The sequence below is a fragment of the Paramormyrops kingsleyae genome, chromosome 9 (genome assembly GCF_048594095.1).
Source record: "Paramormyrops kingsleyae isolate MSU_618 chromosome 9, PKINGS_0.4, whole genome shotgun sequence".
Taxonomy (NCBI): Eukaryota; Metazoa; Chordata; class Actinopteri; order Osteoglossiformes; family Mormyridae; genus Paramormyrops; species Paramormyrops kingsleyae.
In genome coordinates this window covers 13,891,099-14,179,456 of record NC_132805.1, presented here as the reverse complement: position 1 = coordinate 14,179,456, position 288,358 = coordinate 13,891,099, and the positions used below count along the sequence as shown (strand labels likewise).

The 288,358-nt window shown below is 44.9% G+C and overlaps 9 protein-coding genes and 2 long non-coding RNA genes across 28 annotated transcripts; 6 read left to right on the top strand and 5 right to left on the bottom strand.

Annotated features, from left to right (window-relative positions):
* The first annotated feature begins 51,419 nt into the window (after positions 1-51,419).
* Positions 51,420-55,359, top strand: tcf19l (transcription factor 19 (SC1), like). 2 transcript variants are annotated; one of them, XM_023809970.2, is made up of 4 exons: positions 51,420-51,539; positions 52,377-52,967; positions 53,281-54,268; positions 54,364-55,359. In XM_023809970.2, the coding sequence occupies exons 2-4, from the start codon at positions 52,691-52,693 to the stop codon at positions 54,632-54,634; spliced, it is 1,536 nt and encodes a 511-aa protein (XP_023665738.1). In that variant the 5' UTR covers positions 51,420-51,539; positions 52,377-52,690; the 3' UTR covers positions 54,635-55,359. The 2 variants fall into 2 exon arrangements, with proteins under 2 accessions (XP_023665738.1, XP_023665739.1); XM_023809971.2 differs by lacking the exon at positions 51,420-51,539 and adding an exon at positions 51,549-51,718.
* Positions 55,360-56,573: 1,214 nt separating this feature from the next.
* On the top strand, positions 56,574-71,153 carry vars1 (valyl-tRNA synthetase 1). The gene is made up of 30 exons (XM_023810106.2): positions 56,574-56,707; positions 57,373-57,714; positions 58,224-58,367; positions 60,124-60,349; positions 60,661-60,776; positions 60,964-61,039; positions 61,177-61,277; positions 61,501-61,628; positions 63,654-63,818; positions 63,909-63,990; positions 64,114-64,233; positions 64,791-64,899; positions 64,986-65,074; positions 65,162-65,252; positions 65,344-65,468; positions 65,561-65,664; positions 66,068-66,226; positions 66,304-66,394; positions 66,538-66,643; positions 66,732-66,802; positions 67,029-67,154; positions 67,475-67,579; positions 67,688-67,756; positions 67,847-67,925; positions 68,012-68,295; positions 68,429-68,650; positions 69,498-69,609; positions 70,278-70,456; positions 70,542-70,691; positions 70,828-71,153. Exons 2-30 carry the CDS (start codon positions 57,379-57,381, stop codon positions 70,894-70,896), a joined length of 3,834 nt encoding a protein of 1,277 aa, XP_023665874.2. The 5' UTR covers positions 56,574-56,707; positions 57,373-57,378; the 3' UTR covers positions 70,897-71,153.
* Positions 71,154-72,016: 863 nt separating this feature from the next.
* Positions 72,017-78,452, bottom strand: abhd16a (abhydrolase domain containing 16A, phospholipase). Its single transcript, XM_023809935.2, has 20 exons — positions 78,303-78,452; positions 77,906-77,962; positions 77,556-77,622; positions 77,208-77,294; positions 77,013-77,098; positions 76,840-76,913; positions 76,606-76,713; positions 76,398-76,512; positions 75,270-75,371; positions 75,013-75,076; positions 74,816-74,865; positions 74,144-74,267; positions 73,958-74,062; positions 73,551-73,614; positions 73,407-73,463; positions 73,251-73,313; positions 73,102-73,178; positions 72,895-72,993; positions 72,765-72,811; positions 72,017-72,689 (listed from the first exon to the last, which is right to left on the bottom strand). Exons 1-20 carry the CDS (start codon positions 78,402-78,404, stop codon positions 72,606-72,608), a joined length of 1,632 nt encoding a protein of 543 aa, XP_023665703.2. The 5' UTR covers positions 78,405-78,452; the 3' UTR covers positions 72,017-72,605.
* Positions 78,453-78,981: 529 nt separating this feature from the next.
* g6fl (g6f-like) lies at positions 78,982-92,312 on the bottom strand. The gene is made up of 12 exons (XM_023809994.2): positions 92,238-92,312; positions 89,085-89,192; positions 86,812-87,147; positions 86,387-86,653; positions 85,962-85,997; positions 85,536-85,859; positions 84,073-84,327; positions 80,390-80,539; positions 80,151-80,224; positions 80,028-80,048; positions 79,800-79,846; positions 78,982-79,650 (listed from the first exon to the last, which is right to left on the bottom strand). The coding sequence occupies exons 2-12, from the start codon at positions 89,149-89,151 to the stop codon at positions 79,629-79,631; spliced, it is 1,599 nt and encodes a 532-aa protein (XP_023665762.2). The 5' UTR covers positions 89,152-89,192; positions 92,238-92,312; the 3' UTR covers positions 78,982-79,628.
* Positions 92,313-94,870: 2,558 nt separating this feature from the next.
* On the top strand, positions 94,871-131,413 carry LOC111842903 (poliovirus receptor). Of its 3 annotated transcripts, XM_023810003.2 has the most exons (11): positions 94,871-95,245; positions 110,231-110,340; positions 110,435-110,678; positions 110,968-111,261; positions 111,357-111,471; positions 111,621-111,769; positions 127,419-127,545; positions 127,706-127,763; positions 128,808-128,879; positions 128,970-129,139; positions 129,252-131,413. In XM_023810003.2, the coding sequence occupies exons 1-11, from the start codon at positions 95,173-95,175 to the stop codon at positions 129,262-129,264; spliced, it is 1,425 nt and encodes a 474-aa protein (XP_023665771.2). In that variant the 5' UTR covers positions 94,871-95,172; the 3' UTR covers positions 129,265-131,413. The 3 variants fall into 3 exon arrangements, with proteins under 3 accessions (XP_023665771.2, XP_023665772.2, XP_023665770.2); XM_023810004.2 differs by having other exon boundaries at positions 128,970-131,413; XM_023810002.2 differs by lacking the exons at positions 127,419-127,545; positions 127,706-127,763; positions 128,808-128,879; positions 128,970-129,139; positions 129,252-131,413 and adding an exon at positions 114,527-117,676 and having other exon boundaries at positions 94,874-95,245.
* A 7,415-nt stretch (positions 131,414-138,828) lies between these two features.
* On the bottom strand, positions 138,829-154,051 carry LOC140592613 (uncharacterized). 8 transcript variants are annotated; one of them, XR_011992972.1, is made up of 4 exons: positions 153,870-154,051; positions 148,550-152,398; positions 145,698-145,832; positions 138,829-139,463 (listed from the first exon to the last, which is right to left on the bottom strand). It is a non-coding gene; the product is annotated as an uncharacterized lncRNA (long non-coding RNA). The 8 variants fall into 8 exon arrangements; XR_011992977.1 differs by lacking the exons at positions 138,829-139,463; positions 145,698-145,832 and having other exon boundaries at positions 147,680-151,720; positions 151,804-151,880; positions 151,980-152,398; XR_011992971.1 differs by lacking the exon at positions 138,829-139,463 and having other exon boundaries at positions 145,259-145,832.
* A 1,757-nt stretch (positions 154,052-155,808) lies between these two features.
* On the bottom strand, positions 155,809-163,493 carry LOC111842947 (uncharacterized). The gene is made up of 3 exons (XR_002838029.2): positions 163,359-163,493; positions 161,710-161,825; positions 155,809-156,067 (listed from the first exon to the last, which is right to left on the bottom strand). It is a non-coding gene; the product is annotated as an uncharacterized lncRNA (long non-coding RNA).
* Positions 163,494-165,226: 1,733 nt separating this feature from the next.
* On the top strand, positions 165,227-187,793 carry atp1a3b (ATPase Na+/K+ transporting subunit alpha 3b). The gene is made up of 22 exons (XM_023810028.2): positions 165,227-165,466; positions 165,729-165,803; positions 174,625-174,738; positions 175,162-175,221; positions 175,523-175,726; positions 176,229-176,342; positions 177,750-177,884; positions 178,048-178,165; positions 180,420-180,688; positions 180,942-181,140; positions 181,663-181,907; positions 182,140-182,332; positions 182,723-183,035; positions 183,167-183,317; positions 183,400-183,568; positions 183,686-183,840; positions 184,154-184,277; positions 184,636-184,781; positions 184,872-185,002; positions 185,104-185,205; positions 185,827-185,918; positions 186,482-187,793. The coding sequence occupies exons 2-22, from the start codon at positions 165,798-165,800 to the stop codon at positions 186,508-186,510; spliced, it is 3,069 nt and encodes a 1,022-aa protein (XP_023665796.1). The 5' UTR covers positions 165,227-165,466; positions 165,729-165,797; the 3' UTR covers positions 186,511-187,793.
* A 1,175-nt stretch (positions 187,794-188,968) lies between these two features.
* On the bottom strand, positions 188,969-197,474 carry rabac1 (Rab acceptor 1 (prenylated)). 4 transcript variants are annotated; one of them, XM_023810107.2, is made up of 6 exons: positions 197,371-197,474; positions 196,724-196,825; positions 196,380-196,595; positions 192,182-192,279; positions 190,572-190,673; positions 188,969-190,201 (listed from the first exon to the last, which is right to left on the bottom strand). In XM_023810107.2, exons 2-6 carry the CDS (start codon positions 196,792-196,794, stop codon positions 190,113-190,115), a joined length of 576 nt encoding a protein of 191 aa, XP_023665875.1. In that variant the 5' UTR covers positions 196,795-196,825; positions 197,371-197,474; the 3' UTR covers positions 188,969-190,112. The 4 variants fall into 4 exon arrangements, with proteins under 4 accessions (XP_023665875.1, XP_023665877.1, XP_023665876.1 ...); XM_023810109.2 differs by having other exon boundaries at positions 196,380-196,592; XM_023810108.2 differs by having other exon boundaries at positions 196,724-196,854; positions 197,371-197,465.
* Positions 197,475-206,575: 9,101 nt separating this feature from the next.
* Positions 206,576-223,200, top strand: dedd1 (death effector domain-containing 1). Of its 3 annotated transcripts, XM_023810029.2 has the most exons (7): positions 206,576-206,723; positions 207,651-208,134; positions 210,488-210,616; positions 210,790-210,939; positions 220,443-220,827; positions 221,594-221,695; positions 221,832-223,200. In XM_023810029.2, exons 2-7 carry the CDS (start codon positions 207,690-207,692, stop codon positions 221,836-221,838), a joined length of 1,218 nt encoding a protein of 405 aa, XP_023665797.1. In that variant the 5' UTR covers positions 206,576-206,723; positions 207,651-207,689; the 3' UTR covers positions 221,839-223,200. The 3 variants fall into 3 exon arrangements, with proteins under 3 accessions (XP_023665797.1, XP_023665798.1, XP_072572485.1); XM_023810030.2 differs by lacking the exon at positions 221,594-221,695; XM_072716384.1 differs by lacking the exon at positions 206,576-206,723 and having other exon boundaries at positions 206,778-208,134.
* Positions 223,201-245,123: 21,923 nt separating this feature from the next.
* On the top strand, positions 245,124-286,348 carry pou2f2b (POU class 2 homeobox 2b). Of its 3 annotated transcripts, XM_023809943.2 has the most exons (17): positions 245,124-246,389; positions 274,917-274,982; positions 275,779-275,813; positions 276,231-276,287; positions 278,658-278,765; positions 279,121-279,384; positions 279,487-279,592; positions 281,048-281,139; positions 281,230-281,367; positions 281,460-281,601; positions 281,854-282,002; positions 282,465-282,656; positions 283,027-283,075; positions 283,229-283,370; positions 283,627-283,695; positions 284,717-284,790; positions 285,229-286,348. In XM_023809943.2, the coding sequence occupies exons 1-17, from the start codon at positions 246,290-246,292 to the stop codon at positions 285,555-285,557; spliced, it is 2,112 nt and encodes a 703-aa protein (XP_023665711.1). In that variant the 5' UTR covers positions 245,124-246,289; the 3' UTR covers positions 285,558-286,348. The 3 variants fall into 3 exon arrangements, with proteins under 3 accessions (XP_023665711.1, XP_023665710.1, XP_023665712.1); XM_023809942.2 differs by having other exon boundaries at positions 281,048-281,367; XM_023809944.2 differs by lacking the exon at positions 279,121-279,384 and having other exon boundaries at positions 281,048-281,367.
* The last annotated feature ends 2,010 nt before the right edge of the window (positions 286,349-288,358 follow it).

Here is a 288,358-nt window from a genome sequence, read left to right as displayed (position 1 = left end):
TGTATAATTTTGAAATTGTCAGTAGCAAAAGAAATAAAGTGGTATGTCACATTTCTTTGATGTCATTACAGCATTCAGCCATGAACAGGAGTGTCAGTGGTCTACCTGTCCAGTTAGTGAGGGCTACACATTCCCAGGCAGACAAGAGATACAGTAGTTTTTCCTGTGGTTACCACTGCACATGCATGGTGTCACATCCTGCTCCGTTCGATCCTAATGTGTGCCACGCCCACCTCGTTACCTCGTGTTCAGCCCTGATTGTGATCGCCTGTGTCCTATTAAGTCTAGCTTGTCTTTTGTATTTAGTCTTCGTCTGAGTCAGTCTTCCCCAGACTTGTCATTGTATTGTCCGTGGATGTCTCTGCGTGCTTGTCATTTGCCAATTAAACCCTGTTACCTGACTTCCTGGCTGCTGTCGCCTGCTTCCCGGGTCGCCTCCGTTGCCGAACGTGACAGAATGCCGAATCTCGTCGAAAGCACGAAGCAGCAGTCCGAGCACCACCGGCTCGGACTGCTGCAAGACTTTTTGTATTGGCAATCCCAGCCCGAGGTCCAGGAGGACCCGGTAGCCCTGGAGCTGGCTAGCCGGGGCAGGGACCTGCTCCAGAAGGACCGTCCACCCGGACAGCAGTACCCGCTGCAGAGGGCACGTAAATGCCTCCGCCGCTTACAGCTCCGGCTCGCGGAGGGAAGAGCGGGGCGCGTTGCCTGGAACCAGGGCGACGTGCAGGAGGCAGCTCTGCCGTTCACCGCGAACGACGTGGGGGAGACCTCGTCGCTCTACCTGGGCGCCTGCTCGCTTTTCCCCGCCTGGGAGGACACCGCTGCCGCCTACCCGCTCAGCCCTGCCGGTAAGCCTCGGCTTGAGGAGAAGCCACCTCCCAGCTGGGTAGCGACACACAGGTTGTGGTAGGGACCCTGCAGGAAGGCACCTCTGTCTCCGGGGCTGGTACCGACGGAGCTGGGAGGTGCAGAGCAGAGACGGGCGGAGCAGCCGGAACCTATGACGCTACGGGCGGAGCCGGCGTCGGGACCTCAGGTGAGACTGCTGCAGGCAGGCTGCAGGCGAGACAGGCAGGACCTCAGGTACAGGCGGAGGCAAGGCCGGCGCTGGAGCCCCCGGTGTAGCTGCAGGCGGAGGCGAGACTGCAGGCAGGACTGCAGCAGGAACCTTGGGCGGAGCCACAGCAGGGAGCTCGGACGATGCGGCAGCATCTGCCAACTTGGATCCAGCAAGGGGCACCGCCAACTCGGGTCCAGCAGGGGTGCCGCAGCCGAAGCCTCGCTGGGCGGCGCGGTAGCTCCCAGGACCTCGGGAGTAGCGACAGGGCCGCGGGCAGAGCGGCGGTAGCAGGTGCTGCAGCGGGGACCTCTTGCGTGGCAGCAGGAGGCGCTGCAGCGGGGGCCTCGTGCATGGCAGCTGGAGGCTTAGCCTGCAGAGGTGCCCCTGAAGACAACACAGCCGTTGCTGGGACTGGGACCCCGCAGGAAGGTGGGTCTATCTCGGGGTCCACAGGTGCTGCCACTGTCCGGGTAGGCAGGTCGGGCCAGATAGGCAGAGCATGGATGGGCGGAACAGGCAGAGAACCGGGTAAAGCAGCTGCAGGCGGAGCCGGGAGCTTGGGCAGCACAACCGGAACCGCCGATTCGTGGCCAGCAGGGGGCGCTACAGCCGGAGCCTCGGGTGGCGCGGTAGCCGCCGGGATAGGCAGAGCAGGCGCCGGCAAGACAGGCGGGACGAGCTGAACAGGTAAAACAGGCGGCTGCGCTATCCGCAAATGGAGCAGCCTTCTCAGGCCCTCCGCTAACCTCTCCATCTCGCCTGGAGAAGAAGTTGGCGAGAACAGGAAGAACTCGCAATTTAGCTGAGCAGAAAGCTGGACAGCTTCAGCGGACTCCTGTACGGCCGGGTGACTGAAAGGTGAGAAACTGATCGAAAATTATGCCCAGGTTACGAACCGAACTTGATGGTTCTACTAAGATTCCATTAACATTAATTTTTATCTTAGATAGAGTGGATATAAGTTTTTTAGTGCCCACCAGTAGAATTTCCGTTTTATCAACCTTAAGCTGTAAAAAATTTTTGAGTCATCAAAAAAAAACAATTGATGACTCAAAAAATTTTTGAGTCATCAATTGTGCAGAGACAGTTAGTTAGTGAAGGCATGGATGTACTAGCGTCAGCACTTACATATAATTAAGTGTCGTCGGCATAGCAATGGAAGCTGAGACCATAGTGACGTATAATTTGACCTAAGGGAAGCATATGGGTCATTCTAGAATTGCGGGTACATTTCAAATAGAAAAAGAAGACAAAAAATTGTATTTTCTTTTTATGTTAAACTTTTTTATTTTCATAGAACACACTTCAAAGTTAATATTTTCAATATTTGCTGATCTTAAACTTGTAAGATTTTTAGAAATTATTCTGAAAATCAAAGTACGAACAGAAAAATCTGTCAACTCTGTCATAGACAAACTGGGTCAAATATATACAGTTAACAAATGTGACAAAATTTAAAACACTGTCTGCCCTAAGAGAACTTATGTCTTTTCATCAATTAATTCAAGTTTAAGCCTGATAAATTTTTTACTTTTTCTTTTAGAGTAAAAAATATCAACACCTTTAACTGAAACGTTGCCAAGATATTGTGCATTTTCTCTAAACATAGCTTTAAAAATGACTGAAATTCTACAACATTTCATGTAGTAAGAAAACTATTTACAGTAGGCTAATCAGTTTCTAATCAATAAAACATATATAATGATATTTTTAAAGCAAAATCTTAAACAAACATAATTGACACTGATGGTAACAGAGTTGATATTAATAACAGAGTTGACCACCCATAGTTATAAGTCCAAAAACAACAATGTTTTCTGTCACACTCTGAAACTTTTGAAACCATTTGAAATGTAAAAACAACTATCTAATCTTAAATACTAATTACAGATCTTTCATGAACTTGAAAATTAACTGTGTGTCCATTAACCGTGTGTCTGGAAAATAAAATTCAACAGCTGCTCTCTCACACCTTGAGCATGCACATCGATTATTGGCAATTTCTGCCCATATGTCTTTGTTTATTTCTACGTGGCGTCTGGTCACTGGAGTTGGTTGAGGGATGATTCTGAGGACATCATCAAAGAGATACCACAAAGTATCCTCACGTTTTGGCCAGAAGAAGTGATTTTTTCCATTTTTATGCATGCAGGATAAAAATTAAGTGCGAATTATGGAGTATACCTTTAAGACACAACATCTTGGAGGAAACAGTTCAGTTATTATGTTGTCAGTCCTAACACAGAACTTAATTTTCCTCAATCTGCATGTGTCTACATAACCTAAATAAATTTCTACTCTTGGACCTAATGTTACCTGGATAACTGTGGTTCAGGGTCTAGTTCAGGACTTTGTGGTAGTGTCATCTCTACAAGTCTCTGTCTTTTTGCTCTGCACCTCTGCTGTGTCTCTCTCCAATACCTGCGCTTGTACCTTTTCTCCCTTTCACACAGATCAGCCACTTCATTTGTGTGCCCTGCACTTTTCCTTTTGTGCCATCTTTCTCTTTCCTTTCTCAAATTTTCTGACTTCCTTACAGGGTCGGCATCTCGCTGTGCCCTGTATTGCCGCTGCCTTTCTGCTGCTGACAGCTTCATTTACCTATCATTAATTTTCCTTAAGCTGTAATGATATACAATAACAAATGTATAATTTACAATAAAATGAATCCATATTTGTAAAATAATACAAAATGCTGAAATGTGGTAGGGAACATTTGACATCATTGTCAACTCTGTTATCATTAAACTTTTTAGACCACTAACAGAGTTGACAATAACAGAGTTGACATTTTCCACCATTTTGTGCTTTAGCTCAAGATGCTAACCTCAAACCAGATACCACATGGCATGTCTAAAACAGAAATTTATGTATTTTCATCATATTATTGTTTTTAAAAAAGTGAATGAGAGATTCACTGAAATATCACAATAACAGATTTGACAAATAATTAATCTACTATTGGTGTATCCTAAACATTTTGTACAAATTATTGAGAGAGGAATAATGACATACCTCAGTGCCTTCCAGATTTTCCCGCCAGAGGAAGTGACATCACTTGGAGCAAGTGACATGCTTTTTCTATCAGTGCTTTAAAGATTGTTATGCCTTTTTATAACAGAGTTAACAGAGTTGACCAGAACGTAGGGACAGACACAAAATGTATTTTTTAATTACTAAAATTACAAATAATACAGAAAATAGATGTTTTATGCAACCCAGGAGGACTGGGTTTGCCCCTTGCCACCTAACTGGAGTGTCTGTAAGAAAAATGTTAACCATGCTTTCCTTATTGCAAGTCCAGAATGCATTGCAGTTTTTCAGGACAGATCAGATACGTACGGACTGTTTGATTCGCATTCAAGATGTTCAGCAAGCCTGCCCCATTCTGATAGAACTGCAATAATGATGACTTTTGGCAAGCTGACGGACATGGTTCAGCGCCTATACAAGCTCTTTGAAAATTGTGGTCCCAATACCACCTACGAGTTTGTGCCAGTTACTTTTGTCAGTGACCACGCTGACAATGCCCCTCCTAGAGACAATGGCATTGTAAATATTTCACCAGGATTCACAGAATCAAAACAATGTATCAAAAACCAAAAGCACAGTTCTGATGAGCGAGAGACAAATGATATGCTCAATTGAGTGCCCAATGTATTGGAAGTAAGTCAAACACCAATGTCGGATGTGTCCAAAATGACAAAAGCAAGGCGACGCAAAAGAAGGTGCAGGACCAAAAACAACACAAGAAGTACAACAACAAGAAGTACATCAGAAAATGAAAGAAAAATATTCTACCTGTCCTGCATTTAAGTTGAAAAAACTACAGGCCATGAAACAAGCATATGTTCATAAGCAAACATGGAAGAAAGAATACATCACCAACAGATATACTGTAGAAGTGATCCTGACTTTCGGAGCAGACAAATGAAGTATGTGACACAAAGATACGGTACTGATCCTGACTTCCGGAGTAGGCAGAAAACATTTATGAATAAGCATATGAAGGACAAATGTTACAATGAAACAGGTTCTAGGCTCCACTATATTGAATAATATGCTGCTAAAAGGAGACTCAGTCAGTCCAAGACTGCATTTGTTACTACTCAAAAGATGCAGTGTGCTTTGAGAATCAGGAGGAAATACACGCTGGCAGGCTCCCACCAGCAAACCCCACAGCCCCTGATCAGCAAAGAAATTCAAGCTGCAATAGTTAAATTCCAAGAGAAGATTCAATGTGGGCTCACATATATCTGCATGGTATGTCACAGAGCTCTTTTCCCCAGTCAAGTTAAGCTTTGTAACAGAAGCACACAGGGCTGATAGTGGAAAAAATTCCTGAGCCTGAACTTTTTTTCCTTGCCCCTGAGGTCAGTAGGGGTGGGGGTACTATGTATGCGACGCACTTTTAACACATAACTTGTTGGCCCCTGGGCCCAAATATATACAGTAAACAGCCTATGTATAACCCTTCATTATTGTCAAGTGGCTCTTTTTAGATATTTTCATATTTGCATTATGCCCCCAGTATTATTCAAGAAAACACAGCATTTTCTTCTCAATATGTTCAGTGCCATTATTAGCCCATCTTAGTACAATCACTGGAAGTAAATGCTACAGATGCTACAGCCATACCAAGACAGTTCAGTAAGTGGCAATAATAGTACTCCAAAGTACACAGAAACTGATTTTATCGATTACTCAGGAACATACAGTATAAAACCATTTATTTTCACTGTAAAAATAATTCCCTTGGTTGTTCATCAGGCTTTATCAAGATCTATCACTTTAACATCCCCAAAATTAACCCCGTGGACCGGACAAATACAAAACTAATGATTAAACATTAATGGCCAGTTTCCCAGTCAAGGATTAAACCTAATTAAGCCTAGACTAGCTTTGAGTTACAATGCTGAATCTCCATTGAAACGGCAATTTAGTCCAAAACTAGTGTTAATCCTTGTTCGGGAAACCGGCCCTATATTGGTCTCTTTTTGTATGTTTTCTAAATAAGACTGCGTGCCTATACCCAACTGTAATAGCGATTAAAGCGATCTATTGTTTTAGTACTTATGTTAAAGCATTAAGACTTTTATTTTAGTACTGTTGTGGGATTGATCTTTGGAAACACTTACATTTAATAAGCACAAAAAACATATGACATAAACACGACTGTATTGTGGGTTTTACGGCTTTTTTGGAGGTCACCGACTCCGCTGCTGTGAGAATTACTGACTGTCTCATTGTTGTTTTGATGGGTTAGCAGTATACTAATGCTATTGCCTATTAACAAAAACCAAAGGTATGATACGCTGAAGTATATTAATTGCAGCTGGTGTTTAAAAGGAGCTCGCCGGTTCTATTGATGATAGGACCTTTCTGAAACAATCTCGGACCATGAAATAGGAAGGCAATTCACTTATAGCTCAGTAGCGGAATCAGCATTTTCCCGCACCGCGAATATAACATTTTCCTTAGGTTTCACGTCTGACGGAGCTATTCTGTAACCGTGAAATAGCCGTGAAGCAGCCGTCTTAGTCAGAATGCGGAAGTGAGCGTGCATATAGCGCATTGTACAGTATGGGAGGTAAAAACACCTTCGCGCATGGAGCATTGCCTTAACCTGTATCAATCTATTTGACAAAGACACAAGGCCCGCCCCTTCCCTACTTCTGATTGGCTCATCGGCTAGTATGTGTATTGTTTGAGTCGTTCAGCGTTAAAGCTGCTCTCTGACCTGCGCATCTCAGATCTAGAGAAATGACAGATCAATATCCGCGAACCTGATTTTTTTTTTTCCCGCAGCCACAGTATGCCGGAAATCCGGCGTGGTGCCGGAACGCTATCACCCCTGAGCACATGCACCAAAAATCTGCAGCTGGTGGTTGAATATCTAACAGGTATGTATGTTCACATTTGTGTCCCTGCTTGCTCAGCTCCATGTTCTGTATGGAGAGAGAGGATGCAGGAATGGATCTGCTACACTTGTGACAGGCATCTAAGAGGAGGAAAGATGTCACCGATTGCTGCTGCAAATAATTTGCACCTAGCACCCATTCCCTCAGAGTTGTTTGAATTGAATTTGCTTGAAAGGCAATTGATTGCAAAGATTATTCCTTTTGCCAAGATTGTTGCATTGCCCAAAGGACAGCAAAGACCAGTGCATGTGTCACGGTGCAACGCGGAAGCAGGCGAAGGAAGCCGTGAATAAGCACAAAAGGGATTTATTTTCCGGGATAACAGACTCCAAGACACATGTAACGTCAATGACCGGACTGGGGAAACAAACAGAAACGCGGACTAAATACACTGGACTAATGACACCAATCAGAAACAGCCGTAAAACACTGGGAATCCACATGAGGTTAACGAGGGGGGCGTGGCACAGAAGGATCAGCATGATCGGGGCGTGACAGCATGGAGCTGTTGTGTGTGTAACTTCTGAGATGGAAACGACTGTAAATTGTCTACCAAGGGCCAGCACTGGAGCCGAGCTTTTACAGGTAAAGCTTAAGAGGAATATTAAATACAAAGGTCACCAACACTTCTACACAGTGAACATGAAAAATGTGCTTGCAGGACTATCCAAACTTAAAGAGGCACATCCAGATTACACGGATGTAGAGATACGTGAGAGTGCCACGTTTGACATTGTTCAAGATGATCAGCTAGCTAAAGAGCCAGACAAGGATGATGAGACAGATGCAGCTGTTGGACAGCAGCCCAGCCATGTGGGGGAAGACCATCAGGCACTTCGACCTGGTCTGATATTGGATACCTGCATGCAGCCCCCTGACATAGCACAGGAAGTTCTGTCGTATGGGGCTGGAGTATTCAGCATAGCTCCGGCCCAAGGAAACAAACCCGTGGGCTTCTTTAGTGTTCCAAGACTTGAAGCCAAGGCCTTTCCTGTACAGTTCTCGACTGGCAAGAATACATTGGATCAAGACAGGGAAGTTCAGTTGTCCCCGAATATGTATTTCAATGTAAGGCTTTTCTCTTTTTTTTTCTTCTGCCAGTTTGTAACAGAAACCCAAATGGCCACCAACAGCATGTCAATTCAGATGAATTCAGAAGGCCAAACAAAGACCAGAGATGGACACAACATTTCCAACAAAGGAAGAGGTGGAAAGACTGATACAACATAGAGAGGCCACTTGATTCATGCGTCCCCTGAGAGGCACTCCAGCTTACTGGGAGAAATGCCTTCGTGACCTTCATGCAATGGTAAGGCAGCTGGGCAGACCCACATTTTTGTGACCTTTTCTGCTGCCAAAATGAAATTGCCAGAAGTCATTAAAGTCATCAAAGCTCAACAGGGAGAACAGGTAGAATTTTCTGAGCTCGACTGGAACGCAAAATGCGACATTCACCGAAGCAACCCAATCACTGTCATCCGCATGTTTGAGAAAAGAGTGGACGCGCTCTTAACTAAGCTCATCTTGTCACCTGTCCAGCCCATTGGCCCACAGGAAGATTACTTTTATTGAGTGGAGTTTCAAGCAAGAGGATGTCCACATATTCATATGTTGATATGGGTAAAAGATGCACCTGACGCTGCAGAAGGTGGATATTATGAAGTTGCCAAGTTCATCGATCACTATATATCCTGCCAGCTACCAGATGAAAACATAGATCCTGAGCTAAACAAAATTGTGACTGAGGTTCAGATGCACAGCAAGAAGCATTCTAAATCATGCAAGAAAGGACATATAGAATGCAGATTTGGATTCGCCAAACTACTCATGGAGAGTACTAGAATCACCTCCCCACCCGAAATTGACTCTAGCGATGAGGATAAAGAGAAGGGGAATAAAAGTGAAGACAAAACCTGTGGAAAAAAATCTAAAAGATGAAAGTGGAAAATTCTGTCAAAAAAACAAAGTGAGGCTAAGCAAAAGCTGAAACCAGTGAGAGATTTACTCATGGATGAAAAAGCGTCATTCAAGGATTTATCTGTTGCTCACAGCTTGTTAGAGACCAAGAAAGAATACAGCTCTTATGCTGACACACTCACTTTTGGAATGGTTGTTATGATGAAGCGTAATCCCAAGGACTGCTGGGTGAATGAATTCAATGCTGATCTGCTCCGAGCATGGAATGCTAACATGGACATTCAGTACGTGCTTGATGAGTACAGCTGCATCGAGTAAAGGATGTCTTATTTAACCAAGCCTGAGCATGAAATAACAGAGATCATTAACGCCATCATTCAGGTCATCAAGAAATTAAACGTCAACTAAAAAGATGAGATGAAAATCATCATGCAGGCTTATTAAAAGCATAGAGATGTGAGTGTTCAAGAGTCCGTGGCCCACATATGCATCTTACCGCTAAAAAAGTGCTCACGCAGTGTTATTTTCATTGAGACGGATGAGGACGGTGTGAAAATTGAGCTTTCCGATAAGCAAATTAATGAATATGCGCCTAGATAAAGAGGATGTTTGGATGTTGGGTTTGCCAGAGAAATACATCAACAAACCTACGACATTGGAATTTGAATATATGTACCTGGCTGAATTTGTGTCAGAGTACAGGGTCCTCTACGGCCACAAAGTTGAAGGACTAAATGCTGTTCCCCTCTTAAATGATGCGGGGTACATCCAGAAGAGGACTGAGGGCAAACCGGCTGTTGTCAGATTCGCCCATTTCTATCAAACTAAACAACCGGAAATGTTTTACAGACAGCTCTTAAAATACACTTCCCGCAGATTATCCGACATACAGGGAATTCTATATGATGGACTCTCAAAACAAATGTGACAGTACGTTGACTTCAACAAGAAGCGGTATGAAGAACATGGGAAAAAAATAGACAAGGTAATGGAAGAGCTCCAGAAGAAAGGGCCACTAGTAAATGTGTGGCACACTTATGCGGCCGAGGTTGAACTACTGTAGACCATCTCGAATGTCTCGCCGAGTGAGAACCGATCGAGCGAAATGAAGATGAAGAGACAGACCTGGTTCCAGATCCATCAGGACCCACAGAGGAGCTATGCCCATAATCAAAGCCCCAAAATTGAGCCAAGGTCAATGTACAGAAGTCTCCATGAAACCCAGGCATCTGTGTTCTATGCAGTCCGTGACTGCTGCCTGCAACGTGTATGGGGTCGTAATCCGGATCCCTTCTATTTTGTTACTGGAGGAGCTGGCTGTGGGAAATCACACATCATCAAGTGTGTTTATCAGGAGGCGACCAAGATCTTGCGCCAACTTCCCAGGTTTCATGATTTTGGTGACATGTCCAAGCCCACAGTGCTCCTCACAGCCTGCACTGGTACTGCAGCTTACAACATTTCATGAAAGACTTTGCACCCCATCCTGAGGCTGCCCAACAGTTTAAAGCCACCATACATGGGACTTGGAAACACATTGGATGAAGTGAGAGCAGTACTTGGGAATGTAGAAATCCAAATCACTGATGAAATATCCATGGTCTCCAAAGAACTATTTGCTTATGTTCACTTGATAATTAAACAAAGCAAAGGAAACACAAAGTCGTTTGGAAGAATGTCTGTGCTGGCTGCAGAATATTTCTACCAGCTGCCTCCACTTGGCAGGGGAAAATCTCATTGTGTCTATGAGGAAGGTGTTCTTGATGTCTGGAAGGACAATTCCCAACTGGTCAACCTAACAGAGCTCATGCAAAAGAAAGATGATAAAGCTTTTGCAGAACTCCTGAACAGAATTAAAATCAAAAGGAAGGCTGATTTGTTCAGTGTCGACGACAAGGCCCTGCTGACACAGGCTGTCATTGAAGCCAAAGATTGTCCAACAGATGTCCGGCATATTTTTGCCACAAACAGGTGGAACAGCACAATGCCACAGTCATAGCCTCCCTGAACTCAGAGGTTGTGGTTGTTTGGGCAGAGAATTTCAAAAAGGATACCAAAACAGGAAGAAGTTTGATCCTACCCTATTGCATCAATGGCAAAAAACGAGACTTACCTGACAAGATTCAAGCTGCTCTGGGTGTTCGATTCATGCTCATAAGGAACCTAGACGTTGAGGATGGCCTGGTCAATGGAACCTTCAGAACAATCGCAGACATTGTAACAAGCAGCAAAAATGGAAGGACAACCATAAAGCTCATTGGACTTAAATTGGATAATCCCACAACAGGAAGCAAGATGAAAGTTCAAGGAAAGCCGGAAAACTTAGTGTACATTGACAGATTTGAGGAACATACAAGTCTAAAGGGAGTGGTTCAGCTGCATTTTCTCATGAAGCTGGCTTTTGGATGTACGGCCCACAAAATGCAAGGAATGACCATGAAGTCTGTGGGCGTTTGTCTGAAGAGGATCGTTGAGCCGGGGATGGCGTACGTTGCCCTCAGTTGAACAACTGGAAGATCTATGAAAATAAGATCTATGCTGATGAAAACATCAAGACAGCCATGGAGATCATGACTCAAGCATCGTTAACATCCATCCGTTAACACAAGACCACTGTTGCACTTTGTCAAGTCAGAACATCCGGGTACAAAAATAACAATTGTCCACCACAGCATTGAAGGTCTTCTCTGTCATGTCGAGGACATGAAGCGCCATCATGAATGCAATACTTTCAAAGCATGACTAGTCTTGAGTTCACAGTTGTCAGAGTTGAGATGTCGATCAGTGTAGTCTGTGCCACGGTTTACAGGCCACCAAATTATGACCGTGGCACATTTCTAAAGAACATGCAAAGCCTCTTGGATATTCAGCCCATTGTTATATGTGGGGACTTCAACGAGGACCTGCTCTCTACAGGAAAAAAATCCATCAAGGAGTTGTGTGAAACCAGTGGCTTTACTCAACTCATCTCGGAACGAACCACTGAAAATCAGACACTGATTGATCACATTTACATATCACGACCAGAATCTTGTCTTCAATCAACTGTACTGCAGACTTATTACAGTTACCACAATCCTGTATTTTGCATTTTGATATCATCATGAGTACAGCGTTATTCCTACACAAGTTGCAACAGAGGCCCACATCTATGGAAGCCCATTTCCGCCAGTAAAAGAAAAAAAAAATGAAATAGAAAGTCGAAATAACGAGATACAAAGTCATAATTACGAGATAGAAAGTCGAAATTACGAGATAGAAAGTCGAAATTACGAGATAGAAAGTCATAATTACGAGATAAAAAGTCGAAATTATGAGATGCAAAGTCATAATTACGAGATAAAAAGCCGAAATTATGAGATGCAAAGTCATAATTACGAGATAAAAAGCCGAAATTATGAAATTAAAAAATCGAAATTACGAGATAAAAAGCCGAAATTATGAGATACAAAGTCATAATTACGAGATAAAAAGCCGAAATTATGAGATACAAAGTCATAATTACGAGATAGAAAGTCGAAATTATGAGATACAAAGTCATAATTACGAGATTGACGCCAATGAGGCGAAGACAGCTCTTCAGCTGGACTGGAGCGCATGCGTACTTCCTATCTCGTAATTATGACTTTGTATCTCATAATTTCGACTTTCTATCTCGTAATTTCGACTTTCTATCTCGTAATTATGACTTTGTATCTCGTAATTTCGACTTTCTATCTCGTAATTATGACTTTGTATCTCATAATTTCGACTTTCTATCTCGTAATTATGACTTTGTATCTCGTAATTTCGACTTTCTATCTCGTAATTATGACCTTGTATCTCATAATTTCGACTTTCTATCTCGTAATTATGACTTTGTATCTCGTAATTTCGACTTTTTGTCTCGTAATTATGAATTTGTATCTCATAATTTCGGCTTTTTATCTCGTAATTATGACTTTCTATCTCGTAATTATGACTTTGTATCTCATAATTTCGACTTTCTATTTCATTTTTTTTTTCTTTTACTGGCGGAAATGGGCTTCCATACACATCAAAGCAGCAAAAGAAAAAGAAAACACAAAACTAAGTCATTCTACCATTCTCTTGTTGTCCTGATAGGTCATTTTTGATATATACATTGTTACTGATGGTTTACTTGCTGTAAATACTGACTTTTTTATGTTTCATTCCAATCTAGGTTGCAACAGATGCATGTAGAGGACCAATGCAAGACAGCAGAAGAAAAAATAACTACTACTCACATTTTCCATTTGTCCTGATGATCCACTCATTTTCAATGCTAGAAATTAACGATATCCGTCTTTTCTGTCCTATCCAAGTTGCAACAGAGGAGCACATCAAAGCAGCAGAAGAAAAAGAAAAGCACAAAGCTAAGTCCTTCAACCATTTTCTCCTTGTCCTGATAAATCATTTTGATATAGACATTGTTACTGATGGTTTACTTGCTGTAAATACTTTTTAAATGTTTCATTCCAATCCAAGTTGCAACAGATGCATGTAGAGGACAAATGCAAAGCAGCAGAAGAAAATAACAAAGCTTAGTCCTTTTCCTACTTCTCACATTTTGCCTTTGTTTCGATGATCCACTCATTTTCAGTGCTAGAAGTTAACAATATGTCTTTTCTGTCCAGAATGCCAATGGATCCAGGAAGAGCATCAATTCAAAGTACAGTAGCAATTCAAGAGGCTGTAAATATGTAATGTAAAATAAACCTGATCAGTGTTAAAAGCATAGAGTTTCTATCTGCTAAAATCACAGCTCTTTCCAATATTCCTGTTTACAATAAAATGTCAGAACAATACTTGGAAGAAGTGATTATCAAATGTTCACCAGTAAAGTTTTCAGAGCAATTTAAACACTTTATTAGGAACACCAGCACAGACCCTCCACTTTATTAGGAACACGCTCTTCCAGGGTCACCTCAACAGGCCCATCTCAAAATTTCTTCAGGAATTTTCGTTCTAGTTACACATTGCTACCATGCCCTGGCAATGATATTTCTATCAAAAGTTCATCAACAAATATAGCAGTTTAATATAACTGTAGCATGCTTAGACATAAACATTCTGATACTGTACATAAATAAGGTACAATATATTAGCAAATTTATTTATGCTGATATAATTACATGTAAATGTTAGCAATCACTACCATGTAGCCTTCTTAGCAAACCACGTTCTGTACAATATAAAATCAAGAGCAGCATATAGCAAACATGACTCTTCTAATTCCATGTAACAGGTCACTATGCATAGTATATAATACGCGTAGCAAACATTTCATACAGTGAAAAATGAGGAGCGGTCTATAAGAAATTGCTACAGTAATTCCTTTCACTAGCTGCTAGGTTGCTAGCAATGCTAGGGCTAGCATGTATAACGTTTTTAGCTAATCACATTATGATACATTATGATATTGATATATAAAATCAGGAGCAACATATAGCAAATAATACTAATATTACTATGATAACTCCATTTAACAGGCCAGTAAACATTCTGAAAGTGAAATAAATGTGCATATATATTATGTACGTACATATTTATATATGTATGTATGATAAATGTGAACGGAATTAATATCAAATAGAACTATTTTAAATATAGTTCTTTAGGCTTTATATATATAACAATATATATAAATATATATAACAAGCGCAGAGGAATAATCAAGTCACACCACGCAGTTAACAAGGGCTCAGGATTAAGTGGATTTTTCAGCTACAGTAATTTGGAAAGACGTTACCTTTCAGGGAAACGTCGGATGAACGCATTTCGCGCCAACAATTAAAGTTGTTCCATTTCTTATCTACATGATAATTAAAAAATATTTTACCGAAAATAATATACGTTCCGGAAATAATACCCACATTAACCGAGTATATAAGTAAGTAAAATGTATGGAATTAAGAAGCGTTAGAATCGCAGTTCATGTAATGTCTTTTAAATAATGTCTTAAAAATAAGAATTTGAACAGACTATAGGCATATAGCTGATTTTAAAAAAGTAGAGTATATCATAGCAGATTATTATTATAATCATAATATTATAATAAATTATTATAAATTAAAATTATAAAGTGCAAAAGAGATACCGGAGACGTAAATTTAACCAATTTGAAGCACTATAGGTTCATGCACGTGAGCTGCGTGTGTTTATCCGTTTTGTTCGTACTTTGATCATATATTATAAACATGTATAATGATGGGACGTGGCTTTATGGTTTTTAAAATTAGTTTTTTTTAGTCTTGAAAAATTGGACTGGGCGATATATCGAATTTTTATCTTATATTCGATGCATGTTTACACACGTTTTGGCTTGATAGTGTATCGTTATATCGATTTTTATGTATTTATCGTAAATATAGACAATATGGTTTGCCGTAAAATGCAGGACTAACAAATCGGGCAGTACCAGAATAGGTCTACGTAACGCAATGTTGGCGCAGGCAGTAATTTACCGTGTTGTGCATGCGATGCTCAGCACAGATGCATTTTATGTTTCCAGTTAGGAAACACTAATGTGAATAAATAAAACCATAATTCATTATGACTCTCTTTCCTGACTTTTAAAACGTATTTTAGAGAAATAAAAAAAATATTAATATATACATCAAATATCAATACTGTGACCTATATTAGTACTGAGATCCAGTGTGTCTTTTTTAGCTGTGTGCCTTTGTTAGCTGGGGGAATCTATATTTTAGCCTTAAGGTAATAATATTTCCCCTTCCCATGTAGAATATAGATGTTTTTCCGTCTTTTCCCATAGGACTTAGAATTCTTTCATACTTATTTATTTGTTTGACAGAAAGAAATGCTTTTTGTCAACTGAACGTTTCACATATATTTCTCAATTATTTCATGTTTGCAATATTATGTTGGTTGTCTTAAATTATATATAAAATTTTGAATGGTAATTTCCACTGCAGCATGGTCTGTAATGGTGATAATTTTAATATCACAACTAGCCACTTTATCTGTCAGATGGCTTGAGATAAAAAAAAATCTATTCTTTAGTGTGATTTATGGCAATGGGAAAAAAGGTGTATTCCCTTTCACATGGGTTGGTAAGTCTCCAAATATCTATCAGTGCCATATACCCTCCTGTAGCATGTAGATTGCCTCCCTGTCACCTGTCATTAATGGGCCTCTAAACCTGCTCTTGTCTAGTATGTGATCCATTACCTGATTGAAATCGCCTGCCAATATTATCTATCCATCCATATCCCCTAACACTTTATTTACTCCATGGAAGAATTTTGGATCACCCTTATTTGGTGCATAGATGTTGCATAATATTATCTGTAAACCTTCTATTAGTGCTTGTACACATATCATTCGACCTTCTTTATCCTTAATTTCCCTTTGTAAAGTAAAATGTATTCCTTTATTCATTAGTATCATAACCCCATTACGTGAACTTGAAAGCGAGCTGTGGAATATATACTTCACCCAGCCTGTTTTAAATTTTAGTGCCTCCCCCTCATTTAAATGAGTTTTGTATAAAAACTATATCTGCCTTATTGGTTTTCAAGTAAGCTAATACTTTGCATCTTTTTACAGGGTTTCCACTCCCATTAATATTCCAAGACATGTATTTTATAATTTTGCTAGTCATATTTATGTCAACGCTCCGTGTGCCGTGTAGTGTGACAACGTCCAGGTGGCAGGCAAACCATCATAACCGATTGCCTGCTAGTCGCTTAGAGTCGACACCTGGGGTTCATGTTATTGAGACTGTGTTTATTCCCCACACTTTTAATCATGGAGGTCTATTCCACCTAAGTGTATGGCATAAAAACTTAATAAAAATTAAACCATATCCATCATTGCATAATAGGTATAATGCAAGGCAAAAATTTGGCTCCTATGGCATTACTAATAAATGAAATGATTACTGATTTTAGTCTTGGTCCCCCATGCCTTACTGAGACCTGGTTTAAACTAAATGAATTTATAGCATAAATAATATACAGTGGTATATATAATATACAGTTCTCACTCTGACAAGAGAAGACACAGATCAGGATGAGCCAGTGATCTCCCCAGGAAGCAAAGTCTACCTCCAAGTGTTAAATTGCAGGGCTTACAGGATGAGATCGCAAGATATGCAGGTCAACACGCAGGGATGTTTGCCTGGTAGTTTATGTGTGGGGAGGTTGGCAGTAAGCCATTATGAAAGGAGACAAAGTAAAACAGGGGTGTGTTTCCCAATAACAATGACTCTTAGCATGTGACAAAGCCTCTAACTATATATCTTATGAAAGGTACAGTGGTACCTCAGAACTCGAATTTAATCCGTTCAGAACTCCAGATCGAATCCTAAAAAGTTCGAGTTGTGATCGAATTTTCCCCCTAAGAAATAATGGAAAACCAATTAATTGGTTCCCGGCCCCAAAAAATTACACCTAAATATGTTTTTTTTAGCATTTAAACACAAAATGAACCAGATAAAACAAGAAGAACATATACTGTACTAAACACATCTAAGCACATTTATCAAAACAGTAATTTGTAAAGTAAGAAAATAAATGTATCCAGACGATGTGCCCTGCCCCGATCATCCGCTCCTTCTGTGTGCCACGCCCCCTCGTTAACTCCTTGCTGCGATCCGTGCAGACAGGCGGAAGACGTGGACTAATATACACAGGATACGCTGAACAGAACAGGCAACAGGTGAATACACTCGGGAATTAACACGAGGTAACGAGGGGGGCATGGCACACATGAGGATCGGACGAGCCGGGGGTCACAGAACCCCCCCCCAAAGGCGCACCTCAGGGGAGGCGACGGATGAGACGAGACCGGGGAAACAGGACCTGGAAAAACAAGATAAAACCATTAATGAGGCACAGGAAACAAAACCGAAACACAGAACAAGCACAGGGACAAGTAGTAAGACAGGACCTGACAAAGAACGGGAAACGCAGACAGACAAACCAGAAAAGGAGACACAGGGGGAACAGAGACCTGAGGAACAGAAGGACAAGGAGTGAACACGGGAGGCATAGAGGGACGAGCAGCAGGGACAGAGGGACCAGGAGGGAACGGAGGAGACACAGAGGGACGAGGAGCAGAAACAGGTGGGACAAAGGGACCAGGAGGGAACAGAGGAGACACAGAGGGACTACCACCTTTCGCCCCCAGTGGGGCCGCGGGGCCACGGGTGACCGAGTGGCCGAAGCCGAGGGCCGAGGAGGCGTCTTTGGCAGGCCTGCAGGAAGCCGACAAAGCGGAGAAGGCGGGACCGAGCACGGTTGACCAGCCCTCGGAGGGGGGCCCATAGGTGACTGGCGAGCAGGTACCAGGGGAACCATATGCGAACCCCGACCTCTACGCCTGTGTCCCCTCCTCTTGCGGGACACCGAGAGACGGGAGTTGTGAGGGGGTCGACCTGCTTGAGGCATCAGCGGGGAAGACCACCTCCAGGAGGAGTTCCTTGGGGTTGCTGAGGGGACAGGACCCGGAGTCCCGGTAGCTGGTGAAGCTGGAACTGGGTCCAGAACCGGAAAACCAGGAGCAGGAGGTGCCGAGGACGGATCCTGCGGCCTCGGAAACCCCTGGGGCTAGCGCTAGGATCTGTGCCTCAGGAGCAGGCGCTGTTCGCTTGGGGATCCGCGGGATAGCGTTCCCCCCGGACCCGGCCCTCTTCAGAGCCAAGCGTGTCCCCGAAAAGGGGTGAACTGCCCCTCGTTGTCCCCTACCTTTCCAGGACACCGATAGGTGGGGCTCTGGACAGGATCGACCGTGCTAGGGAGAGGGCAGAGGAGTCATTCCAGCATCGGATTCCCTGGGGTCTAGCAGGTAGATCCCCGAGGGATTCCGTTCGAGCTCCTCCTCTCCTTCCACTAAGGGAGGAGGAGTGAGGATGACACAGTCTGGGACTTCCTCGGGGACAGGGATCTCCAGCGTAGGCGGAGTTGGAGCCTCAGGCCCAGCAGCGAGCAGAGCCCTTGGAGTTGAGCGTTTCTGTAGGCGGGGACGGCGTTGGGACTTCGGCCCCAGGGGCCAGAGCATCAACCGCCGGGATGGGCAGGACAGGCGGAGCAGGAGGCGCGGTCTCGGGCGGAGCCATGTCGTGCGCATGCGCAGCCGGAATGGGCGACAGCATGGCAGGGGCCTCCAAGGGCGCAGCGACCGGGACTGGCCGGCCAGGCCCTTCCAGCATGACCTGGGTAAGCAGAACGGTACAGATAGGCAGATCAGGTAGAACAGGCAGGACAAGAGCCGGTGAGTCAGGCTGGTCGGGCGGAGCTGGCGAAACAGGCAGGATGGGTGGAGCTGCAGGCAGAGCTTCAGCTGGTGAAGGCGGCGGGGCCTGAGGTGTGGGCGAAGTGGAGCTGTAGCAGGCACCTCGGGCGCAGCAGGAGCAGAGCGGCGGCCTCAGGCGGGGCTGCGGCAGGGGATGCCTTGGGCAGAGCGGCGGCAGCAGGCGGGGCCGCAGCAGGGACTGCCGCGGGCGTAGTGGCAGCAGCAGACAAGCGGGTCGCGGGTGCCGCAGCCGGCGGAGGCGGAGCCGCAGCAAGAGCCTCGGGCGTGGTCGGAGGCGGGGCTGCAGCAGGAGCCTCGGGCGTGGCCACAGGCTGAGCGTCAACCACTGCGACAGGCAGGACGGGCAGAGTGGCGGTGGGCACAGCTACCTCGGGTATGGTGGCAGCAGACACCGCCAACTCTCGGCCAGCAGGGGTCGCTGCAGCAAGCGGCGCCAGGACCTCGGGCGCTGCGGCTGCAGCAGGCAGAGGCGGTGCGGCCAGAGCCTCGGGCGGAGCAGCAGGCAGAACTGCAGCTGGAACCTCAGGCAGAGCCACAGCAGGGAGCTGCAATGATGCGGTAGCAACCACCGACTTGGGTCCAGCAGGGGGCGCCGGGCGAGCAAGCACTGCCCCTTTAAGGGCCTTGGGGATCTGGGGAATGGCATCCCAAACGGCCCTGGCCCCCCTATTAAACATGCATGCTGCCCGAAAGTTATAAGCCGCCAGGGGTAGCGGCTTCTCCTCGGCGGGGCTGGTGAGGGGTACCGGCAGACTGGAAGCGGTGATGGCCGTGGAGAGAGAGCAAGCCCTCAGGAAGATCGCCGGTTCCTCTTCCTGTTTTCTCCCCTTGTGCCTCTTTTTCCTCCGGCTTTGGTTGGTTGGTCAAGGTAGGGCTGTCGCGGAGAGGGTGAGCGGCTGGAGCCGCCTCTCCATTACCCTCTCATGCAACTGCCGGAGATTTTCGCGCACGTCTGTGAAGACGTGCGCTTCCGTGAGCGGGGTGATCTCCTCCAGGAGGGTCCCGCTCCGGCTGGCTAAGTCCCATATGTCGGGGTCTTCTCGGACCTCCGGCTGGTCTAACCAGTAGACCACCTCTTGCAGCAGGACGATCCGCTGGTCATCGACCTGCTGCGGTGAGTTGTTGCGGAGATCTGTCATTCTGTTGCGATCCGTGCAGACAGGCGAGCGGGGAAGCAGGTGAGCAGAGCCGGTGATACGGGTAATTGGGGTTTATTCGGCACACTAGGGCAGACAGCCACGAACAATCACCAACACTACAATGACAGATCTGGGCAACAACGGAAGACGTGGACTAATATACACAGGATATGCTGAACAGAACAGGCAACAGGTGAATACACTTGGGAATTAACACGAGGTAACGAGGGGGGCATGGCACACATGAGGATCGGACGAGCCGGGCGTCACACTCCGTGTGGAATCCCCGTGTGATCAGCTGTTTCTGGTTGTTGTCATGAGTCCTCTGTATTTCGTCTGCGTTTTGCCTGCCTTACCTGTAATTAAACCTCGTATTCCCCGATACCCTGACGTCTGCGCCTTTGTCTCTGTTCCGTCCCCGCTCGGCACAACAATATTATTATAATTAAACTAGGGCTGTCAAAATTTACGGGTTAACGCGGATTAATCCATCATTATGATTAATCTAATTAAAATTTTTAACGCAATTAACCCATCTGCAGCGCAGAATGACTCAAAAATCCCTGACATGTGTCTGTCAACCCATTTCGGGCAGTTTTGGTGCGTTCCATTTTCCCTGGGAACTCGTATTCTGAGTTTTTAAGCCGGAAGTGACGACATGCAGGCTCCCATTTCTTGGAGATCCGAGAAATATCTCGGAGCAGCACAGAGGATCCCAAGTTCAGAATCCGAGTTGGCTGCGCCTTTTATCAACAGAAGGGAAAGTTATAGTTTTATACTGTTTAAGCACTACTTCTCATTTGTGGCTCATTAAATCGGTTGCACACACTATACCATCCAACTTATCTGTGGACGTGTTGCTACGGAGTTTAATACGTAAAGCACCACGTGTAATGTGTTATCAACTGATATTGCTAACAATGGCAATTAATCGGGCTAGAATTGTATTTCATGATTAGTCGGATTATTTGTCAGATTTACGGTAGTTTGGGCTGATTGTAAGTGAACGAAGATAAAGACCATTTAAACTGAGGTACCTTAAATACGACAAGTCCGGCTAAGCAAAAAATCTTGCTTTTTGATATGGCTCCATGGTATTGCACTTGTGTGGCAGATGGAATGCATCCGACTCGTGTTCAAGATGTTCAATAAACATGTTAAGTGCATATATATTCCCTTTTTTCTTAAGTCTGTTTTCTCATGCAAAATGAAATGTGATTAATATAGATTAAAAATGAATGATATTTAATCATGATTAATCAAAATTAATCCACAGCAACCCTGTGATTAATCTGATTAAAAAATTTTATCATTTGACAGCACTAAATTAAACGTATTAATGGTTTATTATTAATATTAAAATATTGAATAAGAAATCTTTATTTTTAAATGTATTTTATTATATAATAATAATTACTGTTACTGTCTATCATTGTCTAAATGTATTTTTACTGTCTAAATACATGTATTCAGCTAGTGTAAACATGCACGATGCTATTACAGTGAATGCGAGGCTGAGACTGAAGTGTTACGCTTTGTTTCCATTGAGAGACGTGCGGAGTGACTCATTTCTTCGCACGTATAAGTTATCTTAGGTCAGCGTTCATGGTTCCACTTCTGAGATTCAGATTGAGTTCTAGGTCATTTTTTTTTCGAACTGGTTGGGCCACGTAAAATCTCAGAGAGGGGACAGTGCATGTGTCACGGAGGGAGAGGGAAGGAGACCAGGATCCAGAAATGCGGGGAAGCAAGCGTTTAATTCGATTGAACAGGGGTTGTTCAGATGGAGCCGTAAGCTCCGTAAGGGGAAACGGGGCGAAGCCCGATCTCCGGGGAGCTCGGGAGATGGCGAGTAGGCAGATCAATCCGGAGGCGGCGAGCAGAAAGAATGGTCGAAGTCCGTAAGCTGAGGTCGAAATCCGAAGTGTCAGTCCGATACACTCACGCGGGACGGGGAGACAGGAGGGCTGGTTGACGAGGAAAGCCGGGCTCAGCGGGACGGACGGATCAAGGACGGGAGCTGGGCTGAGGAGGTAAGAGGCAGGAGTTAAGGGGCGCACACAAGGAGGACAGGCAAGGAATGGGAGTAGTGGGAGACGAAAGACAGAAATACGCTTGGTAAGGCTAATCATGAGCTCAATACTTCGCGACTTGGACGAGCTCCACTTTGCCCTTATGTAGGGGCGGTAAGTGACCTGGCGCTGTCCGCCCATGTCGGGTCCGCCCCCGTGGGCGTGACAGTACCCCCCCCCTGACGACCGCCTCCAGGAGGTCCACGCCGTTTGGGGGGACGCCCACGGGGTCGGGGCGCCGGCTTGTCAGGATGGAGCCGATGAAATTCCGCCGTCAAGGCAGGGTCCGACACCTCCGTGGCCGGCACCCAACTTCGTTCGTCCGAGCCCGTGCCGGTCCAGTCCACCAGATATTGTAGACGGCCCTGTCGCCGTCGGGAATTCAATACAGCCCGCACCACGGGTTCGGGATCATTCGGCACCGGAGCAGGGTCTTCCACTGTCAAGTCCGGGGGAGGACGAAGAGAGCTGTATTTCACAGGCTTCAAAAGGGACACGTGGAAAGTCGGCGAAATACGGTACAGTCGAGGCAACTGGAGTTTGACAGTTACCGGTCCCACCTTCTGCAGTATCCGAAAGGGTCCTATGTACCTGGCGGTGAACTTACGGCAACCCGGGATCCGGAGGTTCCTGGTCGACAACCACACCTGTTGTCCAACACGGAAGGGAAATCCCGGACGCCTGTGCTTGTCGGCTTGAACCTTGTGTCTAATAGATTGTACGCGGAGGGCACGCTGTATCCTCCGCCAGGCGCTCTGGCTCTCCTGATACCAGGCGTCTACTTTGGGGACGGTCCCCACAGGCGCATCCCAGGGGAACAGGGGAGGTTGGAAGCCCAGCACGCACTGGAAGGGGGTAAGGGCGGTTATCGGACTCACCCGGGAATTGAGGGAGTACTCTGCCCATACGAGGTGAGATGTCCACTTGGCGGGGTTGGATCGAACTAGCAGACGGAGAGCCTTAGACACCTCCCGATTAGTCCGCTCAGCTAAACCGTTTGATTGCGGATGATAAGAGGATGTCAAGCTGAGGGTAATATTCAGTTTCTGGCAAAATTCACGAAACACTCGGGACGCAAACTGAGGACCCCGATCAGATACAATATCTTCTGGAATGCCAGTAAACCTGAAGAGTTCCTGTATTAACACGTCGGCAAGCTCGGCAGCAGAAGGTAATTTCGGTAAAGGCACCAGACGACACATTTTCGAAAACCTGTCTACGATGGTAAGGATAATGGTTTTTCCGGCAGAGCGAGGCAGGTCGGTGATGAAATCCATCACCACGTGCGACCAAGGTCTGGAGGGGACAGGTAAAGGTTGCAACAGCCCCGCCGGGCTGAGGTTGCTGGACTTATTGCGAGCACATTCAGGGCAGCTGTCCACAAAGGCGCGAACCTCTTGTTGCCATCGGGGCCACCAATAGCGGCGGGACACCAAGCGCTGAGTCGCCGACACCCCTGGATGTCCCGTCCCGGGCTGGGAATGAATCCAGTGCAATAATGGTAAACGGTGCGCTCGCGAGACGTACCTCAATCCGGGGGGGCATCCAGAGGGGGCGACTCCGTTCTCGTTCTCCAGCCGGATTCTCTCCTCCAATCCCCATGTGATTGAGGACACAAAACAGGAGGGATCGAGGATGGGAACCGTGCGATCCTCGTTCTCGGGGGGATCGTACTGTCTGGACAACGCGTCCGCTTTCCGATTTTTCTCCCCCGGAAGGTAACTCACCCTAAACGAGAAACGGGAAAACCAGTGGGCCCAGCGTGCCTGCCGAGCAGAGAGACGTTTGGCGGACTGCAGGTATTCCAAGTTCCTGTGATCGGTTAACACTAGGAAGGGATGGCGAGCCCCCTCCAACCAATGTCTCCATTCCTCCAAAGCCAACTTCATTGCGAGCAGCTCCCTATCACCCACATCGTAATTACGTTCGGCCGAGGATAGTTTACGAGAGAAGTAGGCACAGGGGTGACGACGTCCAGTCTCAGGATCTCGCTGAATCAGCACAGCACCCACACCTGACTCGGAAGCGTCCACCTCTACCTCGAAGGGGAGCTCTGGTCGTGGTTGCTTCAGGATAGGTGCGGTACAGAACGCACGCTTGAGACGGTCAAACGCTTGTTCCTCAACCGATGTCCAGGGCAAACGGGTTGGCTTGCCGCGGGTGAGGGACGTGAGGGGGGCAGCCGTCTGGCTGAAATTCCTAATAAACCGCCGATAAAAGTTCGCAAAGCCTAGGAAACGTTGCAACTCTTTTAGAGTGCGGGGAGGTGGCCAGTCCATGATCGCTGTTATCTTCTGTTCGTCCATGGCCACCTCTCCGGGTTGTATGACATACCCCAGGAATTTCACCTTTCCCTGATGGAATTCACATTTCTCCCCTTTCGCATACAGGTGGTGCTCCCGGAGTCTCTGCAGCACTTGCTTCACATGTCGTACGTGTGCCTGCTTGGAGGGTGAATAGATCAAGATATCGTCGATGTACACGATAACAAACTTATCCAACATGTCATGAAATACTCCGTTCATAAAAGACTGGAATATGGAGGGGCTGTTAGCTAAACCGTACGGCATGACTCGGTACTCGTACTGCCCCCTACTGGTGATAAACGATGTTTTCCATTCGTCGCCCTTGCGGATTCTCACCAGATTATACGCGCTTCTAAGATCCAACTTGGTGAATATAACCGCCTCACGTACTTGCTCCAATGCAGATGGGATCAAGGGAAGGGGTTCTCTCCTCTTCACGGAGACAGCATTCAGAGCTCGGTAGTCTATTACCGGCCTTAGTCCCCCATCCTTTTTCTTGACGAAGAAGAATCCTGCGGTCATGGGCGAGGTGGACGGCCGAATTATACCCTGGCGTAGTCCCTCCCGAATGTAGGTTTCCAAGGCATCTTGTTCCTGTAAGGAGATGGGATACAACCTACCGCGTGGCATGGAGGTTCCCGCCAGTATATCAATGGCACAATCGCAGTCTCTGCGGGGAGGGAGGCTGAATGCCTTCTCTTTACTAAAGACGTCTGCGTAGTCCCGATATTCCTCCGGAATGACGGACAAATCCTCTGGTTCAGGGCTCTCCACACCTGTTGCCTTACACGGGAGAGATAAGCATTCTCCAAGACATAGTTCCGACCATGATGTGATCTCTCCGGCACGCCAGTCTATACTAGGATTATGTTTTCTCAGCCAGGGGAGCCCGAGTATGAGGGGGTCTTTGGCTTGGGGTAGAACATACACCTCCATCTGCTCCGTATGCAGTGCCCCCACCGTCAACATAAAGGGGTGTGTCCGGTGTTCAATTGTTCCTTCCCGAATGTGTTCCCCAGTGACCCCCTGTACCTTAATGGGGAAAGCTAGCTGGTGGAAAGGAATCCGCAACTGACGCGCCAGGTTAGCGTCCATGAAGTTACCTGCTGCCCCGCTATCGAGGAGTGCCCGTACAACCCGATGTGCTCCATTGTACCACACTGACACCGGTACCGTGAGCTGCGTAAAGGAAGAGAGAGAGACGGAGAACACACCTACCGGCAACGGTGGCTCCTCTCGCCGAGGCCGAACGGGGCAAGCGGAAACGGCATGTCCCACTCCCCCACAGTACAGGCACAAGCCTCCCTGCGTTCTTCGTCTTCGCTCCGTAGTGGTGAGCGGTGATCGACCGATCTGCATGGGTTCGGTCGATTCGGATCCGGGAGCAGGCAGGGCTCGCATATGATCAGTCTGGCTCCTCCGGCGACGGCGATCTCTCACTGTATTATCCAGCCTTACGGCTTGGCGTACGAGTTCATCAAACGAGGAGACCTCACCCCTTGAGGTGAGCTCGTCTTGTAGGTCAGGATTCAGGGCTCGGAGGAAGATGGTTTGTAGGCAATCATCAGGCCATCGTAGAGCCGCTGCAATGGTACGGAATTCGAGTGAGAAATCCGCTGCGGTCCGGTTCCCCTGGCGACAGTCCAGTAGACGGAAGCCTGGACGTCTCCCGACTGCCGGGTGGTCGAATATCTCCATAAGGGCACGGTGGAACTCCCCACCAGAACGGATCAATGGACTTTGGTCAGTCCAGAGGGCAGTAGCCCACTCGCGAGCTCTTCCGGTAAGCAGTGATATCGTGAAACGTACTTCAGCTCCGGACGTGGTGAACATCTCCGGGTGTTCCTCGACGTAGAGGCCCACCTGCATCAGAAAGCCCCTGCATTGGTCGGGATCTCCATCGTACCGTTCCGGAAGGGCGATGGGCGGTGGGACGCTGGGACGTGGCGGAGAACCTGGCAAAGGCACTTGCGCAGCTCGAGCGGTGAGGAGCTGCTCCATGGCAGAAATGCGATTCTCCAAGCTCCCCGCTGGATCCATTGCTAGGCGAAGTATTCTGTCACGGAGGGAGAGGGAAGGAGACCAGGATCCAGAAATGCGGGGAAGCAAGCGTTTAATTCGATTGAACAGGGGTTGTTCAGATGGAGCCGTAAGCTCCGTAAGGGGAAACGGGGCGAAGCCCGATCTCCGGGGAGCTCGGGAGATGGCGAGTAGGCAGATCAATCCGGAGGCGGCGAGCAGAAAGAATGGTCGAAGTCCGTAAGCTGAGGTCGAAATCCGAAGTGTCAGTCCGATACACTCACGCGGGACGGGGAGACAGGAGGGCTGGTTGACGAGGAAAGCCGGGCTCAGCGGGACGGACGGATCAAGGACGGGAGCTGGGCTGAGGAGGTAAGAGGCAGGAGTTAAGGGGCGCACACAAGGAGGACAGGCAAGGAATGGGAGTAGTGGGAGACGAAAGACAGAAATACGCTTGGTAAGGCTAATCATGAGCTCAATACTTCGCGACTTGGACGAGCTCCACTTTGCCCTTATGTAGGGGCGGTAAGTGACCTGGCGCTGTCCGCCCATGTCGGGTCCGCCCCCGTGGGCGTGACAGCATGCTGACACACACAGTGTGCCGAAGTCGCCAACTGACTTTTAAGAAATTCGAGTTTTAATGAGTTTGAAAACTGAGGTACCACTGTATTTCTTTTCTTACGTCTGTTTCCCACACAGTGTTTTAAGAGATTGCTTAAGGGAGAGCTTCTAAAGGTGCCGGAACAGATGATTGGTTGATATCAGTGGCTTGGGAATCCATTATTCCCTCCATGCAGCAACTGCTTGACCGCTGCATGAGAGACAGTGGGGTTCTGTATAAATATAACACTGCATTAATCAGAACTGGGGAGAACCTAAAAATAAAATACAAAATTGACAAACTGAATCATCTAACCGTACATACACTGTATTGCCAAAAGTATTGAGACACCCCTCCAAATCATTGAATTCAGGTGTACCAGTCACTTCCATAGCCACAGCTGTATAAAATCAAGCACCTAGGCATGCAGACTGCTTCTACAAACATTTGCGAAAGAATGGGTCACTCTGAGGAGCACAGTAAATTAATGTGTGTGTGACGCCCGGCTCGTCCTATCCTTGTGTGTGCCACGCCCCCCTCGTTACCTCGTGTTAATTCCTGATTGTATTCACCTGTCCCTTGTTTAAGTAAGTCTGTCTTGTGTATATTAGTCCACGTCTGCCTTTGTTTCCCAGATCTGTCATTGTAGTGTGTTGTTGTGTCATGCTAGTTCCTGTTTACACAGAATAAACCCTGTTTATTCATATTTATGGCTACGCTCGCCTGTTTCTCCGTTCGCCTCGCAAGCCTGAACGTAACATAATGACAGATCTCCCCAACGCACCTCCGCAGATCGATGAGCAACGCATTGATCTGCTCCGCAAGGTGCTCTACTGGCTTCACCAGCTGGAGGTCCGGGAGGACTCCGGATTACTGGATTTAGCCAGCAAGAGCGGGACCCGCCTTCAGGAGGTAACCCCGCTCACGGCAGCGCACGTAATGGCAGAAGTGCGCAAAAACCTCCGGCAGCTCATCGACAGGATGACGGAGAAGCGGCTCCAGCCACTCGCCCTCTCTGAGGCAACCCCGCCTCAACCGACCTGCCCCAATCGGAGGAAAAAGAAGAGGCGCAAGGGGATAGGACTGGAGGAGACCCCGACCGTTTACCTGGGGGCTTGCTCTCTTCTTTCAGCCTCTCTACCCGCTGAATATCGGGAGGAACCCCTCCCGACACAGAAGCCAGCGGGGATCACTGCAGCCGCGCAGCCGGCGTCACCAGCAGCCTCCATATTCCAGGGTGGCCACCTGGAATATGAGGGGATCAGGGCCGTCTGGGATGCGATTCCCCGGATCCCCAAGGCCCTTAAAGGGGCAGCGCCTGCATACCCGGCGCCACTCCTGACGCCCATTTCGGACCTGCCTGCTGCGGACTTGCCAGCAGCACCGGCTGCTATTGCCGCCACACTGCCCGCGGCAACGCCTGCTGCTGCTGCCGCACTGCCCGCGGCGACGTCTGACCAGTCTGTCCCGCCTGTCCTGCCTGCGGTCCCTGCAGCTCACGCCGATCTGCTCATGGCACTGCCTGCTGCCGCCGCTCTGCCCGCAGCAATCCCTGCTGCAGCTGCCGTCACCGCTACGCCCAAGGTACCTGCTGAGGTGCACCCTGTTGGCCACGTGATGGCGGCGCCCGCCAAGGCACCCCCTGCTGGCCACACTCCCGAGGTGCCTGGCAAGGTGCCCCCTGCTGGCCACGTGACGGCGGCGCTTGCTGAGGCGCCCCCTGCTGGCCACGTGTCGGCGGCGCTTGCTGAGGTGCCCCCTGCTGGCCATGTGTCGGCGGCACCCCCTGCTGGCCGCACGCCCAAGGTGCATGCCGAGGCGCCCCCTGCTGGATCCGAGTTGGTGGTAGCTGCCGCATCACCCAAGCTCCCTGCTGTGGCTCTGCCTGAGGTTCCAGCTGCAGTCTCGCCTGTCCTGCCGGCGCCTGAGCTGCCTGTCTCGCCTGTCCTGCCAGCACCTGATCTGCCTGTCTCGCCTGTCCTGCCGGCGCCTGATCTGCCTGTCTCGCCTGTCCTGCCTGATGCCGCGCACGAGGCTCCTAATGGAGCAGTTGCTGCCGAGGCGCCCCCTGCTGGCCGCACGCCCGCGGCACCTCCTGGGGCACCCGCTCTTCCCGCGGCACCGCCCGTCCAGCCCGGCTCTCCTGTCCTGTCCGTCGAGCCCGGCACTCCTGTCCAGCCCGGCTCTCCCGTCCAGTCTGGCTCGCCCGTCCTGACTGCAGCTCCGGCTGCACTGCCTGCTGCCGCACCCGCGGCTCTGGCTACACCGCCTGCGGCCACGCCTGTTGCCTCATTGGAGGCCCTGACTCCAGTTCCCCAAGCCCTGGTCCCAGTCCCTGAGGAGGTCCCAGACATTCCAACCACCGCTCCTTCCTCCCTGGAAGGGGAGGAGCTCGAGAGGTCCTCCTCCGACGCCTCGTCGCCTGGCCTCCATCCCGCCTCCGACTCCTTGTCGGTCGCCTGCGGGTCCCCCTGCTCCGGCGCGTCGCTGGACGGCGCCTTTGCCTGCTGTGGCTGCACCGTCGCCTGCTGCAGCTTCCCCCTCCTCCTTGCCTTCGCTGGTGCCCCCTCCAACTCCCTCCTTGTCCCCTTCGTCTGTCCCTCTGCCTGTCTCCTTGCCCCCTGTGTGGTCCCCTCCTGCTCCTGCCTTCCTGTCGCCTGCCGTGGTTCCCTCGGGCTCCCCTTTGTCCCCCGTCCGTTCCTGTCTGGCCTCCCTTGTCTGCTCCTCGTCCCTCTGTGTCTCCTTCGTTCCCTTCTGGTCCCTTTGTCCCTCCTGTCTTTGCTCCTCGTCCCTCGGTGTCTCCGGTGTTCACACCTTGCCCTGTTGTTCCTCCATTTTCTGTCCCCTCTGTGTCTCCCTTCTTGGTCTGCCTGTCTGCGTTCCCTGTTTTGTGTTAGGTCTTGTCGTTCTTCCTGTCCTTGTCCTTGTTCTGTGTTTCTGTTCTGTTCCCCGTCTCTCGTTGATGTGTTTTGCTCTTGTGTTCCAGGTCCCGTGTTCCCGTTCTCGTCTCGTCCGTCGCCTCCCCTGAGGCACGCCCGGAGTGCGCGCCTTTGGGGGGGGTTCTGTGACACCCGGCTCGTCCGATCCTCGTGTGTGCCACGCCCCCCTCGTTACCTCGTGTTAATTCCTGATTGTATTCACCTGTCGCTTGTTTAAGTCAGTCTGTCTTGTGTATATTAGTCCATGTCTGCCTTTGTTTCCCAGATCTGTCATTGTAGTGTGTTGTTGTGTCGTGCTAGTTCCTGTTTACACAGAATAAACCCTGTTTATTCATATTTACGGCTACGCTCGCCTGTTTCCCCGTTCGCCTCGCAAGCCTGAACGTAACAGTGTGGTACCGTGATTGGACGCCACCTGTGCAATAAGTCCATTTCTGAAATTTTGTCACTACTAAATATTCCATGATCAACTGTTAGTGGTATTATAACAAAGTGGAAGCGATTGGGAACAACAGCAACTCAGCTACGAAGTGGTAGGCCACGTAAAATCTCAGAGAGGGGACAGTGCATGCTGACACACAGAGTGTCCCGAATTCGCCAACTGACTGCTGAGTCAATAGCTACAGACCTCCAAACTTTGTGTGGCCTTCAGATTACCTCAAGAAGAGTGCGTAGAGAACATCATGGAATGGGTTTCCATGGCCGAGCAGCTGGATCCAAACCAGTGTACTTTACAGTGGTGTAAAGTACACTGCCAGTGGACTCTAGAGCAGTGGAGACGTGTTCTCTAGAGTGACGAATCACGCTTCTCTGTCTGGCAATCCGATGGACAAGTCTGGGTTTAGCAGTTGTCAGGAGAACAGTACTGCATTGTGCCAAGTGTAAAGTTTGGTGGGGGGGGGATTATGGTGTGGGGTTGTTTTTCAAGGGCTGGGCTTGGCCCCTTAGTTCCAGTGAAAGGAACTCTTAATGCTGCAGCATTCAAAGCCATTTTTTGACAATTTCTTGCTCCCAACTTTGTGGGAACAGTTTGGCAATGGCCCCTTCCTGTTCCAACATGACTACACACTAGTGCACAAAGCAAGGTCCATAAGGACATGGATGAGCGAGTCCATGTGGAGGAACTTGACTGGCCTGTACAGAGCCCTGACCTCAACCCAATATAACCCCTTTGGGATGAATTCGAGCGGAGACTGCGAGCCAGGCCTTCTCGTCCAACATCAGTGCCTGACCTCACAAATCGTCTTCTGGAACAATGGTCAAAGATTCCCATAAACACAGCCTTGCCGGAAGAGTTATAGCTGCAAAGGGTGGGCCAACTCCATATTAAACCCTATATATTGCCTATACACTCACCTAAAGGATTATTAGGAACACCTGTTCAATTTCTCATTAATGCAATTATCTAATCAACCAATCACATGGCAGTTGCTTCAATGCATTTAGGGGTGTGGTCCTGGTCAAGACAATCTCCTGAACTCCAAACTGAATGTCAGAATGGGAAAGAAAGGTGATTTAAGCAATTTTGAGCGTGGCATGGTTGTTGGTGCCAGACGGGCCGGTCTGAGTATTTCACAATCTGCTCAGTTACTGGGATTTTCACGCACAACCATTTCTAGGGTTTACAAAGAATGGTGTGCAAAGGGAAAAACATCCAGTATGCGGCAGTCCTGTGGGCGAAAATGCCTTGTTGATGCTAGAGGTCAGAGGAGAATGGGCCGACTGATTCAAGCTGATAGAAGAGCAACTTTGACTGAAATAACCACTCGTTACAACCGAGGTATGCAGCAAAGCATTTGTGAAGCCACAACACGCACAACCTTGAGGCGGATGGACTACAACAGCAGAAGACCCCACCGGGTACCACTCATCTCCACTACAAATAGGAAAAAGAGGCTACAATTTGCACGAGCTCACCAAAATTGGACAGTTGAAGACTGGAAAAATGTTGCTTGGTCTGATGAGTCTCGATTTCTGTTGAGACATTCAAATGGTAGAGTCAGAATTTGGCGTAAACAGAATGAGAACATGGATCCATCATGCCTTGTTACCACTGTGCAGGCTGGTGGTGGTGGTGTAATGGTGTGGGGGATGTTTTCTTGGCACACTTTAGGCCCCTTAGTGCCAATTGGGCATCATTTAAATGCCACGGCCTACCTGAGCATTGTTTCTGACCATGTCCATCCCTTTATGACCACCATGTACCCATCCTCTGATGGCTACTTCCAGCAGGATAATGCACCATGTCACAAAGCTCGAATAATTTCAAATTGGTTTCTTGAACATGACAATGAGTTCACTGTACTAAAATGGCCCCCACAGTCACCAGATCTCAACCCAATAGAGCATCTTTGGGATGTGGTGGAACGGGAGCTTCGTGCCCTGGATGTGCATCCCACAAATCTCCATCAACTGCAAGATGCTATCCTATCAATATGGGCCAACATTTCTAAAGAATGCTTTCAGCACCTTGTTGAATCAATGCCACGTAGAATTAAGGCAGTTCTGAAGGCGAAAGGGGGTCAAACACCGTATTAGTATGGTGTTCCTAATAATCCTTTAGGTGAGTGTATATTAAGAATGGGATGTCATTAAAGTTCATGTGTGTGTAAAAGCAAGTGTCCCAATTATTGGTGTAAATCACAGCTTTCCTCACGATATGATACAATATCGATTCCTTAAGCCAATGGTTCGATATTTTTTGATACCTCAGAACTTCCCATGATACGATACGATTCGATTCATTTCGATACTGGGGATAGTAGTCGAAATTATGAAATTTCACACAATCCTTTACATTTCAATGAATTAAAAATGGCAAATATAATTAGCATTTTATCATATTTTATTGGGAACTGTAAACAAAATCTAGTGTAGTCAAGTACGTCCCATAAATCAAGCAAAATAAAGTGCAATAAGGTAAAAATAAAAACTTTGGATGGCTGTAGATTAACATGGTGACTAATTTTTTATTTTGAATCAAGTCTTCTCCAGATAAATACAAAAGTGTAACAAGAAATATAAAAGTATGTCCATAACCGTCTTGACCTGCTCCTATGACCCTCTCGTGTGCTACGCCCCTCATTAACTTTGCGTGCAATCCCGATTGTTCCCAGCTGTTTCTTATTGTTTCGTCTAGTCCTGTGTATTTAAGTCCACGTCAGAGTCTGTCGCCCAGATCTGTCATTGAAGTTTTCCCCATGTTATGTGCTGTGTTTGCAATAGCCTCCCCCCCCGTTTGTTGGATTTCCGTCTGCCTGATCCTGATTTCTCGTTCCCTGCTCGCTCGCCCTACGCTGGGATACAACAAGAACAAGTAAAATAAAGTGCAATAGAGTCAAATAAAAAACATTGCATGGACAGACATGTAGAATGAGGAAGATCAACATGACTGACTTCTGCAGTGAAACAAGTATGTCAGTATTTTTTTTTTTTTAAAGAAAGATTAAATGGTCAACGTGTTCAGGAGATTGTGTGCTGTGAGCATAGCGTCCTATGTCACCTGCCATACTAAACACACGCTCTGAAGGTACGCTAGCTTGCGAGCTACTTATAAATGACCAAGTCAAAATGATCTACTTACTATAAAAATGCAAAACATATATTTATGTATAAAATATTCTTTAATATTTATTATTATTAATAATAATAATTTCCCTTTGGGATGAATAAAGTATTTTTGAATTGAACTGGGATTTTAGTTCCTTCACCTTTCTCTTTCTCAGCTCGCATTTCTGAGGGAAGTTAATGTCGTAGTTTTGATGAACAGTCCGAAAATGCCGCTCCACATTTCCCTTCTTCGGAATAGCAATGGTAGACTGACAGATGACACACTTTGAATATGACATGGTGGAAAAAAAACAATCCACCTCCCATTCCGTATGGAAGTGGCAGGTTTCTGCGTTCTTTCCAGTTGATTCTGGGGTTTGTGAGGGGTGTGTTCTTGCTCCTACTCTGTTCAATGCTTGTATGGACTGGGTGTTAGGCAGAGTTGTGGGGCCCAGCAGCTGTGGGGCTTCCGTTGGTGAAGAAAGATCTACTGATCTTGACCTTGCTGACGATGCTGTGATCTTAGCGGAGTCAATGGAGGCTCTGATTAGGGCTCTCAAGAGACTGAGCAAGGAGTCTGAGTGTCTGGGATTGCGGGTGTCCTGGTTAAAGACCAAGATCCAAGGGCTGGTTGCACATAACACCTTAAGTTAAGATTTTCCTTAAAGTCCGAGTTAAGGTCTCCTTAAAATAAAGTTGGGTGCACAAAACAACCTTAAGTCTCCTCTTTAAGGTTTCCTTATAATTTTCTCTTAAGTATTTAAGATTTTCTATTTATCTTGGTCTTATACTTAAGGAATCCCTTAACGGTTGCACAAAAGACCTTAGCAACCAAACTAAGGAAAAAAATTAAGGTACCTCTAACCGTACCTTAACTGCAACATGGGTTTATGATAATAAATAACGAAAATGAACGCATCCCAAAAAGAGTGTTCCACGACTGGGAGAACCCGGGAGATATGCTTAATGATGAGCAATTGATTTTGCTTTATAAATTTGACCAGCAGTCAATTTATGATTTGTCCGACCATCTACAGTTGGATCACTCCACAATCCAAAGCTGTGCTCTCCCAGCTGCATTGCAATTAATGATTGCTCTGTGGTTTTATGCTATGGGCTCTATCATTCCGGGCTGTAATAGGCAATGCATTTCATGTCCACAAGTCAATGGTGTGCCGCATCATTCACCGAATTTCAAACGCCATTGCCCGTCTGTTGAACACCGTGATGAAATTCCCCTCTAAACAAGAAGAGGATGAAATAGCAACACACTTCTGTAATGTAGCCGGCTGCCCAAGAGTGTGCAGGGTGATAGATGGGACCCACATCAGAATTCAAGCTCCCGTACAATATGAAGATCAATTTATTAACAGAAAAAAAATCAATATTCAATCAATGTCCAGTTAGTTCGCAATCATGAACATAAAATAACTAACGCTGTAGCACAATGTAGACTTCTTGAATTAATTTTCATTGCACATTTGTCGTTTTCTGTTTGCTGTTATTTGCGGATCAAATTTACTTTTTAGTATGTTCTTTCTTTTATTGTATTCCTCCAAAAGTATAATATTTTCCTCCGCTGACCAATTTGGCTTTCTTGTCTTCTTTTCTCCCATTTTTTTTCACTTTGTAGATAACTTTGTGAGGCGAAAACGGGTATCACAAGCAGGTGCGAGTGCAAGCATATGAACGGTCTCCATCGAAATGGGGCAATTTTACTGCTGTAAAACGTCTTTCAATGTTGTAAATCCCTTAATGTTTTTCCTTAATTAAGGAAACCTTTTAAGGGGTTCTGTGCAACACCCTTAAATAAATCCCTTAGCTAAGGAGAAATTAAACCTCAAGTGTCATACTTAAGGGGAAAACTTAAGGTGTTTTGTGCAACCGGCCCCAGGCATTTGATGACTTCTTAGGCACAGCCATCAGTAATGTGTTTGCCTACGGGGAGAATGTCAACCTCGTCGAGAGATATACCTACCTCGGCAGCGACATTCATGTCTCTGGTGACTCCTCCTATAAAGTCAGTAGATGGATTGGAAGAGCATGAGGGTCATGAGGTCGCTGGAAAGGAATATGTGGCGTTCCCAATATCTTTGCAAGAGGACGAAGGTCCAAGTCTTTAGAGTCCTGGTGCTCCCTGTCTTGCTATATGGCTGTGAGACATGGATGCTATCCAGTGACCTGAGACGAAGACTGGACTCCTTAGGTACTGTATCTCTTTGGAGAATCCTTGGGTACCGCTGGTTTGACTTTGTGTCGAACGAGCGATTGCTAGAGGAGTCCCGAATGAGGCACATTACCTGCATTGTAAGGGAGCGTCAGTTACAGCACAATGGCCATGTGGAGCGTTTCCCTGAGGGTGATTTGGCTCGCAGGATCCTCATTTCTGAGGACCCAAGCGGCTGGACCATGCCAAGGGGATACTCACGTAACACTTGGCTGCGGCAGTTGGATGCCCATTTCCGGAAGGTGGGACTGGACCATGTATCTGCCTGGGGGATCGCTGGCCGGGATCCCGAGGAGTTTCGCTGTGTGGTGGGTGCGGCAACGCTGCACCAGCACATGCTCCCCAACCTGAGGTCAGTATAAGGAAAGAAAAATAATAAATGCGGATAATGTCCACGTAATCCAAACGTAATTGAAATGAGAGCATGTGGCAAATGGATTGCAAATCAGCCCCCAGGTCCTCGATGATAAAACATGCCAAAGGGGCGGGGGGGGGGGGTCAATTGTATGGTCAAGGTTAAATGGTACTTCAGTTGTACTGAGTATCCCTGACCTAGTGTATGTATCAAACAAAATGAGTGAAATGGAATACAGCTATGGCTGGACTGGTCATCCAGCATACTGGGCATTTCCCATTTCTGCTCCATATGTCACAGATCAACCCCGGGGATCCCCGACTGACGTCAGGAAGACCACGCCTCCGGGGATTCCTTGATCCTATCTTCTCCGTTTTGACAAGCTGTCAGCTTTACGCAGCTATACCGGGTAGTCCGGTTTCTCCAGTTTTCATTGCAACCACCTACCGCAAGCTGTTGCAGGTCGTTTCTAAATTAGGGAGGCTACTGTATTTTAGCCATCAGATCTTGCACCCTGATGCGAGATCTTCTAGAGTTATCTCTGAGTTTGAGCGTTTTCCTGTTTCTGCCTCTCAGTGTTTTCTGACCGTTGTTCTGCTGTTTTGACCCCGAGTTTCTGTTCAGCCCCTTCGATGCCCGACGTGAATCGCCTGACCCCCGCCTGTACCCTGACTACGAGACCTGCCCAGCCCCCAAGATCGACTCCGCACATCGCCCGACCCCAGCCTGCCCCACGACAACGATCCAGTCCGCTCCTTTGGTTTATTTTGAGCGATACGTTCGCCAGTACAACAATCTGGACTACTGATAACCTTCGTTTGTTATTAAAGTCACTTTGCCTCTGTTTCCGGCGACAGCGTCCTGTTTTCCCCAACTAAAACCCTTACACCATATATTAAATGCATGTTTATAGCAGGAAATTGTATACTAAAATGACCTTCTACTGTAACAAAAGTAAATGGTTGCTATTAGTAGTGAGAAACCACAATCTTTCAACAAGAATGTCTAAGAACAAATTAAAACCTAAGATGCCAAAGTTTAATGGGAAAGGTGTTTTATAATTTAAAATTTTCAGATTAAAATTAAAATTGTATTTTAATTTTTATTTTTAATGTAACTGGAAATGTGTTTTCTTCACAACTGGTTTATCAGCATAAGGAGCTCTTAACATGATCAATACTTTTAACAGAGAAGGGGCTGCCTCTGCTGAGGTAATGACATACAAGACCTCTTGATTTACAGTACCAACAAACCAGGTGAGCGTCTTCCCAAGGCTGGAGCATATGCAGCTGCTGGAGTGTTACATGCTAGGGCTCAGTACAGTATATTTGAGGCTGAAGCCAAGGGGCCAAACGCTTCAGCTAAGGCTTCAGCCTCTCTGGCAGGAATTTCAGCAATAGCTGGTGCAGAGATCGCAAGTACCTCAGCGTCTGCTGGTCCAGTCAAGGTAATGGTAGGGCTGGGTGTTGATACTGGAGTGCAAACAGAACTAGGTGGAGCGGGGGCGAAGGTACTGGGGACTTGGTTTAAATTAACCTTCAGTCGCTTTACTTGGAAGTGAGGTGGAATGCTCTGTTATGTGACGACCAGAGTCCACCATTTTTGCATCAAGGTCTTGTCTTTAACAAGTGCATGGTAACCACTGTGGAAGCTTAAAGTGTGTCCTTCAGCTACTGTTTACTGTTGGAATTGCTCCAGTGGCACTTTCTTGATAAGTGGTAGCTGCACCTGTTAATGTACATCTACATCTATCCTGAGTAGTATATAGATTTGTTCTTAAACACAGTGTGGGTCATTCTCACAATATTATTCACAATGGATATATTATAATATATCCATTTTCTCTGATTTTTTAAATTAGTTTGATGACAGAAACTTTATTATTGTCTAAAATGTTGATTTTGCTTCTGGGGTAATTAGTCAGTTGCAGACTAAAACAACGGACAATACAAAATAAAGAAATGAACGTGCATCGTATTATACTAACTGATTGCCTATTGTGGGTTACTGGCAATAAAGTTGAAAGATTTTAAAACGTTTGACATAGTTTTGTGTTATTTTATTTTAAAACTGCAGTGGTAGTGCCTATTTGGTGGAAAATGTTTGTGGGACCATTAAATCAGAGCTATAAATGACAACCTTTTAACATACCTGATACATGAAGATAACATGAACTGGGGGGTGTTCCACGAAGCAGGATTAAGGGAAAGTCTGACTTATAATGACAAGTCTGGCTCATTTAAGCGGGAGTTCCATTCCATCAATGTGTCTTAAATAGGGCTGTCAAAATTAACGGGTTAACGCGGATTAATCCATCATCATGATTAATCTAATTAAAATTTTTAACGCAATTAACCCATCTGCAGCGCAGAATGACTCAAAAATCCCTGAAATGTGTCTGTCAACCCATTTCGGGCAGTTCCATTTTCCCTGGGAACTCGTATTCCGAGTTTTTAAGCCGGAAGTGACGACATGCACGCTCCCGTTTCTCGGAGATCCGAGAAATATCTGGAACAGCACAGAGGATCCCAAGTTCAGAATCCGAGTTGGCTGCGCCTTTTATCAACAGAAAGGAAAGTTATAGTTTTATATTGTTTAAGCACTACTTCTCATTTGTGGCTCATTAAATCGGTTGCACACACTATACCATCCAACTTATCTGTGGACGTGTTGCTACGGAGTTTAATACGTAAAGCACCGCGTGTAATGTGTTATCAACTGATATTGCTAACAATGGCAATTAATCGGGCTAGAATTGGATTTCATGATTAGTCAGATTATTTGTCAGATTTACGGTAGTTTGGGCTAATTGTAAGTGAACAAAGATAAAGACCATTTAAACAGGTACCTTAAATACGACAAGTCCGGCTAAGCAAAAAATCTTGCTTTTTGATATGGCTCCATGGTATTGCACTTGTGTGGCAGATGGAATGTGTCATGCCACGGAGAACACGGACCAGGGAAACAGGCGGACGAAAGCAGGAACGGGGTAAAATAAAAGGATTTAATGGAGAAACGGAAGGGCATAAGGAAAAACCAATAACACGGAGCTACACGACAATATCACAATGCATAACACTACAATGACAGAACTAGGGAAACAAACTCTGACGTGGACTTAAATACATTGAACTAATACAGACAATTGAAAACAGCTGTGAAACACTGGGAATCGACATGAGGTTAACGAGGGGGTCGTGGCACAGGAGGATCAGCACGATCGGGGTGTGACAGAATGCATCCGACTCGTGTTCAAGATGTTCAATAAACATGTTAAGTGCATATATATTCCCTTTTTTCTTAAGTCTGTTTTCTCATGCAAAATGAAATGTGATTAATATAGATTAAAAATGAATGATATTTAATCATGATTAATCGAAATTAATCCACAGCAACCCTGTGATTAATCTGATTTTTAAAAATTATCGTTTGACAGCACTAGTCTTAAATGAATCCCTGCTGAGCTACCATGGTAACTTAGGCGGGTGAACAAGTCTGCTCCGGACCAGTCTGACTGTCTGGTTTAGTTAAGCATTGCCTCAAAGAACTTCCGACGCGTGGGAACAAAAGATCGTTCAGTTGGACGAAATTCTGCGCTCTCACTGCTCATGTCATGTAATCCATTGAATTATGTGTACTCATCTGTCATAATATATTACATTATATTCCTATATATTTCATTTTAGGACCACGATCTTCATGTGAGTTCATTTTTCTGTTTTAAGTGACGTTTTCGTTTGAGTTAGCGGGAGAGTGAGTCTATGTGTATATTTTAAAAAATGAACCTTGTTGTCGGTGCTGTGAGTAAAAGCAAGAAGAGGAAGGAGAGAATGAAAACCATTGTATGGAGATCAGACCTGGGATCTATACTACGAAGGGGGTTTAACCAAATCAGATTTAACCCGGAGTTAATTTGCGAACGCAGGGTTGACAAAACCAGGTTGTCTCAATCGGTGCTAATCAGTGGCCTGTACTACAAAGCAGGGTTACTGGCTTATCGGGGTAACTTGTCGGATTTAAGGTGCCACAGTTTAAATGGACTTCATATTCGCTCACTTACATTTTGCCCAGACTACCTTAAATCCAACAAGTTACCCCGATAAGCCAGTAACCCCGCTTCGTAGTACAGGCCACCGGCCACAGTACTACGACGCTAGTTAAGAAGTTGATTTGTTGCATCGGTGTTAACTGAGTTGGAGTTTATGCGCATTGACATAAATGGAGCATGTTCAGCAGCGCAAGTCACCGTTTGACTCATGGCGCGATCTCCATATTTCAAGGAGGAAGATTGCATGCTAATTATGCAGGGTTATGAGGAGTTTAAATCACTGCAGCCAAAAAAAGCAGGCAGGCGTGTTGGCAACGTATTGCCGCCCGAGTAAATGCGTAAGTATGGTTCTCACAACGGATTATTAGAGTATGAAGTGTTGTCTGAAAAGAATTGAAATACTAATAAATACAAAGGATTACAGATGCGACACAATTCAGAAGTCTATTATTAGCTGTTAAGTAATGTAATGCTCCCTAAAGTTCCATTACCGTGATGTTACTCATAATGTAAACTTTATGCTAACAATAACTTAACTGTTTCTGATTTCAGATGCAGTAGTAGTGGAAAGCGTATGTCGCAGCAAGTCAAGATGAAATATAAAAACATCATGTCAAGAGTCACGCCCCGCTCCGTCCGATCCTAATGTGTGTCACGCCCACCTCGTTACCTCCTGTTTCTGCCTGATTGTTCCCTGATTGTTGTTGCTCGTTACTCTTAACTTGTCTTTTGTATTTAGTCCTCGTCTGAGTCAGTCTTCCCCAGACTTGTCATTGATGTTTGCTGTCGTGCTTCCCCGGTCCTGTTTCCCGTAATAAATCCCCGTTTTACCCTACCTCCTGGTGTCAGGGTGCGGGTTGCAGGGGAGAGGAGCCAGCAAGTCGGGTACAAACGGAGATTTATTGAGCTTAGACAGGACCGGGGAAGTACGACAGGTAACAACCACATGACATTCAATGACTAATCTGACAAGACTGACTGAGACTAGGACTAAATACAAGAGACAAGGTAAACGGAATAGGGAACAGGTGACGATAATCAGGATTCCGACAGGAGGTAATGAGGGGGCGTGGTACACACGAGGAGCATTCGGAGCTGAACGTGACACCTGGCTCCTTTCCCCTGCTTTTCCGTTCGCCTGCAACCCGATCGTGACATCAAGTGGTAGGCCTATGTATTTATATTTCTACTTATTATGAAAGATTTGTTGTGTAGCCTGCAGTTAATTGTGTGTTTCTATGTTTTACAGCTAATAAAAAAAGGTGTCTGTAAAGGCAACAGGCGGAGGGCCACCTCCGGAAGCCTTTACTCATGCTGGAGAGTTGGCATTAGCCAACAACATTGGATGGCCCATTATGGAGGGGGTTGAGGGAGGTGTCCAGTCAGACCCTGGTGCCTCGGATATGTGCACCCTTTATGTGCAGGGTAATATCACAATAACATTTTATAGTGTGAAAATTTGTGCAATCATAAACTTTAAATTCATGCATTATTGTGCAGTGTAGGGGCATAATATGCAGGTGCTCCAGCCACCTGCAGAGCCCAGCACCTCCTGTGATCCTCCTGTACAGTTAAGTGTAGAAATGACTAGGTGTGCCCAATGTTGATGCATCTTTACATATGTATTCCTTTATTGTTCAGGAGGACTTGGGTGAGAACACTGCTGGCATTGTCTGACACACACATCCAGGTAGAAGCATTTAATCACATGTACTGTATGATTACCCCAGGATAATGTAGTGTAGCATGACATATAGAGCTCTGTACAGATTCTTTTCCTCTTTTACAGTACATCTGTGATTTGAGTGTCCTTAAGTTGTCCTTTGCATTATTCTCCCTTAGGAGAAGTTGCAGCAACCCCCTTCCCCTCCCGTGGCTACCTCCACTCGGACCTCCCAAACAGAAAGTGCACTTTTGCTTTGTGTTTGACTCTTCAGCTTCATAAGCTGCATGTATACTGCTTCACCTTTTTATTTCTTTTTGCTTGTGTTTTGGAACAGACAATGTTATAATGGTATAGAGTTCCCTATACAAGCGCATGCTCGAGTTCAACTGCATGAAGAAACAACTTGAAATAAAAAAAACTGAAGCATGAAATTGAGACGCTCAAGCATGAAAAGAGGGTATTGCTATACACTCACCTAAAGGATTATTAGGAACACCATACTAATACGGTGTTTGACCCCCTTTCGCCTTCAGAACTGCCTTAATTCTACGTGGCATTGATTCAACAAGGTGCTGAAAGCATTCTTTAGAAATGTTGGCCCATATTGATAGGATAGCATCTTGCAGTTGATGGAGATTTGTGGGATGCACATCCAGGGCACGAAGCTCCCGTTCCACCACATCCCAAAGATGCTCTATTGGGTTGAGATCTGGTGACTGTGGGGGCCATTTTAGTACAGTGAACTCATTGTCATGTTCAAGAAACCAATTTGAAATGATTCGAGCTTTGTGACATGGTGCATCATCCTGCTGGAAGTAGCCATCAGAGGATGGGTACATGGTGGTCATAAAAGGATGGACATGGTCAGTAACAATGCTCAGGTAGGCCGTGGCATTTAAACGATGCCCAATTGGCACTAAGGGGCCTAAAGTGTGCCAAGAAAACATCCCCCACACCATTACACCACCACCACCAACCTGCACAGTGGTAACAAGGCATGATGGATCCATGTTCTCATTCTGTTTACGCCAAATTCTGACTCTACCATTTGAATGTCTCAACAGAAATCGAGACTCATCAGACCAGGCAACATTTTCCCAGTCTTCAACTGTCCAATTTTGGTGAGCTCGTGCAAATTGTAGCCTCTTTTTCCTATTTGTAGTGGAGATGAGTGGTACCCGGTGGGGTCTTCTGCTGTTGTAGCCCATCCGCCTCAAGGCTGTGCGTGTTGTGGCTTCACAAATGCTTTGCTGCATACCTCGGTTGTAACGAGTGGTTATTTCAGTCAAAGTTGCTCTTCTATCAGCTTGAATCAGTCGGCCCATTCTCCTCTGACCTCTAGCATCAACAAGGCATTTTCGCCCACAGGACTGCCGCATACTGGATGTTTTTCCCTTTGCACATCATTCTTTGTAAACCCTAGAAATGGTTGTGCGTGAAAATCCCAGTAACTGAGCAGATTGTGAAATACTCAGACCGGCACCAACAACCATGCCACGCTCAAAATTGCTTAAATCACCTTTCTTTCCCATTCTGACATTCAGTTTGGAGTTCAGGAGATTGTCTTGACCAGGACCACACCCCTAAATGCATTGAAGCAACTGCCATGTGATTGGTTGATTAGATAATTGCATTAATGAGAAATTGAACAGGTGTTCCTAATAATCCTTTAGGTGAGTGTACATTCATCAGTATTTCATCTATATGTGTGTACCATGATTAATTTATCACTTTTACTTTGTAGGAAAGGAAGAGTGCCAACCAATAAACATCACACTTTAATGTGTTCATGGTCTGAGTTTTATTTTAATGAGTGAAACATTGGTTTGTGATTGCCTCTCTCACTGCACGTCCTGTGGGGTGGTCGAGGGTCACAGGGTCAACAATGTATGGAGGCATGGGCATCAGATTAGGGGTCCTTTCTCTTCTAATGATGGCAATATTATGTAGCACCACACATACTGACACCACCTGACAGGCCCTCTCTGGCCGTACTCGTAGGCCTTTGAGGCAAGTAAAACGTGCCTTTAGAATGCCAAATGTCATTTCTATCCTGACCCTTGTGTTGCTCTGGGCAGCATTGAATTTTGCTTGGGACCTTGTTAGAGGGTCAGGATAAGGAGGTACCAGGTGCTTCAGGCATGGGTATCCCCGGTCCCCCAGCAACAGGCCATCAAAACGCCCTTTGAAGAAATGGAGCAACTGTCACACGCAAGTTTGTGGAACAAAAACCGATTCCCTTACCTTCTTCAAATAATTGAGATACAATGGACTCCCTAAAAATGTGGGAGTCATGTACTGAGCCTGGTCACCGTGCATCCAGGCTTGTCACCATTAACTGGTTATCACATGTCATCTAAGGATTGAAAGCCATTACAAAGCTTATTCTGCTATTCTAAAGTCATGTTCATATGACACTTAATAGAAGTTGATCCAGTGTTTCACAAAGCAAATGATTTACAACAGGACAAAACAGACGCATATGTTAGTGAAACAACTAGGAACCTGTCAAATTTTTCCTTACAGTGAAATACTATCAAAATAGTAGAAATGTCATAACAAATATATGTTACAGAAGAAGCTAATAAATTCCAAATCACCACCTTATGTGACTCCAATAAGTGAAGAGAAGGTGTGGTCACTAGCCCATATATCAGATCTAAAAGCATATTATAAGAAAAATACCTGTACATTGATGCTGTGAATAGATTTGCTATTCATGTAATCGCCCTCGTGCTCTCCCAGGGGTGTACTAATTGGGATGTGTGTGCAATCAATGATTCTTATGACCCTTGGGAATCCTATGAGAAATTGTGTTCAGTAAAAGCAATTTCCTTATGAAAATAGACTATTTTAATGCTGCGATTTACCTACAATTGCATGAAACCCTTCTTTATTCCGCAGAGCACTTAAATGATCAAGGAAAACCACAAATGCATCCAACAGTTTAGATAAATTTGTGTAAATTGTGTACATTTTCATCTCCCCAAGGGCTAACAAAAGGCAAGTGTGAATTATCAAGATAATTAACCAATGATCACAGTAAAGGGAAACATCTGTGCTTGTTAATTGTTAGTTAAGTTTCTCAACTTAATTGTATGCATTATACTCCTTTATGACTGGCAGTACAGTAGATGTGTTTACACCAGCAACAGCACAAACACGTGAGTAACATTTGAGTGACTACGTCACTAGGTGAGAGGAATTTTTCAGCTCCACTTTGTTACGGCTGAAACATCTTTATGCGATGCATGACTTTATAACTATAATTGGCTCGCTGATAAAGAATAAATGCTACTTTTGCTTTTCTCCTTTATTCGTAATTGCAAAAATCTTCAAATTTCTTTCAGTTCACGAAAACAGGCGCTGATGTAGATCATTCACAAAGGCAAAGTGAGGTAATGCAGATGTTCATAAAGCAGGGGATGCCTATAGCTTGACCAAGTTACATGAAGAACAACTGTCAAATGGTACTATGTAATAGCGTCCACATGCAGTGGATATTCCCTCCCCACATGAAGATGCCATTAACTCTCAGTGATTAGAAAACAATACCTCTTTAACCTTAACATATGAAAGATCATGGTCTTCTCAACGGCTAACTTAATACATCCTCCATTAAATATTAGCATGAGTATTGTGACAAAATTGACCATATCTCTTATGCTGGCTACAAATGAAAGTGTAGGTAAACATACAAGACATACACACAACAACACAACGGGCATTTGCTTTTCGTTATTGACTCAATACTCAGAATTTGATTGGAAGACTGGATCACTGAAAAGAAAAAGGAGAAAATAAGGAATATTAATTGTCAGGTAAGTGATTCTAAGCTACAATGTTGTGCACATTGAAAGTACACCCTTCTTTCCCGTACTGAGTGACAAATGAAAAAAACTATCAAGTTACACACCTCATCTCCTATAACCAAAGAATATGAGTATTAAGGTGACAGGCCCTCAGAAATGTTTGAGCCTTTTATGCAAAAGGGGCTGTCGGAAATTACAGTATCATATTGCCTCATGGGCACAGGAGAGATTTTTGAAGTGGGGGGGCTAATTGGTTTAATACACTAAACATTTTGACAGTGGCCAATTTACACAATATTTCCCATCCAATTAGTCAAGTCAAGTCAACTTTATTTATAAAGCCCTTTACGTACAGCAACTACTGAGCAAAGTGCTGAACATAGGAACATAAAATACATAAAATTAAAAAATTAAAAAATAAATAAAATAAATTAACATAACATAATATAACCACAACTAAACATGAATATGAACAACTCACACTGGATCAAAAGCCAAGGAGAATAGATGGGTCTTGAGAGCAGATTTAAAAATGGGCAGTGAAGAGGCCTGTCTGATGTGAAGTGGCAACGAATTCCAGAGTTTAGGAGCTGCAACGGAAAAAGCCCTATCCCCCCAGAGCTTCCGCTGTGTCCTCGGCACCTCCAGAAGCAAGTGACCAGCCGATCTGAGCGGCCAGGAAGGAGAGTGCAAATGTAGCAGCTCAGCGAGGTAGGGTGGGGCAAGTCCATTTAAAGACAAATATAAGAATCCATTTGTGTCCAGTGTGCTTTGTTTTTTTCCCATCCATCTTTTATTAATATTATTTTATATGTCATACATATATCTATGTATGTAACAGCGGTTATACAGAATAAGGGGACACGCGGGTGCGCGCGTTAGCGAGTTATGATGGTTGCACAATTAATTTTTCCTTGGAATAACAGCGGGAAAAATAAAGTAGCAGGGTCTGAACATCAGTGCTCTCGCTACGCTACCACGGCCACAATGCTAATAATTGTAAGAATAACAAACGAGCATTTAGTTTGATCTGGTATTTAAAATCTAACATTTTAAATAAACCAACAACGGCCAGCCAAACAACATAAATATGCACATGTTAACATGATTAAGAATATTTCATATCGTTCATAATTGGCAAGACAGTAACTCGAAAACGTACCATTTTTACACTTCATTAGCACTAACTTAGCAAATAGGAAATGATTCCCCGGTTGCACTTCCTGTTATGGCTGAGCGTGCACCTGACGTCAGTGGCTGAGCGTGCAGATGGCTGAGAGTGCACGTTCTGAGCGGCTGCAGCCAGACCCTTCTCGCTTGTGGTGCTCCTGGGCTAGCTGAGCCTCCAAGCAGTGACACGCCTCTTCAAGCCCGAGTAGTGCTGCTTTCACTGACTAGGCCTGCTGCTTTCACTGACTAGGCCTGCTGTTTTCACTGACTAGGCCTGCTGCTTTCACTAACTAGGCCTGCTGCTTTCACTGACTAGGCCTGCTGCTTTCACTGACTAGGCCTGCTGCAAGCTCTTGTTCCAAGTTGGCCAGAAGGCTGTGCAGCTGCTCCAATTCGCACCACTCCTGCTCTGTGGACTTAGACAGCTGCTCCTGGTCCTGCTGATCCCGTTCCCGCTGCTCACCCAGCACGTGCTGCTACTGAGCCAGCCAGGCTTCCCAGCTAAGGCACAGCTCCTTGCAGCTGAGCAGAGCAGATTCAGCCTGCTGCCTCTGTCGGTTGTGCTCACAGCTGGTGAGTGGAAAGCCCTCGCTGAATGGCGAGGAGTTAGAGTCCACAGTGACACTTACCTTCTTTGGTTGCCAATGTCATCTCAGATGGAGGACTAGTGGACTGGCAGGGGCAGCTTGAAGACACACTGCAAGGTTAAGAGGCACTTCAAAAGGATTGGGTGGTGCCTCCCTCACTGCCGCGCTGTCTACCGGCGGCATTGGGACAGCCTTTGGGCAAGAGCGTACCTGGTGTCCCCTCTTGCCACAGTCCCAGCAAATGAGCTTCTTCTCTCAAAACCTGTGGTGCCAGGCTGGCTTCACTGCAAAGCCGCTGCTGCTACTTCTGTTGACCTGCCACTCCACAGCCACCTGTCTTTCAGGCTGGAGCAGGCATGCTGAACAATGCCTGCTGCAGTAGCACCAGCAGAGCTGCTTCTGGTATCCCACTTCTGACACCAATTCAGTGCTTAACAGACCCAAGCATCACAGTAGCAGGAATGAGAGAAGGCGAGGAAATTTTAAAAAATGGCAGGCTATTATAGTGTAGACATACACTCACCTAAAGGATTATTAGGAACACCATACTAATACGGTGTTTGACCCCCTTTCGCCTTCAGAACTGCCTTAATTCTACGTGGCATTGATTCAACAATGTGCTGAAAGCATTCTTTAGAAATGTTGGCCCATATTGATAGGATAGCATCTTGCAGTTGATGGAGATTTGTGGGATGCACATCCAGGGCACGAAGCTCCCGTTCCACCACATCCCAAAGATTGGGTTGAGATCTGGTGACTGTGGGGGCCATTTTAGTACAGTGAACTCATTGTCATGTTCAAGAAACCAATTTGAAATGATTCGAGCTTTGTGACATGGTGCATTATCCTGCTGGAAGTAGCCATCAGAGGATGGGTACATGGTGGTCATAAAGGGATGGACATGGTCAGAAACAATGCTCAGGTAGGCCGTGGCATTTAAACGATGCCCAATTGGCACTAAGGGGCCTAAAGTGTGCCAAGAAAACATCCCCCACACCATTACACCACCACCACCAGCCTGCACAGTGGTAACAAGGCATGATGGATCCATGTTCTCATTCTGTTTACGCCAAATTCTGACTCTACCATTTGAATGTCTCAACAGAAATCGAGACTCATTAGACCAGGCAACATTTTTCCAGTCTTCAACTGTCCAATTTTGGTGAGCTCGTGCAAATTGTAGCCTCTTTTTCCTATTTGTAGTGGAGATGAGTGGTACCCGGTGGGGTCTTCTGCTGTTGTAGCCCATCCGCCTCAAGGTTGTGCGTGTTGTGGCTTCACAAATGCTTTGCTGCATACCTCGGTTGTAACGAGTGGTTATTTCAGTCAAAGTTGCTCTTCTATCAGCTTGAATCAGTCGGCCCATTCTCCTCTGACCTCTAGCATCAACAAGGCATTTTCGCCCACAGGACTGCCGCATACTGGATGTTTTTCCCTTTGCACACCATTCTTTGTAAACCCTAGAAATGGTTGTGCGTGAAAATCCCAGTAACTGAGCAGATTGTGAAATACTCAGACCTGCCCGTCTGGCACCAACAACCATGGCATGCTCAAAATTGCTTAAATCACCTTTCTTTCCCACTCTGACATTCAGTTTGGAGTTCAGGAGATTGTCTTGACCAGGACCACACCCCTAAATGCATTGAAGCAACTGCCATGTGATTGGTTGATTAGATAATTGCATTAATGAGAAATTGAACAGGTGTTCCTAATAATCCTTTAGGTGAGTGTATAAGGTCAAAACAAAGACACTAATAGCTTTACTAATAATCATAACACGAAAGGTCTGACGCTGAGGGCACAGAAACACGTGAGGAACCAGCATAGATTGGGGTGCACACAGGTAAACACACATACATAAACCAGGGACACAGCACAGCTTTTTACGTTAACAAATACACATGGGGCTATTTACAAAGCTCACAAGCATGCTGATAAATGCAAATAGATTCTGTTATGCAAAACCATCTTTCCAGTGCTATAATATTCTACCATTCACATAGTTAACGAAGTGTAATAGCTAGTTTATGCCTCATGTTGGTTGTCAATCTGTAGTTCACTAACTAATTATAAATTCTGCAGCAACTGGTTGTCAGATTAAGTGAAACTAAGATAAAGATAAGGGTTTAAAAAGCTAAATTTCTTTGTCTTTTTGGCAGAGAAGGTACACTCATCGGCATCAATGGTACCTGGAACTGACATCAGGCATGCTTAAAAGAAAGTCAAAAACAGCAACTGAATGGACTAAAAGTATTACAAGCAAAGGTTGACAGAGTTGTGGTGAAATATGTGGTTGAAGGTCTCCTTCCATTTATCACTGCAGAGCAAAAAGTGTTCCTAATTCAGGAACTCTAGCTAAATTCTCCCATCATTTCAAGGCTCACTCTATGGACAAGAAAAATCTGCTAGAGGCAATAGGTAAAGCAGAGCATCCCAGCTGGCATTTTAACGTGGAGTCAGCGTTGAATCAACGTCAGGTGTCAGTGTTGGATAACCCTTGGATTTTGTTTAGATTTTGCAAATGGTTGTAAAAATAATGTTGATTTGACGTACAACTCAAATTTTATTTATATTTCTATGTTGAATCCATAGTTAGTTAACAACACCATTTCAACCATTTGGTATTCAACGTTGTTTTGACGTTGAATGAATGTTTTTTTATAAACTGACATTATTTCAACCACATTTAAACGTTTAAGGTCGGTCGAATGCCAGCTGGGATATTTCTACAACCACTGACTGTTGGTTGTGTATAGGAGATGCAGTTTTATAAGGTTCACAGCCCACTGGACTGACACAGACAGCCTAAACAGATGCTCTGCAGAGAATTGTCTGTGATTTACCTGTGATATTAAACTGGAGAAAGTAGAAGGATAAATAAAACTCATACCAACAATCCATTTAACCATCCATCCATCTTCAATCATGTCATGGTTGTACTGGCCCAGAGACTGAAACTCATAAATAGTACACAACATGTTGTATCGGATGGGGTCACGTACGACTATTTCTTGATAATGACCCGAAAGTTCACCGCAGTATGTAGTCATTTTAATTAACCATTTAATTAGCAATTCTATCCTTACAAAAACACTGCGTGTAGAATAATAATAAACTTAAAGGTACGCAAAAATTAGTATAACCCTATATCCTCTTTTATTGGGACAATAAGTGTCACGGATTTCGCTTTGTTTCGTGTTGACATTTGCTTTCTACAGTCATAATACTTCATGTGTGCATATTGGCATTGCCTCTCTTTGTGTTTTGTTCCAAGTGTCTTGTTTTTGCAAAGCTAAATATGGTCACCCCACTTCATATGAAAGGGTCCACATTTAGCGTGTGCTCTACCGGCTTTCGCACTTTACCACTGGATGGCGCATAAATACGTTCGTTCTAATGACACAAGCAGTTTATTGTTAAATTTTCAATCACTTTCTTCTTCAACTTTAAAATAAAGAAATGAAACATTGAGAATAAAGCCAAAGTAGAGGCTATACTCACATTGTCATTATATAGGCTTAGCCGGTAAAGGACACGCTAAGGTGAACCTAAAAAAGAAACTGAATCATTATAGTAATTAAGTGCCCTATATTTTTTTATGCAAAAAAGATCAAATGCTTCGAGTAACAATGACCATTTATCACTTCGGTCAGTAACTGTGCGCACAACAAAAATGAAACGAATAAAACAATAGGGTTCCACCAGCTACACTGCTTGACAGATGGCAGGCTGCCCGGCGCCACTGCCGCGGCTCGTCGCACAGGAAGTGGAATTAGGTCTCGCGCAAGGAAGCTCGCGCGGCGCGCCAAATTTCAAAGCACTTCCTGGGAAAAGAAGAGCGTCACTCTCAACTATTTCGCACAAATAGTAAGAAAATCCAATTTCTCTTGCCTAAATGTACACTCCCGTCGCAAGCATTAAAGCGGCTAGGATGCAAATAACAGCAATTCAAAATAACGTATTGGCTATAATTGCGTTCGCCTGAGATACGCTGCATTATCAGTGGGTCGCTGTTGTTGTCAATAGAATGCGTATTTCGTTAGTTGGTAGGTATCTCTTCAGTGTCTCTTTAGCTGGTTAAGTATCTATATCGATACGTTACCGGACGAGCGGTGTTAGCTCAGGTTTAAGCGATCCCATGTATCGCGACGAGCTGCGATTTGTTGCCCTCTGTTATTGTTTCCCCCCGGTGCGCCTTTGAAATTGAGTTCACGGGAGTGACGGCCGGTGGCACTGACAGAATAACATCACCCCGGCTGTACACTATGCACCGTCGATTACTAAAGAATGCACCTTAGAGTGCTAAATAACTGCCTTTCTTTGCGAACGGTTCAAAATAGAGTCGCATTATCCCGTTTTCCTAGCACGCATATTTACGAAAACGTTGATCCTTTATTTACATATTGTTGAAGAAGCGATCGTGATTACTGTAGATGTGTTTTTCGTGCCGGTTTTTCAACGTTTTGCATTTGCAATTGGTTCTCCTTAGAACTGCTCATATTTAACGTAAGTAGAAAGCTGTTACATGACGGTACATTCAGCAGTACACACTGATTTTTCATTAATCGCCTGAACACGTAACCAGTGTCTTATTTATAGAACTGAATTCATAAACGACCAGCATAGATATTTTTTAGAATAGAACATTTTAGAATGTTTTAACATACATAGTCCTAATTGTATTTTTTTTCTTCTGTTTTTCAGGAAGCATAAAAGTCCTACCCTGGCTAGCTGAACACAAACCTACCCAAAGCTGTACATTGTTATATATGGTGTAGCACGATTCTTAGTAGTTAGTCTGGTCTGATTGGAGTGGTGCACATACCATATATTATCATAATGCAGTACAAATTAAGGCTTTTGTAATGCATTAAAAAAGTACAGTGTAATACTGTATACTGTTGCATAGTAGTTCATTTTAGTGAATCTTCTGAAATACAGACAGGTTAAATAGCTGATATTTGTCTATTAAATACCATTTGCCTGGCCCTCCACAATTAAGTGAAAGATCAGGCATCATGCTGTCAAAAGTTCAGCCCTGCTTCCAGCTTCTGAGAATAGGCTCCTCTACATCGCCGGGCTCTGCCGTATCTGAGGCGGCCCGCGATCTCTACACGTTCCGGCCCGCTCTCAGCAACTCCGTGTTCCGTCTGGGCCGCAAGGCGGAGCTCTGTGATGTGACACTGCAATCAGCAACCATCTCCAGGATCCATGCTGAATTGTTTGCGCAGCGAGAGCTGGACTGTGATGATGAGGAGGGATGGAGGGTCCATGTCAAAGATCGCAGCAGCAGCGGTGAGAATCACATCTGACTCTTGTCTTGTCTGTGGGTATTGTGCTGTCACAGTCATCGGGCGGCAGCTGTGTGCTTGATGGTTGTATCAAAGCCGGAGTTCTTGCGTGGCCAGGTAACTTGTCAGGTTTAAGGTAGTCTAGGACAAATGTAAGTGAGCAAAGATGAAGTCCATTTAACCCAGAGGACCTTAAAGCCAACGATTTCCGGCTGAGCAAGAAATCCAGCTTTGTGATACACTCCCCTGGAGCATGAATTTATTTTCTGTAAAACTATCTATTGCAGTCGTTTAACACTCACCCTCCCATCTCCTAGGCACCTGGGTGAATGACCTTCGGCTCCAACCGGATGTTCAGTGGGAGCTATCGGATGGGGACACGCTCACATTTGGGGGCCAATCAGATTCTGGAAACCCCGAATTCTACTTCCTTTTTCAGAAAGTTTTGGTTCGACCCTCTGAATTTGATGCCATTACTGTCCCTAAGGCTGGATCCTTCACCTCTGATCTCCAAGACAGGATTAGAACCAGCCTGGAGCCTAAAACTGAGCCAAACTTAGATCTCTCACCATTGTCCTTGAAGAGGGCAACTGTAATTCTGAACTCCATTGGAAGTATAAGCAAAATGAACGGAAGTTGCTGGACATTTAAGAGGATTGATAATGCAAACACTAATCCAGATCCCCTGTCCCCTCCTTCCTTGGTCTCTCCCTCCACTCCACCACCGATTCCCTCAACTACTGCTATCTCTGTGTCGAGGTCTGTGCCCGCATCCTCCAAAAGCAGGCGGAAGTCTGCCCACACAGTGCTGCTGGAGGATGACAGCTCAGATGAAATGAGAAACAGTGGGAGGACACTGGAGGGAAGAAGGAAGAGTGTTGGCAAGAGGAGAAGACTGTGCAAGTCTGAATGCGAAGTTTTCCATCCGCCTCAGTCTGAAGTGGAGTCATATGGGAGTGAACGGTTCGAGTTCAGGTCGGAATCCAAGAATCCAAGCAGGCTTGATCTTCCTTTGCAGTCCAAAGCTAAGCTTAGCCACTTGTTTTCAGTATCTGGGCAAAAGCATAGCTTCAGTTTGAAAATAAAAATGGATTCCGAAGATGCCAACTCTTCCCCTGGTCTGTGGAAAGAATATTCGCCGTTCTCCCCCTCTGCCCGTGGAAGGAGGAGAGCCCACAGCTCTCCAGCTTACTCCCCTCTGTTGGTCAGAGGGGAGAGTTACACCATCATCTCTCCTTCATCGAAACAGTATGAATCAGACCGAGGAGACGCAGGGGAATTTGTGAGATTACATGTAAATACAGGGTGAGTTCTCTGTTTTGATCATACCTCAGCCGAATTGCATCATTTGAGTTTTCAGACAGTACCCTTTTTTAACCATGCCCTGTCATTTTCTGTAGGAAACGCCGGGGTCGACCTAGGAAACATCCCCCAGCCCCTCCTCTGTCTTCACACTCGTCATTCCACTTCTCCTCTGAAACGGTGGAAGGTGAGCGGGCCCGAGCAGAGGAGCCTTGTGCCTCGGGCCGCTGTCGCATGCCGCAGCAGGACACTGTGCAGTGGATCCAGTGTGACGACTGCGACGCGTGGTACCACATTGACTGCGTTCAGCGGGACACTGGCACATCCGCACTGGATACCAGTGCAGACTTTCACTGTGGCTGCCAGTGAGACTGCAGGGGGTGGGGGCATGGGAACCGAAGAGATTCCAGAGCTGGGATGCTGTTGCAAGGGACCAGAAGAAAAGACCAGTGCATAGAGCATTCCTTGTTTGCTGTTTAAGGATGCATTCTATGCAATTTATTGTTCAGTTTGCTGTTATAGCATGTATGTGGCACAGTTCATTGCAATATTGTATAGCCTTTCATTTACGCATCATAATACTTGCAGAATGTTCATATATAAGTGTAAGAGCTTAACAGGTGAATTGTGGGGTATACATTGTACAGGATGACACATCAGTGATGATTGGGTTTTAAGAAAGATACAACTGTTTATTTAGATATTTATATTTCCATTTTAAAAGATTTTTCTTTTAGGAGCACTGCAATTACTAGTTCAGTAACATTTTGTAAATGCAACCAACTGCGGTTATGACACAAAAATCTTTTGAGCAGAATCAAGCTTTTTGGTGGTCAGGAATGATTCATCTTCAGTTATTTAATTCTTAAACAGATCTTCAAATTGTATGTGGTTCAGCTTTATGTATTAACTAACCTATTATTACTCAGCCTTTCTAACAATATCTGCATTTCTCTACATGCGTTAAAGCCGTGAACATAAAGGAGTCTGCTTTTCACTTGACAATTAAACCTCTTGGTATCAGATGTAAGTCAGTGATTTCTCATATAACTTTGGATTATCAGTGGGAAAATAAAACAAGTTGATGCACATTATTCAATGCATTTTCACACACATTGATTACCTGTCGGTCCTTCATACCATTTACAGTACATTGGTTTGAACATTCAGTTTTCACCGCTACACTGAACATACTATTTCACCAGTGTAATTTGCCCTTTTTTCTCCAAGTAAAGATACATTTTTAATTACCTAAGGGAAATTGTTATGCTAAGGCCTTATTGTCAGCGTGCTTAAATATAGCAAGAATACAATAAGGAATCCAAGTAAGAAAAATTCAAGTTGGAAAAAAGTGCAAGTATAAAAAGATGAAGTATGTAATTAAAGTGAATGCTAACAGTAAGGGTGTTAAAGAGTACCATCATGCAACAAATGAATTGGACAATTAGTAACAACCAACGTCTCCTGATAACAGTTGTACAGTCCAATGGCCAGAAGGAGGAAGGATCTCCTGCGGCATTCGGTGGAGCTCCATGGTGTTCTGTTGAAGGAGCTCTGGTAGCTGTTAAGGGTGCAGCACAGAGGGGGAGAGACATTGTCCAGGATGCCAGCGAGTTTGCACAGCAATTAAATTAAATAAGAACTTCATTGATCCCAGGGGAACTTCTGGTGCATGCAGCAGTAAGGTATGTAAAATGCAAATATAAAATGCAAAGACAAAGTGCAGACTACACATAATGCAAACAAATATAATCAAGTACACAATACACAAGCAAAACACACTAAAAAAGAAAATTAAGGAAATAATATAATATAAATAAATATAAAAAAGGTAAAAACAGTGACAGACTTTTACTAAGGCCTAGTTGGGATGCATCCTGATGTCTTATGGTTGGCGGGCTGGGGGGGGGGGGAGGCAGGTCAGAAGGAGGCATGGTAGGGTCCAATGACAACAGGTAAGAAGGGTCCCTAGTAGGACTCCATAGCACATTGTGGTGGACTGGGCTGGTGGTTAAAAGTGCTCCTAGATACCACCCCCGGGAGCAGATGAACAGAATTGTTCATATGTTCTATCTCTCCGCCATCGTCTTCTCCGTCACTTAATAAATAATTAAATGACAAAACGAATGAGCGTTCCGTGTATTCAGTGGGAATCATTGAATCTTTGGGATTAACATGAAGGTCGAAGATGTAAAATCGTTAGCGACTAAGCTAACGATCAAAACAGGTCCAAGATAACAGTATTCTGAACCGGCAGCTAGTCGGCCACCACAGTGCAGGCGGAAGAGTTGCTGAGAGGCGGGGTCCTCACGCCGCTTCAGGAACATGTGCAGTGAGTTGCATCAGATTAGTTTCGGTGCGGCAGCGCGTTGAGCTTTAGCGGTGAGTGAGGTAGCATGAGCTTTGAGTCTTTAACTGACGTCTCATACTTGGAAAACTAAGGTGAGTTGGCATCGATGTCATAGTGTTCAGTGATGTACAACATTTGGTAAAATTTAGTGTTGTTTAACTCAGCCAAAAGAGATCCTGTTGACATAATCGACATAGACTTTGTTATTTTGATTTGCGGTGGACTTTAAAAAAAATAAAAGTAGTAATCCTTAGCTAGCTTAGATTGCACTTTATTACGGTGTTTAGCCACTGTTCCAGCGTTTATTTAGAGATTGTTAACCAGTTATCATAATAACAGAGTAATTACTCATTGCACGCGAAGCTGGTTTGCGAGCTTCCAGCCATCGATAACAGTAAAGATAGTTGAGGGTCACGGTTAAGAGTTACGTGGATGACAATATGAGTCAGTAAAATGTTCATACGTCTATACACATTTTAGTCTAAATGTGAAACCAAAAGAACTGGATTATCTAGTTTCAGGTACGTATCGCCACTTCTCATAGTTCTGAAATTATGCTTTGTGTAATTTTGTTTTTGCAACAGTTACTAATCGCACCTGCGAAATCTAAGGTGCTGCTTTTTCCTCAAACTTCACTGACTGTGGTTCACGGCTATATGGTGCAGAGCACGCATCGGGAAACAGAAGCAAAAGTGTCTGGTTTAGTGACTGAAACGACTGTTGATGCTTCACTTCTGTATCGTTTTTGTCTTTCTAGGTAGAGATGGACACGCTATACGTCTCCCCTCACCCTGATGACTTCCGGAGCCTCCTGGTCCTGATTGCTGCTGAGTACTGCCCCTCACGCCCACGCATCCTCACCAGTGAGCCACCAGAAGGCCACAGTGGGTCCCGACCTGCTCTCCTCTTAGGCAGCAATGGCACGCTCCTGACTGGGGCCAGTGCGGTCAGCTGGTATTTATCCTCCTTGGCGGGGGAGAGCGACGCAAAGACGGTTAGCCAGCTTTGGCAGTGGCTGAGCTTTGCTGAGAACGAGCTGGCTCCCGTGTCATGTGCCGTTGTCTTTCCGCTCCTGGGGGTGACTGGAGTGGGCAAGCAGGTGTGTTAGCCTTGAACACTTGAACACACACACCACACTTCACTGGATGCATATACGAATTGTTCCCATAATATACAGACTCAGGTACACCTTGCACTTAGCACTTTATTTTTATTTTCATTACTATAAAAAATCTATACTCTATTGCTGAGAGACTTGTTTATTCTCGTCAATCACATTTCATTGCAATGTTGACCCTGTGCTAACTTGCATATGACAAATAAACTAAACTGAAACTGAAACCTTCTGGTGTTTCAGGAGCCTGAACTTCTTTACCTGCTTTTTGAGCATCTTGTAGTGTTTTGCTTTTAGCATTTGTGTTGCTGCTTGATTTTTGCTCCCCGTTAGTGTTTTTATTAGTGTCTTTGTGCAATAGTGCTTCTGTCTGTAATGCAGTTTCTCCATGATATGGATTTTAAAAGCACTGGAGCAGTGAATGCATTTCCTGGTGATGTGGATGTTTGAAGGGGGTGGGGCTGGCATTTACTTGTGCTTGTGGTTTGTTGAAGGTCCATCAGAGCTCACGATTAGAACTTAAACGAATTCTGGGAATACTGGATCAGACCCTGCAACCCAGAACATTCCTGGTCGGGGAGACGATCTCTTTGGCCGACGTCGCACTGTCCATGGCTGTTCTGCTGCCCTTTAAATACGTGAGACCCATCTCCCTCATTCTCTAGAGCCTGACCAGTGTAACTTTACATAATTTGACATTTGCTCAAGAAACAATTTATTGGTGCCTACGGTTCATGAATGCTGTGGTCTACGAACAATTTGGTTCGCGACCAAAGATTTTATGGGGGAAAAAAATGCATTGGTTCACATACAAAATTTGGTTGACAAACAGATTCCTTGACCAGATTCTTTTTTTTATACTAGTGTAGCACCGGCGGTGCGTACGTCCCAGCATGCCCTGCGTTCAGTTGTAAATAGAAGGACCACAACAGGCAACCAACGAGCACTGAACCCAAATATACAGATGGGAAACACAAGGTTGTCAGATGCTGAATTGCAAGATGCACACACGGTGGAAGATTTACACACACTAAATACAGTGGTACCTTGGTACTTAAACTCATTAGAATTCGAATTTCTTAAAAGTCGAACCAACCAGTTTGAAAAAAAATTACTTAGAACTCAATCTGAATCTCAGAAGTCGAACTGTGAACGCCGACCTAAGAACTTGTACGCGCGGGGAAATGAGTCACGCAGCACGTCTCAGCGTAAACAAAGGGTAATGCTTGAGTCTCAGCCTTGCATTCACTGTGATAGCATCATTTGTTGGTAATAGTGCTTTTTTATTGAAGATATCAGGTAATACACTGTACTTTATATCATTTTGGTAGCCATTGCATATTGTTTGGATACATTTTTTTTCTTACTTTACAAATTTGTCACGCCCAGCTCGTACGATCCTCCTGGGTGCCACGCCCCCCTCATTAACCTCATGTGATATCCCGATGTCATCAGCTGTTTCTCGTTATTTCCAATTAGTCATGTGTATTTAAGTTCGCGTTCAAGTATGTTTCCCCAGTCCTGTCATTGACATCTACTCTGTGTTGTGCCTTGTTTGCCAGCAATAAACCCTGTGTTCTTGGATTTCCATCTGCATGACCCTGATTCCGTGCTCCGGGCTCGCTCGTCCTGCGCGTGATGTGACAAAATTACTGTTTTGATAAATGTGCTTAGATGTGTTTAGTATATGCTCACATATAGGTGTAATTTTTTGGGGCTCAATTAATTGATTTTCCATTATTTCATATGGGGAAAATTCGATCAGAACTCAAACCTTTTAGTATTCAAACCAGAATTCTGAGGTACCACTGAGGTACCAATGTACATGCGAGGATCTGAGGTACCACTGTACATGCGAGGATCGGACCAGGTACACTCAAGACACGGGCAAACACACGCGACAATAGGGAAATGCAACCATTAACATTAACAACAACAATACAAGGGGTAAGGACTGTTAATAAAGAGCGTGATTTTTCCCAGCAAGCAAGTCTACTTGTCTCTCTCTGTTCCCGTGATGCCTCGGTCCGCCTGTCGCCACAATATATTGTGTTTTTATAATAAAAACCTTAAAGAAAAACCAGAAAATTAATTGAAAAAAAATGTATTATTTGGTAGGCTTGTGAATGAATTAATTGAATTGCAGTGCATTCTTTTGGGAAAAATTGCCTTGGTTCGCGTACAAATTGGTTCACGACCATTTTCCTGGAATGGATTGTGTTTGTGAACCGCAGGCACCACTGTATAAGAAATGTTGGTCTATATTCAATTATGTTACAATGTGTCATATATTTATAAACCTTATTAACTATGTTTGTGTTACATAAGAGTGTATTTACACGTAACAGGATTTTATTTTGTCATGTATATTTTTTTTCCTTCTCCTTTCAACAGGCATTGGAGCCCTCAGACAGACAGTCCCTAATTAATCTGACCAGGTGGTTTGTCACCTGCATTAACCAGCCCCAGTTTGCAAAAGTCCTTGGTAAAATCAGATTCTGTGAGAAAATGGTACCTGTGTTGTCCAAAACCAGCCTTGCCAGCAGTGGCCCTGCCCATGCCCCGCTGGCCAATGGCACGACTGCCAGCGACATGCTGGCCAATGACACGGCTGCCAGCGGTAAGCCTATAGTTGTCTGCATTCTTTGCATTGGGATAGTTGAGATTGGAGAGATATTATTAGTTTTTGATGGGAGCTACTACTCCACTCTAGTAAGTGAAATATTATTTGGTTTTGATTCTAATAATAAATGTATTGTACATTTTTTTTGTATATAATTTTCTGTGTTTTGTTACAGAGTAGTGATTTACTTGTATTTTATCAGCGTATCTGATTCTAGAATGAAACACTGTCACAAAACATGCACACCGAGTACAGGAATAACAAGTGGTCTATCAGCCTGTCTTCATCACATGGATACTTATCTCCAGGTAAACCCAAGACAGAAGCCCAACTCAAGAAAGAGGCAAAAAAGAAGGAGAAAATGGAGAAGTTCCAGCAGAAGAAGGAACTGGAGGAAAAGAAGAAACAGCAGCCTCAGACAGAGGTGTGGGCGGGGGTTGGGGGTGCAAGACTTGGCCTAGGGGAGTATTTGATGTTTCATGCTTTTGCCTTTCTCGTCAGCTTCTGAAGTATGAGGATCTAGCTATACTTTGACTTTCATCCAGGGAATGAGTTGGAGGGCTGTAAGTTCTGCGAGTGACAGTCCGTGTGCATCCTCTCATCATTCTTAGAAAAAGGCCAAGCCTGAGAAAAAGGAGCTGGGAGTGATCACTTACAACATCCCTACCCCTGCTGGCGAGAAAAAAGGTAACGCTGATGTTTTGGCTCCTCCTCTTTTGAAGAGACCTGAGTTTTCCTCAAAAGTCAATATTTCATTTGTGCTTTCAGTAGTAAGTCCACAGCCATGTGTCAGAGGGGATTCATTTTTCTGGCCTCTTGTGCAGATGTTGCGAGCCCCCTGCCAGATTCGTACAGCCCCCAGTATGTGGAGGCTGCCTGGTACCCTTGGTGGGAGAAGCAGGGATTCTTCAAGCCTGAATATGGGGTGAGGATAATACTTTGTTTTATAAGACAAGGAGTTACTAAGATGTAATCAGTTGTAAAACCTTGAGTCTTGGAAATGCTTCTGAATTATTTCTGGGTGTAATTTTAATTTAGAATTTTTTTTTCTTGCGTGATTAACTCTGACGTGAATTATCCACGTCTCAATATTGTCTTTGCTTTGTTTTGTTTTGAGATTGGTTGGTTGGTTTTGTTGGCTCTCATAGCGCAAGAGTATCAGCGAACCCAACCCCCGAGGGATGTTTATGATGTGTATCCCTCCACCAAACGTGACTGGATCTCTCCACTTGGGTCATGCCCTTACCAACGCCATCCAGGACTGCCTGACACGATGGTAATGGGCTGTCCACTGTCCTTCAAAAGACAAGGTTCCCAAATTCTGGGCTTGGAGGGTCAGAATCCAAAACAGTTTGCAGATTACCGTGTTCAATCCCACCTACTAAACCTGGCAATTAGCTGATTAACATGTGTTTGAGCAGGGAAATCGGCCCTTCAGGACCAGAATTGGGGAATCCTGGCCTAAGACACTAGAATCCGTTTGTAGGGTGTAGACTCTCCCTATCATATGTTTGCTTGATGTGTTGAATTTTGTGAGTGCGACAGCTCATGAATTATTTACTTTGATTATGTGCCAGTTTTCTCCAGACTTTGGGAGTCTTTGTTGCTATTCAGGCCTGCATTTAACAGAGATGGGGACTCGAGTTTGCAACTCAGACCCAAGTCGCACTTTAGTCGCTCTTATATTGACTTCTGACTCGACTTGCAAGTCATTATTTTGTAACTCATACTTGACTTCGACCCGTTGATAGCAACTCGCCAACAATAATAGGCTTTAAGGCTCTGTTGAACATTCTACACATGCAAGGCATCGAGTGCACAGTTATCCCCAGAACATAAAGGTGTGAAACACATCAGGATGTGTGGCTGTGCACAGAGCATAGGAACTGGAGCCGGAGAAGCATGATGTCAGCTGATATCGACAAACAACATGGTTTTTCTTATTTGTCAGTAGTACAAACTGCGGACCCTAACTGACAAAGCATGGGATATTCCAAGTTTTATTTTACGTTAGAAGGCACCACTTAGAAATAGATGTTGCTTAACCTGTGTCATATATTATATATATACATTGTGTTGTTATAGTGACACAGATTGGCATAGATTGCCATAAATCTGAAAATTTAGCAGATATGTCCAAAAAAACCTTCCAAGTCAAACTGTGTTTTCTTACAGCTTAAAAAGTGCTCTTTTCTTTGTGCCCCGCATAGGTGTAGTGTTATGTCTTGCATTATTTGGATTACCAGCATGCATTCAAATATAACGGTTTTTAATAAAGTAAAAATATAATACCAATAAGTGATTAGACTGAACAGTAATATCACTGACTGCTCTCCTGTAACTAAAAGAGCAGCATGACTGCACACATTAATTTCATGGTGTTACTTGCATAATCATTTATTTACTTGCACACACACGAGCTGAGAGACAAACCGATTTTATTCATTAATTGGAGTTTTTGCTTTAGAACGATGTGTAAAAATTAAAATAGTGATTTAGTTGTAAAATGCATTTAGTTTATCAGCATGACAAAAGGGGTCTGGGTTCATTAGCCAGTCACATCACTTTAATGTAGTTGAGGGCGGAGTCCGACAGGGTTTGATCTGGCTCCAGAGCAGGGCCACTCTGACATGCTTCAGCACAGCAATTTGTACACACGCTTGTTAGTCATATTGGGAAAGGTTTCAGTTTTAAAGTAGTTTGTAAAACCTGAAGTAGCTCATAGTGTCCCCTCTGACATGGATTAGGTGGTCACCTTAGTGCAGGGGTCTCCAACTCCGGTCCTGGAGAGGTATTATCCAGTAGGTTTTCTGTCCCACTTGGCTTCTGATGAGCCACACCTGTTCCTGGTATTTACCTGAGAACAGGTGTGTCTCATCAGAAGCCAGGTAGGATAGAAAACCTACTGGACGGTAGCTCTCCTGGACCGGAGTTGGTGACCCCTGCCCTAGTGTGTGTGTGCATGCATTCACACTAATTAAAGTGTTTTGCACAAGGGATGTCTTCATGTTATTTTTGAGAAAGTATTCATTTAAAAAGTTACATTAGAAAAGTGCTTAGGTTGCTTCAAAGGCATTTGAAATCACTTTGAAAATGTATATAAGCCTAAGGAACTATGAGACATGCAGTTTTTCAATTGGCAGTTAAAATTTTGATAAATATTAATATCAACTTGGAACCATGATGGAGACTTTAGACGTGACTTGGACTCGTAAACATTTTTGGCCTGTAGACACAGTAAAATCATTTGGTGGTTTTGGTCACATGGGTGCTGACTTCTTCACTGCTCGGGGTGTGCCAGGCACAGGATGATGGGGGAAATTACCTTGTGGAACCCGGGCTGCGACCATGCCGGCATCGCTACGCAGGTGGTCGTGGAGAAGAAGCTGATGAGAGAGCACAGCCTGAGCCGACACGACCTAGGGAGGGAGAACTTCATCCAGGAGGTGTGGAAGTGGAAGAACGAGTGAGTGCAAGGATCAAGGACTGGAGTGGGTGGGGGGTAATTCTTTATGGCGGTGGAATATCTCAACCTCTCTATTCCTTAACTCTACAGGAAGGGAGATCGGATCTATCATCAGCTTAAGAAGCTGGGCTCCTCTCTGGACTGGGATAGAGCGTGTTTTACCATGGATCCGGTGAGTCTCCATTTGTGTTCACTGCATATGTGAACTTGGGTATTTCAACAAAGTCTTTATTCTTAAAGAGCTAAATACTGCAGGCATATCAAATGTAACTCACAAGCATGTTAATTTGGGCAGAAACTATCCTATGCAGTCCAGGAGGCCTTCATCCGGCTACACGATGATGGCGTCATCTACAGGAGCAAGAGGCTGGTGAACTGGTCCTGCACCCTGAACTCTGCCATCTCCGACATAGAGGTAGGGAGCCCATTGGGCAGCCTGGATTTATGCTGCGTCCAATTTCTCGGAAGTCAGAGCTGGGAATGACATCACACTTGAGTGAACTATGCTCTACTGTAACAAGTCGGAAAGCTATGTAGCAGTACCAGTTCTAGCCAGGTTCATTGTTAGACATTGTTAGCACTACCTTCTGATAACAATGCATTGCATGATATTTTGCACACAAAAACACCATAGCAGCATTTCCACAGTTGGTTGACAATACTGGTTGGACAATACTGTATGTATGACCAATTTAATGAGACGAATAAGATCTAAGTTCTCTTAAACTGTATATTACTACACCTTTCACTACTGTTGATGCATGGAGCAGCCATCTTAAATTTTGAAGTTGGGATTGTAGAGGTTCCTCAGACTTTTCACTTTGGAAGTAATTCCTCAGGGGACGTTCCAGTTGAAATTTCTGACAAGGCACTTGTAAATTCTGACTTCAAAAGGAGCGCAGCATTAAACGTTGTAGCTGAGTGACCATCTAAAGGTCTGTCGCCATCTACTGGCCGCTGGCCATCTTGCAGGTGGATAAGAAGGAGCTGACTGGGAGGACGCTGCTGCCAGTTCCAGGATACAAAGAGAAAGTGGAGTTTGGGGTCTTGGTGACCTTTGCTTACAAAATTGAAGGATCAGGTGAGAAATGAGTTGAAGTGAATACAGCTTCAGCTGGTCTTTGTAAGATCAGTGACTAATATTTTTTTCCTTTTTCTCTCACTTAGATGAAGAAGTCATTGTGGCCACTACCCGTATTGAGACTATGTTAGGAGATACTGCTGTCGCTGTCCACCCCTCTGACACCAGATACCAGGTTTTTGGATCTCTCTCCTTTGCACACTCACATTCACTCTCTCGGCTGTGTACCGTTCCTTGAAATTGTGTCCCATCTGCCCCAAAGCATCTTAAAGGGAAGATGGTCGTTCATCCTTTCTGTGACCGGAAGATGCCCATTGTCTACGACGAATTTGTAGACATGAGCTTCGGAACAGGTGCGCGGTGTGATGTCAGATCATGTTTCAGCCAATACTCTGTGGTACACTGATTTAACCAGGCCCTCTATGTCCCTGATCCGTGCAATAGGTGCTGTGAAGATCACTCCAGCCCATGACCACAATGACTATGACGTTGGAGTGAGGCACAAGCTGGACTTCATTAACATCTTCGATGAGAATGGCTATCTCATCAACGTGCCGGCTCCGTTCCTGGTACGCTCTGTCACCTGCCCCTCTGGATGTATCGCCTTGTGCGTGTAATGTTGCCTGGATTCTGAGCCTCCATCTCTGTCTCCATCTCCCAGGGAATGAAGAGGTTTGATGCCAGGAAGGCTGTGCTTCAGGCCCTGAAGGACAAGGGACAGTTCAAAGAAATCAAGGACAACCCCATGGTGGTGCCTGTTTGCAGGTGAAGCCACTGCCCTTAGATTAGGACGCCAGTTAGTCATGCTGATCCTGGCTGTGTGGATCTGTCCGCTACTACATACTGTTATATGTGATGTCCTGGATGCTGGAAAATCTTTCTCCCAGCCCCTAAATCTTTTAAGTAAGGGCAGCATAATGGCTTATTGGGTTTGTACCCCTGCCCTGGTTCTGTATGGGTTGCTCTACTTTCCTCCTCCTGTAGTCCTAATGCATGCCGCTTGCTGATTGGCTGTCTCTCCATCAGGTTGTCCCAGCCTCATCCCCCTTTGGTGGTTTCTTGGCTCGCCATGCCTATGAGGCATGGATGGATGGTTGGTTGTACGTTTCAGTGATATGGAGTTGTTGTCTTTCTACCTCACCCTTGCTGCCTCTGCTGTCCACTTCAGCCGCTCCAAGGACATCGTGGAGCCCCTTCTGAAGCCCCAGTGGTACGTCGACTGCTCAGACATGGGCAGGCAGGCAGCGGATGCGGTCCGGGAGGGCAGGCTCAAGATCATCCCGGACCATCACCTCAAGACTTGGTTCAACTGGATGGACAACATCAGGTGGCCCCTTGTTCTTCTTAGGAGAAAGAAATGGCTGCTCTAAGATATACACTAAACCCCCCCCCCCCCCCCCACAGGGACTGGTGCATCTCCCGGCAGCTTTGGTGGGGTCACAGGATCCCCGCTTATTTCATCACAGTCAACGATCCTTCTGTCCAGCTTGGCGAGGTACGGATGCCCAAGCACCCCCTACCTGTCAGGCTGTGTTACCACTCCTGTATTGGTGCCTAAGTGCACTTTGTAAATCCCGCCCCCCCACCCCGTGTCATTACACTGGAGCTCTGAGCACTGTGCCTGACATCTGCCTCCAGGACATGGATGGCCGCTACTGGGTCAGTGGCAGGACTGAGGATGAGGCCAAGGCAAAGGCCGCCAAGCGCTTTGGGGTCCCGCCTGAGAGGATCACCCTCCGGCAGGGTCAGGACCTCTCCAGTCACTCCACCCTCTTGTTTAATGATCTGTTTTTTTTCCCCCTGTCTGACTCTCCTGTGACTCTCTTGCTCAGACGAGGACGTGCTAGATACCTGGTTCTCCTCTGGAATCTTCCCCTTCTCCATTTTCGGCTGGCCCAATGAGGTGGGGTCCTGGCTACATTTATAGTGACACTTGGACATATTTAAGTAAAAACCTTTGCATTTTTGATTTTTTTTTTGTGTAATTTATTCTCTTTCATGGAACTCGTCTCATTTGAAGTTATATTAGTTCCTCATTCGGTGAAACTGTAGGGCTCTTTTTTTTTTTTCCTGAAATACCGAGATGATTGTCCTGAAAATGATGGTCCATCTCTCCACCCCACCCCCAGTCGGAGGACTTGAACGTGTTCTATCCCGGGACTCTACTGGAGACAGGCCATGACATCCTCTTCTTCTGGGTGGCCCGGATGGTCATGATGGGGATCAAGTTGATGGGGAAACTGCCCTTCAAAGAGGTGAGAGTCCGGGGACCCTGCAGGAGAGCGAGGGAAACACTGTCAAATGCAGATGGATAAGGGGCTATAAATGAGAGCTCACAAGCGAAAATGGCGCCTTGTAATATTGATTGATGTTCAGGCTCTGTGAGAGTGTTGCACAGAACTTCATCATCAGATCATTTGCGGTGCCGAGACCCTTAACCTGGTTCGAGCCGTTGCCAGGGCAATGGCGCATGTTGCATCATTTATTGGAATTGCACCGTCGAAGGAGCCGCCAGCCGCGTTGGTGTGTCTGGGTGTGCATGCGTGCCGCATTAAGGGGCTCACTCTCGGCCCAGGTGTACCTGCATGCCGTAGTGAGGGATGCCCACGGGAGGAAGATGAGCAAATCCCTGGGCAATGTCATCGATCCCCTGGACGTCATCACCGGCATTTCACTGGAGGTATGGCTTATGCCGGTGTGTTTACTCATTACATGCTACAATGTGTGTATGCATGCATGTATAGGAAAGGCATCTTGCTGAATCCTGCCTCTGCTCCTTTGTTCCCAGGGCCTCCACGCACAGCTCCTGGACAGTAATCTGGACCCAGTGGAGATTGAGAAAGCCAAACAGGGGCAGGTACTGCACTGCCGCCCCTCTGGCTTGGCCTGGTAATGACACCCCTTATATGCTCAGGCCCTGACCATCTGTACTGTGATGCTCTTGCAGAAGTCTGACTACCCCAGCGGCATCCCAGAATGTGGGACTGATGCCCTCCGGTTTGCCCTGTGTGCCTACACCAGTCAAGGTGACCCCCAGTGAACCCTGTGATTCTTGGCGTGATTTAGCTTAGTGATGTAGCTTTACTGACCCACCCGCCTGCCGCACATTCAGGCAGGGATATCAACCTGGACGTGAACCGGATCCTCGGCTACCGACATTTCTGCAACAAGCTGTGGAATGCTGTTAAGTTTGCTATGAAGGCGCTCGGTGAAAAGTTTGTGCCGGCTGCAAAGACCCAGCTATCGGGGCAGGAGAGCGTGTCGGATCGCTGGATCCTCTCCAGGCTGTGTGCGGCCGTCGGACTATGTGGGACTGGGTTCCAGGCCTATGACTTCCCTGGCATCACCACGGCGATCTACAACTTCTGGCTCTACGAGCTGTGTGACGTCTACCTGGTACTTTCTACATTCTGATTATTAATGTGGTCATCGGCTAAGAGCAACGTTAGGAAGTATTAGAAAATCTGGCTCGCTGGGCTCAGAATCATTCTCCTAACGGCCTCGCCTTCTTGCCCCCCCCCCCCAATAGGAGAGCGTGAAGCCCGTGCTGAGCCAAGCTGACCGGGATGACGCCTTGCAGACAGAGGCTGACGTCTGTAGACAGACGCTGTACACGTGCCTGGAGGTGGGGCTCCGCCTCCTGTCTCCCATAATGCCCTTCGTCACCGAGGAACTCTTCCAGCGTCTCCCCCGGCGACAGCAGGACAGCCCGCCCAGCATCAGTGTCACGTCCTACCCAGAGACCTCAGAGGTAGGGGGGGGGGGGGGGTTGGTGGTGCGTGGTAGTTAATGGGCGACACTGTAGCCTAACACTAGAACCTCTGGTTCCCACACCAGTGAACATCAAAACGCCTTTAACGGCCGAGCAAGACGAATTCCAGTGTATGTGGCCCTTTTGTTTGCGCTAATATGCCATTAGTGTTAATACAACAGCAAAAATAACACCCTCAACCAAAAAGCCGTAATGTTCCTAAGAGAGCGGCTGCTCTGTCCTGAAATCGTACAGCAGAAAATTTTTCAAGTACAGAGTGGATTTTAGAAGATGTTGGATAACTGGACATAGTTTTTCAGCCACCCAAACCCAGCTGTAATAGCAACTTAAAGCTGGACTTCATCAGCATCTTTGACAAGAATCAGTCTCATCAATGTGCCGGCTGTTCCTGGTACGCTCTGGCACTGATCAGTTCTTTTGGTTTTTATGTTAAAGCAAGGTTTAATCAAAAGATCGCTAGTTCGAATCCCTGAACAGCACAGTACCACTGAGGTACCCTAAGCCAGGTACTGTCCCCAAGCACTGCTCCCCAGGTGCAAAAAAATAGCTACCCATTGTTATATCACATATGTATTAAATGCAGAGGACACATTTCATTGTTGTGCTGTGGTGCGTCAGAATTGACAACCAATCCCATTCATTTCATTTATTAAAGGTGTGGGATTAAGATTAATTTTACAAGATTAATCTATTGAACCAAATACTTAAATCAATGAGCACAAAAACATCCAGTTCTTGTAACCATTACTCTGGGTGATTGTGTCCCTCTGCCGATGACCTGGTGGCTGTGTTGGATTTATGGATCCGGTCGCTTTTGTCATTTCAGTTCTGCTGGCACAGCGAGGAGGTGGACCAGCAGATGGAGTTTGTGATGACCGTGGTCAGAACCATCCGCTCCCTGCGAGCCGACTACAACCTGACCAAGATGCGGGCGGAGTGTGAGTCCTGATCTGGCTTTGTGGCGTGACTCGGATATGGTTTGTGTCAGTCTGAACATAGCTCAATTTACAGAATAATCTGTCTTACGTAATAAATGGCTACTGGGGCTACTGGTAGGTGCTATGCTGAGTTTATAAAGTGAATAGTCTCTCCCCAGGTTATGATGGGGTTACGTTCCAATAAACTGGTCATCTGTTTTTTTTTTTTTGCATTACATCGTAGCCTCGCCAAGTCTACCTTAAACATGCTTAGAACACTTACATTAATCTGCAGTTGGGCAAAATCATTAACACAAAGCCTATTTTATAATAGTGTTGAATATCTCATGTAATTTATTGATAATGTACTGGAAGTGGAAAAACAGAATGGAAGTGGAATACCCATCGTGAAGTCGTAACATGGACCGTCATAAATTGGGTAGTGTGTAAATTTACATTTCTAGGCTTTTTAAATGTGGTGTAGGTTCAAAATGTATGTAGCCAGTCGACTCACCATTTATGCTGCCCAAGACAGATGAACTTGACCTTAAATTAACCCAATAATTATTCTCAAGAACTTTCCCCACACAATTGTTCTCAAGATCATTGCTCCACATCAAAAAGCCGTTTGCCATTTTGCTGGAGAATGAGAGTCCCGCTGATCACATGGTCCCGTTTGCCGTTCCCAGGTTACCTTCAGTGTATCGACTCTGACACTGTAGCGCTGGTGGAGCAGCACAAGTTGCAGATCCAGACGTTGTCCTACTCACAGTCCGTGCACGCTGTGGTGGGGCCGGGGGCCGCAGTCCCGGAGGGGTGTGCCATTGCCATCGCCTCCGACCGCTGCACTGTCCACCTCCTGCTCAAGGTGAGTACCCCCCCTACCCCCTGGCTATCAGAATGCATTTTGAGAGACTGGCCCATCTACACTCACCCATACTGACCCACACCAGGGGCTGATTGACACGGAGAAGGAGGTGGCCAAGCTCACCGTAAAGCAGGGAGAGCTGGAGAAGCAGATGTGCAAGCTGAAGGAAAAAATGGAGAAGAGCGACTACAAGGAAAAAGTGCCAGCTAAAGTGCAGGAGCAGGACAGTGAGAAGGTAAGGAGGACATGGGGGAATCCTGCCCTTGCCCCCCAGCCCTGTTCATGTTTGAACTCTACTAGTGCCTTTGATCATTTTTATATGCCGTCATGATGAAGCCCAGCTAAGCCTTGTCATCGCTTGTCTCCCGCAGTTGCGTCAGAGCCAGACTGAACTCCTGAAGGTGAAGGAAGCCATAGGGAACTTCAGGAGAATGATGTAACCACCATCTGCTCTGGCCCATTGATTTCTTTGCTCTCCTGTGTTGATTCACCTGTTTATACCTTTCCTTGAAAATGATATAATTTTGCTTTGGAGACTCATTGGATATCACCTGGTGTTGGTTTACTTATCGATGTCCATATTCTGATTCATTTTAAATAAGTTTAGAAGCTCTTCTTCTTTGCCATTAACATGTAGTATTTGTGACGGTCCTCCAGGGTGAGTTGTACATTTGGGCAAATAAATTCTCAGATGAAATTATGTGCATATGGATTTCACACCGCAACGGTTAACCTAGCTCTCCTGTTTGCAGCCTTTCCAAGAATGCAGGCTGCCCATTCATCACGTCGACAGCCCAGGCTAAAATTTTATTTATATCCACAATATTTTTGCCTAGTTTTTTTTTTTCGCTAATTCACCTTGTTATTTTTTACTTGGGTTCCCTTGCCATTAGCATTAGACATTTTATAGCATTTAAATAGGTGACATCCTGAATACACTGCAAAAAATAAGCTGTTGCGTGTCAGACTTAACTGCAAAAAATACCGTCACAAAGCTCGCATCTTTTTATCTTGTTTATCCACAATATCTCAAATAAAAGCTGTTGTCAGCTTCTGAGCTGTCGCTGCCTTCACCGATAGTTGAAGCTTCATCTGAAGGTCTTATTTCTTCCATATTACCAAAGCAACAGCATGCATGCTCCTCTAACTCAACCTTGCTGTGCATGATGTCCATTCTTAAGATTATCATGATTGGCTGGAATTGTTTATGTAATGCGATAGCATACTTCAGCCTATCAAACTGTCACTTAGGAACAGTGCTTATCAAAGTTTCATTTTCTTAAGGTTTTTTGACGTTTCATATAACGTTAAGTCAGTTGTCATTTATATAGTCCAGCCCTATGCTGTCTAAATTTCGGCCTTGGGTTCATGTCTGAACGAATTGAACTGCGTTTCCCTTCCACTGTTCCACGGCCCATTGGTTGAGAAATCCTACTCTAGACAACCTACAAAAAAAATTTAAAATCGCAAAAACCTTGACATCAGTAGCAGGCAATATGATTTTACCTTCGCAATCCCTGGAAGACCCAAACATTCTTTTTAGATGACAGACGCACTTGGTTTCCAACCACATTTTTATTGAGCATTACACTTAACATTTATAGCTTAATTACAGAATAAACTTTGTTCATAACAGACCAAAAAAAAACAACAAAAAACCTAACAGATGGAGGGAAACCTGGGAGTGAGCGAAGGTAGGCGTTACCATTGCCGCTGCTGTTACGCTTTGAGAATGGACCACACAGAGCCCCTTCTTATGGACCAAGAGCTTGTCATTAATATCATCCAATGGAAATGGCCAGTTTAATTACTCTGAGCACTAACTCTTCAGGTGCACAGCTATCCACCTCCTGTGAGGAGATTAGCCTGAAAGATTCCTACTTACGCACAGTTATATAATGTACACATATAACATTTCTAAGTTTAGGCTCAGATGTAATAAACATTTAGCTCAATGAAAGATTGGGTATTTTGGGGGGGGGTGTACGAGCCAAAACAGCCGCAATGACTCGGGGAGAAAATAACATGGAGGTTTTATGCAGTTCCTCTCTTACGGGTCAGGTCTCCTAAACAACTCCTGTGCCAACAACATTCCCCCTTGCTCCCCACCCACCTCCCTCTCCATCTCCTCTTCCTCCTCCTCCTCTCCCTACAGTTTCCAGGGGGGCTGGAACTCGGAGCACGGCAGGGGAGTGCAGTGTGTCGATTCGAAATTGCGCATGTATTTCCGGGCCTGAGAGAAGGGAAGTACCGCGCTTAGGCTCCGCCTTTCACACCAAATGCACACGTGACGGGAGTCTGCACTCACCAGGAAGAGAGCCAGCTGCCGTCTGCCTTCCGGGGCCATCTCATCTCCTGGGGAGGACAAAAACGGGGGGGTTAATCGGCAGCTGGGGCCTGGCTGCAGCCGGCAGCAGAGCGGCAGACGGGGGTCTCACCCACGCTCCAGGGAAAAGGGGTCTCCCTGTCCGTCTGGTAGGACTGCAGTACAGACACACACCAGTCATCGTCCACCTCGTTACGGCTGTACACTGTGGCTGGGGGAGGGCAGATGGCGTGTCAGTCCTAAACACACTGAATCACCCCTCCCTGACCAATACATAACACTGATAATCAACACATGTGACACTATAAATATCCCCGACCCTCCTCCAGGGGGCTTCCAGCTGCTAGCCATTGCCTCACGGCCTTCACACCCTCCTCCGTCATGACCTTGGGGTACCTGGGGGGAGAAGACAGGGTCACACACGGCTCAGTGTTCCCCCTGCAGGAAGGATGACGGGGGGGGTCGTACCGAAATTGGAGCAGTCTGAGCAGCAGGTCGTTGCCTCTGTTAGACATGATGTCTTCCGGGCCCCTATAAGGTCATGACAGCATTTTTATTGACCCATGTGTTCAATATCAATGTCATGTGATGGATGAAAGGGAGTCAGACAGTCACATGACTCACGTAGTGGTGATGATCTCATCTTTGGTTCTCCTTATCAGTAATACCGGGCCCTGGTACCTTAAGCATGGACGGAGAGGACAGCAGGTTATACGTGTGGCAGGACAGTCTGTTGTGGGTTGACGCCATATTGTGGCAGGCACTCACCTGCAAATCTGCTCTGCATTGTTGAGGTTCATGTACTGCCTGACTGTGTGTGTCACCAGCGGCCCTGGGAGAGAAGGGCCATCCCTGAGTTAGTGTCACCCCCTATCTGAAGGGACCTGAACTACAACTCCAAACAGGGTAACAGTACAGACTCTATCCTAATCCTAAACTTTAAAGCAAATGACAAACAGGAGGTTTTGTAAAAGCACTGTGAGCAGGACTGCAATGTAGTTAATCATCTGTCAGATTAACCCACTCCCTTTGGTCTGTAACCAGTTATCATTAAGTTAAACCAATCAGCATTTTTCAGCCTCACTTGTACCATCAATACTTACAGGAACTAGGCTATATATTAGCTCCACTTTCCAGAACAATCCCAGAACCAGAGCTGGCCCCCCCAGACTCACTCCAACTGTCAGGCATGACCTTCAGCGCCAGGGGAAGCAGGTCGTCGAAGGAGGCGTCCAGGACAAGGGCCCTGATCTCCGGATAGGACATGGCGGCCCAGCTGGCTGGGAGAGCAGAGCAGAGCGGGAGGGAGGTCAGGAGCCAGGCTCAACAGGGACCCTCAGCCCATATAGTGCCATAGTTACCGGTGAATCCCCCTATGGACCAGGCGTAGACGATGATGTCAGAGAGCTTAAAGCCCAGCTGGTGAATGGCAAACTGGATGACCACATCCATGGCGTTGGCCTCGTTCTGGGGGAAAGGTACTCCCTGTTGGAGTGAGAGTGAGAAGGAGCAGAGACATAAATCAGGAGAGCATGCCGGCAGTCAGGACAACCAAGGAAGGGAAGTCCTCAGAGGGTAGACAGGCACAGAGAGGAAGTGAGGCCGAGGTCAGCAGCTCAGTCACAATGTGGCGGCCCGCAGAGGTCTATTTGACGTCACTATCTGGGTGTAACGGAACACTCAGGACTGAATTCATGGCAGGGGCCTCAAGGCTCATAAACCGTGCTCTGCCATGTTCTACCACATGTGACACATAATAATGACCCATCCAATCAGACGAGGTCATGGGGAGCCTAGAGCAAATCACAGGCTGCGGAGGCACTCGGCAGGGGACACCCCAGACGGATGAGCTAGTAACAAATAATAATGACTCTACTCTCTACTACTGTGATATGTATTGGAATCACACAGGATATATCTAGTCACTGCGACATTTTGTATCACTAATAAAAAGAATCAGAGAGAGAGACAGAGAGAGTGATAGTGAATCGTCACAGATGGAAAGAGGGGAACAGGACTGGACTGCTGCTTACAGTACTCCCTGCGAAGCCGGGGTGGTTCCAGCCCAGGACGGAATATCCCCCTGCAGATGGAACGCAGAGAAGTATATGTGTGTCCGCTTTAGGGCGCCATGTCTGAGTGCCAGTGCATGTCAGAGCATGTCGGAGCATGTGAGCGGTTCATGAGAACGAGCTCAGAGGTGTGAATGAACAGGCGTGGACACGCTCACCTTCCAGGGGGGTGTTCATGCAGCCCACCTCGTAGAAGCCGGCGTTGCCTTCACAGCAAATCACCTGCCACACACATACACACACACACAGATTAGGCAACAGCCCTACAGTACAAATACTAACACACATGCTGAAAGGTTTACTGTAATAATTGTAATTATAAATAAGCCATTATTAACAGATACAAAGTATGCCAGAGTATGAAACATGGGAGATCTTCTTTCAGGGGATTCCGCCTCTTCCCCCCCTCTCTCACCAGGGTCTTCCCCCTGCTGCCCTGCTCCTTCCTCCGGTCCACAAACATGGTGTCGATCTTGTTGCCGTCACAGGCCAGCAGCTTGTTTCTCTGCCCGTCAAACTATGGCGGAGGAAGAAGGGCAGCTAAGCTCAGTCACAGCCAGCAAAGCAGTGGGAGCCACCTCCCTGACCCTCACCCAGACTGACTGAAATCCACAGGTGCAATCCAGACCAAGATTTTGTTTCAACCAACCAGTTCAGTATAAAGAGTTACAGTCAGAGTACTTGGTTGGCTGAAACAAAATCTTGGTCTGGATTGTTACTTTCTGGACCTGAATTATCCACCTCTGCCGAAATCTTCCAACCACCTATCCCATAACAGGTCATGGTTAGTCTAAACCTGGACAGGATGTCAGTCCATTTCAGGACATAGACACACACACACACACACACACACACACACACACACACACACACACACACACACAAAATTCTATATTATTGGAGTTTCAAGACACCCCCTCTGCCAATGCATGTTCTTGGAAACCGAACTACCCAGATGACACCCACATGCACACAGACACCCACGGCCCTGAACCACCTGGCCACCCAGAAGCCCAAACAGGAAATATGATAAACAGTATATTCAAATAAATCCTGACTGGTCAGCAAACCTACCAGCACATGGTCACTCTGAAGCCAAAATCTAGCAGCAACAGCAACTTCTTCCCATTTATCTAATCTAAACAAACATCTCCAAGTCATTCTGTAGCCAGGGGGGGGGGGATCATTTTACTGTATCGAATCAGAGCTTAAACTGTGACTCGGAATAGCTGCAAAAATGCTTGAGCATGTTGTTGTGGGGGGGGGGGCTCTTCACACAGCAACAGAAAATCCCATTTGTGGCTGCAGGGAGATGAGAAAGTGCTCAGGACCCTCTGGCAGCTGTTTCCACATTTCGGCATGAAAGGGGGCTGGATGAGTGTGTGACATTTCTGACGCTAAAGACACATTCCGGAACTTAATTTGCTGTGCGTTGTCAAGAATAACCCAGATGGGAGGATGACTGAGTCGAGTGTTTAACTGAGAGGCTCTACCACAGTGCATCAGCAGCCTGGCCACGAAGCCATGGTGAGCCAGCACTCACCTCCTCGATGAGCCGGGCCTGGCCCTGCTGTAACATGGGCCTCATGGCCTTCTGCAGCAGGCCCACAGATCCGGGGTACAGCATTCTGCGGCCGAACGAATGGGCAATCAGGTAGCTGGAAAAAAGAAGAAGTAGAGAGAGGGTGATTGGGAACCATGTCTGCAGAACGAGCGAATGACGACAAAGGGGCGGGACAAGAGGGGTGTACCTGACAATGTGACACGGCAACGTGCGGAACGAGGTCAGGATGCTGTCTGTCGACCCTCTGTGCCTGGGCTCCGGTTTCAGCAAGGAAACACCAGCCTTGGTCGCCTTCCTGTTGGTCACAGCAGGGGGGGGTCGTACACTGGAGGGGTATCTGACACGCGTGCGTGCGTGCGCGCGCGCGCACACACACACACACACACACACACACACACACACACACAATGCCCAGACTCACGGGTTGCTGGCTTCTTTCCAGCTGAAGTCCACGGGCCAGTGGCTGAAGTCAAAATCATAGCTTGACAGTTTTTTCTGCAGAAAAATAAATGTGGGTCAGTCCATCACACGAAATGATTACGAGCAGGCCGGACGAGGACCTGGTACTGATGACGGGGCCTCCATTGATGCTACCTTGTTGGCAGGGCTGTAATTCCTCGTGGCCTCATCCAGTATACTGATGAACTGCAGGTACTCTGGGTTACGCCAGCGCCCGAGGCCTGTTCGAGACAACACACACAGGGCCATCTCAGGTAGTAGTGACACGCTGCCTTTTGGGGAGTTTAAAGCACTACCACTTCCCCATACAGTGCTGCAAATCACCCTCACCTCTCAGACACGCTACTCCAAACAGGCACACCAGAATGGTGCCTAGGTACTGTCCAACTGGGACCAGCTTGGTGGTGCACAGGTACCCTGAAGAGCAGAGACTAAGTATCAATACTGGCTATCAAACAACAACTGCAGGTTCACATTCACAGTCTTTAACACCGGTAACAGTTATACTACATTATTAAACAACTGTCCGCAACAAAGAACATGTATATATGTGAAATTAAACATGTATGGAATGTTAAACATGCAATTACACTGAGAGACAAATCCGCACCAGTGACTGTTGTACAGTATGATGTAAACCAATTACATCAGCCATGCCCCTACTTTTACTAATCATACCTTTTCTGTAGAGATAGCACAAAAGCAGGGGAGAACTGTAGTAGGAGAGCGACCATATAGCCGAAGCCTAAGCGGGAACCAAAAAACATATTTTATGCAAACACGCAGTTTAGTCCAAAATGCATATAGGCATTTAATTTATAAGGAAGTGCGAACGACAGGAGAGCGTCAATTTATGTTAAACACAAACCAATATATAACCACAAAATGGCTAAACTAAAATTACAAACCCTCCTTGCAAAACAAACAATACTGCATATTTATTTTCACTTTAAGCACCCAGGGGATACTGAATGGTAAATGTTACTGCACTTTCTTGTGTAGTCTCGTCAAGCTGCAGCATTACTAACCCATCCGAGGATGCTGTCGGTGTGTTTCTCAAGACTCCTGGGCTGGTACGTCCATCCCTGTGGGTGGGAGACGCGGGGAGTTCACAAGACACCGATGAGCAATAGGGCTTCATTAATTATAGAGTAAGCCCGCAGGAATTCGCCTTACTGCGCAAGAATATATTTGAGGGTTCCGCTAACAATCTAATAAGTTTTCGTTTTAAAAAAAGGCCCACAAGTGATCAGGCACATCAGTGCATCTTTCGATCACCTCTGTCATTCAGCATGACGGTTCATTTCACTTTCAATAACACACACTGACACTTCCGCAGTAACAAGCCAGCTACTTAGCCTTGTTTCATAAACAGCACCGTCACATATTTTTTAAAACCCTGGTATTCATTGCCCCTGTGCTCACCCTCCTCCCTGTTCGGGCTTCGAGTCTGTCAGACTCCGGCGAGCGATGAATTCGCTGTAGATGGGGCCCAAAAAGACAACGAAGCCACAGCCAAACAGCCATTCTTCTTGTATGTTCAACTACGGAAGCCCGTTAGGGGAATAAGTTGTCATGGAGGAAAGCGAAGCTTGACCAATCTTCTTTTTCCATATACAATCCTCTTTACATATAATTTTAAAAGAATAGGTCGTCGGTCAGGTTAGTTCTTATCAATAAGATGAAGTTATAATTATAGCTGAATGTTTTTAATTTTATTAAAAGTATCTGCAGGTTTATACACCTTTGGTTTCGGGATTTTATTACTATGTTAATTTAAAAAAGATCTAATTTTAATAAAGAAAACACTTTTTTTATTTTATTTCACAGCTTCATAATTTTAGTCCTGAGAATATTTTTCTGCTGCAGTATGTAGAAGGGCATTATATTGTAGCAATTATATAACCGTTATGTTAACCCATTCAGTCATTTTATTGAATGTTAAAAGACTTAACAATTTAAATCATATGTAGGTATATATTTCATTGTGGTTTAACCCAGAAGCAGATTTTTGCTTGGGAGTATTTTTCAACATTCCATTGGGTAGCCATTCACAGTTACCAAATTTAAATCCTAGATAAAAAAGAAATATCTGACATGGAAGGAAAGATTATTTTATGATTTTAATCATTTTATGTGCTATAGTCAATGTTTTTTCATATATAAACAAGATAACTGGACAGGAAACAATACAAAGCAAAAAAATATTTTTTATGAAACAAAATTTGCAGAGAATGTACAAAGCGGTGTCACATGAGATGGTGAGAGTGAGCTGAATTACAACAGGTGAGAAAAACCTGGTTTCTGAATAACAGACCCAGTGGCTGTTTTAGGAGCACAGACTGGCTTTTATGCTTTTAAATTCAATACAACTTTGCATAATTCAGAAGATAAAAATATTTGTGTATCTAAATATCCAAGTGAAAATATGTTCATCCATCCATGCCTCTATCTATCCCTCCATCCTGGAGCCTATTCCAGGAAGCATCCTGGATACAATGTGGCACAAATAAACAGGCAAAGAAGGAAATTTAGAGACAGCAATCTGAAGGTCTTTGGGACTGTGGGGGGAAAAAACCATGAACTACAACTCAAACCCAGTATTCTGGAGGTGCGAGGCCACAGCGGTACCCAGCGAGAGCCCCTGCGACATCCCACATGCCACACAGCGAAATGTACTTTGGCTCCGGAAACACAGAAGTTCTCTCTGTATGCCGGAGGGCTGCGACAACAATGGCGATGTGTCAGGCATCAGTATGGGCGGTGTTCATATCTGAAAGAAAGACACACGTCACATTTAGGGCATGAGCTGTAACTGGGCGATATGCCGTCACATCACCGGGACGACGTGATAAGGGATGGTGACAAAGAGGCACAGGGGGCCCTGTCCATCTCATGACCTGTGATCCAGTTAATGCTCACCTGTCCAGCTCCCTGTACACATCATCCTGGCTGGTGGGCTTCAGGTCCTATGGCAGGGAAACCAGGGGGGGAGGGGGTGACAAAGGTGAGCTATGATCGGAAACTTGATGGGGCCACTTAGGGGTCAACTGAATAATGCAGCAGTGAATCGGCTGACAGGGCTGCATCATCTGACAGCATGAGTGGCCGTGTTCCTGTCAGTCTGCCGTAAGGAAACAGACAACTCACCATGTAGATCGAGCTCTGTGCCTTCAGCGAGGGGGGGGAAACAAAAGAGGGGGGTTATTGTTACACAAGATTGGGGATGCAATGTCAGGTGTGCAAATATGGATAAAACGTGCCTCTCCTCACCTGCCTCAGATCTTCAGGGTTTTCATAAATATTTTCCACCTCTCCTGAGTGGTGAGACAATGATTGCTCGATACCTTAAGGAAGAGAGGGCATCGTTGGCACTCGGTGACAGAGCTTCCAGATCGCGCTCCACATTCATTATGTCTGACTCCCAGTCCTACTACATTTATGTCAGTTCAATTACCAATGCAGGCCGACAGGCAGAGATAGACGTCAAATAAAAATGCTGGCAGACTCACCAGGGCAAGCTTTGTGTGCTCTGAGTTTCCATAGCAACACGCCAATAGCCACGGCAACCACCGGAAGCAGGACCCCCAGGATAGAGAGATAGGGGAAAGGAGAAGAATGGGAAGAAGGCGAAGAAGGAGAAGGGGATGGAATGGGTGATTCTAGTTGGGAACAAATGAGCGAGGAAGAAAAACAGGTTAATTCACATATGTGGTCTAATAGGTGCAACAGCAGATTTCCAGTGCCTGATTTCCGCCAATAGAGGGCACTGTCACTCTTTAAATCAGGCCTCCAAGGTGAGGGGCTTGAGTGAAATGACACCCTTTAAACAAACAGATACAATGTGCCTATCAACATCTTATCTGTAAGCTGTTCTACAAACTATTTTTTCAATGGATTTAATATAAACAAACTGTCTTTTGTGTCATACCTAATCTAATGATAGGGTAAGAAACACTCTGCCCTCTTGTCACCTTGGGGTGTTTAAGAATTGCAGGCAAGTGGCCTTTACTCAGAAGACACATGAGGAAACAGGGGGAGTCCTAACAGAGCAAATTCAAGGCCTTTGGAGTTATCAGAATTTCCCATTGTATGCGTGGAGTCTCAAAGGTTAATCAGTTAAAGTGTGAATAGACTGATCTTCTCGAGATTCAGCAGTGAGAAGCTGAGCTGGTTTTGCACTCATGGCTTCGTGAAAACACCAGAGGTGCGGAGGTGGAAAAAAGAGGAAGGGCGTGAAGACCATCACCGGAGAACCCCGATTTCTCTCTCACCTCCTGGAACTGTCAAGATCTCGATAAGAATAAACCTCTTTTATTAATAGTCTTTTTGAGGCTGCTATGACTTGGTTTTTTTCTCCCTTTGTCCCTCACGGCTCACAGCTCGTGATGGGGCTCATGGGGGGGGGAGGGGTAGTCTGGCTGACTAGCCTCCAACTGGAAGACTGCGTCCCTGTTCTGACCCGTTGTCGGTTTGCCAGACTCACACGGGTGGGTTTTGAATTCCAAATGCACTGGAGCGTGGCAGACGTGCAGTGACCTTTAACCTTTCCCCAACTCCTCATGCCAAACCAGCTGGACAGAATTCATAAGCCTGATGCTAAATAAGCTAGTACAATAGGTGGCATCGCAATACATGCTAAAGCAGGATATGGACACACATGAATACACCCAAACAAACCACTCAGCATTAAACATTATTATTTGAACATGAAATGAAAAGCCCACCAGTGTTGAAGTCAGGATTACTGCTCGCTATTGACAGATTTACTGTGGGCATTAGTGGTCTCCATTTCATATTTCCCATATCATGAGGCTCACCTCGTCTTAGAACAGGTAACCATGGAAACAGACACAAAAACGGCAACAATTACACTGTTATCTTAAACATCAAGAAATGTACAAAAACAACAGTCTTCACACTAAGGTCTAGCTTGCTAAAACGGCTGAGAGGTTTCATTTTTCTACAAGCTAGGTGAGTTCCAACCATTTAAATATAGATCATTAAAGTACCAGGTCCTATTTTCATCCTGCTTTGATTAGGCGTTTCTTACATAACGAACGGCGGGTGGAAAGGGTGAGAATCGCACGTTAGCTTTCACTTATATATCCTTCAGATTTGAAACAGCAAATCCATCCTTAGAAAAGAAGACTAAGCCCTCGTCACAGGATAAGTACATTATTATCGTCAAACTTTGTTGTTGCTGTAATCCAGGCTTGTATTTTTAGGAAACTACCAGCTGAATAACCATGTGGAGAACCACAGGAGAGTCAGACTTTGCTTATGAGGGTGGTCTGCCTGTTATTCTTGAGAATTAATTGGGTGCTGACCCAAGCTGCAAAAAGACGGGCTTTCCGAGATGTTTCCAATGTGCCCGGTGAAGTATGACATCCAGCGAATGGGCGGAGGATAACTGAGGGTTTATGACATTTCTAGCTTTCTGTTTGCCATTAGCCTGCATTCTCTTACATCATATTTCTGTTGTGCTTAAAGGTCAGCCTCCCGCTGCTCCTGACATCAGCACTGGTGTCCCCCGGGGATCCTTGTTAAGACCACTCACTCTCATGGTTTCTTTAAATGCTCTGCCTTACTGCAGCCAATTTGACCATTTACACTCTTCTGAATTAACCACATGTTTTACATGGACTGGCACCAACCTCCCAATTCCCAGAGAACAAGGAGAGAACATGGGCACCTCATCATGAAGTGTTTGGAAGCCTTTTGTTAAGGGGGGGGGGGGCACCATTACCTTGCATAAGAATATAGCTTGTCAGCCTATGCGCCAACTAAAGAGCCTGATGGGGACTCGATGTGCTCATGAGACCGAGAAAAGCCTAGACATGCCCCATTCGCTACTCAGATTACACTGCGTATATCCAACTATGCAGCAGTCTTAACACTTGGTTTAAACCAGGGGTTTTCAACCTCTCTTATACCACGGATTCCCAAATAAATGTAGGATCTAAGAACAAGGAGCTTGAGACCCACTAGCCCTAGCAAATGTATCACTAGAGGATCTAAAGAGCAGGGGTGTGTGATAGAAAATGATAAAGAGGTGGGGTAGAGGTAAGGAGGATAGAGTGTGTTGCTGCACCCACCACACGAGGACCCACCTCGGCGGTGAGAACCCGAGTGCAGCCGTGCGGCGGGTGATACCTCAGCACCAAACTAGTTTGAATGGAATGGAACAGTATAAAGTTTTTTTGGTGACTGGAGTGCCAATCCTGCCACCAACCCCTAAATTGTCCCTGGAGGTTGGAGGACCTCCTTACAGGGCTGGATGTAGGTTAGCGTCATACCCAGCATGAAGCAATTGCAGGTGAAGGGCCTTGCGCTAGGGCCCCATCGAGTAAAATCAGTCCTGGCATTCAGGGGATTCGAACTGGCAACCTTCTGATTTCCGGCACAGATCCCCAGCCTCAGAGCCACCACCCCACCATACATGATAAAGGGCAGCATTAAATGTTCTTCACGCTACTTCAGTATTTTTCGCCTTGTATCAACCAGATGATAATACTGGTGTTTCCTCAAAGCATGAAATGTATCTGCGCATCCCCCTGAAACTGCTTTACAGACCGGGGGGGGGGGGGGGGGGCAGGGATGGGGGGGGGGGTTGTGGTCATAGACCTCACATTGAAAACCCCTGTTTAAGTGAGTAGCTTGACAATGACGTCTTCTGAACTCAATCGACTGCTGAAAAACAGACATGTATGGAAACTTCTCTTTGTTCTCTTTAATGACCTTCCTGTATCACATCTACTGATGAAAGATACTCCATCCATCTACTCAATCATCCGTCCATCCATGACCCCTTATCCAGCATGCCTGAAGTCACAGTATAGGTAGGCTATGTCACAAATGGGAAGCCAGTGTATCATAGGGGGCACATATGCAAACAACAAAGGGCAATTTAGAGATACCAGTCCAGCCAGCTCCTAGTATTTGGTATGTGGGAGAAAATGAGAGCAACCAAAGGAAGTTCATAAGAAAGGCACCTGTAAAACATGCAAACACGTGCCATGAGCCCATCTGCTTTGAGGTACATAGTGATAATCACTACTCCACCCCTTCATCATGGAATGGACTTGGGTAGCTCAGTATACAGCTCCAAAGAAGACAATGTGAGGAAGGCGTCAAGAAACAACCAGGAAAGCATCACGGGTATTAGTGGGCAGCGCCGTGCGATCACCCTCACCATCACTGGCCAGCCTCACCACGTGCACAGTGTCGATCTTTTCCCCGTTGTTCAGCTCCAGGGTGCAGGTGTAATTGCCAGCGGTCTCAGGTCGGGGTGGTAACTGGACCTCGGTAATGATGGCACCTGGCGTTTTGGAGTACCAATTCAGTGAGCGGTTGGGATACTGGTGAGTCCAGGTGACCACTCGCACCTGCATGCGCTCTGAGTACCGGCAGGTGAGATATGCTACAGAGAGTCGGGTTTGTGCCGCAACTGTAAGAAAGAAGTCATTTATGTTCATCTGCTGATCAAACACACAGGAGTCACGTCACACAACACGGCTCCAAGCAGAACAGGTTAGGCTACATCTTACAATTCTTATCAGGGAGGGATCTTAAGCTATAATAAACCCGTCCATCAATCCATCCATCATGGGGAGCCCAGCGCCTATGCCAGGCAAGATGAGAAAGGGGACACCCTGGATGGGATGCAAAATCATACATACTCGCACACATCATGGTCATGTTCATATTTTACAGACACTGTTCTGCCTAACCGCATATATTTGGGCTCTGGAAGGAAACTAGATTATGTACAGGAAAGCGAAACAAGGATCAGACACTTCTGAAAGCATGCAGTGGCATTCGAAACCCCAACCGCGGAGGCGTGAGGCAACAGTGCAAACAACTCAGGCACCATACCAGCTTGTAATCATAGGTACTATGTGTCACTTCACATAAACACATTCCTTAGCTGTGAGTTTTAAGGACGGCGATATATATACACACACACACACACACACACACACACACACACAAAGATAGATATATAGAGAGAAAAAAATGTTTAAAGCTATTTATCTGAGTGAAAGCATATTATTTAACAATATAACAATTTAACATCAGAATACATACAACTGTAACACGATAAAAAATAAGAATTTGTTCTTTATAAAGTTGCTGACATCTTGCTGGATAGCTAGAACAACACTTCTTCAATTCCCAGGCATCTCCTAGTCGATCCACGTATTCTTTAAGTTCACCACCACCTCACTCAATGAATTAACTTAACTTGTTAAATGATCCGATGATGGTAAGATTAGCCAAAGGTGATAAGTTATTGGTCGAGGCAACAAATACATGGGTATATTGGATGGTTACTGCACACACTGGGGTAACTTTTGGAGGGGTTTTGAAATGGCTAAGCTAACTCACTGTGACAGATATAACGTTATAGGTTTTACACCAACATAAAAATAATTTCAACATAATTTGGCCACCTAAGACTTGCATAGTAGTGTAGATATATATACATACTATGAGCAGTCAACATGTCAGTGGTATGTTGAATAGAGTGTTAGATGACAATGACAGATGACATGGCACAGTGAGTATGGCAGTGACAGATGCCTCAGGAGGACGTGGTTTCTAAACTGAAGGCAGTGGCAGGCAGCGGCTCGATGCATGAGCCCCCCCCCTCACCATGCAGCACGCTGAGCCTCAGGCTCTGGCTGTAGACGTTGTCATCCTGGAAGACTTCACAGATGAACACGCCCCCGTGCTCGGGTCGAGGTGTCAGCACGAAGCCCAACTCGCCCTGCCTGGCCGAGTCACACAGCGAGATCCTGAGGTTGGATTTGGTGACGTTCCGGACTCTTCGTCTCCAGCGGTCGTAGGAAAAGACGAGCTCTATCTCTTTACGCTTGTCGGGGTGCTGCCAGTACAGGAGGACATAGTCTCCAGAAACGGGGGGACAGGGGAGGGAAACAGGAGTGTAGGAAAGACATGCCTTCGAGATCTGCGCACCTGGGAAGGACCCAGAAAGCAGGAGGCTTAGGAGGACACAGAGATAATTACATTCGGACTCCATAGAAACTGCATTCGGTTAAATTATGTAGATTCACTTACTGTAGGTATTGTGGTTGAAGTTAGCTGCCCGGCTACCTGCAAGACAAAAATCGAGGACAGAAAGGTCATTACAGTGGACTGGAAATAAAGGCGACTGTTAGGAAGTGAAATGAAATGATCTGTCTACTGTCTCAGTGACACCAGAATTATACCCTGGATTATAACAGCAGTGATTTGTACAGTTAGGAGAGGAGCACTATAATATGAGTCAGCCCCATGTAATTTTGTCTGAAATGGTGTCGTTGAAATGGTGCAGGGAGAGCTTAATAGCATTTTACACTGTACTGAATTAGCCAACGCCTATCCAGTACTTCCTGTTCTGTGTACCTTTTCAGCACCCCAGCTTTCCTGCCATCCTTCCACCTCAAACACTACCCCCCCCCCCCCTACTATTCAAACTCCCTGCAGCTATTTTCCCCACTTACCATCAACTGTCACTGGATACAAAAAGAGGGAAGCTGGTCTTCCACGGTTCCCCTGTAGCCTGACCTTGCAGATGTAGTCTCCCTTATCAGCAAGTGTGATGTTGGGCAGTTTAGTGATCACGCCCCCTTCGGGCAGCACCTCATAGTGCAGTGGCAGCCCACGGGGGGAAAGCCAAGAAACGTTGAGGACCGAGCTCAACCCGGACACTTTTGCCTGCAGGCGCAGCGTGCTCTGCTCTGGAACAGGGAGGGGGGGATCTGCAGACACTGTGCCAGCAAGCAAGACTGCCATTAACCCCACAAGGGAAAAGCACTGGAGAAAGAGACAGCAGCCCTAATACAGAAAGTAAAATATCAGGAAAAACAAAGGGACCAGCAAAGGCCCACTACAGCACCATGTCTAGGAACAAAAAACCTGCAAGCACCTGTGAGAACGATCAGGAGCATGACCTGCTCTTTCAGCGTCTTCTGCGCCTGGTTAATGAGGCATGTGTAATGTCCGCCATCCTCGGCACTGGCCCTGATAGACAACGAGAAATTTCCCGACTTCCAGAAGCTTGAGTCGGCCAGACGGGCGTCCTTCCTGGACGGCATGCCCAGAAACTCCTGTCTTCGGTCAGCAGAAAGGATCAGCCTGGTGCTGTCCACACCGTGGGGCAACCACTGCCAGTTTATCAGCATTTTCTCCTTAAGTGGCATATTAGAGCAAGGTAATGTAATGGTGGTGTCTGCCATAGCCACAATAACATCCACGTCTCGATCTGGCAAGTACAAACAAATTAGATATATGGTTATATTTAGGGGTGCACCGATCGATCGGCGCACCGATCGATCGGCCTCGATCACGTTAATTTGAGGGGATCAGAAATCGACCATATTCCCATGAGATCCACCGATCTTAGTTATATGCTTTTAACTCTTTGGGATCGAGTATGTCGTCGACGACATCGCGTACTTTTCGCGTCTATTTCAGTTTATAAATATCTCGCTGAAATCTTAATGTTTAATCATGAAAAAAACGCTGGCTAAATCCGTAATCTGTCTTCTTTTCAAAACGTCCATTGTCGGAAGTATTAAAGTTTTTTTAATTAGGTTAAATCGGCAAAAAAGTAAACCATGTCATCTTACTTTGTTTTACCTACATCGGGGGCGTGTAGTACCGCTCTCACCCGAAGATCGCTATTCACATTCTAAATAGCCGCATTAGCGCGTATTCAAATCGCATTCGCATGGTAATTTGATTAACAGCGCAACGGTGAAACGCGATCCAGATACATCCCCTTCAGCGCCATAAAAGGGGGTTGGGGACGTGGCCAGGTGACAATGGCTCATTCATACACATGAAAGTTGCTACATATTCAATGAAAGGAGCCAGAAATAGTTACATGAGTTAGGTTTTTCTTATTTATTTATCCAAATTAATGTTGCATCTACACCATTTAGTCATCTTCATGTAGCCAAGACTTTGGTGATCAGATATCTGGGATCAAAACAAACTGCCAGCATTGCTTACTATGTACTTTTATAATGTTTCTGCAAGTGTTCCAAACTGCATTTTGCAATGTCTATACTTTGATGTCAAATTTCAAACTTAACAAAAATCTGACATATTTACAATATATATTAAAATAAAGATGAGTGTAATGGCAAAACAAATATATAAGAAATAATTTATTTGCCATGAATTAAGTGTGATGAAATGTGTGATCATGCCCCAGTCAGTGAAAGTGTGTTTCCTACCCCTAGGCCCCAGAGGGTTAAATCAGCCGTTTCTCCCATTCCCGAGAGAGGTGCAGTGCAGGCTGCCTCCCTCCCTATTTTTTGGACAAGTGTGTCATAACAGCTATATATATATATATTTTTTTTACAAAATTAGAGAAATTAAAGTCTGGAAGAAAAAATATGATTTTGTAGTTCAAACAGCAATGCTCATTTATATGTTCATTTATATTTGAGGACACTACCTCATGTTTTGTGAGTATTCATATCAATTTACTCAATAAAAATGGAAACATTGAAGTAACTGTCTTTTAGTTATGAAAGAAACAAGATCGGCAAAAAAAAATCGAGATCGGCAGGTAAGGTTGCCTAAGGATCGGTGATCGTTGATCGGCCAGAAAACTGCAATCGGTGCACCCCTAGTTATATTACTCTTATTATTACAATTATTTTATTATTATTATCATTATTATTATTAGAAAAAGATGAACAATTATTGCACGTCAAACGTCATTTCAAATGGAAACCAGTGAACGTTGTTGCCTTTCTCCTTAAGATGAAGATCATGGATAGTACGTACAGCTGTACCGCAGGGGTGACAGCCTGCACCTTGAGCACTGCAGGGCGCATCGCTCCTGCAGCTTTTTATTCATGTATTGCAGTTAATCAGGTGCAAATTAAAATGCGTCATGGGACTGAGGCTCTCATGGACTAGGGCTGGCCACCCAGCACCCTCCGGCATATATTTAAAGTTATTTGACCTGTTTCAGTTGACTTAACAAATGTAATTATCTAATATATTGTCAAGGGACACAAAGTTATTATTATTATTATTATTATTATTATTATTGTTGTTGTTGTTGTTGTTATGGTTATTATTGTTGTTATTATTATTATTAATAATAATAATAATTACAAAAGAAAGAAAGAAAGAAAGATGATTAAGTAAAAAAAAACTGTAACTGTAGTTTCACTGTACCTTTCGCTATAACTGGATGAGAGCAGAGCAGGACTACAGCCAAGAGGAACACAAAACGCAGGTCCATCGTACAAAAGCTCACAACCGGTTGCTTCCTACCTCTTATGGCTGCGTGACATAAAATTGTCTCTATAACTATCCAGAAACCACAGTGTCATTGTCTAATTTAGACTAAAATACACAGGAACTATTTTTATGAGATGTCACCAAAACCAGAAGCGGACACCCGTCAGGAAGACCTTGACACTAAGCGCCCATACGGCTGCCTGCTGATAAATCATAACAAGGACAAACAGGAACAAAAACATGGACGTTTGCGTAAATATGCTCTCTGTTCCATTTACTCCCAACAGCGAAATGGCAAATGCACGCAAACACACACACACACACACACACACACACACACACACTTCACATAAATGACAGCTTACCCCAAAATGCTACAAAACTGGATTCTATGAGTTCATCTTTTTAAGAAAGAATTTGTGTGCTTATACTGTACTTTTAAAAAAGATAGCTTTAACTTACACATCGCCTATGCTCTCAGTCTTTAGTTCCCTTCAGTGTCTTTAATTAAGACTAAAGGTAATATCAGCCCCTCGGAGTGCCATTACTAGATCAGCGTTAATTAACGCTGCGATAATCGGGGGAGGAGAAAGAGCAGTTGGGAGAGAAATTATACCCTTATTGGCTGAAGAGTTTAGTTACACGCAAGGCGTTTGTATCCCAGGCAGTTCCGATGCGTAATCTGCTATTTCTCCCGAATATCACGTAAAGCAATGAGAACTGGTTACCTGGTAAAATAAAGTTTAAATAAATGACATAAATGCTTTAATAGTACACGTAAGTTAGTGGTTTATTTATTGATAGTTACTGTAATGTTGCGCTGCTTTATTTGGTTAATCGTCCAGTCTGTGAAGAAGGCATTCAAGTAAGAATTGCATTGTAGTCTGTACATGACAATAAAAACTTTGAAACCGGTCCATTGTTTATTTTTATTATTACTCTGTATCCGTTCATTTGTTCGTGAATAGCAAACTTTTAGGTTGTAACATTTGTACAACTATTACGTAACTTTTTGGTGAGCAATGGCTAACGAAGTGATATACACTCACCTAAAGAATTATTAGGAACACCATACTAATACGGTGTTTGACCCCCTTCCGCCTTCAGAACTGCCTTAATTCTACGTGGCATTGATTCAACAAGGTGCTGAAAGCATTCTTTAGAAATGTTGGCCCATATTGATAGGATAGCATCTTGCAGTTGATGGAGATTTGTGGGATGCACATCCAGGGCATGAAGCTCCCGTTCCACCACATCCCAAAGATGCTCTATTGGGTTGAGATCTGGTGACTGTGGGGGCCATTGTGGTACAGTGAACTCATTGTCATGTTCAAGAAATCAATTTGAAATGATTCGAGCTTTGTGACATGGTGCATTATCCTGCTGGAAGTAGCCATCAGAGGATGGGTACATGGTGGTCATAAAGGGATGGACATGGTCAGAAACAATGCTCAGGTAGGCCGTGGCATTTAAATGATGCCCAATTGGCACTAAGGGGCCTAAAGTGTGCCAAGAAAACATCCCCCACACCATTACACCACCACCACCAGCCTGCACAGTGGTAACAAGGCATGATGGATCCATGTTCTCATTCTGTTTACGGCAAATTCTGACTCTACCATTTGAATGTCTCAACAGAAATCGAGACTCATCAGACCAGGCAACATTTTTCCAGTCTTCAACTGTCCAATTTTGGTGAGCTTGTGCAAATTGTAGCCTCTTTTTCCTATTTGTAGTGGAGATGAGTGGTACCCGGTGGGGTCTTCTGCTGTTGTAGTCCATCCGCCTCAAGGTTGTGCGTGTTGTGGCTTCACAAATGCTTTGCTGCATACCTCGGTTGTAATGAGTGGTTATTTCAGTCAAAGTTGCTCTTCTATCAGCTTGAATCAGTCGGCCCATTCTCCTCTGACCTCTAGCATCAACAAGGCATTTTCGCCCACAGGACTGTCGCATACTGGATGTTTTTCCCTTTGCACACCATTCTTTGTAAACCCTAGAAATGGTTGTGCGTGAAAATCCCAGTAACTGAGCAGATTGTGAAATACTCAGACCGGCCCGTCTGGCACCAACAACCATGCCACGCTCAAAATTGCTTAAATCACCTTTCTTTCCCATTCTGACATTCAGTTTGGAGTTCAGGAGATTGTCTTGACCAGGACTACACCCCTAAATGCATTGAAGCAACTGCCATGTGATTGGTTGATTCGATAATTGCATTAATGAGAAATTGAACAGGTGTTCCTAATAATCCTTTAGGTGAGTGTATAGTACAGTACCTGATACAGTATTTTCAATAAAATAGCATTATCACCAACAAGCGCTGTTACTACAGCAAATGCGAGGCTGACACTGAAGCATTTTGTTTCCGCTCAGAGACCGTGCCGTGTGACTCATTTCTTGGCGTGGTTCACGGTTTGACTTTTGATATTCAGATCGAGTTCTAGGTCCAACTGGTTTGTTCGACTTTCAAGAAATTCGAGTTCTAGTGAGTTCGAGAACCAAGGTACCACTGTAATGCATTCGAGCGTTTGTGAGCCCTATACTGTAAATAACCATCTGAATTAATCTAAGGAAATTCAACGTGTGGTAATAATATCTTATAGGCAAAAGCTTTTTTGCAATGGTGAGAGTCAGTACTTGCAGATCTGGGGACGCAGCCTCTCTCACAACTGGCTGTTTGATATCACTTTTACCATCAGTGGCCAAAAGAGTTACCATTTTGTTTCAAACGTTAAGGTCATGGAACAGACTTGAAATTGCAGTGGCCACAAATTGCATTGACGTGCGGGAGAAGTCAAAGACGGACAATAGTTTTTATAAAACTTAAATCGAAAGGCTTAAACTAGCACCCCTATGAAAACACGGAAAAATTGATAGGCCTATTTTGAAAAACAAACTGAACACATTGATATAACAACCGCTGCACACCAATGTGTACTGAGACGTAAATCAACTAGCAATCTAATCTGATAACTTTCTGACAGGAAATTTTAAACCGTCAAGAATTTTTTACTGATAAGATAAATAATATGTTAAAATACGTGTAAATAGCAAATAACCAGCAACAGCAGCATCAGAAAAACTTACCTTCTGACAATTCACGCCTGCTCGCCAAAACTCCCTCATAAATTCCCTCAAAAACTAACTCCGTGGCGCGAAGGGAAAAAAAACGTTATAGTGCATGGGATACGTAAAGGCGCATGCGCGTTTCGAAAACTATATTATCCATCCACCCATTATCCATACCACTTCATCCACCTCGGTCGCGGGGAAGCTGGAGCCAATCCCAGCATCTTCGGGCGAGAGGCAGGGAAAACTATATTATATTAGAATAAATTTAAAAATAAAATAAGACTATTTTGGATATAGCCTATGTGTTTATTATGGAATAAATATTTTAAATTAAATGAATGAATGAATTAATTAATTATAATTCTTTAATGCTCACTTTTAAAATCAGGGTAGTCATTACATTGGCCCAGGACTACCAATCTAACACTGGACCAATGAGGGACCTCCTGACTTTTGACTGAAATCGGGCTGCCTTCAATTAACCCACTGTGGGCCACTGCTGTAATATTTATGTGGGCCCCTACTAGCAACTCCCACATGGGGCCACTGTGGTATCTAAATGGGTTGCCCTAGCCCACGTTGCCCTTAGTCTGCCCACATGGGGCCAATGTCTGCATGTTTGCTGGGTAGTGAGTGGGAATCAAGACTGAAAGCAATAGGCCTACTGCCATAAAGCAAGCGGGTCATCTCTGTCATCTCTGAATTACGCCACGGAATGTGTCAGCTTTTAAAATCGTCACATTGCTCCTTGATTTTATCGAATGCCCACGAAGGATTGACGTGACCGCAGATATCGCTTAAAAGAGCGATAGATATGCCATTCCTTCGTCTGAGTGGTCAAAGTGTCCTGACAGATATATTTCAGCTGAAATCAGTGAATAACAACGAAAGAAAAAGAAAAAAATGGTCATAATGTGTGAAAAGATAAAGGTCACTGATTAATTCCGCATAGGTTAAACGAGGGAACTAAGCGTCGGTGCGAACGATCATGGAGACGATCTGAGAAATCCGAATGAGGAAAGTGATTTGATGTACATTAAATGGCAAATATCGTGGGGTTTAGAGGCATTAGTCTGTAGTCACAGATAAACTGGATTTTTTTTAGGCGCAAGAACTATTTGCCGAACTATTTGACACAACAAACTATCTGATATGAAAGTAGTAACATCAAAGAAACAAGAGGTGGCGCAATAAAGTAAATTATAGTTCAGTATTGCCACTTGTATTGTTCGTCTGTACAATATGAATAATAGCATTTCTACATAGACCTAGCCAATCTGACATCATTCGTTTTGTGGAAAATTTCACTTAAACTAAGCAGGTAGTCCAAAGTGCCAGTCACCTGACATACACTAACGCACGGTGCCTTTGTACAACGAGGCCTACGGAGATATCAATTTACAATGTTGATATGATTTAATCAGATGGTACGGTGTCTCTCTGGTTAAACGTTATGCCTTCGCATTTCCAGTGCTGGGAAGCAAAGCGTTTGGAACTTTGGATGCCTCAAATCATCATGGCTGCCCCCGACAATCTGTTTCCTGTGATGGGCTGGATAAGCTGTAAGGAGGATGGCTGGACATACTTTATAAAATAAATGGCTACATATAAATATTATCAATATAATAATTACAATGCCTTCTTATCAAGGCATAATACATTTCAACTGGGTAAAGTCCTCCAGTTAGACTGTTTTGAGATTGTATATATATATATGACTACATAATATTACAATGTGTACAATAACGCATATTGTTTATCGGTTTTATTCAAAACAAACCTGGCATCAAGAAGACTTCAATTTTGTTTGCCTATTTCGCCCATAATAGGCCTAATTGTTCATTGATAATGGCATAGACCCTGCCTTTTATAGATTTTTTTAGGTTAAAGTAATTTTTTCTAGGCTAACTCTTATTATAGAAACTACTTTACGTTTATATTTCAATAACATTATAAATGCTGGAAGTCCCATCCTACTTGTACAATAATCTCATGCTACGTAAATACGTTATAACCAGAGATGGTGGAAACATTTTCCCATGTTGAAGTTTAACTTTCTGTAGGGGTGTTTGAACATTTTATTTAAGCATTCAGTAAATATTCCTTCTATACCTTTTAAATTTTTAGAAATCATGTTCTAACATATGTATTAAAACGGATTTTGCCGACATGTAAAAGATACTAGTGTGGGAAACAGTTTATACGAGATTTTTTAAGAATCCCCGAGGGAAAATCCCTCGAAGCATATTGGTCATTTTGTAAAACCACTCCGTGCTTACTTTCACTTCTAGATAACAGTTACACAGCTTGTATATTAACCATCGTTGTATTTTTTGAAAGTAGGGTCGTAAGATAAATAAAAAACTTAGTAGCAGGTAGTATTACATTACTGCGATTTAAATTTAGGTTGTATTAAGCCTACTGGCTGAAGTGCTCGTTTGTCAAATCAACCACAAACGACTGGCAATGAATGAAGAATGACTATATTGACACGAGATTTTCGTTCTACGTGACTGTCAAGTATCGAAACATCCCTACAACTTCGAAACTTTCCACCTTACAATCCAGAGTCATAAATGAGTGACGCTTGGTGACGCTGCGAATTCCAACCAATCACAGCTGATCTAGGCAAATACTGTAAGGCAAGGGAATTGCTTGACGCTCTAGATAACAGTTCATACTTTCTGCCAGCTCGTAGTTACCTGTCTCCTTCAAGATTGTAATATTATTTTCCTGTTATTGCTTAGGGTACGCTGCCAGCAGAGGAATAAAAGATTCCGGATACAAAGAGCGCAACCACAGACGTCCGTTTTGTTCTCTAAAGTTTTTTTTTTCCCTTTTAAGGGTTTCTTTGCTGCATAACAGCCAGGAGTGTTTATTCTTAAGTACTCTGTAAAATCCGTCGCGCGTCTTAGTTTTTGTTTTATTAATTTTCCGAGGAACACTGATCATGGAGAAAAACAACGCTAGAAATTCGCCCAGTTTTGCCTTCCTACTAATTATTTTTGGGCTAGCGATCCAAGGTAAGATTGATTTTCGGTCTTCATTCTGCAAACGGTCATTTGCCATTTCGTTATTCGATGATTCGATGTGTAATGTCTGATTACTGATTTAAGATATTTTTGCGACACAACGGACATATAGCAGTCAATGTCAAATTCAAGAAATTCAGATACTTAATTCTAAGGTAGATTTACCTCTCTCTCTGTCATATATATATATATATATATATATATATATATATATATATATAATTTTTTTTTTCTTACGGTATCTATCTAAATACAGTACGACGGTAGGGTAGTACCTGTTATTGTCGACTTCTGCGCCTCCTATCCCGGTCTGTATGAATAGTTCTATACGCCATGTTAGTCAAGGTGTGGCCTCTTGATATTTTTTTCTGGTTGTCCGCAGGTGTGTGATCGCTAAAAATACTTTATTCTTAAAAGGTGCATGTCACCTCTGTTACTTTCAATTTCCGTACCCCATAATAGCTACATCTAGCGCTGTTTTCTCTGGGGAACGTCTTATGCGATGTCTAGTAAAATGTGCAAATGTATTATAAGTGTAGACATGAACAAAAAGCAACAGGGTGTCATTCTCTCCGTTATTGTCTTTTGAACTAGATTAACTGCGTTTTATATGTAAAGCCGCTAAGTGATTTGATCAGTGTCTTTAACGTGGTGACCGTGTCTAGACGTCTGTAAAACTGAAGAAGGGTCACTTATTTAATGTGATTTGCGTGACGGCGAGCACTTTTTATTGACCCTAATATTGTTATTAGCATTTTTGAGGACTTATTTTCTGTCAATTTTCCTCCACCTTTCACAGTTAATACCAACATAAGATTTACTTTAGCGAAACATTTTTCTGTTGTTTTTGATGTAAACCCAGCTACGCCCTATTTATGTTAATTTATGTCCTCACTCAAGAGGTCTAATCAGTTGTATACGAATTATTCAATAAGGTTGCGTCATAGTCGCAGTCCAGCAGCTACAGACACCTGATAAACTGCGGTGCCGAAAAAAACAGATGGTTTCGGGGTACATTTCATAATTATATTAACCGATTTAACTTTGGCTTAATGTCTGTTGTAAAGCTTACTTGAGCTGACTTGTAAGTCTCACGGATTTCCATAGTTTATTCCCCTTAATACACTACGTGCGGTTAATTAAATGAAGCGCCTCTAAAGTTTCGAATGTTGAAGGTTAAATGACATTGCGTCACAGTCCCTTTCGTAACAATACAGAAACGCGCTCCCTTCCTTTACTTATTCATGAAGTTTCTGCGTTACTAAATTTTACAGTGCGACAAACCTAATAAAAGCTAAACAAATGATCGTGTTTTATTAATGACCCCAAAGGGGGAGAAACGGCCATTTTGCCTTTTAAAGTGTTAAAGTTATCGTTTATCGCGTCAATGGAATAGATGGTAGAATCACATAATGATGGCCGTTCTTTTTTAATGATTTGCGGTCATTTTGCATTTCAAATGAAATATGTACACAGGCGTGTTGATAATTCATTCGTATTGATTCACGATTCCATCTTTGAGTGACCTGAGTTTGGGGAAAAAGGAAACATGTTAAGGTCTAAGATGCATTGTCATGGAGACACTTTTAAAAACTTGGGTTTGTGTCCTTGTGTTCCCCCCACCCCCCAAAATGATATTGTTCTTCACCATATTGATCTGTTTTCAGCTGCTTAGAACTGAAATTCTTGGATTGTGATTGGTGAATTTTAGTTAGGTTGTCATTTATGGGACGAGGAACTAGTTTTGTTCTTGGGTGTGAACTTCCTTTTATTTTATTGTTCATTTGATCATTGTCTCCCAGAAGTTTAAATGAACTCTTGTATCCTTTAGGCAGAGTATTCAGGTAGTAGGTTCTTACCAGTGGCAGCTGATAGCTAAGAAAAATGAGGAGGTACAGAAATATTACATTTTACAATATTACAATAGTGATTTTTTCCAAGAATTACTTGTTTAATAATTTTAATTTAAAAAATGTAGGATGTACTACCTCTTTTACCTCTATGGACCAGCTACCTCTGGTTCTTTCATAGAAATATGGCTATTTGAAAGTAACTGAATTATCTGGAATGTGATGGGACAGGCATCTTTCAAACAAGAATTCCCCCTCCCAGAAACCTCAATGGAACCCTCCTCCTCTCACGACACACCCAGCAACTATAAGATCCTTGTTCACTGACTCTTTCATGTGCTGGGGCTTTCAGCTGCTGTCCTGCTCTTTTGTCTGAGTGGAGTTAGCGGTTAGTGAATTCAGACACTGCCCCCCTCCCCCGGCCCTTTCAGCTCAAGGCCATGCTGTTTACAAGTGTCCGTGTGAAAGAGAGGAATAAGACAAATCTGAAAACTCAAATGTGCTCGTCCTTTATTGCCTTTCAATGAAGTTGCTCTGTTTTGCGGAAGAAATGTAGCAGTAATTGCATTTTTATGGAGATCCTTCAAAATCATTTGGCTGGAAGCAACTGGCAATGCTATATCTGTTTGAAAAGGTCGTCAATGTTCACATCAGCTCTTCCTTCGGCCCAATTAAGCCTTTTTGTTGATGCATCAGTACTGATGTGTAGATAAAAACATCATTTAGTATGCATGAGTCCATCGCTGGCTGGTGTCCTTAACATCTCCAAGTATGGTAGATGGAAGATGGTGACACTCTGAGTATGTCGACTGTTCACTGGCGCTACTGGGCTGGCTGATCTATGGGGGCGGGGGTCATAATGAGGAAACCAATGGGAGAAGTGTCATGGGGGGGGGCTTATCATAATGGGGGAACCAGTAGGGGCACTGGAATGTGGACAGGCATTCTTTTAGGAGATATCCTTAAAAATGGCTTATCAAGACTGGGGTGTATGGGAAATGAATTGTTACTCAGCATTTATTGCCCCCTGATACTGTGAGTCATGAGTAAGAAATTTGCACTTCACTACAAAGAGTCTGGCTCAGTAAAGTCTCTTTTCTCTGCACCTGCTTGCTCCGCCTTCACAATCGGACATACGAAAACCGATCCGACTGATTGATTCTCCGGGTGTCCGTCTCAAAGCTGTTTGTGTCAACAGACCTTTATTCTGTGAATAAGTAAGACCCTTGTCGGCACTCTTCCTGTGAATGTTTGATCAGAAAAAGATTACACTCCCGATAGGGAAGGTTTGATTCATCTCTGTTATAACAAGCACATGTCACAGAGTAAGATTACGCTTCCTGCTTCAGTGCTGTGTCACAGGCTATAATAAAATACTCCCACATAATTGTGGGATGAGCAATTGGCCTAGACAACCATTAATGGCACCTTGCAAGCCGGGAACAGGGAGGCGATCCGGCCCTTTTAAAGACAGCGGTGGTGGAGCACAGCCTTATTCTAAGCTGCTGCTGGTCTGATCTTTACTGTGTGTTAGTAAGGGGGTTGTGGCACTCTAGTCCTCCAACGACGAGCCTCCTGTTTCCTGGCCCATAGCTAAGAAAGGTTCATTTTGCACTTGTCACATGGCCATTTGGTCTCACAGCTGCGCCTAACCCCCCCCACCTCAGGGTGGGTATCAAAGCCCAAAATGATGCCAGGCTCTGGATACTCACTTTCAAAGGCCTCGCGTTGATTTGCCAAGTCAGTTTTGCTCCCCGGAGACAGGGCGCCGCTGTTCTCGGGGGCCGACACCTTTGGCCCGTTCCGGTTATGCATGCACTGGTCCAAGGGGTGCATCCGTGCGTGTCTCATCAGGTGTGTCTGGGGCATAGGGCTTGTGAAAGTCTGTCGGTCTCCCTGTTCTCACTCACGGTTTCCGTGGCTGAGTGACCTCATTCTGTCCTGCATTCCTTCACCATATATGGGCAACGACGCAGGATGCTGAAATTTCACTGCACGTCCATGTGCGCTTAGCATAATCTCGCCCGTTTTTATTCCTCCCCAGCGTGTCGCTCCTCAGGCTTCTTTCTCTGGCTCACTCGCTCTCTCTCTCTGCACTTGCCTGGGTGTTAAGTCCTACTCGTGGTCTGTGGGGGTGGGGGGCGCCTCTGTTCCCTGGCTGACCCTTCGTGATCCTGCAGTAGGCTCGTTTTAAATGCACCCCGCGTGGGCTGTGCCTCTGCCTGCCTGCCTGCCTCATCGACGCCGTATCGATCGTTAGGGAGCCGACGTACCAGCCTGTTTCAACTCGTTAACTTTTAAAAATGAATCCCTCCTTGGTGGTATCCGTATGCTTTGCTGGCCCCGGGAAAGTCACCCAACCCTGTCTTTTACTTAAGAATCATGCCTCCTCCCCCTTGAGAGATGTGAGGTTTGGGACTGCCCCCCCCCCCCCAAGTGTGGGGTGTCTGTGGGGTCTGTTTGTCCGTCACCACTCCCCCACACCCGTCACACTCTCTGGCGTGAAGGTTAAGCCATCGCATTTGCAGTCTCCCTTCGTCTGCATCCTCCCATCCATCTTCCCCGCGTCTCTCCGCCTTCCCCTGCCTTTCCAATTCTGCCTGTGTCCCCCCCCCCCCTTCGTAACTGCCTGTTCTCCCCCTGCCTTCGTCTGCCTCCCTCTGCCAAGCCACTCGCTGTAATTCGACTCCACATCCATTGTCCCACTGACCAGTAGATCTCCAGCATTTGTGTCATCACCCCCATCCTCAGCAGGCCCCTGTGTGAAGGTTACAATGCCTCATTGTGCGCCCCCCCCCCCCCCCCCCCCCACGCTAGAAAGTAGCAGGTTGTATCACATTGTGGGGGCCACAGCCTCCCATTTTATAGTGGCCTGCTGTTTGCTGTAGTGTTTGACACCCAAACAGGTGAGTGATGGGTGTATGGCTGTGCGTATGAGAGAGTGCGTGTGTGTGTGTGTGTGTGGGAGGGAGGGAGGGAGAGGGCGTTTAAATTGCTGATTAAAAATGAGAAACAGATGCACCCTTTATCAGTGTGACCCTGTCCCGCGGGGAGCGGATTATGCGAGCCGACGCTCTTCGTATCTCCCATGGGCTCGACCCGCGCAGGCGGCATGGCCGTCTGTCTGATGGCACGTGTCACCCGTGTGACTCCACCTGCGGACCCCACCTGCCATGGGTGGGCAGCGTTCATCTTCTTCCAGCTGAAATGAAGCTGTCCCCCTCCCTCCTGAGCCGTGACCGTGCCCGGCTCATTGGGCCTCAACGAGTGCTACTTTCATCTTTAGTTCATTTGGGGATGGGGGGGCATTGTTAACTAATGACTATCAGGACACGGCTCTATGGGCTGCAGAACGAGAGATTTCAGACGCCAGCCATGCTTAGGGATGTAGCATTTATATAGACGCTGCCTGGGGAGTCGGGAGGGTGGGTGGGTGTTTGGAAAGGCGGCTCCTCTCTCAACCTACAGGAGTGTTTCCTCCACTTGAAGAACCCCCCCCCCACTAGCTTTCTTCTTATCCGCAAATTGATCTCATACAGTAAAGTCAGTTTCCTTCCTGCCCCCACCTCGGCAACCCCTCCCCCCCCAAAGCCTTTGCCTCAGTTCTCCAGCTCTATCCTGCCATTCTCTTCCTCTCTTCCTCTCTTGCCCCCTCTTCCTCTCTGTCTTTGTGCCGCTGAGGCATTGTATGTACCAGGTCAGACTGTCCCTTTTGAAGCTGGGGGGTGGGGCTTTTCCGTAGGTGTAGTGGATTTTTATTATATTTTTTTTTACCCAGAGCACAAAACAATCCCATTTACCAGCAGGTGGGGGGTCAGCCCCCCACTCACTTCAGGAGCATGAGGAGTTGGGGGGTGGGGGGGGTGGGTTGTGGAATCGGACAGTCGCACATAAAGGAAAGCAACGACTCTGATGGGGGATGAAGCATGAATCATGAATCAGAAATATGAGGCAGTGACATATGATAAATTCATTAGCGTCACTTTACGTTAACGATGGACTTCCAGGGCTGCTGACCCTGGCTGCTATCCCCGGGGCGGTTGGGGTGTGAGCAAAATGCTGAGCTGTGTGATTTGGTGTCCGGTCTGCCAGTCCAGACAATAGTCCGGTGGGCAAGCAGGTTTTGTGGGGCAAGGGCTGGAGGTATCTGTGCATGTAGGACTATAAGGTGGAGGGGGGAGGGCCATAGGACAGAAAGCTATGTGACCTGGAACTGTGAAATATACTTTGACTTTGATTGACAGGTTATAGGCCCCACCCCCTATCGTGTTTGAGATTTTGTTGTGAATGGAGACCACAAAGGGGAAATTATGGGGTAGTACAGGTGTGACTGGTTAGACTGAAGCGATCCAGTGGGAAGCCAGAACCTGGAGGATCGGGTCGGGGTTACTGGGAGAACAGCCTATTCCATTCAGGAGCTGTCGTGAATACTTTAGTGATGTCCTGTGGGATTAAACACTTCCATTGTTGTGAGAACAGGGAAAAGATTAGATCATGACACATGGAAACTTACATTTTTTATGCATAATGCGTAATGAAACGCAAACGGTAGAAGCAAACATCAGATGGTGAACATCAGAGCCAGGAGAGCTCTGTAATCTGAGAGAGCTCTGTGTTGTGATTTGCCCTGGGCTGGTTTGGCAAATCAGTGAAACTCTTGAACACGTGGTTTCCATGTTCGATTACTGCGGCCAAACCCACAGGAGTGTGAGGGCGGAGCTTTGGGGACTGTGGGCAGAGCGGGAGGCGCCTATGTCCTAATGACCTTTGCGCGCTGTAGTTATCTCCATGCTGTGGCCTGGGAAAACTCGGGGATGTTGTGTCAGGGCTAGGGTAGAGGTTAATGGGGCCTCGTCATGCGCCTCCCATCACTCGGAATGTGGGAGGAGTGGAGAATGCAGGCAGGAGTAGGGAGACGAGCTTAGTTAATGGCACAGAGAGCATATCCTGAGGGGTCTGCTGCCCCCCCATCCCCCATCATGTGAAAGCTCCTGTCTGCTGATGAATCTCCATCCAGATGTGAAATTCACCAGCTCCTGCCGGGCTCTGATGGTTTGGTCCACTCATGCTCCACTCAGCCGGGACATGAGTACCTGCTCCACCCATGATAGGGCGCCGGAATCCCTACGCATTAGGGTTAGGGTTAGGGTTAGGTTTTGGAGGTTGGGGTAACTTGCAGGGTTCAGGTTTAGCGGTTCTGATAAACCGCTCCCCGCAGGGTGGGGGTCAGGCGAGTCTCACCTGGGTTCTTGGGAGTATGTGTGTCGGCGCCTGTCGCCCGCCTGCGCTTTTAAGCCTGGGCTTTGTGCGAGAGCTGGGACTTAATCACCACAGATCCTTTAATGGCGGAAACATGGCATGCCGCCTAATTTGGGGGCTTAGGAACAGAGCCGGTGTTCTGTTCAGCATATTTTTTTGCATGTCTGGCATGTGTCTCGGGGCCTCTGTTGTGTGCTGGGTTGGAAGGGGCCCCCGGGGCCCCATGGTCTGTGGTTTTGACCTGCTTCCCTTCTTCAGCATGTCTGTAATGAGTTGTCATGCTCAAAGCTTCCCAAGAATCAAGGCAACCGTGGAAACGAGAACTGGGATGCAGAGGGCGCCTTGCAAGGGGTCGGGTGGATAAGCAAATGGGATGTGGGTGACCCGCTCCCCTGCCCCCCCCCCCCCCCCCCCCAGGCTCTTCCAGCCGAGCACGAAATCACCCAAAGAATAACGGAGCGTAATTAGTCAGAGTGGAGTCACTTGGAGCCGCTGAGTGGCTTCATTCGTTATGTTAATGAGTAATGCCTCGTACCGAGCCCCTCTAATATAAACAGTACGTTTTATTTAGCTGCGGGGTCACGTATGTGTGTGGAGAGGTCCAGAAACGTATGGTTCCCTATGTAAATCCAGGAGAACAGTGTGCGCTTAGTGGTCAGATGTGCTCTTTCCGGGTCGGCGGGTCACCCCCCCCCCCACACACGCACACACTCACACACACACACGTGTTTGTGTGTACCCACACCCTTCCCTGGAGTTTAATACAGTAAGCATTCTGTGCTCTGGGTCCTTTTAATGGCTTTCTGTGAGCAAAAATCCTGAAATACGTTCCGTGAAGGACACAGAACCTCAGAAGTACGGAGTGGGAATTTCCAAGGGCCACTTTCCAGCTTGGGCTGTGGCGTACAGGCTGGGGTAAATTGTTTACATACTGCCTCATGGCACAATGGATAAGAAGTCATTGTTCCTCGCTACTGTCACAGTGTCATTCCTGTTTCCTTCAGGACTGTGTTCCCCATGCCCTAAACTTGCTCTGAACGATTTAGAGGTGTTCTATTTCCAGGTGCATGTGAGGGATTATGTTTGAAATCAAAAGGCTTGCACTATACCCACATAATTGCCAACCAAAGACCCTGTCCCAAATATTGAAAATAGCATGTTTATTGAAAAAAATGTATTTTGGAGAAGTAGAACTGCTATGTAAGTTTTTTTTTCTAGAAAGTTCTCCAGGGGAAAAAAATCCCTCAGTCTGTTTCTGCTTCCTCTTTATGATTGTGGTTGGATGGATACTCCAGGACCCAGCCGCGGGGTTCCCCCTCGTCCTGCTGGTTCTGTACGGTGTCTCCTGCTCCCTACGTAGAGAGGCAGGTCGGAAAGAGGTGAACGGGCCCTCAGAGGGACCCCCTGCTGGAGGTGTGACAGAGATGCTGGAGGTGTGTCCCGCGCCCCTGTGAGATCCCTGATGCACATGGATTATAGATGAGCCTTTGAGTACAAATACCAAGTGAGATATTGTGTGTGTATATTTATTTTTCTTCGTACTTCTTTATTTGCCCCACCGCCCTCCTTTGTTAGCCCATTTCACAGCTTCCACCAGCCTAGTGCGAAGCTTCACAAAATAGGCTCTGAGCAGGCTGGTGTGAACATGAGGGGCTGCCGCGTTCGTCCTGATTGCTCGAACCTGCGCCCCTATGTCCTGCCCTCTGCCGGATTCATACAGATAATAGGATGACCCTCAGATTGAGGGGAAAACGATCAGTCCGTTGTTTCTCATCCCATGCCGGCCTGTTCTGATTCCCCCTGCTGGTTAAGTAAGTCCCTTTCCTAATGGATGATGAATAGAGGAATATAACAGGCCAGTAATTGGATTTAATGGCCTGGTTTGAGGCTTTAAGTGCCTCGCTTCAGAGGGATAATGTTCGCTATAGTCCATAATTCCACGACAGTTGCATTGGTGCAGACCTACATCATCACGTAATGGCCACACTGCTGCTCGACGTCTCTCATGTTTGTGGTAGCTCGAGCCTACTTTTGGCCTATCTGGGAGTTTGTTTGTGTTCTATGAGATAGCAGGGGGGGCACATTAAAGGTGTACCATTCCATTTTAAGCTGCCAGAGTTGGCTGGCCAGTGCTTCTGGCCCGATACAGGCGCCTGATCCTTCATGCGGTGCACGTGGCCCTCGTTCGTTCAGGACGTCACCGTGCCCTGAGTGTGCGAAAAATGGAGCAGTCTCGACTTCCTGGAGCTTCCCTACACTGACCCTCTTCAAAGCTACATATCCACTTGGCCCTCCCTCCCCTCTCTGCCCCCTTCTGTCTCATGAGCTGTTTGGATGGTACTCTTTATCAATAATGGAGTGAGAAGGAGAGTGCTCTGTCTAACGGGGGGGATGAATTATTCACCGCTCTGAGTGCAGTGTGTGAGCGCGCGCACCCTCCGGAGCCTTCAAACGATTAATAACCACTAAATCTCTACGTTTCCAAGGATACGGCCTCAGCAACTCCGGGCCTCTTTTTGTGGGTTCCTCTCCGTCAGGAGGGGTGCTCTGCTGCGCAAGTCAACTTGATGATGCGCTCTGCTTTCACTGATCATGTTCGATGGCTGTGTCGCTTGTACTCTCCTCTCATTGGAGGAAGGACTAAGGGAACACCGATAGTTCAGTCCGTAACGTGCGTATGACCTCTGAACATTGGCTGCCAGTTGTGCTGCCGTACTCACACGCTAAAACGTCCCGAAGCTAGTCGCTTATCGGCAGGATCAGATTCGATTAAAACCCCACGGTGGTCTTTGGCTACTGTGCGTGCCTGGCTGTGTTTCTCTGTCTAGCTAGCTTAGTTTGCTTCCTCATCTATCTTACGGAAGTATCATATCCGCTCTGTCCAGCCTCCGTTCATTCTGCTGTGTTGTCAAGCCCTGCCCGCCTGTGTTTACTGTACCGTGATGTCCACCCCCCGACTAACCCTGTTGATGGTACAGGCCAGTAACGCAGCATGTGGCTAGCTCAAGTTGGCACACCGGTTAAGCCAGAATCCCCTGACAGAATACGAAGAGGATGGTAACCACAGTTTAAGCCTCTTTGGTCCGCCTCCACCATGCTCAACAACCATCAGGCATCTGATCCTACATAGCCTCTCTTATTCTTGCTTGTAATCTACCCTTGAAGTGAAATTCCGTCAAAAATCCTGGGTAGGATTGGCAAAACTTGTATGAATCTAATAAATTACCATAACTTGTATGAGCCACTCATTTTTATATTTTCAATGAACATTGTATATCCATCCCTCCTAAATGCTTCTGGTCAGGGTCACATTGATCTTTGTATATAGAAATGATCAAATCATCTATTAAACAAAAAATGTTGTTGTTAGTTGGTTTTGGCCAGTAGCTACTGTACCTAACCCTTCACACACTGAAAAGCCTCAGTGGTGGTGTTGGGTAATACAATGAGGAGAAATCCTTCTGTTGTTCTACGTCAGCCACTTCCCCAGATGACGGCAGGTTGCGGAAAACTGACATGTTTTAAATTCCCCAGTTCTGTTTATTGAAAGAGGGGAACGGCAAAGCAAGGAACCTGAAAATCACATCCCAAAAAAAAAACAGTTTTCACTTTCAGGTCATTTTTCCTTTTGAGGATTTCCTACAGGTTCATACCTGTATTTAACCTCAAAGGAACATGCACAATTGCTGATTCATAAGCTATTCATGATTCAGGTGAATAAAACAACCTTCAGTTGCCAGCCAATTCAAATGGAATTGATAGCTCTGTTTAATAACGTTTTGTTTTGGATAATCGTTCATCTGGGCTTGAGTCACAAAATAAATCAGGATAAAAAAATCAAACACAATTTACACCCAATAAAAGCTTAACATGAGAAAAGTTATCTTCATTGTAAAATGCTCTCGATTTGTTTAGAATATTTTTTATAATCATTTTGGGGTGTTACTGAAATATTAATCTGTAGCATGGCACCTAAAAATTAGTGAAGGATCTTTGAGAAGAGCCAGCAGCATGTGTCAAATATTCCATGAAGCATTTGAAGGTGAACGATTGATCTGTGCACGATGCCAAAATGGAGGCTGGTCGGAATGTTCTCTCGCTCTCTCACTCGCTGACATGCATTCGGAGCCTCCTCCTTCTCCCTGCGGATCTCCTGCAGCTGTTCCCTGTACCTCTCCAGCACCTTTGACAGGAGCAGGACTGACTGGTCCCCCTCAGCTCTGACTGCATCTGACAGCAGCCTCCCTCCTTAAATCAACCCAACCTCCATAGTACCTGCTCACTTCCCTCCTTCCCCCTCCCCTCCAACCCCTATGGCAGCGTCTGGCTCATGGAAAACCATGATCATTCCACAGGTCCCTGTGATTCTGGCCCTGCAATGGGTCTCTCTGCGTTCCGAAAAGCTTGTGGAAGTGGAGAAAGTCAGGGCCTGTGATATCTCTCCGTGAGATGATATGCATGCACATTTTAAGTAGCTTGTTTCTCTGTAAATCTGGGTGCTGGGGGCTTGCTGACTTACATAACGCAGACTCCTACCCACAGGGGGGCGGCGACGCGGCTTGCTTTTCCAAAGGTCTAAGTCATTTACAAATTAGGCTTTGTATGCCAATAAGCATCCCTGCCAGCATTCCTGATTGTACTGTATCCTTGTTTTGTCAGAATGTTCTTATCTGAGCCACCCAAGTCTTATGTTTACTTCCTGCTGACCCTTACTGAATTCCTCCAAGGTCAGGTGTTTACCCATCTCTCTCTCTCTCTCTCTCTCTCTCTCTCTCTCTCTCTCTCTCTCTCTCTCTCTCTCTCCTCTCTCTCTCCCTCCTGCCCCTCAGCTGTCTTCCTCAACCTTATTTATTATTAACCCCTTCCTCCCTGCCTGCTCTCTGTCCCTCATTCAGTTTGACAGTCTATGACATATTTATACATTTTTACCTTCCCCTGAAATCCCCACATTTGACAGATGCTTTTGGAGGTGGGCGGGCAGCAGGGGGGGGGTGGGGCTTGGGGGGGGGTGAGAGTGCATTCCCTTCTCGACCTCAGTATGTACTGTTAAAACTCTTATTTTTTTCTGAATTGTTATTGCTTTGATCTCTCTGTGTTTCTTGGGATATAATTATGAATAATTAAACAAATTAAAAGGATGGAAGTGTGTCATGGTCCAGAGCCTAACTCTGATTTTTATTTATTTTTTTATTGGTTGCCATGACTGCTCCACTGGGCCAAATGTACCAGATGGTTTCTCAGCAGTACTGCTCAAAAGAGAATTTTGGCATTTATAATAATAATAATAATAATAAATAATAATAATAATAATAATGAGCTGAAAGATTCAGTCTTTAGTGAGCCACTGTATGTATGCTATAAATTTTGTAATCTTGACATGATTTGGACTGCAGGTCAGTTTGCTATGTCTTGGTGTCAGTAGATGGGAGGAAACCCAGACTGTCAGGCTGTGCCCAATTGGGGGAGGGGTTCAGGTGGTCATCTCTGTAAGTAGGAGGTGTTTAGTGTGGCACAGGTGGCCATCTCTGTTTGGGGGAGGGGTTTAGTAGGGCACAGGTGACCATCTCTGTTTGGGGGAGGGGTTTAGTAGGGCACGGGTGACCATATCTGAATGGGGGAGGGGTTTAGTAGGACACAGGTGGCCATCTCTGTTTGGGGGAGGGGCTTAGTAGGGCACGGGTGACCATATCTGAATGGGGGAGGGGTTTAGTAGGACACAGGTAGCCATATCTGAATGGGGGAGGGGTTTAGTAGGACACAGGTAGCTATCTCTGTTTGGGGGAGGGGTTTAGTAGGGCACGGGTGACCATATCTGAATGAGGGTGGGATGTAGAATGGCACAGGTGACCATATCTGAATGAGGGTGGGATGTAGAATGGCACAGGTGACCATATCTGAATGGCGGAGGGGTTTAGTGGGGCACAGGTGACCGTATCTGAGTGGGGCCAGGGTTCAGTATAGCATAGATGGCCCTTGCTGCCTAGTTCTGGAACAGTAACACCTTTTGTGCCAGAAGATTATTGGGGACGGCAGATCACAGTGTGTTGTGCAGATGGTGCATGTGTATGTGTGTATATGTCTGTGTGTGTGCGCGTATGTGTGGCAGCCACTTTGCATTCAGATTTGTCTGTTCATCACACTCTCGCTCTGTATGTGTATATGAGTTAATAATAATGCACCTTTATTAGTCACTTCTCCTGGTCCCTACGGCCACTATCCTGGCCTCTGCATATATGAAGTGTTCCTCTTTATCTGTCTCTTCCTCTCCCCTCTGCTCATCACGGAGCATCGCTCTCGCCCGTGGCGAGCGTCCAGAGTCTCGGCAAAGGCTGGGAGCCCAGCAAGGAACTTCAATTTGCCTTGAGCTTTCAGTTATTTATTTATTTTTTTGGGCACTTTTCCTGGTCCCGCTTGAGCACCCTTGCAAAGCGGGACAGAACCTGACCTCTTTCGTCTCGCCGGCCACCACCAGCTTCCCGACGCTGCCATTTACGCTTCCTGTGTCCATTGGACGGTGTTAACAGGGTATTGCAGTAATCGGTAGTGACCTGTCATAAATATACTGGAAGGAAAGCCAAACCATCTACCTCACCCCCTTCTCAAAAAACAGAACCCTACATTCCCAAATTGACCGGTTTCAAGCCGTTATACGTTATATTGATTTTACTGCTCTCCAAACTGCACATGCTTTGAATAAAGGCTCTTCCTGGCCTGTAGAGGTCTTAGTGATGGGTGATGCTACACCACACACATTTAATAGCTACTCAGTATGTTATAAACCTCTGTGTGTTAATATACTTACACAAGTTAATATAGTTGTCCTGAACAGTCTGCAATGTTTTCCTCTCTTCTTTCCCACATATTTTTAATGCAGTTTACTGACTACCTTATAAACCCCTGTGTATTCTATACTATGCCACACATATTAATGGTTGTCATTAACTTTATGCTTCCAGCCCTTATTTTCCACCACAAGCTATAATGTGTTTCTCGACCACTTCCTGAGTATCAGGTTGCACTGGGCTTTCTGACAATTTAATGAGATGCCAGGAGGGTTTAGTCTGCATCCCCCACACGAGAAACATGCCCCCGTGCCCAGCCTCCCCTCACCGTGCTCTCTGACAGACGTGGTGTGGCGTGGTGATGAATTTCATTGATCGCGATAATGGTTGAAGCGTAATGAGTTTAGTCATCTGTCTGCAGTGGGCAGGATGGGGTGGGGGGGGAATGTTTATTGGAAACAGCGGCGGATTTCCTGCCTATTCAAACATCCAAACCGGTTTGACGGGGAGTTTTTGTTCGAGAGTGCTGGCGTCATTCTCACAGACACGCTACCATTTTAGCACGCATGGATTAGCGGGTTAGTGTGCACGTGCTTGTTGTCATGGGGAACGGGGGTGTGTTTGCAGCGACTTTTTAAAAAGCTGACTACATTTGAAATGGACATTCAACCTCACGGTGTCCCAATCTTAACAACGTGTATGTTTCAGGGTGCGTGTTACCAGCCCTCTCTATAATGAACCCCCAAAATGAACCCCCACATGTGCTTTCTGAAATAGATAAGCAACCCTTTCCGGTGGCAGTTGGATTTTTTTTTTTCCATCTGACATGTCCCCAATTCCGAGACTCATCCAAAAAATGCTCGGTTCCTGCAGACTTCAGAAGCCTGGCCTACTTACACTAGTATCCTGCCCTACGAGGAATTTTCCTGCGAGGCCTGTTTGTCATTCTGGGCTAAACCCGGAGAGTTTCCCACAACGAGGCGGCCAAGGACTCAGGATATCTGGGTCTGTGTGGGCTGATGGGTACTGTCTGTCGTCTTCTTACTTTTTTTTTTTTAAAGGGCCCATTTTGTATGTTTTTCCAGATGCGTTTAGCCAGAGGGTGAAGGTGCAGCCAGAAGTGGTGTCCTATCCGGGCCAGACCGTCAGCCTGCAGTGCGAATACCCCAACCAGTCGGGGACGGCACTCACACAGGTAAGAAGTTACAGAAACTCCCAACACCAGATAACCAGAAGGTCCAATGGCTGGCTTCTTTCTTTCATGACTGGGAAGGTGCCTTCTTTCATAGGTGTCATGGATCTGGGAACCAGCGGATGGCAAGAGGGACAATATAGCTGTCTACCACCCTGATTTTGGGCCCAGTTATCCCAGTTCGCCTTTGATTGGAAGGGTCACATTTGTGAAACCCTCCCTTACGAACCCCTCCATCACCATCTCGGACGTGAAGATGACGGATGAGGGCCGCTACATCTGCGAGTATGCCACCTACCCCAGTGGCAATGAGCAGGGCACCACCACACTCATCATGCTCGGTCAGTAGATAACTGCTAAGCAGGCTTCTCCCCCCATTGAATTATTCAACATGAAAGCCGTCTTATTTGCATGATAAGTAGGGCGACCGGGTCAGCCATACCTCGTTAATCCTTTTGAGGTGGTACACCCCTTATTGGAATCCAGCAGCGCTTCATTGCCTCTTGCCTATCCCCCTTGTTTCTATTGGTTTTTGTATCCTGGTTCCTTCAAATCCCAATGTATCCACTGCAGTCCCCACCCTGCTAGTATTAACTATTAAGCATTAACATTGATTTCCTATCCTCACAGCCAAACCAGAGAACAATGGCTCCGCCATCACAGCTGTGGAAGGAAATACTTCAACTGTTGTTGCACGCTGTCAGTCGGCCAATGGCAGGCCGCCTGCAAAGATTACCTGGATAAGTCCCTTCAATGGCAATGACACCGTGGTGACCAAACCGGGCACAAGCAACACTGTGACAGTGATCAGCGAGTATAGGCTTGTCCCAACAGCAGCAGATGATGGCAAGGAAATCAAATGTGTCATCGAGCACCGGACACAAAGCAAAAATGAGGAAATCAGCATGAAACTGGCCATCGAGTGTAAGAACATTTTCCATTCCTGTAGAAGGGAAGGGTCTGATGAGAGATGAGGACATTTCCTCCCTGGGTGACTCGCTTCTTCCTGTACCTACCAGATCTCCCAAAAGTGAGCATTACAGGCTACGATGAAAACTGGTACATGGGCCGGAGTTCTGCCACACTGATGTGTCAGGCCTTTGGGAACCCTCCACCCTCCATCGCCTGGAAAACGTGAGTGCCTGCAGCCTTCAGGTTACCGTCAGCAAATTAGCTTCTCCCCTCTGTCTTTCTTTGAGCCAGGAGCGTTGTAAAGGATGAATTCTCTTGTTTTTTTTGTTCGTGTTGTGGACACAGCGGTGACCCCCATTCTCTTTCCACAGCACCTCAGGGCCTTTGCCGGCAAACGTGCAGGTCCAGGAGGCCTACCTGACCGTGCCAAAGGTGGATGACACCATGAACACTACCTTCGTGTGTGAAGCCACAAACCAGCGGGGGACAGCCAGCCACCACCTCACGGTTATGGTCAGAGGTGAGTCATACTGAGGTCTGAGCCTCAATCCCCTCAAATCTCCTTGCCTGTTATGCTGGACACACACACAGACTAATACATACATACACAAGTGGCAACTCTTCTCAAAATGAAATTTCATACCAGCTAGCTAATTTTATTCCTGGTTTGAGTCATTTTTCATTTGTCCTGAGAAGACATTTTTATGTCAGCCTAGTTGGTGTGAGTACGTTCCTATGCAAATCCCAAGTCACAATGTCCACCATCTTGCCTCTTGCTTGAAAATTCCTTGTTGTGGTTTTGTCAGACAGATGTTTGCGCTTTTTGTCTGGTGTCAAGCTGCCTAAGTTGCTCAAAGCAAAGATTTGCTATCTTATGTGATTCACTCTAAAATAATTCTGCGCATCATTGTCGTAAGTGCAGGAAATGTAGGCGTGTCTGAGTGCGTTTGTACATTCAGCGCCTTATCACTAAGGTCTGTTTGCAAATCAGGCAAGTTGAATTTGAAAAGTGGCTCTCAGTAAGGCCATTGGGGGTATGAACTGATCCCCGATGGCCCCTAAGTGATCGGGGTCTCTCGGAAGTGGTGCGCTCTTCCCAGCACATGAGGCACGTCCACCCCCCTCATCGAAAGTCATTTTCTGCCGAGGTGGAAATCCATCATGGTGATAGAAGCCGCAGTTTAAAAGCTCCTTCCGAATGGGCCTCCTGCATATACAGCCCCCCCCCCCCCCACAAACACACTGGCTCGCTCTGTTCCGCATCAGTGCCTCGGACTGTCACAGCAGAAGCTCTCTGGGATGAAAGTGCTCATGGGCCGTTCCTCGGGGACTCAAAGCAAAGATGCGGATGACCGCGGTAAAGCTGCGGCTATGCAGGGTAAAGCCGGCTCCTCCGGTCAAGGCGACACTATCAGCCACTGCGGCTCACTAATAGGTAGCTTGTTCCAACCCCCCCTCCAATCTTCCCCACCGTCATTCCTGCTGTTCATAAATGGAGAGAGGGGTCTCCAGAACCACCTCCTGCTAGGAGACGAGTTGCTCACCCGGGAGGCGTTTTGGCCTGTGGGGCTGCCGTCTGTCCTGGTCCAGTGACATTGCATCTGCTCCCTGAATGTCAGGATGGTTCGGTCTCGGTTTCTTCTGATTGGCCGTGGCTCCATATAACCCCGCCTCCTGGCTTCTGCTGCATCCGGCCTGGTCTCCTGCAGGGAGGCCCTTAGCATACGCCAGAGCAAAGCCTTTCCTCTTGTTGAGTAAAATGTGAGCTCAGTCTTCTGGTCTGTGTCGACCTTCACTTGAAAATAAACTGGATGCCTGACTCGAATCAGCCCATAATGCATTTCAGTAGTCTGATTGGTTATTTTTTTGTGTCAAACTATATATGTGTGTGTTTGTGTGTGTGTGAGTCCATGTGTCTATATTAGCAGATAAACCCAGTTTTCCCTCTTGTCCATTATCTGAACAGCCCTGGCTGACCTTAAAGCTCAGTGAGAACCAGCCTGACCTGAAAAATCTCTGGGGGGCCTGGCTGGTTTTTGTAAAATTTATTTTGTTTTTCTGCGGGGGTGGGGGTGGGGGGACTGAGGAAATCACATTCTGCATCTGGTGTCTTTGGCAATGAGGGGTAATGTGCCGCTGGGAAGCACCCTGTGTACCATTCTTTAGATCCCTGGTCCCTCCTCCCTGTCTATTGGGGAAAGAGATTGAAAACGGTGATGGGAGGGAGACAGCTGTGAAAAATACCTCATCTCAGCGAGAGAGAAAGAGCGACAGAGAGAAAGGAAGGGCGGGGGCCTCTCGCACGCCACCAGAAGGTTCTGCAACTGGAATCGTCATGGAAACAGGCGTAATTAGCTTGTGAGGGGGACTTAAGGGCTCCGCATTTGGAAAATGGAGATCTCCGCTTGTACAGAGGGGAGACGGAAGGCAGGGCGGGGGCAGGCAGCCACTCTGACAGTGGGGGGTGCATTTCCAGCCTTGATTTAGACGTCAGGCACAGTCCTCTAAGTTCTCCGCTGTGTCAGGCTGTCCCCCGTGGCTCCTGTGGCAATTGGCGGGGGGGTGGTGTAGAACCTGAAACGGATCAAAGTGACCAATAGGGGGGTTTCGAGGCTTTGTGTGTCTCCGTATCAGATTGTCGTTCGGCTAAGGCGGGTACAGCTCACCTGTCATATCAGCTACCCGGGGCTGAAAGGTGGGGGGACATTCTGTTCTCTTGGTTGTATTTATGGCTTCAAGGATAAGTTGCCTTCCTGCCATTTTCCCATCTCACCTCCACCCCCCTCACCCAACATGCTCCCTATTGTCAAGCCCTCCAGACCCAGATACTCTTAAGGCTGATTTATATTTCCGCGTTGAATCTACACCATCAGTAGCCACATAGCTACGTTCCCAGTTCTGGGGAGGTGTGCATCAGGCTATGGCTCAGCGTACACAGCTATGCTGTACCGATAAGTAAAACTTTAAATATATACACATATGTAAATATATACGCCAAAGTACATATCAGCTTTTAGTCTTCCGTGTGACCTAAACCTGAGACTGAGCTCTTGCTGTAGAATCAGGGAGGTGGGTGTATGGGAGAAGCTGATATCTGCAGGACATAGTGCCAGAAGTTACAGTTCCCAGCGATGCGACTCTTCAGGTTGCCGTCAGCTCCCAGCGCGCAGCCAGACACGCTAAGGAATCTGACACTGCGCAGCAATCAACCAATCCCTCCTGTCTCTGTCTCTCCCTCCCCCCTCCCCCCACCTATGATCTCCCCTCCCCGTTACAGACGGCCCAGTGAACTCATCCAATGCTGGCGTGGTGGCAGGCGCCGTGATCGGCAGTCTTCTGGCCGTCCTGCTCGTGGGAGCCCTGGTCGCCGTGTTGGTGACCCGCCATCGGCAGCATGGGCAGGGCTACCGTGGCAATGGCAACCAAGGGACATACGAGACCCGCATCTTTGGGGGCAAGAAGACCAGCAAGAATGGTACAGGGGGCAACAACAACGGTCCCATCTACACTTACCGGGATGGTGACCCTGAGGCCATGACAGAGAAATCCAACCACATCAACAGGACGGAGGGCGTCATGGTAACCACCCCCACCGCCCAAGACATCCTGCTAAGTGGGGAGATGGATGAGGTGGAGAGGCGGAAGTTCGATGACCTGGAAGACGCTGAGGAGGAGAGGTACGTTCATTTTGGCGGTGAGGAGTCCATCCTTCAGATCCGGCCCCACGAGGAGGTGGGTGGCTACCTCGATGACGACATGGAGTCCCAAAGAGATGGTTCAGTCATCTCCCGGACTGCCGTCTACGTCTAGGGAAGGAGGTGTGGGGGATGAAGAGAGGAAGAAGGAAGAGGAGGAGGAAGAAGAAGATGAAAAAGACATGGAAGAAACCATCCAACATTCTTCGAAAGGAATCTTGACTTGCAGACTCTTCTGTTCTCTTAGAAGAATAAATGTTAGTTTTAATAGTTTTTAATATTGAGATAACCAGATGCACCCCAGAAATGGAGGGATGGATTGGCAGACTGTGGACTGGAAAGTGAATAGTTTGGATCCAAAAACCAAACATTCAAGACCATTTTTCCCCTCAGGCTGCTCATTTTGCCCTGTAGATTCTATTACACACTGATATTTTGAGGGAGTGAAACCATCATTCACACCATCAAAAAGGAATCTGTGGCTGATGTAACTACAAGGCTCAAAAGACACTAAAAAACACTTTTCGGGCTGCACATATATGGGTGGATATATGGCTATGATGTCACTTTCAGTCTAAATGATTCTCCTGTATTGGGGCTGATGAACAGATTTTTGACCTATATGTGCACGCGTGCACACTCTTGTGTAAGGTGTGTTATTTATACAGCTGTAAGATGCAGATATTCTCCATCTTGGTGTACACTTCCAAGTTGGGAAATACCACAAAGGTTAGGGAGACTGGTAGTAATAACCGCAATTGGAAAAGGGTGATTCCAGTCTCGGCTTCAGTCACTTTCTCCCCAGACGATGTAACAGGGAATTTGATCTGTAATGAGGCGTGAAATCGTTCCGGTTTTCAGGGATGGACAGATCGTCTCCACCGATAGCCCCCAACATGCTGGATCTGTTTATCGCTGTGATTTATTTCGGTCCACTGCGTTCTGGCGATGTATGGAGGCGTGTGAGCTTGCGGCCCTCGTGTTCAAGTATTTATAGTGGTGCCAGAACGCGCTCTGGTGCAGAAGGAACGTGTAAGGGACGTGTCGGCATAGGGGGAACGAGTTCTTTACCATTGTCGAGATGGTGTTTATTGTCTCAGTTTTCTTTCATGTAAAAGGATTTTGCTTGGAGTTATATATAGGCGTTACAGTGATGCTGTGGGGTCAGTTGTACATCAGTCCTCATTTGTTCGAAATGACATGGGGCACATGGTTTGTCGCTGTGGGGATCACAATGAGAGAGACATATGCCGAAATTCTGGGTCATACCAAGTGCATTAGGGGTCCTGGGGGTGGTTGGGAAGGGATGATACCTCAGTATGAAGGGTGCTTGTGAAGAATGGGGTGATATGTGTGTAGGGGGATGTCTGCGGGTGGACACGCCTGCAATGAACATTTTATGTGACAGCATCGACCGGCACGGATGTATCCTGGCACGCGTACGTCTGCGTGCGCCCGGTGACCCCGCCACCGCTGCCACACAAACATATCACAGTTTGCACGTCACCGTTCTGTCACAAGAAATATATATTTTTTTTATGTTCTGTGTTCGTGTGAATGATTTATTTTTTGAAGAAATGGTAATTATATTCATCCGTGAGAGTTATATGTATATCTTAGTGTAAGGTATTCATATACAGTGTACTTAGAGTAATTACAGAGTATGTGTCACAGAACTCCTCGAAGTTTATCACATGTAAATAAGATTTAAAGAGTCAATATTGTATGTTTGAAGCTGCAGTGAATGTTCCAGCTGTTGTCCTTTTAAAGACCCCATCAAATAAATAAACAGTAAATAAACAAGGAAAAATACTTAGAATTTATGGTAATTGTTTGCCTTGAAAACAGCTGGAGTTGTTCCCAGTAATTGTGCCGTTCAGCCTCCCACCCCCCCCCACTCCAAATGAACAGCCCATTTCGGTTGGCTGGCTCCACACTCCGTCCTCCTGCTGTTTTGGCTCAGTCCAGCTCTCTGTGTAACTAAACGGTGCGTCGTCATTCCTCAACCCCCTGCCCCTGATCAACCAGTCCTATCATCGCAATAGTTTATTATGTGACATCTCTCAGAGAAGTCACGTGACTTGCCAAACCCCACCCTCTGTCTCTCGATGCACTGACCAAAAAAAAAAAACAGATACATTATTTCAGAGCTCTAAAAGAAATGCCAGAGATGGGCTATAATCCTTTCGCTCTGTTGTGTGGAAGGAGATAGCCGGGGGGGTGACGCAGAGCGAGCACAGTAGACGTAGCGCCGGCCCCTCCCATCGCGTTCAGCACGGGGCCTTGGCATCGATTGCCAGGCTGCGGCTTCAGCGGAGTAAACAAGCCTTAACCCCGCGATCTTTCCAGACAAGCTGCACGCCTCTGTGTATATACCTATAAATACTGTACATAAGTATCAGACGATATCACTAATTTATGGTGTCGCAATTCTGAGCAGGCATGAAGGATCCTTTCTGTTCTGTCAGTGCTTATTTTTTCATTTAGTTTTTAAGTGTTTTTATAATTTATGACCGTGATTTATCAACTGCTGGTCTGCTGTTATTTTCCAGTTAAATATTAAAGTTGTGTTCTTACTGGTATGTATATCCTTGATCACTGTGCAACCTTGTTTTTTTTTGTTTTGTTTTTTTTAATTCCTCTGCTTTTTTCTCCGTCGTAGACTTGCGATTCCTGTTCCTCGTGTCTCTTTGTATTTCGTTGCAATTAAAGTCTTTTTGGAATTTTAAAAATGTCCCTGCCCCGCGTTTTGCTGTGAATGCTTCCAGTGGGTGTTTGTGTGGTCTTGAGTTGGGGGGGGGGGGGGGACTTTCCTTAATTGCCTCGATTAGTGATTTTGAAAACGACACTGTGCCCCGACACGGGTGTTAATTCTGAAAGTAAAGCCTGGAAGTATCAAGGGTCAGATAACAATCTGTGTTTCAGTTTAGATATATACGGTTTAATAATTACTTGACTGCCAAAGTAGGTAGCCTACATCTTTAACTGTTTTCGAAAGCTACAGTCCAGGGGCTGGCTGTCCACCAGCGTAGCTCTTTCAGTGATTACTGAATTTTAAAAAGCACTTCACACATATAACTGGCACCAAAGATAAAATTATCGCCTGCTAGTGAAACTAAGATTTGTAACCAATAATAATCATATGTATTTAAGTGCATAGCAAGGCTAAATATTCTCCTCTGCCTGACTTCTTATCTTAATTGAGTGCTCTGCCAGAGTCAAACAGCATTTCAGATTTAATACAGTAAAATGTCTGCTTAGGTGGGAGGCATGTAGAAGACAAGCTGCCTAAAAAATCACGATCAGATCATGCTGGAGCTGCACCATAGGGCTTATCGGGGCCTCCGGTGAAAGGCCCCAGAGCTGACTGTCTTCTGAAAAAAGCCCCTAACATTCCTGCAACACACTCCTCATATGAGAAATCCACTTGGGCTTGTGGATTTCTGTTTTATGGCAGCATTGTACAAATAAATCCTATAGTCCCCCCCCCCCCACAAGGAAAATAAATTAAAGAAAAGATGAGTATGTTGCAGTGCAGCTGGGTACAAACAAGTTAAAAACATACCTTGTAAACATGAAAGACTAATTTAATGAAGAGTTACAGGCATTGTGGTACCCCTTTCACTGCCCCCCCAGGCACCCCCTGGAAGGGGGAGGGGGGTGATGGGACCTCTGGAATGTGGTTCTGTTTTTTGGTGAGTCAGTGTTATCTGCAGAGGTAACTCAAAGCCTAATTTGAACCGGGGGGTTGGGGAGGGGGGTGTTCTACTTAATCAAAGGGCACATTGTTTAAACATCCAGCAAAGCTCACAGCAGGTAGTACTTTAACCAGTCCGGGAGGTGGTGTTTACATTGAGAAAGCTGCTTCCTGGTTCAAAGGTAGCACACAGCGAATGAAGATGGAAGCTGGTTACATGTAGAACGTGGGCATACTGGTCCATAACTGGTGTGTATGATATGTACAGCTCCGGAAAAAATTAAGAGACCACAGCACAATTGGTTATGTGTTTCTGAATATATTTATATATATATATATATATTTTTTTTGCAAACTGCAGCCTGGTTCTTCCCTGCTTCTCATTAATGAAGGGCTTCTTCCTTGCTTTATGGGACTTCAGTCCTGCTTCTAGGAGCCTGATATGAACTGTCCTAGCAGTGCACTTCACACCTACATGTAATGTTTCCCATTCCTTTTGACGGTCACTTGATTCATCCTCTGTCAGATAAGTTAACGGTCGTCTCTCGCATTAGAAAGTCACTTCTGCTCTTTACCTGGCTGGTTTTTGGTCATTCCCAGTATCTCCTGCTTCACCTTATTCTTGTGTACTGCTTAGAAATTATGAACCTGGAAGCAACCTTCTGCTCAGTGTAAACTTCTGCCAGCAGAACCAGGATTAAAAAATGCCGATTTCTTTAAAAATACAGAGTGGTTTCTTAATTTTTTTCAGAGCTGTATGTATGACACAGACCTGGCCCCCGTGTTTCACACATGCCGCTTCCCCGCAGCTTCTGCACATTTCTGCTTAACATCTCTATTTATTTCTCAGATGGTAATCGCCTCCCTCACTCACTTGCAGTGGCACTGCAGTGCCCCGAGGGCCCTGTCAGGCTTACCCTCCACGTGAGACTCCTGCACTCCGTACACTGCAGACCCCGAAGGCCCGCCTCCTCCCTCAGAGATCCTGCCGGCGGCCTGTCAGGTCGAGCGGCAGACGCGGGCCTCCTCGCCGCTTTCGGGCTTGCCATCTCCGCATCCCTTAAACGCGTCTGAGATGTTCCGGCAGGTGACGTCGACTCCGGCTGCCGTAATGGCGGTAATACGTATGACAGACCTGTGCCGGGAGACGTGGGTGGGAGAGATCCAGCGGGTCAAAGTGGGATAAATAAACTCAATGTCTGACTAGATAGAAAGGCAGGGGAGCTGCTGGTTCTCCGCGGCGCCGGCAAAACCGGGTCGGTGTTTGAGGCCAGAGCTGTGGCTCAGCCTGATAATAAAGCAGTGACTGTGGGATATCGTTCTGGGCACCGACGACTCCTACGGCAAATAGGGGACCCCGTGCTGGATTCCCACTCGTTTGGGGCGTGCCCGTTTTACCATCCCCTCCCCCCCGAAACAGTTGACTGGCTGACAAACCCTGCCGAGACCTGCCTCTCACTGACTCCACCGACAGGGCCGGGGGGGTGATGAACACTGATGCTGTTATTCAACAGTGATTGCAGGTCGGCATGCCCTGCTGCAGCTGCTGGGTTTTGGTTTCGGTGTCGGGCGGGAGGGGGGGCCCGTGGGTGGGTGTGTGTGTGTGTGTGTCTGTACATGAGTGTGTGTGTGTCTGTACATGTGTGTGTCTGTATGTGTGTGCAGAAGCGTTCAGGTCTCTGCCACTCTGCGAATCATTTTGTTTTATTCACCATCAGGCATCTGGCTACCCCCCCCCTCCACGCACACACACACACACCCACATGACATCCTCAAACTGACAACCAGCTGAAAAAGGACCTTTTTTGGGGTTAGGCTGATTTATTGGTTCAGTGGGCTGCGTCATGCCTGCGGAGGCAGGAGGCCGGTGGGGGGGTTCCGGTCAGGCCGTCCGATTGGCCGCGTGACTTTCACCCTCCTCTTGACCAGAGTGCTCTTTCCACCCAGACCGGCTAAACCTGCTCTCCTGCTCAGTCACTGGATGCCCTCTGCTTCTCTCCTCCCCCCTTGGTCTTCAGATCCTCTGTCGATCTGCCTTCTCTCTCCTAGCTCTCCTGTACACCTTCTCCTCTGCTGTCCCTCCTGTGGGCTGTGGCCCCCTGTTCCATCCTTCCACAAGGTCTCCATCTGCCCCTCCCTGCCCCTGCTTACTTCATCCCCAGACCCCCACCCTCAACCATTGGCCTGTATCAACATCTGTGAAGATTAAGGGAGATGGATGCAGGATGGCTGAAACAATCTGTCTGACAGACCATCACTCCTCTCCCGTTTGCTGCCACGGCAACGTCATGAGCCCCCAGCCGCACCTCTGGAGGCGACCTCGCATGCAGATGATGGGAGAGATGAGCAAGAAAGGAAGAAATGGGAAGGAACGGGAATATTAACAGGAATATCCCCCAGCAGCTCTGCTCGGTTCTAGGCAGACGCACTCGGCGTCCCGGTCAGAATCATGGTGGTGTGAGAGGGGCTCCCGTCCTGCAGGGGGCAGTGTGCCCCAGCCGACCGCCTCTTCCTGTGTCCCATGATTTTGACTGAAGGCTGCCTGGCCGCCCACGGCGTGACCCCAGCTCTGTATTCCCCCTGTCCTTGCCGCCCCGGCTTATATTTAGCATATCCTCCATTGCATATAAGCGCTGTGGGGGGGCTGAGGGGGTTTCATGAGGCCCAGGGCCTGGCTGATGGGGGAGCTATTTACAGTTAGGCGTGTGTGTGTCTGTCTGTGTCTGTGTGTGTCTGTGTGTGTGGGTATCCCCAGCCGTCTGCTTTCTTCACTTGACCTGCTTCACTGATTCGGGGGGGGATAAGTTGCAGTAGAATGGATGGGTGGGAGGGGATGAGACGGGAACAAGGACGAGGACGACATCAGCTGGGCGAGCCCCCCCTCTCGTCACCCCCTCCATGCTGTGGCTCACCTTTAAATGTCATACCCTCTGTGTGTTTTTTAACGCAAATGGTTTATTTAATAGTCACTGTCGGAATACACTTTCAGCAACACCGCTGTGCCATCGAACCCCGCCCCCCTCCTGCTAGGCACTCAGACGAATATCGATTGTGTGATTTGCCCCCCGGATCTGGGGAAGATCCTCGTGTTCTGGCTGGGTGATGGTGTCTCGCTCTCCGAGAGCAACGTGATGTCACCTCACCAATGATCACCGAAACCCCCCCCCCCCCCCCCCCGACAGATACTCTGGCAGCTCTGGATGGAAACAAACTCTGCTGTTTGCCAACATTTTTGCGTCTGGTTTCACTTGCTCTTTACGACACGTTCCCCATATCCCTTCCTTTCGTTGTTAGTGGGTGTGAAAATGATGCTTTTAAACAAAAAATGTCGTTTCGCTGCATTTTCACACTTTTCCTGACATCACCAATTCGCCGTTTCCTTTACCCTTCACTTTTTACTCCCACCTCTGTCATACTTCCTCTCCTTCTGCCAGTCAATAGCTTTTTTTCCCCCTTTTTTATTCTACTTTATGATCCTGACTGCTGCTGAATCCAGTCATGTACATTTTTAGATACATTAGACTGATTGCAGCCAGCAGTCGCTCTCATCCAGTGAAATCCTGCCCAAGGAGGCCAGTGCACTGATGATAGGGGGGTGACCTGCAGGCGAGTTTCGGTGCAGGTAAACATGCCACAGTATGGGCTTTCTGGGAGTGTCACTCACCCCTCTGAATGGGGAAGGAGAAAGAGCGCCGATGAGAGTGCCTGCCGGCGTTTTGCCATACGAGGAAATAAAGAGCCTATGCCTTTGTTTGAGTGGCTGATTGTGGTTTATCACGTGGAGGGCGATGATGTCACTGTGCATACTCAGGTAGCCGGTTTCGGCTGCCCCCTCCACAGCTTCCAGGAACTGGATACGCCCATACAAGCTGAGCACAGCCTGGTGTCCGTACAGGTGTCCACCTCCCCTAGCCACGTTGCGCCGAGCTGGACGGTGTGAAACCCCCCCCCCCCGCCGACCCCCACGCTGACGTAGTGATGATTCTGTTCCTTTCACCTCGTCTCTCCATAGAAACATTAAAATGCAGAGTATTTCCAAAATGGCTGAGGACCTTTTTAACATGATGAGAGAGTTTTGTTTCGCCAGAGGGGAAGGGGGTGGAGTGAAGGACGCTTTTAAGCTTCCTCTGGAGAGGAATTTAAATGACTCTGCAGCCACTGAGGCACGTTTGCATCTGGCCTCGATGGCTGACATGCAGTTCGGGGTGTTAGTCGTCACACATACCAGCGTGTGTGTGTGTGTATGTGTGTGTGTGCGTGTGTGCATGCGTGTGTGTGTGTGGGTGTGCGCGTTCATGCGTGTGTGCGCGTGTGGGTATGTCTGTGTGCGTGCGTGTGTGTGTGTATGTGTGTGTGTAAGGTCTGCTTCAGAACGGAGAGCATATTCCGTGTGCCAAGGAGACAAGAGGACAGAACAAGGATTCCGTGAGGGTTTTGGGAGTTTAACTGACTAAGCGGGAGGAATGGATGAGAACGAAGGCCATTTGGGCCTAAGGAAGTGAGGGGGGGCAATGCAGATGCAGGGTCTGCAAACCGGGTCGCTGAGAAAAATCGCTGTTTGATGTCTTTGGTTAATGGGGTGGTCATGTGACTCTGCCCCCGCCCACACCTTTCGGCTTGTCTGCTGTATGTGGCTGACCTATCTCAAGTCATCTAACTGTGTTTATACGTGGCCTCAGTTTACATCGTACGATGAGGATGAACACGAGGTCTACTCTTTAAATGCTTTAAATTTCTCTGAGTGACATCCAGCCTTCCTTCTGTCTATCCGTCTTCCAACCGCAATTCCGGCAAATTTGGGAGCCTGGGAGTCCCTCCTTGGCCACACGCAGCTCCAGACGGGGAACGCCCTGCACAGGATGCTGGGCCGCCTGAGGCGCAGAGGTGGTGAAGAGGTAATTGAGAGGAAATGGCCATCATTTGCTCCTCAGAATAATGGTACAGGGAACCGCCCTTGGCGTCAGCCCGTGAGCGGTCCTGACGGACGTCACTCACGAGTGGGGTCTGGACCGAACTTGGAGAAGCTCACAGAACTGGAGCCCACGCCTCATGGCTGCCACCCACTGGTGTGACTGCACTGGGGTTTCCACTCTGAAAAGGCAGGGACACGTGGGCGATCAGCGTTCAGGCAACAAAATTTCCTGGCACCGCACTTCCCGGCATCCACTGCATTGGGGTGCTTCTCTACATGACTCCCTCAACAGTCATGATATCTGGATAAGGGAACAGCTTACGGGGGCATTGGAAAACGGGCTGTCGTGGTTCTGTCTTGACTGCTGCGTCACCAGTTTTTTTTGGACTTCCCAGAACTGAAGAGGAGTTTGCTGGCTTTTCAGACCTAGAAGGACTACATGTTGGTGTTGAGGTGGAGGAGCCAGCCCTGCGGTCCAGTGACTGCAGTGATCTTCCCTCCTCATTGCTTTGCATGTTGCTTTGTCTGCTGAGATGGTGTAGGTCATGTGACCCGGGGGAATTTGCTCATTCATCATTAGCATGTGCTATAAATAGGTAGTTTCTGTTTCTTCAGGTTGACTCCCCGCCGTGCGACTGATGCCCTCATTGCCCCATTTGCCCATCAATAGCAGCTGTTGTCCACTTTTTTGGTTTTGGTTCCCTGTCATGAATTAAATCTCACATCCTCATGCTACGTGGTTCTGTCAGTCATCTTGGACTTGACCCATTTTCAAACCCTAATACTTTAACCCAGCTCTTGCCAAAACCCTCCTAGTAAGTCTGGGGGCTTCCAGCAGCAGGTTATGGGAAATACCAAAAAAAAACAAATGAAACTTTTTGGGGTAAAAAAAAAACATACAGGACTCTTTAAGTGTTATCGTACACTATCTGGTTGCCAGCATGTTCTCAGTGGGTTACCTTGGACTGTGGATGGATGAACTCTAGATAATCATGATGTCGGCTCTAGCCAGAGATTTCCAGGAAGACAGGAGGCTAAAAGAAACAGAGATTCCCACATTGCCCTCAAGCCAGAGAAGGGGGTCAGGCCTGGGGGAGGGAGGTTCACTGAAGGCCATTCCAGATGGAACAAATTCCACAGGACCTGATAAATAATCCCAAATTACTGTCTGGCAGAAGGAAGCTGTGAGTTCCAGCAGCTAAAACACTGAGCAGGACAGGAGATGTTCCCAAATTGGAACGAGAGTGCCACCCCAGCTATTCGGAACATGGCACCGGGAAAACCATGTGCCCCCCCCCGTGTATTTTTAGTTACCCTGCTGTGGCTCCCTTGTGGCAGCAGGCACCATGCCCGCTGTTGAGAGTGCCACCTTGTGATGGGCGGGTGGCCCTAGGTGGCGCTGACTAGCTGAGGAGAGACAGGCCGCCTGCCGTGCACCCTCATTCAGGGCCCTGCCGCTCCCCGTCAAGAACTTAATGTGCTGTGGCAGGGAGCACACTGCTTCCCCCACGTTGCACCCATGGACACACGCAGTGCGTAATCCACAGATGGTGTAAACGCCCAGCGCCGTCGAAGCGCGTTAACATGGCTGCTGGGGACACGTTGTGGACGTAAGACTGTTTGGTGGGGGGTGTCGGGCCTGTCTTAGCGTTAACCATCTCTAGGCCTTTGGTCTTTGGTCTCGCCTCCGTGTTTTAACGGCTGTCAGTCACATCCGCTGCTCGTGCTCATCACGCTCACCAATCACACTCCGCCTTGCCGCCAGGCTGGCCGCCTCCTAGCTGTCGTGCCGGGCTGAGCGCTGGTGCCCCTGACCACCTGCTCTCCTGTGCATGTCTCTCCGCCCCTCCCCTCATCACTTATTTAGTCGGTTACCAGGATACAGGCTCACCTGAGACACGGGCAACATAAACAGCACTTTCAGATAAGGAGGCTCACGAACGGAGAGGAGAGAGTCGACCCTCAGCTGTCATCTTATAATATGAAGAGACACATATGATTGTAGTCCTTGTCGATTCTCTTTCATGTTTATTCTTTTTTAAAACTTTTAATACAAATCCTGGCCCTTCAGTTGCCTTGAGCAAAAAAAAGTATTTTAATATCTATTGATGGCTCATGATGTTACATGTCAAAATGCATCAGTATTTATGAAGAAATACAATCCCTCACAATTACCTGCCCCTCGATAAAATTACAGATAAAAACCCTCTTGATGTGGTTTTTGTTTCAACTGGGGGGGTCCCTCAAAATTAGACAATGAACTTATCTCTGTTAGCTAACAGCAGGAGCTCAGGGGTGCAGAGAGATTTGGAGGTTTATGCGCCTGTGGGAGGGGCTGAGCAGTCGCCAAAGGGGATTGGTGGAGGAGCCGGGTTCACTAAGTTACTTATGGGTCATTTGGGAAGACAAACGAAACAGTGACGGGTGTTGGAGTCCGTTAATCCTCTTTGGGGCATGAAACGCTCAGAGGCAGGAATGTGCAGCTGGCTGGTTGCTCGTTCCAGAGCAGTGATCGTATTGGCGGTAATTATCTCTTGGAGCCGGCTCCTGTATTTTCACACTGCCCACTCTCTCTGTCCCTTTCAGGCTCTCTCTCTCTCCCTCCCTCCCTCCTTCTCACTCTCTTAGTCCATCTTCTGTTCTGCTTTGCTTGATGGAGTGGGGGGATGAAAAGGGGGGGGGGAAAGAAAGGGATAAAGATGTGCGTTGGGCGGTATGGTGAAGGAATTTGGGGGGCAGAAATGTCACTGCAAGATGGAGTTTGTAATTTATTAGTTTTTTTTTGGCTGAGACTGGGCTGTACCTTCCAGACAGAGGGGACCTTTAAGATCAGGAGTCTGTCTCTCTTTCTGGCCCCGTTCGTCTTCACTGTGCGCTCCCCTTTCCTCACATTCCCGCTCCGGCCTGTGGCCCAAACCTGCTAAGTCTTTGCTAGTCCACAGCAGAATGGAGGCACGGTCCAAACCACAAAACTGAAGCCGCAGGGCCCACATATCTAAAGGCGCGTGCGGGGGAGTTGCCGGAATGTTCCAGATGAACGGGCAGAGCGGAGGCAGACGTGTGCGTGCGCATCTGATTGCCTTGCCGCCAATCATCAATAGAAGCCTGCCAAAATGTGCCCAGCACCTGTTCGGAATCGCTGGAATGCTTCCCCTCATCCTGTCCCAAGGGCCAGTTCTGTTCAGGACTGAACACGCTAGCGATCATCAAGGGAGACTTAAATATTAGTATTAATGACTGTGCTGTGTATGACTGACTGCGAAATGCCACATTTTGATGGGAGGGGGTGTGCGTCCTCCAGTGGCTCTGCATTGGCGCCACAGATGATATGGTATCCTGCCAGCCCCCTGTTTGCCTATTTAGCATTGCGGTAAATGAGCCATCCCAGGCTAAGGGCTCCTGGCTGAAAAAGGAACAGCAGGCCTTGGGTACTTCATTAGCGAATCTACCGCTGTGTTTTTGAGTTCTGTGGAAGTTTGAAGTCGGAGTTCCCCCTTGTGGATGAACATGGTACTGCATGGTCTTTGCAACGACGTCACCCCCTTTGTGCATCATCTGTGCCTCATTCTGAACTACAAATATATACTGCAGTAAAGGATTTAGTGAAAGCAATAATACTTATATTCTTCATAATCTGCACATTGCAGTCATTAAATTTTGAATCCCTGCATAATGAATACTTATATACATTTAGCAGACTCTGGCATGATTGATACATATTGTGATAAAAACTCAGTTCTGGGTAATTCTCTCATTTTGTTTAGCAAAAGCTGAATATTTTATTCAATGCATCAAATTCTCCTTGATCTGTTTTTAATTCTGGTATTATCTAATGTCTATCTGTCTGTCCTTCTGTCTCCCCTAGAGACCCAGTTGCCACTTAAGGGATCCACAACAGGAGCTGTCATCGGGGGGGTTACTGCCTGCATCATACTGGTGGCTGTTATAGTTACAGTTGTTGTGATGATTCTCAAACGTCGCAGAAAGGAGGAGTGAGTGCCCCCCCCCCCCCCCCCCCCCCCCACTGCCTTGCTGTTGTTCACGGATGACTGAGCCGCCACGCCGTCAGAATTTAACTCTTTTGAAAATACTGACCAGGAGACACTTTGCGAGGAACTGAAATTCTTGCCACCCTCTCTTTCTCTCTTGTAGCACCCCTCCCAAACATAAGCCCCCGCCACCCATGAAGACTAGCGGCTCTGCAGAAAAGGTGGGGTCACTGAATCTGCTCAGACCTGAGAAACGGTCGGCACATGAGTTTTAAATTTTTTTTATTTTATTTTAAATGTTAGTTTTGCATGATGCTGTTATGAATCTGTACAACAGGGTTTTCTAAATTAAATAACATGTAATTAATTCTAGCGTACAGGTGTAAGAACTGCAGACGTTTAATCCCTGAGGTATTCTGCATACTTTAAGACTGCTCTGGGCTTGGGAGTGAGGAGGAACGAAAACCAAAAGATAACCATCCAGCACAAGGGAAGAACTGATGTAGAGATGAAGGGTGTCATGCTGAGCCCTGCACTGGCTCTGAACAGTCTGCTAAACAGGAGAGCGGAAACAAAACTGAACCTTGTGTGCTGTTTGGCGTTAAAGCTATATTTATGTTAGTTTAGCAGCACGGTCAGAAACACAAACAACGTGTGACCTAAATGTATGGTAGATAGAGCATGTGATCTTGGCCGCAGTGCTAGCCAAGCATTAGCTCTGGTTAACGGTTCCTTGTTGATGTGTTTGTCACATGTCGGCAACCAGGGCTAGAGGTCTGTCCCCTTCCATGTGTTTACAGGCCCCTTGGGTGCTGTCGCCGTGGGCACCAGGGGTGGGCCAGCTCCCAGGGGTCCAGTTGTTGTTATGTTTTTATGGTGTCGCCACGGCAACCGTGTCACGTAGGACCATGTTAACGTGGGTTAATTGATGCCCACACTCGGCACTCTGCATTGACAGCTAGGCTGCACCGCAGTAACCTGGCTCGATAAGTAACCTACAGGACCCTGTGGATCTTCCACAGATGGCCCTTGCTGTGTGTCTATGTGTATAGCAGCAGGATCATACAAAGCAAACCCCCTCCTCCCCCCTTATTGGTTATAAATGCAACATTTATGTGATGGTTTAACAAAACAGATGTTGACCTTGCAAAAAACCCATTAAAAGTGTTTAACGGCTGTGTGTAAAGGGGCTATTATAAAAGTGTGATTTGCCTATGATATATTCTCATTTGTACTGCTGACTGGAAATTCCTGTTTTTTTGCAGCCAAATGCAGGTCAAGCCTCAGAGACCCAACCACTGGGACAGACATACAACAGCCAAACAGAGCCCGTGACGGTGAGTCCACTGCATCTCCGTGCACAAATGCACACACCAGCGTTCGAACATTTCCTGTTAACTGAAGTGTTTGTTTTTTGTGATACTCAGAACCTTGATGATGCTGACTACCAAAAAAATGGACATGGCGAAGACAGCGCCCTCTCTGGCTCGGAAGACCGAGCACATGGACGCTACCAAGATAACAGAGAACTATATGGGATTGAACCAAGATTGCACTATTCTGCCAGTCGTGAGGGTGGCTTCATTTCTCCTCCTATGTATGTATAGATGGGGGGGGGGAGGGGGTGACAGTTATCAAAACCCTCCAGAAGGTATGCTGTGGCTCTGTCAAACACAAAATCAAACTAACCACTGCTGTGTTTGCCTCAGAACAAATCAGTGATAGAGCATCACCTGGACTGAAGCCTTGAAATGGGCCAGGCCTGGCTTCTTGGATGTGACCATGAACAACCAGGCCAGTTAGCCCAGATACTGCTAATGCACTTCCTGGAAAGTGACGAATCTCCAAGAAAGTTCCACCTTGTCCAATTGCTGTCTCATTAATTTATTGACACCTCTTGGTATTAATTGAAGTATTATGAGTATTCTACTACTTTGAGTAAGTATAAGCTACCTGTAATTGACTGAGATATTCTGTAAATAAGCGTGGGGTTTCTCCTGCAGGATGAGTGGATGGTCAGTATCTTATTTATCGTCTGTGGCAGGAGCGCCCTCTCTCCTGCTCCCCTCTGCTGTGGCAGTATTGTCCGTCTGCTGATTGTATCGGTGTTCCCAAGCGTCCGTATCATTACAAGTAAGGGGTCACGTTGTCCTGAGCGTCACATACATGGGAACACCACTACAGTGGTACCTCAGAACTCGAATTTAATCTGTTCAGATCGAATCCTAAAAAGTTCGAGTTGTGATCGAATTTTCGATCACAACTAATAATGGAAAACCAATTAATTGGTTCCCGGCCCCAAAAAATTACACCTAAATATGATTTTTTTTTTGCATTTAAACACAAAATGAACCGAATAAAGCAAGAAGAGCATATACTGTACTAAACACATCTAAGCACATTTATCAAAACAGTAATTTGTAAAGTAAGAAAATAAATGTATCCAAACAATGTGTCCTTCCCCGATCATCCGCTCCTTCCGTGTGCCACGCCCCCTCGTTAAACCCGCGTGGAATCCCCGTGTGATCAGCTGTTTCTGGTTGTTGTCATTAGCCCTCTGTATTTTCAGTTTGTTTCCCCAGTCCGGTCATTGTATTGTCCGTCTGCGTTTTGCCTGCCTTACCTGTAATTAAACCCCGTATTCCCCGATACCCTGACCTCTGCGCCTTTGTCTCCGTTCCGTCCCCGCTCGGCACGACAATATTATTATAATTAAACGTATGAATGCTTTATTATTAATATTAAAATAATGAATAAGAAATCTTTATTTTTAAATGTATTTTATTATATAATAATAATAATTACTGTTACTGTCTATCATTGTCTAAATGTATTTTTACTGTCTAAATACAGCTAATTCAGCTAGTGTAAACATGCACGATGCTATCACAGCTAATGCAAGGCTGAGACTGAAGCGTTACCCTTTGTTTCCGCTGAGAGACGCGTGTACAAGTTATCTTAGGTCGGCGTTCACGGTTTCACTTCTGAGATTCGGATCGAGCTCTAGGTAATTTTTTTTTCGAACTGGTTGGTTTGACTTTTAAGAAATTTGAGTTCTAATGAGTTTGAGAACTGAGGTACCACTGTAATCAGTTTTTAATCTCTTTCCAGTAAGACAGGGACTGTAAATGAATACGGGTCCTAGATTCTCAGACTGGGTACTGGAAGAGAGGAGGTGTATCTTGTTTTTGTTTTCTAAAGAGGGCAGATAGGTAGGATTATCCATTTTCTTGCAGGGTGAATCCCTACTTCTGTTGTTGAGAAAGGCATGAAAACATTCTGATTATGAAGTTTATGATTGTTTTCTTTTCCCTGTACAAAAAATGTGGGTGTTTCGTCTATTGTTTTTTAATGCAAAAAAAAGGATGTTTCAAAGATGTATATCTGCATGCTGCATGAGAATCCTCCCATTCCCAGAAAGCCGTCTGTCTGTTACAATCACACAACAGATGCTACTGAACCTGATATGAGTCACTGGAAAACAACCAAAGATAATGCACACCCTATCCAGAAAAAATTCTCTCGGGGGGGGGGTTTTCTTTACAGATGTTTTTTCCCCCCGCATTTGGAAATGCTATGAAGCCTGCTCTTTTCCTCTGTGATTTAAAGGCTCATTTATAGCCATCCATGAAAATCCTCTCACCTTCTCACTGTCGCAAAGGCCGTTCCTCTGTTTTACTCAAGCTTTCTACTCCTAAGCTTGGACAATGAAATGAAGGTTGTTACAGTGTTTGCTGATGTGTTCTGTGGCTTATGAATTGTGCTTTTTATGTTTGTAATGTATAACTGATTTTTTTTAATGCCTTTAAGAGCCAGTATATTTTTTGTGTATGATCTTTCAAATCCAATAAAATCAGTCCATTCATGCTCACACCCTGGCTGATTTTTCTGAAGATGTCTTCCTTTTCCTGCAGCATTTGAGCTCATGGCGCCGACGTTCCCACTACACCCTCCCATCTTGAGTCACAGTGGTATCGCCCAGCCTGACACCTGTCACCCCTGACTCATTAACCCTGCATTTAATTAACGACACCAGCCGCTAGGCACCCCTGCAGTGAATTGCATTGCGAGTCGCATGATCATTTGGTGTCAGGACACATTAACTTGGACAGCAGTGGCATGCGAACAAGGCTGACATAATTAAATGGCGCATCTTTGTCAGCAGGCAGTGACCAGATCCTCAGAGTTGATGATTAATACTAAACAACAGTTTAAAAATCGTGTCCTTGGCAATTTCTCTTTTTTGGAACGCTGAGAGAGCTCTGTAGAAGTTGGCATCTGTAGTCCGTGGCTTCCTGACTAATTCACGGGAATGCCAGGTGACCTCTGGCCTGAAATTTCTGGTACTCCAGAAAAACAATAAATACCTTTAGTTCAAGCAGCGTTCTCTTTGGTTTCCTTCAAAGTGAACGTTTAAAACGGCAAATTCCCTGCCGCGTAACATCAAGTGACTGGCTATCAAAGCATGCGGCATTGTTAAAAGTGAGTGTGCGTATAAGGTATCTGATTGTGTGTCCTTGTGATATAAAGCGAAAACAGCATTGCCATGGAAACACCTTAACAATCTGCAGTTTACATGGATCTAACAGCATATCAGTCAGACCCTGGGGATTTACCAAGCCGTGCAGAGCTCCTGAGGAGTATGCCACATAGTATTTCCACAAATGCAAAATTAAACAGAACTTATACCACTGTAACTGTATAAATATAAATTCACGAGAATAATAGATCATAGAAACTATCTTCATTTCATCGGATTTGCCCTTGAAACTGTTCTGAAGGTGCTTCTTGTCATGTTTTGTTTAGATATTCTGCTCTTGTCATTCAACTCTGATTAATTCTCCTGCTGCTGAGTGGGACTTGCTAAGTTTAATGGTTTCCCTCGGGATGAATGAAGTCTTATCTTATCTTATCTTATCTTATCTTATCTCTTAGTGTCTTCTTTTCGTTGAGGCCCTCATGTGCAGTCAGACATGGCCTTGCTGGTTATATGACTCCTTGCCCTATGATATTAGGATATCCTCTGCTGGCTTTAGTCCTAATTGCTCATGTGCTATAGAGGTTACAGGGAAAGCATGAAAGCACCAAATCAGAATGTCTCTCTAGGGATAAGCTGTAAACACTGAGGCCATCTTCAGCCCTTTCACTTCTGCTTTCGAAAGTCGCAGTTATTGTATTCCCATTTGCAATGACAGAGTTTGGGAAATTCCAGTCCATTCAAGCTTCTGATCGTCTAAACGTAGGCTGCCGTAGGTACGGGGTGGTCTGACCAGGTGAGAGCGTGAGGCAGGGTATCTGTGTCTCCATTAGACACTAATCCCCAGGCTGGTGTTGCCATGGAGAGAAGGAGAGATATAGGCAGGGGAGAGATTGACCACATTTAATTCAGGCCCAGGCTGATCCCAAGTTAATCCCCAGATCCTTGCAGGTGGACACCAGAAGGTTTCACTACACATTCTGTACCAAGGTATAGTACAGATTATTCTTCAAATTTGGTCCACCTTAGGGCTCACGATGATGCTAAACGTAACGTTTTTCAGGAACGTCAATGCTTATGCTTTAAAATATCAGAAGCACCATCCATGGTTGACATCCACGATCCCACCCCAAAAGCTGGTTTGGCCCTCAGCATCCTAAGAGTGAGCATATGGATTATGTAAGGTCTCAGTGGCCTGTCTGTCACCTCACCCACCAACCCAGTGATAAAGCAATTATCCTGGTCAGGGCTTGCTTGCAATCCCAGGTGGAAGGTTCGCACAAGCTGAGCTACACCCTGGATGCTTTTTCAATAATCTAATTAACAGCAATCACAATTACCAGAATTGTCTCATTCATACAAGATATAACAACTAATTTCCCATATGTTGAGTGCATTTTTCTTCTTCCAAAGAGTAAGACAGCATACTTTACTGGAGTCATCCTGAATGTACACATTCCTTGTGGACGGCTGCAACAGAGAGGCACCTTGTGGGGCTTTAAGGTCTAACCTGTGCTGCAAACAGAAGCCTTTTCCTGGAATAGGAAGTCCTCTGCCGGCCAGCTGTCAGTAGGCGTTGTGTGGGCACCAAGCTGCCACGAGCAGCAGGCCCAGTGGGACAAAACCAGCTTACGCGCAGGACATTATTATAGAGTAATGACTAATATGTACTCTGAGAAATTCTCAACAGATATTAATTGGTGTGGGAAATGTGTTTGTCTTGGTTATCTCCTCGGCACAGCTGCTTAGCATAATCTAGATATTGGCACGTCTAGTGCTACAGATACAATGGCTTAATTACAACAATATTATGTAGGTCCTACCCGGGCACAAGGAGAAAAGACAGGCCTGGGCTGTGTGCAGAAGAGCACAATTCGCTGTGCATGGAGATGTGGCCCATGATGGTGCTTTTGCGGAAGAATCAATGGCTGGATTATCAAGGGAGACCTGAATGACCAGGTCCTGGTCAAGACTTGGGCTTTCCAATTACTCGTACTGCCAGGCATCGCACCATTCTCATGGCACGTTCTAGATCATATAACTGATATAAGTCATGATCAGAGCATTTGAAAAATGATTTTAGATTTTTGTCTGGCTTGGCAACTACCTACAGGTAGCACCCAAAAAACATATTACAATAAATATATTTATCCTTGGATACTGTATAATATTTTCTTTAGAGTAGGTATTGTTTTTACGGAAACCTTATGTGATTCATTGATTTCATCCTATTCCCATAATGGTGTGATCAACTAAGTATGAAGAACAAAAGATCTTTTTAAGATTTTTTTGAGTGCCAAGTACATATCGCTTTCCTACATCACTGTGATAGATCTCTAAAAAAACAAGTTTAAATTGCAGTCCTCATCATTTGCTGGTTCATTTGAAATGAGGGTTGTCATAATAGTTTTACAGCTGTCTCATGTTTCTGAAAATGGGTGTGTTGGGTGTTACGAACCATGCCGTGCTTTTTGTCAAATTTGATTCTTTTGAGTTCTTTTCCTCTGAAATAGGTTATTAGACAATGTTACACTATTTTAGCCAAATTGCCTGCACTGGCCTGAACACCAGTGACACTGAAACAAGTGGAAGAACAGGGAATGATTGTGATGCATTTTTTCTCAGTTGCTGTGGCACATTTTATGAAACATATTTAACATTCTCATGACTATAAGCGCATTTCTCAAAACAGAGCACATACAGCACAACACTATGGTTTAGCTGCAAAAGCCTGTAACTTACCCAAAACAATTAACTCATGCCTCAAAAGCAAATAATTCCACCAATGAATCAGTCAGCGCCACCAAAATGAAAAGTACAAATCAGCATCGTTTTGAACACGAGAATCTAAATGCTTAGATACACTCACCTAAAGGATTATTAGGAACACCATACTAATACGGTGTTTGACCCCCTTTCGCCTTCAGAACTGCCTTAATTCTACGTGGCATTGATTCAACAAGGTGCTGAAAGCAGTCTTTAGAAATGTTGGCCCATATTGATAGGATAGCATCTTGCAGTTGATGGAGATTTGTGGGATGCACATCCAGGGCACGAAGCTCCCGTTCCACCACATCCCAAAGATGCTCTATTGGGTTGAGATCTGGCCATTGTGGTACAGTGAACTCATTGTCATGTTCAAGAAACCAATTTGAAATGATTCGAGCTTTGTGACATGGTGCATTATCCTGCTGGAAGTAGCCATCAGAGGATGGGTACATGGTGGTCATAAAGGGATGGACATGGTCAGAAACAATGCTCAGGTAGGCCGTGGCATTTAAATGATGCCCAATTGGCACTAAGGGGCCTAAAGTGTGCCAAGAAAACATCCCCCACACCATTACAACACCACCACCGGCCTGCACAGTGGTAACAAGGCATGATGGATCCATGTTCTCATTCTGTTTATGCCAAATTCTGACTCTACCATTTGAATGTCTCAACAGAAATCGAGACTCATCAGACCAGGCAACATTTTTCCAGTCTTCAACTGTCCAATTTTGGTGAGCTCGTGCAAACTTTAGCCTCTTTTTCCTATTTGTAGTGGAGATGAGTGGTACCCGGTGGGGTTTTCTGCTGTTGTAGCCCATCCGCCTCAAGGTTGTGCGTGTTGTGGCTTCACAAATGCTTTGCTGCATACCTCGGTTGTAACGAGTGGTTATTTCAGTCAAAGTTGCTCTTCTATCAGCTTGAATCAGTCGGCCCATTCTCCTCTGACCTCTAGCATCAACAAGGCATTTTCGCCCACAGGACTGCCACATACTGGATATTTTTTAGCTTCTTTAGCAATGACCTTTTGTGGCTTACTCTCCTTGTGGAGGGTGTCAATGACTGTCTTCTGCACATCTGTCAAGTCAGCAGTCTTCCCCATGACTGTGTAGCCTCCGGACCCAGACTGAGACCATTTAAGGGCTCAGGAAACCTTTTCAGGTGTTTTGAGTTAATTAGCTGATTAGGGTGTGACACCATGATTTTCCAATATTGAACTTTTTCACAATATTCAAATTTTCTGAGACAGTGAATTTTGGGTTTTATTATCTATAAGCCATAATCATCGAAATTCCAAGAAATAAAGGCTTGATATATTTCACTCTATGTGTAATGGATCTATATAATATATGAATTTCACCTTCTGAAAGGAATGTCAAGAAATATTGAACTTTTTCACGATATTCTAATTTTTTGAGATGTACCTGTACATAGTTTTGGGTATAAAAGTATTGTAATAAGAAACTACATAATTTATTTTGACCAACAAGACTAAAACAACTGAAAATTGTCACAAATTATGACAATTGTGCAAAAGCTTTTGCATATATGTACTAAAATGTTTGGAAATTTGTGTCAAGCAATGAGAAATCATGTTTTGCTATGCAGAAATATGGGCATTAGACTTATTATTTTGCACGTTAATAATCATTAGAGTAATGGTCCACATCAATCTAGAAAAAATGTTATGATCAGTCAGTGACAGTGACAAAGTGGGAAGTGACTATCATTCAGATATTTTTAGCTCAGGAGTTTACTTACACAGACATACTGACAATATACCTAAGCATGTTGTCTTCTCATAGTTAAAACAATGCTGGTTGTACTTTTCATCTTAGTGGCACTGACTAATTCATTGGTGGAATTATTTGCTTTTGACAACTGAGTTACATTTTTTTCAATAGCTACAATACATTCTGCAATACTGAGTCACTTTCTCAAAACTCGTCACACAGTCTACAATATCAGCCAAAATATCTCGCCTCAAAAATGCACTCCAGCCACCAAAACATGCCTCAAAAATATCTTGTTATTTATATGTTTTTATAACTTTTCATATTTCTTTATAATTTTATAATTCCTCACTGTTTTGCACTAATTGGTTGACATCCAATTTTGTTGCACATATGGAATGACAATAAAGATATTCAATTCAAAAGAGACTCATACCACCAAAACATTAGCACCTAATATATTTCTGGAAGAGCCCTATAACACACATAAATGAATGGCCTACAAAACACTAACAACAGACAGCATTACATAAAACATAATATGGGTCATCATTAAAGTAAAGTAACTCTGATGTCATTTGTCATAAACATAGCATTACAGAACAATTTTTTACTCTATAAAATGTTCAGGAATGAACAAACCATGTTGCAGTGTATTTCAATGGCTTTTCATTCTTACTCTAACGTAATTCCAAAATAATCATCAGTAATTTTCCAAAAATAAAAAAAAGCACAAAAATGCATTTGTAACCTTTCTTTCTAAACTCTGGAAGGAGGATAGTAAGTAAAACAAAACCACACTAAGATTATTTATTTATAGTTTTTTACAATCACTTTTGCACTAATAACAGAACCTTCATGTCATTTTTCAAAATTCTAGACACAAAACTCAAAACAGTTATTATTTTTAACACAGGCTGTCCAGTGTTCAAAACTTGGCATATTGCATTCATATCTTTAGAGAAGCCTTGCTTTTGCAGAAGCATTGTTATTAAAAATCAAATTTATTATGAAATATCACAGGAACATTACTTTAGATCACCCTTACACAAGATACCCATAGCTTCATTGTGTATTTGTTAGTACAATCATTAAATATAGGTGTACAAAATATGTGATTCAGGTTTCATTATTTTATTGGAGACTAGAGGGAATAGTACAGACACAGTGGCATCATTGAAATCCTGTAATGTGGAATTTACTGATCAAATCAAATCACAACATAAGATTTGTAGATTACTTAAAAAACCAAAAACAACAAAAAACAATACAGTATACTGTAAACGGAAGTGTTCTTCACTGCACTATGGATCTATGTTTCCATCAACCCGGTCTTGTGGATTTGGCCACAGGTTCTCATCTACATCACAATGGATGTTTTTATTCGCCAAACATCTGGGAAAGAATCTTCTGGCATGGCGAATCCAGGCCTGACACTGATCTGCTGTGATGTCATTGCATGCATCATCCATGGCCTGGAGAAGAGTGACTTGTTCGTGAGGGTGCCTATCATAGACCTTCCACCTCCATGTGGAGAAAAACTCCTCAATTGGGTTAAGGAAAGGGGAGTATGGAGGTAAATGCAGGGCGAGAAACTGTGGATGGGCCTGAAACCATGCTTGGACCATTCGAGAACGATGAAACTGAACATTATCCAAAACTATTACGTAGGTCACACCATCAGCTCTACAGACCTGATTTAGCTCTTGTCCTCTACCATGTTCACCCACACCTCTCAAACGAGGCCCACGGCCAACTCTCTGGTGAGGCGTAAGCCCACCTCTCTGACGAGGTCCACGGCCACCTCTCAAAAGGGGTGCTTGTCCCCTTCTATTCCTTTGACCACTGTGTATTCCTAGCCTTTCACCTTCCACTTCTGGCTCCATGTCCTCACTATGTTGAGTAGGCTACTACAGTGGGATACCACTCATCTTGCTTATATATACATACAAATATGTGAAATCAATCAGCAGTAATGAGTGGCCATTAACTCATTAAAACCACAAAAGCAATTATGTAAAAAAGTAACATCTTGCATACAGTAATGTTGAATATGAAAATGTGTTCTGTAAAAGTGGTACATGGGACCATAGACACTTTATCTGGTAAAGAATGAAATATGACATTCATAGATAATGTAGTCCACCTGGGGTAATATTCTGTGCTAATTGGTATCAAATGATCCTTCCTGAAACAGTCATAATCTAAACATAGACTATTATTACAAAATTTTCATAAAAGCTATGCTTCAAGAGTAAACAGTTACTTATCATTTTAAGCAGTTGTATCAATTGATAGTTTGATCTTTATAATGAAATTAATACACACCAAACTCAGATATGATGTGTAATTTGCATTTTGAAAGTGTTTTGAAAAATGTGCATTTTGATCATTGGTTGTGATTTATGTGACTAAAGTTTTGAAAAATGACATGAAGGTTCTGTTATTAGTGCAAAAGTGATTGTAAAAAACTGTATTTTATTTTGGGTTGTAAACGTTTACATATAAAACAAATAAAACTATTTCCCTCTAAGAATTTAATTGCAGCAATTCAAAATTGTACTCTGTAGTTCGTATGGCCCCTACGTGCTTGTATGCGTGCCTGACAACGTCTGGGCATGTTCCTAATGAGACAACGGATGGTGTCCTATGGCATCTCCTCCCAGATCTAGACGAGGGCATCACTGAGCTCCTGGACAGTCTGAGGTGCAACATGACAGCGTCGGATGGACCGAAACATAATGTCCCAGAGGTGTTCTATTGGATTTAGGTCAGGCGAACATGGGGGCCAGTCAATGGTATCAATTCCTTCATCCTCCAGGAACTGCTGGCATACTCTCGCCACATGAGGCTGGGTATTGTTGCACCCCAGGACCCACTGCATTAGTGTAGGATCTGACAATGGATCCGAGGACTTCATCCTGATATCCAATGGCAGTAACCTTCAGAGAAGAAAACCGGTAAAATGTATTTTTGTCTCGGAAAGTTACTGCATGAATTCAGTATCAGTAAATGACTCCACCAATCTCTAGAAAGGGGACAGGGAAAAATAATTTCCTTACGGCACTATATCTGTTTTTGTACAGTAGAGAACATTTACAAAACAGCATGTATACTTCTAACAATATTATCTTTTTGCAGAATTGAAAGACGGCCATATAGGGGTGGAAGAACACATATGTTCTCAGAACAATAAGAGACCGTAATTGTTGAGATGGTCCGTCAAAACAATGCAATATGACTGCATGAAATACAACAGCGGATTATTGAAGACAATGTGTATTTTGATGGAATAAACCATGTGAGTCATTCAACAATTAACCGTGTCCTGCAACGCAACCAGTTAAGGATGAAACAAGCCTATAGGGTACCATTTGAGCGAAACTCTGAAATAATGAAAGAGCAACGATATCAATATGTGCAAGTAAGTAAACTGTTACAGTAAACTCAGCACTAGCGTGTACAGTATACTGTACTATATATGTCATTCACAGAACGAAGTGTACTCTATTATGTGTATAGAGACTTTTTGAACTTGACTCAATGGAAAGGCCTCATGAATACATCTTCATGCATGAAGCTGGATTCAATCTGGCAAAAACGAGAAGGAGAGGTCGCAGCATAATTGGTCAACGTGCCATTATAGAAGTGCCTGGCCAGCGTGGTGGAAATGTGACCATATGCACTGCCATCAGCAGCAATGGGGTTGTCCACCACCATGTTACTGTTGAGCCATACAACACTGACCTTCTTCTACCATTCCTGGATGGTTTACGAGATGCTTTGCTCGGACATGAGCAGAGAGGTCACGAGCAGGCAGAGCATCCCATTTATGTTATCATTTGGGACAATGTGAGCTTTCATCATGGTCCAAGAATACGTGATTGGTTTAACAATAACCAGCATTTCATGAATGTTTGCCTTCCACCATACTCTCCCTTTTTAAACCCTACCGAGGAATTTTTCTCAGCATGGAGGTGGAAAGTATATGACCGAAATCCCTACATACAGGAAAATCTAATCCAAGCAATGGATGCAACGTGTGATGATGTAAGATTGGAATCTTGCCAAGGCTGGATTCGGCACATCAAAAGATTCTTTCCACGTTGTCTTGCAAGGGAGAACATTGCATGTGATGTAGATGAAGTCCTGTGGCCTGACCCCATGCAGAGGCATGATGATGTGGCAGAATGAGTAGTCCTACCCTTTGTTGTCTGTATTTAAACGCCAGGAGTATTAGGAATAAAATTCATGATTTAGAGGCTCTTATCTCATCGGACTCTTATGATATTATAGCAATAACTGAAACGTGGTTGAGTGATAAGGATGGACAAGAATATAATATGGATGGTTACACATTGTTCCGTAAAGACCGTATAGGTAAGAAGGGAGGTGGTGTTGCAGTATATGTAAAGGAAAACTTGCAGGCAAGGGAGCTTACTGATATAAGTAAAAGTACGGAAGCTATATGGGTAAAATTAGATGCTACAAACTCAAATAGCCTAATTGTCGGTGTTTGTTACAGAGCACCCAATGTAGCTGCTGAGGAAAGCAGATTGTTATACAGTGATATTAGGATTATGAGCAATAAAAATGATGTGGTAGTTATGGGTGATTTTAATCTACCGGGGATGCAGTGGGACATTGTTGCTGGCTCTTCTGAAAATGAACTTGAGATGGTGGAATTAGTACAGGATTGTTTTTTTACTCAGTTTGTTAACACCCCTACCAGGGGAGATGCCATTCTTGATCTTGATTTGTCTAATAACCAGGACAGGATTGGTAAATTAGACGTTTTAGAACCACTTGACAGTAGCGATCATAACATGGTTAAATTTGAGGTTAAGTTTAGTGCCCGAAGAGCAAAGTCCAAATCAAAAATATATAATGTTAGGAAGGCTAACTTCAATTGTATGAGATTAAAACTAGAAACTGTGAACTGGATGGAGTTAAATAACAAAACTGTTGAAGAGGCATGGGAATTTTTTAAAAGCACATTATTGCAAGTGCAAGAGGACTTCATATCTGTTTCCAGCAAGAATAAATCTAGGAAATTGCAACCTAGGTGGTTTAATAGGGAAATTAAGTATAAAGTAAGGAGGAAAAGGGCTTTGTTCCAGAGATGGAAAATAACTGATGATGACATAATAAAGCAAGAGTATCTAAATCTACAGGCTGAATTAAAAAATGACATTAGACAAGCTAAAAGGAATGTCGAAAGGAAGATCGCATTGGAAGCTAAGGATGACGTTAAAAGTTTCTTCCAGTATTTTAACTCTAAAAGAGCTCTAAAAGCTGAAATTACTAATCTGCAGGATAGTAAGGGTCTTATAATTGAAAACGACATTGACATAGTAAATGAGTTCAATGATAGTTTTGCACGGGTATTCACTGTTGAGGACACTAGTAACTTACCAGTTCTTATTACTAATCCAACATCGTCGCATGGAAGCATGCCAACATAACGCCCATTTTCAAAAAAGGGGATAGAAGTAATTTGTCAAACTATAGGCCAATCAGTCTAACTTGTATAACTGGTAAAGTTATGGAGGCTATAATCAAAGAGAAAATGGTAGATTACCTGGACTCAAATAACATTTGAGGGATAGCCAGCATGGATTTAGGAGAGGTAGATCCTGTTTAACAAATCTGTTGGAGTTTTTTGAGGAAGCTACTCAGGAAGTTGATGATAAGAAGGCCTATGATGTCATCTACTTAGATTTCCAAAAGGCTTTTGATGTTGTTCCCCACAAGAGGCTCTCACTTAAACTCAAAGCGACAGGTATTTTAGGAACTGTAGCGACCTGGATTGATAACTGGTTAACGGATAGGAAGCAGCGAGTAGTTATAAGAGGCTCAATGTCACAGTGGGCCTACGTTCATAGTGGGGTACCGCAGGGTTAAATTTTAGGACCACTTTTGTTCCTAATTTACATAAATGATATAGACACCAATATATACAGTAAACTGGTGAAATTTGCAGATGACACCAAGGTGGGTGGTGTAGCAGATACTGAACTAGCGGCTCAGCCGCTACAGCGGGATCTTAATTTAATTAGTGACTGGGCTAACACCTGGCAGATGAAATTTAACATAGACAAATGTAAGGTACTCCATGTAGGGAGCAGAAATATAAAGTACAGGTATTTTATGGGACCTACTGAAATAAAGGTAGCTGATTATGAGAAAGACCTTGGTGTGTATGTTGATGCTTCCATGTCTCATTCTCGCCAGTGCGGGGAAGCAATAAAAAAGGCCAATGTTGGGGTATATCTCCAGGTGTGTGGAGTTTAAGTCAAGGGAGGTAATGCTAAGATTATACAATTCCTTGGTGAGACCTAGAATATTGTGTACAGGTTTGGTCACCATATCTTAAAAAGGACATAGCGGCCTTAGAAAAGGTGCAGCGTAGGGCCACAAGAATGATTCCTGGTCTTAGAGGAATGTCATATGAGGAAAGGTTATTTGAGCTAAATCTGTTCAGCCTCAAGCAAAGGAGACTGAGGAGGGACATGATCCAGGTCTATAAGATTCTAACAGGTTTGGATGCTGTTCAACCGAATAGTTACTTCAGCATTAGTTCAAATACAAGAACTCGTGGCCATAGGTGGAAATTAGCGGGAGAACATTTCAAACTGGATTTAAGGAAGCACTTCTTTACACAGTGTGTAGTCAGAGTATGGAATAGTCTTCCTGATAACATAGTGCAAGCTGAATCCTTGGGTTCCTTTAAATCAGAGCTAGATAAGATTTTAACAACTCTGAGCTATTAGTTAAGTTCTCCCCAAGCGAGCTCGATGGGCCGAATGGCCTCCTCTCGTTTGTATAGTTCTTATGTTCTTATGTTCTTAATGACTGATTTATTTTGATGTAAAAATATGTAAAAGCACATAGTGCATTTTGTTTAGCTGCAGGTTTCTTTGTTTGGATGTAAATAAGTTTTCATAAGTACAAGAATGTTCAAATATCCTAAAGATTATTTTCCTTTTATCTCAGAGTGTTTTGCATTTGTTTATGTAGTGTGTCACAGTTGCTGAGTAGTGTTTTTACATTGGCTGGTTTTGTGTGTTTTCTGACAGTTGTGCTTGATTAAAATCGTTTTGGTAAAACTGTTTGGTTTTACAAGACAAGTCAAAGGTTTTGTCAGTGTAGCTTGAATTTTAGGGTTTGTGCTTAGTGTTTTGAGAAAAGGAGATTTTAGGAAATGCGTTTTAGCAATTCAGAAAAACTGTATTTACAGGTTTTTTTCCCTCGTTTTTTTCTCTCTAAAGTTTTGATTTGCATTGAATGTGCTTTGCCTTTTTAGTTTCTTGTTGAAGAATGAAGTAAGTTTCAGTCACATTTGTTTCTGCTCATGTATCTGTGAATTTGTCTGCAATAATTTCTCTTTGTGGCCTTTTCAGTGTACATAATTACTGGAATCCCCCAAAAGGCAAACGTGTTTTAGATTAAACATGGCAGTGTGTAGTGTAGTTGGTTAGATCAAACTTTCGGGATGTGAATGAAGTGTTTAGCATTTGGGGCAAAAGTTTGATTTTAAGTATATGCAGTTTCATTTTGCAGGATAGGTAAGGTGTTTTGCTCTTTGGGTGTGTAACATGGAAACTGGAAAATGGCGCCCCTAGCGTGATGTAAACAAAAGAACACCTTCAACGTCATGTGTTCAAAAGTTTCAAATGAAGTAGGGTGATGCATTATGGTCAAGCGATAGGCAATACTGATTCTCGCGTATAGCTAAACATTCTTTTCAGCTGCAAATAATTCAGAACGGGGACGTTTTGATCTCAAAAGAGAACACCAGAATCGGCTGTCCTTTACAGCAAGTCAAATCGAAAACGATTTGAAGGTTGCTACCCTCTGACCAGATGGGTACTAATATGCATCTGTTTTTCGGTCATTCTTGGTGCGGGTTTAGTTGTCTGTGGCTCCCAGTAAATATTAAATTGGCTAATAATAAATTTCTGCTTGATTGCACGTATGAATGTTAATCAGGATCAAACTCTAAATTGATTTTGGCCTCCTTAATATTAAAATGAACTGTGTATTCCTGTAATCAGCAAGCAAAGGGGTGCTAATTTATTCTTGACCTACCAATGTTACAGGTAACATAAATGATTTGATCTGCTTAGACTAATTCCCTGACCTATTTTATTGGCGACATAATTGCACATAAAAACATTCTCAGAGGGATTAATAATCGAAAGCTGGATACTGGACCATTGGAGGTCTTACGTTTCACTGCAGTGTTGCTACGTGTCATACACAAACGATTAAATTGCATTTTTTTTTCTTGATTGACAGCCTAAAATCATCATAGGGGCATCGGTGAGCTGAGACAGGCTTTGAAGGGGCTCTAGCCGTGGACATCAAAGAAAGCAGGAACCGCTCGCCTTCTCTAATAAGCTGCGTCCTCGAAAGCTGCCTATGTTTTCCAGCCTTTTAATGGCACTTAACTGAAACCTTGTTGAAATCAAAAGAGAACTGGTAAGCTGTGTGCAGGGCTGGCTTTTCATTTTCAGCGCTGCGACGGGGTTGTTGTTCAGCTAGAGCATTCAGACGGATTGTCACTCCCCAAACGAGCAATGGTGCTGATGGCGGGGGAATGTCATGGAGTAGGGAATCTGATACAAAATCGTGACCTTTAAAAGACACGACACTGGGGAAATCATGATGTTGAGTGTTTGATTATTATTTTAGACGTTTCAAAACGGGCTTCCATAATGTAATTATTTTTGACATTGAGTATCTTAATAATATTCTCATTTATTGGCAATGAAGCATAAATTAAGTTAAATTAAATTAATAAGGATAACATGGTTTGCAGATAGTCTGCCAATAATGCAATAACCCAAAGAATGTAATTCTAAGACTCAGCCTCAAGGGGGCGTCCAAGTTTAAAATATAAAACGTTTTGCTTTGAATGGTGAATTTCAAGTGAAACCATTCGGGAATGCTACAGGAGAAGGCAGTAACGGCAGAGTCCAGCAGAGGGCAGGCATGGTACATAGCAGTCGTGCAAAAAGCGTACTCACACCATGTTCTATATACCTCCATCTTTTTGACTATGAACAGGGCAACCTCCGAAATGCAGGGATGTTCACATGTCTGGTACTTATAGGGCGCTTTTGAAGCGCCCCAGGTACTGTACTTTTGGTGCAGTCATTTCAGTACTTTACCTTTTCCTTTGACTTCCAGATGAGTACCAGAACCAAAAGTGCCAAACCGACCAGATACTAATTTTGGTACTTCAGTACTTTGGGGTTGGACTTGAAGTGCTTTCTCTGCCAATTGGTTATGCAAATAGCCCGCCTCTGAAACACAATATAAATGCTGACTTGAAAAAAGTTGCATACTCAGAAAACAATGATAAACGAAGTAAAAACAACAACAACAACAACAACAACAACAATAATAATAATAATAATAATAATAATAATAATAATAATAATAATGGATGCCTGGACAAATGAAGAGATCTGGGGGGTATTCCAGAAAGCTTGGTTAACTTACCATTTGGTAAATCTTAACCTCTGGGTTGATATACCCCAAACCCGCATACCATGAGTATGTCGGTTCCAAAACACCTGAGAAGAGTAAGTTCAATCAACCTCCTATTGCTTACCCAGAGTTAATGCGCGTGCACCGTGCATACATAAAGACGTTTTCAATAGATCGCCGATTTCACGAGTCAGAATGGAAAATCAAAGTGAAAAAAAGAGAGCGGCATACTTCACAGAGGCGGAGTTGGAAGTTTTAATGCACGCATATGAGGAATTCAAGCCAATAATAATGAAAAAAAGCAATACGGCTGCATCGGCTAAAGAAAGAGTTGGCTTGGCAAAAAATAACGGACAGAGTAAATGCGTGTGTATTAAATTGCAAATTTGACATCGCCTCCCCTTTTATTATAATGCAAAATAATTAAACACATAACCCTTCCGCATCCTTTTTACTGTTAAATCACTATGAAAGCATTTACTTTTCCTGCCATTCATTTCTTTAGGTTAAAATAACAATGTGTATCGACTAGGAATATATGGTTTCTTATTTAATAAGGTGTAATCAAAATGATCGAGTTTGATGATTTTAACAAGGCAAAAAATTAAGGATACAAAATCAAGTTACCTGCACATTGATACTATGAATAGATTTCCTCCGCTATCTCGCTGTACTTGTATAGTGACAATAAAGACATCTATCTATCTATCTATCTATCTATCTATTAACATAGTCTCCCTCATTTATTGAAGGAGCTTTAATAGGAATGTAGGTGCCATCAATGCACCCAATTATGAATGAATGAATGAATGAATGAATGAATGAATGCCTTTTATTGTCACTATACATGTATTACATGTATTCCAAATTACATTTGGAAACCCTGAAATAGAAAGTCATATAGGGAAGTATCAAGTGTGTGTGTGTGTGCAGGATGAATACATGTAGGCTATAGATATAAATAGTATGACTATATATTAAATATGCATCATAGATTTTACTACAAAGGACAAACCTACCACTCTGTGGAATTCCTCTTTAATAACACGCAGAGCTTTATGGACAGGGAACTGTATAAACGTGTGTAAGAAGCGTTAAGTACCAGACATACTGTGCGAACGGCTCTACATACAGTTGCCTTTCCTATATGCTCTGCGTCGCCCATATTGTACAAAAAATGCCCTGACGCAAAAAACCGAAGTGCTATGACCAGAATGTTTTCTGTGCTAAGCGCAGACCCGCGGTTTGGGTTTGTGACATTTGCAATATGCGGTTTCAAGAGATGTTAAGTAAATGAACGATTCTTTTGAAAACTGATAACGCTTTTTCAAATAATCATTAGGAAATGACAAGACATCAATACGCGGTCTTATAACGCTCTCCCGGCGAAAAAAACCTTGTATAATTTATGCCTCCACGTTCACAGGATCGTCATCAAAAGGGCACGCCATGCTCAGTAACCTTCTGCAACAAACTTACCCTGGAACATAACCTGCTCAGTAGCAGGTTATCTTCAGAGAGTAAGCTGCTATGGTTACGTACATACCCAGAAAGTTAACCTCCGTTTTTGGAACCGAAAGTTGAGGTTATCCACTAACTTACCCTTAAACTTACCCGGGTATGTCACATAACCTGCTTTCTGGAATACCCCCCAGGTTGGAAGACTAGATATAGCGCGATCAGGATGGCATGACAGGAAATAAAGTATTTTGTATTATATGGTAGGGCAGTATGGTATTAGATTTTTTTTTCAAATATCACAATGTGATTTTATTTTAATAAATACTAAAGTATTTATAAAACAAAAAAGTTTCTCACAAACCCGTCTAGGAGTAATTTAAGTACACAGCAAGGACGAAAATGATTATGACGTAGAATGCATGCAGTGCTTCTGCAAAAGCAGTAGGCCAAAACTTTAAACAGATTTTTTTAACATATACTAACATAATCTATAGAAGAACAAATAATCATTAAAAATGCAAAACCTGGTAAGTTTTAGCAAAACTTAAACTCCCTGCCCTATAAGGTCCATACAGAATTGAAGTTAATTATAAGCCTTAATTTGACTAGCGGTTTGAGAATTCCATGTGCATAACATGCAATGTTATTATTAATATCACATATCGTCCAGCCCTATAATATACTACAGCCTTTTTTAGAATTCAGTACAAAATACCCCGCCCTGCCTTGTGATGTTATTCAGCGCCATGCTAGTCTTTATGGCAGTACAAAACTGACACTTTGAAGTGTGGTACTCTTGGTACATTGTTGAAGTACCGAAAGTACGGTACCTGGTGCAGTGGAAAAGCGCCCATATATTCAGCCATTAAAACCCCCTCTTTTCTTGGTTCAGGACTGGACATATAAGAAGCCAAGGACAGCTGCCCCAAGAGAGGACACAATACTGTGATTGGACAAGGCATTTAACCCTGATTGTTCCACAAAAAAATTTGGTTGTATAATTGGGCAGAAATGCGCTATGAGTGTTGGCTAAGGAAAAAGATAACATATCCATCTTCTACCCGCTTACCCAGGTCAGGATCATAGGGGGGTTGAGAGCCTATGCTTGGCAGCTCTGGGCACAAGGCTGGGATATGTCCGGCACAGGGTGCCAGTTCAGAAGGCACATAAACTCAGAGATGCCAGTTAGGCTGACTGATCATCTTTGGACTGTGGGCAGAGAACAGAGCACTGACAGTGAACCCATGCGACACAGGGAGAACAGTAGGGGTGAGGTTCAAACCCACAGCACCGGAAGTGAGTGACATGGGGCTACCAGCTGGTCATCCTGCCACTTGTAGGACTGGGATAATACATAAAAAATGAATGAGCAAACAAGACACCATTAAACTCATCCTGCATCCCTCCTTCACCTTCTCACATGCATACACAGACATGCAAGGCACAGTCATGCACACAAAGAGTCTTATCTCTGTGAGCTGTGGCATCTTCCAGTGGGGGGTACTGAATGTGTTGTAGTATTGCAGTATGATCATACATATGCGATTTAATCACATTTTATTTTGTACTGGTGCAGTGGGTAGCATACTTGCCAGTTTAGGCAGGGTTTGAGTCCCACCTCTGTCCTCCCCATTTTGTAGTTTCTTCTGAGTACAGTGATTTCCTCCTGCAGTCCTGACACTGCCCATTGCATCTGGGACGTCCCCTGGCTTGCGTCCTGTGCCCCTTGGCTTAGGCTCCAAGCTTCCCAGCATCCCCAAACTGGATGGATGGATGATGGATGGATGAGTGACAGCAGAGGAGCCCAGAGCTCACCAAAGCGTTGAGTAAAAACAGGCTTCGACGGCGCTCTGGGAACATCAAAGGAGGACAGTGAGCTGGTTGCATACTTTGATTAGCAGCGTTCTGGAAATCTGCACATGTTTTTGAGTCAGAACGTCACAAAGAGAGACTCCAGGGAGTCGAGCCGGGCTTCGGGATCTGGGAGTGGGTTTGGATCGTTATCTTTAGTGATGGGACGGGAGCACAATGCGTAGCTGTCAATTTTGACATGTCACAAATCTCCACACATCTGCACAAAGGGCAGATGATGAGAAACAGGGAAACAGCCACAGTCACGCACACACAGTGACTAACATGCCTTAAGCAAGTTAGTCATACGTTATAGGGGGTGATTGTTGATTGCATGGATTGTGGGGGTGTTACGAAGGGGGGTGTAAAGTCATGTCCACTTATCTGCTTTCTTTTACTTTAAAAAGCACATAAAAATCAGGCTTTTATCAATAAAGTTTTTTGGTGTGCATTGAATTATTTGTGGTAATTTTTTGTGATAGTTTATCAGTGCATTCCTATTAATGCTAGAATAATTCCAGCTGACCCCCCCACCCAAGTTCTATGGTTGCTCAGAGACTAACAACATCACTACCACAGTGTCTTCCCAGTGACAATGGGGACGGGGAGCGGGTCTTCAACCCCGGACAAACATCTGCTTCCAAATTCAGGATTATCTGACGTCCTCCGGAAATCCTACCGCCTCAGCGTCAGTGTTCTAGCTATATTACTCGTCCTCAATCCAACTGCAATGACAAAGCGATAACAACATGACATCAAGGTGATGACAGTCCGCATCAGACACACGCGCCACACCAGCAATTACATCTCCAATCTATTGTCACCCCGGTAATGACAACTATCCTTCAAGAACCAGAGCACTTTCTGAAACGGACACATCTCCTCAGGGGTCGTCAGCCACCGTATGCAGCCTGAACCTGATCGAAACTTGTTTGCTGTCTGGGACGGCGATGACATATACATCAGTGTGGGGACACATAGTCTGTGACCAGAAGGCCTCAGGTGTGCAGAGAGGCCAGGGAGGACTGTGGCTGACAGCTCAGGGCCCTAAGCAACTGGATGCTCTTTTTTTTGAAGGATTTGAAATCACATAAAATGTTCCAAGCCACTGCTTATCTATCTATCTATCTATCTATCTATCTATCTATCTATCTATCTATCTATCTATCTATCTATCTATCTATCTATCTATCTTCTTTTTAACTTTTACGTCCATCATCTGTCACTTACTTACTTACTTTGATATGTTTTTGATGTATTATCAGATGATCCCTGTGTATTCTATTTTTAATTCTCTTAAGGTATGTTTTACAGCCCCCCCCCCAACAATTTACCCCAAAATGCTGCTCTTTTTTACCCCTTCTTACTCACCGCCCAAAGACAATGAGGACTTGCTTTGAAGGACTGAGGATGGGATATTGGTCAATATATTTGTTACTAAGCAAGCTGCTAATGACTTTATTTATGCAATTAGCCATGTTGTTTTGCTCTGTCAGTGGAGTGCCTTGCTTGCAGGAAGCGGGCCCCAGCTGCGGAGCCCCTTGCCATGTGAAAACAGCCCTAACTGCAGACATTTCTCATATCTGTTTCCTCCATGGAACAAGTTACAACATCCCAATCTGGTTAGCAGAATTACTTTCACCCTTCAGGAAATGTCTCAAGTTCCATCTTTTCCAAGACCTCCTCAACTAACTCATCTTACCATGGAGCTGCCCCGTCGTTCTCTGCCTCCTTGCTTGTAGTCTGAGTGCTCTTGTAGCGTTCCTGGGGAATATTGCCATTTATGCTTGTTTAGTAGGAACCTAGTCCTCTTGGTATCCTGATCTGAACAGCTCTTTTCATGGGTTCTTACAGTGTCTTGTATTGTGTAGCTCTTGCTCCGATGCTGCTTTGCCCTTGTCTGCACTTTTGCCTGAAAAAGCTATATGAATATAACATACTGTGGCGCTAGTTGGTTGCTTTGGACAAAAGCACCTGCCAAATGAATGTAAATGTGTTAGCTATGGAGCATGCTTGCTCTACTCACATACATGTATGTACAGATCTGCTGAGTGGGAGTGTTTTACTGCCCCCTAAAGGCAGAGATGACAGGTGGCCATTTTCCACCCGCCCCACAATCACCTGATAGGAAATGAGTTTGAAGGGAGGAACTAAGCAGGGTTAGGGTCATTGAAGGAAGGCTTTGCTGAAGAAAGAGGCAGTTAGGATGGAAAGTGTGCTACCTTCTGAGGAAATGAGACAATAACAGCAACAGTAACAACCTTCCTTCCGTTTGAATGGCTCTTATGGATGTTTCCATCTTGACAGACTGATTCAATAGCCTGCTGACCTGACGTGCTTCTCCATGCTCAGCACATGGCCAGTGAGCGCTTGCCGGATGCAAATGTTTCTGCCAAAAGAGCCAACACACCATAGCTTTATTAATCTCTACAAATTTTCTATTTATTACTCAGTGAGGGTAGAGCCGATCACCTGAGTGTGTTTGCTGGGTTGGTCCATTGTGTGATCAGTCATTAAATATGGGGAAATGACGTGATGTCACTGCAGCCCTGGAGTGACACACAGAAACCAGTTAACGCTTCTCTGTACATGCCAACGAAGGTGCAGTGAGATCAGCCTGATCCAGAAGTGAATGGACTCATCCTTACTAGGGCGTGACTGATGAGAGCCAGATGGGGCCCAATGTAAAGGTCGCGACCTCAGGGCCAGGCGGTGACAGGCCCCACTGTCCCTAAAAATTCGGGCAGGGGTTGACCCGTACTGGTCACATTCTCGCTTAGCTGTTTATTAAACGAAGCGAGCCACTTTCCCACAGAGACTGTGTACAGATGCTGCCTGGGATGCGACCCGAGCATGAGTGCTGAGCAGTTTGGGGTTTTCCCAGAAAGGAAGGGAGGTCACTTCAGCACCAGCCCTAAACCATCTCTGTGTACTTGACACCCCCCCCCCCCCTTTCCCTTGCAGTCTTCTCTGTTCTTCTCCTTTCATCTTCCTCTTTCGAAGCAGGTCGTCTTTGTATTTAGGCAGTTGGGGGAGGGGGGGACGAGAGCCATGCCTGTGCTGGGCCCTGGGGAGACAGTGGCCCCCAGGCTTTAATCTCATTAATCTCATTAAGCGGTTTGGCTAATGTCAAAACCTGACCCCCCCGCAGCCTCTCGGTCTGTTTGTCCAAAGGTTATAAACGCCAAGATAGAGGCTCCTGTCTGTGCCACTAGTCACTCACACACACACACACACACACATACACACACACACACACACACACACATGCATGCAGTTTAGGTGTCTATATCTTTGTGGGGACTCCCTAATCCCTTAACCCCTAACCAGCCCTAACCTTAACCATAAGTAACCAAACAAACAAAATACAAGACTTTTGCTATTTCTAGTTTTTTGATTGCATTCACAGATTTTTATAAAATTGAGTTTTCCCTTGTGAGGACCCGGAAAATACCTCCAAAAACCAGTTTTTTCTTTTTATCACATTCTGGGTACATTTGGTAAAATATACATCACACACACAGACACACACACACAGACACACACACACAGACATACACACACAGACACACACACACACACAGACACACACACACAGACATACACACATACAAACGCACATGCACAGACACACACACACACACACACACACAGACACACAGACACACACACACACACAGACACACACACACACACACACAGACACACACACAGACACACACACACAGACACACACACACACACACAGACACACACACACAGACATACACACATACAAACGCACATGCACAGACACACACACACACACACACACAGACACACACACACAGACACACACACAGACACACACACACAGACACACACACAGACACACACACACAGACACACACACACAGACACACACACACACACACAGACACACACACACAGACATACACACACAGACATACACACATACAAACGCACATGCACACACTCTATAGGCAATTTACAGGCACCAGTTCACTCAACTGCATGTCTCTGGACTGGAGAAAATCTACACAGCTGGTAGGCAGGTACCAAGCACACAGTCCTGGAGGTGTGAGGTCACAGTGCAACCCACGGAAAAGCCACATCTTCCCCTTCTTCTTACAGTTTTTTTCAGTTGCTTTTGTACATTTCTCATCCTTAACATTTGCAAAACAGTAAGTGCATTTCTCGAAACAATTTGTACAAACAACACCACACAAATGGATCACCTGCAAAAGCCTGTAACTTAGTCTATCCCTCAAAAGTAAATATTTATGTCAATGATCTTGTCAGAGTCACCAGAATGACTAGTCCTTGTGTAATTGTTCATGAACAAGATGGTCAAAATGCTGAGCCATGTTGTCAATAGAACAGAGCACCCAGTACGTATTTTCTGATGTAAACTACGGCTAAGGTTTTGATGACAATGATTGGAAATGCACAAGGATGCACTTGTTTTGCATGGCATATATCAATTTCAACAGTACAAACTTATTAATTGTGGCCCTTATTTCATCAGCCTCTTTTACCTCTTTCTTTGTTTTTCCTCCCCTTGCACCTCTCACTCCTCTTCTTATCAGCTGTTGACTCTGTTTATTTCCTTGTTGTTCTTTCATTGCCAGATTGTAATACTGTGTTGTGCTCTGTCACTACGTGCTTGCCAACTGAAGATTCATGATGATGCATGAAGATGCACCTCTGAGCTATTTTAGAGAACTGGTTGATCACTGGTTGATCTAATGCTTTAAACATCCCCCTCTATTGGTGAAAATCAAGATTCAACAGAGAGCAATTGATCAATTCAGGACACATTTATAAAAAACAATAATACAGATGTATACATAATATTTTTGCCAACTTATGACTAGTTCAACCATTTTGCATGATGACTTATACAATGAACTAATGCCTAGATGTTTTAGGGGGTAAGACTAGTCAACAGAGTACCAGTATAATACATTTTGACTAACATGTTATAAACAATTAAAAACGTAGGAATCGGCAGACGATCGTACATAATCATTTGCATGACTGTGACATAGCATTTGCAATTTGACCAAAATAATGAGACTTTGCATTTATGATGCGCACAAGTGACTCGATGATGTGGAGGTTGTACAAGTAGTTAGGAAAATTTCATCTGAGAAATGTACCAAAGCCACTGAGAAAAAGTTTCCTAATTTTTAAAGTTCTTCTTTTTCGTTTCCTCCTAAACTTTCCACCACAACCGTCTATGTTGTTGTTTCCCCTAAGAGCTGTGATGACAATCGCCATGGTAACATGGTCTGTCCGGCTGGTACCTCCAATCACATCACATGACCCCTTGCCCCTTCACTGCAGACACAAAAATTGAATGCTAAAGGGAAAATTTCAGCAATTTGCTCAATCTTATATTACATGTGCAATAGCAAAAAAAAATAACGCTAGAAATAATGAAATACTCCCAAATAAAGTTTATGGGAATTCCAGAGCTGTATCTAAACTCATTCACAACCCGAATTATAACTACATTGCCAATATATTTATATATAACAGTAATGAAGCATATAATTGAATGAATGCATAAATCCACAGCATATTTCTCTAAATAGTAAATAATGGTATTTTTTCCCTTCAATGTAAGCTGCTGCACGACCTTGCAGAAGAAACTCAGCATAAAGCTGACTAGATAAATGAGCGGGGGCCGAACGGCCAGCAGCACGGGGATGGGCTTCTATCCTCCCCAGTCAGCTTTTCACTGCGCCGAGAACGCAGCAGTGCAGCCTCTGAGGAACAGGAAGGTATCACCGTTTCACCGCGGCCGAGCCGCACCGAGGCTTCCGGGTGTCGGCGGGAGGATGCACAGACAACAGCGGATCAAAATCAGGCTAAACCCTGAGCCTGTTTTCCCCTAGAGCATGTGTCGATTCCTGTCCCGGGATCGCAGAGTGCTTCGGAAATCTCAGAGGCTTTTGCATCACGCTCGGGTTCTCGGGCACGCTGCCTGCTGCGTCTACGTCAACCACCTGCATCAGCACATTTTCCGACATGCTATGCCGCACGTCAGGGGGCCGCACCAGAGCCGAATCACTTCCATCAGAGTAACTGTGGCTTTTCTCGTCCACGTGCTCATCCACCCCTCAGAGTGATAATCTGTGTGACACGATGAGGCAATTAAAACTGGCTTGGGTTTATGGTGGGGGGGGGGGGAGGTGTCACAATGGGCTTCTCGCAGGAGTGCTGCCATTCGCTGTCATACGTGTCGGGGGGGCGGGATTTGGGGGCATCAGCCAGGAAGCTGTCAGGGTCACCTCCAATCACATGACATGATAGGCAGGGTGAGGTCACCTAGCAACAAATCCCCTCCCCCTTAGCCTTATTCACACAGCTTGGAAAGGGAGAGAGAGGAAGAGAGTGGGAGTGTGAGACACAAATAGCAGGACTGATTACAGAGCCATGACGTGGTGATGCTAAAATTAAACTCTCCTGGTTACCATAAGTTCATTCATGTGTGTGACGAAAGAATCAGAAGACTGGGGGTGTGTGGACGGGGGGGAGGGGGGGGGCAGAGGAGGATAAATGCTGCCATGTCGTCATATACCCTTCCCCTCCACTTTTTCTATATTTTGTGTTGCAGTTCATCTCAGAACCTTCCGAGCTGATGCTCAGTGCAGTTTCACACATGCTGATCAAACTGGCTGGCCGATTCTTCGGTCTTTCAGCCCGGTATGTCGATGTTCCGGTTACTCTGACGCAAGAAAAAAAAATCAGGGTGTTAATTTTCAGAGTATAAGTAAGTGCCCCGCCCACGTCCCAATCTTCCATTAAGCCAACAAGAAGGGTCTTAAATTACCGAACATGGAAGATGAGAGGGTGAGAGACCTGCTCCCCACACACACACATACACACACAGGTTTGTAATTATATCTTTGTGGGGACTCTCCATTCATCTCTATGGGGAAAACACTAATCCCAACATGACGACCTTAACCCCTATCCTGCCCTAACCATGAAAGAAAAATGGTCTCCATTAAAATGGTCCCCACAATGTAATATAAACATATTCCACACACACACACACACACACACACATGTCGGGTAAACATATCTTTATGGGGACTGCTCATTCATTTCTATGGAAAAAATGCTAACGATAACTATGACAGCCTTAACCTCTACCCAGCCCTAACCATAACCATAAGTAATCAAGCAAAATATAGGAGTTTTTGCATTTTTAGTTTTTTCATTGCAGTCACAGATTTTTATTAAAAGGGAAAAAAATGGGTACTCATCACATTGTGGGGACACAAAGGAAGGCCTCCCCTTAACAAAAGCACTGTAGCCACATGTGCCGTGCAGTGATCAGCACCCGTGCTATTCCTGGCTGGGCTGAGTGGGCTGGCCATGTCAGTGGGGAGGGTGTGGGAGGCTCCTGTATGTCAGACTGTCAAATCACAGAGGAGAGGCACAGTCCATCCACAGTGGAGAGGTACAGTCAAACCACAGAGGAGAGGTACAGTCAAATCACAAAGGAGAGGTACAGTCAAACCATAGAGGAGAGGTACAGTCAAATCACAAAGCAGAGGTACAGTCAAACCACAGAGGAGAGGTACAGTCAAATCACAGAGGAGAGGTACAGTCAAACCACAGAGGAGAGGTACAGTCAAATCACAAAGGAGAGGTACAGTCAAACCATAGAGGAGAGGTACAGTCAAATCACAAAGGAGAGGTACAATCCATTCACAGTAAAGAAGACACTATGGGAGTAGTATGTCATAATATGTCTCCTTCCTTGAATCCTCACATTTTCAAGTTCCGTCTCTCTCTGCTTCTGCCTCAGAGTTTCTTTCTCAATTTCTCATGCAATGTGAGCAAGCGGAAGATCATCAATGAAATCGGCATTGATGGAGTTGGGATCTGTCAAGAAAGAGCACGCTGACCTCTCATCCTCTTACTAGCCTGGCTGAATTTCTTCTCACTGTAGCCCTTTGCATTTCTGTACACGGCACACATGCTAATTAAAAGAGGGCTTCCCTGTCAGCACTTTTATGTACATATTACTGCATGTAAAATGGTGTAGAATCATCTTGGCCTTATTCCCTGCATCTGGGCCTGTCCGGCTCCCACCCCTGGGCTGCCAGTACCCCACAAGGTCGCTCCAAGGACAGCCTCCAAGCATCTCTTCTCCCATTGGTCCCTGAGTCTTAAAGACACAGGGTGGTTTTTCTTTTTTTAAAGAGGGCAGACACATCTGAGTTGCACAGCACTGGACGTCACGTGGAACACAGCAGGCTCCACTGCTGCAGCACCGGGGAGCCAGATTAAGTGAGGACAAATATTCTTTGAATAAACTGACAGAGAAACTTGGAGTCAATGGATGGTCTGGTAACTTACATGCCATACCTGGATTGTAAATCAAAATATACCCTGTAAAAATGGAAAGGCCAGGGACAGGCAGGGTGAAAAGGAACCAAGTGGAAAGGAGAGAGAGAGAGAGAGAGAGAGAGAGAGAGAGACCTTGATGAGACAAAATGTTCCTGCATCTTAGTATGTGCCGCAACCCAAATGCGAGGACAATACAGACAACACTGTCAAACATTTCAGTGCCTGTCTGCATAACCCCTACGGTCTTTGTCCAGAACGACGATGTCATTAGGCTTGAGCTATAAGTTAACACTGCATCTTCTGGATCATGTGGCAAACTGATTTCATGATAATTAGTTTTATGACAATGTGTCAACTTTTACTCAGTAAATCAGGGGTGGGAGGGCACAGAAATGTATGCACACACACACACACACACACACAGGTTTGTAATTATATCTTTGTGAGGACTCTCCATTCATTTCTATGGGGAAAACTCTAATCCCAACATGACAACCTTAATCCCTACCCAGCCCTAACCTTGACCATAAGTAACCAAACAAAATACTAGACATTTTTAGATTTGTAATCTAAAAATTCTTGATTCATTGACAAATCCTTGAATCATTCACAGGTCTTTGTGGGGACCTGAAAATGGTCCCCACAATGTCAATAAATCAAGTTTTATTGACATTGTGGTGGGCATTTTCCTCATTTTTATGGGGATAAACCCTAATCCAAACAAAGACAACCTTAAGCCCTACCCAATCAGTATTCATTTTGACAGCATATTCTGATTTTGTTTTAGTCTTAGTCCTTTGACGAAACTTAGTTTTAGTCATATTTTTGTCATCTCATTTTTGTTTTGTTTTAGTCTAGTTTTAGTCAACAAAAATGACAGGATATTTAGTCGACTAAATCTACAGCACATGCAGTCAAACGAAACTAACATGTTTAATCGTAGTCTACATATGTATGTACACATGCAGTAACACAGATTAGTCTACCTCATTGTCATTTTGTGTGAATTATGTTGGATTTTTAGGTAAAATCATACCTCAAGTTATATATTGTATTGACTACTCATATAATGCATTGACTACTCATATATATAATGTATTGACTACTCATATTTGTCAGCATTTGAAAAACAAGCATCCAAGATGATGAGCCTTGTGTTACCCAAAAACACAACTTAAATAATACAAAATGACAATCGCAAATCCACTTTTCGGAGCTTGGATTCATGTTGTTGCTGTGGATTGCAGCAATCAATTTGTCTCTTTTCTTTAGCTTTCAGCAGTCTGTAAAAAGATAGCTCCAATTTCTTGTTAAATCATTCTGTTCAATCAATCGCATAACAGCTCTTTCCTATTTTAGATGTGTTTTCGCAGCTTTCAAGCTGAACATTAATGCTGCCACAGTATTTTTGCCACTCGGTAGATGTAAACAGAGTATATTCCGCCTACTGTGACATCACGAGCATATACCCCGTTGACTAATCAGCCTGTGCAGGAAGGCCAACCCAAAGCCAGTTGATTGATAGCTTGTCCCTCTGGGTAAAATTAAAAACAAAATGGTGAAGCTAAAAGCAATATAGTAAAAGTAAAAGCAATAAGGTAAAATTCAAAGCAATACATCAAAATTCAAAGCAATATGCTAAAAGTAAAATCAATAGGGAAAAAGCAAAAGTAATAAAGAAAAGCATTAATTTTGTTATTCTTTTATTTTTATTTGTATTTATTTTGCATTCTTATTCAGTGTTTATTTTCTTATTCTTTTACAGATTTATTCTTTTTTATTGCACTTCTATGACTCCATAGTTATCCAATTACAAGCGTGCATACAAGTTTTTAAAACTGTACCACTATATTCATACTCTTTATTTGTTGGCAGACCGTATCATGTGTAATAAAGATCTGCAAAGAGCTTCTCATTGCTCATTTTCCAGTTGTCTGTTTGTAACATTTTCATTTTGCATATGTTTTGTCACCAATACTTTTTAAAGCATTTGTTTTAGTTTTTGTCTTGAAAGGCACTTTTTTTATTTAGTTTCTATTCCAATGTTGTTGGCGAGTATGTTTCATCTGCGTTTTTATCGACAAAATTAACACTGTACCCAGCCCTAACGTTTACCATGAGTAATCAAACAAAATACCAGTCTTTTGGCTATTTAAATTTTTCAATTGCTGCAGTTTTTTCATGAAATTTAGATTAACCTTATGTGGACCAAAAAAATGTCCCCACAAGGTAAAAAGTTACAGGCTTTTAACACATTCTTAGTTATTTGATTGCAGTCATAGATTTTTATAAAGCTGAGTTCCCCCCTGTGAGGACCAAAAAAATGCCCCCCGCAACATCAAAATAACAGATTTTTTATCATATTGTGGGGTCATTTGGTCCACACAATGTAATTTAAACATAATCCAAACACACACAAATACACACAGTGAATTATCAAGCTGTCCACCCCAACGGAACAACAGAGCTGGGAACACGCGAGGGGGGAGGAAAATAGGCTGTCTCGGCCAGCCGTGAGAAAAGCAGGGCCCCCTGACACATAGTGCCCCCTCCAGCCTCAGTCCAGCTCTAAGAGCGAAGTTATTGGCTGGGCTGAGGAGACAGGGAGGGGACGGTGAAAGCCGGAAGAGGGATCGGGGGTAAGCTTGAATGCCAGGCTGCAGCTTTTGATTATTTGTGGGGATGGGGGTGGGGGGTGGCAAGCAAGGTGACCTCGAACCAGGAACACAGTCAAGATGACCCTTTGACATCTGAGGTTACTGTGTGCCTCTTTCAAAATAAATCCTGTTTTACCAATGATACAGCTGAAGCCAGATGGGTTAAGCAAAATATTCAAAGGTATAACATAAGTCCCCCACCTGAGACTCCATAATCATTATGTCAACACGCTTTTCTTGCCGAGAAAACATGAATATATGACAAAACCAGATGTGTACGAAAGCATTTACAGAATTCATTAAATAAACAAGAGAGTAACAGGAACTCCCCTCTCGGTTTCCAGCTCCATTTTCCTGATTATATTTGTGGATTTTAATCTTATTTCTTATTGTTTCTCCTATCTAATGGATGTTTCTGTTACATATACTGGGACTGCGCTCATTTCTTAATTTTGTTATTAGTTCCTCTTACAAATACACTTGATTTTAGTAAATTGTACTGTGGGATTCAATAAGTGTGATTATGGATATCAATCTAAATATGACCCGGAAATGGCGGCGCTCTAAAAGCATTTACACGCTTAAATAATTATGGAGCATTTTGCTGAAATGTGAAAATCATGGTTCCTGAAAAATGTTACTTAATGGAGGGACATAAAACAGAGGTAACAGAGTAAGGACAGACAAGCAAGGGGGTCACAGGAGCTATTTTAAACATGAACGACCCCCCCAGCAGGGTGTAGCCCAGGGTGCATGTGGAAACAGCCGGAGTGAACTTGTGCCCCTTCCTAAACAAACTGCAGCGTAGAGGAGTGCCGTGTGTGGAGGATGGGGGGGGGGGGTTCTGTTGGTGCAGTGGTGCTGAAAGGACAGCTCCAGGAAGGGGGGGGGGGAGTAAGGTGGGAAGAGAGACAAGCCGACTTGCAGTGAGACAAATTGAAAGCCTCCCCCGACTTTTGCAATGTCAGTCGTATATCAGGTTACATTTATTTATGTAACAAAAGGCTAACAGCCAGTGTTTCACTACAGTCCCGCATGCACATGAATATCAGCAGGGGGCAGCGAGCAGCTAACGGCTATTAGCATTAGCAGGGATACCCGTATGTTCACCCATCGCTTACTGGAGTTGCTGCAGGAGAAAAGTCTGTTTTGTCTCGCTTGTCGCGTGTATGTATAAGCTGTACATACAATGGGCAGGGGGAGGGGCTTGTGGCTAGCAGCGAGCAGAGGACACAAAGCCACATGGTCAGGGAGGAGGGTGGTGAGTTAAGAAGAGGAGAGAAAATGAATTATTATGAAACTGATATAACTGAAATAATTGAAGTATTATGTAAATATTATTACATACTGGGAGACTGAATATCAGTTGTGAAAGGTAGCGACGTCGAGTCCACAAACAGCCAATTGCAGGAGGCCGCTTCTTCTAGAGTCAGTCGGTTTCACCTTCAGATGAAACTGCCCCCACTTAATGAAAATGAGATGAGGATTAGTCCCCCTGAATATACTATTGGGGCTTACTGTACGTAACCCCAGCTCACTATGCTGGCATCGGGAAAGGGATGCCAGGAAACATTTGGATACACACACTCGCTGACAAAGAGATATCGCCACTTTCGTGGCGACCCTCTGACAGCTGGAAATTAGCTAAACAAATCTGCTCGGCAGGCCATACTCTGCCTATGGCTCACTGAAGTTTCCTCTCTCTTTTGATTGTAAAAATGAAGCAGATTGCTAGGTCATGCTGTCAGGAGGATGCAGACGAGCACAAGGAGAAGAGGTGAATGATGTTGAGACACTGAAAGATTTTAAAAGGTAAATTATTGCGGTACAAAGCCTGCAGCTCTTAAGTGTCTTCAGAGTATCGCAGGTGCCAGCCTGTTTACGTTTATTGTATTGACGTAAATACACAGTAATATTAATGATTCTGGGCTGAAAAAGACACTGAACCCAACAGATTAATGTCCACTCATCGTTCAAGCACTTTTATCATTTTCCTGAACATTTTTCATCTCGTAATTGCTGATAGCTCACACTGGCCAAAAGAAACTTACCCTGTGTTAATTTTTTGCTGGTAATAGGCATAAGGAGTCCAAAAAACTAGCAAAGCTGGGCAATGCTACTGCAGTGTTTCACATATAACTTTTAAATCAGATCTGTTCTCTAAATACACATCCTTGACTCCTCCTTACAGGGATCTGTCCTTCTCTTCCCTATCCTTCCTCTATACCTCCACTGTGGGCTCCCTGCTCCCATTGTCTGCCCCACATATATTTCTGCTTTCTCCCCTCTCACCACTCCTCTTCCTCCCAGTCCACTGTTTACCACCTCCCCCACTCATCTCCCCACCTTTCCTATCCAGGTATTGGATATGCCCCCCCCCCCCCCCCCCGCTGTTTCAACCTCACCTGTTGTTTTCATGATTCCCCTTGCCCCCCCCCCCACCTCCTCCATGAGTCCTACAGAGATTATGTCATACCAGATTACAGAGGATCACCTTCACACGATAGCAGGTGCAGAGTTTCTAATGCAAAACATTTTCCACATTTCTGGTACAATTCATAGTACACATAACACATACGAAAAGGGTCACTTTCACTGTATTTTTCTAGCTTGTCGTCTATAAACTATGATGTTTATGCAAATTATACTCCGTCAGGGGGTCTTTACACAAATATTGACAAAATATTGACATGATGCATCAGTTTAACACACAAACATAAATATATATATTTAGATCCAAGTTATAATTTGACTTTTCTTACAAAGAACTGAAATGAGGGAACATTTGTGCTGCCAGAGAATGACACAGAATACTTAAATATCTCCACTTAGAGCAGTAGCTTAAAATCTTGCTAAGTTCAAATGCCATGCTCTCTCCCCCTCCACCTATTCTCCCACATGCATCCCACTTTTCCACTTCCATCCGCTATCGGTACTTCTCTCTAATCATTCCCCACGTTTCACAGAGTCAGCAGGATAATTTGAAGGCAAGGTCACCTGACTGCTGTTTCCATAGAGACCAGGAATTGGGATTTTTTTTCCCCTCTCCTCTCTGTACTGCAGGACACAACACCAGGAAGGGATGGCAGAGGTTAAAGAAGGATACCGAGTAATGTCAGCCATTTTGTTCAGAGGCAAAAAACTTTATTGACAGCATATTCTCATAGTCAACATATACAACACATCTTTAATTAAATCTAATGGATACTTTATTTTAAAACAGCATTTCATACACAGCTCAAAACAGAACTACATAAATTATCATTTAGAAATTACAATTATTAATTATTTTGTGATAATAACAACAAGGGATGCCTAAGTCTATCAGTAACATTGTATATGCAGTAACACTGCAAACGTTTTATTCAATTTGAATTCTAAACATTTTATTTTGTCTATTGATGATTTATCACTAGTGTCTGTGAAGAAAATATGTAAGTTGAAACACATATTATGTATCATGAGCAGAAGTGTATTATGTTTTAGTTTAAATCTACAAAATCCTGTCAGTCAGACTATGTGGAGCGAGAAATAGACCAGGTGCTTAAAATAAAGGTGAGATTAACATAAATATTGTATATCAGTTGAACCCTGTCCTCATAGGTAGCGCATATTGTTTCAATCCAGGAGGCTCACCAGTCAGAAAGAGCTTGTTGCCTAATGTGACTTTCATAATCATCTAGTCAAAGAAAAAATTCTAAATCTTGTCCTCCCCCATCTAGGTAAGAACAGCCCCAGGCTTCGTCTCGGGTCTCCCTAGGCGCCTGCCTCTCTCCTGCTTCCATTCTAACTGCATACCCTCTGGGAGACCCAGCAAGCCTCAGATACTGTTCTGTGAAGCTGCGATACTCTGGCCACAACCTAAGAGGCTCTTCAAGCCCTAGTACAAACGTCAGCACGCGGGGCAAGCTAAGAAGGAGCCATGACTCGGGGTTTTTCCATCTTGGGGCTGAAATGCACAAAGGCAGCGGCCACACATGGAGGACACGGAACAGGCCCTCTGCTTCAGCACCTCCAGGATTCAGTCAGGTCTGCAGGGGTACCTGAGGGGAGTGTGGAGACGGGGCAGCTGCGACCCAGTCGGATGTCGGCTCCTGGGAGCAACTCAGCTGCCCTGATCTCAGATTTCAGAAGCTCATAAAGGCTCTTTTTTGGCACAGACTTCATTTTATTTGTACAAGCTACACCAAAATCCAGACAAGCAATACATAATACACAATGCATAATGATGAACAGTAAGGCTAATAGTATTAATAACACTTGAGTCTCTCTAACTCCCGCTTCTCACTGCTCCTGCCCACCCCCCTTAATTTCTCTATATATCATTTCCCCCAGAGCTTTCTAAATTTGACTTGCTCTCTTTCTCTCACACACATACTTGCACCAAGAGCAAACCACACTTCTTGCAAACTCCTGCATCTGACCTCCACACCTAACGAGCTCTGAAATCGGATAAAAATGTGAAGACGTCATATCCTAACAGATATTTTAACAGTTCACTATATTTAAACTTTCACATATGTAATAAGAACGACCACGCTGCATTGTAATCCTAAAACCAATTTACATCTACCGATTCTTTTTTTTTTTTTTTTTAAAGAAGAACTCGAAATAAAAACTATGTATGGGGGGGGAAATCATGATTATTATATGCCCGTTCAAAGTTTGCGGCTGAAGTTCGTATCTCTACTGTCTGCACGACCCGGAATTCTGCAGTAAAGAAGGCGGAGCACGTGTTACACTTGATTGGCTTGTGTCAGAGATTATTCTGACGCGATTGGCCAGCTGACCAGTCTTAAACGCAGTGGCCATCCTTCTTATTGGCAAAGGGAGTGGTCTGTGGGAGGATCCTACTGGCAGCCGGTTTATGAGCTTCGCAGGCTCGGGGTGGGAGATCACTTACATCCACCGGCGCTTCTTCCACATGCGGAGTGGTGCGGAGAGAGGAGGGGAGTACTGCGGCAGCTGGTGTCGTAGCGGAGGGAGACAAAATACTGAGAACCTGGGCTGTGCGGTTCCGTAGTTTTGCCGGCTTCACTGCGAGTATCACAGATCAGCAAAAGAAGTCTGCATCCTCGCTGGATGTATTGCCTATGATTATAAGAGTAATAAACCTTTTGTTTTAGATATTGTATAAGCTTCTGGATATTAGAATTAAAGACATTGTTTTAAAATATTAATTTACAGACAATCTAATAGCCTAGATTTATCGCATAATTTATTTTCATGTAGCAGAACTAACGTTAAATTTCCTAAAATCTTTGCTACCTATTTGTAATTTCATAGAGAATAATAAGCAAAAGTAGTAATACCGTTTTGTTTTTGTTTGCTTCCCAAACTTTTTTAAATCGGCAAATTCCGAAACAGTTTAACCTCCAGCGACTGACATCTCTCGAGCGCTTCATCATCTAAAAGGAACCGGCAGACTACGGCAGCATGGGGGTAAGACCGCAGTTTCTGCCAATGCCCTGCTAAAAAAAAAAGCTCAGTTAAACTTATAGCTGAGAACAGAGAATATGCGGCGGGCGTCAAACTGCAGTGTCATGTATTTTTTACTGTGCAAATCCCGAGCGTCGCAGTGACATTGACTCTAATGCGGATTTTGTTTTACCTTAGTCTTACAGTCTGCGACAAAAGCGATGCCATTTATGTTGCAGTTTATGATGTTTTATTCAATAGGATTTTCATGCAGTTCTTTGATGTATATTTAAAGAAGATGATTAGAACATAATTCATTTCTATTAAAACCACTCATTCGAAGATCGTTTTAGGGGTTAGTTGATAGAATTTCAACTCTCAGATTTTATAATCCTGTAACTGCAATGGAAGATACTTGGGCAGAAATAAAGTATTCGTGCATGCTTTTAAAATGCGGTTATTGGTGTTTTCTGCAAGTCTGCACAATGCGCCGTGTCGGCACAAAATGTAATGAGCGTGAGTGCCGGTAACCTGTTGTATGCTGTCCCCTTCCCCAATTCCCCTGTAGACAGCGACCCCTCATTTCCCTTCCCTACCTTGCTTTATAATTGCACATCATGCGGTTCCGACACTGGAAAATTACTTGTAGCAGAAGATGCAGCTGTGGCCTGATGTACGAACATTTCTAAGGTGACGGCAGCGCGCCGTATCACAGTGACCGATGCGTCATAATGCGGTTACGGGGATGATGCGACCTACCAATTTATTACCCTCACTTCCTTTCCACAGAATCGGCCTTGCTCATCGCCTGCAGTCTGATTAATTCGTGTTGTTCAAAATGTCTTTATGAGGAACATATACATCACGTATGATATTCAATATGAGGGAGATATATATACGGAGATTTTTTACAGAAGAAGGTATGCACAAAAGAAATGTATCTCAATGCATCAAACAGAAAGTGTCCAGTAACATGTCGGTATTTTTTCAGTAATTAAAGTTTTAGTATAGCATGTTAGTACATACATGGTCAATATTTAAGAAAGATTTTTTTAGTTATTAAAAAATAGTTTGCACCAAATAATAAAAAAAGTTTGCACCAAAGGTCTGCATTAGCTGCAATCCATGTGATGCTTTTTTATTAATATATCTTTTGTTTTACGTAGTTTAATCAGGATTTTTTTAAATAGCTGTACAATTTGGTGCATCTTAATCGAGATGTATGAGAGACTGTGGACTGTCAGCAGAGGAGGAGTGACGTTTGCCTCTGTAGCGGAATTTCAGAGTTGTTCTGATCGTCCCGAGGACACACTGAACTGTAAAACAGAGAGCGAAGCGATCGATTGGGAATGAGAACGGGCTGGCTGTCCTCCGCCATCGTTACGGACTGCGTCAAAATGAACGTTTGGTTCCCCCGATGTCTTTGGTCGAAGGGCAACATTCCGGGAAGACGGGGTCTCAGGTGTCATGAGATTGCGCCGGTTCCCGAAGCGGTGCCCGATTGTTATACCGGCTTTCAGGCAGATGACCGAGGGGGGATCGCACACGACTAGGTTACTGCGTCAATTAAGGGGCGGGGCTTGAGGAGTGGAAATTCCCGAGCAGTTTGTGATAGGGCCATGCTGAGAGGGAGCATCACGAAGAGCTTCCCAGCGAGGGATGCCAGCTGGGATGAAAAGTGCGGGAAATAAGAACCGCTGAGTCTAATATTGCAAAAAAAAAGCGTAATATCGGCAAAATATATCCCCCCACCACTTTATAAATGATGTACTGAGGATATAGAACACGTGATAGATTGATGTGGCAGCACTGTAGCAGTGCAGGAGAGGAGAGAGGAGCAGCTGGCCAGGAGCACAGTTTGTTCTCTTCAGGTTCACCTTCAGATGGAGAGGGAGAGAGTGGATGCGGGGGTGGTGGTGGTGGTGGTGGTGGGGGTGGGGGGGGGGGGGTACAGGCTGATCTGCAGGTGAGCTGTGAAATGGATCATAAGCAGGTGCAGGGTGGGGGGGCAGGGAAGCCAGGAGGATTCTGTTACGGGATAATTAGTCGTGCTCACATTTCTACGTCTTTCGTCACAGGCTGCTTCACTGGGCAGCAGTGGGATTAGGAGCTTGGCAACGGGCCTCAGACCTCGCATGACACCGTTACATTCACCACAGCGGTACAGTCAGCCGCAGCGTGAGCCGGCAAAATCGGCCGCGTGAATCACACGCTTCGGAAAACACCCCCTCCCCTTCCTCTGGCCCGTTAAATAGGAGCTAAGATGTTGCTTGGCGTGTCTGGGATGCAGCAAGGAGTGTTTTTGGATGTTCGGACGTCTGCTGCATCGGGGTAGACCGCTCTGCAGCTGGGGGGGGGGGGAGGGTTGCTTCTCAAGGTCAGAGCAGAGAAGGTTCATCAATGGCGGACAGGAAGCTGGTCAAAGTCACTGGAGGGGAGAGAGAGCCGGGGCTGTGTGGAGAGGTGCCCTTCAGCCCGGCATTTGCATGGCCCGTCTTTGGGTGTCACTATGGAGACGGGCAGATGTTTCACTTTATTAAAGATGAGGTACCGGTCACTGCAGTTTACAAGGGGAGTGCGGCATGGATGAAACGGTAATGAAACAGCACCCCCGCTTTTAAAACGAGTACATAAGACAGACTGGGGAACTTTTTTCCTAATGAAAAAGACTAAATATAAAAGGCATGCGTACATTTCTGACTGTGGACCACCGGAAAGGAAGATCATAGAAAACTACGCACCCACACACACACACACACTGAGGCTGTTTTATGTTGGCCCAAAGCCTGATTAACAGACACCGTTTACCATTTTCCCCAAAATTCTTACCCAGATTGTCCCCACCAAAGCTGAGCTCAAAGCTCAGGCAAACTGGACTGTGTTACCCAGCTCAGGAAGCACAGGCAGGACTGTGTCAGAACACTGCGCAAAGACCAGGTAGGAAACAAAGCAGAGCCACAGACAGCCACAGCCGCTGGGGTCAAGGGATTAGAGGAGAGAAAGGACAGATGGAGGGGTAATGCTATAAGGCAGCATTTTATTCACGGAAAGGATGGCAGATTCAGCTGACTTTGTCATCCTGCTTCTCTGCCTGTAGCGCAGGTGGATTTTAGGCATGACGCTTCCACCATGCTGATGCAATGCGAATTCACTTAGGACAAAAATGCATCTGCTTAGCGCTGCAGCGCCATCGTGGCTCAATGCCAGAACCCTTAAGAGAGTCACACACTATGCGTGGTGTATAAAAATCAGTTCGGCATTGATGGGTACTGTCTGTCTTTGCAGATTGTGCTATAATTTGTGTGTGTGTGACCCGCACACACACACACACACACATACACACACACACATACACAGTGGGATAATCGGGTTACACCATAATCTGGCAGTGCTAATTCCCTTGGTTCATCGCGTTTCTGTTTGCCCCTCCCCATTTGCAGTGCTCCACCCTATGACCTCCCAACCCCCCCACCACCACCCAAGCAGATGGTCCTGGGAGACACTCAAGCGAGTAAATTTGCATGTAAGCCCTCTGTCCAATCAAAATTCCCCAGCAATGCCACAGCACAGTAACATCCAGGCAGTGTGGCAAGGCGGGACTGGGCCACCACACCCGAAAGTGCTGGGGCAAAGCGACGTGCGCCCTATTCATTAGCGAGAAAGGGGCTGAGTGAAACACAGTGCCTGTCACCTCTAATGAGCGCACAGTAATGAAAGAACGCAAGGAGCCGTACAAATTACATGAGGTCATTCAGGCCATCTCGTCTGATTGGATATCCAGTTACCATGAGTTGGTATCATTTTATCTCGGGCCCCCTGGTGTTCATCTAAAAACACTGATTTTAAAAGGACTTTTCTACCATCATTTATACCACACCCTAACTGGTTCCCATTGTTTCAATCAATATTAAAATAAGACGTCAAAGCCCTTAATGACACTTCATTTGCTCATTTGCTTGATCTGCACAATTTTCTATGCATTATGTTAACAAATTGTCTGTCCATGTTTTTTTGAATTATAAGACAGAAAATTCATTTTCAGTATTAATAATTAACCCAAGCATAACACGCACATTGTTCCTGACTGTAGTGTGTGCGTATGAAGCAGCTGCTGGGGTTTAGTGTAATGTGCTGGTGAGATTTAATACAGGTCATATCCTTTGATGGTTCCTTACAGCCCTAAAAAATTAATCAGCGATACTTATCAGAAGTGATAACCTGCGAAGTGATACATTGTAGTCTCCTAATCACGTTTTCACATGTCCCTTATAAAGAGAAGGATTTGAATGGATGCACACTCTACTCCATCTTTGTTCCCACACCATTACAAGAGCACCCCCTGCCAGTCAGAGAGGTAAATCGCAGTCACGTACATGCCACCCTCCAAGCTTTTGTCCAAGCACAGGGTCTTATTTTCAGCCTGCCTGCCCTCCAGGAGAAGATCTCTCAATGCCCCCCTCCCCACTCTGCTACTCTCTCAGTACCTACTTTGGCACCACTGCAGCCATCTTAGTTAATGGCATGGGCCTCGCTGCTATCAGGCGTGTTTACAGCTTCAGTCCATCAAAGGCACGCACTCACTCTTTGGGTTCAGCATTCAGTTACTGCCGCATCAATTATTTGCGACTGAATGCTGAGAGCTGAATAAAGGGTGCCGTCTGAACGGCGCCTGTAAGCTAAAGGACAATGAGGAAGCATTTCCTGTTGCGCAAGGCTTTACCAAGAAGCCCCTTCCCCACCCCAACCCACCGCCCCAACGCAGACCTTCCCCTGACGCGCCATGTAGACCCCTTGTCTTCGGCTGCTCGAACCCGCCTGTCTGCTATGCCCCTGAAGCTGCTGGCCAGTGCCTTGCTGGGTAGCCTATTCCTGGAGAATGATGCCTGGTGAGGAACCCAGCTTCCCAGCAGTGTCGTAAGGGCCCCTAGATATGGCACCTTAGGGAGACATTTCGCCATCTTCCCTGGTCAGGTATCTCCGGCGTCTGTAATTTCAGCCTGGCGTCCCAGTTCCTCCGTAGCATCGACAGTGCAGTGCCATGACCTTCTCGAAACAGCACGCAGATGCACGCAGCTATAGGGCACTGCTGAGAAATACATGCAAATAGCGACGCACAGTCAGAAAATAACACACTCTATATTCAGTCCTGATCTGATTATCCTCCGCTGTTTGGATGATCACAGCACACTAATGAATTCTTTTGCTTCATGGCAACCTGGTCAGTCCTTGAGTTGGATAGTCCTGAGCAGAGGGTGCCCTCTCTCACACCCCCCCTCCCACCCACAGACACACTCTTTCTGATGTACCACCATCTTTCTGATGTACAACCATTCCCGATTAATGTAGCTCCTTTGAGATGCTCTAGAGTTGTGTAAGCTCTGACACAAATGTCGCCACCTACTGGAGGACAGCATTCTCGACACTGTTGACATGGTACCAAGTCTAGACTGTATTTGCAGACCTATAGCACACTGGTGTTGTGAGTCATTGATTGGCATTAGATAAGGTTTACATCAGAGCTTAAGGAGTTTGTGACAAGATTCCTGTAGACACTGTGGGTGATCCCAGGGAATACAAAAGAACATGTTCAACTAGGCTTCTCTCGAGTGAGGCTGAAATTACCCTGGAAAGGTGAACCTGTCGATGGGAACATGACGTGCTAAATGAGCCAGCGTGGGAGCTTAAGGTTACTTTGTGAAGTACCTTGTGTTCTGAGATTAAGCCAGATGGACTGATGTCATGGGACATACGGCAGCAGTGAAAGACCTGCAGGGGCAGGAGCAGGAGAGCACACACAAGCAGGTCGCAGGTCAGCATGGCCACGTATCATCTGATAAGGTGGCCTGTCACAGTACACTCGAGTGACTGTCCCCTGCTGCCTCATCATTTATTGAGGTGCAGCCGGCCCATATGAGGGGCCTCTGCCTGTGTGTGGTGAAAGCGGGCTGTCAGACTTCCCCTTCACTTCTGTGCTTTAGGTCACATTTGAAGAGGTCCACAGCTCTATGCTGTATGGACCACACTGGGAGAGGTCCATGGACCCATCTGGTTTAGACCAGGCTAAGGGAGATCTATAGCCAAGACAATTAAACTGCATTACATATGGTCCATAGCTTCATGCACTGTAGACCATCCATGCAGTGTGGACCATCCATGCAGTGTAGGCCCATTTTCCCTAATTGTTTGGGTTTCTGTGCAGTAGGTCAACAGCTCTACTGGTTTTGGTCAAAGTGGATCCACCGGGAATCCCTTCAGAGGAAGACTCGATTCAGGGTTGCCAGGAACATTATGGGATGGGCCTTGTGGATGGAGTTAGGTATGAGCAGGCCCTGAATTAAATTCCTGTTAATCAGGCATCCCTGACTGACAAACAAACGAGCAGTCGATGTCTAATTATCAGAGAGTGATCCCGTCGATGGCTGACCTCTCTCAGCTCCTGCCAGGCATCTCTTGTTCCATGGGCTGCTGCTTTTTTGCTTCTCTTCTCTATCCTTTCACCACATCCTTTGTCTTTTAATGACTTTATCAAATGTCCCAGTCCTCTCTCCTTCGCCCCTCCCCTTGGGTGAGGGCACAGTGGTGTATCACCACCTGCTCTCTGGCAGAGCTTATCCTGTCAAGCTTCTCACTCATGACATTTTTTAAAATTGACTCCCAAAGGTTTTGCTCCCTACCACAAGCCAAACACGGCTGAACAGAGTGTGTGTGTACAGTTGAGAAGCTGTACCCTGTAGAATAAACTATAACGCTCATTAAAACAAACTGTAATTGGATATAAGTCATTGTCAATGGATTTATAGGTATATAATATTATTCCCGTACCCTAGTTCTGATTACGGAGAAGCCATTAATGACTGAAGTATTTATAGAGCAATTTCAGGCAGTCCCCCGGTTTCAAACGAGATCCGTTCCCTAAGTCTGTCTTTGAGTCAAATTTGTAGGTATGTCGAAAAATACTAATACAGTACATAATAATAATAATAATAATAATAATAAGTAACTACACATGGTATCTCAAGCTGACACACTCCTGTGTCATGAGTGTGACAAAGTAGTGCATGCATTTGTTATTATGACCCATTGTATTCAACCCGAATTCTTAGTATAATAGGCTTTATGGCAGTCTCTTCATACGTTGTCTGTTAGCTGAACATTCTTAGTTAAGGAGCTACCTATAAATATATCATTGAGGATTTGCTTTTGTGTTGGGAATTAAGCAGGTACGCTGTTACCGCCAGCTGTGCCTTTGACCACGGATGGTTCTCTGTTTGCGGTCCTCAAGTTGGTTTTGCCTGTCTGGTTGCCATGGTGCTTTTCCATGAGGACAAGACCAGCCAGCTGAGTGTGACCGCGACCAACCCGCCACATCCTGATAAAGCTGCAAAAGTCTGACTCACTCTCTTACCTTGTCTTGAGTGTGCAGCTTAATATAGTTTTGTGTGATGCATGTTTTTGGTTGGGCTCAGGAAAGAGGGTCATGTGAGGTATTAGATGGGACCAGCCAAGCAGGTGGCGATGAACGAGGCACCGGCTTGAGTTTCACTTGTGACAGCAGCTGCACACCTGCGCTCGCTTTCACAAAGCTTACCCACCATCTGCTTCCTGGCACGATGATGTCACCAGGCTGGTGTTTTGACTCGCGTTTTTTCTGTCAGCACCCGCCTACCTGCCTGGCAGGTTTCAGAGTCCTGACTGAAAGTGTTTTGAAATCCCGTCCTCACTACACATTTCTAGGAGGTGTTTGTGCCTGTGCCAGAGAGGTTTAGGCACATACTCAACCAACACTCGAGTCCTGGGCCTCTCTGTAGCATCTGGCAGAAAAGTTAACCTCAGTTCCCAGCATCCAAAGGGCCAGGCCCCAAATGGCCTCTCTCCCTGTCTGCCAGGAAATGGGCAGGAGCTTGTGGCATGACCCGCCTCACTCTCAGCACCTGGCCTTTGCTGCTCAGATAAGCCTGGATAATCCTGGGAGGAAAGCATTTAGTCCCCCACAGAGCCCCCGGTGATGTCGCTCTGTATCTGAGATCTCACACGCCCATCTGAACAGGAGCCATGTGCCCAGGTAGTGTGACCTCAGCATCCACCTGCCGTGTGGGGCTTCTTAAAGGAGATGCTTCATCTAAGACCTTCGTCAGCCTCCGTGTCGATTCGGATGGTGACGTCTGAAATCCACCAATGTTGTGTTCTGGTCTCCACTCTTGGGTTGCTTTCGAGAGATGGCCGTGGCAGCGAGGTTTGGCCAGGTGGGGATTCAGGGGAGTGATCTCGGCCATCGGTGAAGCGAAGAGTGGCAGGGGACTTAGGAGGGACTCAGGCGTTTGCTCACACTATTCTGCGAAGTCTGTGAGGTAAACTTCAGTATTATGGGCCCAATGTGAGTGAGCCCAGAATCATACAAAAGCAAAATCTGGGCCCCAGAAAGGCAGGGCAGTGTGGGCCCTTTGTGTCAGAAGCCTAAAGGAAGAGGCAGGAACATCCACCCCTGTCTGGACTGCCTGGGGTTGGCTGGATTACTGTGGGTAGAACAATGGAGGTAGGATAAGGATATTGATTGACGGTCACTGTTTATGAGACACACCCCTACTGCTGCTCCCTCGCAGCTTAAATGCAGGGTGTTGCATCTGCTACCTCGCATTTTGGGTGGTACATTGTTACATGCTAGTACATGCTTTGGTTTTCTTCTTCTTTCTTCTGACATTTTGCTACCTGGGACGTTTCCGGAAAGGAAGCCGCAATCTCGGTGGCCAAAGGGGGACCGACCAGAAGGAAATCTGCCAGTTCAACAAACGCCACAGCACCCGAGGACATGGCTGATTCTGTCTCTCTCCTCCCTCCCCCCTCGCAGTACGGGCGGTCAGACAGCTACCGTGTGGCCACCACGCAGGACAAAGATGACAAAGACTCCCCTAAGAAGAAGAAGGGAAAGGATCTCGATGACCTGAAGAAGGAAGTTCCGTTGGTGAGCGCCTCCCCCCCCCGCCCCCGTCTCATCTCAGCGGGACAGCCCTGACCCGGGGGCATGTACATGCACATGCACATGCTCGTATACAAATGCTTGGACTTATCAGAACACCGTGTTGCTTTTCTGTGTCAAATCTGCTTTCTCTACTGTGTGGGGCAAGATGCAGACATCCATTCTGGGTTGTAAAGGGTGCATTGCATAGCCAAGCATTTGCTATTCACTGTGTGTTTCATGCAGACATGTCAGTAAGCTCTACATCACTATACCGCACTATACATCACTGACTCATTGAGTAATTTGTTCCATATATGCTTAGCTAAAGGAGTTCAGGGCAACGTCTGAAATTTAGCGATACAGGAACAGGGGCCATAAAATAGACACCTCCTCAGACTGATGTGAAACTTCCTGCTTTCCACCCAGACGGAACACAAGATGTCTGTGGAAGAAGTCTGCCGCAAGTTTAACACCGACATCGTCCAGGTGAGTCTGACTCGCACTGCTGTTTGCTAGCCAGCAGGGGGACATTTCTCAACCCGGTCATTGGGGACGGTCCATGTTTTTGCTCTCTCCCAGCTCCCATCCACATTTTTGCTCCCTTCCGCGAGCTGGGAGGGAGCAAAAAAACATTGACTGACTGTGGTTTCCCAAGGATCGCTGTGAGAAATACAGGCATAGATCAGAGGCAAATATGCTGCTTTTGAAGAGATTCTTTCTCCCTTGCAGTCTGGCAGCGGTTTCCATGGCGTTGTTGATTGTGTTTGTCTCCCTTTGCTCACCTCAGGGCCTGACCAATGCCAAGGCAGCAGAATACCTGATTCGCGATGGGCCCAACGCTCTTACCCCACCCCCCACCACCCCCGAATGGGTCAAGTTCTGTCGCCAGCTGTTTGGGGGCTTTTCCATCCTGCTGTGGCTCGGCGCCATCCTCTGCTTCCTGGCCTATGCCATCCAGGCAGCCACAGAGGACGAGCCAGCTGGAGACAACGTGAGTGCCTCAGCCCCCCAACACCTGCAGTGACCCCTGCTGGGTCGACAGGCCATCTGCAGCTAGCCCATCTGTCAGTGAAGCCTGGGCACATTTTATACCTGCTGTGTGTGGTGTTGATTGGATCCACCAGCACAGTCATGTGTTATCCAGGCATAGTTCATTACATTACATCATTACAGCTCCTGGCAGGAGAAGATGTCAAAATTAATGAATGTAACATACTATTACTATAATAATAAACAACTATAATGAAAATGAATATAGTAGCATGGGTAAATGTTTTGGTATATGGTACTAATACATAAATAATTAATTTTTTTTAGTTAATATCAAAATGCTAAGCTCAGATTTTTTTTTTCACTTTTATTGTTATTTAATACATATTTTCATGTAAGCTCACGTGAATTGAAAATATCTCCAGGATGTTTTGAGAAAGTAGTTTATTCCTATGAACTGGAAGGCACAGGTAGATCTTTCTGTCTGCCTCTCCGGCCCGCAGTTGTATCTGGGAATCGTGCTGTCTGCTGTCGTCATCATCACCGGCTGCTTCTCCTACTTTCAAGAGGCCAAGAGCTCTAAAATCATGGAATCCTTCAAGAGCATGGTGCCCCAGGTATGGGGGGCTCTGCTCCAAAGCACTACCTCGCATCTTACTCCCCATCCCTGCCCGTGTGGGAGCGTCTGCGTCTGTGTGTCTGTGTTTTTGTAATTATTACATTGTAGGGATCAGATTTCCCCAAAATGTGATAAAAAAAAACCTGTAGGTGGACACTGTGACAAAGAGAAAACCTAAGATGCTGTTTCCAGGCACTCCTATTGGCCTGGGATGAATATTGATATTCAGAACTGGGTAAGTTTGTGTGTGTGTCTATCCAGTGCTCACAGAAAGTCTCGGAACGCTTTCTTTATTCAGTAAAAATACCACAAATGTATTGGATTTGTAACAAAAATAATTACTGTATTCATTTCTTAACAAAATATATATTTTACATAAGATAAACCCAGTAGTTTTAAGTAAAACATTCCTTTCAAGTAGTAATAAATTGCAACCCAAATTACAGTTCTAAATGAGTTAAAAATTTCTTTGACAAGCAGTCTCATTGGATGCTTTTTAATGAGTAACTGCAATAACATAGAACACCAAACATTTGTGTTTTGTATCACTTTGGGAGCCAATGACTACAAGTACAATTAATAGCAAAATGGCAAGAAGAGAGCTGAATGCGTCAGACAAAAAAATTATGACATTTTTTAAAGAAAATATCTGTGTGGAACATTTGTGCAGATTGAAAGTAATTCATTGTGTAAAAGTAATTATTTTTCATTGTTGACACACCACAGTACAACAATGTGTCAATGCATTTAACCCATATGTGACATAACAGTGGGTAGCTATTATTTAGCACCTGGGGAGAAGTGCTTGGGGGCAGTACCTGGCTTAGGATATCTCAGTGGTACCATGCTGATCAGGGATTCAAATCTGCAGGTTTCCACTCACAAGCACACTTACCCAACTGTTAGGCCAGCACTGCCCAATGTCTCCACAATGTGATAAAAACCTGTTATTTTTACCTTGTGGGACATTTTTTGTCCCCAAAAGGACAACCTCAATTTCATAAAAAAAAAACTGAAAAACTGAAATAACCAAAAGTCTTGTATTTTGTTTGGTTCTTTATGGTTAAGGTTAGGGCCAGGTATGGGTAAAGGTTGTTGTTGTTGGGTTTAGGGTTTTTCCCATAGAATTTAATGGACGATCCCCACAATATATGAATACAAATGTGTGTATGTGCATCTGTGTGTGTGTGTGTGTGTCAGTGTGTCTGCCTGTGTCTCTGTGTGTCTGTGTGTCTCTGCGCATATGTCTGTGTGTGTGTTTGTCTGTCGGTCTGTGTCTGTGTGTCTGTATGTGTGTCTGTGTGTGTCTGTGTGAACGTCTGTGTGTGTGTCTATGTTTGTGTGAACGCCTGTGTATATGTCTGTGTGTCTGTGTGTGACCGCTGTGGTCTCACTCTCCACCCAGCAAGCCCTGGTGATCCGGGAGGGCGAGAAGATGCAGATCAATGCAGAGGAGGTGGTGGCTGGAGACCTGGTGGAGGTGAAAGGTGGGGACAGGATCCCCGCTGACCTGCGCATTACTTCGTCTCATGGCTGCAAGGTACCTGCACTGCCTGGACCACTATCACTCACACATACCGCTTGTGCACTAATAGACCCTCATTCTCCCCTTAATGGTTCCTGATTCATCCCAGACTAATACAGCCATGCTCTAAGACACTCTGTACTCACCACTACATGTTTGTGTGTTATTTTCTTAACAGGTGGACAACTCCTCTCTGACTGGCGAATCAGAACCCCAGACTCGGTCACCTGACTGCACGCATGACAACCCCCTGGAGACCCGTAATATCGCTTTTTTCTCCACCAACTGTGTGGAAGGTAAGCGAGCCACGGCAGTCATGCTCTGACTCGCCTCTCCCCCCTCGGCCTTCCCCGCAGGCTGTCCCACGGCGTCCCTCAGGCATCACATGCACTTCGTTACGTCGTGTCACAGGTGCTACTTCCCTGCAGTCTGCGTCTCCATCCAAATGATCACATACTCCTGTATGTTATAGTAAATCTGATTACAGGTACAGACGAGTCCAGAATCATTGACACACTTCATGAAAAAATTTATATATGAAAAGAATCACACATGCAGTGAGTGATATTTTGGGCTTAGATAAATGAGCAAGCCCCATGCTTTTATTTTGATTTTAAAGTTTTTCTGTAGTAACACAAATTTTCATAATAAGGCAGATTGCAAAAAAATGGCTCCCTAGTTTTTGGTGGAGCCTCCCCTGGTGAGAATGACAGCACTCAGACTCTCCAGTGTTTAACAAGGTTGGAGAACACGTGTGCAGGGATCTTGGAGCACTCTTCCAAGCAGAACATTTCCAACTCATTGAGATTCTTGGGTTTTCTCTTGTGAACTGTCCTCTAAAATTGAGACCACAGGTTTTCAGTTGAGCTGAAGTCTGGGGACTGAGAGGGCCATGATACAACCACAGCCCAGTTTCAGCCTTCTGACAGATGCAACCAGATTTTGGGCTAAAATATTCCAGTATTGAATGGAATTCATTATGTTACTGAACTTAACAAGAGCCCTTGTAAAACTGGCGGCAAAACAGCTTCAAAGCATCAAAGAGCCACCAACATATTTTACCGTGGGTATGAAGAGGCCTGCTTTGTATGCCGTTCTCTTTGTTCGCCAAACATGATGAAGGTTTGTGTGGCCAAAAAGCTAAATTTTTGTCTAATCTGAGCATAACATATGATTCCAGGTATAACTGAAATGTTGCTTAGTAAAATTCAGATGCTGGGATTTATGTCTTGGTCCTAGGAAGGACTTTTTTGCATGGAACCCGTCCAAAAAGCTTCTGGTCATAGAGATAGTATCTCACTGTTCACTTTTTAATGGAGGAATCCCACGATTCAGTTAAACACTGCAGTTGTGAGACTGTGATCTTTGGGCTCCTATTTGCGATCTCAGGATCCTCCTCTCTGTGCGTGGGGGCAATATGCAGATGCGTCCACTTCCTAGCAAATGTTCTACAGTTTCAAGCTTTTCAAACTTCTATACTATAGCCCAGATTGTACTTACTGGTAATTTCAACTGAACGCTGTTTATTGTAGCCATTCCCCAATGTATACCACTCAACAGCTTTCAGTAGCTTTTTTCCTCATTTGATTTGAGTGCTTTTTGGTTTTATCCATGTTGATGGATGACAGAAGGATTTTACCTGTGTGTTGCCTTATATTTATACCCCAGTGAAACAGGAAATGGTCAAAGGCAAAAAAAAAAATTCTTAGACACCAAAAGCAATATCAAGAAAAAAGTACCCAAAGACACAAATTCCTTTGTTTTTATTTATAGTGTTTTTCAAGAGTGCCAATAATTTAGCCACATCTATTTTTGACAAAATGTTATTTCAGACATAAAACAATACCTTTGGAGGAATTGTTATTATTAAATGAGCAATTTCAGGAAATCCTAATCATTGTATGTTTTATGAAAAATTTTGCTCACTTTTTTGAGGTTAACTGTATGTTAGTTATGCCACTATCATACTATGTAACAAATACCTGTGTGGCTTGGGCATCACTTACATTCAAGCATTCTGTCTTCTTGGGAATATAAAGAATTATAGACAGTAGCTTTAAATTCCATAAATGAAATACATATAATTAGATGCACTGAACCCAATCCAAGGCTTTTAATTACACTCCAGGTGACTTGGTCATCCCCATCAGAGCCACTAAAAATCATCTGTACTTATTGCTACATCTTATGTATGAAAAGTAAATGTTTTTGGGATCCTGGTTGATTTTTTTTTTAATAATCCCAGCAATGCCCAGCAGGTGGCAGCATATTCACACATTCTGCCTGGTGCTTTCTCAGCAATTTTGTGGGGTTGTAATGTGAAGGGACACAATGAAACATTTTTGCATTACTGTTGTCAGTATCCTATGGAAAATGCACCCCATTGAATGGAACAGCACTTCTGAAGGGACATATGCTTGCTTGCTCTACTTTTATGAATACGTTGCTCCCTAGTTCCCTTATCAGTGTTGCTATTTTTACTTAACTGACCTTCTGTTACCATGTTAATTAGTTTCCCGTTGCTGTGATTTTTTTGTGGCAACCCCAAAGGAACAGCACGCGGCATCGTGGTCTGCACTGGTGACCGCACGGTCATGGGCAGGATCGCTACGCTGACCTCAGGCCTGGAGACGGGCAAGACCCCCATTGCCAAAGAGATCGAGCACTTCATCCACCTGATCACAGGTGTAGCTGTCTTCCTTGGCATCAGCTTCTTCATCTTGTCCATTGTGCTCGGCTACACCTGGCTGGAGGCCGTCATCTTCCTCATCGGGATCATCGTGGCCAACGTGCCTGAGGGACTCCTGGCCACGGTTACTGTGAGTGTCGGTGTCTTTAGCTCTTGCTTGTGCTATCTGGTTCTCTCTTCCTCTCTCTCTCTTTCTGTCTCTGCCTGTGAGCCTGTGCCATTTTTTTCAGGGTCTAAGTTGGCTTTCTTGACCACTATGTCTCTGAAAAGCACTCTTCTAACCAGCTTGTCAGTTGTTTTTTTTTCTATATAAAACAGATGGGGAAATACTCCATGTGGAGTCTGCGAAACCATGACCTGTCCTGTCCCTAACCCTTTCACAGGTGTGTCTGACCCTCACTGCTAAGAGAATGGCCAAAAAGAACTGCCTAGTGAAGAACCTGGAGGCTGTAGAGACCCTGGGATCCACCTCCACCATCTGCTCAGACAAGACTGGAACCCTGACCCAGAACCGCATGACTGTGGCCCACATGTGGTTTGACAACCAGATCCATGAGGCTGACACCACCGAGGACCAGTCTGGTAAGAGCGAGTAGAACCAAATGAAGAAAAAACTATTAGGTTATAGCACTGGAGGCAGCCGTTGGGCATCGTGGCAGTGCTGTTAATAATGTAAATAGTTCCCTGCATTTGTCATGTATTGTGGTGTTATTGTGCTGTATGTAATATCATGGGTAGTGTTCATGTTAATTGTTGTAAATGGCATGTGTGTGTTCCCACCGTGTGGTGTTGGAGTGGTCGGGATGGCCAGCACAGTGGGCAGTGTGTGTCAGTGTGCTTGTTGCTGCTTGTGTGTCTCGCTTCGTCTCATTCCTACTGCTGCGGTGCTTGGGTCTGCCAAGCACTACAGTATAAACAGGGCATTTTGATCACAGTCATAGTTCAGTGAGTATTAAAAATACCTACAGCAATGTACTCTGTGGAGATTGAGTCAAGAAGCCTTGGTATGTAACTAGGGCTGCATTCTTCATTAGTTTGTAGAACCCAGCAGACAGTTTCTATAATGATCTTTCTCATGTCCTCCTTCCATGTGTTGGCCTCCAGGTGCCTCCTTCGACAAGAGCTCCATCACATGGGTGGCACTGGCGCGTGTGGCAGCTCTCTGCAACCGGGCTGTGTTCAAAGCTGGCCAGGAACCCCTGCCCATTCTGAAGCGGGATGTAGCCGGTGACGCCTCCGAGTCTGCCCTGCTCAAGTGCATCGAGCTCTCCTGTGGCTCCGTCAAGGCCATGAGGGAAAAGTACAAGAAGGTGGCTGAGATCCCCTTCAATTCCACTAATAAGTACCAGGTAAGTGAGCTGCCCACATTCACAGGCACCCGTAGGCAGACTGTCCAAGTTCACTTGCAAGAGAAACAATGAAATGTAATAGAACGATTGAACGACATATAAGCAAGCCTAGTAATCATTAGTACTAGAATAAATGTTTTTATTCTATTTGCTTACTTTAATAACTTTTTGATTCAGTGATGTTATGGAATATATGTAAAGCCTTTTCCAACTCTCATCCCTGTCCAACTAGCTCTCCGTACATGAAAATGATGACCCCAACGATAACCGCTACCTGCTGGTGATGAAGGGTGCCCCCGAACGTATCCTGGACCGGTGCTCCAACATTATGCTGCAGGGCAAGGAACAGCCCATGGACGAGGAGTTGAAGGAGGCCTTCCAGAATGCCTACCTGGAGCTGGGTGGTCTTGGTGAGAGGGTGCTAGGTGAGTGGGGCCGAGTAATACGAGGGAAGAGACCAAATCGGGGTGATCAGCAGGTAATGGTTGGTCCAGTGATGATATAGCTAATCATCAAGATAACTCTGATTGGAATATTGTAAAACTTTTGTACAGAAAGAGCTTATTCTATAGCATACTTGTTTAAGCCATGGACCTGTTCAATCCTAGGAAAGACTGTATTGTTAAGGTAATTACTTAATACTATTTAATAATGATCCTACATGAAATTGTGCTTGAGTCTATTGCTATTAATATAAAATCTCGCTCAAATTCTTCAGGTCAAAGAAGACATTCATAATTAATGTAATCATTTCGTATTCAGCCTGCCTCTGTTTCTTTCTGATGCTGACTTGTAACTTTCTCCCCGATCCCCAGGTTTCTGCCACCTGCTTATGCCAGAGGACAAGTATCCCAAGGGCTTCGCTTTTGACACTGATGATGTCAACTTCCAGACAGACAACCTGTGCTTTCTCGGTCTCATGTCCATGATCGATCCACCCCGAGCTGCTGTCCCCGATGCTGTGGGCAAGTGCCGGTCTGCTGGCATCAAAGTCATCATGGTCACAGGCGACCACCCCATCACCGCCAAAGCGATTGCTAAGGGTGTGGGCATCATCTCCGAGGGTAATGAGACTGTGGAGGACATCGCTGCCAGGCTCAACATCCCCGTCAGCCAAGTCAACCCAAGGTTAGCATAGGTGTAAGGAAGACACCTTCTCAAGTTGAATGTATACCAGGTCAATATCAAGACTGGGGAATATTTAGCCTAGTACTCCATGTTTTTGAAGATCTGAGTCCATACCTGTATGTTTGTGTTAGGGATGCAAAGGCCTGTGTGATCCATGGAACAGATTTGAAGGACTTGTCCCAGGAACAAATGGATGAGGTGCTGAGAAACCACACTGAGATAGTCTTTGCCAGGACTTCCCCGCAACAGAAACTCATCATTGTAGAAGGCTGTCAGAGACAGGTGGGCCCTCTGTCTGCTCCCATATCACTCAAGTCCTCTGTTACTAGACTGTCCTTCATAAGTCTTAAATCTTATCTTTCAGGGTGCCATTGTGGCCGTGACAGGAGATGGAGTGAACGACTCTCCTGCCCTGAAGAAAGCTGACATTGGTGTGGCCATGGGAATCTCTGGCTCTGACGTCTCCAAACAAGCTGCTGACATGATCTTGTTAGATGACAACTTTGCATCCATCGTGACTGGTGTGGAGGAAGGTGAGCTAAAGAGACAGTCGGTGACATATTCAACAGGCAGACCATAAGTAGCTAGTATATGTGTCGCAAGACTCAGTAGGATCAGTGTTAGACGTTACACGGGTTCCACTATTGCAGGTCGCCTGATCTTCGACAATCTGAAGAAGTCCATCGCTTACACTTTGACCAGCAACATCCCTGAGATCACGCCTTTCCTCCTGTTCATCATTGTCAGCATTCCTCTGCCCTTGGGCACCATCACCATCTTGTGTATCGATCTGGGCACTGACATGGTGAGTGCAGTGCTCAGCTCATGGAGCGTCACAACACTTAATAACAAAGGGTACATTTTATGTATATACCATAACCTCTACAATACTTGCTACCTTTGACCACAAGTGATTTTACGAAAGCACAAGTTGAGAAAAGAGGACTTAAAACCTCATGTTCCTGGTTTAAATGGGAATTTCAGATTGGTGTGCAATAATCCCATCCTCCATGGGTTTTGAGGCTCTCCATTCTCCCATCGTTCCCAAAAATCGAGACATTTTGGTGACTCCTGTATTTCTAATTCTGACACGAATGGCCCCGTCTCACTTCCTCCAGGTGCCGGCCATCTCCCTGGCCTATGAAGCCGCTGAGAGCGACATCATGAAGAGGCAGCCCAGGAACCCCAGAATGGACAAGCTGGTGAATGAGAGGTTGATCAGCATCGCCTACGGCCAGATCGGTGTGTCAGTTTGTCTTACACCACTGCCAGCAGCCTCTACACTACGTTCATCTGTCATTTCAGCACCTGGGTACTTTGGAAGAACAGCAATTAGTGTCATAAAATAAAAAAATTATCAACATACAAACAAATGCTAAATAGGTGGAGCTGAAGGAAGTGACACCAATTTCAAATTTCTACTAATAGAAACCCTTGGTATGCAGTATTTTAGTCAGTTAACTAAAAATCATGACTATTCCTTGTCATTAGCATGAGCACGCATATACGTCAGGGAGTATTGTTACCTTGAGAGTATTCTGTCCCCTTCCCTTTGTTTATGTTTGACCTCGTTTTTGATCTCATATCTCACTCTCTGCAGGTATGATCCAGGCACTGGCAGGCTTCTTCAGCTACTTTGTCATTTTGGCGGAAAACGGCTTCCTGCCCTCGATGCTGGTGGGGATACGTCTCAAGTGGGATGACCGCTCCGTAAATGACCTGGAGGACAGCTACGGCCAGCAGTGGGTCAGTGTGATTCCTCTCCACCCTGCCATTCTCCCTCCCTCGGTGCCTTTTCTAAACGCCAGCTTCCTTGTCTGTTTCTGTTGCCTTCAGACCTATGAGCAGAGGAAGATCGTGGAGTTCACCTGTCACACTGCCTTCTTCGTCAGTATTGTAGTTGTACAGTGGGCTGATCTTATCATCTGCAAGACTAGACGCAACTCTGTGTTCCAGCAGGGTATGAAGTAAGTGCCCCGGCCTGCCCACTGTATCTCTGCCCAGAACCTTATCCTCAATATCTGGTACACCAGGATGCTTAAAGTGTGACGTTCTGTTCTCCTCACAGGAATAAAATCCTGATCTTTGGACTGTTTGAGGAGACGGCCCTGGCTGCCTTCTTGTCCTACTGCCCGGGCATGGACGTGGCACTCAGGATGTATCCATTGAAGTGAGTCACCCGAGGGAAAAAAATGGAGCTAAAAGCTAAAACCTAATGGCTGACAGTGAAGTGTTAAAAGCTAAGGGCTAATGGCTAAGAGCTAAGGGCTAAAAGCAAAAACCTAATGGCTGACAGCGAAGTGTTAAAAGCTAAGGGCTAATGGCTAAGAGCTAAGGGCTAAAAGCAAAAATGTAATAGCTGATAGTGAAGAGTGAAAAAGTAAGGGCTAATGGCTAAAAGCTAAGGGCTAGAAGCTAAAAGCTAAAACATAATGGTTTATAGTGCTGAGTTAAAAGATAAGGGCTAATAGCTAAGAGCTAAGGGCTAAAAGCTAAGAACTAAGGGTTTAGAGTATGGTTCTCACCTCCTACTGTGCGCCTATAAGGACAGATAGATTCCAGAAAGCTAGAAGACATACTACAACAGGACCCAGAAGTGGCAAAATTTAGCACACATTTTTCTCCAAAGTGACGTATGATTGAAACAAATAGCAGATTATAAACAAATAACTGGGCGTCAGTTTGCAGGAATATAACCTTTTCATAGTACAGGGAAGATGTGGGTCAATGTTCCGGTTCAGTATCCATCATGTGTTTTCTTTCTTTCTCTCCTTCCCTTTCTCATGGTCAGGCCCAGCTGGTGGTTCTGTGCATTCCCCTATAGTTTCCTCATCTTTATATATGATGAGATCCGAAAACTGCTCATACGCAGAAACCCAGGAGGTGAGTGGCTCCCAGCCCGCTTTATTTATGTATGTCACTGTGGTATCGGCTGCAGCGGCTGGGACATGATCACTCTTAATGAACCAAACAGACCTTGCTGCTTAATTAATTTAGTTAATTTTACCACTGAGTTTATGTAAGTCCTGAATCTGGATCAGTTTAGAGCACCAAACAAAACATCATTAGAAAACATCACAGACTCCCTGCTTAATTAACTCAATATTTATACTTTCTTTAATTCTTCTGGCACTTGAACATAATGGAGTTTGTTTTCACACTTATTAAGGAAATTCCATATTTAAATTCATCTTAGATTAATGATTAACTGCATGGCCATAAACATTAAATATTCATTAGTGATTGGACATAATAATTCATAGCAGGGGGTTACTGGGCACATACCCAGTATTGATTTCTTGGCATATTATTATCTAAATTATTTAAGCTACTGACTGTGTCAAACTGTGTAATGGGCATGATATAGAGCTTCTGTACTTGAGAATGAGGGTGATTGTACAGTACAATCCTGATTGTATCTTTCTCTCCTTCTTCTCGTTCTGCAGGTTGGGTGGAAAAGGAAACATACTATTGATTGATGAGATCCTTCTTAACCCCCCTGCCCCCCCACCCCAATTACATTTCTTTGTCCAGCTGCAACCCAAGTTATTCGACTCCCCTCATTGCAAGCTCCCCATTGGGAAAAAAAACAGGACACAGGCAGATGTCCCGAATACCACCCCCCCCTCCCACCCCCATGGCTAACCCCCGATTCCTTGCTTGAATCAGAGGAGAGAGGACCGGTGACAGAAAGAGCTGATTCCTCCTCTGTCCGTTTACGCCCAAAGACTACATCGACACACCTTCTGTAAGGACTGTTGTGGTGTTGATACACACACCTGTTCCAATCATTGTTTTTATGTCAGCACACTGCTGTGAACACCAACTGATATATCATTACAGACGGCAGCTGCGTGTCGGTCATGTTGCGAGTGAGCCGTGATGTAATTTTTTTTCCAGTGACCCCTTCTGACCCCGCCCACCTTCCTCATCATGTCCAATCCTCTGCCTCTCTCTCTTGTTCCTGACCCGCCCCCATCGACATGCCAACCACCAGTCACAGGATTGGCCCTTCTCTGACACCTGTCCACCTGCTAGCCCTCCTCCACTGTAGGGGGAGCTGAATTAGGCTCCTCCCATCTCATATCTCTGCCATTTCACCCCTCCTGATTCAGCCATAGTGAGGTTGTTTTTTTTAACAGAGAGCTGAATGATTTTAATATGTATTATCTTAATGGGGAGGGGTGTTTGAGAGCGGCTTTCTTCATATAGACATTGACAAAGCACACCCCCCCCTTGCTCTCCTTCTCTCTTTCCCTCCTCACCCCCCCTCCATCCCTGTCTGTTTTGTGTGCACTGTGTGAACCATTGTCCTCGTTAACTTCTTCCTCCCCCTGTTGAAAATAAAATCAATCTTTCTGTGTGTTCTAGGAAATGAAAAACTTCTCTAATTTAAAGGTAAAAAGACAAGTGACAACATTAAGAAACAAAAAATTCATAAAAATAAAAAAGGATCTTTCTTTGGTCTATTTGGTTGCAATATATTTTTTGCTGGGTATCAGAGAGCCACCACAAAGAATGCTAAAAAAGAAATGAATAAATAAACCTATAATATTGTTACTATTACTACTGCTGATATTGGTGATGACAGCGATGACGACGATGACAGTGATCCAATCCAGACCACTGAAGCCAGGGCCGCACCGTTAATGCCGTGTGTATCTGAGTGAGACATGGAAGGTATGGATGACAACAGCATAAAGATGCCAGAAGTAAATGAAATCAACACCAATAAAACATTTAGAACATTTAATACAACCTATCACTGTGTGTGTGTTTAATGGCCCTCCTTTCTGAGCGTAGCCTGCATCAGGGAGCCCAGCACAGCCACAGGGCCCTCGGTCACACACCCCCGCCACCTTTTTGCACTACAGTAAGTCCATTTTAAGGTGCCCCACATGTGGCACGCACACACACACACAAACACACACACATCTCAAGCTCCCTTTCAAGAAAAAGAACAACTCAGCATTAAGCTGATCTGCATTAAGCATGGTCACAGCATTTCTGTAACCCCAAATGCAAGTGCTAAACGCAAGCAGGTTCTGAGAGACTGATGACTACAATTCCCAGACTGCCAGCGGACTAAGTTCTAAAAAAAACCCCAACAAACTAACATAGGAGATGGTAAGATAAATGATCATATGTATCAATGCAGTTTAACAGTAAAACAGGATACTTCTTGCTCATACTTTGGAAATGCCCTATTAGTAATAAAACCAACCCAAAACTGACCACTGCTCGGTAGTTACTGAGCATAAACCTTATGTTAGACTTCAGTAGCAGACGGCGTGCTCTTGTTCGGTTTAGTTACAATATCCGCAGTGCACCCCCCTGGAGGGCCATCGCTCATTGCTCACACCTCACACCTGACCCAGTCACGTCGTAAAAAGCTTACAGACGACATGGATAGATGCCAATACTGTGGCCCCCAAGTTCTCATTACTGGACACACATATATAAAATACAGAAGAGAAAAGAGACCATCTATACCATCACTTACATATGACGGCGAGGAACAATTACTCTGACACAGCACACCCCGCCTACCCTCTCTGCTACTCATTAGCTCAGCCACAAGGTTCCCCGGCATCTCCCTGCAATGCACCCATCTCTCTCATTCCATTACCCCTGAACAACAGAATATCGATCGCTCGCCACGGAGCGCGCAATGCGCGTGTGTGAGTGCCTATCCTCCAAGGTTGTCTCCTAGGCAACAGAAAAAGGGGATGAATTGGCCGTTGTCATGGCACTGAGGTCAACGGGGTCAGGACTAATGACAGAGATGCTTCTTTGAGCATGTGAAGAAAGGGACGAGGGGATCAGGAAGTCAGAAATAGGAGACACTGAAGGGGAACGTAGAGGGAATTAAAAATACATAGTCTTGCAAGGTGACAATCGTACACATATACACACATCTCACTACAAAGAAATGCTGCATTCAGGCAAAATTTTATTGCACTTCCGAACTGTAAATAAAAATACAAAGCAATAAACATAGCAACAGCCCACAGATATAAGGTGACATTAATAAAATCCACCTGTACATTACTAAATGCTATGCCAAATATATGAATCGGGTGATTAATAGATTAGACAATCGATACATGAAACGTACATGTTTAATAGCTCAGATACTATCAATGTCTAAGGACAGATTACAAAGCTTAATAATGGGTTTAACTTCCTACTAGTAGAAAGTAGAAGCCAGCGAATATCACTTGACATGCTTCTGTTTACTGCCATCTTTTGTTCTTAATAAGACTATAAAGATGATCTTTCTGGACTTGGCAATCGCACACATCCCTCGTCTTTCATTTCCTCAGTGGGTGCTTTATTTTCATTTCAGCCTTATTTAATCAGATAAATATGCCCACTTCGGAATTCTTATGTTTTATTTGTAATTTAACATTTCTTTTTGTTCCTTAAAAGTACATTGTATTCCAATGATGAAAATATTTACTTCAGTTAAATAAAGCTAAATACTAATTACAGGTAGAGTAAAATTGACAAACTGACATTGTCACTTTCAATTGCACAACACCTATAACACTTCATATAGGACCTGTAGCTAATATGTGTTAGGAGAAACACATCGATCACTTCATATCGGTCAGAACAATATGGGGTTTGAAGGAAAGCCAGCATACAGTGGGAGGCCCGAGTGCGTTCAGAGACTGCCAGTGGAGGGCGACATTCGCACATTAGAAAAGTTCCAACATGATGCCATTTTGTCTCAAAAGCATTTTCACTCCACTTGGTCACGTTTCACATGCAGGCCAAAACACGAGTATTTTGTCCGTCATAATGAAGTGGTTACGTATAATACAACTTTTAAAAATGACATTTTCTCAGATTATGAGATAAAGCACAGATTTACACAAGGTATATATATTTATATCCCACAAAACACTCAACTTGGTTCACTTAAATCATTCTTTTCATAGGGACATAAGCATCAGTCTCAAAGCCTATAATTGCTGAAGTCCTCATTATAAAGACTCTTTAAGAGAAAGTCACACTGACAATAAAAAGACATATCTGGGATATGAAAAGATATAGGTAACATGTCAGAGGTTAAACTGGTTCCATGATGAGCTCCTCCATGTCAGCTCCGTCCAGCTCACGAAAAGCTGCATGCGACCCAATCACAGCAAGCGTTGCCCCTGTGTGACAGAAGAATGTGAGCACAGTGCCCCCTACAGGATAGGAGCGCAGATACAACTGCTTGCTCAAACAGTCCAGACAGGATATTGAGAGCCACAATGTCCTAACACAAAGTGAACAAAGAATAATAAAGTTTTACCTACAAATTGCATTATAGTATTTGAAGGAAATGTCAGTACAAGAATTTTGGTAAGTACTGGTTTCTGCTCAAAGCTCTCAAAGACAAAGTAATCAGTCACATAAGTATAAAAATACAGTAAAATTTGAAAATTACCCTAAAAAGACAATTTTGGCAAACGCAAAATACATCTATAAAATCCCATATCAAAAGAAAAACTGGAGCAAAATGAAAATCATGATCAAACTTACCCAACACCCAGAAGACTGCAGTGCCAGCTCCGGCCAGCCAGAACACGGGGAAGCTGACGGCTCCTGCCAGGCTCAACTGGTGAGCTCCAGTTATTTCCCGTCCTGAGAAAAGGGTTCACACTGAATAGAGCCCCAAGCTCAGGAAGCCCAAGGCTGGGGCAACCAGTCTGTTTTCACAGCAGAATCACATTTTAGTTACATTATGGTAAATGGTCAATGGATCCATACACACATTCACACACCGGTGGTGGAGGCTACCATGCAAGGCACCAACCAGCTCACCGGGAGCAATTCGGGGTTCAGTGTCTTGTTCAAGGACACTTCAATGGGGTCAGAAGGACCCGGGGCTCGAACCTGCAACCCTTCGGTTGCCGAACGGTAGCACTACCTCCTGCACCACCATCGCCCTACATTATCAAGTTCCACAGACTGATTTTCAAACAGTTAGAATTAGGAGATCATTTAGAATTGAAGAAATTCATTAGATGTGAATTTCCTCTGTATTTGTTTACATTTTATGTTATAACTTTTTCCATCATGTTTGGTTTGTGTCTCTTTTTTGTTAATCCCTTTTTTGTTACACTTGTTTGTATAGTTGAATTTTGCAATTGTGTACATTTTTGTTCTCTGTACATTTTTTAAGACAAAAATTAAGAAAAGGAAAATGTTTCTTTTTCGGCAAATATGCATGTCACGCTGTGTAACATGCTATTTAGCTGCATACTAGTCAGCAACAGGAAAATCACCACTGGACGCAGTTCTTCCATATCTGCCATTTTAGAATACTGCTTACTTCGTTGTAGGGTCACCAGGTGACCAATCAGACAATAAGAGGGTCAAATCAGGAGCGGGCTACGAGATGAGTAAGGACCATTAGGGCGCTTTTAGAGTCTACCTCAGTTGTCGCCAACTTAGGTCCTGGAGAACTACTGTACAATAGGGTTTTTATCCTACCTGGCTTCTGATGAGCCACACCTGTTCTCAGGTAAATACCAGGAGCAGGTGTGGCTCATCAGATGCCAGGCAGAATAGAAAACCTACTGGATAGTCCCTCACCAGGATCTAAGTTGGAGACCCTAGGTCTTCATTTTCAAAAGTATATGTTTTGACACTCATTCACACTGCAACCCTAAAATGGAGTTTTCAGAAGTATACAGCTGGGAGGGCGTTTACAAAAGTCTTCGTTTTTGGGGGTTGAAGTGTGGATGAAAGGCAGTAACAGATACTAATGTCTGCATTTTTAAATGAAAACGTAGCAGGGTGGATGTAGCTTTAGCCTAGTGAAATCAGTTCCCTCAAAACCTTGAGAATTCACACTGCCGTTTGAAATGTCCTGCCTCCTCGCTGAATTTCATTACCCAATCAGAAGCTGACAACCTCGCCAAATGGGCAGGTGTACCGTCTCCAGCACCATGGAAACCAGAAATACCCATGTGCCAACATTAATACCCATCAACCACACTTATTCTTACGAGACTTCAGCTTGAAAAGTAGCCGAGTGGTGAGAGAGACTCTACTCAGCTCCATGAATTCACGTCTTGCAGTTTCACCCAGAAAGGCACACTGTCCGATGTGGTTTTTGGAAGAATGCGGCAAGAGCCTCCACTCACCGAACACAACCAACTTGGATTCAAGTGACTTAAGGTGGATGATGTAGAAGGCACCGAGAAACACAGCCAGGGCGATGAGAAGCATGGGAGAGCTGATTCTGAAAGAGGGAGAGAAACCGACTTACCAACACACAACAAACGTCTGGCAAACAGTGAGGCAAGGAATGAATGTTTTCAGTTTACTCACTTCATTAAAGGCATATTCTCTAATTCATAATTGAAAATGCCATATACTTCAGATCCAACAGAACAGTCACAAATAAAATGGATCCTCATGGCACACTTGTTTTCCTGATGCCACATAGGTTTTCATCCATACTACTAGGTATATGGTAACGTACAATTAAATGTTAGACACTGACCATAATCTGACACCATCTGGGTATAATCAATTCCATGGAAAAAAGAATGTTGGCCTAGATGAATCTGGTTGTCTTTCTTTTTTATATTTACAATTTCACAGACGGTTTTGTCCAAAGCGAGATAGAACTGAGAACACAGGGTCAGCCAGTGCCTTGGACACCTAGGACTAAGGGCCCTGCTCATGAACCCGATGAAATCACTCTGCCGACTTTGAGATTTGAAGCAGTGACTTTCCGATTACAGGCCACCTAAAACCCTGAGCCCCAATCTTTAAATAGAACCAAAAACAAGTTTGTTCAAGTATTTGAATGCGCAACAACTCCACCAAATGATAAAGCAATAATTCAATTGTAGTTATAATAATTAGTCAATCAGACATAGATTTGTACAAACAAGAACAGGGTATTAATAATGACATCAAAACACAGAGATTACTTAGAAATTTATCCTTAAGCCTGCCAAACATTCCTAGTGGATTTAAAGCATCAAATTAAAGCTAAAACACAACTGGATAATTAAGGTTTCTAAGAATTCTTCCATCCATCTCCCAGGCTGCTGTAAAAGCACACAGTAAATTTTAATGGAAACTAATTAGTTCATGGGTACTGCGAGTTTTAAAGCTGAAATACTGGAAAAGCAGGTTGTTGATCCACTGGTGCTCCTGTCTAAGGGTGCAGCAGATGAGAAAAATGAAAGCAGTGCAGGCACAGAGCCAGTACACAGTAACACCAGCAAATGGACCTCATAGGTGTCAAGTCTCACATTTCACCCATGAGACTCATGGGATCTTGCCTTTCCATCTCATGGATTCCACCTCATGGTTGTGATGCACTTAAACCAAACAATTTTTTTTTTACTTCAACATCAGTAAGGACCTGCTGCAAAGGCTTACACCTAGAGGACCATTTATAACATCACATTCCATATCCATAGGCATCAATATGGATTTGGTTCCCTGTTTGCAGCTATAACAGCTGCCACTCTTCTGGGAAGGTTTTCCACAAGATTTTGGTGTGTGTCTGTGGGAATTTTTGCCCATTCATCCATTTAAAGGTCAGGCACTGATGGTGGACATGAAGGCCTGGCTCACAATCTCCATTCTAGTTTATCCCAAAGTTGGTCAATGAGGTTAAGGTCAGGGCTCTGTGTGGGTCAGTCAAGTTCTTCCACACCAAACTCACCCATCCATGTCTTTATGGACCTTGTTTTGTGCACTGGGGCACAGTTAGGCTGGAATAGAAAAGGGCCTTCCCCAAACTGTTACCACAAAGTCAGAATTGTCCAAAATGTCTTGGCATGCTAAAGCATTAAGAGTTCCTTTACTGGAACTAAGGGGCCTAGCCCAACCCCTGAAAAACAACCCCATACCATTATCCCTCCTCCAGCAAACTTTACAATATGCACAATGCAGTTGGACAGGTAACGTTCTACTGGCATCTGCCAAACCCAGACTCATCCCAGACAGAAAAGTGTGATTCATTACTTCACAGAACAAGTTTCCACTGCTCCAGAGTAATGTGGCAGCGTGATGTGAGGTTTGCATGCTTCTCAGCCATGGAAGCCCATTCCATGAAGCTCCCGGCACACAGTTTTTGTGCTGGGGTTAATGCCAGAGGAAATCTGGAACTCTGCAGTTACTGAGTCAACAGAACGTTACCAGCTTTTACACAGTATGTGCCTTAGCACTCGGTGACCACTCTGTTATTTTACATGGTTTTCCACTTCGTGGCTGAGTTTGTATTGTTCCTAAATGCTTCCACTTTGCAATAACACCACTTCAGTTGACCACAGAATATCTAACAGGGAAGAAATTTCATGACCTAACTCATTGCATAAGTAGCATCCTATGATGATATCATCTGATATGATTGTACCACACTTAACTCTTCAGAACGAGTCATTCCTTCATAAAAATTTGTAAACCTGACTGCATGACTAGGTGCTTGATTTAATACACCTGTGGCAATGGTTCTGAATGAAACACCTGAATTCAATGATTAAGAGGTGTGTCCCAATACTTTTGTCTATATAGTGTATATGCCATCTTCCTTAGCCTCCTTCTATTCATTTCTGGGTTATAAACAAATACAATAAAGGAGTTTTGCAACACTAGTGTCAGTGATGTCCCAGCCATTTTGAGCAAGTCAATGAGTTTTGAATTTTTGAGTTTTGTATTTGTCAAAGTTTTCAAATCAGTGTAGACTTCAGTATGATTGTATCATGAAATCAAAACTGGGCTAAAGTTACACATTTTGTAAGGTGTGTCAGCAAGACATCAGGGTCACTGCATCGGGGAGTTATAGACATTATTAGTTAGATTGTTGTTTTTTTGCCGGTGCGTTTAACCCTCAATGGTTCCTTGGGGTGCGTTCTGCACCCCCTGCCCATTTCTATGGCTACTACCATGTTGTTATTAAAATTACAGCAGTTATCCTCTAGGACATTGTAAGTGCACCAGTTTTACATACGGTCATGCAGAAAATGATAGAAAAAGTGTTGACGTCAATTATCGCTGGCATACTTTCTTCGGGGGTGCAAAATGCACCCCAAAAAAAACTTAATTTATGACAGATGTCTGTGGAGATTCTCAGTTATCCAGGTCATGGTTATCCTAAAAAAGGGTTATGCAATAGCAACTGGACTTTGTTTTTCATAGAAGAAGTGTTGCACTCCATCCAGAGTGCTTTCTCAATTCTGACTGACTGGTTGGCATAGCAGGTTGATGAACCCTGTAGAATCCTCAAGTCGTTAGCACTAGATGGTCACCTGTGGGTTGTTGTTGTTCCCCCTGGCTTTCATGTGTTTCACTGATACCACCTGAGGTTGAGCGTGAACGACTGTGGAAGCGTCTGGGCAAAGTTGAAAGAACTGCATTGTAGGTAGGTGATAGACGTCTTAGGCCACCTCCTCTGTTCAACGACGGTCGTTCATTTGAAGCAGTTGTCCTCCCGGTCCACCTACAATGCAGTTCTTTCAACTTTGCCAAGACGCTTCCAAAGTCGTTCACGCTCGGCCTCAGGTGGTATCAGTGAAACACATGAAAGCCAGGAGGAACAACAACAACCCACAGGTGACCATCTAGTGCTAACAACTTGAGGATTCCACAGGGTTCATCAACCTGCTATGCCAGTCAGTCAGAATTGAGAAAGCACTCTGGATGGAGTGCAAAACTTCTTCTATGAAAAACAAAGTCCAGTTGCTATTACATAACCCTTTTTAGGGTTAATTTATGACATTGATATGATCGACAAATTCAGTTAATTAGTGATAATTGCTACTATAATTTTTTATGTTATTATATTCTAGAACATTTTCGGATATTAAAAAAAGTCAGCCATTTTGTTTTGTTTACATTTCAACTGTTAGAAAAGATATAACACCATGGCTAGGTATTCCACAGCTGAAGCTCTTCGACACATTCTGCAAGAGGATACAGTCGGAATGTGCATTATATGACCAGTCCCCTCTGCTGCCCCCCCCCCCCCCCCCACTGCCGCAACCCCTTTAACTGTAAGCTGTGCAAGCATCATGCAGTTAACTAATAAATGTATCTTAACTTTAGTTAATTGAATTTGAGCTTGGTACCATTGAATTATATATGCCATTGGATAGGGGTGCAACTTGAACCCCAAGGACCTGGAACGTAACTTTCTGACAAGGACCCATTGAGGGTTAATTGCAAGCATTACTTTGTAATAAAAATAATAAGAAAATCAAAAGATATGAGCCAAATGAGTTTTTTGGCTCACAGTTTACACAAGTTTCCCTTCACCCAACTCCCTGCTGTCACTTCAGTTAAGTTGACATGTATGTAATTTAGACGTGGGGTGCTTACATGCAGTAGAGGATGAGGCCCAGGAAAATGAAAATGTAGTTGCTATGGTAGGTGTCAAGGTTTCGCACCACTCGCTGGCACAGCTCCCCGAAGTTGCGTGGCTTGGAGAACTTCCGCTGGTCAACGAAGGACACCCAGGGTCTCATGGCAAGGCGCCGCCGCTCGAACCACTCCTTGGCGACGCCACCGGAGATGCCTCTGGTGAACCATAGCCTGCTCCACACGGACAAACCCTTAGCAACACCATCTCAAAGGCAAAACGTGCAGAAACCGTGCTGGCATTACACTGTGCGAAACTGTACCCAAAATATAAAAATCTGACATCATTTATTTAGATCACTAACTTCCCGATCAGTCCCGCCGCAGACGGCTCTCCAGGCTCCATGCTGAAGGGATCCCCTGTCTTCGTGTCCATCTCCACCAGCAACTCTCCGTCTCCGTTTCCACTGGATGGAATAACGCAAAGAATGCGTTACTGCAAATCACAGTACACAAATAAGTTTCACTGTAGCGTTTTGGAGCAATTAACTTGTACAACTAATATTATGGGTTCTCAGCGCTATAGTAAAGCCTTGATCACATAGCGTAACCGTTTCATTTTTTTTAGATGCTACTATTACAAACAGGTGTGGGGAAAACAAACACAACCAGCTGTTTATGCCGGAAATAACATAAAACAGAAACGGTTACAGATTAAAAAGAAAAACTACCCGACTTAACTTACTCGGCTGTTTTATTTTATTTGCAACCGAAACTATTGATTTGGGGTGAGATAAATCGTGAAAATATCCTGGATGACCATCAACAAAAAATATTAGGACATTAACGCCTTTCGCTTGCCCCTCTTTCTAAGTATTTTAACAGCTTTTTAAATTTGGAAAATCCACTCAGTCGCGTACAGTATAAACATACCTCAATAAAACAAATCTCTAATTTAAATAATGTAAAAATATATCCTATGGCAAACAAGCTTATTTCAACGAATACTTACACTTCTACCCAACGCCGAAAATGTCCGGTATTTTGGCGGATGTATGATGTGGAAGAGATGAGAGTGGAGCGGAAGTTTAGAAGAATACCGTATATTCACGAATAGAGCATCCTTCCTAAAGAAGCTCCCGCACTGGCACACCGTCTAAGGCAGGGGTGCCCAATCTTATCCGCAAAGGGCCGGTGAGTATGCGGGTTTTTGGGATAACCTGTAGGGCAGCTGTTCAAACCCAGGTGTGAGGACTCTTCAGCCAATCAGTCCTCTAATTAGTCATCTAATTAGGGAGTTGCAGCGAAAACCCGCATATACACTGGCCCTTTGCGGATAAGATTGGGCACCCCTGGTCTAAGGGTATGTTACCCTGTGCTTGCTGGGATAGGATTTACTGTATATTGCACTGCAGTTTTATGCATAATGAATGGATGAACCTATAAGAAACAACCCATCGTATTCCTTCATTTTAAATATTTGTTAAGCATTTTGTTTTCAAGTTTCATTGTCATGTGTGTTGTGAGAAAATTCTTATGCCACAGTGGCAGGGCTGGGGACATGTGCATAGGACGAACATCAATGCAATACAGGACAAACAGCAGTGCAATGACAGACAAGACAAAAGACATGCTAATATAAGAAGTGACAATAAATATGCAACACATAGGTGGTACAACGGAGAAGGATACACAAATCAGCACAGTGGAAGTACAGTGCTGATAAAGTGGAGCACTTTCCCAAGGGCTGGAGAGTGAAGAGAGCGTGAGCTAGGTGACTGGTGTCCCTAATGATAAACTCAGCCCTCATCTGGCATCAGGAGAGGAAGGTGGATTGCAGGTGGGAAAGATCTGTGCTGATAATCTTTGAAGCTGTTTGGACAGTCCTTTGCAGCAGTTTAAGGTCCTGATCCATTTCTTTTAGAATATAACATGCTTTAGAATTTTGTCATAATATCGAACAGCACTATTATTTGTGTAACTATCATACCATCCACCTTCTAACTGTCTATCCTGTATAAAGGTGCCAAGGGGCAGGAGCCTGTCCAGGCACCTTAGGACAGGGTTACACACTGGATGCAGTGTAGGTCCATTCTACGGTGCACACATATGCATACAATAGCAAATACTATCGGAATTTAGTGAAGCCAATTCTTCTCACTTTAAATCATTATGTACAGGGAATGGACAATGAAACTGAAACGTTTGGCTTTAGACCACAACAATTTATTAGTGTGGTGTAGGGTCTTCTTTTGTGGCCAATACCCCATCAATTCATCTTCGGAATGACAGATACAAGTCCTGCACAGTGACAAGAGGGATTGTGAGCCATACCTCTTGCAGAAGAGTGGCCAGGTCACTATGCAATCCTGATGGAAGAAAACATTTCCTAACTCGCTCCTCCAAAACACCCCAAAGTGGCTCCATAATATTCACATCTGGTGATTGTGCAGGGCATGGGAGATGTTCAACTCCACTTTTATGCTCATCAAACCACTCTGTCACCGGTCTTGCTCTGTGTATTAGTGCATAATCATCCTGATACATGGCACCACCTTCAGGGTACAATGTTTAAATCAGTGGCTGAACATGGTTCTCCTAAATGGTTTGCTAGTCCTTGGCAGTGACACGCTCATCTAGAACAAGTTGTGGCCTAGGGAATGCCATGATATTGCAGCCCAAACCTTAACTCATCCATGCCCCTGCTACACTCTGGGTACACAATGGTCCGGGTGGTAAGCCTCTTTGGGGCTTCTTCACACTGTAACTCTCCTGGATGTGGGAAAGACGGTGAAGCTGGACTATCAGAGAACAATACACGTTTTACTTTGTCTACAGCCCAAGATGTGTGTTGCTGGCACCAATGAAACTGACGTTTGGCATGGGCACGAGTGACCAAAGGTTTGGTTTAGCAGTCTGACCATGAATATTGACCCTGTTGAGCTCCAGATGAACAGTTTTGCCAGAAACAGGAGAGCCGAGGTGTGCATTTAATTCTGCAGTGAGTTGGGCAGCTTTGGTTTTATGTTTTTTGGATACAATCCGGGTTAAGACCTGGACATCCCTTTCAGACAGCTTCCTCTTGCGTTCACAGTTACTGCTGTTGGATGTGGTCTGTCCTTCATGGTGGTATGCAGACATTTTCCTGAATACTCAATACACAACAAAAGCTTGCTGTCCTGGTCACAGGTGCACCAGCAGGATGCATACCAACAATTTGTCCTCTTTTGACCTCTGATATGTCTCCCATTATGTTGTGTGGATTGTAATAATCTATGTACAGCCGTGCTACTGCTCTGCTAATTCAGCCTTCACACTCTGCTCTTACTGATGGAATGTGAAATCCGTGAAGATTAGCCACCAGGCCGCACATGTATGCAGTCAACTGCAGAAATATTGGCACCCCTCATGAAAGTGAGCAAAAACATGAATGTAATATAGATAATACATATAATGATTCAAATTTTCTTTAAATGTTTGGAGAAATTGCTAACTATTCATCCTTCCATCCATCCAACCATCCATCCATTTTCCATCGCTTATCTGGGGTCAGGTTGCGGGGGCAGCAGTCTAAGCAGGGATGCCCAGACCTCCCTCTCACCAGCCTCCCCCAGGGGAATACCAAGGCGTTTCCAGGCTAGCCGAGAGATATAGTCTCTCCAGCGTGTCCTGGATCTGCCCCAGGGTCTCCTCCCAGCTGGACAAACCCGAAACACCTCCCCAGGGAGCCGTCCAGGAGGCATTCTAGATAGATGCCCAAAACTACTACATTTGGCTCCTTTTGATCCGGAGGAGCAGCGGCTCCACTGTGAGTCCCTCCCAAATGTCCGAGCTGCTCATCCTATCTCTAAAAATTATTCCTGCAAAAGTGTTGTTTTATCTTCGGAATAGTTTATTCTGTCAAAAAACTTATGTGGTGAAATTATTGGCACCCTTGAAGAAAACTATAAGTAAAGCCAAAGGAAATTGCATCTTTAGGGGAAAAAATGTTTCTTGATATTATGTTTAGTGTCTAGTAACTTTTTTGTTGTCTATGACCATTTCCTCTTTCACTTGCTTATGAACATGAGGTAACATACAGCTAAAATCTTTTTGCCATCCATCAACATGAGTAAAGTCAAGGAACACTCAACCCAAATAAGGAAAAAAGTCAGTTGACATTATCATTAAGTACAATTAGAGCCATAGTAAAGACGTCTGAAAAGCATGGAGCTGTTGAAAATTTGCGAGGAAGGGGATGCATCTGTATATTACCCCAAAGTACAATGAGGAGGATCCTAGGAGGCAAAGAATAGTCCAAAGATCAGTTTCACAACTGCAGTGTTTAACTAAATTTTGGGGTTTCACTGTTTAGAAATCAACACTGAGCCACCACCTCCTCTGCATTTTGAATAAAAATTAGTCTTGGGGTTAAACGTTATTTTGTTCCAAATATTTGTTTGAAAATAAAAGCAAAAGGCTTACCCACTCGTTTAACCCCAACAAATCACCTATTGCATGTGTAGTTTACATATTAATTTTATTTCATTTTCATGAAGGATGTCAATGATTCTGGAGTTGATTGTAGGTATGAAATGATAAACACTATTGGCCAGTGTTTCACTTTCATTGTTCAACTGCTGTGTATGCTGAGATTAGTGTGTACGCAGCTGATTAGGAGTGTGCATTAGGAGTGTGCAAAACTCAGTATTAACCTTTTTGATGCAAACATACAGGCTTGTTATGTGACACTCATGCATTTTCTGTCCACCTCACATTTCTCTGCTGCTAGGACACCTCACCCTGTCCCATATCTTGTGGGGGACACCGAAATTCCTACAAGAAGAAGACGACAAAGAATGCTATATTCAGATGCCTGTATAAAGTACTCAATCAGATGTTGTGGCATGGTGACTCTGCGGCTTCATACCTGCATACTGTGGGTATAATTACTACTTCAGTTCTGTGTGGAGTATCTCCCTGTATTAATGTGGATCTCACCCCAAAGGCATTTGGATTGGTTCCTCTGAATTGTGACCGGTGGTGGCTCCAAGACTGCTACAGTCCAGAGGTAGATTGAAGTCTGGATGCTGTGGTACCTGTTACTATGTATATAACAGTTATACGGCAGAAATATGCAATTCAAACAATTCTTTTTCAATTTTATTTTCAATACAATTGTCAGAGCTCTAGTAATTGGCTAACTAGATCTTGATCTAAGTGCAGACTTTATACAGGTATTATGCTAACGAGCACGAAAGTAGTTATGTTAAAAATGCATTATAAGATTCTTCTGAAAAACTTACGTTCATTTACAAGCAGTGTAATAATGAAATTGTATTTCAAAATGAAGTATTTCACATAAAACAATTTAACCGCATTATCGGTTTTATTAATCAGAAATCCGTTTTTTCCTGTAATAGTGTCAGTGATTTGAATAAACATCTAATTCTGTAAATATACCTCCATCTAGTGGTGACATGTAATGTAGCATTTTGCGAAAATCTATGTATTTGCATTAATGATCATGGCAAGAAATTAATGAATTTAAAATGGATTCTTTTGCAGTTTTGTTACAACAACAACAACAAATTTATTATTGTATAGCGCATTATCACAACATTACATCGTCTCAAAGCACTTCACAGCATCCCCACCCAAAGCCCCCAGTGAGTCAGCCATAGGCGACAGTGGCAAGGAAAAACTCCCTAGAAGGAAGAAACCTTGGGAGGGACCAGACTCAAAGGGGGAGCCCATCCTCCAGGGGCCGGCAGGGAGAGTCAAATACAGTAAATTTTGAGACACAAACGGGGAGCAGGGGGAAGATGGCAAGCCAGTGCCACCGCTCCCTCCAATCGCCAGGCAGCCAGAAGGCAGGGAGCGGGTCATACAAGGAAGATGACACAGGCAGAACGGCGAGCTGGATGCATGGACGTCATTGGTAGAGGCGACGTCACATGTAGCAGGGTGTGCTGGACATCTTGATAGATTGAGGGCTCCAGGCAGCACCCCCCAGGAGAAGTAGGGGAAATAAAATATGCAATTAGTCAAAGTAGGGGAGACTATAGGCAGTGCCAAAAGTTAGATGAGTGCAATATGAAGTGTAATGCTCCAGCAGATATGGCTATGGCAGCATAAGTAGGAGGGAGAGGCAGGTGGGAATGCAGGCATGTGCAGTCCCTGAAATGACAGCACTCCAATTCCACAAGCAATTGTGAAGCTAGAGTGACAGCACTGTCAATTCAGTTTATCCAAAGCCAATGGCACCGATCCCCACCCAGCTCTACACCTCACACTATAGGTTTAACTAAGAGTGAGAAGTTAGCTAGAGCTAGAACTAGTGTCCCTATAAGCTAAACTAAACAGGTGTGTTTTTAGTCTAGACTTGAATATTGAGAGTGAGCCTGAAACCCGCACATCCGGTGGAAGACCATTCCACAGCTGAGGAGCTCTATAGGAGAAAGCTCTGCAGCCTGCCGTAGCTCTTTCTACCCTAGGTACTAACAGATATCCCGCACCTTGAGAACGAAGCAAGCGCGGGGGTTGTATGAGGTCAGCAGATCACTAAGGTATTCTGGTGCAAGGCCATTCAGTGCTTTATAAGTTAATAGCAGTATTTTATAGTCAATCCGAGACTTAACTGAATGGAGGATAAGACTGGTGTAATGTGATCAAATTTTTTAGTGTTTGTGAGAACTCTGGCTGCTGCATTCTGTACCAGCTGAAGTTTATGTAAGGATCCAAACGGGCAACCAGAAAGGAGGGCATTACAGTAGTCCAGTCTGGAAGTTACAAAGGCATGTATTAATTTTTCTGCATCACAAAGTGAGAGCATCTTACGAAGCTTGGCTATGTTCCGTAGATGATAAAACGCAGTTCTAGTAATACTTTTTATGTGAGCATCAAAACATAGATCTGAATCAACTAGAAGACCAAGATTTCTAACCACCGTGTTAGGTTGTGTAGGAAGGCCACTAATGCTGAGGTGGTGCAACGTATTTCTTGCAGCCTTGGGACCAATCACCAGTACTTCTGTTTTTTCTGTGTTTAACATTAGGAATTTTTTTGCCATCCAGCACCGGATATCTAATAGACAGTCTTCTAACCGAGATAGGAGTGATGTATCATCAGGGTTAACAGATATATATAACTGTGTATCATCTGCATAACAATGAAACCCAACACCGTGATTTCTAATAATGTTACCAAGAGGTAGCATGTATAGGGTAAACAGTAGTGGGCCCAGTACTGATCCCTGTGGGACACCGTATGTGACTTTGGTGGCCTTGGATGATTCGTTGTTCACATGGGCATACTGATAGCGATCAGTTAAATATGAGCGGAACCAAGACAGTGCTGTCCCTGTAATGCCAACTACACCTTCTAAACGGTCCAAGAGGATATTATGGTCCACAGTATCAAATGCTGCAGTTAAATCTAGTAATACCAACAGCGATATACAGCCACGGTCTGAAGCCATAAGTAAAGCTTTCATTACTTTGACTAGAGCAGTTTCTGTGCTATGGTTTGATCTAAAGCCAGACTGATATAATTCATTAGTATTATTTTTTTGTAGGAAAGAAGACAACTGACGAACTACAACCTTTTCCATGATCTTTGAAATGAAAGGAAGATTTGAGATAGGTCTATAGTTTCCTAAAACACTAGGTTCAAGATTTGGTTTCTTTAGGACGGGTCTAATAGCAGCCATTTTAAAAGGTTTTGGAACATATCCAAGCTTAAGAGATGAGTTTAACACATTTAACAGGGTATTGCTAATCTGTGGTGCAATTTCCTTGAAGAATTTTGCAGGAATTGGGTCTATGAGGCTTGTAGAGGATTTACAGGAGGAAATTAAGCTCAAGAGTTCTGAGTGTTTTATAGGAATGAAAGATTCAAAATTCTCATTATTGATAGGCATAAGACTAGCAGGAGGCTGGCAGTCATAGGTAGCTAACGATGTGCACTGGATGGTCTGTCTAATCTTAGTTATTTTACCATTAAAAAATTTAATAAAGTCATCACTCTTAAGAGCTTGCGGGACTTGCGAGTTTAATGGAGAATTTTAGCAGTCACTAATGCTTGTCTGTATTTAGACAGGCTCTCTTTCCATGCAGATTTGAAAACTTCTAGTTTAGTTGAGCGCCATTTGCGCTCTAGCTTGCGTGATGCCTGTTTGACTTCACGTGTATGATCAGAGCAGGTTTTTTATCTCTGTGCTTTATCTTCTTAAGTGGGGCTACAAGATCTAGTGTGCTACGAAGGGATTTTTCCATGTTTGCAGTTGCCTGTTCAAGTTCATTTATACACGATGCCTCAGATGTAAGGCTGAAGGACTGTGGAAGTTGTTTCATAAATGTTGTTGTAGTTAGTGAGGCAATGGAACGTCTGATACTGTACTTTGGAGCTGTGGTCAACGGGATCATTTCAAACGTTAACAAGTAATGATCTGAGAGCAGAGGACTCTGAGGCATAATAGATACATGTTCCACCAGGATGCCATAACTAATAATCAAATCAAAGGTATGGTTACAGGCATGAGTAGGCCCGACTACATTCTGACATACACCAACAGAGTCAAGAATAGCTGTAAATGCTATTTTTAAAGGATCACTATCTTTCTCCATATGAATGTTAAAATCACCCACAATAACAGCTTTGTCAGTACTGACCACCAGGTTAGTTAAAAAATCAGCAAACTCCTTAAGAAAATTACTGTACGGCCCAGGTGGTCTATACACAATAACAATGGTGATTTGGGGTGAGGAGCTAGAAAGAGATGAGCCAGCAAGACTAAGAACAAGAGTTTCAAATGTGCTGAAACTCAAACCACATTTCTCAGACACTCCTAGGCTGGGCTGAAAAATTGCAGCAACACCACCACCTTTGCGTTTTGGTCGAGGGTTATGCTTATAACTGTATTCAGCTGGAGTAGATTCATTTAGTGCCATGAATTCATTCCGTTTAAGCCAGGTCTCTGTGAGGCATATGGCACCAAGACTAAAATCAGTAATTATTTCATTTATTAATAGTGCCTTAGGAGCCAGTGATCTTACATTCAGAAGTCCAAGTTTAAGTTTAAGCCCTGCATCACAGCTGTTTTCTAGTAACGGATTCATTTTAATTTTTATTAAGTTATTATGGCACACACTACGGTGGAATAGGCTTCCATGATTAAAAACGCGGGGAACAGACACAGTCTCAATAAAATGAACCCTAGGTGACGACTCTAAGCGACTAGCAGGCGGTCGGTTATGCCGGTTTGCCTGCCGCCTGGACTTGGCTCTAGTTAGTCAGCGATTTGCCTGGAGACTAAGAGCTATGCTTTTAAACAAGAGGTCGGCACCAGCCCGCGAGGGGTGAATACCGTCCCTCTTCAAAAGCCCAGGCCTACCACAAAACATCCGCCAGTTGTCTATATAACCCACACCATTTATCGGCCATCATTCCGACAGCCAGCGATGTAAATCTGCTTACCTTTTGGAGCGGAGAATACGTCAAACCACATATACATGTGAATATCTGAATATCTATGGATTGCAAGGTAACTTTATTATTAATGACTGACAGACAGACAGACAGACAGACAGACAGACAGACAGACAGACAGACAGACAGACAGACAGACAGACAGACAGACAGACAGACAGACAGACAGACAGACAGACAGACAGACAGACAGACAGATAGATAGACAGATAGATAGATAGATAGATAGATAGATAGATAGATAGATAGATAGATAGATAGAAATATTAATCCCAAAGGACATTTAGGCAGTGTGAGGTTTCATACATTAGGAATGCATCTTATAATGAATGCATTCTCACTGAAGTTATTAACTTGTGACACTATTTATTGCCCGGTTTCAGCTGTTTTGAACAGTAAAATATTTTCCTCAATTTTGCCAAATAGATTGCATGTTTCAACCCAACAAGAACAAAATATAAGTAAAACACACAGTACAGGCAAAGACGATTTAATTTAACTAATAATTATAAAAAATACACTGATTGTACAAAATGAGTAAAATGTGTTTATAGGAAATGCTGCCGCAGTAAACTAATTCCAAACGGTGCTACCTGCTTCTAGCGACAAAATACTTAGTTGATAAGCCCCTATCTATTAAACAACACTTTTCCTAACTGATCCAACTTTGAAGCTATTCCAATTTTCCCTATAAGATAAAAGCATCCAAATCAATTCTTCTCCATGTGCTTCAATGCGGTATACTTGCAGTATAGCGCGTGAGGGACTCGAGACAGCACAGCGGAGCCTCCTGATTGGTGGATCGTCGCCACCTTCGGTATCTCTGCGTTGGGGGGAGCTTGAGGGAGGACTACAGCTGCAGAGCTCGTACTCGTTTGTTCATCTTAGATAACTAAGGTTGGTATAAAACACGTTGTTGTGTCAAATATACAGATGTTACCAGACGTAGCGGTAAAATATTACACCTTTAACGTTTACACTTGTATGCTGAAGAAACAATTTAAAATTTTTCAATTTTAACGGTTAGCTAACCTGGCTAGCTAGATCGTTCAGTTGTCGCAGGATGATAACATTTTAAATACCACTGTATTATTTTTTATTAATATGTTTACTTCAAAAGATATTGCGCATTGTTTATTTTATATACAATGTAAAGCTGCTAACATATACCGCATTATCCAGGCAAATAAACCTTATGTAATGTAAGCAGACGTTTTAATGGGGTGACATTTCTGTTTTCAGATAAGGTACAGTTAAACTAATGTTAATTCTGATATAATTTTGCTTTATTTAAATACGACCTTCGGAAAGTTAGTGTCGTTGGGCCTGGGTCTGTGGTATGTTCGAGAACATTGCGGGGCGTGTAGCCGATGAGCGGTGACGTGGCTAACTGTTAGCTTCAGGCCTACAGCAGGGATAGAGTGGAGGATATCGGCCTACTGCGTTTGCTTTTAACTATAATATTAATCTAATTATACTTACATGAAACGGTTAGCTAACTAGAGTGGAGTACCGGAATATTATTGGTTAACTGTCTGAGCGAAACTACTGGGGGGGGGAGAAAAACATGGCATTACGTAACGTAATCACGTGATGTTTACGAACTCCTTCTCTGTTCGACAATGGCGAGGGCGTGCAAATGTACTATTTTCTGATTTAATCTCGCCAATAACCGACTTCGCTGCTAAAAGTTACATTTCGTATTTCGGAGACAAGCTCGTATAAATAGCTCGGTGAATTAGTCTTTCCGTATTGGGTAGCGGCTCTTGTCCACACGTTTACACTGCAGTGCACTTATTTTGCTTTGTTTTGGTCTACATTTAGACGCACCCACACTTATCGCCAACTTGTCAGAAGTCAAATATGGCCGCAGTTGGGAGACAGAGGTACTCTTTGTATTGGGAAGAGACCGAGTGCCTGAGTTATTACGGAATGCTGTCCCTTCACGAAATCTTCGAAGTTGTTGGTTCCCAGTTGACGGAGACTGACGTCGAAGTGCTGTCCTTCTTGCTGGAAGAAACGTACCCTGGACAGCATCCCCTAGATCCGGCGGGCTGGACCCCCGATGTTTCTGACGAAGATTCGCCTAGTCACAGGCTTCTGGAGGCCTGGCGTCGGATAGAGCCTCGCTCGGCCCCGTGTCCTTCAGAATCGCGACACAGACCCAAAAGCGGCTTAGAGCTGCTACTGGAGCTGGAGAGGCGTGGGTATGTAAGCGAAGGGAACTTGGAGCCTCTGTTGCAACTTCTTCGAGTCCTGACGCGGCACGATCTTCTTCCGTTTGTATCCCGCAAGAAAAGGAGGACAGGTGAGATGCGTTTTAAAGGGCTCGATCACGAGGAATTGTACCTTAATACAGCTCTTACAGAAAAACAGTTTTAGTGTGTGGCAAATGTATATGCCATGTCTTTATTAAATTTAGTATATAGTTATGCGCAGCAAAACAAATTTCGGTCACCGGCGGAACGCATTTGCGACGGTGGTCCCACAAGGTTATAATGGAGCTGAAAAATTTCTATCACCTAGTAATGTCGCATTACTCACGTGTTTGTGGTGATGGTGCTGTAAACAAACCGGCTGTGCTGCCACTCCTATAAAAGTAAAATATGCCACATGCAATTTTGCACGGTACATAATATCGGCACATAATATACATTTACTATACTGTATTTTAACTTATTTATGCTATACCAACCAGATTTGTATAAGTAGACTTTATGACCCAATCATTGAAATCTGGCCATTGATTACAAAACCAGGCCTTGTTTTCAGTTCTCTCAGGTAGTTAGCGTTATAGTTACTGGCTCTGATTGGCTTCACACCTGGTTCACAGGTAAAGGAAGGCTGGAAAATCAGCAGTGCTCTGTCCTTGAGGACTATAAGTAGAATAGCTCTGCTTTCTGAACCTTGCACAATGACAAAATCACCTAACAAAGCATTTCTTGAAAGTGTCAGTGTTGTTAAGCAATGCATGATTATTGCAGCGTTTAGTGTTTTTTTTTTTTTCTGTGCAATGTCTGGAGTTTAAGTTGAGCGATATCATATAGATATTATATCAGAAATGTGATAATCACCAGGACTTAAGATGACAGGCAAAACATTTATTCAGACGCCAGCTTTTTGGTATTATAATGACATTTATTTAGGCCCACAATTTGTTAAGCAGATTAGTAGTACAGCTAAGATATTATTGAGGCATTTTATGATGCCCGAAAATTAGTAATCAGCTAATCTTTCCCGCTCATGTCGATTTCTTCTTTTCAACATCAGTAGGGTTCGTCCATTTCTTTCCACACAGGCCACTCAGGTACTTGTCCAGTCTCTTGTCGTTTCCAGAATAGACTACTGTAACTCACTCCTAGCAGGTCTGCCTCTGGGCGCATTCGTCCTCTACAACTGATCCAGAATGCAACTGCCCGACTCACTTTCAACCTTCCCAATTTCTCCCACACCACAATATTGTTATGCTTCCTCCATTGGCTTCCTATAGCTGCCCACATCAGATTCAAAACATTGATGCTCACCTACAAAGCCAAAAATGGACCAGCGCTTATCTCACCCAGCACTGCACCATGCTCTCTTTGCTCCTCCAGCACCGCTCGACTGGTCCCACCATCTCTCAAGGCGCAAGGAAGACATGCACCTAGGCTCTTCTCTGCTTTGGCACCTATGTGGTGGAATGAACTCCTCCTATATGTCTAGACAGCTGAGTCATTTGGTGCCTTCAAACAATGATTAAAAACCTATGTCTTTCGGATGTCCTTGGATTAGCACTTCCAGGATTATACTATTATTATTTTAAAAAGAAATTGTATTACTTTCCAAAAGTTTTTTTTTTAGAGTGGTAGTATTCTTAGCTAGGTTCTATTGAACGAGTATCAGAATGTATTCAGCGATGAGACTTCTAAGCACGTGTACAAGTTGCTCTAGCTAAGGGTATCTGCCAAATGCTGTAAATGTAAAATTCAACATATCCTTATGTTTAATAAATGTCACAATTTAAACTGCAAAAAGTAGTGCCATGCCACCAGTGTCTTACCTTGTTTATACATATGATCTCCTCTTTTAAAAGATGTTGTGGCTATCCCTGTTCCTTTCTTCACCGCAAACCAAAGCATAGTATACCAGAACAGTATTATGTAGTGTGCTCCCTTAACCAAATTTAATAAACATAAAGATATGCCATATTTATACAGATTACTAACTTTTGGGTGTCTCAAAACGTATCTCATTAATATTTTACCCGCACTTCTAACCTGGTTAACAAATTGTGGGAGCGTAAATAAACATCCGTATAGTACCGAAAAGCTGGTGTCCAGCCAAATCTTCTACCTGCCATTTGAAGCCCTGGTGATTATTGTGCATGAGCGATTATAATAGCGATATGACATCTCCCAGCCCTATGTGGAGTGAACAAAAGAAGAATTTCATCACATAGAGCACATTTAACATTTAATTGCGTGATTCTTGAATCTAGTAACTCTTAGGTCTAGTTCCTGTCTAACTGAAATGATGCTATTTGTATTAGTACATTTGCGTAAAGCATATGTACATTGGCATTCGAAGAAATCAGAATAAGCAAAGCATGGGTCATATGTGGGATTTGCCGAAATGATCTTTAAACCACTTAGCAGTATTCTGTTGACTGTTCGGTTTTCCAGTGTCACCAGAACGTCATAATGTGGAGCTCTTGGCTGAAGACCAAAGGGAAGTTAGCTGTGTCGAACTGATCAACAGCTACAGACAGACAAACTATTCACAAGACTACTCATCGCAGCAGTGGAGGGCAGGTCAGCATCATGGGGCACACCTGTGTGGTTTGTGGAAATCATACCAGAATTTGCTTGCTTCCGTTCTCTGTGTGTCTATGTGTATGTGCTGAACATCTTATTTCGGTTTAGGTTAAAGCACCCTGCATCCCCACCTTCTGAAATGTCAGTTTATCTGATTTTGTGTGTATTAGGTGTCGATCCATCAAGACAGACACGCTCTTCTGCTCGCCGGAAGCGTGGCCGTGGTACCCGGCGTGCAAATCTGACTCCCCAACAGAGGGTGGCAGAATTGTCAGAAGCCCTCCCTGCACCACAGCCTGTACAAGAGAAAATCACCTGCGGTAAGAACGCCTCATTGTTCTCTCTCTCTTACTGCTCATTTCTCTGAGTGAGTATGGGTCTCTCTCTCAGCATTTGTGAATTTGAAATTCTCTTACCTGTACTCTGTCCGTCTTCCCATGCCGTGAATCACATAAGTGCCATCCACTCTATCAACAGCACAGATTTTTTTAAACACTTACTTGCTGGTGCATAGCTTTTCCACTGTTCTGAATCATCCAGCTTTCAGACTCCTCTGCCAAGGCCCTTACATTGGGGTTGGGGTGAAAATAATCTCGTTATTGTTTGATGCAGCATCTTTGAACCTGTTTGGTATGTTTGGACAGACTCGTGTCGTTTTGTTCCCTCTGGTCTCCAAGTGTCTTGGGATGACTTAAGAAATTTTGCTACGCTTTTTAGTTAGCAGCAGCAGCTAGCTCCTTTCTTTTGTCTTCCCCACCCGCACCCCCGCATGTTTTAACAACTCAGGGAGGCATGTTTCAGTATGCGCTATTAAGTCAGTTTGGCTTTGTTTAACGTGACATTTTAAGAACCACCACCACAATTCTAGCATACAGTGGGTTCTTATCAAAGTGTGTGTCAGCTGCTTTATGCCTGTGAGGTGTTGTGATTATTTGTGCATCTAATTTCTCTGAGAAGCCTGAGAAGGAAGACCTATAAACTGCCTGTAAACATCTATCCGTGCTTGTTTAGGAGGTGGAAAATGAAGCCATTTTCATTGACCAATGGGATTCTACTTAAAATTGAAGGGCTTGTTAGTGCATGTCCCTCTTTGATTTCAAGAGCTAATGCCATTAACAGGTACTGTGCTGAAACACTCCTTAGATCATTGTGAAGCTTTGGCTCTATGCAAGACCTCACTAAGGCTACAGAGCATTAGAAGCACAAGCTGCATTCTCTTGTGCTTAATATCTGGGGGGTAATGGAATCCAGCAAGACAATCTGCAATTCGCTTGTGGCTTGTTTTAATTAAGATCTGGATCAGATGGAATCTTTTATTTTGTTAATGTATACAATATAGAGAATTTGCAGAAAATCCTAGTTAAGATCTAATAGTAAGTCACATTAATCATGCAGTTTGCTGTCTTTTTTTGTTGAGAGTTTTGAATTCATGGAGCATTCGGGAATCAGCAGTGGCGTGTGTATTTCTCATCAGGAAGAATGGCCAATGGTTGTCAGTTTTTAAATCACCCCTGATCTATGGAATTTTATGATCAAGGAGAGGGATCCCTCAAACAAACAGAAGCCACGGCTGTTATTTAATGTTAATTGCTTCTAAACTTGGCAAAAATATTATAGGAACAATAGCAATATTTTCTGCACAGCAGTATGATTCAGTCTGTGTCTCACACAGCTTACAGCAGGCCTCTGATGTTGTCTGATTTGTAAAGGAAATTCCTATGTATTTCATGGCAGTTTGACATTTATTTCTGCTCTCTCCAGAGTGGTTCTTACTTGTAGCATTATGTATCTACAAAACTGATAGTGAAACCTGGATGTAAATGTTAATACTTTTCTTTAGAGAAAAGCCTTAGTCAGTCGACAGTATCTCTGTCTATAAGTTTTATATCTTTAGATACCATGACAGTGTGCATATATAATCAAAATCTTGAAATAAATTCTATGAGATCTGTAAAGTACCCATACATCCAACAGTCACTACATCATATAATAGTAAAAAACGCCATGAGTGTCCTTAAAGCAGCATACAAAAGAAACCTGCTGTATGCTCTGTTGTGAGAGTGACCGCTGTGCAAACGTGAACCCCGCCCTTGCGTAGTGTCACTGCTGCATCTCCATTAGAACTTCACTTGTGTTCCATGCGTTGTCCTGGTTGTGATTATTATAAGAGAGAGAGTGAGAGACCTTCCCTAGACAAACATATATCAATATGTAAACTGTCGGAAATCCCTTGATTGATGAGAGAATGATTAGTGCATGAAGTGTGAGCCATCTACATCCACAGACCACTCTGATGAATATTAGATCAAGGGAGAATAAGGGTCTAGTCTATAGGGGGCCTTGTCATACAGACCCTATGATCACACTCTCTGTCTTTCTCTCTGTATGCGAGTGTGTGTACCCGTGCTGAGTGTGCTTCACCAGTTCATCGATGTATTGCGATGGCAATAACTCAGCTGGTCCTGTCATTCTTTTTCACTTTATTCCTCCCCTCCATTTCTATTTCTTCAGCCACTTTACCACAATGCCTCCTTCGGTAGGTCTTCTGTCACTGATTTAGACAAGCAAAGCATGACTGTGCTGATGTTCTGTTCTGCCTGAATTTTCAATCCATAGTGGTTAGGTCCAGCAAAAGTTGTGGAACTCTGGGACAAGTAAGTCTGAATTCTGTTGACCCCCATTTAAATTGTACCTGCTTGAGCACTGTTTAGATGTCTGTAATGGTAAACCATCTTATAAATAGCTGAGAATATTCCTCCTACATCCAAATATTATGAGTTTACAACATTTCACTTCTAAAGAAAAATATACAACAGATTGTAGAAGATCGTGTTCAGCCTACTGTGTTCATCAGGCTATAAGCAGCCTCTAAATTTTTACGGACATTCATCTGCGTATAGCCTTATGCAACACATTTTGTCTCATGCAGCAGGGCCTCCCTAGTAGAACAAAAGTAAAACATAATTTTACAAATTAGACTGAGAAAGCCCTCCAGTACAGAGCAGATCAAACAGACCAAAAGTGCCCTGCAGTGTTGTTTCTTGTCCAATGAAAATGTGCTGTCTTGACTTCGCATTTGATTCCACCAGGTTGACTGAGGATTGAAACTCAGATCGGGTAGGAAACAGAGAGAGAGACTGCAGTGAGTCAGTCCTGTCTCTCTGTCCGTATGGTCAGCGTGTGCTCACTCGCACTCTCTCATGGTCGGCCCGATGCCTAAGGTAAAGAAGTCCCGTGTGGGGGCTGTCACATGCTCTGTGTTCAATGCCTGTGCTCCAACAAACCTCCCCTACCCTCTAATGCTCTACAAGTGTGCTCGAGTGTTCTCTGTGGTGTTTCTCTCTGGCTAAGAGTGATCATCAGAGAGCCCAGCCCATCCTCACTGTTTCTGTCGGAGGTGTGGGCCTCTACATTTTGCAGAATTGACCAAAGAGTCCACTGTAACCATGTCCTCCCAGAGCTGTTCTAGGAATGTGCTCAGATACCTCTCAGAACATTTTTATAAGAGGCTTCAAGCGTGAGCCGGAACCATTCAGAATCAGTACCTGACTCAATTCCAAAAATATGCCAAACTGCTTTCAGAATTGTGCCGAACATTTTTTAATTGACCTATGTGGTTCTGGTGCTGTCCCAAAACTTCTAGCTATCAGCAATTTAAACATTGCATTTGAATATGCCACATGTCTCATGTCCTCTAAAACCCTTCTGGAATCTGTATTATAAGTGGAAACCATCCCTAACACTGGACTCAATATTCTGCCAGTTCTCATTTTTTAAATGACCCAAATGCTGATGGTGTTCTAAAACTTCTTTGAATCTTTTCTGGAACCTTTGCTTGAACAGTTCTGAGGAAAATCCCCCAACAAAGTAAAATAAACTATTCTTAAACCCACATACCTGATCTCTGTGCCCACAGTGAGCTGTGTATGAGATCAGAGGTAAAAGATGTTTTCTTTTGTAATAGCACTTTAGTATAATTTTAACTAGAAGGCTATGTGTGTTCTATAATTCTTTCTAAAATTATTAGGAGTAATTAAACTGTTTCCCAAAGAATTGTCACACATTCGTTTTGTTATTCACTGAACAGACTTATTTTACAGATCATTTAAGGAAGAGAACTATGACATAAAAGCAGTCTGATTAAATTGCAAGCAGTAAAGGGGCCATTGTTTTTTTTTAATCATGTAAAATACGACCTAGGATGGTCTGCTTGGCTCATATATTACAGTCTGTGCCGTCATTCTCAAAATTGTTTAAAATACTTTTTCTTAATGCCAGTCAAATTTCATTTCTGCAGTTATAAATGCAGCATAGTGTACATGGTTATTTAAGATAGTCCAAGCTTCAGGTATCCTCAGTCTGCATTAAGTTTGTGTAAGTTTGTGTGTGTAAGTTTGTATTTGTGCGTGCGTGTTATGTAGTATATTTATAGAAGATTTTTTTTTCCTTTAGTCTTTTGGGTTGTATAATCTGTTGCATTGTCTCCTCACTAAATGCCAAAGCATTATGAGAGGAGATTGAGTTGCAGGGTGTGGTGGGCATTTGACCCTTAGTCTGAGTGACTGGACTGGACTCCACTCCACTGGAATAGTCTAGGAAAACAAACTCTGGCCTCTTTACTGTGTGCAATTGCAGTTTTCAGGCAGCTCCTGGGTCATGAAATTTTAGATGACCTTGGTATTTTTTTGAAAGTTGGTACATGTCTTTTCCTTATTACAGCAGCATATAAGCTGAAAGACTGGTCTTTGTAAATGGTGGTAGTCATATCTATCTGTGCTTTGCTACGTCGTAGATGCATGATGCAATACAGATTCAAGCATGTTGTCTTTATGCTTTGGCATATGTAACTTATTTTGAATGTGAGTGGTATTTCTCCAGAGTTGGGATGTGTGATGGGGAAGGTGTCAGCTTAATTGGTAGAAATTTTTTTTGTTAACTAACTAACAGTAGGTCAGTTTATTTAAGAAAGAGATAATGATTAATTAAGCCCAGTCTCCAACGCAGATGCTTTTTAATATTCTTACTGTTATGGAATTAGAAGGAATGCATTTTGCCTGCTATAACTTTTGGTAACAATCTGTGCTGATCAGCATGCTTGGCGAATTTTTAAGCTCCTCACCTTAATTATTCCTGTCTCTGAGCTTCAGATTCCTTAGTGATAACCAATATGTAAATGAACATTAAGTGATTTAACTGGAAGGCTTTAAATGTGGCATTTTGATTCATTGGTTGCCTCATGGCATGTGCCAACTTTCAAGGAAATTGGTCATTCTAGAAAAAAACTACGAATCAGTGTAAAGCAAAGGGCCGGAAGGGGAGATATGTCTGTACCATGCCTGCTTGTGTTGACAAACCGCTACCGGAGTGAAAACCAAAGCCAATCTCTTGTCTTTCTCTTTTTCTCTCCTTTCTCTGTGTTCGCAGTTCAAAACAGACTGACTCATGTCAGGGAAACACAAGTTGGTCGTCCTCACAGACACAATGAGAGCGAGAGAACGAACACAAAAACAATTGAGCAAACAAACCGAACAAAGTGAGAGACGGACAAACAGACAGCATGCCGTTATCTGTCTGCCCGTCTCGCTCTTTCAGTCTCTCGTTCTGCTGCTCGGCAGAAAAGCGGATCGATAGAGTCGAAGCTCTCCACATCAACTGACGTCTCAAACGGTACTTTTGTTGGCATTCTGTCAAGCCAAATGGAGTAACTAAACTGGGTCTTGTTTTTATAAAAGGAAAAATGAGTTGTTCCTTTTTACATGTCTATTGCATCTCACTGTCCTTGTTTGATGAAGCTGTACAACAATGACATGGTCTCATCCAGTCTTTCAGTGTTTCTCAAACGCTCCTTGGCTGTTCCTTGGTTCTACATTGTTCTGCTGACACTAAAGATCAGCTCCAAGGCCCAAACCCAAACAAATGTCTCTAGCTGGGGTCTTAATGGACACCTGATTGACAACTAGTGATCAGCTGATTTACCTTTGGAGTCAGAACTGCTGTGGCAAGGCTGTCTGTGATCAGTATCTGTCTATGTGCAGATCAGTATAATATGCTATAGTATATGGGTTTCAGTGAGTATGAATCACCTTTAACTAAAGTTCATGTTCAACTTTGACTTAATTGGGCTTGGTCAAATTTCAGGTGTAACGCCTGGTTACTTAGGATGAAACCTAAAGTCTCTGTCCCCTCCAATCTCATGTGACTAGAAGGGCCATTTGGTGAAAGGGCAAGCATCTTCATGTCAGCCAGGATTTATTTCATATTTCTGTGCACAGCTAGCTAAAATGTCCAATGCATGATAAGATGGGCAGAGCTACTTTACTAAACCAGTGCCCTAAATGTACAGTTCTGGATGTGAATGTTTTTTTTCTGCCACTCCAAGCCTGCTGAATGAGCAGAGTTCTGTCTGTATGGCTCCGTGGGGCTCCTGTACCCTGACTGCATTCAGGATGAGAGGACTACATTCTGATTTCATTCACACTGTGATCCAGCACTGAAGCAAATTTTACTCTGAATGATGAACCACTCCCTTCGAGAGCAAAATGCAGGTTCCTCTTTCTCTTTACCCCATCCATCCGCCCGCCAGACCCCGCCTAATGTGCCGTGGTCTTTAGGGGGCAGCAAAGAAAGCTGGATGGAATCGCCAGAGCTCTCCCCTTTTAGAGTGAAATGGTATTATTCAGTGCATTTTATCTCTTTGAGAATGTTAAAGGTTGCAAAAAGAGTCGGAGCAACAGTAACAGCAATGACATTGGTTCTGTCAAGTGTTCTTGGGTGGGCGGGGAGGGGGGGGCTCGAAAAATCTTCTATTGCATCCATTTTCTGTGTGCAAGCTAACAATTGACCTTTAAAGGAAATTACTACTTGTGAGATTATTTTGAAGAAGCCCTTCCTATACTAAAAGCAGTCAGTGTAAAAATAGTGAGGGGGAAAAAAGCTTTTAAACCTGCCTAGAGAACTGGAAATATTTTTTAAGACCTTCCTGGGCCTTTTTGTAATACCTTTAAAACTGTGGTGGATTGGAGTGATTACAGGCTTTTTACACTGAGGGGGAAAAAAAACAAACCACTCAGGGTGCTGTAACAGGACAGAAATGTGTATGATATTGTACAGCCTGACAATGTAAGTGTGCAAGAAATGGGATGTGCAAACTTTTTGTTACTAGCCTGTTACCTCGCTTTGATGCCTTAAATGCCAAAGGCCTTCAGTGGCAATTTGTTACCTTTTGGGTTGTACCCTGATTTTGTACATACGTGCTGTCTCCAGAAAAAATGTTACATTCAAAGCTGATGGTGCCAAAGATTAAATTTTGTTTTTTGTGAGAAATTTCTAATCAGCAGGGTGTGTAGCCCATCTCCTACTTGCCTCAGTATCATTCCTCATGCTGTTGCCCAGGGCCACCGTCATGTTTCTGGTTTCTGCTGTCTTGGCCAGCGTGCAGAGTCCCCTCCCACCCTTGTCTTTAAGAGAGCTGGTTTTGGGTCGGTGGATTGAGAACAGTAACCCTCCACCACAGAAATAAAAGAAACAAACAGGGAGCCCATTTCTTTCAGTCATGGGGTAGGTTTTTCACTGCAGTGGCTCGAATGCTGGAAAAAAACTGCCAATGTTTCTCTGGGCGAAACTGCAAACAGACATGGAGATAGGGCAAACATGAGGGCATTTTCACAGTTCCAGCTGACGGCCTTGAGAAGCAAATCAAACAAGATCTGAATGTTTAAAAGGGCCAAAAAAGCCCTCCTGGTATTAAATTCTCAAGCCAGGGAAGCTGCGAACAGTGGCAGTGTTTGGCTTTACTCATTCCCAAATGTTAGGGAGTAAAAATTGAATTATAAATATAACATTTACATTTCCACAGCAGAAGTATTTTGTATGTAGCTCCCAGTGGGTTTTTGCTACCCTTCCCCAAAATGTTATGATTGGCTGTAACACAAATAATTCTCCTAGGATATCAGTCATGGAATCTGTTGACAAAATGCTGCCCATAACAAAAATGTTTTTGTTAATTAGAGGCAAAGAACTTGACTCTTTCATTAAAATCAGACTGAGTCATTTGTGTTTTAAAGGTTTTGTGTTTTTTTTTTTCCAGTTTTAAAGACCAAAATTATGTATATCCTGTTATGTTTTTAATTTTCTTTTGATAGTTCTGATTTTATGTTTAATTTCTTAAACTGCCTTGTCCTGGGTAATTTAATATGTATTCCCCTTTAATTATTTTAAATAATTTGTCCCATGCCTTTTCCAACTAGGTGTATTGATTAATGCAATTAAAATTCTTCCTGTTGCAAATCTTTCGAAAAGTTAACATGTCCGAGGGCAAATGCTCATCACCTTGTGCCTGTGTCTGTGACTTATGTCTGAATAAAATAAGTGCCACTCTCCCTTTGGCTGTAAAGATGGAAAATTTGGGCTTTTCTTTTCCAACTGAAGGCTCTGAAATTGCGATTCATGGCTTTGGGCCTGTTTGCCACGTCCTCATTACTCTCTGCCTCCTGCCTATCCTCACCCTCCTCCTCTCACTCTAAAGTATTCTGCCCCCTGCACTCCTACCCTCTCTGAACCCCCTCTCTCCAACCTGCCTATTTTATTTTTAACCCCTTGCGCACGCCTCTGTGCCATGTAGGGGAATCTTTGTTTCAGTGAAGTCTGAAGAGAGCCCATCCACATGACAAGATGAGCGCTGCTGTCCACTCTCCAGTATGTATCCTCCAAGAAACGTCAACCCTCGCTTGCTATGCATGGATAAGACACTCATAAGGGCCCTTTGAGGAATAGAGTGCATCTACAGTGTAGCTGTTAGTTTCATCCAGTGCATCTTTACAGATGAGGTTTTCATTACGGAAGTTTTACTCATTTGCTAATTTACTGGGAAAGTCACCACACCGTGTGAAACTTCGCCCTCAGTGTGAACAGAGCTTAGTATCCGGTCAGTCTTCTCTCATCGTTGTTTTCTTTTCTTCCCCAGTCCAACCGTTTTTGTGTTGGCTCATGCCCACCTGTTTGTTCTTGTGCCCCAGCCATGGTAGGGCTTCTGTGTCTCATGCACGAGATCCCACACTCAAGTAGATGAACACAGGTGCCGCGGTCCACCTGTGGGGAAGTGCTCACATCCTGTTTGAAGAGACGCACCACGTTCGATGTCCATCTGGGGAGAGTTCAGGAGTGGTGTTTTAATAATTGTGGTAGTCAGTGGGGACTTTTCATTGAATGTAATCTCCCTCCCTCTGTCCATAACCACTCGGATGTGATCTGTATGGGCGTATAACTACTCCGAGTGCCTGTTCATGTTTGTGTCTACTGTCTTTAAGGAAGGTGGTAGGCTCATGGGCCCTAGCTGCTTGCGAAGCACTGGTGTCATTGGGTGAGGTTGCAACTTGTGGTCATATGATGTCCCCCCGCATTTTTCAGAGGATATTAGGTTGTATAAGGGCACTATCTTCTGCCGTTACAGTGCATCTGCTCTGGTCTATGTGTTCCTCAGACCCTCTCTTTTCCGTCACCCACCACATGTGCCCCAATTTCCCCCAGAACATTTTATGCCTGTTTGTCCACAGTCGTACTTTTAATCTACCACAGACAGGCTTTGCCAGTGTCATCTCAATGTACAGGTATTCATGTTGTTTGTTTTGTTTGTCCCCTTTTTGTTCTCTCTCATCACTTCCTTTTTCTTAACTCACCCCAACTGACTCTCCTGTACTGTAACCCTCTACTGTGCTTTACCTTCCCTTTGTCTGCTGCCACCAACCCTAACCCTTCTTCCTGCCTCTGTCCCTCCTCCCCCACCTGTATTTCCTGCTCCTCCTCCTGCCCCTCTCTGCCCGAACAGACATCCGGCTGCGCGTGCGGGCCGAGTACTCGGAGCACGAGTCGGCGCTGCGAGGCGGCGTGTCCTCAGACAAGCAGCAGCCCCTTGAACGCCAGTTCGAGCTCTTCAGCAGGGCCAGTTCAGTGCTGCGTGCCCGTGACCTCGGCTCCATCATCTGTGACATCAAGTTCTCGGAGTTGACCAACCTCGACGCCTTCTGGGCCGACTACCTGAGCGGGGCGCTTCTGGAAGCGCTCAAGGGTGTCTTCATCACCGACTCCCTGAAGAGAGCCGCGGGCCACGAGGGAGTACGGCTTCTGGTCAGTGTGGACCAGGATGATTACGAAGAGGGCCGAAGGCTGCTTCTAGAGAGCCAGGGCTGGATGGCCTCCTGGACTGGGACCAGGTAATTGGCTGCGAGCGCTCTGTGCTTGGGGATTGTTGCAGTCTTTCGGTCTGTGTGTGTGCTGGTATTTGTAGAAGGCCAGTGTTAACACACTATCTTTGTCCAAGTGGATTTTGTGCTTAATCCTTTACACTTCTGTCTGTTTTGTGGGTAAGTTAAATGATGCATAATATCTTACACAGGCACAGATAAATGCCTCCATGAGATGCTTCTCTCTATCCCAGTCAGCTGTTGAATTTTTATGTAGTGTTAAAAGTTTTGGGATGTCAGGATCTGAAGAAAGTTAAGAGGCTAAAATTCACCTAGATGCTGTTTTTCACTTATGCACATTCGCAAAAAGCACTGTAGTGGCTGTCAGATTTGACTCTTTGATACGTATATTCAGATCTGCGTTACTTGCGATCCATACTGTACTTGTGGAAGAAGGAATGACCTCTGCTCTCTAGTGTTTTTACAGCATTTTTGTCCCCCCATCCTGCTTGAGTACACATTACATATTATTGAACTGAAATTCCATCAGTGGTGACCTGAGGGCAAGCTTTACACATGCAGCTGCACATACACATTCACAATATTTAAAATGCTTTTATAGCTGGACTGTCTGCCATCCTGCTGAGGGGAAGTGAGAGTCTTGGAATCTTGCAGTCCTATTTACAATTTGACTAGTTACTGATTTAAAACAGAAGTACATCATGTGGTGACTGATCGCCCCCCAGTTAGGGCTGAGTTTCAGTATGAACTCATCTTCTTCCTGATTCTGTTCTAGAAGAGCTCTGCTGTTGGAATCAATCAGAAACAAAAGGGCTGAATTCTTGTTCAATTTAGTCTGTCGCAGTCATATGGCTGAGAAGTGCTGCTCAACAAGATGGTATCTAAACCTTTTCTGCTGTCTTCTTTGAGTCCAGTAAAATGAAATAAACCTCAAAACTTACGTCCATAAGTCTGCTGGTTATTCATGGTTATCAGAGCCACCTGACGCTGTTCCTCCTCATCACTTTTTCCAGGTCTTGATGAACCAGCATCGGTGCAGAACGATGGCGCAGGAAGGCAGATACCTGCTTGTGACTCCTTCCTCCCCCCCTCCCCAAGGCACGGCCTCAGTAATGGCGGCTGCCTCGAAGCCAACATACGGTGACTTTTTTTAAATGATGATGGAATTGAGGGAATGAGAGAGTGCAGCCTCTCTCTTTAAGACCAGCCTGCTCTTCTTGGCTGAACTGCACTGAAAACCAGTGGGAAGGCAACTGTCTGCCCCCAACACAGTCAGTCTCACACACACTGCCAGATTTTCCCATGATGCTCTGATGTAAAGAGACGGCATGTGCAGATTTGGATCAGCATAAATTATACACGTGTGTATGACCTGTCAAAATAGCATTGATTAGTGTATGTGTGTCACTTATGATCTGATCTGCCATGCTTTGCTATGAATTACCATAATTTTGGAGGATGTATTTGTCTTTACCTGTCATGGATTCAGTAGAAAGGATGAGCTGATGGATCAGTATTTTGGTCTAGAAATTAATATTGCAGAAGGAAATGGGGACATTTTGATGTTGCTAGCAGGGGCAGAGAGGGGTTGGCTCAGGCCCAAAATACTGGAAAGAGAAGAATGGGATTTTTCCACCTGCACTTTTTGTGAGCTCTGTTCAGATGATAACCAGACACACCCAAGGTGCCATTTTCTGGCACCCTTCTACCCAGTGCCTCTCAGCGGGGTAGCCGGCTTGGGCACACGGGCGAAAAGGGCTACTGCTGCGCCAGGTGAACTGAGGTTCTGTCTGCCTCAATGTTCTTGCATAAGTCAAGCAGTTTAAACTGACTCCCAAGATTGTACAGAGCCCGTGAGAGGTGGTGTCCACTCTGTGAGTACATGTGAGAGGATGGTGAATCCGTCAGTGTGGCCGTATTTCCAGATTACATGAGCAGAGTGCCGTTGGCTGCCCTGGATCGCAGTCGCCTGTAGGGCACGACCATGGATCTAATGCCTGGACTTTTCTCCCTGCATTGGATCATTGCTCTCCTTCTGAGTCTTCTCATATTAGGGTAATTTTAGGGGCAGGTCGGTATTATCATCTGGATCAGAGCTCTTATTTACCTGGGACCAGGGAATGGTGAGGTGTAGGACAGACATATGTACATTACATGTGTAAATATTTCTGATATCTTGTGAACCATAGTTTGAGAAAGATTAAGAATAACCAATGATAGTTTAATATCTAGGATATTACGGGTGAGCATTTGTTGAAAACCAGCAGATTTGGGCATGGCAACAGTGACCTTGGTTGTGTGTTTTTTTTTTTTTAATAAAAACTTAATTTAATGTGTTTGAAAGCAAGAATAATTTCTAAATAAAATACATAGTCAAATATGCATTCTCTGTGTTGGGTTTTTATTAATAACATAGCTATGTGTAAGTAAAGAATGACCAGCTATTAAAAAATGTGTGTAATATATATGAGCGGCCTTGTATTTGATAGAACTTGTGGAACTCCGTGAAAGTAAAGACTAATTTTCAGACGTAGCACAAAAGATATGCTATCTACAACTCCAGCTTACTCACCCGGGTTGAATTGTACTGCCAATGAATGAGCCACTTTGTTCCTAAAAAAAACTGAGTCACTATTTCATCATAAGTTTTCATAATAATATCAATAAAGGTCATTTTAAACACTTGGAAAATAGCTTAACTCACAACTGACATTTTTGTGCAATTTTCCTCAGAGCACATAACTGTTGCCAAGGAATCTACTTTCCAAAACTAAGTGGCTGTGTCACCTTAGAAAGCAGCTTCATCAATTTGTGCTGTATTATTACAAGCAATCACTTGTTTGAACCACGGGGATGCTGATTTTGTACTTTTTGTCCCTAAAAGTACAAAACGCCACGACATACGTGTCCCTTACTAGTGCTGCTAAGATGAAATTTTACTTAATTCTGAATTTATTGGTATTGGCCAAGGAAGACCTGATTCAGACCTCGCAATTACTCTCAACTAGGGACATCACATTTGCAATACACTGACATATGTACAACTGTATTATGATTAAAACTTTGACGACTTATTCAAGCTGAATGCACGGAGTCCTTTTTTTTTATTTACATGTCTCTTGCCCGACATGTTTTTTAGATCATTTCCAGCTGCGTAAAACAACTCAACGCTGTTTCCTGGCGTAGACCTATTCCTATGTAGACCACGCGATGTCGCTGTCATTCTCATAAATTACATATGACTTTTTATTCTGGCGTTGTTACATTATTTTCTGAGTGGCAGGCTCCACCCGTGAAATCTTATTTTTGATACTTTATTATTTATTGCATTATTATTGTTATTATTATTATCGTTCTTATTATTATTATTGGTATTGTTGTTGTTATGATCACTTATAGGCCTACGATTTGGACTTTTGGGGGATACAGTGTTCTGTGCGTTCAAGCAAAAACCGGAGACGTCCTCTGCTTTAGGTTCCGCTGTTTTTCAGTTATGCATCCGTTGCTGTTATCAGTAAACTGAGAACACTGATGCCATCACAGAAGTCGCAGTTATTGTAAGACACTGGTTTAACAGTTTATTCGGACCTTTACTGAGCGCAAGAGATCCATCACTGTGTTTTCTACAGACGTGCAATTAGAACATATTTTATTCCCAAACATTCAGTAATCCGCTACGGATTGTCATCTACGAAATAAACTCGATTACATCTTGATAAATCTTTCCTTTTTACCGCACTTCTTGCCGTTAGAAATTATTACCTTAATCCTTTGATTACAGAAGCATCAAATTGTGTTTAACTGACAGGCAAAATTTACAGATACATGTATTATAATCAATAATAATAGCAAACCAAGGGCTAAGGAAAAAATTGCAACTTAGAACAAAAAACTTTTTTTGCCACTTTTTCTTCTCTAACTTTGATCACAGTATGAAACTAATCAAATCGTATGAATTTGTATTTGGTTTAAACAAGAATATATCAAGCGGGTCCATTGGAAAATATACCTCAAAATATAATTTGATTGAATTCCCTCAAAATGTATTAGGACTTGTATAGGATTTGTAGTCATTGCAGACAACTAATCGCATCATGTTAACGTTCATAAATGTCAATCTGTTTTTCTTCAGATTATCGATTTTTTCGTACAAGGGAGCCACGTTTTCCAATGTTTTTATGTTACTGAAAATTGATGGAGCCATGTATTTATAAAGAGGTGCTTTTGATTCTCTCTGGTTGTCAATACGTTCGACGCCCTGATAAATTTCACACCGATTTAACCCGTCGAGCATTGGATCCACTGAAGGGCGACATTTAACTCGGGAACTTTCTCGTGTTTTCACAAGGATGGATACCTGACATACATCCCCTTAGCGCCGCAAAACACAGTCCTACAATATGATTTCATCAATGAAGCACCCAAAATTTTATATCTCTTTTTTTCATGGGAGTCTGTCACTAATGTTCTGTGCATTACGGATTTCGTGCGATCTGATTCCGTCATCGAGCCTGCTCTTGTGTGGCCATGAGCCTGGTGGAAATGCAGAGCCCTTAAATCTCGAAGGCTGCTAGTCCTTTAGCTAATTTCTGGTCTGCACTTTTTGAGAGGATAAAAGGCAGGCTGTCACCCAGCTTTCGCTTGCAGTCTGCAATGCGCCACCCCATCAGCTCTGTATCTTCCATTTGGCCATTAGCTTGGTTCCTGCCACCAAAGTCACTGGCCTTCTAACTGATAGCCCCCAGCCTGCTACTTGCCCCCCTTGCTCCATTATCTTCTCTGTGACTCTTAGTTTTCAGCCTGCTGCCATGAAATCTGCGCCTTAACCCAATTCCTGGCCATCGAATCTGTGGTAGCCTACCTGCACCGTAGACCGATTTGCTTTCTTACAGTCGCTGGTCTCTGCATGATATGTGCTCTGTGAGACCGCAAGTTATGCCGGCAATTGTACCCTTACCTATGAGTGGCGCCATCTTCAAACTATCCCCGAAATGCTGCTCAGGTGACTCATTATACAGAACCGCACGCCGCTAATGTCTCTCTGCTCATTTGCTTAGTGTGGCATTTATTTTAGTCGGCCAACCAAAAGATTCATTGATTCATTAATGTTTATTTTGTCAAAGTTTGATTTTCCTTGATTAAACATTAAATATCCACAGATCTGAATCAATATTTAATTATCAAGGAACTACACTTAACACAGGCATAAACAGCACAGCAAAACAAGCTGGAGACATAGTCATTGCAGGAATAGTCCAATTAAGAATCCAATACAGCACCGCAATTTCTTTTTACAGTGTTATTGTTATTGTTGTTGTCATGTAAACGGTGCATCTATGAATCTCGTTTTTCTCGATTCAAAACCCGATAGAAAAGATGACAATGTAAAGTATTATTTTCCATTTTCCATGAGAGTGCTCCTTCTAATTGTGTTGTGTTTGTGTCCTTAAATCCGTATTGAAAGCAGTACATGCTGAAGGATATCGCCGTGATGCTTTCCATGTAGGGCCTATTTATTTCAGTTTGTGTTTTGTTTACTTATTGATATTTTAATTGTAAAACATATTATCTTACATCCAGAGAAATGAGACATTGTATAATAAAAGAACACAGGGTTTCCGTCCCATATTTCAGTATCTATCTAAAATGATCTCCTCGGTGCCCAAAGGTTGAACATTACGTAGCAGTAAATAAGACATAACAGAGCACTTATAAACCAATACAAAAGTAAACTGCAAAAGGATTACCTTACAAATACATAGTTACATAGTAAATGACCACCTAACACTAGTAGCTATGTTTCCGAATGGAACATTATATGAAGCCTGAACTACTTTTATCCCGTAAGAGGACTATGACAGCGCATTTTTGTATGTCTGCCACCCCGTTCCAGTTTTGGCCAGAGGACCAGCGGAGCCATAATGAAAAGTCCAAAACCAGCCAACAAAGGAGAGCAAACGAGCGGGCAACTGCCCCTAGCCACCAGACAGGCTAGGGCTGAGGAAGATAAAAAGGGATCGTGACAAAGCGGATCGAAGCTCTGATGTGTCTTTACCTCCCGCTAGAAAAACACTGGAGTCGTAAATGGACGTTATAAGGTCTATGCATAAGCCTGCGGTTTGTTTTAAAACAATAAGTGTTTTTGACACAGGTAGCTTTATTAGGTTGTGCATGGTAATATTTGAAATGCTTCAACTTGCTGTTTTGGTCGACCTACAGAGCGACCCAAAGCTTTTTGTGGATATTTATAATATTATAATTATGCAAATATGATGGCATTCAGCAATTTTAATCACCATTTTGATCAATAAATGCAACTGCTTATATCAAATTCCTATTTCCGGAATATCATTTTTTAACCTGCGGGTGACTACATGAATGTGCTTATGTGAAGTGATTTTTGTGAAGTTCAGCTTCCATATGACACTCGAATTACGTGAGGGGACTTGCAATTTATTTACTACTAATTTATTATAGCGGGCGCGTCTGTCTTTTAGATAGGATAATTATTGTCTAAGATGATATATGTATATGCAATGGCTTCATAACCCTTTTGATAAGACGTCGGAAGTTCTGAAATGTTGCAGAGCGGGTAGGAGCAGAATATATTAGCTGCTGGAGCACAGAGTCGAGGTAGCAGTGGGTGTTTTAATCAATGTCCACTGCTGCCCCCCACTAAATCACCTTTGCACACCCGCGTCCAGTTTCCCGTGCACGCGCCTCCTTTCTCCTCAGCAGCAGCCCAGTCGACATGTCGTCATGGAAACAGCGGAGACACACGTAGCGTGCGTGTGAGAGAGATGGAGAGTGAGAGAGATGGAAAAGGGACAATGAGGGACACGGAGAGATGAAAGGGTACGGGTGTTGCCATACTTGCGCACGTATTCCCCTAACCTAACCAAACCCCCTTCACCTCCAACCCGCTGTCTCTAATTTCAACCATCGCCCCCATACAACACCTGCTTTTCCCTCTGTCCATCCTTGCTCTTTCACTACCCCCCTACAAACACATCTGCCCCCCCCCCCATACATCCCATCTCTCCTTCTTCCCCATCTTGCTCTTTCCATCTCTCGTGTCCGGCAGCCTGCGCGTATGGCGGAGATAGCGGCATTCACCGATGGAAGCGCTGGTAATATTTTCCCCAACAAAACAAAACCAGAAAAACAATCTGTACAACTTTGCATATTGATAACTTATCTCTGCATATGCTACCCTCCCCTCTTCGCTTGTCCCCTCCTCCCTTCTGCCCTCTCTGTTACTCTTTACGCTGCATATTTTCCTTGGGTAGTTGCTGATATTCTTAAATCATTTATCTTTTGATTACTTAAAGAAATGCCGATCCCAATGACTTAGTAGCCTCGACAAGGGACACTATTTCACTCTTGTCAATGTAAAAACGAGAAAAAGGAAAGGGGAGCGGGAGGTGCAAAGAGAAATACTAGCTTCAGTGATTTCTTGCATGCGCACGGATTTTTTTCTTCCAATTTCTATTGATTAGAAAAGAAATTAATTCAAGGGACAACCCATTCTCTTTTCACCCTGTACAGCCCTCCCTCCCTCTTTCTTCTTCTCTCACTCTGTGTCTGCGAATCGCGCTGTGTCTCCCGCATACTCTGCATGCTGTATTAGGGGCTGAGGATCGCGGGAATATTTGATTTGCTATGTGGGATAGAACCTCGTAATATGCATGCGCTGAGCATTACAGCCAGGTGTGCTCACTGTTATAACCAGATCCTCACACACAACATCGCAGCATTTACAAAACTGTGATATTCCATGCTCGTTTTTATTGTCGTTGTCGTATCATTTCTTGTTACGGTTCATGTAAGCTATATTAAAATAACTGATGAGTTCTGATGGGTCTGATATAAGATCTGAATTTTGTGGTTTTATTTACGGAGTAATATATATGTAGCCAAATTGTCTTAAGAGATATTTCTAGAAGGAATGGCGAGACAGAGATGTTAAAAATAACAATAGCGCTTTTCATGGTCAGCGTCTTGGTGGCGTATTTTATAGGTATAACGGGTGACATTGTAAAATATTAATACTACTGAATGATCAGCATACTATCGAAGGGTAACTGGGTAATGATCTTAGACGATATTAATATTAACGCTTGTTTCAGTTAAAAATAACCCAAAGTAACGCAACGAGTCAGTTTGTCCCGGTTCAGTTTAATTTTGATTTATCTCTTGTTTGTTATGTCAGGTATATTTGTAGAAGGGAGCTTTATAATGAGCGAAATAAGTAGCGTTTGTTTCTTACGTCTTATGTATACCATACCCTCTTGTGGCTGAGTAAATGTATTTAGTGTTATGGTGTAATTGTAATTCAATGGGATCGATATTATTTCGGCAGCATCTAGGCTTAATATTATAATAATAGGGCCCTGCGCGGGAGGAAGGAGTGTTAGCGGCTATCAACCCTGATACGTCGCCGAAGGGAAATCGATGGATAGACTGAGTTAATTATGAGAAAATCAATTAAGAGGAGGGGATTGAGAGTATAAAAGCCAATGTAGCAGGGCGGACAGGCAGAGGAGGAGCGGAGCGGACCTCGGAGCTTCTCCGGCTTCCCTCCTGGCCTGCAAGTCGCTCCTTTGCGCTCTCTGCCTACATTTGCAATGGGGCTCCGTGTCAGAGGATTTAATCGTGAGGGGTTCTTTTATTTCTTTTTTAATGATAACTTGTTTTACATTTTTTTTAAATTCAGTTTATCTTGTAAGGTACACCACCCCCATATAGCTAAAAAATAAATCACAATTATGATTTAGGATCGTGAAAATATATGTGGTTTCGTTCTATTCATGTATTGATTAAAACACTACATTATACATTTATTATTTGGTCTGTATTCCTATAGTACTTAAGGAACCCGCTATTACGTGGTCATCCAACTGCACTTAAAGGCTTATATTGTTTTTATAAAACCAAGGAATATGACAAGGTTTCTGCCCAGAAAACTTCTGGATGATTATTTGACTGCATAGGTGACCAGTAGGACTCATAGACTTATACCTACATATAAAACATTGTCTACCGAAGCGAAACCGTCTGAAGTATATTTTAAACAGGGCCAGAGTATAACGGACATTATTGTATTACCGCCTGCAGCCGATGGCCACTCTCGCATGGATAATTTTGCAGTGCGTAAAAATGATGCAAACAAATTCAAATGTTGAATTCATGCGCTTTAGCATAGCTTGAACACAGACTGCTATGTTGCTGGACTATCTATATTGATTTTTAACGTATATAAAGGATGAAGGTTTTATCTGTTCAGGCTATACCTATATATCCCAGCGGTGCTGTACATATTGACTTAAATTTGTTAGTTCATTGATTTTGCTATCTTTGAATATGTATGTAACTGCTAATATTCGGTTGCTGCCTGTCCCTTTTTAAAAATTTAATGAATCTATATGTCTGCCTACTCGTAACGTTAAAAGTTATAATAATAATAATAATTTATATGCAATTTGATTGCTCGTGTGTAATTTCTATGGATTTCACCCCTTCTGCAATTACATAATCCGTTTTTTACATAAAATAGCAGAACTGTGTTATTTTGTGCTATTAAATATTTTAAATATAAATTCTCAGCTGTCTATGACATTATAATTGTACTTTAATCGTAAATTATATTACTGGAATGCATATAACGACTTTGTAGATGGTGTGAAATTATGTACTTGTAAGTGTGCATGGCGTACTTAAGCGACTGGATCCGGATCGCCGACAACCAAACCCTGAAGGGAAAAAATAATTACAATATTCACACCAATTTAAATATTTCAATTTGTAAATTAAGTAATAATTTTATTGTTTTGTTTTCCGCCAAGAAGAATCACTAACAGCTTCAGGATATTGCTTGGCTATAATTAGACGTAGGCCTATCACCGTCCATGCGCATTTTTTCGATTATAAAGTGGCGCATTATTTCCATTTTGTGAATATGGACAAAAATTCAAGTGAAAAAGATGCATACGCATGCGTTAACATTCACATAATTCAAACATGTTAATTCATCATTTATTTTGCATAAACAAATTAGAAATGATATCGGTGAGTTAAGCAATGCTACGTATTTGTAAATGCACAATGCAGGTACGCAGAATAAAAACATTTTAAAGGAAATTAGTCAATAAACTGTAAACTAAATATACTATAACTGGAAAGTCGTTATTTATGTGATTATGACAGTGTCAGACCACAAGGAAAACAGGCATATACATGTGGAGAAGCCAGCGATGGAAAGCCACAGACGTATCTTTAACAAATATTGAACATGCCTAAAAGAAGTCAGGAACATTTAACAGGGAGATATCGATTACTGAGACACATCATTCACGGATAATTACCATTTGCATATTACATAATACGCATTTTTTTAAATTAGAGGTGAATATACCTGTAAGGCAAAAGTACGCATTAAGTTATACGCGTTTACTAATCGCTTTATCCAACATTCAAGTGAAGGAGAATACTTGTTTATTGGAAATTATCCTTTCTGTGAGGATTTTTATTCTAAACAATTTTAAGCCGCGTTACCATTTCCAGACCTGTCATCGATATCCTAAAGTTCATAAAAACCCGCGCTTTTGCGCCTTTCGTAGAAGTCGGGACGTTAAATGGAATGAATGCATAACGGAAATACTCTGAAGTATGAAAATTATTTTCCAAAAAAAATCGAACTTTGTACTGCAGGGAGAACGACCAGGATGACAGTGTTGAGATACTATGGAAAAGGAAACTCCAGAATGCACTGGAGATTGTTGGTAATAATAAATACAAGAAATGGAAGGGGGGCTTTATTAATAGTCAAAAATTGTCAAATGTTAAATTTCCCCTTAAAAATCTGATGGGTTTCCATTGGATAAACGCCAAAATGGGCTAGGACCATGGTAAAATTAGAACAATGAAAATTATTCAAATAAGAATTCGACCAAATGTATTGCTCAAAAATATTTGCTTTTCATTCGTTTGAAATTAAATCATTCCCTCTCCCCACAAAAAAAGTTAACACAGAATACTTTTTCCCGTTGCATGCAAAGTTTATCTTTTATTTTTCGCAGTGTTGTCGGAAATTTAGAAGAAAAAATAAGGCAGCATAATATCCGGCACCACAGGAAATCGAAAACTTAGTTAAAAAGATTATTAGAACGCGAATGGGCTACATATATATATTGAACACATGGCTAATACCTGCAAATTACTCGTATTAAACTACTTTGGTATTCACAATACTGGCAAAACGTCGCCGTTTTAAAAATATTACATTTAAGTCGGTTCAATATTTCAAGTAGCCTATTACAGTCGTATACCTACCTTCGTGAGATCTAATCTTAAAACCTTTACCTTTTCAAAACCAATAAATTGATTACTAAAATATTCCAAAAAATAGAATTAGTAATTTCATGAATATTTCACTGTCAGTTTAAATTTGAATATTATATTTTCCTCGTTGCTTTCTATCAGTATCGGCCTTACGTTTTCTTTACATTGGCAATTTGTCTTCAGTATTAACTCATGGTATGGAAACAAAAATACTTAAAGATACTTAAATACTTAAAGATTCGGACGACTAAAAATTTTAGCGCATTTTTTTCTTCATAACATTTGCTGCATAACTTGCGACGGTAATGTAGCCTACTTCTGAGAATAGTAGATTCCTACGTTCGCTTCTGAGGAAAAACCCAAAACTAAATATTTTCAGAGGTGGCAATGGAGTTTCTGCAGAAGAATGAATATGAACAACAAAAAAATCACCGACTGGACCTCTTTAACATTTCAAGTAATTTAGTGATCCTCTGCGCTATTTTCAGAGGTTAAAACGAACGTGTTTGAAACCTAAAGTGACAGATCACGCATGTTGCTCCGGACCAAATCCCCATTGTGTCCATCTTATCAATAAAACACAGACACCTCAGATTCTCCTTTGTGTTAAAACTGAGTAAAATCTTTATCGACCTGGATTATATTTTGCGTTAAAAATTAAATTGCTACGAAGAAATACAGAAATATGCACGCAACTTTAAAAAGATGTATGCATCAATAATAAACGTCGTTATCTATAACTATAGGCGCCCTCTCAATGCGGTTTTTACACGATGATTTACCTTCCTTCTGGGGAGAAAGCACAATGTGCAGTAAAACGACCCCGTGTCAAAGGGCAGTTGGCCAGTATCGCAATTAGAATAGACAGATTGTAACGGCAGAGCGCAGCCCTGTTCTGAAACGACGAGCATAATCGCATCCCTTTTTGAACGAATTTACGATAATAGTTTTGTGTGTATGCTGTATATATAAACATGTTGTATATAATTTGTATTATTCATAATCGACAGTATATACATGTTGTATATGCAAATATAAGCTACACCCCTTAAACACACAAATGAAATAACTGACTAGCAAATTTAGCTAATTGAGTCAGCTCGTCAATGAATCCTGGTCAAGTTTTTAATCGCTTGTGTATGAATATAGTGCCACATGCGCACGTACATGTGCGTGTGAGGACGCCGTGAACATGGGAGCAGATAGGCTTGTGAAAAACGCTGAAGCTGTTTTTGTGCGGATTGCCCGTGTCTCCTCAGACGTAGCGGTTTCTTTGGCGATTAGAGAGGGACATAGGCCATTTTGGGTATTATCGGAATTTGATTCATTGATACAGAACCCCGATTTTAATAGGAATTATAGTTGAGTTTAAAAATATATATTTCTATTTTAAGTGTTGGCTATAAAAATGCCGTTAATGGCACCATGATTTTGTAACACTCTGGAAATAATATCGAGGTTGTTACGAATGTTTTTTTTTAATAAAAAAAAAAACAAAAAAACAAAAAAAAAACAATAAGAGTTAGTTGTAGGAAGTGCTCCTTTGCAGGGTCTTTTGTAGAGGACTTACCTTTACACACTTAACTGCTCATAAACAGAAACAGTGGCCAGTAAATGGTAGGCCATTAAATCATAAATTGATCAACAATGACCAAGCTGATACACACCCTGTCCCGCACTGCCAGTGCACACACACACATTTTATATGTGTGTGTCCCATGGTCCTTGTGGTTAGAGTGTGATCAAGCTTGGAGGTCAGAGTTCAAATTCATCCCAGACAGACGACCTCATTCGACTAGATGACCTTTGTGGTCAAACTGCCTTGGGGTGTGTGGGGTGAGGGGGGGGGAGGCTAGGGCCAGAGGGAGGAAGTGGGGAGAGGGCAGGCTGGAAGGAACGAGAGAGGAACGGTCATCTCATTTGACTTCCTGCATGGCGTGGTTGGTGGGCTTTTTCCATGCATGTGGTGTTACGCTGCTTTTCTCAGCTCTACCTTCGAACCCGGCCTCTCCGGCTTGCTCTCCCTTCATCTGCTGAATTAACACCTGACCCTGGCCAGTGACCCCCTCCCTACCCATCCCCCCAGCCCCGGCCAGATTAAAATCGTGTGCTCGCTCTCAGAAGCACAGAAACACATGTATCGCACGCCTCCAGCACACATGCGTGTTTTCCGTCGCTATTCGGGGGCAGGTGCACACATCAACACTGGTAGCCTCTATGTTTCCGCATGCGAGAGACGTGCGGCTCCATGGCGAATCAGACTCACTCCGAAAAGTGTATCCCTACATACGGCAGATACAAACCTGGACCAGTGCTGACCGGCTGCTAGCTGAAGGGGGGTGGAGGCGGGGGGGATGGGGTTGGGGTGTGGGGGTTAAAATGCAGCACCTGACCGTGACCAGTCAGTGGCAGCAGAGAGCAGCTGTCTGGCTTGGTTAAATTTTGTACCAATCTTACGTGTTGAACGGTGCAGGGGAGAAGGAGCAAGCGAAAACAGCAGGGAGCTGCAGGGAGGAGAGAAAAACAGAAAAATACATCTTATTTTTCCGTCTGTCCTCTGCCTTTAAAGGCCCCCACTTTCTCTCCCTTACACTTCATCCTCCTCTTCCCCAAGTCCTAATCTATCTCTTTTTTTCCTGCACATGCTCCTTAATCCTAAATATCTCTCACCCTCTCCATCCCTCCTCTTTGTCCCCATAATTCACCCTCTACACACTCCTTTGGTCTATCAGCATCCCTCTCCAACACCGATCCTTTAAATAAATTTTCACTCCTTCTCACCATGCTGTTGTTCTCCACCTCACCCTGTCCCTTCTCGCAAGCCGGGGTTCCCTTTCCTTTGCTGCCTTCGATCACATTTTTTTCTTTCCGTTACTGGAATTTCTCTCTTTCAGTTCTTTCCATTCTGGGTAACTCACTGGGGTTCCTTTTGAAGTGTTTTCGTTCTCCATCTATATCCATCACTACTTGCATTCTGCGACTCTCCCTGTTTCACCTCCCATAAAGAGGGATTCATTCTATTAAAACGATTGGAAGCAAATTCAAACAAAATTAAATGTATTTTTTCTCTATGTGTTATTATCCAGCCTGTACTTTCATAAAAAGATATTCTCTGCGGCATTTATTTATTCCGTTTGCTTCAGAAGCTGTAATTCCCAGCAGCAAAGCTGACATTTCCTTCAAATGTTCACCATTTTTCTTACATCACAAGGCTGATTATTTGAAGTGGTAGGCGTTAGCGTCAGCAAAAATGTCTAAAAAAAAATCTACTTAGTGCTGTAAGAATAGGTTATAAAAGAAATAGTATATTTCTTTGTTTAACAAGACACTGTGTGCAGGATTGTTGTCATATTGTCATACTTCTGTCTAGAATAAATATTTTAATTCCTGTGTACTTAGCAATTTCTTATCATACTTATATACTATATATATAGCACATACACACACATGCATACACACATGCATACACACACATGCATGCACACACATTGTATTTAGCTACACGGGTGAACTCGCTGCACTTTTTTAGATATGTTTGCAATTATACATAAGAATTAAATAACTGTCGGTGCAGTGTGTGTAATATGTAGAATGTGTATAATATTATTTTAGCATATGTGCATAGACAATTCATTTTGCAAAATTCACAATACTCCATCTTGCAATATAAGTAAAAGACAAGATATTCATGAGATAAAACATGAAATTCAAAATGGATTCTTATGCTTTACATCTTTATATTCTTATATAATCAATATCCTTTTAACACGGCATTGTAATATCAGGGAGTACTCTTGAGAAAATCTTCTGTGATGTCCTCCACGGTTATGAATTTTCTACACCATAATATTCTTTGCCACTTTATACAGGAGCAAAAATCAATAACACAATGAACATATTAAAACACAGCAGCGCGCAAGAGGGGAAAAATGATGAATGGAAAAGAGAGAAACGCATGCAAAAGTAATTTAAACTAAAGAGAAAAATAAGCAGTAAATTGGAATCATTTGTTTATTTTGACATTTTTATCTTGTTGTCACATATTGCCAACCAGAAAAAAACAGACATCAGCCATTTAAAACTAATGTTAAATTGCTATATTGGTGATGAGGCCCTGGGTTTGTTCACTTTAGAATGTGTTCTAAATATTATTTCGTGTTTGAGAACAAAAAAATCTGATTTAGTGTTTTTTAATTTTTTTACACAATCAAAAAGTGGGGAGTCACTTATTTTACTGTATAGCACTTGAGGGAAACATGACACATTTAGCTAACTACCAGTTAACCAATAGCACTGTATTTATTGTGCTTACTGCTGTACATTATATACACAAATTGTGCAGTCATGGGCATGTGTAGCTTAAAAAATGAAAAATTGGTTCGTCAGTCTGCTGTTTCGTAGATATCAAGGTCCATCTGGAGTAAGCAGATAGCTCATAACTAAAAAAACAATTTTTAAATACATTTTTGAAAAGAATGATGCAGTATATTTGCATAAGAGAATGTATCAGCTTTTTTAATGGGTAAGGTATATTTTAACAGAATAATCGCATAGACAGAAATCATGTGAGCGCGTGCAGATTGTGTCAGATATCCTTCCGCTGGGGTGTCCGTCTGGCCAAGAACGGCGTAACGCTAAAGCGGCTCTTTTCGGCTTTGAGCGCATCCATCTCGCCAACATGCCGCCCCAGCATCAGCACAGGGGCGGGGCCGACACCAGAAAGGATTTTGGGGTTCCTCTTTGCCGGTGTAGCCGATTTACACCTTGGGGTGATTTAATACCCAGGAAAGTGGCAGAAACGGGGGCTGTGGTGGATTCTAAAGCAGGCAGCCGCAGAAGCTGAACAGAGCCTGAATGGGAAGAAGGCCAAAGCAACAGCATGGCACTTGTATGCCTGTGTGAAATTCCTCTCCTCATCGCAGTCAGACTTACTCAGAAATACTCAGTTTCCATAAACACCCAGTAAATTTATTTCAGCTGAAAAAACACGTTAATGGTATTTTTAAAGGATTTAAAAAAGTTTTTTCCTCCATTATTTTAAACACTAAACAATGATTTTTAAATTCAATTATTGCAATTAATTTCAAATTGCATTTAAATTTGTGTGAGTATGAAATGTATTTGAATCACAGGCAGCGATTTCATTGGGTATTATGGGATCTGTGAAGTATGTAGCAGGATGGGCCTGAGGCTGCCCAGCCTGGCAAGAGGAGGGACTGAAAGCTTCTGAATGAGCTGACGCAGGGCCGCAGGACGCTGGGTGTCTGTGAGCCCCGCCGGCCCAATCCACAAGGGCTCTGCTCTAAGGTAGATCACCAATGCCCCGCCTTTAGCCAATTTCTCCACATTCTTGCCGATTCCTTTGAACGTCAGCATAAAACTGAAATGGGCGGTGATGAAATTCCTATAAGGCCCCGTTTGTGTGTGTGTGTGTGCGCATGCATGCGCCGGCGTGCATGCTCACGTGTGTCGACTGTATCGATAGGTTAATCGCGGCAGTGTCACTTTCAGTGACTCCCCGATTAGTTGTATGTTCACTAATCCACACACAACGGGGGAAGTATTGGCTTTCCTATTGATTTTAGCACCGTTAGCAAGTAAAGGCACAAGGAGGGGCACGATATTGATTGACCTCAAATTAGCCCCCCCCAATCGCTTCTTTTCACTCAATACCCACCATCCATTGCATGTCGAGGGCTGACAAAAATCACAGCCAATTGGAAACATTGATTCAAAATCATTGTTTCTATCCCAAAACAGTTAATTTATTATGGCCAGATGGAATTCAAGCTAAAGGATTCATTAGTGCAGCTTATAAAACCAGAGAAAGGGTTTTGGCTTCTCAGCAGACTGACAGGAAAATGGAAAGACTGATGTGCTGACAGCTACATGCGCAGACAGGTGACCAGCAGCACCGATAACTCGCTAAACACTTAGCATGGAATGTTATTCTTCTCGAATCAAGTCACCAGGACATTTGCCTTCTCAAAAAGCCACCTGTATCCTCCCTCCGTATCACTCTCCTTCCATGCCTCCTTCCTCCTCCTCTTTCTCAATCCATATCTTTCAAACTCTCATTCTCTCTAGACTCTCATATTCCCTGTTCCTCAACCTGCCCCCTACCCCCCCCACCCTTTAGCCCCCACCACTCTCTATGTAAGCAAGAGAGAGAAGGTTGTTAAACATTTTTCTTCTCTCTTAATTGTTTTGACTTGTGCGATTGGCATCCCGATTAGGGCCCATTGATTTCCTGGCGCTAAGTGCATTGATTTTTAAATTTCTTATTGATCTCGGCTCTAAATCTCCCCACACGAAGTCCCACTGCACACAGATAGGGAGAAAGAGAGGGAGCGACGAAGAAGGAAAAAGAAGAGGGGTTAGGTAAATACTCGGTGCTCCGGGTACTACAGTACATTAACCGTGCGCAGACACAGAGGGGGAAATGGGGTTAACGCTCACCGCCGCTCGCAGAGAAACAGAAGGCAAATGGGCGGCGGTGGCTGGAGAGGCCGCCGGGTTGGTGCGCTTGGTCCCGGCCGAGAGACGCTCTCATTTGTTGAGCAGCTGGCCTCAGTTACGGAGCCTCCGAAAAAAGAGGTGATGTGGGGGGTCCAGAACGATCTAAAACCCGTTTCATCCATGTTTTGCTCCACCTTGTTGTGTCGGAAAGTGTTTTCGTGCTGTCCTGTGTTTCGGCACAAATGCGAAGGAGTGCCGTCCCAGTCCGCCAATTCATCACGTTTTCCGCCGTTTCTTGTTAATTTGCAGGAGCGCAGTGCCGAATATGAGACTGATTTGACAAGGCAATTCACGTGCTCTGCTGTCACGTGTTTTATTCTGGCAGCAAAATAGCTGCGTTTCTGCCCCCGGCCCTGAAGGTTCGTTCCAGTATAAATTATATGTTTAAGTATGTTACAGTAAATCAGAATTAGGGAAAGGAGCATTAAAGCAGTCAGACTCTGTATTTTAAATGTCCGTTTTTCCTATTTTAGTAGCCATAACAAAGAACTATACAGAAATGGGACAAAATAAAAACATAAAACTCTTAGCTCTTAAAAGCCCGCTTGTTGAAACAGCCTACCTGACAGCATAGACTAATAAAAAACGCGGATATATATTGATAAAATGTGGACTTCAAGAAAATACACTGACAACAGCAAGCATGTGACTTTAGGGATGTGTGTATAAAACTCACACACACCTGACTTGTATCTTACAGTCTGAAAAACTCACTCAGTTCCCCCAAATAAATCTGGTTTATCCACAATTACGTTTCATACGCATATTTTTTGCAGCCTTTTCTCTATTTCTCGTTTTTTAAATACACTTCTGACTTCAATTGCTGTATTGAATCCTTCGGCTACAAATACCTTATTTACTTGCTGTCATTATTGTTATAACTAATTTTATTCACTGTGTCATTTATTTTTCAATTTGATTACCTGAGCAATCGGTCATTGTTGTGACTTGGAGCACAAATCGCGTGGTGTCATGTGTTTTAATTGCTTTACGGAATGAGCGTGGTTTAACCGAGGATGTGCGGTCTTGGCTCGGGGCGCCGCGCAGCGCTGCTCGTTCGCTGGGACTGGCTGCTTTTTGCTGTCCGATTGGCTCCTGGCGCTGCTAGTATGTTACGCATGTAGCTTAAGCACGTATAGCCCATACAGTGATAAATACAATCAGATTATAATTTTCCTTCCTTTGCGCTCTTAATTTATCATCTTTCAGCATTAATGTCTCTCTGATGAGTGAGTAATTCCCAGGGTCTTTTACCGTGGGACAAACACACACACACACACACACACTGGCGCTGCCTTCCCACCAGACCTTCCTCTCTTGATCTCTATTAGAAACAAAATCATGCGATTCCAAGTGCTCATTGTTTACTGAACAGGCTGATTAGAGACACTGTGCCTACTTTATTTTCACCCTGAATTTCGTTGGGGTATGGGTAGGGAGTTGTTGGGGCGTCCGCAGGTGGCCCAGTGTGGCGGCGCTTCATGGGTGGGGCTGATCTCGCTTCGCGTGTCCGGACGTCTGAGCGCAGCTGCTTCCTGGGCAAGGTGCTTTACCTGACCCTCTACCGTGAACCAGCTGGAGGGGGTGCCTGAGATGAAGGTTTCGTAAGGCGCCCAGAATAACGCTATCGCTTACAGCTATCAAGCAAGCATGTTATAATCCTATTATTAGCCATAACACATTATCAGTGATAATAACACCCCAAGGATAAGATGGCTGCCACTATGTTACTGAACTTTGGGGTTTTGGAAATCCAGAGAAAGAAATCCGAAGAACGCCCATGTTAGGCAGCAGGAGGGTGCGGCATCCTTGTCACAATACAGATAATAAATATATCTAATAAATATCATTATTATTGGCCCAATCTTCCACCATAAAGGAGCAGCAGTGAAATATGGCACAGGAGACACGGCTGGATATTGGCAATATATCAGCATTGATTATTGAGACCACTGACAGAGCGAGAGAGAGGAAAAGTTAATAAAAACTAATAAAAAAGACTACCAATAGGGAAAGAACAAGGGCTTTAGATGGATTCACTGTGATTCAGTATTGGAAAGAAGGAGAGAGGCACATGGAGAAGGGAGGGGAGCAAGAATGAGCAAGAGAGAGAGAGGGATACACATATAGGTAATTGTGTATATGTGTATGCCTTTGTGTTTATGCGCCAGAAAGGACAGTTTGGTCTGATTTGTCTGTTAGATATACTAATGGGAACACACACTGGCTAGGAGCGTACCTGGGACTCCCTGGGCTTGACACCATGAATGTAGTTCAGTCTGCCTGGAGCTGAGAGACTTCTATTGGCCAGATCAATACACACGCGCGCGTACGCACACACACATCTGTCTCAAACTATCTGTTAATGAGCACTGGTTACAGTGACTGATAGGATTCTACTAAGGCTGGCCTCCCCCAGTTATCTTAACGAATCAGACCGGTTTTTAATGAGGACGTGTTACAAGGTGCGCGTCTGCGTTCAAACACAGAGTTCCGTGACAGTGAGAGAGTGTCGTCCGCGATAATAGGTGCCTGTTACAGCAGCGAAGGAAGCAGTAATATAATTGTTTGCTGCTATTGATTGGTGTGCCGCGTTATTGATGTAAGAGAATTTAATTCAACCAGATCGTTTGTCAATGTGACATCACCATTTAACAGCAACTGCAACACAAACACTCGCATCCTAGTTTAGCAATGGCACCGTGCATAGTTTGGCCTCCTATAAGGACTATTATTATTTCCCCTTAGTCGTGTTAATTATGCGAAGTCATCAGTGGCAATATGAACAGCAACAACAGTGTTTTCAATGTAAAAGAATAATGCGATAAAACACTGTTAAGGCAGGTTCTTTTTTTAATAACCTTCCTTCTGCGAATCAAACAGAAGTCAGAACAAATACTATGCGCGCGCAAATCAGGCAAAATCTTATTAGTATGAAGCTACATTCAAAATGGCCACCATATTAAATGGTCTTCAACCACTTCCCATCCAATTTAAAGCTACATATTTTTGAAGTCCAGTCTGGCCGTCGTAATATGTTAAAGCTAAATGAAGTGTTCTTCCAAATAATAGCACTGTAATCGTTTTGATTATGACGACATTTTCTTGACCCACCAACCTGTTGTTTACAATCCTATTTACACCTTCATGGTTATTATGATGGTGTTTTGCTATAAGACTGGTCATTCATGTTCGTTTAAAAAAAAAAACCCTGAAATTATGCCGTAAACCTTTAACTAGTCTGACTTTTGAATTTAATCGTTCTTGTTTAGTAAGAATGGCTTAAAATTAAAATGTAACTTTTTAAATCTGTAGCATTTACACAGAAAATATTAATTTCACAACGTATTCGGCTGGCATCCCATCCAGTGCGCACCCCAGCGTTGTACCCTGTGATGTCTGGGATAGGCTCTAGGCCCCCCAGTGCCCGCCCCCCCAAACCGTGACCAGGATAAGAAATGAGGGGATGGATGGATGGATGGAAGGATGGATACATCTTCAGGTTAGCCACAATTTAGCCATCCAGTGTAACCTACTGCTGACCAACAGGAGACTTATTAAATCATTTGCTACAACTATGATCATTCATAAAACAGGGAAATAGTACTGACATAATTAAATGTACATGTACATCCTGAGATTTGCCTGCATTTCACTCATTTGAGGCTTTTGTGTTTTGAAACAGGTAAACGCAAATGTAGATAGTGGCATGCATGGGTGGCGACGCCTGGCGACATTGGCAGTCACCTACGGTGCCATTTGATTAGGGGGCACATAAGAGCGAGTGAATAAAAATCAGAATACTTACCTCTGGTGGCATTCTGTGACATTATAGTTATTTACACTACTTATAAAATTTCTGTACTTTTCTTGTGAAACAGATGTGGGCTAGCTACTTAGCAGCCAGAGACACTGTGCTACTGAAATATGTTTTGTATAAATGAACTGACAAAATTTGTATTCTGCTACTCTGGGAGATTAACAGAATCTCGTCTAGAGTGAAACACCCCGGTCCAGCCTAGATGGTACGTTTCCCATACTGAGTCTATCCTTTATGGAAATACCATTTGTTGTTTTATGCAAAATTCATTTCAGACCTCTGGTGGTGTTTGCGTACCTTTACTTACCTGCAAACTCGTCAAAAGAAAAACCGAAGGAACAATTATGGTGTTCAGCTCTTTAAATATTTCATAATTTCATAACCAGTCACATTGGGGCTTGATTCAGCCTTCAGGAGAGGCAAGACAAAACAGAAAAAACTCCATATATATATATATATATACACACACACACACATTCACACACTCTCACACACACCTATACATATATACATTTTTCAGGATATAGTGTCACCACATTTAGCTGGACTTACAACACCACCTAAGAGGGTCCGTGCTTATTTCCTATTACACTCTGAGAATTCGCTGCGACAGCCAGACTGAGAGACAGCCATACAAACACAGCAGTTTCGCATGGAGGGAGCCCTTAGCTCTGGGCCCCTGCCGTGAAAAGGCGAGAGTGTCGTCCTGAACGCTCCGCTAGGCCCGGAGAAGCGTCTGCGAGAGCAGTCCGCACCCTCTGTGATCCGGGCCGGGACGATATTGTTCTGTAACAGGATGTCTGCCAGCTGAAAGGGGACCTGCCTAGCCACGGCCGCAGCGTGCGAATGTCCATTGCCCGAGGGTATGTTTGCTTGTGCTTAGCGGGTATGTGTTTGTGGGTATGTCTGTTTCACATGAGGCTTTCCTGTGTGAGCATGTCTGTCGCGTGAAGGGCGTGTGCAATTCAATAAACACCTGTATCAATTAGAACTAAATGCTTATAGAGACTTGTGTGTGGGCATATTTGTATGCCCTACTTAGTAAGTGTGCTATAAGTGTGCTATGAGTAATCATGTATGTTCTAAGATAACACACAAAAAAGGGGGGCAAGGTGTGAGACCCCCCTCCCCTCTTTCCCAACACCATCTTATTTTCCTCTCCTTCAATCTCTCACACCCTCCCTCTATCCCTCTCTCCTACAGACGCGCACAACCACACTATATTCTACAAGAAATAATTGCTTTTGTCTGGAAGGAGTGTGTGTGTGTGTGTGAGTGTGAGTGTGTGTATGTGTGTGGAGGGGGGTAGGGGGTGCGGGGCGCAGTAAGGGGGGTTCGTGAAGGACAACTAGTCGCTTTTTCTTTTTTTCCCTTTTTCGTTCGACTTGCGGATGTCATCTGTCAAATGGAGAACGGAGGGAGGGAGAGGGACAATAAACCGTGTGATACAATTGTGGTGTCTTTGGAGAGAAGAAAAAGGAAAAAATCTAGTTCACTGTTCGTAATTAAAATCTGTAAAATGCAGAGTCTAATACTGATAACATTAAAGTTAAAATAATGTCTTTACTGTAGACATACGTGTTTTAGCATTGTTAGTTGAAATATTTAAAATTGTTAGAAGAAAATATCTATTTGTAACCTTATTTTTGTAAAATGTCACGTCACGCAGAACATATCCACCCGAGGTAAAGGTAGTGAGAAACCCGACTCTTCTCGTAATCGATTCTTCTCCTATTGACTGCAATGTTTAGCGTATGGATTTTTCTATTTAAAAATCCATAATGACAATAATCTGGTGTGTAAACGCGTGGCGCCGAATGTATCTGTACAAGTGGCGGCGTGTAAACGTGGCCGTGACAAGGGAAAAGAAATAAACTGCAAGAAGAGGAGCCAGCAGGCACGCGACACTGGAATGCAGGCAGCACAGTGCCGGGTCACTGCACGGTGGGCTTCGCGGCGCCCCGCGTTTCACGGACTGCGTTACCCCATCACGCCTTTTAGACTCATCTCCGGACGAAATCAAGAGTTTCCTCCACCTCTTTTCAATACTCTAGCTGAAATTCAAACACAATTTAATTGTATAAATATTAATCACTATCGAAAACACAAATGACTCAAAAAGCCCCACACAGGAGTCTTTCTGAGGACAAATTTTAGCTATTAATATATTAATCAAAATTTTCAAGGTGGAATGTGTCTCATTTCTGGGACAATTCCGTTATTTTCTGGAAGTGTTTTCTTTTTTACATTATTTGTTTCTTTTCTGTGGTCTACGGTGCATATGTGGAACAGTTTTGTGTAAGAAATTATTCCTAAATTTATTAACTCCGTACTGAATCAACCTTGTATTGATTAACAGGATTCTACTGCTATTAAGAAGAAGAATCAAGAAATCAATAGAGGATACCTTTGCCGCGGATGGAAAAAAAACGAGCGAGCGTGAAGGGGAGGGAGGACGGAAGGTAGAGAGAGAGAGAGGGAGGGAGAGCCGAGGAACGAGCGAGGGGATGGGGTGGGGGAGGCGGCCAGGGCGGGGGGGTGATGTGTGAGTAGTAGCCGGTCCTCTCTCGCTTCAATGTTGCGGGCAGTGTAGTGCCAGAGCGCTTTAATACGGGAGGGAGTCGGGTCGAATGTGCTATTGGGGTTCCCAAATAACGGGGACAAACAGACAGACAAAAAGACACACAGACGGATGGACGGACAGATAGGCAAGTCATCCCAAAAATTATATAGCGTAAGGGGTTCCGCGTTTTCTTTTTTTGTTTTGTTTTCATTCTTTATTTATTTATTTGCTTTATTTATTTATTTATCGATTGATTGCGTTTTAATTACTACCTTGTGACAGTGAGGGAGGGAGGAGGAGCGAAGGCCAGCTGTGCACGTTGTGTAGCCTTATTTATTATTTATTTATTTTAATTAGATGAATTCGGTTATTTATTTGTATTTAAAACACAAATCGCTGCTTAGTATGCGTGTGCGTGTGTGGGCCAGTGTGAACAGCTAGAAACCAAATATATGAACCAAATACACAAATCCAAATAAGAACACAGCTGCTGGCTTTTATACATATGCCAGTGAGACGAAATATCGTCTTTTTATTGAATTTGAAATTAATATTAATAGTTTTATTTACAAGCGAAAACCAAAGCAAAATCGAGTGGAGGGTGCGAGAGGGAGGCCAGCGACTGTTACGCTGACTGTTCTCACATCTGTCTCGACAGGGAAAGCAAAAAAGACAAAATACTAAGAAAGAAAAAGAAGATTTTATGGGAGAATAACACAGGAAATACACAAAGCGAATTATCCGTGGGCTGCAGCTTGCAATTCACGAAAGCGGCAAACGACAGAGGGGGCAAACAGAAAATACGAATAGTAATATTGCAACTAGTACTACAAATAATAACAACAATAATAACTCAGATCATTGTATAAATAACCAAACAGTAGCATTACCGCTTAAGAAAACGACTCCACTATCCGTCTGTGTGTGTTAGTCTGGGCTGGGAGCTTTAATTACAACACAACCAAGGGACCATCGAACATATGTAGCTATTCTATACATATTTATAAACAGAGAAAAAGAGTCACCGACACAAAACAGATATTTAAAATGTAAATATAACTAGGTTCCATATATTTCAACCTAGTTTTACGAACTACTGCGAATTTATTTTTTTCCATACCAAATATATTTAAAACAATCTACCTGGAAATCAGACGAAGACACAGAGAAGAAAAGAAGAATATTGTCATTATTACGATAATTAATCAAAGAACAGAAGACTGAGGATCATGTTTGTTCCCTTGCCGGTGCCGTTCGTCTTTCAGAGAACTGCTTCCGATATCAACGCTTGGCGTCTCAAGTCCCCGCTGGCTCTGCGGTCCAACTCCGGTAAGACATTAAACTCCTATCCGTAAACCCCTTTTGTCTTACCGATATACTTGCGATATATTTCACTGGAAACTGGGCTACGGGTCTGACCACTCCATCTTACCACGCCGTGGTCGCCGGATCGCTGGTCTTTTAATCCGCTAAAACGAGAAGAAGGCAACAATCTCATTTTTTTCTTTCTGTCTCTCTAATAGAATATACTTTCGTTTCACATCCCATTGTAATCGCATGGAGAAAAGTAAAGTACACGATTATAGGGGGTAAACCCGTTGCTGGAAAAAGAGGACATGAAACAAAACCTTGGCGCATTTTGATCGCTTTCGAAAACAAAACATAACGTGAGCGAGTCTACCGTGGTCCACTTTTCCCGGGGTTAATTCACATTTCTTTCAATCGGTAAATCCTCGCCCTGTGATTTTTTTTTCAACTACGGCTTCTCTGATTTCGGTTTCCATCCGTATGTTCCCATCCACTCCATCTCCCTCTGTCTCAGCCTCCGTCTCTCCCGAGCTAGACTCACGGCGGGCTGGGAATATTCATGCCAACTTATCGATCCTGCGGAGATCGATTCCAGGGCCGGCGGATACACGGAGAGAGGGGGAGAGAGAGATTGAAAAGGGGTGAAAGGAAGAACGGGTGCGCTGAAAGAAGAAAAGGGGATATGTTCTTATTTATTCCTAAGTCACTGACACGGACGCGCTATATTATGATTTGACCCGGGTTACCTTAGTTCTGTATGCCATAGCCATAAACTGTGGTGTGCATAGACAATCGTGATGCATTGCATTTGTTTATTAAATCCGCTGCGTCAAAGGATCACCTTGAGGAGAAACATTACGGAAACGCCAGGTGTTAGGAACTGATCCGCCTATACCTATGGCTGTCGGTGCTTGATGGCTGATTTTGTGGTTGCCAGACCAGCAGACTAAGAGAGGGAGGGTGTGAGACTTGGACGGAGCGCCGTCTGTGCTATTCTTTCCACTGAAGCGGAATAAGAGGATGGACTGACGGAAGGAGCGAGAGTCTATGTCTGTCTGTGATTTGGACCCTCATCGGTTATAAAACGAGACAGGATGCTGTTCCTTTTCCGTTTGATGTGGAGGGGAGGAGTGAGAGAAGGATGCGTATTTGTTTCTGCGTGTGCGCTGTTTCTGTTTGGCTACCGGAGTATATGGTGAAGTCCTGGATAAAGGAGGACGAGCATGTGCATAGGCTGCTATTCACGGTACACTGTCTAACTGTGGTGCCCATGGATATCAATCAGTTTATCCTGCCGTTGTAGCGTTTTTCATTTAAGGTGATCTAAGTGACTGTGCCCCTCTCTTAAAGGGACCAACAAGAGATTTGGTTGAGGCTCTGCTCTCTATCTCGGTCTAAGCAGCACAGACCGACTTCACGAACACAGACCGCATTTCCTCAAGAAAACTTCACAATCTGTTGCTCCATTTTCTTGGTTTTTATTCGAAAGAGGGACTACGGAGAGAGGGAGTGGCCGTGTATAACCTGTTACCTGTGTGTGTCCCTGGAGATGAGAGGGATGGGATCGCTGGGGGGGGGGGTTGGGCTGTGGGCAGGAGGAGGGTGCTGTATGGGGAGAGGTTTGCTCCTGCACGCTGAGAAATGGCGAATGTCAGGCTGAGATTAAAAAACCCGTAACTGTACAGACTGTAAAGGAAGGTAAAAGCAGATGATGGTGAAAAATGAAGCAGAAAGAGTAAAGAAACTCAAATACGGGACTTGACTTAATTTTGCCTTGAATTAATACCTTGTTCAGTTTTCAGCGAATCGTTTGCAAACGGGTGAGAAATGTGGCACATTAAATATGTACAACACGCTCGCTCACATATTATGTCATTATATTGCTTGTGTATGTGTCACAGTGCTGTTTCTGCATCCATAAAATATCTCTGTGTAGAAATGTACTGATATTAATACTGCATAACGCTAACTATTAATCTCTAAATTAGAAACATATGTAGAAGATAACCATGTGCCCTTCTTAGAAGCTATTTGTTGCTAGACATATACTCTTGTTAATGAGTAAAGTAAAGGATTTGTAAACAAACAAACAAAAAAAGGTTTTGATAACTATTGGTCTAGGCTTTTGTGCTAAACACAACCTGTATTTGGAACAACATGGCATCCATTTTGTATTTCATTACAAACTCTTTGGACATTCATTTCAGTCTGTTTTGAACTGTTAAGCACTAAATTTGGATTATGTCTACATATCTGCATGTGACTTAGACAGACTGGCTTTGCTGGTGGGGTTCTCAGTGATCATTCTGTCATTACCCAACATACCAAGGCCAGCGCACTAAAATGTGTGTACGTTGCTCATATTTACCTGGGAATGGGGTTTATGTGAAATCAACGAATCCCTAACGCATCTGTTCAAAGGAAGATTTTAAGAGATTGGCTTGTGTTTGGGCAGGTCATTGGCTCAGATCAGGTAACGGGTAGCTAAGCCACACCCTCTTCAAAATGGATCCTCAAAATGCAATTAAAGATGTATAAGCATGCCTTGATGCTTTTCTCACAGCTAATCTGTCACCGATGTACATTTGCTCTTACGCAGCAGATGGAGCCTGCAGCCTCCTCCTCATATGTGAGGATGGTGCACTGAGGTCCCTTCGACTCGAATGAAGATCCATCCTCATTCCCTTCAGAACGGGCAAAGCCCAGCATTCTCCACTTGGCCGCATGGCCCTTCAGCCATCGGGGGGCACCACAGTTATTTATCCCACCCATACGTCTCTTCATTTTGCTTTACTTACACTTTTTTTTTCTGTGTTCGTGCCCCAGTTTGGTAGCAGCCTGTTTCTGTGACACCCAGCCAAATGTGTCTGACGCTGCACATGGGGGGTGCTTTCACTGGGCTCCTGCGCATAGGCTGAGTCCCGTCTGGCTCAGGAGACGGCGCCGTCCTGCCTGGGGAGGCAGGTTGAGAGCTGAAGCCTCAGTCTGCTGGGCCTGGCTAGCAAAACACACAGACTGTGGCAGCAACGGAGGCATCCTACTGCGGGTGTGCCGGAAACGAGCGCTCGCTGGCAGGGAGGTGCGTCACGCTGGGAATTCAGCGGCACACCGCTCAGGGTGGGTGGGGCCTTGGCATGGGGGCGTTTCATGTTTTTCACACCTACTGTGGAAGCAAAGCATTGTGCAAAAGTTTCTTAAACGAACGCTTCATAACAGACATTGTGCTGCCCCCACCAAGGCCTGGAAACACTCAGAGATGTAGTGCATTTCAGCGGCTGTGAGTGCCTTAAATGCCCCATGGAGACCCGTCCTGGGAGCCTCACACATGACGGCACCCATGACGGGCGTGAGGTAGCCCCCGCCCCCCCCAGCCCACCCGCCACGTGTGCTGAGCCCTTCCTAGCTTCTTAGCGGCGTGGCGGTGCGAAGGATGTTCTACTGCCTTCGTGCCCCCCCCTCGCCCCCGCGCCACCATTCTCCCCCCCATGGGGGACGCGTGCGTCGGCGTGAGAGTGTGTGCATAGATCGGCGATTCGCAGGGAGAGTGTGTGAGTCCCAGTGCTAACATGATTGTGAATGACAAAATGTCAACCAGGGTTTGTTAGTAACATAATGGGGAATCAATAGACACAAGAAAGATGTCAATACAACATGCTTTATTGCATTAAGCTACCTCTCTCTCTCTCTCTCTCTCTCTTGCTCACTCTCTCTTTCTCTCTCTCACGTCCTTCACTCTTTTCTCTGCTTCAGCCACTAGCTCTCTCTCTCTTCCCTCCCTCCCTCTTTCCCTTGTTTCTCGTTCATTTGCTTCAGCAAGGCAATTACTCTCCTTCGTTTTGTTTTTGTCTGGATAATAAATAGATACGTATGAATAAATCATAAACCATGTGGAAACTGGATTATGGCGAGCTGGATGTGGCTCACACTTGTGGGCTGGGGTATTGATCTGATGCCATTCTGGGAGCATTTAAGCCGATGTCCCTCTGTACAAACCCATCGCCTGTCTGTTGGTTTTTTAGGATCCTGGCCCAGTTGTTGCCTATAACACATAAATCGTTTTGTGTTGCGTATCGAAATGTAGGCCATGGTGCAAACAAACCCCATTTCCACCACCGCCCCAGAGGGCGACACTGTCCCAGGGCATCCTGGGAAGGGCGGAAGCAATTTTTGGGGCATGTGCGCCAAACCTGTGTGTTTCTGCCTGTCGCCGTTGGGGAGGTCTTCTGAAGGAACAATAGCCTGCTACTTTTTCGGGATGGGGGGGGCACACATTTACCTGAGCTGGCTGGCAACAGAGCGCACCCTGCTGGTGTGATCAGACTCAGCAGATCAACTGGCAGGACATGGCTAAGTATCGCTGAGGCTGAGATGTGGCCGTCAGTGTGTATGTATGTGTGTGTGTGTGTGTGTATGTGCGTGCGCGTGTGTCCGTGGATTATGTTTATTTTATGTTGTGAGGACCAAATGTTCCCCACAATGTAATAAAAGCCTGTTATTTTGACGTTGTGTGGATCATTTTTCAGGTCCCCACAAAGATCTGTGAATGCAGTCAAAAAAGTAAAAATGCTGAAAGCCTCATATTTTGTTTGGTTACTTATGGTTAAGGTTAGGGCTGGGTAGGGGTTAAGGTCGTCATGTTGTGATTAGAGTTTTCCTCATAGAAATTGAGTCCCCACAAAGACATAATTACAAACCTGTGTGTTTGCGTGGATGCGTTTGTATGTGTCCATATGTGTCTGTGTCTGTGTGTGTGTATGTGTGTGTGGGTGTGTGTGTCCGTGTGTGTGAACCTGTGTGTGTGTGTGCGCGTACGTGCGTACGTGTGTCTGCTCCTGACAATGTCACTCTGTGTAGTAATTACACTGGCCAGCTCCCACATTCTCATTTACAGCCGCTGGTGGTTCTCCCTGTGCATAATGCTCAGAAAACACACACTCCCACTCGCCGACCATTACCGCCAATTACGGACACGGCACACGGCACCAACACGCTAATGAAGGCCCAAATACACACATCTCACACAGTCACCCTCACCGTGGCCTCTGTCCCTCCCTCGTCTGCCTGTTCTTTCATGTTGTCTCCATCCTTTTGGCTGTTCTTTCCTCGATCTAGTCTCACCTGTCCCCAAAGGTGATGAGCTGAGTAGTTGGTCACTCTAGAAACTTCTTTCATCAGATGAGGTGGAGCGGGCCTGTGCACACCCCCGCCTGCCGCCGCCCACCTTCCCCTAGTTCCCACTGGATTGCGAAGCTGAGCTTCATTAGTCCTAATCAGGACTCTGTGAACAGGCCACTTAATCAGCCCCCTTCCCTGGGGATCATGCCCCCCCCCCCCCTCCCAGTCGACGTGTCCGGGCAGCGGCCCCATCGCGACTCCCACACCCTGCCCCCAAACCTCTGTGTGCAGAGAGGTCTGAGAGAGAAAATCCAGAAGGAACTTGGATGGGGGCCAATTCTGGCCATGTTCTACGTGGTCTGACAGCCAAAAACAGCCAGTCACCCTAATTAAAAAAGCTATCAGAGAGTAAAATGCCACCATAACAGACTGTCATCCATCTTCTGGACCCACTTATCCAGCAGAGGGTCACTGCATTTCATAAACATTTTGGTGACAAATAATATTCTATAGAAGACAGAAATTTTTGGCTGGAATGTCATCATTTGTTGGGGGGGAGCACAATTTGCTGTCCCACTGTTTTTGGGCAGTGGAGGCTGAGGGTCCTGTGTACGGCATGGTCAAGGTCGCGGTCTGACGCTGATTTGAATAATTAGCCACTTTAGCCCCTGTGAGCAGAGGGGGGCGCCACCGTGCTGATTTAACAGGCGGCTTGGGGCTTGCTGCTGGGCTCACCTGCTCATTTTTCATCACCATCTTTCATCCAATCGGTTTTCTCATGTATTTCAATGATGTGTGTGTGTATGGGTACATTTTGATAATAAAAAAGAGCAATAAAAACAACCAGTTTGATTGGGTTCCACCCCCTCCCCCTCCCCCACCCCTCGCAGTCAATGTAGCCGAAACCAGGAGTCCTTCTCGCCATTTCATTTAGCTGATAAGATTTATGATAATGAAGGGGGTCCTATTAACCTCTAGGTCTGTCCTTCAGTCTGCCTGACCTGCTGTTTTCTTTATAAAAATGTAATATGGCATCCGCCAAATGTATACTTAGGGATATAGGACATTTGCTTTGGCAGGTGACAGTAACACGCCAGGCATGTTCAGTTCCTCTTGTTCATTTCCAATTAGACAGGAGTGCTCAGGCGTGGGTAGTCTTTCCTGGCCGGTCGTCTCGCTCAGGCTCGCGCTGGCGCACACGCACGCCTTAAGCACGTGCTCCTGCATCGCTCCGCAACCGCATACATGCACACACAAAGCCCCCTTTTCTGTAGAGGAAAAATGCATGATCCCCTGATCTCACTCCTTTATCATCTCTCTTTTTTCCCTTTTTTTCTGTGGGGTAGCCCTGCAGCAGAGATCGGCCTTAAAATGAAATTAATCTGTTGTACAGCACCTCCCTCTCCTTCCCTACCCCCAGCACAATCTCCCTCCCGCTCTCTCTCTCTCTCCCTCTCTCTCTCTCTCTCATGCTGTGTCTCCCTTAGCCCCCCTCTTTCTCTTTCTGTCCACCTTTCTCCTTCCCTCTCTCTCCCTCCATGTCTGTCTCTCTCCCTCTTTTTTTCTCTGTCTCACTCTCTTCCTCTCTTCCTGTCTCCCCCCTTCTCTATCTGTCTCCCCATTCCTCCCTCCCTCCTCCTCACTGTCTGTCCCGCACCCCCCCACACCCCGTCTTCTCTTAACCTTCCCATACTGGACATGAATCTGTCAGCGCATCTCGCTCACACTGACATTCTGCAGGGGGGGGGGGGGGGGGGCGCTGTGCACTCGGCACCATCGGCTGTAAGCTCTGCATCAGAGGTTTGCATCATAAATTGCCATTATTTCTCATCACACTTTACGACTGTGTAGCTACACATGTAGGTGATACCCCCTGAAGCCAGGGGAAGACCATTTAAATAATCATGTCAGAAATGCTTTTTGGCAGTTTGAACACTACCATCATTCCTCACATACCTGTGCAACCCCCCCCCCACTTAAAAATATGCAAACTAACAGGCAAAAAGAGATATAAATGCAAGCCCCACAGAAACATACGTGAAAAACATTATTACTTTGTGTAAAATAGAACAAGATTATACACAACTATGCAGGTGTCAGTCTGCTGTAAATGGATTAATCTATATTTACATTCAGGGATTTAAAGGTCCATTTCATTACTGGATTACTTTCAGACTTGTTGTGGACTGATTTCAGGACCAGTACTTAGCCTGTCAGTTGTCTGCATTTTAAATTCCATTTACTTATTTTTCTTTTAGGTGGGGAGGAATGAAAACGTGTTTAGGAAGTCGTCCTGAGGAATTTACACGATGCAACGATGCCAGATGGCTGGGCTTAGCTGAATCCGACTTGCATTCACAGAGGGAAAATTAGCTGGCATCTGAAGCACAGGTTACCCAAGTCAGCTGGGAGGCCGTGGGAGGTTAGCGGTGTGTCGTTGGCATCGGTGCCACTCACCAAAAGCAGGAAAAAGCTCAGATTACCGACGTTAATGCTAAGAGTATATCTGACACGGTTTTACACATAGCCAGCTCACATACATTACTTTTAAGGATCAGTTTTAGTGAAATGGGATAAATTGAATGGAAGTCAAGTTAAAGGCCGATTAACACGATGTCATTTTCTGTGGTCTTCATCCAGTAACTAGAAGGGCCAAAACTCCACGCTGGCTTCCACTCAGCCGACCCAGACAGGCTCACCGTGACCTGCCCCCTTTCTGGTGAGGAATTCTGGGTCGTCTGTAGCGTCTCAGCTCTGAGCAGAGACCAAAGGTGCCCCTGCCACGGCGCTCCGCGTTAGTGGCAGATCGCAGGCTGACAGGAAGCCGCGCTCCCCGTCCGTGAGCGGAAAGGCGCGCTTTCATGTGCGCTGTCAGCCGCAGCATCACTCTCCAGTATATCCGACGCGGTTTGGTGAATTTCGGCAAACGCATGAATGTGTCGCCTGGGTGACAACGCCAGCTGCTTTTCAGGCCTGGTTTCCACAGTAATAACGTTTCCATCGTCGCTTGTGCGGAGAAGATGGGCCTTGTTTTCCCAGCCTCGTTATCCTGCTGTGCTTGTCCCTTTAAAATGTCCCTTTAAAGCACTTCCTGTCACACTAATTAGCCTAATTAGCACCTTGCACTAATGAGTCAAAAGAAGCAGCATGAGAATCGCTTGGCTCACACACTGTGGCTCTTTGCTGAATGTGTTTCTTTAACCCAGACTGGGAGTAAGAGATAGACCCCCCCCAACTACTGCCCCTGTGCTACCCCCAACCCCCAGCCCCTCGGAGAGTGGAGGTTTAACCCCTCAGCCCCTTTGTCCTGCGGCAAGGGAGGGGGGTGACTCGGTGACCTTTCTCTTCCTTTCGTTCTCTCGGTCGTCCTCTTTTGCTGTAGTCCCCCCCCCCCCCCACCAGTCCTGTCCCCTTGTCCCCAGAGAGCTGCTGTTTTACCGCTGCTGTGAGCGACACTCGCATCACCACGGTGATTACGAAATGTGCCACGTCTTGCAAAAAAAAAAAACAGGGGAACGAGACTCGTAACCGAGAGCCAGGAGTTTGCCACGATGTGCGGGGGGAGGGGAGAGAGGCGAAGAGGGCGAAGCCCAGAAATCAAAGTGGAAAATAGCTGCCCTTTTTTAAAGTGCATCAAAAAATTAATGAAATTGACAAAAATGCCCGCCCTCCTCCCCTCCCTTAGTTTCCAATTGGACACATGCTGTCTTGAGTGACAGGCCTAATCATCAGTCAAATTATAATGGATTGAGAGCAGTGGGCTGGTGGGCGAGCGAGAGAGAGAGAGAGAGCGAGAGAGCATGGGAGGCAAAAATGGAGGGAGGGAGAAAATTAGATAAAGGGATGAGAGTGAAAGATGGACGCATGCAAACAAAAGCAGATCCATTTTTACCAGTTTCTAAAAAAAACGTCATGGGTATTGATTTCAGAGTTAGAAGGGCTGTTCTCACGGCAAAAGAGGGAAAACCACGGCATCGTTAACACGCAAACAGGCCACGTGAGCTCCGGGGTGTGATGTTAGTCAGCAGGACAGAGCCGGTTTCCTGCCGTGATGGGCAGCGTGCCGAACTGTGCTCTCCTCGCTCTGCCAGCGTGAAACTGCATCCGCTGGCCTGCCATCATTAAGTGTGGGTCAGCAGAGACATCTCCCTACCCGGCACATTTAGCCACCGTTAATGGGAACGACTCTAATTACCAGGAGTAATTAAGCACTTTGGTAATCGCTCTGCTCCTTAGTCTCATTAGAAGCTCATCTGGAGGGGGGGATTTTTGGCAGAGAGGTGGTCTCGATCGTAAATCCCCAGGCGAGTGTACACGGCGAATTAGAGATCGGGAGATTACGGAGATAAGGCCGAGCCAAGCTGCCGTAATGAGATTCCCAGCGGGCGCCAGCGGCCCGGACTCGTGCAGCAGAAGCGGAGAGCATCGCGCCGGGAGCTGATTGGGGCAGCGGCTGATTGGCCGGTCGGGGAAGGCAGGACAGAAAGGCACCTGAAAGCTGTCATTTTAGCAGCAGAGGCGCGTGACGAGGCTAATGGCCGCTGTCGATCGATCGGCAGGATGCGATCTTTCCTTTGATTAATGATGGTGGGGGTGGCAGTTTTTTTTTTTTGGGTTGGGGGGGTTGAACTTTGTTTTTTGCTTCAGTTTTCCAAGTGGGGAAAAAGTACGGAAGAGCGGAGCTGCGGTTTAATGACGCCGGATTGCAGCCCAAGGTGGTAGCTGGCGTTCCATTAGGGCAGCAGAATTACAGGATTATTTGGGTGACCTCAGGGCAGTATGTGTGGGACAGAATATCCCTGGGAAGGAGCAGATCCTTATGTAAACCCCTCGGTATTAGATTATTTCCAGCATGAAGAAACATTGTGCGGCTACAGTAATATTCTGCTGAGGCAAGAGAGGCAGCACACCTTTCGGTGGGCAATCAAGGTGAAACGTGAGGCGTGGCGGTTCTGTGACACGGGCGCCGGGATTTTAGCTACCCCGTTCTTTCCTCCATCTTTCCCTCCCTCTTCCTTGCTGCTTGTGGTCGGCGTGATGGAGTGATTATTAAGGAGACATTCCCGTGTTCAGTGACAGTTGATGAAGTCTGCCTTTGTCTGCATTGCCCTGTCGCAGACTGGACTCTGCTTATAGCAAAATCAATACTGACGCTGGGGGGGGGGGGGGGGAGGTGCAAGAGGGGGTTGGGAGGGGGCCGGAGCAGGGGAAGAAGGGAAGGAAAGAGAGAAAGGAAGAGAGCAGTGCTGGGAGGGAGGTTGAAAAATAGGACGGAATCAGAGATGAGAGACTTCAGGATTGTGCTTCAGCTGAGGGTGTGATTGAGGGTATAAATTCCAGTCTGGGTTTTTACAGATATTTATGCAGTGTGTTTAGGGCACTCAGCTCAGCACAGCACATCCACAAAGGCGCCACTAACGACACAAAATATCCCATTAGCGGCAGGCAATGATTTTAGCAACTCCTGTGGAAGGCGGACTGCAAACTGACATGGCCACCAAATGGCAAATAAGTTTTCTTGCTGGTTTTTCGCAGCTGTGATTATCCGTGTCACCTCACTGAAGCGTTTAGCGGGGCTTTTAGTTCCACCGGAGGATGGGGTGTGTTTACGTTGGGGGGGGGGGGGGGGGAGTGCATAAGACAGGTAGCCACCAAAACGTTTGTGGCCATAACGTTGACATCAGCAATAACACAGCAAAAGATAATCATGTAGCAGAAAGAGTAACAGGCAGATGATAGAGCAGTAGGGGGCGATGTTGGTGGAATTAGCGGGAGCCGAGCGGAAAATCGGCAGTTAGCAGGACTCTGCCCCTCCGCAGCTGCCCATGCGACTTACAGCAGAGTCACATCGATTCCCATAACGTGAGCGAAAGACCGTTGAGCTCAGGAGCACAGGAATCACATGGCCAAAGTATTATGAAAGCAAGTAGCACTATTCTCTCAATTGCCACTGAGCGCAATCACCTTCAATCTTAACAGCGAGGGGCTGCATTACAAACAGCTATTTATGCATTAAATGGATTGCCGATTGATCCATACTTGTGGAATTTTTATGGGCTGTAGTAATTTCTGTGACATGACGACTTGTACAACCACCGAGGCACGGTTCTGCGGGGAATAGAGGGGCTTGGAGTCATAATCAGCATGTCGCTTCAGTCGATAATCAGGTAATTACTGGACAAATACCAGTAACAACTAGTAATCAGTAATCAGAAGTGACTGAGGCTTTGTCTCCGAGCTGCTGGAAGGAGCCGGAGCCACAGGAAGCGGAGGAGGAGGCCATATTGTATCGATAGCAGGACTATCAGTGCATGGTTATCAGCAGTGGGTATGTATGAGTGCAGCCCATCTCCCATGGGACAGAGTGTTAGCTGGGGGGGAGCTGGATGTGGGGTGGGAGAGACCCAGCTGGGAAATGAGAAATGCCCCCCCCATTCCCATCACTTTATCCTCCCCTCAGGAAAGAACAGGGGTAGAGGGGAAGGGAGGGGGAGAGAGGTAAAGGGATAGGGAGAGAGTGGGGGACAGATAGAAGCATTAAAATTCATGGCTTTTTTTATTTTCCGTGCTGAAAATCAATAGTGTTTACTATGAATGAGGTGAACACTGGACAACAGCGGTGCCAGGGGGAAACGGGGGGGGGGGGGGGGGGGTACAAGAGGGACGCAAGGGAGGAGGGAGATGGAAAGCGAGGGAGGAAGGGGGGTGACTTTATTATCGGAGGCAGAGTCACTAGGGGCCAAGGTTAAAGACTGGGCTGGGTGGGGGGCAGGGGGAGAAGGAAAGAAAGAAAGAGAGAGAGAGAGGGAGTGAGAAAAAGAGAGAAAGAGAAAGAAAGAAAGAAAGAAAGAAAAGAGAGAAAAAGAGAAAGAAAGAAATCAAGCTTTGAGATGAGTGGCAATGGGGAGACAAGGCTCGCCTTCATGCATACACACTTGAGATGAAATAAGACCAAAATGCGCTAATTGCACCACAGTGACATCCATTATCCAGCAGAACATTCCGGATCCACAGGGAAGTGCCGGGCTCCACCAACCGTGACCCCCCAGCAAACTGGGAGATCCAGCTTCCCCTCTACCTCCTGCTCCTGCTCCTCTGGCGAAGCGGCCCGCAAGGCGATATAGTACTGGTCTGTGCGGGTACATCCTGCTGTACACTCATGAATAATGCAGGGGGCCGGAAATGCACAGGGCCCCCAAACACTGACATATGTTCTGTGTGTGGCATTCGCACCACCTCCCATCTGCATTTTTATTAGCATATATTTACATTTTCATCCCCTTCCTGTGCTAAATGAACAGAAGGCAGAAATGTTGATGCCTTTAAGCTGCATTTGCTGTGACTGTATTACACTGCCAGGTTCACTTGCAACATTAATGTGTTTCTTTGCTTGGCTCAGTGTAAGATGTACTTTCAGAAACTTACCTGTGGTTCCGTTTTCGCCAGGGCAACTCTGACCTGGAACAGTCTTTGCTAGTTGAGTCTCTTACTTGTTGATTTGGAAATAAAAAATATTTATATATATATATATATATATATATATCAGGACACAAAATGGTTAAATTGGTTCCTGTGTGGTACTACACAGAACAAGAACCCAGAATGTGCAAGAACAAAAAGTAAAACATGATAAAGAAAAACACGACACAGCAACATGTTGTGCATGTGCGTGGATGTGTATGCGTGTGTGTGTGCATATGTGCGTGTGTATGCATATTTGTGTATTTGTGTGTGTGTGTGTGCATATGTGTGCGTGTGTGTGTGTGTGTGTGTGTGTGTGTGTGTGTGCATGAGCATGTGAGTGGGGTGGCTGGGGCTTAAGTCCCTTTGTGTGCATGACCATGAGCTTGTTTGAACTGCATAGAGCATGTGTGATGAGCTGAGTGTGTGCTCAGGGTCAATGGGGCTGTGTGTGTGTCTGCGTGTATACGTGTGTGTGTGTGTGTGTGTGTGTGTGTCTGCGTGTATACGTGTGTGTGTGTGTGTGTGTGTGTGGACTACTTTAGTGGGAGTGTCTCTCCCCTTAACAGGGGGCCTGCGCATCAATAAACCCCAACTGGACTTTGAGAGTCAGTGATGGCTGTTTAACTTCCATTTCAAGATCGGGCAGTGCTCACAGGGTCCTGCGGGGGGCGCCGGGCTTGGGGGGGGGGGGGGGAACAAACAAAAAACCACACGGTCACAGAGCAGAGAGGTGCTGAGACGGTGCTTTCACACTGAGTATCTCAGCGCACATGCGGTATTGCCATTCATGGCGGTCGTTGGTTGGATTAGACAGCGCCCCCTACAGACCCGGCAGTAATCCTTTGTGAAAAGAGCAAGAAATCAGCCTGGGCAAGTCAATGGGATTTGATGAAGTAATAATGGTGCTTAGGACCCACCAGGAGAAAAATCTTTCTCATCCTCTACCTCACTCTCCCCCCATAGTCTTGTTACCTTTCTCATTCTCTCCATCAACCCCCTTTCACGATTTCTGTAGTCCACCTTAGCCCCCCACCCACTTCCCAACATGTCTGTTCCCTTAGCGACCGTTTCCAAGGCCCCCTTCCCAGTGGCTGGGGGGAGGGGATTTGTGATGTCACGCATGCATAACGATACATCTGTAATCTGTGCCGTGTGCTCTCCTTGCATGCCCCTCCCATTCCCCTCCCTGCCTTTCTGCACTCTTTCTTTTCCCATTACTTTTATCCCTCCCCTAATCTCACTCTTTCACTCTCTTTCACTCTCTCACACTCATTCATTCTGATGGTCTGTCAGTTATTAAATTATCTTTCCAAAATCCATTTTATCAGGAAAGTAGAAGGCATTATTAAAACATATTATTTTAGATATTATTTATGAGAGCTTTGTTTAAAACTGAAAAATGTAATTATTCTCCTCTTCAAACAGAATTTCATTACCCACAACACTTTACATTTGGCCTCATGCTTGTAGTTAGAATCATTTTGATATAATCCATTGAAATATGTTTTTATGTAGGAACCTCTTTCATATAGATGTTTTTATTATTACTATTTTTTTAACTAGCATGCAGGTTTATTTTTTAACACCAGGTCCTTGTGAACATTGTCGTCTTGGCTTCCGGGCAACAGACCCCAGCTCCGATTGGCCAGAACACAGAGATGTCAGTACGGGCCGCGGGCTCTGGGGTCCGCAGGCTTGAGCTGAGCCGGAACAACCTCGCCCGGCTCTGAATAGGGATTAGAGCGGAGGAGGGTCCCCGGCATAGATCCGCAAGCCTGTCTCAGTGGGCATCTCTGTGTACTAGCAAGATGGTTCCACTCAGTTCCGTTTGTTAGCTTTCCATGGGCTTTTGTCCCAGTTTCTCGAGATTAGTCTCGCGGGGAGGGGGCACCTCCAGCTCAATGGCAATGTTAACCCCTCTTCTCCCTGCTTTTCCCATCTCCCCGCTTTCCGTTTCAGTCTCACTAATGCCGGCTTCCTCCCCGCCTCGGCCCACCCTGTGGCCCTCTGTCCGCTCACCCATAGCCGCTGTTCTTAACCCCGGTCCAGGTGGGTCGCGGCATCTCCAAGTCCGTGCTATCTCTCCCGAGCGCTAACGACCTCGGGACTAAGAGCGGAAGCTAAACCACCCCAATTAGAAGGGCGATTCGCTCCTACAGAGGCTGAAGACCCTCGAGAATCGAGGCCTGTCCGGCCCTGGTGGAGAGCCGTTGATCTGCTGCTCCTGCATCCACTGACACCCTGGTTACCTCAGCTCATACCACACTCTGCATCTTTCCCGTTGCACGGCTTTCCCAGACGTCCCCTTGCTGCACTTTTTCCCACCCTCTCGACCTCCCGCTCTTCCTGCTCCCAGACCCTCTGCCTCACTCTTTCGCCATCTCTCTCTCTATTGATCTAGTCATACTTTTCTCAGTCTTCACTGTGCTGGCTTGCTTTAATCAATACAGATAATTGTCTGCTTTCTCCTGATGCCAAACAGTCTCTCTCCCTCTCCCTCTCCCTCTTTTTTCTCAATGAATCCAGGTCTTCCCCCACACCCCCTCCTTCACTCCCTCCTTTGCCCGGGATTCCCTCCATTAATGACAGGAGATAACCTGCTTTCTTTACCGATTTTTCTCTCCCTCCCTCCCTCTCTCCCTCCCTCCCTCTCTCATCGATCGCCGTGAGATATCGCCCCGCGTGCTCTTCCGCGAATGTAAACACAACGAGCACGTGTCGCGGTGTGGGCCGGGCAGCCCACATGCTTCAGGCATGTCCCCAACCATGCCAGGGCCATGTCATTCGCTGTGTTGCCACACACCCTCCAATCAAGTGCATGAGTCAAACAGGTGTGGTTTTGCCAGGTCCAGGACACTCTGGAATGGACACAATGGTGACGGCTGTATGTTCACGGTACTGTACGACCAGGAGCATAAACCATTAAGGTGTAGCATACTGACATCATTGACCTGGTGATGTCAGAAACATGCAACTTAATGATGTCATGGACATATAGCCCAGTGATGTCATGGATGTACAGTCCAATGATGTCATGGATGTATAGCCCAATGATGTCATGGACATACAGCACAATAATGCTTTCGCCCAAGCACAGTGGTAGTCGGCTACACAGACAAGCCTCTATGGCTCCACTTTTAATGGAAGCTATTGTGGTGGGAAAATGCTGAAGGCATAATCACGCACACACCTATCCGCTGCAAATTAATATTTATAATATTTAATAAAATATTTCATGTTGACATATTTCATCCCGATTTATTTATAGAATTACAAAGAAACACTGCATCCAGAACGCGGAGCGCTTTAAACAATCATGTTTATTTTTAGGAAGATACGTTTTTGCACATGTGATTCATATGGAATCTGTCGTTATACAGAGTGTGACACTCTGCTGGCATCTGCTAAAAGCACACTTCATCTAGATGGTACTGCAGAGCGCTCATTCAAATAGAGATAATATATCTACCATCAAAGCCACGCTTTCCTGTTCCCAGAATCACTGGTCCGCGTACCTTCATGGCTGTGTGAGGCCTGGAAAGGGGCACATTTGCAGCATGGTGCTGAGTGCTGCGAATCGGCTTTAACCTTTAAGGGAGACGTGTCATCAGAGCCGGGCGCAGGGAGGCAGGGAGCCTTGCCACTGCGCCACCTCAGCTTTCCCCCATTACGAATCGGTCGGTGGGCCGACTCCCATCGTAGCAGAGCCAGTGGGAGGAGGCGGGCATTTCTCAGAGAATACCGAGTTTTCTGGGCTTTTGTTTTGTGTTTATCAAGGCTTTTACAGATAAACACGGTCGTCAAACGATGTATCAGAGCAAGACTGGAACAGTAATGATGATCCTCAAGCACTAACGTTCATAAATGTATGGTTGCTGTGTGACCTGAGCAGCCCCTGAGTCTTGGCAGAGGTGGCGCTGTGGCGCTAACAGAGATGAAGGTGCTTGGGTGTAGCTGATGTCCTTGGCTGTTGGAGCGCCAGACAGTGTCAGACGTTAACGTATGTAGCCGTTATCGGCTGTTTAGGGCCAGGCTTCAGACCTCGAGCTGGGGTTTACCTGAAGTCCCCAAGGAGGTTAAAAAACAGGCACACCTTCGGAGCGGATCCCGGGTGAGGAACCCTGCCCAGGGGTCTGCTGGCCGGGAGCATCCCGCCTGGGATCTGAAGACATGCTCCTCCAGTCATACATCACGCCAACCGAAGAGCTCTGGTCCGCCAGCTCGCTCCCCCCTCCACCCTGCTGAAACACCTGCGTGCTATGAGCAGTGGCAGCAGTCGTGGTGTGGGAATAACAGCTTTGTTTATCCGCCATTAAGTATTTACAAAGTACGCGGCAGCCCTTAATGTGTGTGCGGCACGGCCCGGAATTAAAGGCGTCTTGGTGCCGCCATTGTTATTCTCCATGTGAGCGTGAGTAGTCAGCCATGCACGACTTCCTTCATTTTTCATTTTTTCATCTAGCTAGTTGCAATATCGTTTTTTTCCCCCTTGTGCTGTAAAGAAACACTGGACTCCAATAGAGGACTAAATGTTACTGAGGGGGAGCGAGAGAGTGAGAGAGTAGAAATGAATACTATATATACATATCTATATGTATAATTTATCTATTTGCCTGCATTTATATTTTAAAGTCTCTTCATTTTTGTTTATCAGATTCCACCTCTGTTCACGGCACGGTAAGGAGAATAAAAAAGCCGCCGTCTGTCTTTTAACCTTTGAGAATAGGAGTCTTGAATTTGAATTTCAGAGAGTGAGGGAGAGGGGGAAGAAGGAGTGGGGGGAGGGTTGGAGGCAGTGGTCATTGTGAAAGTGCCTCCAGTGTGCGTGTGTCTGCATGCCCCCTGTGAGGGGCCCCGATCGATACAAACTCGGAGCAATAAAGCTTTCCCCCTGTCATCTCTGCAGAATACAAAGCAGAATGGAGAGGGAGAAAGGGAGAGAGAGGGGTGAAAAGCTGTTCCGCTAGCCAGACCAATTTCCTAACCCCCCCAACACACACCTCCTCCACCTAACTGCCCCCCCCCCCCCACACCACCCCACCCTGCATCTCTCAATCGCTCTTTCTCCCAACTGCACCTATGTCCTTGTCTAGCCACTGCATGTTTTCATTTTACTGTGGAGGAGCGCTATACATATAGATAAATAAACTCCATGAACACCATAATTACGGGCGGGTTAGGCAGGAAAGAAGCGTGATAGCAAGGGAAGTGAATGGGGGATCATAGAGAGAGAAAGAGAGAGAGAGAGGCCTGGAGGGGGGAGGAAAATGGGATTGGAGGTATAAGGAGAGGAGAAAGGGAATAGGGAGATGGAAATGGAGAAGGGGGAGGGAGAGGGATTACAATGAGAGAAAGATGGATGTACTGATAGAGAGAGAGGGGGAAAGAGGGAATATTGATGAAGCAAAGGAGGAGAGAAAGAGGGGTGGAGTATATATGGGATAAGATTAGGATGGGGAACACAATGTGGACAGCAGCGGAGCAGGGGTTAGAGGTCAAACAGCAATTTCTCCAATTGAGAGCCAATTACTGTAAATGTAATCTAGATTTAAGCTGGCCGGACACAGTGGTCTTGCGCGGAGCTGCACGGAAGCATCCAGAAGGCCCAGGCCGGAGGAGGCGGTCTCACGGCGCCCATCGGCTCTCTCCTTCCGCCAGAGGGACCGTGTCGTGCCCGTGTGCACGGCCTGCTGGCCCGCCCTTGCGTGATCATGGCCACCCTTTCGCATTCGGGGCCCAGTGTGTTGTTCTCTGGAATCTGTCTACCCTTAACCCCCCTGACCCCCCCCCACCATCTTCCTTCCTTGTCTCTGATTCTCTCCTTTATTGGAAAAAGATGGAAAAGAGAATCCTTCATCTCTGTCCTTGTAATTCCCTGCCTTTATTGTACGATCCGTGGGCGCTGTCCCAGCTAACCCTCTCCCCATCCCTGCCACTCCTCTGTCTTCCTCTCTACCTCTCTGCCTCATCGCACTATCAGCACACTTTTCCCTTTAGTTCTGCCCCCCTGCGCCCCCCCCCCCCCCCCGCCCCACACACACACACTGTACCCCCTGGCTCTCTGGCTACTTCTTCTCTAATCGCCCCCCCCCTCTTCCACATCCCTCCTTTTCCGTCTCGCCTGTTTCTTTCCCCTCTCTAACCTCACCTGCCTTTCTCTTCCATCCATCTCTCCGTTGATACCTCGCTCCCATGCCATCTTTTTTCTCGGTCTGTCTCTTTCTTCACTCTTCCCCTCCGAACCCATCCCTGCCTTTCTCACTCTTTCTCCCTCATCCCTCTCTCCCTCCCTCCATTGTGTTCCCTGGGGAGGGCAGTAATAATGGCTGTGATGGAGTGAGGGAGGGAGGTGCGATTATTGTCTTGTCGGGAGTCAGAGGAATCGATCGGCCCAGAAATATGAGGCGCGAGAAAGAGCCGCTGTGTCAGATACAATAACCACCCATTCCCCAGGGACATGCGCGCGCGCACGCACGCACGCACACACACACATACACACACACACAAATACAAAATAATGTCCTCAATTTCCACTCAGACACAGACACGCACCACATGCACAGAAAGACACAGTCTGCTATCACATACACATTCAACATGTGTCACTTCTGTGGACCTGTACTTTGACACCAAAACTGTTCAAAAAAGTCACAGCATAGCCACAAAATCCTGAATGAAGCATCGAAATCACTGAATTTCTAAACTGCGAGCCCTTTAAAATGAACGTTAATACACAGAATTTTGTATTGAATTGTGAGGACACTTCGTGTGTCATCGAATGGGCCAACAATACTCGCACAAACGTGAACAAAACAGATTTTTGAACTGATGTTCAGTCTTCACAAGTCATGTGCTCATTTTGAAAATAATCAGACACAAAAACATAACCTGCTATGATTCATTCAGTCGTGTACACACACAAACATACATGCACACACACACAGACACACACATACACAGACTTTCCAGTGCTGTTGCCTGGCAACGTGGCCAAGTGTCCAATCGGAGAGCAGAGTTGTGTCCGGTGATGTCACAGCTACTGCTGACCAGCACTCCTGCACTCTGAGCTGAGAGAGGGAGGGGCAGGAGTGGGTGGGGGCGAGTGAGATGGAGGGAAGAGAAGAGGGAGAGAAATGAGTAAGAGTGCAGAGAGGGATGGATGGGCTGGTGGGGGGGGGGAGGCAGGGAGGATGGACTGATGTAGATGAATGACAGAGAAGGGGAGCGAAAACACAGACCTTCGGATCTTCCCAATTATACGATCCACAACAAATTGATCTGCCAATTCTGGGCTGCCTTAAACTTTGTCATTTTTCCATGGTGTAATTTTAGATGTTTTAAAGTTGTTATCGCCCAAGGAGTGATTTAAATTATGGCGGGACTTGCCTCCACCCCCCCCCAGGAAAGAGCATTACTTTCCAGCGTTGATTCCAGCTGGAGTTCTCATGAAGCCGACTGTCTGCTGTCCACTGGAGCACTGTGACTGCAGGCGTCGTGCTGCTCACTGAGGGCTACTGCCCATCCGTTGACATTGCGACTGCCCGCTCGTGCCTCCTTGGTCCCCTGCCAGCTGCCACCGCATTTGGCCCCAAATGCAGTGAAACCACCTGCTCACAGAGGGTAGAAACATGAAGCCCACGTGCTGGTGGGGGTGGGGACCAATGGGGCTGATGTGGAGAGTGGATGTTAGCCCCCCTCAGGCCCCCACAATGGACAGGTTCTTTCTCTATTCCCTCTGACCAGCAATTGTGGCCCCCTCCCCTGTCCAGCGCTCCCCTGCCTGACCCTCACCCCCCCCCCCAATCCCGTTCATCAGCCCTGACAATGCTGTGATTGATGGCCCCCCAGTGACTCCTCACCCCTCCTGCGGGTCAGCGCTAGGCCGGCCACAGCCTTTGTGCCCGTCACATGTGCGGCCCTCCTATCGTACAGTACGCTATGGCTTGGTGTCCAGTTCTGTCGCCGCTCGGCCAATTGGGACAGCCCTGCTGCTGCCCAGCCAATCGGGAGAGACCCATCGCTGCCCAGCCAATCGAGACAGACCCGTCCCTGCTCAGCGAATTTAGTTAGACCCATCGCTGCCCAGCCAAATCGGGATGGACCCATCATGTTAACCCCTTGTGTGTGAAAACTACTCCTGCAAAATGCAAGGGTTTACACCAGTTTCACTGGTTTCGCAGCACCAAAACGGAACAACATGCTTAAAATGTCAGGCTTTCTATGATACAAAAATCTTAGAAAAGAGTAAAATCATTTTTTAAATGATTATATGGTTCTTTAATATGAGAAATGGAACAGAACAGAACAAATTCTGTACCTTCAGAGCAGTCAGAATAAAGTGTTATTGGGCTTGTCGTCATGGGAACAGAGGCTTAACACCCTCCAGCAGAAGGGCAGGCCCCTCCCACACAGCCCCACAGCTTTGGCCCTGCACAGACAGAGCATCTATGGGGGGGGGCAGCACCAGAGTGCCGCGACGACCTCTGACCTGGCGACACACATGGACACGGCTCGCTTCCCAGCCCTCAGTGACACTCACACGATGTCCCACGCACAGTCTGTCACCAGCCCCGTGCACAATGTGAGAGGGGGACACTGGCTGCCCCCCACATCATGCCCATCTGCAAATAGTGGTCAGGGCTCTGGACGAGATGCGACTTCCATTAATGCCTGCATGTTTCCCCCTTGCTCTAATGTAACTGAAGCTGGAAGTCGCTTAGAAAGAAAATGACCCTAAATATGAATACACATTTCATTTTCTCTTTTAGTACTTACACATAATTTCGTTGTCTATCTACAATCTCCGCCCTGTTATCCTGCAAATGCCGAACTGCCCGGTGTCCAGGCTGCATGTGGACGTACATCGATGATGTGGTCAATGCTGCCACCGTGTGGTTGAATCCCGCTCCTACACAAGGTTGTGCTCCGATTCCGAGTCCGCGATTCCCCCCGCCCCATACTAACGGAAGAACTAATTCATATGCCATTTAAGATGGTATCTTTCATATTATTATCAATTGAAGATGTATGATTAAATAGTTTGTTCCGATGACGCTACTACATGCTATAGCCACAAATACAAAAACATTAATAACTAACGTAATTATTAACAAAATAAAACACAAAAAGCTATGTAAAAGTCATCTGAGAAATACCAATAATTAATAATGCTGAAATCAGAATCAAATAAATTACAGGGCAAATTATAAAAACTAAAAATATTATTGTAACACTACTCTTTCTTACACATTTGAAGCTTGAACTGTAAAAGTAAAGAACAGAGGAACATTGAGGTATACCTTCTGTAACCTGTCTCATTTAATACAAATTGTTGCATTAAACGCACACCTTGTATGAGCGCTTTCATTTTTAGCCATCGTATATACAACTTATTTATAGAAGTCTCCTTGGCTGTGCCAGCAAAATGTCATTTTTACACGCAGAAACACTGAATAAATGCGAAGGGCATGTTTTTCAAAAAGCTCTGATCGGCACTTTCCAGCTACCCCAACACTTTCCGCGGCGAGGCCGTCCCCGGTCTCTTTCGCTTTGTATCCGCCCTCCACCTGCCTCTTCGGGGCCTCTCTCACGCCCTCTCTCCGTCTCCACCTCTCACTTCCTCCTACTTCCTCCTTCTCTCTCCAATTTAGAATTCTTTCGCTGAGTCTACTGTATCTCGTACGCCACCCTCTCATTCTCTGCGCACTGTCTTCAGGATGTGGGGTGCTGGGGGCGGTGACAGTGGTGGAAGGAGGGAGCGTTTTAGAGGGAGGATGGTAAACAGAAGCAGACACGCTATTTTCCCCTCCCCTCATGATCAGTTTGTTCCCCCCTTGTGGAGAGAGAGATAGATAGAGAGAGAGAGAGAGAGAGAGAGAGAGAGAGAGAGAGAGAGAGATGGATAGATAGATAGAGAACAAACTAGGTGCAAGTAAAGAGAGACAGACGGACAGACAGATCTCAGCCATGGTGCACTCAAATGTTTGGTTACAGGGTAAGTCTTTTTACAGTTTTGTCCTTTTGTTACTAAGGGCTAATTAACAGCTTCTCTCATGGCAGTACTGAGATATTAATTAGCTGTCCTGCCTTCAGCAAACTCTGGTAATTAGTGGACATCAAAAGCGGGTTGACTGGTCGCAGTCAGAACGAAAGGTCAGATGTGAGTCTACAGTAGCGAAAGCAGGGCTACTCTACTCGCTGAGTGCGTTGTTGTCTCGCTATCATGCACCCGCTCTCTGAGTGCGTGTACCAGTGACATCGGATGTATTTTCTTGTGAGAAATACAGCAATGATGGGTTGTATGTATGCTAGTATTTGTAAACAGATGTACTTTTTGAATTCATTAGCTAGCAGGTGTGTTTGACATGCTGCCAGTTTGTCCTTCTGATTGTACCAGACTCCCAAGACGCTTCTGTGTGGCCTGGAGCATGCTTTGTTGAAAGAGTCATGTCCCACTCACGCGTCAAAGTAAATCATGTGCAAGGGTGTCCTCAGTTCTGATGAACTCGCTCATTTAAGTTTGTGTTGTTGCGTGTGACTTTGTCTCGACATGCATCATCGACAAATCACGCAGGGCCGCCAACGGCTGGCTGCTCGCGCTGTGCTGCCAATTTACATTGTGAGCGAAGAGTCTTAGGCATGGTTTCTGACTTTGATATCTGTGGCTGTTGCTGTTGGCCGTATGTCTGTGACTGTGAGTTGTGTCGGGGGAGGTCCAGACCACTGGGCTTTGCATTTACTGTGCAGTATGTGGCTGAAGATGATTCCAGATCGAATGCTGGCTGCTCCGTATCCTACCTGCCATTGGTAAGCCCTCTTCCTCTTTTCTACCACTTTGAAAAGCTGGGAAGTCACAGCTGAGGGTTGTTATGGGGCTCCTGCTCTCCAAGACCAGGTCATGTCATCCGCGGATTGAAAACTCGGCGATAGCCTTGGCTTGAATCCAAATGGCATACTGCCCCGTAACCACTTGCCGTATGAGCGTCCACCATTGGCAAGCAGACAGGTGCCCCTGTCAAAAATACCTCGTCTGCTTGGCTGCTTTACCTCACAGCAGTTCAGCTACTGGGGGCACGGCAGACGGTGCCCGCTGTGTTCTGGTGCCAGAAATGTCTGATGCAAAAAGTGGGTGCTGAGTGTGTCAGGCAACCAGAGGAACCTCATTTCCACAACAGACATCTGGGATAGAACTGTGAGGGGGACGGCACATACCGCCGGCAGATTTCTACCTCTTTTACGCACATCACAAATGAAAAATACTTTTAAAGTATAATTAAGATATATCTGTGTGAAAATACATGTTTAAATAGCTTGTAATACAGGCCCCAGCTGGTGAGTGCTGAACCATAACAGAACCAAAAACATTTATGTTCGATTCATTGTGCATGGTGTAATTAATCACACATTAGTGTGTGAGCCGTGTGCCTGAGTATGTGTACGCATATTCAGTGCAGTATTAATAGCATTATTTACTGTAAGAGTTTGGTTTACACTGAGTTCAGCCCAGTCTGAGAGGAAGTTTAGAGAGGAAGTGAGAGAACCAGACACTACACTATAATTCATTGCCCAGCATTGCACAGAGGGCACAGGAACCTTAAAACCCCACTGATGATTATACTAAATATCATAAAATGCTAAGTGCAAACACACGGTAAAACACTAACCGCCCATAGTCACCTATCTCTTACTTTCAAACAGCGTGCTGTATAAAAACACACACATCAGTAATTTGCCTTCACTGCTCGCTCCAAAGGCTTTACAACAAACACAAAATATCACTCTTATATACTAACATATATAAAAAGTTTATAAACCAAGCTGCAGAAATTGTGACGTCATATGCCGGATGATATTAATCCCGAGGCCCGTTCTGAATATTAATGGCTAACATTGCGTGCCCTGAGTGACACCTATTGATCTGGCCAGTTTTGTTGCTTTTTATTAAGGGTTATCACCCCCCACCCCCATGCTGTATAATGTTCAAAGGTAATGGGGTTGCTCAAACAAGTCGTTTTCTCAGACCTTTTATCGGGACATCAAGGAGGCCTATCGCTATCCCTAAACACGGCACGCGGCTAAGGGGATGCCCTGGGTCCTGTATTTGGGCTAAGTAGACTGACTTTTCAGACTTTATCAGAGATGAAGGGAATGAGAGAAGAAGCCAGAGAGAGAGATAGAGAGAGAAAGAGAGAGAGAGGAGCCAGGGGGATAGATGCTGGCTGCAGGTGGTATTCACCGTTAGTCATTCGTTGCCTGTATTTGCATTTTTTTGAAAAGGAGAAGTGTGTGTCTGAGTACCGTTGTGTGTTCGTGTCCGATTCATGTGTGAACTCGGAGGCATTACCATGACGTCCCTCCTCGTTTGTGTTGATTTGCTGATGATTTTTAAGTGATTTCCAACCCATGGCCGTAATGGGAGATGCATCCCTCCCCAGGCTGCTCAAAACGCTGTTCACAACATGGCAGCCTTTGTTAGCCTTCAGCCCTGTCCTTGTAGAACACCCCCCCAAAACGGAGACTTTTATTTCCCCCGCCATGACCCAAGCGGCACATCAGTGTGAATTTTCCCAAAAACATCTTGATACAAACACACTCTTCTCTTAACGGGACGGGAGTAGCAGGTGGGAGTGCAGTGGGGGTAATTTTGTGGGGGGGGGGGCAAGAACTGAGAGCTGCCAGTACAGACCTCTGGCTGACTGTGTAGTGCATCTCATCTGCCTCTTGTCTTCCCTCCATCGCTCTCTCCATTCTCATCACTGCATCTCTCTTGGGGATGGGGACTGTCCCACAGCGAGGAAAGGGGCTAAACTGGTAAAACAGGAAATGATGAGTTAATGGGATAGCATAATTCTGAGTCACCCGCTCATACGGGAGGTGGCCGCGGCCTTGCATCATGTTGACGGTGGGCCATGTGTACCAGGTGGCCGGACACCACCAGGAAGCAGAATCCGGACGGCTAGGCGAGTGCTCCCATAGCGTGTGGGGCAGCCGCTTAGTTGCGCTCGGTCTGGAGTTTGGGTCAAGTGGCGTTCATTCTCCACGTTTCATCAAAAAAAAAACTGGATGAAAGGGAGAGTTTAACACAAACACGCCCACCAGGTGGTCATTGTAACTGCAAAGTCTGAAAAAGAAAAACAGGTAGGATGGCAAGTTAAATTAAGACAGTTAAGAGCTTAGATGAGGGGGCGGTACCCAGAAATAGCACAGATAAAACAAAAAGGAGGGAAAACACCTTGTTTGACACCAGCAGTTGCGAGTGTGTGTCCTCTATTGGTTTATGATGGGAGATAAGAGCAAAAAAGAGCATCCTTATTTAATATTAACCTTAAAAGGAGAACTCGAAGTAATCATCCATAGACATTACTGATTAAGGATTTTCCAAATAAGTGATTAATCGGCGCAGAAAGTCGCAGAAGTTGGAGGAGTACAGTGTCAGAGGGTAACCCTCGATGACCTTGTTAATGTGTTAGAGCACCACTAAGCGAGCGTGTGTGTGCCTGCGTGTGCGTGTGAGGAAAAACACCTCGCTGAGTCACACGGAGCTGCATAGTCTCCACGCTCCGCAGGCGCCTGGACCTGCTCACCTCCGCCGCCGCCGCTGCTCCGCTACGTCCCCTGACAGCGGGGATGGCAGGTAGGCGACCTCAAACCGGCTCTGCACTGAAATGATCCGCCCGTGTGCCCCGCATTTCGGGCTTTAGAAAACCGGCGAGCCCCCGGCAGGATGAGCTGAAAGGAGCCTGAGTCGCCTTTGAAGTCGCTTTAGACGCAGACAGACGGACAGCCGCGCCGCGCTGCCCTCTCCCGTCTAAAACCTGAAAACTGACTGCCAGTGAACCATCTCAACATGTTTAACCACCAAAATCTTATTTCTTAAAAGAGATATTAAAGTCAACAAGCGGCGCGACATTTCGGTAAAATGCTTACAATTATTATAAAGCTTGCAGTGCGTTAATGGTAATTTATACGTTTCTCTTTTCTATAATCTTATCAAAAAAATTAGATAATATCACAGAGAAATGCGATAATAACGGCGACAACAGGGGACTAGACATTCTAGGCGGTTCACCTGAAGTTTATTCTCAGTAGTGTTTCTTTTTTTTTTTAGTATTTTTGAAGAGTTACAACTAGACGTTTTATGTTTTTACACTGCTTGAGACGTTGATTTGTCACCGAAGTCTGAAAGAAATCAAGACATATTTCACAGATCTGTAGCAATTGTATAATCAAAGTAATGAATGGTAAGTATTATAATATTTAAAAACAATTCATGTTTGTTGAGAAGCTTAGTTATAACAATGCTGTTTTAATTAAATGTGTGACTGATTAATTTAATATATATATATATATATAGTTTTAGCATGAATAAACATCAACACGCGTACATATTTATGTTCCACACTTATTAACTGGCACAATAGAAAAATATATATATTTTTTTTCTAATAACTGTCATGCATTTCCTCTGCTGTACTATAATGCTTGTCAGTTGCTTTTGATGTAAAACCTTTTTTCAATTAAAATTAATTTTATATAAATTAAAAATAACCAATGCCGTTAATTAAAACTTAGAATGATCAAAACATAGCTGATAGTTTTAACGAGCATATTTGCTTATTATATATTTTATTAAAATTTTATTTGAAGATTACAATTTGAAGGAATTGAGACTTTGGTTGAATTAACTGTCAAACTTGTTGGGCTTTGGAATACATGTTTGGACACAGTGGAAGGGGACTGTATGTATTGAACGCTGCACTGCCTGAGCGCTGTGTCCTTGTTGGACTGTATGTTAAACAGTCACACATTTAATGAACTGGCAAGTCACATGACCCCCATGTAACATGCAGTCAACAGCTGCTTTTCTGATTAATTTGCTCCAAGCCGTTGTAGGAAATTTTTGGGGTGTTTTGTAATTTTGAGGATTTTTAAGGTATGCTTTGCTGTGATATTTTTTTTCCATCAAACACCTAATAGTACCTATTTGTCACCCTACACGGTTCTCGTGTTAAACTTAAAATCAGCACTAACATCCTTTCCGAATCTTGGTCATTGGCTCCATACATCTAGGATTTATACAAGAAAAAGAAATTGCTTCATTGGGAGCTATATGAGTAGCTCGGGGTCCTGATTTTTTCTAGCCAGCTCTTTCACTCAAAGCTACTTAATAAACTTCAGTATAATATTTTTCCCATGTTTATGCAGATGGACATTTTTAAAGTTCCACTTACTCATGTTGTTCAAATAACTATAGTTGTTTCTCCATTGGGATTTGAACCCACAACCTCTTGGTTTAATATTGCGCCTCAGAACACTTAAGCCAGCTGCTGGCTGCTGAGTTTGTGACTCTCTATCGGCCATCTTTGTTCAAAACATCAGAGGCATCCATAGCCTTAGAAATTCAGGAGTGCTAGCAACAGACTGGCGCTCTCTTGCTTAGAAGAGCCCCAAAATGCTTCCAGGATGCTTGCCAAGGACCGGGGGGGGGTGTCCATGGGAGGGAGGACATGAAGAGCAGAGTTCACTGAGTAAAGACGAGGCTTGGGCATGAAGCACAAGTCCGGGAACACCAACGGGGGGGGGGGGGGGGGGCAGGCAATGGGAGAAGACACAACTAGTGGGACATGAAAGAAGGATTCTCACAGAACAGAACAATGTTTTCATATGTAGACAGGAAATGAAACTTTCAGCACCTATAGACACATTTAACAACAAGCTCAGTGGATGGCAACCATAAGCTCAGGGGCTGCTTTAATGTAAAAATAAAAACATTGTGTTCCTGTAGTGTAACATTAAAAGCCAAAATAATGTTAAAAAAGGACAGAAAAATGACAAGGGTAACGAATCACACAGCTCCATCTTTCCGTCTGCGATGCCCTGTGTCGAGCTCAGAAGCACCACCCCTTGGACAGGTGTCTTAACAACCATCTTCCTCTCTCCTCATCCCTCCATCCCCTTTTACACCTGTAGATATAAGGATGTCGAAGCCAGTAGAGATTGAGAAGCAAGGAGCCGACTCTCCAATGGAGAGCACAGGTAAGAATTGCTTTTTGTTTCTCTTGCGTCTGTACACGTGCATGCGTGGGCGTGTGTACATGCGTGTGTGTGTCGGCGTGTCTTTTTCAATGTGTATTAATCACTTTTTCTACATCGCAGCCTATTTTTTTCTGTCCTAAATATCGCAGCATATACTTCTTGATTTCTCACTATTTCCGATCTTTAATGCGTGTGTGAGTGTTGTGAGAGAGAATGCAAGCCAGCAAAATTTGTGTGAGACTCACAAAACTCACCCACAAAAGATTTTTATCGTCACTTATACCGTAAGACACCTCATTCACATCGGGCCCTTCCAAAGTTTGTCAGCAGTTTTATGGTGACTACAGCTGTGTAGTTGTATCCTGAATCCTGGCATGCTCTTCTATTTCCATCTTATTTCCATCTGCCTCGTCTCCATAATTTGCTTCCAGTCCTGTTTTTTGGTTGCTTACGGTGCTGTATTTGAACCGAGTCACATTTCCCATTCAGCGATGCTACCTTTAGGAGGCGATGGAAAGCCTCTCATTCAGCCATTGAGGACAAGCTTTCAGAAAGCAGTCACAGCAGAGTCAGCCAGATGTTGGCCTTAACGGGAGGGAATCAAGCGCAGCCAGGCCGCCCTGCAGCCAGGCCGCCCTGCAGCCAGGCCGCCCTGCAGCCAGGCGCTCGCTCCGACATCCTCCCCGCACAGCCCTTCGCTGATCGTCCGTCTTTTCCTTGCCTGTCTTGTACAGCCTATGCATCCTCGACTTGCTCAACCCACCTCTCTCTCACTCTCTCTCTCTCTTCTCCACAGACTCAGAAAGAAATGGCCCAGACACCAACCATCAGGTCTGCCTCCTGTTCCTTATTTGGCACATTTTCATTGTCGTCTCACACATCTTATATGTCTTATAATATTACATAATGCCTCGTAATGCCTTATAACTACACTGTAATGTAAGTCTGTAGCCTCTTGCACAAAAGGGTCTATAGATCAAGCTTGCAAACTAGTGGACAGCCACTGTGAAACCCTAGAAAGGGTCATTGACATGAACCTGTCCTACACACCACATGGCAGGAGACTGTTGTAATAACAGTACAGTAGTGATGCCTGAGCAATATGCCTGATGGACATAATGCTTTTTGGTAACAGAAAAAAGTAATATTGTAACATCTGGTGACACCTAAATGTAACTTCCTAGCAGGTACTGTGTGAGCCCTTGTTTGGCAGCCTGTTCTTACAGAGTGTTGTCTTTCCTGTGACAGGTTCAGCCAATGAAAATCAGTCCCTTCTCCCTCTCGCCCACTCTGAGCAGCACCAAGGTGAGTGCGTGTGTGCATGTGTGCGTGTGTGCATGTGTGTGCGTGTATGTGCATGTGCGTGTCTGTGGGGACGACGGAACGAGAGAGGCCGGCATCAATCCGTGCGAGTGGAATGCTTACATGAAATTTCCTGCTTCCAAATGATCTCTCGACATAAAGCTCAGCTTGTACTGAACAATTAGAAGCTAATTTGCATTGAGACTCACTAATATGCAAATCAGGGCAGTTTGTACTTGCACTGGTTTGGGCATGCCCCAGCACGGCATTCCAGTATTCTGGGAACGAGGGTGCGTGCGCGGCGGTGGAGGGTGAGATTCCCAACCAGGAATGCGACTCTCATCACACTGACATGCGTGTGAGACAGAGGGAAGGTTCACTTCCAAAGCCGGTTAGGGAGCGACAGAGAGTGAGGATGGCCGGCCGTGATGAACAGTACAGGGGAGAAGCGTACAGGGGCAGACTGAGCACATGCGGTGATGGCAGTGATAGCGACGGGGCGTAACGCCCCCTGGAGGCTGTAAAGAGCAGGTGCAGGCAGTCATCCCATCCGTTGGATCTCTCTGTGGTAATCCCACCAGTATCTGGTTTCCAGAGTGATAGCGTCATTACTGATATATATTATTCTCACTGAGATCTCGATGGTAATGGGGGAGAAGAGAATGGACTGAATAGAAGGAAGGTAAGATATTTGGAATGGAGTGAAGAACTGATGGGAAGAGAAGTAATTCTCCAACTACTGGTACTGTCCAGTGCAGAGCTGGTTATGGCAACAATGAAGCACTGTAAAAAGTCAGCTGTATCCTAGAGTCCTGGAGTTCAAAAAATCGGATTTTCCAGGTTAGTCTCCATGTGATGGACCTCTATGGCAAAACATCCTCTGTCAGTAAAAGAATGTGCCTTATTTTAACTGCAGGAAGTAAAACCTTGATATTGTTGCCAGGAATTTGAAACCAATTTTAAAAATATCATTGGAATGACTGACCTGTGTGTTTCAGTAAAGGTTGTCAGATAAAAACTACAAAGTGTTCTTAGATGGTCAATTACTTAAACTTCCTGCTTGAAAACATCCAGTCCGATGTGGCCGAGCGAGCTGTATGGTTTCACCGTGTCGACTAATTTCAAGGTTCCTGCCTTGAAGGATCTGCTCAGGGTAGTGGTGTTCTGTAGAACGGTGTTCTGGCGCGGTGAGTATTGTGCTCCAGGTAACAGTGTGAGAAGCAGCCCCCCCCCCCAAGAAAAAACAGGTGTGTTTTTAGCCCATCAAAGGCTATTCTGTCGATTGTGCTTTCTGTCTCTATTGTGGCTCCTTTGAAGCGTATTAACTTTGTATTGTTATGCAATTTTTGAGGAAGACAGTCTTGTATTCACTATTCACATTTTCAAAGCTCAGTGTTTAAGTTTAAGGGGGTTAAGGCTGGTGTGTGGCTCGTGATATGAAGGCTGTGGGGTCAAGTCCCGTGGTGGATAGAATAGTCACATCATCGGGCCCTTGAGCAAGGACCTTAATCCTCCTGAAATGCTCCAGGTGTGTCAGATCATGTCTGACCCTGTACTCGAGCCCCAGCTGCAAACATACCTGAGCAGAGCATGATGGGATATGCGAAAAGTATCATTTAATTTCACAGCGGGAAGGCCTCCCCCTGAAGGGCCCCCGCTACCTTACAGCCAAACAGACCCCCCTCCGTGGGACAGACGGTAACATTGTAGCTGATAATGGTGTCCAGTCTGCAGGTTTCTCTGGGCATAAGGAAACGCCCCATCGGGTACTGGATGACTCAGCGTGACCAAAATTAATATTGGACCTGAGGAAAGTGCACCCCATCAGCTAAGGAGGTCCTCTGGGGGCATTGCCTCTTGTCACTGCTGGCCTGTAGCTTTTTTAATTTCCTGGAACAATAAACCAAACTGTTTATTCGTCAGTTTGGCTCATTTCTAATTGGGGTCTCCTGTACCTAGACCCACTGCACATAACTCCCAGGATAGGACGGAATTACTCTGACCAGGTTCCGTCACTCGCAGCCCTTCCCCCCCCCCCCCCCCCCCACTGCCCATATTAGCTCAGGAGGTCAGCACATTTTCAGCCTGTGGGTGACACTCGGACCTTCTCAGGCTGCTTCTGTGGACGAGACCGCATTCGCTCAGTCACCCTCCTCCGATCGAAATGCTGGTTTCATGCCATCGGTTAGGGTGAGAGTGAAGCTCTTGTGTACTTGCACTATTCTGCACCCTTATCATCGCCGTCCTTCCTGGTTTCTGGCCTTCTGTGAATTTGGTGACTTTGAGACGATTCATGTTTCTGCTGATATGACTGCCCCACCCACCCCCTGGGCTGCCCCCGTTCATGCGTCTCCATCTCTCTCTCTCTCTCAGGGCAAACTCGAGGAGTGCGGTGAGATGTCCCCCAGCCCCGCACCGGCACCCTCTCAGGCGGCCCTTCCCCACACACAGCTCATGCTTACTGGCAGTCAGCTGGCGGGGGTAAGTCACCCAGCGGCTCCCTGCCTGCTCAGGGCCTTGGTTCGCTGCTCGCCTGCTTCCCGGCCACTCTGCCCTCATCCTTCTCTGTACCCAGACCCTGCCTCCCACTCTAGCCTAGTCCATCTCCCGTATATCACTCCCATCCCCACATTACCTACACCCCCCCCTCCCCTCCACATGCTGCGCCTCCCTCTGTGCCCCCTCTTCTCCATACCCCCTGCTGCCAGACGTCAGCTCAGCCAGACGCTCCCCCCAGCTCCTGGAGGGCCCGTTTCCCACTCTGCTTGCCTCCCTTTTGATGGTCTCCCACCTGCCTTCTCCCTCCTTCCTCCCCGCCTCCCCTCATCTCCGTTAGCTCACTGCCCTCCTGCCGGCGCAGCAGCAGCTCTTACTGCAGCAGGCGCAGGCTCAGCTTCTGGCGGCTGCCGTGCAGCAGTCCAGCGCTGCTCACGCCGCCCATGCAGCCAATCAGCAGCAGCAGCAGCAGCAACAGCAGCAGCAGAGTCAACAGACAGCACAGTCGCAGGCACACAGCACACAGGAGCAGCAGGCAGGCACCCCAGCTCCGCCCCCTCCGCCGCAGCTTACCCTCTCTCAGCCAATCCAGCTCACTGCCCAGGTACGGCTGGCCAATCAGCTGTTCCCGTCTTGGCACAGGGGCCCACCCGCTTTTTCTGCCTCTTGGCTCGCATCCCATTCCTCTTTCCCTCCTCCCTCTTAGGATATCCAGCACCTGCTGCAGCTGCAGCAATTGGTCCTGGTGCCTGGACACCACCTGCAGTCACCTGCGCAGTTTCTTCTGCCCCAAACACAGCAAGGGCAACAAGGTGAGGGGCTCGGGCTTGCAAGAGGGCCAATGGGATTGCAAGCATGGACCACTGGGCATCCATTCCATAAAGAGACAAGACATACTGAAATACAGAGCTAAACACTGGACAATAAATGTAGAGCTGCAGCAATTACATTAGGAGATTTAGAGAATTACAGAAGCACAGAAAAGCACCAGTAGTAATCTACACTGACACTAGGGGGAGCACCACCTATAGAATGAACCTGTAGAATAACAGTTGTGTCAGAGATACTTGAAATGAGGCCTGGATTTGTAAAGAAGGATAAAGAATACTAGTGGAGGGAGATCTGAGATAGTTTGGTTTAGAATTGGAATAAAATAGTCAATATCAATGTGATTAATGGATATCAGTTGCATTCTGCTAGTCTGCAAACATGGCCGAAGATGGTAGATTTTAGGAGAGACCTTTTAGAACAAAGCAAAGCCACAGAGCATCACATTCTTTCTTTAGGTGGTTACTCCGCCTTGCGCCCACCTCATCATGACCCTCCCTATGATGTAGGGCCTCCTGTAGACCTGGGGGAGGGGATTGGGGGGATAGAGTTGCTACCTGCCCTGTATTGAATGACAATATACAGTGTTCCATATTTCCATATACTTTGCATGCCCTCCCCCTCAGCTTGGCAAATTTTATAATAGGGACCCCCCCCCCAACCCCAGCCCCCATACTACCGGTCTGTGATGTTTTTGTACAACGTAAATCGGTCCGCAGACATCACAAGGTGTAGAACATGCCAGTTACTCATTCCCATCATGCAGAAAGCAGAAGCCCCTACCAACATTACTAAATGATATTATTAAACAGCCAACACTGGCACAAACCAGCGTGGTTTTGCTGTAATGGCAGATTGAGCAGCTCGGCCTGTCACCTTAACCAGCTAACGGCTACAGCAGTACAGCTTGGAACTGAGCAGCCTTCCTGTCACTTGGAAGATGGACAGATGTATAAACAGTGTGTGATTAGAGCCTAATCTGCAGAGGTGGAAAGTTCAGGTCCAGAAAGTACAAATCCAGATCAAGGATTTGTTTCAACCAAACAGTTGAGCATAAAGAGTCATAGCCACAGGGTACACAGGGTTGAAAAACAATAATAACGTCGACTGGATTTGTACTTTTCACCTCTACTAATCTGTCAACCACATTCTATCAGTGTCATTTAAAAGTTATAAAAGATGCACATTTTTTCTGCATCTCTATTGATCTGTCCTCTTTCCAAAATAAGCTCAAATTAACATTCATAGAGCAAATACCTAAAATATTATCGGATCACACTACTCGATAGGACCAGCCATTAGGACCACTCTTCTCATTGTCTTGCCCCTCCAGGCTACATTGTTTATATGGTTGTATTCCATCAGGTGATTTTCAGTTGGGTGATTGTGACCAATAACAGTGTCAGCTGTCAGTTCATCTGCATGCTTTCTTTTCCCAGGTCTGCTATCGACACCAAATTTAATTCCGCTACCTCAGCAAAACCAAGGGAGCCTCCTGTCAGCTCCACCCAGACTGGGGCTTCAAGCACAGGTAGGCCACTGTGTCTGGCATGGGGATGCCTGTCCCCCCTCCGCTAGCCGTGTACCTGGGCGCTGTGGTAACCGTGCCTCCCCACCACAGAGAGACAAGGGTGTGGACAGTGGCGTGAGCTCAGCAAACTCCGTGACCTCCCACCCCGAGGAGCCCAGCGACCTGGAGGAGCTGGAACAGTTTGCACGCACCTTCAAACAGAGGAGAATCAAGCTGGGCTTCACACAGGTGCCCCCGATATCTGACATTTCCATCCCCAGCCTACTGCTGTCATGACCCCCCCACTCCTGTGTAATTAACGCAATGTCTGTCCACATCAGGGCGATGTGGGGCTGGCCATGGGCAAACTCTACGGCAACGACTTCAGCCAGACGACCATCTCTCGCTTTGAGGCACTCAACCTCAGCTTCAAGAACATGTGCAAGCTGAAGCCCCTGCTGGAGAAGTGGCTCAACGATGCCGGTGAGTGGTGGGGGGGCTGGGCAAAAGTGCAGGGGCTGTGCACCGCGACTGGGGGGGCGGAGGAGGCCAAGAGTGATGTAACAGTGACGGAAAAGCCAAAACACTGGAAAATATGTACACGAGTGAAGCTTCAGAGAGGGGGCCGAACGTGGCTTGTGGTGAGGGGGCGTGTGTGGCTATGACATCACTCAGAAGTCACGCGATGAATTCCTGCTCAACCTGTCACCCTCCCCCCCCCCCCCGGCCCGACAGAGACCATGTCCATTGACAGCACGTTGCCCAGCCCCAGCTCCCTCTCCTCTCCGTCGCTGGGCTTCGAGGGACTCCCTGGCCGCCGCAGGAAGAAGCGCACCAGCATTGAGACCAATGTCCGCGTGGCCTTAGAACGCAGCTTCATCGCGGTGAGTCAGCCTAGGACGCAAAATAACGTGCCTATTACTTTAAGAGCAGTCGGTCTATGGTGGCCCTACTGGGACAATCAGCACACAGTCCATGCACATCTGGCTCAGACTTCTGTGCATGAATCCCTATTAGGGTCTCTAATTTTTTTAGTCTTTTTGATATGATATTGATTTTTAAGTAACATCCAACGCAATTATTCTACTGCAGAACTAATTAAAGTGCAGCTCCCCAAAGAACCTGTTACCATATTCCCAAAGGTCCTGCTAACGAATTAGGTTGTTAATTACAGCACCATTAATCATAAGTTGTTTTTCATTAAAAACAGCTAAAATGAGTTGTGTGATGGATTATTCTATCAGAGAGCCGTCAGTCACATTGATGGTGTGATTCTGGCGGAGCGGTACAGGGGCTGGCATGGTTCTAGCAAACCTAGTGCTGATGGATCTCCGCTGTTCCTCCAGAACCAGAAGCCTACCTCAGAGGAAATCCTGCTGATCGCGGAGCAGTTGAATATGGAGAAGGAGGTGATCCGGGTCTGGTTCTGCAACCGGCGCCAGAAAGAGAAACGCATCAACCCTACCAGCGCCACCCCTCCCTTGCCCAGCCAGCCCCCCCCTCCGACGCACAAACCCCCCTGCTACAGCCCGCACATGGTACGGCCCGCACTCACCCACCCCCCGCACCCCCCTCCACCGCTCCCACTGTGGCCTGCATGCCCCACCCACACACACACACACCCTCCGCGCATGCTTACCCTGTGATCGACCTGCAGTGCCCATCCTCTCCTAACTGAGGTGCAGTGGCACACGCACCGCTGTACTGCCAAACCTCTCCTCCTTCCTGATCCCTGGAGTGCTCTTCATTTAGCATCTCTGTCGGCCGCTAACCACAGTGCTGAGTGCAGACGCACAGAGACATGTCGGCCCACGACGCAGTGTTAGCGTACGTTAGACATATGCATGCTATCTCACCTCTCTCCTCTCCATCTGCCTCTCCTCTCTCCGTCTCTCCGGCACCCTCCAGATGTCCAGTCCGGGACTGTCCCAGGCCGTCACCAGCCTCAGCACAACAGGTGGGTCCCATGCTGACTCCATGTGGCTCTGCTTCTTAACTTGCGAAAAAAGAGAAGTAGCTTCTCTGGCTTGAGGTCCAGCTTCGGAAAGTCGTGAAATGAGCTTCCTGGTGCCTCATGGCCTGTTGTGTCTGTTCCTCTCTCCCTCCATAGTGACCACGATGTCTTCAGTCTGCCCTCTGACCCCAAGCGGCACTGCGACCATGAGCTCCGCCCCTTCCCCAGTGACCCCGCCACCTCGCAGCACAGCCAGCCCCGCCCCTCCCAGCCACAGCACACTGAGCCTCAACACAGGGTAAGGGTTTACCTGGCGCTTCCTCCTGCAGCCCAGCCCAGGCACACACTCAGGACACCCAGAAAATACAGATTCCGCACACACACACATACACCCACACACATTGCATACAGACCAGGACTGGCCTTGATCCACCTTGGCTGTCACACAGGCAGACGCTGACCCTGCCCCCTTCAGCCGAGCCGCACCCCTCCCCCCTCCCCCACCCTCTCTCAGCTGAGACTGCTAACCCTCTGTGTGGTTTTTGTGTTCACAGCTTGTGGCGTATGGGTAAAAAGAACGGTGACGTGTCTCACTGCATCACTGATTTCGCTGCAAACTTGAGGTGAATACGACAGTTCGAGTGGAGATCGCCTGCTCTCATGCACATGCACACACGCACAGCGACAACAGCAGATCACGGCACCAGATGGCACGTGCATAGGCACAGACACACAGACACGCACACTCACACGTGTTGTTACTCAGAACTCAGGGAGGAGTGTGAAAATGTTGTGTCTCTGCAGAATGCCATTTATTATCTCATAATCCCTCCAAAAATCTGTGCCTATACTGTAAGTTCAATGCTATGTTTTTGGTATGTATGAAAAATACGGGGGAAACGATTTTCTTAAAAAATGTTGATTTTGTTGTTTAGTTTTACCAAATGGACATATATGGTACTGTTTATGCACAAACATAAACAATTGTCATTTTCTATGTTCTGTTCTTTGCATTTTAAAATTTAGATTTTTGAAAGATATCTAGGTAATCGTGGAATGAGAAACGTCTACACACTCATCACAGTGAACACCAGGACAGTGACACATGTCCACACACTGATCACAATGAACACCAGGACAGTGAAACATGTCTGCCCACTTATCACAGTGAACTCCAGGACAGTGAAACATGACCACAAAGTTATCACAGTGAACACCCAGACAGTGATACATGTCTACACACTGATCACAATGAACACCAGAACAGTGATACATGTCCACACACTGATCATAGTGAACACCACGACACTTATACAGGTCTAAACTCTGATCACAGTGAACACCAGGACACTGAAACATGTCCACACACTGATCACAGTGAACACCACAACAGTGAAACATGTACACACACCAGGACAGTGATACATGTCTACACACAGATCATAGTGAATATCATGACAGTGATACATGTCTTTCCGTGCATTTTAATAGAGCAGAGGCATTGAATAACAAACATGTCTGCTTCTAAACTGGCCTTCTTCTTCTTTCTATCTGAATGTCTGCCTGCCTGTCTGTCTGATCCTGTCCTCCTGACCTTGGGGATGTGCTTGCTTGCGTGTGCATGTGTGGATGCATGCGTTTCAGGAACACAATGATGGGAGTTAACACAGGGATGAACCAAGCGCTCATCAGCAACAACCCCCTGGCTACCATTCAAGGTGTGTTAGAGGGAGACAGAGAGAATGTGCAGTGATTACTTAGACTTACCAGCAGAGGGTGCCAAAGAGAGAGAAACTGTAGGCAGAGGGCAAGAGGGATGAGAGAGAAATGCACAGCAGAGGGAGCCTTAAGGTCCAAGCTGGGGAAAAGCATCTCTGAATGTGCTTAATATATCTCTGAGTATAAGGCTGATGTTTTGGGGTATTTGCTGCTTGTTAAGCCACATTCCACTGCGCATATTCACGGTCATTTCCTCAGTTTGTGTGGATGTTTGTACTGTTGCCTGCTTGTGCATTCACATATCAGTCCTTGGCCAGTCTGGCTTCCCATCTCCTCTTCATCCTTCCTCTTCATCCGTCCCAGCAGGGCTGCCGGCTGCTGTGTACTAACCGTGACTCTTTACCCCCCTTCTCTCTTTCCGTTATGCTCTTCCACAGCTCTGGCAGTCAGTGGTGGCCAGCTGCCCATTTCCAGTCTTGAAGGGGGCAGTAAGGTGTTGCTGGGTGGAGCTGGGGGCACAGGTGGGGGCCTGCCATCCTCCCTCTTCCTGAACCACTCTGCCCTGCTGCCCATGGGGCCGGGCGCCGGCGTGGGATTGGTCAGCGCTGCTGTAGCCAAGGCGACAAAACACACATCGTTCCCCGCCGCCAGCAGCATGAGCCCCACCTCCTGCTCCCCCTCTTCCTGCTCAAGCTCTGCTTCTTCCTGCTCCTCCAGTGAGGTGGCACACAGCCCATCCGCTCTGGGAGGAGCCAAGACTGAGTGACGCAGCCCGTGGGCCAATCACAATGAAGGAGGAGAAGGAAGAGGAGGAAGTACAAAACCTCGCCTTTCAACCAAAGCTATCTTTCTCTCTCCCTCCATTTCTTGCTTTCACTCTCTCTCTCAGTCTTTCAAAGCCAAAAATACACAGAATGAAAGAGAGGAGAGAGAAGGAGAGAAAGAGGTGGAGGAGGAAAAGGGGAAAGGGGGAGATTTAAACCAAAAAATTATCTATCTAAGCAGATGGAGAGGAGGCATTGTGGGACTTTTTTGTCAACAAAGAATGAATACGCGCGTTGTCTCTACTCTGAAAAAAAATGAATGAAAAAACAGGGAGCGGACAAGAGGACGGAGACACGTGACGATTCTTGTGAACCAAAAATGACAAAAAACTTTACTGTGTGTTAGGATGGTGGCAAGAACAAAGAGGTGAGAGAAAGACTTTTACTGAAAAGATGCAGGGGAAAGAAGGAAAAGGATCTTAAACCAAAAAAAAATAAGAAGGAAGAAAGAACACACAATGACAAAAAATGACAACCATGCCAAAATCCCAAATACCAAAAACCGAAACCAAAAATACGGAGAGAAAAGCTTTACCCAAAGGACCTGTAAATACTGAACCGTCCAGGATCAGATCGCCGTGACACAGCACCACACAGCTACACTCATGCCTGAACAGCACGACAAAGTCATCCTTTTTATATTCCCTATGTTCCTCTGTTAATATATTTACATTTTTATTTTTTCATCTGTGTTGAGTATTTGATTTTTTATAAATGATTTATATGAATCTCAGTCACTGTTGCCATGCCTCTCTCTACCTACCTCTGCTTTCAGCTGAATGCCCCTGCTGCCTGTCACTGCTCATTAGTCCTTCATCACACTCTCGATTTTAAGTGTCCATAAGTAATTATAGGATCAATGGGTGTTTTTTTTTTCCTTTGCCAACTTCCTGTGCCAATTTATGCAACATTCACTGTTAAGGTTTTGTCTTCTGACCATTGTTGTCCTCCTTATCATCATCATCATCATCGTCGTCGTCGTCGTCATCTTCACTATCATCGGAAACATTTACCCTGAGAAAGCTGAGCAGAGACAGGGGGTGGCCCCTCCCCCGTGCACCTCACATGTACTGAGCCCTACATACATTTTTAATTTTACTGACGAGCAGAGAATTGCATGACTGCACACAGAAAACGACAGAACCACCAGAAACAGGTTTGCCAAAGAATTCTCATTCAATAATAAATAAAAACCAAAGTCACGTGTACACATAAGCTAAGTGGAAGGCAATTCTCTCTGTGCCAAAAAAAGTAATATTACCTTGCTGTGGGGATATGACACATACACAGAGACGACCATGCTTTTTATTATCTAAATACAAACATACACCCACCCACCCCCAACCAAAAACACGTGAGGCTCATAAAGGTGCCATGCTGAGGTCCTATGGGGAGCCCCAGTCCCCATTAAGATGGGACCTGGTGTGTGGAGACGCATCTCTGTCCCTCTGTCTCTCCCAACACTTTCAGAGAATGGAGGGGATCACACACACGTTTCATCACTTCCATTCCACATCTGACAGCCTTGATGTTGTACACCAGTGTGGGTGAGAGCCACCAATGCCATGAGTTCCTTTTCTGTGCATCACATTCACGCCTCATTCATTTTCTTTGTCACATATGGATTCTCACTCTCTCTTGTTGGATACCAAAGCGTTTATTCTTAAACTTTACAGAGAAGAACTCAGCCATGACAAAAAAGAGGATGACAAAAAAAACAAAAAAAAAACCCGATCCTCCCCCTACTCTCCATCCCCTTTGCCCCTCTCTCTTGCCTATGAGGATTTTACTGAAAGGACAAAATAAGGGCCTGAGCCAGTGCGACGGAGACAGACAGGCAGGGATGACCAGCGGGATTCTCAGAGGGAGCCTGGAGCAGGCACTGCAAGCTTTTTTGAAGAGGAAACCAAAAATAACCAAACAAACCAACGACAGAAGCAAACCAAAAAGAAACCAAACCAAATAAGGATGGGGGGGCGAGGGGTACGAGGACGGACTATACCAGGGGCGGGGGGAGGCCAGGCGTGTCCATCTGTCTTGGACTGACTGAGTTTGTCTGCTCCAGACTGTGCTACACAGACAGACGGACGCCCAGACAGACAGGGCTCACACCCAGCCTCCCCCCCTCCCTCCCCCTCTCTGTCTTTCAGCCAGCTCAGTTTATCCATACTGTTCCTGGACGGAGAAATATCTAATGACCTCACTGAACTGAACTTATAAATATTTGTTTGTTTTTTTCCAGGTCTATCTGTCGAAGTTGTTTCACTTAATTTAATCTCAGTGCTTTGAGTTTTGGGATAACGTGCCACTTATTTTCAGATCTTTTCTTTCTTAGTCGTGCTAGAGATTTTTATCAGGTGGTTGGAAAAATACTGTGAAAATTTAGCTTCCAAAATTTTTATTAGATAAAAAAACCAAACAAAAAACTGTTGTGGGGAAAAAAGTCACACACACAAAAATACCAAAACTGACAAAAAAAAACAAAAGCAGAGCTTTAACCGACTAATAAACCAAATAGCCAAAAAAGAATGCAGAAGGAGGCTTTACCCAAGCTGCCCCCCGCCCTCCGCCCGGCGGGGTGGGGTCCATCACCATGTCCAGGAGGTTCTAGGTGTCATGGGCTGTGCCTGTTTAGGAATGGAGGCAGATGGAACCTCGTCTTGTGGCACATCCCCATGATTACCACACGCTCCACGTAAACACCCTGGCCCCCCCTTCAGTATTAGGCGTTATAGTACCAAAC

What these genes read in the sequence shown, in the direction of transcription:
- tcf19l (XM_023809970.2), top strand. Translation starts at nt 52,691, where the DNA reads ATGCTGTCAAAAGTTCAGCCCTGCTTCCAGCTTCTGAGAATAGGCTCC. An exon ending in CAAAGATCGCAGCAGCAGCG is followed by an intron (nt 52,968 to 53,280) that starts GTGAGAATCACA and finishes CCCATCTCCTAG; the next exon opens with GCACCTGGGTGAATGACCTT. An exon ending in AGATTACATGTAAATACAGG is followed by an intron (nt 54,269 to 54,363) that starts GTGAGTTCTCTG and finishes CATTTTCTGTAG; the next exon opens with GAAACGCCGGGGTCGACCTA.
- vars1 (XM_023810106.2), top strand. Translation starts at nt 57,379, where the DNA reads ATGGACACGCTATACGTCTCCCCTCACCCTGATGACTTCCGGAGCCTC. An exon ending in CGTGTTTTACCATGGATCCG is followed by an intron (nt 63,991 to 64,113) that starts GTGAGTCTCCAT and finishes TAATTTGGGCAG; the next exon opens with AAACTATCCTATGCAGTCCA. An exon ending in AGACATGAGCTTCGGAACAG is followed by an intron (nt 65,253 to 65,343) that starts GTGCGCGGTGTG and finishes TCCGTGCAATAG; the next exon opens with GTGCTGTGAAGATCACTCCA.
- abhd16a (XM_023809935.2), bottom strand. Translation starts at nt 78,404, where the DNA reads ATGGCTGTTTGGCTGTGGCTTCGTTGTCTTTTTGGGCCCCATCTACAG. An exon ending in TTGCCGTGTCACATTGTCAG is followed by an intron (nt 76,513 to 76,605) that starts GTACACCCCTCT and finishes TCTTTTTTCCAG; the next exon opens with CTACCTGATTGCCCATTCGT. An exon ending in CCGGCTTCGCAGGGAGTACT is followed by an intron (nt 74,268 to 74,815) that starts GTAAGCAGCAGT and finishes TCACTCCAACAG; the next exon opens with GGAGTACCTTTCCCCCAGAA.
- g6fl (XM_023809994.2), bottom strand. Translation starts at nt 89,151, where the DNA reads ATGGACCTGCGTTTTGTGTTCCTCTTGGCTGTAGTCCTGCTCTGCTCT. An exon ending in GGTGAGGCTGGCCAGTGATG is followed by an intron (nt 80,540 to 84,072) that starts GTGAGGGTGATC and finishes GTTCCCAACTAG; the next exon opens with AATCACCCATTCCATCCCCT. An exon ending in ACCCTGAAGATCTGAGGCAG is followed by an intron (nt 80,049 to 80,150) that starts GTGAGGAGAGGC and finishes CCCTCGCTGAAG; the next exon opens with GCACAGAGCTCGATCTACAT.
- LOC111842903 (XM_023810002.2), top strand. Translation starts at nt 95,173, where the DNA reads ATGGAGAAAAACAACGCTAGAAATTCGCCCAGTTTTGCCTTCCTACTA. An exon ending in CGGGGACGGCACTCACACAG is followed by an intron (nt 110,341 to 110,434) that starts GTAAGAAGTTAC and finishes CTTCTTTCATAG; the next exon opens with GTGTCATGGATCTGGGAACC. An exon ending in CACCACACTCATCATGCTCG is followed by an intron (nt 110,679 to 110,967) that starts GTCAGTAGATAA and finishes CTATCCTCACAG; the next exon opens with CCAAACCAGAGAACAATGGC.
- atp1a3b (XM_023810028.2), top strand. An exon ending in CGTGACTGGTGTGGAGGAAG is followed by an intron (nt 183,569 to 183,685) that starts GTGAGCTAAAGA and finishes CCACTATTGCAG; the next exon opens with GTCGCCTGATCTTCGACAAT. An exon ending in GTGTTCCAGCAGGGTATGAA is followed by an intron (nt 185,003 to 185,103) that starts GTAAGTGCCCCG and finishes TTCTCCTCACAG; the next exon opens with GAATAAAATCCTGATCTTTG.
- rabac1 (XM_023810107.2), bottom strand. Translation starts at nt 196,794, where the DNA reads ATGGACACGAAGACAGGGGATCCCTTCAGCATGGAGCCTGGAGAGCCG. An exon ending in GCGGCGGGACTGATCGGGAA is followed by an intron (nt 196,596 to 196,723) that starts GTTAGTGATCTA and finishes GTCCGTGTGGAG; the next exon opens with CAGGCTATGGTTCACCAGAG. An exon ending in TGCAGTCTTCTGGGTGTTGG is followed by an intron (nt 190,202 to 190,571) that starts GTAAGTTTGATC and finishes TCTGTCACACAG; the next exon opens with GGGCAACGCTTGCTGTGATT.
- dedd1 (XM_023810029.2), top strand. Translation starts at nt 207,690, where the DNA reads ATGGCCGCAGTTGGGAGACAGAGGTACTCTTTGTATTGGGAAGAGACC. An exon ending in ATCGCAGCAGTGGAGGGCAG is followed by an intron (nt 210,617 to 210,789) that starts GTCAGCATCATG and finishes TGTGTGTATTAG; the next exon opens with GTGTCGATCCATCAAGACAG. An exon ending in ACAAGAGAAAATCACCTGCG is followed by an intron (nt 210,940 to 220,442) that starts GTAAGAACGCCT and finishes CTGCCCGAACAG; the next exon opens with ACATCCGGCTGCGCGTGCGG.
- pou2f2b (XM_023809942.2), top strand. Translation starts at nt 246,290, where the DNA reads ATGTTTGTTCCCTTGCCGGTGCCGTTCGTCTTTCAGAGAACTGCTTCC. An exon ending in GGCTCTGCGGTCCAACTCCG is followed by an intron (nt 246,390 to 274,916) that starts GTAAGACATTAA and finishes TTACACCTGTAG; the next exon opens with ATATAAGGATGTCGAAGCCA. An exon ending in CCACTCTGAGCAGCACCAAG is followed by an intron (nt 276,288 to 278,657) that starts GTGAGTGCGTGT and finishes TCTCTCTCTCAG; the next exon opens with GGCAAACTCGAGGAGTGCGG.